This window comes from Antechinus flavipes, chromosome 6 (assembly GCF_016432865.1).
Source record: "Antechinus flavipes isolate AdamAnt ecotype Samford, QLD, Australia chromosome 6, AdamAnt_v2, whole genome shotgun sequence".
NCBI classification, from domain to species: Eukaryota; Metazoa; Chordata; class Mammalia; order Dasyuromorphia; family Dasyuridae; genus Antechinus; species Antechinus flavipes.
In genome coordinates, this window is record NC_067403.1 from 36,029,871 (window position 1) to 36,318,228 (window position 288,358).

Below are 288,358 nucleotides of genomic sequence, written 5' to 3' on the forward strand. Positions count from 1 at the left end.
AGCTATCATCCTATCAATATTCTTGAAGAGAAGTTTTGGTTCACATAGGCTTGCACTCATAAATGCGCACACATATACACACAATTCAGTGGAACTCCTTGACTGGAGCAAAAGGAAGTCATGATACTTAAATTCTAGATCTTACCCAGCCATTAATTTGATTATGTGATTTTCGGCAAGTCCCTCTTCCTCTAGATCAGTTCCCTCCTGTGTAAAATGAAAGGCTTAGAATGGATGTGTAATCTCCAAGATCCCTTCCAGTGCTAATATCGGATGATTCCAAAAGGACAATATTAACTGCTTTTAATGCTCTCTTACCTTCCTTTTCTTGCTGTTTATATGTAGATAAAAGAACATTAAAAGCAGTTAATATTGTCCTTTTAGAATCATCAGATACTAGAGCTGGAAGGGACCTTGGTGATTATCCAATCTAAACTTGTACAATAGAAGGAGGAGGTAAGTTTTGAATTGAACTTGGTCACCTATTATTATGCAGTCATATCTGGCTCTTTGTGACCCCCTTTGGGGTTTTCCTGGAATGGTTTGTCATTTCCTTCTCCAGCTCCATAAATGAGAAAAGTAGAGTTAATGGGTAAATGACTTGCCCAGAATTACACAGCTAATAAGTATCTGAGACCAGATGTGAATTCAAGTTCGGACTCCAGGACCAGTATTCGCTCCACTGTACCACATAGCTGCCCTTTTACTCTTAAAAAATGAAGAGGGGTTGACTTACTTTAGGATATTTAAAGAGAATACTTAACATTATGCTTTTAAAGTGATTAAAATGTCTATATAATTTTGACCCCAAAATCTGTTAGACACATATCTTAAGTAGCTTAAAATAAGAAGAAAATTACCAAATACACTTAAAGATTTTCAACAGCACTTTTTGTGGTAGCAAGGAACAGGAAACAAAGTAGATTATCATCTGGATAGTAAGTAAACAAATTGTGGCACATTTTAAAAATTGAAGGAAATACTAAATTTCAATTAGAACTTAAAAATAAAGATGTGTCTCCCATCCAAGTTCATGTATCTTCCTAAAAAATCTATCCACTGACTCCTTTAGGTATCTAAAGACCCTCAAATTAAGAACTTCTAACTTTGATCCTAGCTTTTCAAATCCATATGGGATCTTATAACTGAATGTGAAGGTTGCAAAATTATGATTGTCAGCAGTAAATGTAAAATTTACTGTAAATGTAAAAAAATAAAAAATTTATGTGCCTTTTTTATATATTTATATATCGTGGATCTTGTAAAAATTTCTCTGATAAAAAGGAGTCACACGTGGTAAGAGTTTAAGAAGCTTCGAATTAGATAATCCCTAGGGTCTATTCAACTTCTAAGTCTGTGATTTGTTGAATGAGGGAGGGAATAATGGAAAGGTCACAGAAATAGTCTCCAGAGATTAGTCATTTTTAGGAGAAGAGTATTATTCTTGGCGAGGTTACAGAAATAGTCTCCAGAGATTAGTCATTTTTAGGAGAAGAGTATTATTCTTGGCGACTAGAAAGATAGAGGAAGGAATATGTACGGTAGCGCGAGATCTTGAGGGGAATACACTAGGGATTTCATGGGCAAAAAGAGGTCCAAAGGGAAGATACATGTTCAGAATCTAGCAAATAAACTAGACTGATTGACCCAAGGAGTCATGTAAAATAAAGTGGTAGCAGATCATGGAAGGCCTAAAATGTCAGAAAATGGGATTTGAAGTTGATGTAGTCAGTAATAAGGAATCACTGAAAATTTTTGATAAGAAAAGTGATGTAATAAGAACTGTGCATTAGAAAAATTATTCTGTTGGACAGAGATGTGTATAATGAATTCAGAGAGGAGAGAGAATCTGTATAAGAGAAATCAGTTAAAAAGCTTATTACAATAGTCTAAGCAGAGAGAAGCTTGAACGGTGGCACCTGGGATAGAAAATGAGCAATAAATTAAAGTATCTGGGAACAATAATTTTGGTGCCAATTTTAGTAGTGAAAATTGAGAGCAATTGCTGGTTCCAAATGATGTGTTTGGGGTTTAGTACCAAATGAGATTGTAGACACCAAATGTTGGGGTTCGGTCATGTGAAGAATTCACAATGGCCATCCTCTTTAGCAAAAGGTAGCTTTATTTAGAAGAGATTACAGACAAAATGAAGAGATATAATGGACAGCAGGAGTGGTAAATGATGAGATTAGATTCAGGGAATCATGATGAGATTAGGATTCTGGTGGTCAGGGAGTTAAATGATGAGGTTAGTAGCAGGATCGGAGTTCAGGGAACCAAATGAAGAGGTTTGGCTCCCCTAAATCCCCTTTAGGATTTGTGCAAGGTAGGGAGTTGTGGGAACCTCCTTCTGGTGGCACAGAGGTCCTTTATAAAGGAATTTATGAACCCAAAAAGCTATACTGATAAAAAGAAATTTATTGTTGGCATTGGGTAAAGTCAGCCTTTGCTATTCATGAATAGAAAGGCTGAATTCCTTAATGGCAAGGTCCTGACAGAGAGATATAAAGTCCTGTTAGGAAAATAGGTGAGGGAGATAAAAGAAAGGGTAACGCTGAAAGAGAATATTATTTCAGCGGGCAGAGGTTTGCAGCTATGCTGGAGAGAGTTTCCTTGGCGTGGCATATTAGGTCCTCTGCAAGGAATGAGTTCAAAATTGGCTCTTTTTATCTACAAGCTGGGGGCAGTTCTTGATGGGGCCTGGTATTACTTGAGCTGAATTGAATAGGAAATCTTCAATTCAATAGGGTTGGAATTCTCCAGCTCAGGACTCAAACAGCCCCATCTAGATAACAGAATGAAGCTGTTTGTTTAGTTGGGGTCCCCCAGAGAGGCAGGATTCAAGAGACTTTCTCCTGAAGGAGTTTTAGAGAGTTTGGGGACTCCCTTGTCAGTAAAAATGAAATAAAGTTGGGAGAACATATAATTAGCAAGGAAAAGGGTTTTAACAATCAATGATGGAAAAGACAAGTTCCCCAGTGGAACTCACAATTCATCAGGAGAAAGGAACACCCCCTGAGGTTGGAGTGTGCTCTTAGCTGGCAGGCTAAATCCTAAAAGGGATTTAGCCTCCTAAAAGAGAGTTAGCTATAAGAAAGAGAAACAATGGAGGCATGATGAGGGGTGAGAAGAGAGACACGCCATAAGATGGGGGAGAAAGGGTAGGAAAAATAAGGAAAGCAGAGGGACAGGCAGACATACTCCAAAGGGATTCAGCAAAAATGGTGAGCCATGGATAGGTTTATAGGGGTTTGAAATGATTTAAATTTCTCACCAGCCATAACAAGGTGGGGCTACCTATGACCTCAACAGAGAGTGGAACTGGGAGGCTAAACTCATCCTTCTCATCATTGCCCTTCCCTACCTGCCTCGGGGAGTAATTCCATCAATACTTTGCCAACCATACCACATTACTCAGACTCTTATCATAAATACAAAGCATTTCACCAGTTTGGAAAATGAGGTTTTCCTCTCGTGATCTGATCTCAAAATATAAACAAATCACTCATTCGACCCTATCTTCTTATCATAAGGCAAAGGCAGCAGGAATCCTATGTCTGAATCCCTGGAAGGGAAAATGACATCCTAGAAAAATCCATTCCAGACTGTCTGGCAGAAGGCACGGATTCGAGTCCTAAGGAAGCCAGCCACTAGGGATCTGGGTGATGTCAGAAAGCTCACTTTACTTGAGTCTCCTTCTATGTAAAGTGAGAAGCTTGGGTTTGGATGATTTCTGCGATTTCCTTCCAAAAGTACAAGTCTCTGTGCTGTTGGAAAAGCCATTGACTGGGTGAAAAGAGAACTGACAATCTTCCCAGACAAACTTCTCATGCTCAAAGCAAAACAGAGTGACTCCCTCCAAACAAAGGAGTTCTACTTGTTCCGATCTGATTCATCTAGGAAGGTGCCTGATGGTTGAAGATTAGCCTGAGGCAGAAGGAAGGAAAAAAGCCCTTCCAGAGAAACCGGTTCAACAAGATCAAAAGATGGACTTGGTTTGTGGCAAAGAATATGGGCTGGTTCTTTTATGGTAGTGGGTAAAGGGGAAAACATACTCAGTGTATGTTCACAACCTCATTTCATGGATTTCATTCACGTCTGTAACTTCTAATACTCCAACTAGCTGGACGACTAGCACCTTTCCTAGGATGGTGAACTTCCTCCCAAGTTCAATGGGTGCTCTCTCCAGCATCATTTTCTTCATACATTCAAGCTATTGAAGTGCCTATGAGGTGTTGGGTATAATGCTGGAGACTTTTAGAAAAGGGAGAAGGGGGAGAGGATAGGAAGGAAGGAAGGAAGGAAGGAAGAAGGAAGGAAGGAAGGAAGGAAAGAAGGAAGGAAGGAAGGAAAGGAAGGAGGGAGGGAGGGAGGAGAAAAGGAAGGAAGGAAAGAAGAAAGGAGGAAAGGAAGGAAGGAAAGAAGGGAGGAAAGAAGGAAGGGAGGGAGGGAGAGAAAAAAAGGAGGGAAGAAGGGAAAAAAAGAGGGAGGGAACAAAGAAGTTTAGGGAACTTTTTAATCTTTTTTTTTTAACTTTTTACTTTAAGCAACTTACTCCTTAGGAGAATAAATATAATGTATATGAATTTAATTGAATAAAAAGCTCAGGCGGCATAATGGATAGAAAGTTAGCCTTAGAGCAGTGGATAGAGCACCAGCTCTGAAGTCAGGAGGACTAGAGTTCAAATCTAACCTCAGAGACTTAACACTTCCTAGCTGGGCAAGTCCCTTAACCCCAACTGCCTCTGCAAAAAAAAAAAAAAAAAAAAAGAATCTTGCCTCAACATCAACATGTCCCACCTCTGGCACACAATTGTTGTAATACCTTGGCAATTCATTTGCCTCCTGGTACTTCTCTGAGACCATAAGATACAGAGCCGGAAGTTTCTTTAAGAGCTCTTTACACTAATTAAATCAGACATCCAGAACAACAAAACTCAACTAAGTAGCTGGATGGAAACTTTTTAAAGTTACCAGAGAATAAAGGACAAAGCGAATTTAATAGAAAGCATGTGGAATTTTGAGTCAAGAGCCTGCATTTGAATCTTCTAATGAATATAAGTTGTGTGATCACAAATAAGTCAACTTCTCTATCACGCTCTCATTTGTAAAACAGAAATAATCATGTTTGTATTATCTACTACAAAGAATTATTGTGAGGAAACTACTTTGCTATATTACTGAATGACTGATATGTGGTGAAGAAAGCATTTTTAAAACAGATTGTTTTTGAAATGTTTATATGTTTTCAAAGTTCCATTGTAGTACAGTGATTGTACACTAAGGGCTTGTGGTGTAATTGATATGGTATAGCTTTTAGGGAAATATAGCGGTGGTTTTAGGGTCCCCTGACCATGGGGGGCTTCTGTTCTGGAAATCTATCCGACAAGCTTTGCCCCCCCACACATACACCCAACTTACAAATGCTATTGTTCTGACAATCTGCCTGATTCCGGAGACCACTCCTCAGTTCATTGCTGACTGATAATATTATCAGAGAGAGCCAAATTCTGGAGACCACTCCTCCTTCCTACCTAGGAGCCATAGAATTAGCCTATCTCTGATTAAAAAGCTGGATAAATGTGTCTCCTGGCTTCTTTTTCTCTGCTAATTTTTTTAGAAATTCAGAAATTCTTTTCTTTTAAAACTGATATTTCCTTTTTTTTTTTTTTTTTTTTGAGTTTTACAACCTTTTAAAAACAAAGTTTTTAAACTTTAGTAACTTAAGCATAAACTTAAGTAACTTAAGCAAACATGATCTTTTCCATATGGGCCAATGATTTCACTTGTGCAGGGAGGCCCATGAATGAAAGCTCTTTCCCGGGTGCAAATGGTCAGCCCACTTTTTAATGGTCTTCTAATTGCTATAAACTATGAAGTGGACTCCTCAGAAGAGAGCTATATTTAGGGATCTAAATTGGCAACATCCTTATATTCTAGAAAGTCCTGTCATATATAATATTGTATGAACTCCTTGGAATGAAAACTCCAAGAGATGCCAAGAGGTATCTCTCCTATAGACACCTGCAAATCCCAGTCACAGGCTCTACCCTGTAAGCTTACAAAATCCTTTGGGAAGATCCCCCCACAGTTAAAGTAGGCTCCCTTGCCAGTTGTTCAAGAATCCATCTGCCCTACAGAATCATGTATTAATACTTATTTTAAGTATTTGGGCTTTACCCTACGTAGGGATCACAGAGGCAGGATAATACTGGCCTCTAGGAGCTTACAGTCTGCTGGGAAGATAAGACATGACTACAAAGTAAAATGGCATGGGTGTGACAAGCTCACTAGGGTCAGTGATTGAATGCCACTTGCAATCAAGAAAATTTAATTTCAAATTCAGTCTTGAACCCTTGCTGGCTGTATGACTCCGGATAAGTCACTTAAAATTTATCTTGGTATCTCCAAATAAAAAATGGTGATAAGAATAACAAGTATTCACTTAACCCCAAATGCCTCACACACAAAAATAAATAAGATGAGTAATAGGTATCCATTGTAAGGATAAATATGATTACTTAACACAATGCCTACATACAGTAAGCACTTAATTAATGTTTTCTTCCTCCATCCTCATCTATCCACATTCCCTTTCTGTAGTGCTCTATTTCTTTCTTCCTCATTATTATTGTTGTTTGTCCTTTGCTCTTGAAGAAGATCATTTTATCAGGGAGGTGATACCATGATATATCAGTGAATCCAAGTGAATTAGATTTGAGGGAGGGAGATTTGGGCAAAGTCACCAGCCTCACTTTGACTTTTAAAGCATTCAACATACCTAGAAATCATTTGCCATTCATATATAAAAATCTCGAATGAGGAAATAAGTGTGATAACACCGACTGTTCCTCAAACACTTGGCTTAACACAAGATAAAGAATTTTTAAAAGCCTTGCTGTAGAATTTTGATGATGTTTTTCACTCCCATTATGAAATGAGCAGCAACTATCCCCCGAAAATAACTAGGGGTTTTTCTAATGAAGGTAATTTTAAAGATAGATGGCCTTATTTGTGTATTAATTTTAATACACTGCAATGATTACAGTTTAAGCTAAACTCCCATGGTTCAGATGGAACTTGAACATCACAAGAGAGGTAGCATGATGTAATGGTTAGAGCATTATGCAAATCCTGACTCATGTGTTTATTAGCTGTGCACTTTTAGGTGGTCCAATTAACCTCTCTGAGAGACCCTGTTAATAAGCTTTGATAATGTTGGAGAAAAACCCATTTTGATATAGGATGGAATACTGGAAAGAAGGATGGATTTGGAATCACTGTTCAAATCCCAGCTTTACTAATCTGTCACTTTAGGCTGATACTCCTTTCTCAGGCTTCCACTCCCATTTGTAAAATGAGCATCATTAAGTGACCTTTAGCAATCTCTTTCAGCTCTAAGTCTAGGAGCCTATGACTCCCTATCTCTGACCCCCAGCTCCAGCCCTTTTTTTCCCCCTCATGTTTCTCTGCATTCATGGATCTAGGGCAATGCCGTGCTGGTCCAGAACCTATGTCTCACAAGAGCTGATTGTTAAATTTTTAGGAATTATATAAACCTCGGAAATCAGCAGATGTTATATATCAGGCATTGATTTATTGTTTTGATAGTCATCAACACTTAAGAAAGTGACACTGAAAATGTTAATAATGCAGGTGAAACTTAAAAATTTGTCTTGAGTACATTTTTCCCTCTATAAAGTCAGTTGTTAAACATTTACCAGCACATCACTGGTTTAGGGATGATATACTTATTCCTAGGGAGAAGATACTCCCTATCCAAGTTCATACTGAAAAAGAAGAGTCTCTGGACTCTTTTTTTAAAAGTACAAAAATTCTCTTTTTCTTCTCTTCACTCTCTTATCATTAATGGCACAAATTAGGATTGGCAGTCGTCATTCTCTCCTCTCCCCCTCCCTATTTATATACACTGATGAGAACTGAAAGTGAAATATCATTCAGAAAACAGTTCATTTGGATTGTCAGCAGCATGAGAGTTGCAGCTAGTAGGGCTGGCTTGGCTGGTCAGTGGAAAATAGGGCAAAGAAAAATGCTCTTTCACAAAGTTGAGGAAGGAGCAAAATAAGGAGAGAAGGTCACATCTACCAGTGTATCCACTTAGCTCTCAACAATCTTTCTCGCCCTGAAGAGAGGGTAAGGGGCTCCGTGGCAGGTCAAACCCCTCTATTACACAACTCTAAATCATGCTTCCTTACAGCTTGGCAAGATTAATTCTTTTGTATCATCTTCTCTTTCCAACAAACCCCTTTAGGAATCAAAATCTTGACAGATGGAAATACTTGGGAATCTGCATAAATCCACACATCGGGAGGGTCAGGCTCCTCCTCCCAGCCATTTTATTCTGTGGCTTTGACCAAAAAGCCATCACATTTTCATAATATAAAACTCAGGGAAAAGTGGGGTTTTAGGTCAGATTCCCCAGAGCTCCCCCAGCTCACCACAAAGAAATGTTGGGTCCCACTTGCTGATGATCACGCTCATGTGAAGACAATAAGTCACTGGAGAAACTCAGGGTCAAAGATATAAAATAAGTTAAAAGCTTCATACATCTTCCCAAGGTACAAAGGTCATCCATCAGCAGCAGCTTTCTAAAGAAGATCGTTATCAATCACCAAAAAAGGAATTTCCTTTCCTGACAACTGGGCAAGAAAGACACCAGCGTTGGGATCTTTGAAGTTCCATCTCGAGTCACCCAGTCTCTGCTATATCTGTGAGTGTCTGAGTCAATTCAGCAAAAGTAGGGCGGCCCTCAGGTTTCTGTAAGAGGTCAGATAAGAAGACAGTCATCAGAAGATGCACTTTGACATAGGTTATAGACCTGCCTGGCAGGCGGACAAAACCCCAAACAGAAGAATCCACAGGAGAGGAGAGCCATCAGACTTGGCCATAGGCTGAGCCTCTTCAGCACAGACATTAGTGTGGGAGTTAATCACAAACATAAACTAGTAAAAAATGAAGGACTCTGTGTGTGTGTGTGTGTGTGTGTGTGTGTGTGTGTGTGTGTGTGAGAGAGAGAGAGAGAGAGAGAGAGAGACAGACAGAGACAGAAAGGGAAAGAGAAAGATAGAAGCAGAGAGACAAAGAAAATGAGAGAGGAAGAAGAAAAAGGAAGAGAAGGGAGGAAGAGAGAGAGAAAGAAAGAGAATTTTCTGGCAGCTGAAAAATGAGAGGACTATTTTCACGTGTTTCACAGGATTGTTATATTCTAATAAAATAGCATATATACAGAATTTTGCACACCTTGAAGCACTATATAATTGCTAACTATATTCATATTATTACCTTTTGCTTTTTTTCAGTCACCTCTTCATACACTGATGTGTATCATGTCCAAATATAAAAGCTTCAGTACACTAGGCAAAAAAAGTTGGGGCATAGGACAGGAGAAGGGTCATGGTCATGGGATAGTTTAAAGGTAAGCAGGCAACATAAAAACTGGGATATAAATGCAAGCCAAAAGAAAGACAGTCCTGTTCTCAAGGAGTGAAGAAGCCAGCTCCCAGAAAAGCAGAAAAGCAGGGGAAGAAGTAGGTGCCAAAAGGAGGCATGTTGGCAAAATAATAATTACAACTGGGATGGAATGCAATATGGCAGGCAGGGGCCAGTCCTCCAAAAGGTTTAAAAACATCAGTATTCCCGACTGTTTGCTACCCAGAGGTTTTCTAAATCTAAATTAGTTCTGAACCTTTAGGTAGTATAGAAATAAAAGGTTAGGGGATTTGGAAGAGGAAGATCCCTTCATTATGCTGTTTTTTTAAGGTTTGTGAAGCATTCTGTATATTCTGTAATTGTATCCTCCCAATCAGCCTGTGGGATTAGTGCTGCTTGTCCTTTGTAAATGAAGAAAACAAGACTCAGAAAGATCATTTCCCATCTTCCCCTCTGCCATAATGGCTCCTCAGTCATAACAGACAAACAATAAAGGCTGAGTCATATATACCAAGCTTTCATTCCATATGAAACCTATATGAGAACAGTTAAGAGGGAAACTGTACTGCTGATAAAGAGACAGCCAATTACCTCACAAGCAAGAGAGATCAATGTGAACATCAGCAGACTGAGCAAGACCTTGAAAATGGGGACAGAATCTTCATAGAGAAAAAAGGGGTGTGGTGGACATTACATATAAATGTTACTTGATTATAGATGACCTTTAAGATTTTTTCCAACTCAAAATTTATGGTGCCTTGAGCCTATTTCTAATTTATGTGATATATAATTTATTTGTACATAGTTGTTTGCATATCGTCTCACTTATTAAACTGAAAATTCTTTGAGAATAGGACCGTCTTTTGCTTTATTTTTACTATTAGTACTTAAAGTAGTGTTGGCACACAGTAGGCATTTAATATATGTTTATTGACTGAATGACTATAAATGTGGAGGCTTTGAAATCCAGGTAGGAAAGTTGGACTTGATAGAGGGATTATGGAGAGCCATGAAAAGTAGGCAGATGTGTGGATTTTGTGGGGAATAAATCGGGGGTCATTGTAGGTTCTTGAGTTAAGCAAGTAAGATGCTAAAAGTAAAATGTTAGGAAAAATTAGTTTGAGAAAAGCAGAATAGTATATATTGAAAGCTGGCTTTGTGTCAGAAAGACCTGGATCTAAATGCAACCTCTAACACATATTAGTTTTGTCACCTTCTTCTCAGCGCTCACCAAGCAAAGGAGGTGTTAATCTGGATTGGTAGAGGAATTTCCTTCTGAGGAGTTCGGTATACCAATGTACCCACATATCTGGTCTTTAAAAAAAAGAGAGAGAAAGAGAAAGGAAGGGGAGAATGGGGAGAGGGAAGGGAGTGGAGTTCAATAGCCCAGTGTTTGATTAAATGGAAAACATTAATTACCGATGAAAAAAATCTTTGATAAAAATAACTAGGAAAACTGAAAAGCAGTCTAGTGGAAATTAGAATTATTAGACTATAAAAAGGTTGGAAGAAAAGTAGATTATGTACCTCTCTTGGCTTTGGGTAGGAAATGCATTCTTAAGCAGACAAGAGATAGAGGCGATTCAATTACAAAAGATAAAATAGATAACTATGATTGTATGAAACTGAAAAACTACTTCACAGACAAAACCTAGAATAAGAAATGATGAAATGGGGAGAGGGAAATTTTTATATCAAATTTTTCTAATAAGGGTGTGGCAACCGATCTATATAAACAATCAGTAAATCCACTAATAGTCATTCTTCATTTGAGTGATTAAGTGATCTAAGGTTACAAGCAATTCTCAAAAAAAAAAAAAAAAGAATTGGAAAGTATTCAGAGCCACATAAAAGAATGCTCCAATCACTAACAAATCAAATCAAAACGACCTTGAAGTTTCACTTCACATCCTGCAAATTGACAGATTGCTTTGACAACAGTTAATGTTGGAGGAATTGTGGAATGAAAGATACACATTGCTGGTGGAGCTGTGAAATAGTTCAACCATTTTGGAAATCATCTTGGAATTATGTAAGCAAAGTGATTAAAATGTCCATATTTGAACCAAAGACTCCATTACTAGATTTATACTCCAAGAATTATACTCCAAGAATTGCATTGATAAAAGAAAGTTACCATATACTTCAAAATATTTATAGTAATACTTTTTGTGATAGTAAAGAACTGGTAACCTATTGATTGGGGATTGACTAAACAAATTGTGGTCTATAACTTAGTGGCATTTTAACTGTTCTGTAAAAAATGATGTATATAATGAATACAGAAAAGCATGGAAAGATTTCTTTGAACAGATGAAGAGTTAAGTAAACAGAACCAAGAAACAATAGTAATCCCTTCCACAATGTAACTTTTCCCATCTCAATATTGCAGGTCAACATAAGAAATTAAATAGCAAATTTGGGGGAATTTTGCAGCAGCCACAGATGACCCAAATTTTACCATAAGGCATTGTAAACACCCCATAAAAAGAAAAAAAATCAGATTTCTCTAGGAAGAAAGAAGACCAAAAATTTTTAGTAGAATTTTCCAGATTGTGGGGATACTGTGCCCCTACTAATCCCCACAATGTAGAAGAGTAACTGTATACACAATAGCTACAAAAATGTAAATGGAAAGAAAAACCATATAAAAATAATCAAAAGTAAATGTAATATTTTAAATATGAAGTGTGACTCCAATGAAAATATATCAGAGAATAACTCTAACCCAAGCTCTCATGGGATTTCAGGGAATAGCTGACACCTTAAAGAGTGTGAACATTGAGAGAATTCACACAGTAGGTCAGGGTTGGAAAGAATCTCAAAGACTGCTACAGTATACCTAACAAATTCCATCAGGTGATCCTCATCTCTCATAATCTCAAGACCCTCCTCCATTGTAGTTTTACTCCTCTGGAGACTCTGTTCTAATCAGATTAGAATTTTTTTTGTCCTGGATACTCTATGTCTTTTAATGTCACATAAGATCATTTTAGAGTTTTGTTTTGTTTTGGGGTTTTTTTTGGCACACTGTTGACTCATATGGAGACTGCTATCCATTAAAAACCCCAGATCTTCCCCAGAAGAACTGCTAACTAATCACATATTATTTCATTTGATTCTACTATAAAAGAAATTTCCTTTTGTAATATCAATAGTCACCATCTAAATGACAAACTGATTGCCATGTATATGTCTATTTTCCCATATCTATTATTTGGGTTTGAAGTTTCTTTTACTTTTCCTTACTTCCTTCCTTTTTTCCTCCCTCTCTTCCTTTTCTTCTTCCTCTTCCTTCTTTTCTTTCTCCTCTTTTTCTTTTCTATCTCTCCATCCCTCTCCCTCTTTCCCTTCACTTGTTCAGCTTTGGTTTTCTTTTCTTTCTTTTTTTTGAAACCATTCAGAAAGAGAAAGAATCTGCCAAAAGTATAAAGGAGTTTGCTGACAAGGGAATGGTTGGGTTTGGGTGCTGGGTCAGTGTCCAGAAAGGGAAGATATTGGGGGCAATGTTATGCCACAGTTCTCTTTTATTGTCCTGACTCGGTTTCCCTCATTATCCTGACCCAATCCTGCTTCAGTTTCCCTAATGAATTGTTCTGCTCAACCACCTCTTCCTCCTAATCATGATGATCCAGATAAGGAGAAAGATCTTCTATCTTAGACATCATCAGAATGTTGGGTGCTTCTCTCCACCCTGTAATCCCAATTATCAGATATCCCCCATTCCTCCCCTCACCTTGTCAGAACCGTATTGTCAAAAGATCTCTCCCATGGTTTGGTCCCAAGGCTGAATGAGACTATCGTCTCCAAGAGTCCAGCCCACAATCTGAGTTCTCAAAGACATATATACATGTGACTCAGACTCAGGGGGTAGAGCCAGGCAGGGACAGAATCAGGGCGCTGAGAGCGGAACAGACTCCGACAATCAGGTTCTGACAGGGCGAGGGGAGGCATGGGAGACAAATGATAATTGGGATTACAGGGTGGGGAGAGGCACCCAACATTCTGATAATCCCTAAGATAAAAGGTCTTTCTCCTTATCTGGATCATCATGATTAGGAGGGAGGGATGGTTGAGCAGAACAATTCATTAGGGAAACCGAGGCAGGACTGGGTCAGGATAATTAGGGAAACTGAATCAGGACAATAAAAGAGAACTGTGGCATAACATTAGTAAACCTGTGGCTTTTAGGTTTCAGTTCACCTTTCAATGTCAGAAGTGACTCTGGAAGAGTCGTTCTGCTCTCGTTTTGCTTCTCCCTGCTGCACTTTTTGGTAGTGAGAAGTGCCGCAAAGGTACTTTTTTACTTATAAAAAACAACACAGATGGAAAGTTATGTAAATGAAAACACTTGCTCTCCCTTTCCAAGGTGGAAATTTCGAGACTTTCTACTCTGTTTCTGCCAACTGACCCTTGTGTCCTTGGGCATGTCGTCTAACCTTTGTGAATCACAGGACCAGGGATTCATGGGAAGAAAGGTCTTTGAGACCGTCCTTCTTTGTTCTGTAATAGTGGATGTTGAGACACACACATATTAAGTGTTTACTCACCCAAGGTTATATATACAGCAAATTAAGTGGTGGGACTTAAACCTGAACTCAACTTCTCAAAACCTCAAGTCAATGTCATTTATAGCCAAGGTCACATTTATCCACCAGACAGGATTTTTTAAAGGAAAAATAGCCCACTAACCTTTGCAGAAGAAAGGACAATGCAAAATAGCAGATAAAGGATAACATAGTGCATCAAAGCAACCCAGATGGGATTATCATGTAAGGTTCTATGAGCCATGAATGTGTAATAGACACTTTCTTCACTTTTACCAATGGGTTCTTGAATCCATGCATGAAACAGTGCCAGAAGAGAGAATCTCTAGCCTAAGTTAGAAAAGGAAGAAAGGCAAACCTCATGCCAACAGCTGTACATGACTTCATACACAATCATTGGAGCCAGGAGCGGACGATAGAGCCGGAAGCCTTTGGAAATCGCTTCTATAACTTGTAAGTTGGACTCCTTTGCAAAAGGCATCTTGCCCTCAGTAAAAACCTCCCACATCAGAATTCCTAAAATAAAATAAAATACAGAGAAAGGGAATGATTATTATTTTTTTAATGTTGGCTTTCTGGAATGGACATGGGGAATAATGAATGAAAAGGGGCAATGAAAAGGTCAATAACAATTTATTTTTTAAAACACTAAAAAAAAGTATCAAAATATATACATCCCTTTGATTTTTTAAAATTGTTCTTAATCACATAAGGAATCATAACTTTTCCAGTTCTTGAGTAATAATTACCTAGAGCTAAAGAATCTCTGCTTAGAAAGTGGACAAAGTGGCCCTTAATCTCTGAAAAGTATTACAAATGGAAAGTCATCTGAATTAAAATTAAAATTAAAAGACCTCTCCCTTCTCAGCAGGTCCAAAATGGCCCACCATGTTCCTTAAATGTGTGTATGTGTCCTAAGTAGCATCTGTGTCCCCACAAAGGTTACCATTGAGATTCTCCAGAAATGGCAGGGTTACATAGGCTACATTCCCATGATGGCAGTCATTCATTCACCTAGCCCCCCAGCCAGACAGTGTAGGATTTGGTCTGCCTGACTGTGGTTAGGGGAAAGTACACAGTTGAGCTATTTTTGCCCAGTAGTTGACAACTGTGGAAGAAATGAAAGAACAATGACTCTGGAGTCAAAAGATCTGAGGAGTGAAACCCATTCCTGGCAATCGCAACCCTGGGGCAAATCATTCAATCTCTCTGACTCTCATGAGAGAGCAGAAACACCTCAGGACTTTAGCATCTGAAAGACTTGATCCAACACTTATTAGCAGTACAACCTTGCAAAAATCAAACCTCTATGAATCTCAGTTTTTTTAATCTGTAAAATGGGGACAATATCTATAGTATCTACTTCAAAGGAGGTTTATGAGAAAGGAGCTAATGGATGTGAAGCACTTAGCAAACCTCAAAGCAAGCATACATGTTCTCTCATATTTGTTCTCTTTTTCTATGTGTATGTGTGTGTATATATATATATATTACACATATGTATATATTTATGTGTGTATATACATACATGTGTGTATGTATGCACTTTGGTAATTGAATATATTCAATATGAGAAGGAAGGAAAGAAGGATGGAAGGAATGAAAGAAAGGGAAAGAAAGAGGGAGGGAGGGAAGGAGAGAAGGAAGTAAGAAAAGATGGAAGGAAAGAAAAGAGGGTGGAAGGAGGAAAGGAAGGAGGGAGGGAGGAAAAGAGGTAGGAAAGGAGTGAGGGAAGGAAGGAAGAAAGAAAAGAAAGAAGGGAAGGAGGAAAGAAGGGAGGGAGGAAATACTATGTGCCAGGGGCTAGCATTTTAGAAATTTTAACTCATTCAATCCTCACAACAATTCTGTGTAATAGGTGCTATAATTATCCCCATTTTACACTTAAAGCGACTCAGGTAGATAGAAGTCAAGTAATCTGCTCAGGTTACACAACCTCTAAATGTCCAAAACCAGCTTTAAATTCAGGTCTGATTTCTGGTGTGTTCTACCAATATCAATAAGTAACTTATCTGTAATGTCTAGTCTCAGATAATTGTTTGACACATGGAGAGATTATATGGCTTTCCCATGCTCTGGTATGTGAACTGAGGCCTTCCTGATTCCAAGTCTAGGGTTCTACCTACACTGTCTGCTAAAGCACTGTATAAATGTCAGTCATTACTTATATTATCTGTAAAATAAACACAAATGTATTTGATTACATATCTCACAAGGTTAGGGTAAAGATCAAAGGAGATAACGAATTCAAAATATTTTGAAAACTATGGAGATTATATAAATGTCAACTGTGGTTTTTACTTTCCATCATACCCATTAAGAAAAGCATCCTTCCTATATGTACAAATATATTTTTAGTAGGGTTTTTTTGGGTGGGTGATAGCAAAGAATTAGAAATTGAGGGGGACGTTCATCAATTGAGGGATGGCTGAAGAAGTCGTAGCATTTGCTTATGATGAAGTCTCACTATACTGTAAGAAATAGTGAAATGTTGATTTCAGAAAAACAAGGCGAAACCTATAGGAATAGACGCAAATTGAAGTACAAAGAACAGGGAGATCATTGTACACAGTAACAGCAAGATTGTAATGATGATGACTGTAAAAAAAAACTTCATCACTCTGATACGTACAATAATTATAAAGGACTCATGCTGGGGAAAAAAAAAATGCCATCTACCTCCAGAGAGAACTTAAATAATCTGAATGTAAACTGAAGTATAATCTTCTCACTTTCTTCATTTTTTTTTTTTGCTTTTTTTGAAACAGCAAATGTGGAAATCTGTTTTGCATGATTTCACCTATATTACTATATTGCTTGGCTTCTCAGTGAGTGAACGAGGGAGTTGGGAGGCTGAGAGAGAATCTGGATTTACAATTTAAAATTGAAAAAAGAAAAGAATGCTAAAAATAAATAAATAAATAATGAAATTTTATTTAAAAAGCATCCTTTACCCCTAAGGCACTATTGGTGGAGTTATACACTGAACCAACCATTCTGAAGAGCAATCTGGAACTATGCCCAAAGGGCTATAAAACTGTGCAAATCCTTTGATCCAGAAATACTAGATCTGTATCCCAAAGAGATCATAAAAAGGGAAAAGGATCCTTATATACAAAAATATTTATAGGAGTTCTTTTTGTTGTGGCTAAGAATTGGAGATCAAAGGGATGCCCATCAATTGGAGAATGGCTAAACAAGGTGTGGCTTATGATTGTATGGGAAAATTATTGTACTATAAGAAATACAAAAAGGGGGCAGCTAGGTGGCTAGTAGATAGAGCACCAGTCCTGAAGTCAGAAGGACCTGAGTTCAAATATGGCCTCAGACACTTAACACTTCCTAGCTGTGTGATTCTGGGCAAGTCACTTAACCCCAATTGCCTCAGGGGAAAAAAAAGAAAAGAAAAGAAATACAAAAAGGTTATTAAAAAAAAAAACCTGAAAAGATTTATATGAACTCATGCAAAATGAAGCAAACAGAACTAGGAAAATGTTGTACATAGTAACAGCAATATTGTTAAATGAATAATTGTGAATAATTTAGTTGTTCTCAGTAATACAATGATCCAAGACAATCCAAAGGACTAATGATGAAGCATACTATCCACCTCCAGAGAAAGAATTGACATTGATTGAATGTAGATTGAAACATGCTATTTTTTCACTTTTTTTCTTTCATTTATTAGTCTTTTTTTTTAGTCTTTTATTAGTCTCCTTATACCAAATGACTAATATGAAAATGTTTTACATAATTGTATAAGTGTAACTCTGATTGCTTACTCTCTCAGAGAGAGGGGGAAGGAATGGAGGAGTGGATTGAATATGGAACTCAAAACTTTAAATAAAAATGTTTTTTTTTTAATTGGGGGAGGGGGGAGGGAGATTAGTAAAATCATTTACTAATGATGAAGCATGTTACCCTCCTCCCAACAAAGAAGTGATGGACTCAAGGTGCAGAATGAAACATATCTTTTTTGGTCATGGCAAATGTGGGAAATCATCTTGTTTGACTACACATATTTGTTTTTGGTTTTGTTTTTTATTTTCAGTCATGAGAGAGAAAGAAAGTAGATTTTCATTAATTGAAAAAAAATAAAATTTAATTTAAAGCATTCTTTAGAATCTAGTGCAGTGTTGTACACACAATAAATATTCAGTAACTGGTTGTTAATTACAGAGACTACTTAAAGATACTCCCAACAGGAATTCTTTAGTATTCACCTGAAGACTAACTTGGGGTTGTTGCTCTGTACACACAGGTCTTAACTAAATTCTTGTCCAAAGTGTTATTTCCTCACCTACAAAATGAAGGGTTTTGATTAAAGCTTCTGCAAGTCCTTTTCATTTCTGATGTTCCGTGATTCTATTATTCAAGTGTCACCTGCTATTATCACTATGTGTATAAATAGAGAAGAGCTTAAAGAGGTTGAGGTTACCTGTTTGATACTATTGGGGTTTGAACTTTTCTATGTCTTTTCTTTGATCACAAACTCCATTCCTAACCATAGTCAGCCATTGCATAAATGAAAGTCTTTTTTTTTTAAATAACTTTTTTATTGACAGAATCCATGCCAAGGTAATTTTTTACAGCATTATCCCTTGCACTCACTTCTGTTCCGATTTTCCCCCTCTCTCCCTCAACCCCCTCCTCCAGATGGCAAGCAGTCCTTTACATGTTAAATAGGTTACAGTATATCCTAGATACAATATATGTGTGCAGAACCGAACAGTTCTCTTATTGCACAGGGAAAATTGGATTCAGAAGGTAGAAATAACCCGGGAAGAAAAACAAAAATGCAAGCAGTTTATATTCATAAATGAAAGTCTTTAGTCACAAATGAGACTGGCCTGGACAGTATGAATGATTGAGTTCAGATCTACTGCTAATCTGGAAAAAAAAGTACATGCTTTACTAAGGATGGGTCTCTATGTATCATCACTTTCCTATATGAAGACCAGCATAAACGTGCACATCATGTTTATAATGTGCATCTAACCTAAGGATCTATGCTATATCTTAAAGCTACCTAAATCCTACAAAATCTCAAGACAATGAATTAAATTTGGAGGTTCCTGGAGGTTCCATTTTCTGAACAAAGGACAATAAGTTTATGTTTCCTGGTGAACAATAGGAATGTTTTACAAGTTTAAATGTTAGCTCTATTTACAAATTCATTAACTGATGAGGAAGTTTATTATGCAATAACTACAGATGCCCTGGAATCAATTTTCTTTTCAAGAAAGTGGAGAAAAGCTATCAAGGGGAAAGGGAAAGAGCGACTGTGTTTTTCAATTGGCAGACTCTTTGCTTTATTTTGAAATTTAAAGTTTTCATTAACTTGACTTGGAAAGGAAAATGTGCAATCTAATAAGCATGTACATTATAGAAGCCAACAAAGGCTGTTTGGATGTTTCATACCACACAGAAAAGATTTGAAAAGCCTCCATGAGAATCTTATCTTGAACTAAGAAACAAGATGAACAGATAGTACTAGTCTGTTTAGGCAACCAAAGTCAAAACAGTTTCATCAAGTGAACTCACCAAAGGACCAGACATCAGATTTGCTGCTGTATTTGTTGAAGTGAAAGACTTCCGGGGCTGACCACTTAACTGGGAACTTGGCACCTGAAGAGCTGATATATTCATCATTCAAAACATACCTATGATCAAGTGAATACAGATAAAATACATTAATTATGACAGGTTCCTCTCTTTCATTCAAATCCTCAGGGAACTTTAGATTGGCTATATAGCAACATTTTTCTAAAAAGGAACAAGGCATAATCCTTTTGTTTTTCCTTTTTGAAATCTTTTTAAAAAATTTATTTAGTATTTTATTTTCCCCAGTTACATGTAAAAACAAAAAGTTTTAAAAAAAACTCTTGAGTTCCTTATTTTCTCCCTTTCTTCCCCCTTACACATACAACTTCCCTTGGGAAGGCAAACTGCTTGATATAGATCATACATGTATAATCATATAACACATTTCCATATTGTAAAACAAAACATACTAAAAAAAAAATCAAAATAAACTCAAGAAAAAGGAAGAAAGCAAAAAAAGGGTGGTCATAATCCTTTAATATAAAGTAATTTTGTGACTGTCTCTTCTTTTTATCAGTGTAGACACTATTTTGCTCCATACTTTACTAGTTCACTTCAGTATTTACGTTGTTTGGGTTTCACAAACCTGTGGCAATCCCTCAGACTAAATACGAATTTTTAAATCACAAATCATCTGCCTGGACAGGTTAATCATCATAATGACTTCCATATTAAAATTTATATACCCAGAGAGCACACTCATTCTGAGGAAGTGGTGAGGGACTAAGGATGCTGAATATGGTATACACGGTGAAATGTTATTGCTATATCAGCTTTATTTGACTGTTTTTCCCTGTTAAAAGGGAGGGCTCAATGGTGGAGGGCATATGTTGGGAAGGTGGTAAAAACAAAAAGCATCAATAAAGCTTTTAAAAAGCAGCATATTGAAGTAATTCAGCAACCAGTTCTGAGAAAGGAAAAAAAGACATGGGAACCAACTCTAAGCATCAGATTCATGAATACATTTTAGCACAAAATGAATTTAAACTTTAAATTTTAAAAAGATGAATTTAAAGGGTGTTTTAATGCTTTCTTTCTTTATTCAATTGTCAACACTGACATTTGCTGCTTTCTCATTCATTATAATGACTCTGTGTGAAAAAGGAAAAATTATCATCTGCTTTGACAGAATTTTGGACTTGCTTCCAGGAAATGGATGAGTTCCTTGAAGACAGGGATTGTCAGTCTGTAAAGCTTCAGATATTGATGCTTGGAAAATAAAGAAGATTAAACTGTTATCCTGCCACTGTCCCATTTCAAAAGTCCATACATGCACCAGAAACCCCTCTGGGCTATACAATATTTTTTGTCTTTCTCTATCTTTATGTCTTTCTCTGTGTTTCTATTTCTTAATCTTTATTTCTTTCATACAAAGAAAAACTAAATGCTTCATTATAAAGATGGCAGAATGACCAGAATTATGGTCAGAAAATTAGTTAGAGGAGGAAACCTCAACCTAACACCTGGACTCAGTATGTGAATAGATATTTTCAGTTCCCCAGAACTGGGTCAACAGGAAATAAGAGCCACAAAAACAGCCCATAAAGCTAACTCTCTTAGAGTACAAGACTGGTTGATAAAATGATCTTTCCCAGTCCACCACCTGTCCTTTGCTATCAAACTCATCTTTCAGGATGGGGTTTAAAAGCCCCATTCTATGGGAAGTCTTCCTGAATCCTTGAGTCTGTATCCATTAAATAGTCTTTATACTCCATTTTTATATAACAACCAGTCCATGTACAATCCATATAAATAGGGCAAAGTCTTTGTAATCTTGTATTCTGTCCACAGGAGGCACATGAAGATCATTAACTTAACATTGAACAAATGAACAAAAAGCAAAGTTTTAAAAAATGATGGTTCTAGGTTCTTATATGTTCTATTACCTTGTCATTCCAAAGTCTGAAATTTTTACTACGAATGTGGCGCTCACCAAACAATTTCTGGCAGCCTGTGGAAAAAGGAGAAAGATTCATGGGCAAAATTCTACTCCAGCAAAACTTGTTCTACTGTAGCTTCCTCCTCCCAGTTCATTTGTCCCCCCTCCTCCATTTTTCAGTCTCTACTCCCATGATCCATTAATAGTGGCTTTTGTGAGTGATAAAATAACTTCACTGATTATTGTTGTTCAGTTTTATCTAAATGCCATTTGAGGTTTTCTTGGCAAAGATAATAAAATGGTTTGCCATTTTCTTCTTCAACTCATTTAATAAGGAAATTGAGGCAAATAGAGTTAAGTGACTTGCTGAAATTCACCCAACGAGTGAGTCTCTAAGGGTGGATTTAAACTCACAAAGATGAATCCTCCTGACTCCAGGTCCAGCACTCTGTGCACTATGATACCATCTAGATGCCTTCACCCAAATTTTAAAATGATGACGCTCTTCACTAAGGTTTCTTGCTTTCTTAGAGAGTTGGCTGGGTCTCAGAGGATTTACTGGTTCATGATTGTGCAACTAATAAGTGTCAAATATAAAATCTGAATCTAGATCTTCTTTACTCCAAGCCCATCACTTCAGCCTCTACAATGGTTGATATGCCAAACCCAAGAAAGATTCGTTTGCTCTAAGGTAAAACTTTTAATTACTTACCATCATAAACTTAGCCATTTATCTTAGCATTATTTCTTGAGCTATATGATAGACATAACTTACATTAACATAAAGTATATACCAAGAAGTAAATGTTCTATGTTGAACAACTGGTCTCTGGTTGAATAGTTCTAGACAACTGTCTGAGTCAGAGAGTTAAAGAAACTTATTATTAACTTTTATGAACACAAAGTACACACAAAGAGAATATCTGCATACTTCAACTGGCCTTTGACTTAGTAGCCCTACCGAGGGTGTTGCTCAAAGTACTCGGAGGAAATATTTCCATGCATCTTCCTGTACCCACGCCCAGGACTTCCATTATATACTAAAAATCCCCTCAGCTTTTCATTTTTATACTTTAGTTCTCTAGGAACCCCTGATTTCATCCGCATAAATAACCATATTGTACATTAGTAGACAAGTCATCATGAGTGATCATAGAGATATAGTTTTTTCTGCTGAGGCAATTGGGGTTAAGTGACTTGCTCAGGGTCACACAGTCAGGAAGTGTTAAGTGTCTGAGGCCAGATTTGAACTGAGGTCCTCCTGACTTCAGGGCTGGTGCTCTATCCACTGCACCAAGTAGCTGCCTTGATCATATATTTTTTTAAAATTATCACCTAAGCACCAACTTTCTGGTAAGGAACCCCTCTACAATTAGCTAGCTGGTTTTCATGCAGTAAGTCCATCAGCAGAAAGCCCTGATTAAGAGTTATCAAACATATGTTACTCTTTGATCTTTAAGTCTTCAAGAACACAGGTTACTTCTACCTCAAAAAAGGCATTTTCTGTCCTAAAATAGTATTCTTGGCAAAGTTATGTTTAAAGGATTTATAATTTCCAATTAAAATTAAGGTGATTTAGTGAAATGTAAGCTACCTTGCTTTTACATTTTTATCTTTCATTCTACCATTCTTCCTGCATATAATATGCATTTAATAAATGATTTCTGAATCAATTATTCAGTCAACAAGCCTTTATCAAGAACTTGTATGGTGCTAGGCACATGGGCCAGGATAAAATGAAAAATGAAGTCATACAATTAGTGTGCTTATTCAGAAGGGAAAAGGTGGGATAGAGTACAATACAATAAATAAATATAAAATAGATACAAATACATACTGGAAGCTTTCCCAGGCTGGTAGGACTTTCCCAAGCTTGTCTCACACTGACCTAGTCTTGCAGAACCCAAGATTCGATCCACACATTGGATAAAATACAAATGAAGCGAAACAAAGTCTAACATCTTGAATAAGGAGTTAACAACACACACTTACTAAATCCCTGTGAATGAAGTTATTCCTTTCCAGGTACTCCATCCCTTCACATACATCCTGGCATATGCTCAGTAGCACCTCTCTCCTAAGTCTTCCTTGTCTCTGTCTGAGATAATGAAGCAGAGAACCATTTTCCATGAACTCGGTTACTATGTAGAGTGGCTTCTGTTGGATGCATACTCCATAAAGTTGTACTAGTCTTGGATGAGATAATTTCCTGTTCAAGAAATATGTTTTAAGAATTGAAATTTTATAACTCAACCATAATATAGATAGGGTTAGGGGGTTTTGTCTTGTTTTGCTTTTTTGAAGGGAGGGTCTTTGAAAAGTGCTTTGAAATAATAGGAATAATTTGCATTTTCATCTTCTGAATATTCTATTAACAAAACCTTACAACTTGACTTTAAAGATGATAAAAAAATTTTATTCTCTCTAACTAACTTAAGTTGGGTTTAAATATGACCAGAGTTATAGAACCGGGTTTTTTTCAGAGTGTGAGATGAAATAGACAATCTCCACTAATCATTCCCCAGTGTTCCCCATACTCTTGGGATATAGTGAAATTCCAAATGAGCAGATAATTAAAACAATAATATCAATTATAATCAGAAAAATAAAGACTGTGAGCAGCAAATCAAGAAGGCACTGAGTGATGATGGGAAAGCCTGCTTGAGTTTAATGTCTTCTAATCAGACTCATAATTAGCATGACTTTAACCTGGGTCCCTGAAATTTAGAGGATAAGGAGAGCATTTATATTCCTTTAGTTCCGTATCTCATTAGCTAAATAGAAAGCTAATGTTTGTTATCCACCCCTTGTTCCTTCTCCCAGAAAAGTATCCCCACTGATGGCCTTGAAATATCCCCAAGTTACTGCCAACATCTCTCCTCAAGTGAATTTGTTTTTGAAAGTTGACTTGAGAACACATTTTATATTAGTTGCTTTGAGCAATAACATGTTTCGTTATAACCATAATCTAAAATGACATGTAAGGAGCTACATGTGAACAATCAAGAGTTGTTATATTATGTTGAATTTGCTTCGAAAAAACACAAATATCAAACTATGAAAAAATAAAAAGGAAAAACCCACAAATATTTCAGCAACTTTGAGCTAATTCTGACCAACAAGACAAACATCTCAATAGATAAGAATGAAACAAAAATGTTCTTTCCATGAAAAATGAACTAGGTCATATTCCAACCATACAAGAAAGAATGGATTTGAGATCAAGTTGGTTTCTTTATAGTTGTTCAGGAACCACGATCTCATCAGTCCAGAGAAATGATGCAGATCTTGTAACTCAGTGTCTTAGAGAGTTTGCCTAGAGGCACAATGAAAGAATCATTAAAAAGATGATTGGTTAACTTTTAGAAAAGGAAGTGGTGATTACAAAGAGCCAGCTTGGCTTTATTAAGAACAGGTCATACCAGTCTAACTTAATTTAAAAAAAAAAAAAAAGATTATTAAAGTAATAGATGAAGGGAATTCCATAAACATGGCTTATCTCGAGTTAAAAATGATGTTATTCTTGTGAAAAAGATGGAACATAGGCAGCTAGATGGCACAGTGGCCCTGGAGTCAAGAGGACCTGAGTTTAAATGTAACCTCAGAAACATAATACTCCCTCACTATGTGACTCTGAGCAAGTCACTTAACTCAAATTGTCTTGCAAAAAAAAAAAAAAAAAAAAGGAAAGAAAGAAAAGAAAAGATGGTGTTGTAGATTAGATAATAATACAATCAGATGGGTTAGAAACTGGCCAGGTTCAAAGGATGGTTGGTAAAGAATTCATTGTCAATATGTCCAATGGAGTATATGATGGATTTATACTTGACCCTGTACAGTTGAACACTTTTTAACAATAACTTAGAAAAAATCTTAGATGATATTCTCATCAAAGTTACAATGTTAGCTAACAAAGTTAGGTTCTAAAATCATCTTGACAAGCTAGGACATTGAGCTAAATATAACATGATAAAATTAAGGAGGGAGAAATACAAAGTTTTGCACTAGAGTACAAAAAGTCAACTTCACAAGTATAAGAGAAGAACATAATTAGTTGGTTTTTAAAAGCTCTAGAGATCTTATTGGAGAGCAAGCTTAATATGAGTTGCTAGTGTATTGTTACAGCCAAAAAGCTATTCCTAGAAGCTTGGTCCCCCTTAATGTAGCTGAAGAATTTTCTCTTGACATTGACCTAAAAACTGATTTTTTTTCTAATTGGCTAAGAACTCCAACCACAGATTCCTCTCATTTTCCCCATAATCTTTTTTTTCTTTTCATGTATTTTTTCCTATACCTGCTGAATTGTTCACATGCAATATAAGGTAAAGGTTGACTTACATGATGGTTAGAATTGAGTCTGGGAAGATAGAGGAAGAAAATAGCTACCCATGACCCTAGAAAAGCAACAGACCAGAGATGCCCTTCTCACATCCCTGGGAAATATATGGATGTGTGTATTATATATCTCTATATACATATATGCATGTGTGTATATATCTCTCTCTATAGAAATATACACACTTAGAAATATTCATGTATATGCACATATATATTTATATATATTAAAAATAAAGCAGTCATGGAGCAGAAGTGACAGTGGGTTCTGGAAGTCAATTCTGAAGTTCAAACTCTTCCATGTCCTAATAAACCAGAAAGGCTTCCATTATGATCCCAGCTAGGTTGTTAGCCTGGCTGACAACAATTGGCCACAGCAATTCATAAAGATATTCTCTTCATGAAGATACAACTAAAAAGATAATCCACCATTACCTACAGTGATTATTGCAATGGCCTTTTGAAGTAGTCAAGAAAATCATTCATCTGTTAGGGACAAGTCAGTATGATACTGTCACCTACAAAAGATGAATTATGTCTTCCCAACATTCTTTCTTTGATTAACTTTTCAACATTTCCCTGGGTGTTATATATACTTACATCATCACTTTAGCTTCTTCAATGAAGTCATCTTCTGACATGGCTCCTTCATTGATGGCCTTAATAGCAACTAGGACTTGGGATTTCCATTTACCTAAATGGACCACACCAAACTGGCCTTTCCCAACCTCCTTTATAAAAGTCAACTCAGATTGATCAATCTTCCATTTCTCTGGAAAAACAAAACCTAGGTTACTTAGAGAAAATGGCAGAGAGTCATAGATTATCAAAACTGGAAGGGGTCTTAGAGAATAACCAGCCCAAACTCTCCATTTTACAGATGGAGAAGCCGAAGAGCTAAGAAATGGCTTAATCAGTGAACAATATCCACAGTGAATTTTTTATTGTTGTTAAAGTGAAATTTTTCATTCAAAAGAATATTCATATTTTCTAGGAAAAAATGTTATTTTTCTGAACTTCATATACTTGACATTTTAGTGTTCAAAAGGAAAGACGGAAGAGGAAACTCTTTCCTAGTATTCCTTCCAATTAAATTGTCAAATGTTCTTGCTTGCATAGAAGTACAAAAACACAACTCTTTTAAGGGTTTTTTGTTTATTTCTTTGGGAAAATTTCCTCCAGCAGGGGGCCACATTTTCCATTCTTTCTAATTCAAATCTATCAAACACCAATATTAGATTAAACAATGGATTATTAATTAAAATTAAATTTGAATTCTCCAGCAGATTTTAATCTCCTCCCAGTAAAGCTGGACAGCATATTGAAGTAGAGGACATCTGACTTTAAGAAACCTCTTCTTTTCTACACCCTCTTTACAAGTTCCTTCCCTATCTCCACCTTAAGTTCTATGTCTTTTTTTTCTCTCTTATTTCCTCTCTTCATCCTCATCTCAGGCATCAGTTTCCTGGCTGAAACACACTCTCATATCAAAGAGAAAATGGGTCAGTTAACGAGAATTTATTAACTGCTTTTTTCTTGGAAGGATACTAAATCTACTCACATTATGTTTATAGGATTTTAGAGTTAAATACAATTTTGGAGATTTAACCTAAAAATCTGATTTTCCATCCAATTTAGTACCATTTTATATTTTTACATTCAGTGGGAAAAAGTGAGGGAAAGTTTTCAAGAACTGATTTTCTCTTACGTAGAATTGTGCATTTGTAGATGAATGAGAGAACTGATTGGTATTCTAAGATTTGTGGTTCAGAGAAACAAGTATTCAAAGGATGTGCAATTTGGCAGTCTTTGAGCCAGAAAGTTGCCTTGAGTCACAACCTACTCTACTGAAATGATCAAGAGCAATTCTGTATTGTTTATTATTGATCTTATTTACAATGAATTGATTTTTGTACTGTAACTGCCAAAGTCAAGGTTTTTTGTCTCTGAACTCAATTCAGAATTCAGCTGGCTTCTATTGGGTTAAGTTTGGAAATCCAGTTCTTTTGCTATATTCACTGGTCTATTCTTGTCTCAAGGAATTTAGCTAACCTTGGGTGGATGCTGCCATAAGCCATCTGGTTTAATATCTATCACCAAGCTATCCTTCAAGGATATCTGATTTTTGCTCTGTTTTCTCTAGATTTCACAGCATAATGAACACTTCTTAGTAAGGAAGGAAGGAGACAAAAAAGGTTGTTGCTAGTGTACCTCATTACCAAATTTTAACCAGTCATGTTGTTCCCCCTCACCTCAGTCATGTCCTTAACCCCATGTCACTTATCTTGTATTTTTTTTTTTGTTCTGTTTATAAAAGTGACTTGCATTTTCAATTCTGGCTCTTTGGAATAAACTGAAGCAAGTCATTGACCCATTTATTGACAGCAATATGCATCACTGTTAATTAATATTATCTAGCTGAAAGAAATTTGCCTCCATTTACCTTTTTGTTATATTTTACATTACCTTCCAGTTATATACACTCACCAGTGTTTTGTACATATCAATACTTAGCAGCTTAGTCTGAGGGAATACTATGAAAGAATTCCTAACCTGCCTCCAAAATCAACTTTTAGACTAAAAAAATCGAGTGCTTTATTCCATATGTTTAGCTTTGTCTGTAGAGTTGTCATACAATATTTTGCTCTTTGATCCATGCATCAATTTCATTTCTAGGCATAGGCAGAGATGTCATTTGTTTCTATGCAAACGATCATTTTTATGGGAGAGAAAGATGGCTCTAGTATGCTAGAGAAGCAAACACTTAAATGATACACTTATAATAATCCTATCTAATACTTAATCTTTAAAAATTTTGCTGGCAGAACCAGGAGATCATTATACATGACAACAGCAAGACAACATGGTGATCAATTCTGATGGATGTGGCTCTCTTCAACAATGAGATGACTCAAACTAGTTCTACTAGTTTAGTGATGAAAAGATCCATCTACACCCAGGGAGAGGACCGTGAGAACTGAGTGTGGTCCACAACATAGCATTCTCACTCTTTCTGTTGTTATCTGCTTGCATTTTGTTTTCTTTCTCAGTTTTTCTTTTTCTTTTTGATTTGATTTTTCTCTTATGCAGCAAGATAACTGTATAAATACATACATTATATATATATATATATTGGATTTAACATGTTTTTCAACATATTTAACTACATATTAGACTACCTGTCAGCTAGGTGAGAGAGGGAAGGAGGGGAAAATTTGGAACAAAAGGTTTGCAAGGGTCATTACTGGAAAAATTACCCATGCATATGTTTTGTAAATAAATAAATAAATGAAATTTTTGCTGGCTTGCAAACTGAAGCATAGCCAATCTGATTTTGTAAGAGGTTCGGACCTAACCTATAGTTTGAAAGATGTGGGTTTTTTTGGGTTTTTTTGCCAGGGGAAGAGAGGGTGGGGGAAGGAGAGTTCCTCTTATTATTTCACTTTTCAAAAAAATAAAACTTTTCTTTCCAAGGAATAACTTTTGGGATTTCTAAATATCACATTTCCCAGAAACTAACCAAGTTGGATTATTAATAAGTTTCACCTAACAGCAATCAGGAAGAAGGATGATCTAGAAATCCCATGCTTAGCAGATTATCTTCAGCTGATCTCTCTTGTGTAGTAACCCTTTTCAGAAATCCAACTATTCAAATAGCTGGTAGAACAATGGGTAGAGTGGCAGACCTGGAGTTACAAAGATCTGAGTTTAAATGTGGCCTCAGACACTTACTAGCCTTGTAATCTTGGGCAAGTCACTTAATCCCTGTTTATGTCTTCATTTGTAAAATGAGAAAAATAAGAGCACTTATCTCTGAGGAGCAAAAGCTGTGTAAATGTTAGTTATTATTATTACTCTTTCAATTGTATATTGTTTTATAGTACGCAAGCTAGGTACGAGAAATGGAAATTCTTTACTAGGTCTACTATTTTATTACAACAGAATCTCAAATTTTACCATAGCTAAAACCAGCTGTTGCTGGCAAGCACTTTCCCATGGAGCCAACTGGGTACCGGAGACGGGTAATAAGCCCTAAAAAGGAAAAAGAAGTTAGAGTTATATTCCTAAATTATAAACCTACTTATTAAATTAGAGGAAAAAATTAAACACTAATCCCATACTTGAGTATTATTGAATTTCAGACATTTTCCTTATCAACACATGAGAACAACATTTAAAAATTATAAGTTGCTCCAAATCTTTGTCTCTCCTCAAATCCCTAACTTCCATTCTGTCCTCTTCGTTCCCTACAGAATACCTTGCTTCCCATCTTATTGAGAAGGATGGGAACATCCCATCTTTCCTACTTTTCTTTGATCTCATCACTCTTCCAATCAAAAACCTTCAATGCCTTTCCATTGAGTATTGAATCAAATATAAATTCCTTATCCTGGCTTTCAAGGCCCTCAATACTCTGATTTGAACCTACATCTTAGTCTTATTCATCATTTTTTCCTTTCATATATTCTACAGTCTAACCAAAATGGATTACTTTATTTTCTTGTTCTTATATTTTCCTTTGGCACTTTAATTATTCTGTCCAGACCCCGAACCTGAATATATATTCATCTTCATTTCTTCCCATTGAATAAGGATAAGGGAAAAGGGTCTTCTTTCAAGATCCTATTCAGATGTCACCTCCATGAAGTTTTCCTTGAATTGGCCTCCCTTCCCATTCTCTCTCAAAAGTTGTCTCTCCTTCCTCCTTCTTACAATTCCTCATAAAACTTTGTGCTCCTCCTTTGCAGTTATATTCTGCCTATTATTATAATTATTTTTTGTAATATCACTGCCTCACCCTTCACTAGATTTTAAGCTTATTAAAGATAAACAGTGTATTATATTTCATCTCAGTATCCTAACATACCTATATGGTAGGCATTTAATCTGTATTAGTTGAACTGAATTTCTCTTCTGTTTGTAAATATGTTCTATTCTGTCTTAATTATATATTTTTAATCCTCACAATTGTTTGATTATGCTGATTCTTTAAGCTATAAAGTTCTATCCTTTTTTCCTTTTACTACCAAATTTCTTTAAAAAGTTCTATTTTTTTTTTAAAAAGTAGTCTATAATCAGTGAAAGTTTCTTCTCCACTTATTTCATTCTTTAATATTCAGCAAGCTGATTTCACCACTCTATGGAAATTTTCTCTCTAATGTTATTGTTAACCTAATTGTCAAATTCAATAACTGTTTTTCAGTTCCTATTTTCCTAGAATTCTAAAAAGCATTTGATACTGGTGATTACTCCCACTCTTTCTTTGAAAGTCTTATTTTTTTTTTTGATACCCTTAGATTTCTTCCTTCCTAAGTGATAGTGTTGGTTTTTTTTTTTCTCTTCTGATGATGATCAGAATAATCTTAGATGATTATTTTCTCCCCTGTCTCTTAAATATGGATATCCACCAAAATCCTAACCTCAATATCCTTTTCTCCTTTACACTTTCTCTGTGGTCTCATCCCCCTCTATTGCATTATCTCTCACCTCTACTCAGATATGTCTTAAATCTATTTATCTCTTTCTCTGATCTCTGTCTTCTCCTGGGTGCTAATTTCAATTTCTACCTAGATATTTTGCTGACTTTGCAATGTCCAAAGTTGAACTTACATCTTTCCCCCCAAACAGTAACTTGACAACTTTTCTCTTTCTGAACCTATCATGGTCCCAGTCACCACCATCCCCAAAATGTGACTCCCTTCTTTCTTTTAATCTCTACAGAACTTTATTTATTATGGCATTACTGTAGTTATTTGTGCAACTCTTATTTCCCTATTAGACTGAAATCTTCTTGAGGACAGGAACTATTTTTATTCCTAATTATTGTTGTTAAGTCTCAGCCTTGTCTGATAAGTCCGAGAACTTAGTGGAGACTAAACTAATAGCAAGAAAGAGTATGGTTATAATAATTCTGAAAACACTCTGAGAAAAACTCAAAAATAAATACTGAAAACTAAGAAAAATCAATCACTTCTTCCCTTACTTTCATCATTTTCATTGAAAATAGAGATAGCTAAATTCTAGAGATTTTTAGGATACTATTTAATTTTCCCATTGTGATCGTGATATTAAATCTCAATTTAAATTGAGATGTTTCCTTGTAATGGCATAAATAAAAATCCCACTAATCCCTCCTAAAGAGGGTTGTGAATTTAATTCAAAGAGAGTAGAACAGAGAAGTTAGAAACCTGAGTCCCTCTGCATAGGAGAGCTAAGTGAAAGGACCCTGGATGAAAGGTAGAGTGATGTAGTTGTTACCAAGAGGAGTAAAATGGTAGAATATGAAAATGTCTCTTTGGGGATGTTAATATGAAAAGGCCCCCTTCCCATCACTGTTTTCATCCCATCCCTATTGCAAGACCATAGTTCTAAACATTCTATATTGGTGGGAAATAAGAAAATACTTGAAAGATGTTTTTTATTGTTTTTTTTTTTTAACTAATTAAAGATCCAGAATATTTTTACTCCTGACTAGGGTTTAAAAACACCAATTGGACATGTTTATTTAAAAATACCAACAGCAGCAAAAAGGTTAGTATCAGGCTAATTTCATTCCTTTTACAAAGGAGTTTAATCTAATAATGAGGCAACTGTTTGGCTGTCTTGCCTCTCTTGAAATTTCTGAATGGTGGTGATGGTGGTGGTCGTGGTGGTGGTGAATGATTTACCTGCTGCATTGTGCTGATGATATTGAATCAGTTCTGGTATTGATGAGAAAAGATGTCTTTCAGTCACAAAGCACTGCCCTGAATCATGATTTTTAATCTGATAATGCTTGATGGGTACCACATTACTCCTGTGACCAAAGAAGCAATAGTTAGCTATAGAAATAAAATGACTATGGTACTAAATCATCACAATACTATTCCACCTTAAAAACTCATTTATCAACATTAACTAGCCAATTAAAATAAATACATTCTTGGGCTTAAAGAAAGCATGATCAATATAGACTATAAAATTGATCTGAGACAGGGAAAAATGGTTTTGAGTTCTGCTTTTCATACATATTGAGTGTATGACTGTAGGTAAATCAATTAGTGCCTCAGGCAACTTTCTAACACTATACATTTCAAAGAAGGTTCTGATCTACCTTGATAGAGGGAATTTCCCCATAAGGGTGTCCCTACACCAGTGGTCCCATTTAGTAGTTTTTGAACCACTTTGGGATGATCTAAAAATTCTCTGTTGGTGTCTAAAGTAATTGCCCAATTATGTTATCAATATATTCTTCCTCTGTGACAATAAGCATGTGCATATTTGAAGAATTATAATATCTGCAGCAGTTTAAAACCATTATGAACTGTGCAAAATGATTTTCTGTGGTTTGTGTAGATCACATCAAACTCTGATTGCTTCTGATGACATATAACATGTTCTTGTAGTTTCCCAAACTGTCATCAAATTGTTTTCAAACTGCCATAAGGAGTCAACATTTGATCACAGACACATGTGAATAACTTCATTTGTGTTCTGTACACTATATCAGAGGAGCTTCCTCATTTCCCTCTATTAATCTGTAATCACTGCTCATCAGATCTGTAAATACTGATCAAGATGCTGCAAACATTAATTTATCATTTTATATTTAGTGTTTTCATGATTATAGTTACAACAAAATTTTGTACTTTCTGCTTAGAATTATATAATATAAATTTTAATTTGGAGCTTTTTGGGCAAAAGCTTATTATTGTAATTTTGTAAGCTATTATATATATATATATACATATATATATATGTTATCAGGATCTAATTTATTTAATTTATCCTATGAATAAATCTAAAAGAATATTACAAATAGTATATTAAATTACTTGCAGAGATTTACAAAAAAATTTTCATTATTGTTGAAGGGGTTCAAAATACAAAACACTAATACCTGAACAAATCATCTTGCATCATTCCAAGAGAAGAACTCTGGGCATTTCATTTGAAGTCTCAGTTTCTCTAGCAAGTAATAAGTGCTCACTAAATATTCTAGAATTCTAGAATCTATATGATATGCTTACCCTTTAGTTAGCTTTCATTGCAATTTTATTTTGATTCTTACAAAGTTTTCATATAGAAACGTCTACAAAAATGGGACAATAATGGCCTCAGAGATTATTTGGTTCAGGAGCTCTTAATCTGGAGTCTGTGAACTTGTTTTTCAAAAAATATTTTAAAGACCATATTTTTGTACAGTTTTCCTGATATTTTTGATAATGTATAAATAGGTTCCTTTATAATCCTGTGTATTTTATTGCCTGCATTTACAAATGTTCTAAAAAGGCATTCCTGGGCTACACCAAGTTGTCAAATGGGCAATTGACACAAGAAGGATAAGAATTTGCTCTAGTCCAAACAACTCCTTAGTTTTACAAAGGAATAACCTGTTTCTTACAGAGATGAACTGATACCCAAATTTTCTCACTTTTTTGTAATCCAGCATTCTACCCTCTCCATTATGCTCTTCTAAGTGTTTTCTTTGTAAGTTTTAATCTTACTACTAGCATACACCAATTATAATTCTTCCCAAAGCATCCTAGGTTTATAGTGACTGACCTATTTCTTGAGTACACAGAGATGGTGTAAGCTCCCAAACGTCTGGAATCTCTGACAATAAATGCACCTTCTTTGGACTGTAAAACACATTCAACATGAAGACTTAATATTTTTATTGGCATAAAGAAAAATCAACAAAGCAGTCAAGAGAGTTGTGTCAAAGAAAGGATGTTCACCCAGAATTCAGTATCATTACTTTGAAGGAACAGCTCCTACAAAATGTTGCAAAGCTTTCTGGTTTCTGTTTCAGGAGCATTTAAAACACAAAATCAACAAGTATGAAATGAAGTATTCAGTCAGCCTAGCTGAGAGAGCTGACTAGCCTAGTACAAAGGTTCTCAAATGTTGGTGGTTGTTCTTTAGCTTCAGGCACTGAATGCTTTGCTATAAATAATCCAAGACATACAATTCCAAGAGATTTGTGGAGAGAGCCATCTGCATCCAGAGAGAGGACTATAGGGACTGATCACAACATAGGATTTCCACCTTTTTTGTTGTTGTTTGACTGCTTTTAAAAATTTTTTTCCCTTTTTTGATCTGATTTTTCTTGTGCAGCTTGGTAGATGTGAAAATATGTTTAGAAGAATTGCACATATTTAAAATATATTGGATTACTTACTATCTAGGGGAGAGAGTGGGGGAAAGTCAGGGAGAAAAAAAATTGAAATGCAAGATTTTGCAAGGGTGAATGTTAAAAACTATCTTTGTATATATTTTGGGGAAAAAAGTTATTTAAAAAAAAGAATTGCATATGTTTAACTTAGATTACTTGCTATTTAGGGGAAGGGAGAGAGAAAAATTTGAAACACAAGGTTTGCAAGGGTGAATGTTGAAAACTATCTTTGCATGTATTTTAAAAATAGAAAAAAAACTATTATTTAAAAAAAAAAGAATCAAGGGATAGTAAGTAATGAATTTGGCAGCAAGGTAGGATCCCTGATTTCTAAACCTATTCTCTAGCTCTTGGGATTGTTCCATCTTTCCCTTCCCTCAGTCATATTGCCCTTCATCTTTTTTTTTTTTTTTTTTTTTTTTTTTTACTTTCCCAGGGACCACAGTAGAGAAAGTGGCTTTATCTTCCCTATGTAGATATTTCCCAAAGGCAAACAGTCAGAAGTATATGGAGGAGGAGGAACAGAGTGGGGGCAGATGAGATGGCACACAAATAGAGGGAGGTTTGCAAGCATTTTGGAATGCAATCTCCTCGCCAGAAGAATTATTTCATTTGTTGAGTTTATTTCCCCATCTCTTAGCACTGTACAGTAAGTGGTAGCTACTTTAAAAAGTGCTTATTGATTACCTGATTGAATGCAGTTCAGAAGGATGTTTGGGTTTTTAGGATTCTGAGTTGCAAGTACAAAAGAGGTGAATTTATGGTGAAAGTTATAGTAGATAGTTTCTAGCTTGTAGTTTTAAATGGATATGTGGCAAACCCAGTGAAAAGTGCCACTTACCAACATGACCTTGAGAATCCATTGGCCTAGATTCTGAGCTACTATAGCTAAAAAGTGAGTTTTGCCAGAACTGGATGAAGGTTTACTTTACACAGAGTTAAAATTTTAAAAATCAAAAAAATGAAGTTTAAATTAGAAAAATGAAACTGAAACCTAAAAAAAAAAAAAATGAGGTTTTAAAAGTTAGACTGACATGGAACAAAGGAAACACAACTTATAGAGGAAAACCATCTATTATAGATGCAAAAGGGTGTATATATATATATATATATATATATATATATATACACACACACACACACACACACACACACACACACACACACACACACACACACACAGATAAGGGTAAAAGAAAATAAGGGATAGGGTTGCCGAAATGTGGGTAATGGGAAATCAGGGACAGGACTATGATGAAACAAGGTGAACACTGGAGATGTAATCAGAAGTAGGGACTCATACTCAATGGGGGGAATTAGGCACTCCACATAGGCTCTAACCTGTCATCAATGGGGGAAATGGGGAAAGGACTTGTGCTTTTGGACAGGGGATAAAAGACTGTGCTTTTGAGCTTCAAGGGTGTGTCTACTAGCTTAGACATCCATTTTTGCAAGAAAGTAAAATAAATTCTTTTCTGAGATTTACATGAACTGATCTTAAGTGAAATGAGCAAAACCAGGAAAACATTGTAAATAACAGCAAGTGCTATGCTCAGTTATGACAGAATTGATTCTCAATAATTCAGTGATCCAAAGCAATCCCAATAAACATGGGATGGAAAATACTATCTGCACTGATAAAGAACTATGGATATTGAACCACCTGTCTCCTCATTCTAAAGATGATTAAATAGCGATGTGAGGTGGTCTGGGAGGTAGAAAATGGAGGAAAATAGGAAAATACATTCCCATTCATAACTTTTATCTTGATCTTTTACATCCTCTTTTCTTTCTGCTTGAAAAGGCAAAATATGTATATGCTACTTGTCTGTTTGTTCCCTTTATCTCATCTGATTAAAAACTGGAATTTATTATCTCTCCACATATGTAATCCCTGCCCAATCTCCACTCAGTTCCTTCCTCAATGCCTCATGGTAATCATTAATGGAAGTTATTGTGGAGGTCTCAAAAGCCCTACATAGAGCACAAGTCCTACCAAGCTTGAAAGCTTGCAAGTATGACTGTGCTGCTGGATTATATGTCTGTTTATGAAGACCAACCTTGCTAAATTAGAGGTGCATTATTCAATTGGCTGCAGAGTGAAGATGCTTAGTGCCACACTAAATCTAGAAAACAATCGGTCCATATAGGATTGCAATTTTCATAAATGAAGGGACTGCTCGCATCATTACAAGGATTTTTTTTTTAAATTCAAATTTTTAAAGTGCGGTATCTACTCCATTAGTAGAATCCAACAAATAAATAATTAAAATTCAAACATAATAACCACTTGGGGAATCACTGTTATATTCACTTGTTTATATTTCATAGGTGATGCTATCATCAACTTTTTAATAAAATGGAGGTAGTCTTGTGGAGGTTTTTTAAACTAGAGGTCATGTTCTCCCGGGGAACTCTGAAAGTTCAGGGATTAGAATGTCACAGAGTGTAGGTATGATGAACTATTTCAAATGAGTGTTCTTATTATGGATCTAAGGAGCTGTCACAAACATTTTGGAGATATAGCAGTACTAGAGGATTATGGGATGATGATGAAGAGGATGAGAAGGAGGAAGATAATACCTTAATCTGTACTTTCCCTCCCAACTTTTCCAAGTTCTCTCATATTTCAATATATCATCATAGCAATCCTGTGAACTAGCTAATCAGAAGGTGAAGGACCCTATTCCATTGTGTCAATCTTTCCTTTATTCTTTCTTTCTAGGAGGACTAGCGAATAGAGCAGTGTATTGTATCCATGTCAGAGTATCGGATGCTTTGATATGTTGCAAACTCTATTTTGGTGTACTTTGATCATAGAGATTTTCTAATTCCTTTTTTGCTGTTTTATGACTGTGAAGACAGAGTGTAGAAAGTATAGTAATGGTGGAAGAGAGAAGAGAAAAGATAGTTAAGGTAATGTATGTGTATACATATATATATTTATATATATGCATGCATACAGTATTTATAATTTGATGAAACAAAAATAGGAAATGTAACTAGTTGAGAAAGGTGATGTTCCCTATTGCATCTTGATCTACCCCTGCAAGCTCATAGTCTTTCAAAAAAAAAAACTAGAAAATAGTGGATTGGAAAAATGGACTAAATTGAACCACGAACTGAAGTCAAATATGGGGATCACTGCAAGTTATTAGCATGTGATGAACAATGGATTGCTGGGAGAAGCTAGTCTTAATTTCCATTTCCTTAAGTATCTTCATTTCAGTCCTACCAGAATTATTTTGGAAGTTCCTCTTTTGTAAATATCCTTTGACTACTACCCGTTCTTTCTGCTTTTAGCAATCATTGTTAGAGGAATCTTGGGGAGACACTGCAAAATAATTCTCTGCTCTAGTTTTTTTTTTAATGGAAACTTTAATAATAGAATTGTTCATTTGTATAACTTTCATGGATATAATGAAACAAAGAGCTATGAAAATAACTTTTGTTTCACCCACAGACTATTTGCTTGTTACAAAGTAGTTCAGTATATCTGTCTCTCTGTTTTTCTCTCAGTAGCCATAAAATTCAACTTTGCTTTGGCCATATTTGTTGAAATCAGTAGCAATTTTGTAAATGTAAACAATCTATCATTGGGTCCAACTTAAAGGCTATCTCAAGTATTCTATGGTACTGCTATTTCTGCTTGTCTGGTAGCTGAGAAAATCAAATTTTGGATTTTGTATATTTGATTTCATCCTGTAATTGACTATTTTGTAGTTGCTTTGTCTCTGAGTTAAATTCAGAAGTTTATGAGAGCAGAAGTTCATTTTTTCACCTCTGGGTTACTTTAAAATTCAGTTGCCTATAAATCACCTTATCTAAAAGAAGTGCATTATCTCTCTGCAGCCTTGTATATTTATGTACAATTAGGGGAGATCTGTTATCTTACTAACAAGCCTTACAGAATGCAGATGGAAACCAAGAAGTCTGTTATTTCTGCCCAACTAACAAGCAGATGCATTCTAAAACTCAATTTTTTCTGACAGCAGGATGGAAAGACAGGTGTTGCTAGCCTGAAATGTCAGGCCAATCATATTGTTTTTCTGCCTATGATACTTCAGATTTTGTAATCAGTCATACCATTTTCTGTCTATGATGCTCCCTGTTCTTCTCTTGTATTTCACTATATGAAGCTAGTAAATTTTACCTTGTGGCCTTTTTGGCTGAAAGAGTTGAGAGATCCCTTTTATTGGTAATTGCTTATCTTACCAATAAACTGAACATACTTGGAACTTTGTGCCTCAGTTTATCTTTATTTTCAAACATAACACAGCTGTCAAAGTTATTTAATTTAAATAAGGTTTTTACATAATTAGGAATCAGTGCTTGGACTTCAATTGGCATCTATGGTTGCTATATTTTAAATTATAGTTAATAAACAACATGAAATCTTATCATTGTCCCTTTAAGAATAACACCACTGGTTTTTTGCAGTGAGCATTTGATAAATGAATGAATTGATGTCACTCACTCTCCAATTTTAAGACCAAAGCAAAATTTTAGACATTAATCCCATGAAATCAGTAAATACTTCCCAAAACACAAGAAATAACAATGGTCTGAATTTTAACATGCAGACTTTTTTTTTTTCTGACGCAATTGGGGTTAAGTGACTTCCCAAGGATCACACAGTTAGGAAGTGTTAAGTGTCTGAGGTCAGATTTGAACTCAGGTCCTCCTGACTAAAGGGCTGGTGCTCTATCCACCACATCAACTAGCTGCCTCAACACAGACTTTTAATGAATCAGGGGAAGATCATGTGGTTTGATTGTCCATTTGGCAACGTTTTATATGTGGAAGAATTAAGCCTATAGAGCTGAGGTGTTTTAAAAAAACAGAAAGCTTTTTGATATGACTATTTAATTGAATTCTTTTTTATTGTTTTCAAAAGTGTATTCAGTACTTGTTCTGTTTAAGTCACTATGATGGTATTGGAAATAGAAAGATAAATATAGCATTGACCCTATTCTGGAGGAATTTGCAATTGTAGGAAGGAAGGGAATGAGGTAAGAAAGGAAGGAAGGAAAGTATGTTAAATCTTATTTATGTGGGAACACAACTCTGATACCATGGTGATACCAAAGTTATTATTTGATTGAAAATGTTATCTAACATAAAAACATTTGTTTGCAACTTTTTATAAATACTCATATAAAATGAAGTAAAGTTGCGCTGAGAGAAACAAAAACAAGAAACAACAAGTAGTTCTTTTGATGAATAAAAATGCTTACAATAATGTCTTGGGAAATTTTTGTTCCTATCCACAGATTCACTCACAGATATGTTGACTTACCTCTTGTCTCAATAGATCTTCTGCCTGATTCCTAGTAACATCTTTGTGATACCACCTATAATTTTATGAAATATCAATTATCATTCTAATATTATGCAGGCTTTATTTAAAAAAAAAACACACACTTACACACGTTTCTTTCCCTTTAGTTTAAAGGGCTGCTTTTCAAAACCTTAGACATTTAAAATGGTCTCCTTATTCAGAAGTTCATTCATTCTTTTTTAAGCTTAGTTTTATTATAAATACAGGGCAGAGAAATACAAACCAAGTACACAACTAGCTCTTTCCTACCTTCCAATTCAACTTTCTGAGATACAAGGGATTTGTTTAATAGTTTAAATTATTACAGAAGCTGTAATCTTAGGCATATATTTTCTTATGCTTAGTCTAAGCTAAAGTGAAAAATTCCAGTTGTCCCTTTCCCCACCAAGAGCTGCTTAAAAACACCTTTAAATGCTGCTCTGTTAAACTCTCTACCTCTTTCAAACTTACCCTCAAACTAAATAAAACAAACATTAAAAAACAACTTTAGCCTTCAAAAGAAAGTCTAAACAAATTGTGCCTTTTTTGTGAGTGCATACATAGGAAAACATCATAAGGTATGACAATTACGAGCCCAAAGAATAGACAAGCAGACAAAAAGAAAATAATCTTCCTTATGACCATGTCAGACAATATTAGTCCCTGCTTAACATCTTCAGTGGCTCCCCATTACCTACTCAAAAAAACCAAAAACCAAAAACCAACAACAGCAACAACAACAAACAAACAAAAAACTGCCACAAATTTCCTAGTCTGATATTCAAGGCCCTCAATAATCTGGCACCAATCAAACTTTTCTCCCCTTTCTTTAGGTATTTATTAAGTATCTCTTTTATGTAAGATTGCAGAGCAAGTGCTGACTTTCATTGTCTCTTCAACAGGGAGTTTCATATACCAATTAAATAGCAGGTACAATCCCTCTTCCCTTCCCTCGGTGCAATGTTCTATGTATATTCTGTAATGGGGATGATTAAAAACAACAATTTGTACACAATCCCTTCTCTCAAGACTCTTTGAACCTCCTTACATACTGATAAGTGCTGTCTCTTCAGTATTCTGAGCCCCATTTTTAATACAATGAGTGAAATAATTATGATGCTAGGGAACTTAATTTCCAATATAATTTTAGCAATTCTATAGTATTATGTCTCCACTAAAGTGATTCTCTGAGAACTCATTGAGGCTCTGAAAGATGACCTAGAGCTCAAACTCTGATCAGTCCTCCTAAACTGAAAGGCTCCAAGTATAGAATTGAGGGCAGCCCATTTTGCTGGTCTGAGAAGTGTCTGGAGGCTCATCACCAAGAAGTCGGCTGCAGCAAAATATACAACCATCTACTGCCATAGGTGAAGGAGCCATGATTTACACTGAGGTCGGAATAATTACACTGATGAAATAATGGATTTTTCAAGAACTGAAGTATGATGCCATTTGTGTTGGGCACATTCCAAGTATTAGGATCTCTGAAGAAAAAGAGAATTTAAAAAAAAAAGAAATCAGAGATGCTCATAGGAAATGGCATGACTACTTTATTGACTACTCCCTGATAATGAAATTCAAAGTTGTTGAACTAAATTAGTTTAGGATCATATAATATGCATATATTCTAACAGCTTATGATATATGCTAAAATATACCAGGTCTAATACTCTAAATTCAATTCTAGAGCAAAGAACAATAATAATTCACATATTTATATGGCACTTTGAAGTTTACAAAGTATGTTACAAATACTTTCTCATTTAATCCTCACAACATCAATCCTATTATTGCTATAATTGTTCTCATTTTACAGAAGAGGAGACTGAGGCAAATAGAAGTAAAGTGATTAGCACAATACTGGGCACCAAAAATTTACAGCTGATAAATGTCTTAGGCAGAATTCAAATGCAGATCCTTTGGGTTTAAATGTTTTGCCAGTATATTCTCTCTCTCCTTTTTCTGTCTCTGTCTCTCTGTGTGAGTGAGTCTGTCTGTCTGTCTGTCTGTCTCTCTCTCTCTCTCTCTCTCTCTCACTTTCCAAATGGGAATTTCCACTTCCCAAAGAAAGTGGAAACAAAACAAGTAGAAAGAAAACAAAGAAGTGCAGTTAAAGCAAACAAATCAACAAATTGGCCACGTCAGAAAATATGTGCCTCATTCCACATCTATATTCCACTAACTTTTCAGACAAGAACTGGAGAATGTTCTTCACCATTTGCTTTCTGAATCCATAATTGATTGCTTCATTGATCGGAGTTCTGAGGTCTTCCAGTGCTATTTCCCTGAACATTACTGTGATCCATCATGGCCACTGAGTACTTCACACATAATGTCCCATAGCCTCTCATCCATTTATATGGCTCTTGTCAGTTACATTAAAAACTCCTAAGTGCCTCCCACCTTCCAAAGTCCTACATGGATGTTTCATGACAAAATGTGCTTGGACTAGAATTGGGAATTCTTAACATGAGGTCTGTGAAATTCATTTTTAAAAAATATTTTGACAACCATCTTTCACTATAATTGCTTTTCTTTGCAATTCTACATATTTTATTTTATGCAGTTAATAGCATGATTTTGAGAAGGGTTTCATAGGGCTACCAAAGAGATCCAGAGCACCAAAAAATGTCAAGAATCTAAACTAGATCTCTAAGACCACTTTAAGCTCTAAAATATTATGAGTTTATGAAAATAGGTAAATAATAAGGATTCTGACTTATGGATTTGCTTAAATCTTCTATTCTACAGAAATAAATCTTGGTTTAGCTTTACCTAAAAAAATACATTTTGGGATTAAATTTTGTCCAACTTACCATTAATTCAAAAGTTCCCCATTTCATTTTTAAATGTACTTTGCCTAATATTTTCTTTATCCTATTCATTATTTAAATAGTTAAAAAGAAGATAATAGTTGAAAAATTATAGAGTACAAGGTATTATAAATTATAGAATATCTATAAAGTATTATAAAGTTCACATAGCACTTCAAATTTGCAAAGTCTTAGTTTCTATTTCTTAAAGATAAATTTTAATCTTAGGGCAAATGGCAAATTAAGATGAGGATTTAAAAAAAAAAAACTATCTCTTTGACAACAAAAATGGTTCCACGAAAAGCCTATCTTAAAAAAACAAACCAACAATCTGAAAATCACATTTCTAATTCAACTCTGAGAAAGATTTCTGATAAGGAATTTGCCTAATTACTAAAACTATTCAAGGTATTACTTCCTTTTTCAAAAACAAAAGCCTCAACCAATTATTCTACTTATGCCTAATAACTGCTGAACTTTACTCAGGTTTTATGAATGGATTAAAAATTGTATTTTGAGAGAATACTTACTCATATATTTCTAAATTAGTCAATTTGTATTCTGTCACATAGTTGCTAGGGATTAATCCTTCTTTCCTGAAACAAAAATAACAAAAGACAATGTTTGTGTGAGTGTGCATTTATAATGATTAACAAAGTTATTATAACAATCTTAACAAAATAATCACATAATTTAGAATTGAAAGAAATCTTACAGATTATCTAAGTCCAATTTTTTCCCTTTACACATAACAAAACTGAGACCCTGAGAGAGAAAGTATCTTGTCTCAGTCACATATGTAACAAATATCTGAGCTGAGATTCAAAGCAAGACTCTGATTTCAAATCGATGTATTTTCATGACCACCAAGCTACCTTTCATATTTATTTGCCATCTGATAATTATGTTCTTCACCTTGTTATGTAAAGAGGATATTGTTATTATTATTATTGCTTACAGATAACTCTAGGAATTATACCAAGCTGATATGGAAATATTAATGAATTTAGCGTCAGAAAACCTGGAATGGAATTTTTCTCTGTAACTTAATATCCATGTGATCAAATCATTAACCCTCTCTCTCACCATCTGTAAAAGACAGGAATAGCTAAATGACCTCTAAGTTCCTTTTCAATTTAAAATCTTATTACCAAAAAAAAAAAGAAAAAACCAATCAATTGACAGTTGTGTTTATTAAGGTCCCAGATGCCTATAAGATAAGAATCTCATAATATTAAAGCTGAAGCCTTAAGGAAAAATTTCACTTCCTTGACACTTTGGGATAAAACTGACCTGAAGGTCAATCTGCATCTCTTTGATGGTATCACTTGCAACCCAAAAAGCCTGCAAGAAACTTGAGAATTAAGCTCTAGGAGCTATTCCATGTGAGGAGTGAGAGCTTAGAAGGCCTACTTTTAATGAGAGCTACATTCATAACTTGGGACGTTGTTTTTTGTTAGTTCTTTGTTCTCAAAGACAACCATGACATCAGAAAGATGATGCCATATTAAGGAAGTGAGCTGGATTTGAGTGAGACGAGAGCTGTGCAACATTACCTGCCTCACTTTCCCTTCCAAGAGCCATCTGGGTCCAGTGGCCAGATATAAAATAGGACACCTGGAGATGGCCCTGGATGCAGTGAGAGACCTTGGCTTTTTTAAGTTAAGATTTTCAACAGGTCTCACTTTAACCGAGGCAATACCCATTTGTTGATAAATCTAGGTAAGAAGGAAATGAGGAAAAGAATGGCCTTTTTTTACCTAGTCAAAAGTAGGTAAATATACAAACAAATAAATACAGAATCAATCTGAGAGGGAAAGATCCTTGGGGTTTCTGGTTAAAACAACCATGAATTCATTTGTTAGAGAATTTCCAGAAATGAGGAAGATGATGTGTAGTCTACACTTTTCTCCAGAGATGGATGATCCAGTTTAGTGATAAAAGATACACTGGGAAAGGCCATCTGTTTTTAGTTGCTGTGTAAAATTAGTTAGTTTTAATTATTCAGGAAATTTCCTTAACAATTGGAGGGAAGAAATGCATGAGAGACTGAATCAATAAACAAGATCTCTCCATATCACTATTTCATATATATGTATAAATATATATATAATATAAATAAATAAATATATTATATAATAAATATAAATAAATATATATGTGTGTGTATATCTCTATATCTCTATATCTATATTTATATTTACATAGAGATATACACAAATGACTAGACAAGCTTGAAACTAGATGCTCATCTTACCCCGATTGATCTCTTGCCCTCCACCAATGAGCGTTGTACTTCTCTAATACCAGGTACTCTTCTGCTCTCTTTAATGCTAAATTGCAGGATTCCCTGGGAAGGAAGTCATAGAGCGCTATCACTCGGATCTTCTCCCCATGACCTTCCCCTTGTGGGAGGGGTGGCAAGGGTCTTCTTTTGGATAGCTGAACATGTTCCCTGTTTGACTGTAGAAAATAAAACCAAAGGAATGATACTTGGATATATTTTATCACTCGATGTCTGATTTTGTTGGAGTCGATAACCCCTGTTATAGGGACTCCTTCCACCAATTACAGATGCAACATCCACTGTGCCCAGTGATTTTATATGGAACCCAGAGACATAAAAGTAACTTGTCGAGAATCACATAGATCATCAACACATAAAATTTGATTTCAACTCTTCCTGACTCTATGCCTAGCATTCTAGCCTTAATACCACTTTAGCAGGCTATATAACTCTAGTGATGATAATTATTATATATCTTTCTTTATAGTTTGAACTCTGAAGTCCATGCCTCTTGAGATTCATGGTCCTATCATCCAGGTGAATGTAAGCAGAAGCCATATAAGAGTTATGGCTAAAATTTTCAATAGAAGGATTTCCCTTACCCAAGGAAAACCCAAGATTTTCCTTACCAGAGCCATCACATGTATAATACTTATTTCTGTCCCCATCCCATTCCATACCACATATTATTTGTACACGGTGAATGTTGATGAAAAGACTATGGATTCTCTGTCAATATCACAATGGTTATTTTAAGTCAAAAATCTTAAAAAAAAAAAAAAAAAGGAGATATAATCTTTCAAATCTTGCTCTGATTTATGGAGATTTTTTTCTGTTTTTACCTCCTGCAAACTGAAAACCAGCTATCAACTTTCATTCACATACTTGCATTTGGAGTCACCACATTTCTATAGGAAACTTGTTTTCTCATGACTGAAATAAAATCTTATATTGAGCAAAAACGCCTTACCAGATATGCTGTTCCCTTCAAAATCTCAATTTTCCAATTCTAAATTCTGAGTAAAAACATAGTGGATTATTTCAAACAAATTTCCATATTTTTTTCTCCTTTATTTTAGAGGGGAAATTTGAAAAACAAACCTTTTCATTGATGTTTTGCCCAAAACAAATGGTTACCTACTCACTCTGTTCTTATGAGTGGAGTCATACGGCAGAGGCTTTGAGTACCACTTGTATTCTTCACTTGAGTTCCCATCATTGTTCAGGTTGATTTGTGTTCTCATTTGTCTGGTGCTGATGAATAAAAAATGTCTCAAATGAATATACAAAGATATCTGTACAAATATACTAAATATATACGAGTAAGTAGAAAAACAGAAACTATTTCCGATAAATTTTATATGTAGATATTATTTTTAAAAATAAATAATCTTTCAGAAAGGGGGGATAGAAAAAAAACAAAGCTAGTAGATTAGATTGTATTATTTGGGTGGTCAGAAAATATTAATTAATGAATGATAGCACTTTGTAAAGTTGGTAAAAGGCTACATCTTAAAGTTAATTTACCTCTTCTGAACCGAGCAACAGCAACAGAAAATTGACTGGATGGTATTATCTGAAAGACAGAACATTTTCAGCTATTAAAAAAATGACAACCAACAACCAGATATTAGACAGATAAAATTAATTTCAATAGACAGAGAACTACTTAGGGGATTGACAATAATTATGTCTAAGAAGAATATCTTTGAATTATATATGTCCAACATATGACAAGGCTTATTCACTTTGTCACTTGTGGTAATAGGAAATTTGGGCCTAAATTAGAAAAAGTGGGTTGTACGACACCCTGGTTAATGTGGTTTCCTTTCTCAAGAGCCCCACTCCCTCAGTTTGGTTTACATATTTCCTTTAGCTTGCTGATAGTAAATCTCCATTGCACTGTTTTATCTAATTAAATATTAAAACAATTAGAAAAAATTAGAACAGAAGCAACATGGTAGCATCTAGGGCCCTAGAATTAGAGTTAGCAAGATTGGGATTCAAATCTCATCTCAATTATTTTGCTAGCTTACTCAGGAAGATGAGTCTTCTCAACTCCAGGACTGGTTCTCTATCCACAGCCCTAGTTGCAACCTTTGTTCTGAGTTCAGCTGTGTGAACCTGAGCAAGACACTTAACTTTTGTCTGTCTCAGTTTCTTTAACTGTAAAATGAGGAAAATAATAGCATCTACTTCCAGGATGGTTTATGTGAATCAAATCTCAATAACTGTATAGCATTTAGCACAATGTCTGGCACATTCATAAATATTAGTTGGCTATTATTATTATTATTATTATTATGCTAATTCTTTTTTTCCTTTTATCATGCTAATTGTTAACTAACATCTATGAATATCATTTGAGTAAAGATATATCAAAGAATATTTAAAGGTCTCAGATAACTTCCTAAGGTTTTAAGTTTCAAAGGAGTTGTCATTCTCTATGAAATCACAGATTCAAGTTAAAAATAAAATTCAAAAGACTTAACAGCAGGCCTCAAATAGCAACGCCTCTTCAGCCTGAGTATGGACATTGAAGAAAAACTGAGGCAGGAAGATCAATTTAATAAATATTTAGAAGTTCCAATTACATGGGGGCATTGTGCTAGGATCTCAGGTATATAAAGATAAAAAATGAAATAGTCCCTGTCCTTAAGGAGATTACAAATCGATGATGGAGAAGAAGGGGAGATAAATAGCCAACTAAGTAATAACAGTATTTATACAATATCTTAGAATTTGCCATGTACTTTTACATACATCATTGGATCCTCATAAGAACCCTGTAAAGTGTTGTTCTTGTTCAATCTTTCAATTGTGTCTAGTTCATCGTGCCCATAATACACCAGGCCCTTCCATCATCCACTGTCTCCAAAGTCTGTCCAAGCTCATGGTCATTGTTTCCATGACTCTATCTACTCTTCTCATCCTCTGCCATCCCCTTTTCCTTTTGCCTTCAATCTTTCCCAACAATAGGGTCTTTTCCCATGAATCCCATCTTTTCATTATGTGGTAAAAGTATTTAAGTTTTAGTATTTGATTTTCCCGTGAACAATCTGAAATAATTTCTTTAAGTATTGAATGATTTTATCTCCTTGTTGTCCAAGTGACTCTCAAAAGTCTTCTCCAATATCACAATTTGAAAGCATATTTAGTGCTCAGCTTTCCTGATGATCCAACTCTCATAGTCATAATTTCTATTGGAAAAACTGTAGCTTTGACCATAGAGACCTTTGTCAGCAATGTCACATCCCTGCCTTTAAGTAAGCTGTCCAGACTTGCTATAGGTTTCTCTGCAATGATATTTGCTTCTTAATTTCATGGCTGCAGTTGTTGTCTGCAGTGACCTTTGAGCACAAAAATGTAAAATCTGAGACTGCATCTATTTCTTCTCCCTCTGTTTGCCAGAAAATGGTGGGATCAATTGCCAAAGTCTTAGGTTTTTTTATGTTAATCTTCAAGTCAGTTTTTATACTTTTCCTTTTTCACCCTCATCAAGAGTCTTCTTAATTCTTCTTTACTCGCTGCCATGAGTAGTATAATCGGCATTCCTGCAACTGTTACTATTTCCCAAAGCAACATTAATTCTGGCTTTTGATTCATCCAGCCTTGCATTTCACATGATGTACTCTGCATATAAGTTAAATACAACAATTAAATAAATTGTATTTAACATATATTTTAACATATTTAACATGTATGAGACTATCTGCCATCTAGGAGAAGATGTGGAGGGAAGGAGGGGAAAAATTGAAACAGAAGTTTTTGCAAGGGTCAGTATTGAAAAATTACCCATGCTTATGTTTTGTCAATAAAAAGCTATTTAAAAAGTTAAATACACACAGCCTGATTGTATTCCTTTTCTGATTTCAAACCAATCAGTTCCATGTTCAGTTCTAACTGTTACTTCTTGGCCTCCATACTGATTCCTCAAGAGACAAATAAGATCATCTGGTACTCTTGTCTCTTTGAGGACTTGCCACATTTTGCTATGATTTACACAGTCAAAGGCTATATGGCAGATGTTAATAATATTCCCATCTTACAGATGAAATTGAGGCTATAACAAATTAGGTGACTTTTGTAGGACCACGCAGCTAAAGTGTCTAAAACAGGATTGGAACTTGGGTCTTCTTTGCTCCAGAGAAGTCAATTAGAAGTATTTATATTTCAAGGGGAAGAGAAGATTAACTTGTGGAGGTGGAAAGAAGAAGATGAGATATTAAGACATTGTCAGAGGTGTGGTACCTGGGTTGGTGCATGAAGGAAGCCAGCGATTTCAAGAGACAGAGGGGAGTTCTAGACAAAAGAAATGCCAAGAGATCCTGTATTGTTTATAGGAAATAGCTAGCAGGGAAATTTGACTTGAACAGAGAGTGCATGAAGTCATGTAATAGGAAATGACCAAAAACAGATTGAGAAGGAACTATTTTTAATTTTTTTTGTGGTTGTTATTCAAGGTAAGGAAATACCCATTCCTCTCCCAATCAATCAATTAACCAATAAACCTTTATTAATTGCCTTCTATGTACCAGATCAGCAACTGTTCTGAAGGTGATTCCTTTAGAAAGCAATGAAATACCTTGCCCAGAATCCATGATCAATACATCTAAGAGGCAGGTCTTTCTGAGGGTAGGGTCAACCTCCCTTTTATCTTCCTATCCCGAGCCTGGCAGGGAGCAAATTTTTAATAAAATACCTATTGATCGATTGGATCTCAGGAGTAATGGAAGCTTCGGAAGGCATCTCTAAGAGGCCGTGAGTGAAGAAGGGCTGGTTAGAAGTGAGAAGGAAGGGGAAGGGGTGGCTGGAGATCAGAAATATTTTGTAGTCCAAAGAGGAAGAGGTCACTTTTGTTCTGAGCAGTTAGCACAAAGATCCATCCTGTGAAAAATTTCCCTACGATGTGTGAAGGGAGGGCATGGACAGTTGTTACACCAGTGCTGATTTTATGCAGAAACAGACCATGGCCTTGTGTGATCTCAAACACACACACACACACACACACACACAAATGTACATACAGATACACAAGACACATACATACACATATACATATACACACATAAACGTATAGCACAATTCAAGATTTATGTGTTTCCAGACAAAAGTATTTGTAGCAAACGTTAATCCTTGCAAAACCTTGTGTTCCAATTCCTTCCCTTTCTTCATTCCCTCCCGTAGAGGGCAATTAGTCCAGTATATATTAAACATGGTAAAAAAATATATGTTAAATCCAATATATGCATATATCTTTTTACAAATATGTATTTGCATTGTATGTATGTAAATACATATATGTATATAAATACCTATACATATATGTATTCCAAAAAAATCAAATCAAACAGCAAAAAAAAAAATGCAAAGGTGATTTAAAAATTCATGTCTTCCTTTAAACTGCCATTTCACAGGGAAAAAAAAAATCTGTTCTCTGAAATAAGAAAGCCAAACTTCAGGCAATAACAGAGTTTAGTTTCCAGACATACAGGTGTCCAGAAGGTAAATAGCAATGTAAAAGTGTAAAAATGTCTGGAACATATGTGAAAGGAGGGACATGATTGCGTCTGTCAAAAACAAAAACAAAATGGTACAATGGAAAAATACTGGGACCGGAATATGTCTTTGAAGATCTGTTTCCCTATCTGCAAAACAGAACTAAGGACTCTTCCAGGTATAGATTTATAAAGCTTCTTTCAAGATGCTCACCCGCTAACCGGGGAGAGATCAAAATGTACTCAAGAGAAATAGGACAGGCAGTTCTCATATGTTGTATTACACAAGTCCTGACTGACAACAGTGTAGGGCTAGGCCCTAAGCCATATGAGCTTATATAAGCAATAGGAAGAGGTGGCCAGTTTTTCTTTTGGCTCACTGCAGCCTCTCTAATCTACCCCTCTTCTGCTCAGAAAAAAACCCTTTAAAAAGTCCTCCCAACCTCTCCCTTTTCGGCATTATTAAAAAGCTCTAAAGAAAAGCTCTCTCACTCCATCACAATCACTCTTGAATAACTGGTATCAGGGTTGAAAGTGTTCTTCTGGTTCTGGTTCTGGTTCTGCTCTGTGCCTTCTAAAAGATCTAAGGACCAAGGACAGATCAGGTGGATCTTCACCATCATCCCTGAAATCACCCCAATGTACAACTACAAACCTCACCCTGGAACTGGTACAAAGATCCTGAGCACAATTAAGAAGAGTAAATAATAAGCTCCTTTGTCAATACAGCTTTCTTCCTCCCTCTTGATACCCATGCTTTCCCATAGTCTGCATTCTACGAGCTGGCCTTTGAAACCAAAGGACTTACTTGGGGACCAGTGAATTGAACCCAGGAATGTAGTCCAAAAGATCTGAGCTCAAATCCGACCTCAAATACCCACTAGCTGTATGAGTCTGACCAAGTTACTTAATCCCTGTTTGCCTCATTATCTCATCTGTAAATAGAGATAACAATAGCTCACAGGATTGATAGATAAAATGAGATAATTGTGAACTGCTTGATCTATAGTGTTATATAAATATTATTATTATTAATTACTAACCTGTGAATGAAAAACAAATGCTGTTAAACCAAAACAGTTTTTGCTGAGGTTTTGTATGCTGAGAAGAGATGGAACCTCCAAAGAGAGATGCTGAAACAGCTTGAGAACTAAGGGCAGAGTAAGGCTGGGAAGGGGGCATATCTTTCTGGGTCCTTCTCATGCAGGATTACACAAGGAAGCATCATTTTATCTGAAGTTAATCACTGAGACTTATGACACATCCATTTAAAAATGTTTTATTGATAGCTTGGGAGTTTTTTTAAGCTTTTTATCTTCAAAACATATGAATGGATAATTTTTCAACATTAACCCTTGGAAAACTTTATGTTCCAATTCTTCCCTTCCCTCACTCTCTCCCCTAGAAGGCAAGTAGTCCAATATACAGTAAACATAGTAGAAATATGTTAAATCCAATATATACATACATAGTTATACAATTATTTTGCTGCCCAAGAAAAATCAGATCCAACAGGAAAAAAATGAGAAAAAATAAAATTCAAGAAAACAACAACAAAAAGAGTGAAAAAGCTATGTTCTGATCCACACTCAGTTCCCATGGTCCTCTCTCTGGGTGTAGATGGCTCTCTTCATCATTAAACCATTGGAACTGGTCTGAATCATCTCATTGTTGAAGATGCCACGTCCATCAGAATTGATTATTATATGATCTTGCTGTTGTCATGTACAATGATCTCTTAGTTCTGCTCATTTCACTTAACATCAATTCACTTAAGTTTCTCCAAGCCTCTCAGAAATCAGCCTGCTGGTCCTTTCTTATAGAACAATAATATTCCATAATATTCATATACCACAATTTACTCAACCATTCTCCAATTGATGGGCATCCATTCAGTTTCCAGTTTCTAGCCACTACAGACAGGGCTGCCACAAACATTCTGGCACATACAGGTCCCCTTCCCTATCTCTTTGGGGTATAAGCCCAGTAGTAGCACTGCTGGATCAAAGGGTATGCACAGTTTGATAACATTTTGAGCATAGTTCCTGATTGCTTTCCAGAATGATTAGATCTGTTCACAATTCCACCAATAATGTATTAATATCCCGGTTTTCCCACATCCCCTCCAACAATCATCATTATCTTTTCCTGTCATCTTAGCCAATCTGAGAAGTGTGTAGTATGATACCTTGTTTTTATATTAATGTTATTACCAATAACACTCTCTTCTCCCCCAAGAACTCTTTTATGAGGAAGAAAAAGAGTTAAACAAAGTAATGTCTTTGGCTTTGAATGACATTATATACAACAATGTATACTTATAGTCTACCATCCCTTACCAGGAGGAGAAAAGTATGTTTGATGACCAGTTCTTTGGCCAAACAAAGTTAGACATAAAGTCGAATTTAGATTCTAATATCATTATAGTCACTATGAATATTATTCTCCTGCTTCTGCTTTCTTTAATTTATATCAATTCATAGAAATCTTCTGTATGTTTTTTAAAATTCTCTACATTTGTAATTTTTTATCAAACAAGTATCCTATTATATTCCTTTCCTACAGTTTGATGAGTGCCCATTTTGTTTCCAGTTCTTTACTGTCACAAAAAAGATGAGGACTTTTTAAAAACATAAGTCCTTCAAATTCACTGAGACAGCCATCGTTCCCTACATTAACCTGCATTTTTCAATTTCTAATGCCACTGCCACCATATTTTCCATTAGCGGGAATAATAAAGCTCTTGCTTCTATATATAGGACATTAAAGGAGAGTATTAATCAAACGCATCTGACAGTTTAACACTCACAGAAAGCTCATTTATTTCTGTTATGTATTTTTTTTAAACGCTTGGGCTTTGGCCAAAGTTCTGTGACGTCCCTAAGGAAGATGAAAACCCATCAGGGAGCGATGTGACTATTTATCAGTCCATCCTCTTGCCTTGCTGCAAGATGGGAGCCTGCCTGAATCCCCGCTGCCCTGCTCCTCATCCCCCAACAAACACGGGCTATTGTGCTCTTTGTCTTGGCGAACCAGGAAAAGGGAAATACATCCTGCTGTAATCCCTCTGAGCCTTGGAGATTTGGCCATTAATTCTGAGGCGAGATAGGTGGAAGGCGAGACAGCCCATCTCATTTTGCTTAACATTTATTTTCTTCTCCCAGAAGGCCTTCCAAGTGTTGTAAAGGACCTCTCCATCCTTTCTCATCTCCAGAAGGCAAATCCCAGGACTTTCCTTCTTCCTCCAAAGGGGGCTGCTCTACGCCCTTGTCACCACTAGAGGGAGTCAGAGCACAGCAAGAACAGACTGCCGACTTTCCAGACTTTACACTTGTATTGTCGGAAACCCACCACTCCTGGAGGCAGGGTTGGCCATCTGGGCTCAGTTTCCTGTATCCTAATAGTTACATTAATGTGATTCTGGCTCCCCAACTGAGGCTCAAAATTTTATTTCAAAATTTGTATTTATTTTTAATTTTATTATCGATAGTATTTCTATCCTAATCTGGTCATGTCAATTGAAATTTTAGGATTTTCATAAGATGGGACATTTTAAAAGAATTAAACTTAAGGAGATTTCATCAATAATTAAATTAATTTTCAATTAAATTGGCTTCTTGATTCCACTGTTTTGTGTTAACATATGAAGATTTTCTAATATAAAGAAACATTTTCTAATATTTATATTGGTTCAGTAGTTACACGTAATCTAGTTGCACGCCGGTAAAGCAAAAGTATATGGGGAAGGAAGCAGTTTAATGGAAAAACTATCCTTTAAAGACCATGGAACATGAAGAGAAACTCTACTAATGGAGAGTCCTGACATTATGAATACAAAACAGCTGAGAACTTTCAGAGAATGGGATGATGATCTGAAGAAACCACCAAATACGAAATGAGAAAATGTTTGTGCTAAGTGCTGTGGATTTTTTAAAAGAAAAATGTGTCTATGGAGAAGAAAATGGATAGCAAAAATCAAGTAATTCTGATGAGGAAATGCCTGAAGTGGCCAGTGATTTGACTTGTAGGCCCCTTCCAATTCTAAAACTCGTGGGATGTTGTAACACTTTACAGGAGGGTATAATAAATAATTAAACTAAACTCTTTAGTTACTTCATTCAAACTCTTAGTAAAAGTTTAGAGCTGAGGTTCTTAATCTTTTTTGTGTCGGGGACTCCTTTGGCTATCTAGAGAAGTCAATGAACTCTTCCTCAGAATAATGTTTTTAAATAATCAAAGGAAATATTGAATTTCATTTAGAGATTAATGAAAATAAAAGTGCAATTTTTCTCCCTCTCCAAGTTTCAAGGATCCTTTGAAATCTGTCTATGCACAACTCTTGCATTAAAGCATCCAGTCAACAAAGGAATAAATATTTATTAAGCACTTACTATGAGCAAAGAATTACCCTAAGAACTAGAGATAAAAAGAACACGAGACAATTATTGCTCTCAAGGAATTCTGTTTAATGGTAAAGACAACATATAAACAACTACGTACAAACTATACATACACACACACACACACACACACACACACACACACAGGATAAATTGGAATAATCAGCAGAGGGAAGGCACTAGAACTCAGGGAAATCAGGAAAGGCTTCTTGTAAGAGTTGGACTTTTGCCTAGGAGTTTAAGGAATCCAGAGAAGCCAGAAGCAGAAATCAGGACGGAGAATATTCCAGGTATGGGAGATAGCTAGTGGTGAGATGGAGTATGTTTGAAGAACAGCAAGGTCAGTATTCCTAGATTGAAGAGTAATAAGATATAAAAAGCCTGGAAAGAAGAAAGAAGCCAGTTTTTCAAATTCTTTGAGAATTTTATATTTGATCCTAGAGATGATAGGGAGTCACTGGAGTTTATTTGGGAGTATGATGCAAGATAAAATTTATTGATATGGATGTGACATGGTCAGACCTGCACAAGATCACTTTGACAGCTAATGACAAGGATGCACTGGAATGGGGGAAGATTTGTGAGAAGAAAAATCAACCCACAGGCCACTGCAGTAATCTAGATATGAGATTGTATCACCTAGCAGAAAGCAGGCTTATAGGTTAATAAAACACAAAACTAGTAAGTTTTAAGAAACAAGAACATGGCAACTCACCAAACCACAGAGCAGGTCTGATGGTTCATGAGGCCCCTAAGTAAGAAGAACCTTGGGGAATTGGGGGACTACATGAAGGCTGTGGACACCTTAGAGAGTCTCCAAAAAGGAATAAGAAATCACTGATAGGACTTACTCTTCTTAAAATGTGCTTTATTTTTTCTATGGCCAGCCCTGAGTTCGTGAGGTTCTCGTCTCTGCACTTGGAGAAAGGCAATTCATTTCTTTTACAAAAAAACAGCCAGTGAAATGAATATAAACTGCTTGCATTTTTGTTTTTCTTCCCGGGTTATTTCTACCTTCTGAATTCAATTCTCCCTGTGCAACAAGAAAACTGTTCGGTTCTGCACGCATATATTGTATCCAGGATATACTGTAACCTATTCAACATGTAAAGGACTGCTTGCCATCCAGGGGAAGGGGTGGAGGGAAGGAGGGGAAAAATCGGAACAGAAATGAATGCAAGGGATAATGCTGTAAAAAATTACCCTGGCATGTGTTCTGTCAATAAAAAGATATTAAAAAAAAAAAAAACAGCCAGTGCAAGCAGACATTTTTTCCCAGACTTCCTCTCTCTATTCCCCTTCTTAATATTTATTGAAAATATGTTTTCTCTAAGCTCTCTTCCTTCTATAAATTTCATAATTTACAAGTTTCATCCTCTAGTGTCACCAAAGAGAAATTACTCTTCTTGAAGAAATATGGGAATTAAGGTACTTGGAGATAAAAGCATTTCCCAAAGTCACATAGCTAAAACAGAATTCTTATTAGTGGCCCCTTGACTTCTTTCTGAACACCATATCCCCAAGAGGCAGTGCTCCAGAAGTACTGGACTGGAGTTCAGCAAATGACTTCTAATCCCATTGTCTATGTAAAATGACTCAGACTAGTTCCAATGGTCATGTGAAGAGAGCCCTCTACACCCAGTGAGAGACTGTGGGAAGTGAGTATGGATCACAACATACCATTTTCACTCTTTTTGTTGTTTCTTTGCATTTTGTTTTATTTCTCGTTTTTTCTGGTCTGATTTGATTTTTTTTGTGCAGCAAGATAATTGTATAAATATGTACACATATATTGGATTTAACATATATTTCTACCATGTTTAACAGATATTGGACTACTTGCTATCTAGGGGAGGGGAAAGAAGAAGGGGGGGAATTGGAACACAAGGTTTTGCAACGATTAATGTTGAAGAATTATCCATGCATATTTTTGAAAAATAAAAAGCTTTAATAAAAAAAATGTTAAGTGCCCATGTAACAATAAGTATGCCATTTATTTTCATCTATAAAATGAAACTTGGACTTTATGACATCTAAAGTTCCTTCCTAAATCTAAAAATTGGAAAAGGAAGTCACTATTTTCTGGATGAAAATTACTATGACCTTGGAAGGAGTATTAGAGATTATTTTATAGCCCAACCCCTTTACAATTAATAGAGTCTTGGAGAAGGGAGAAACTCCTTCCACTCTAATATGAGGGTTGACATAAACTTTGCTTCTCATTGATACTTCTTAAGCACCCCCTTCATCATTCTCTCAATAACATTTCCTCTTTAAAAGACCAGACCATTAGTTTCTACCATCCACTCCCAATCCTTGTCATTTTTTCCAGACCTCCAGTACATTTTCCTTGAAAGCAAGAAGACAGTTAATCTGATCATTTTATTTTTCATGTACTAATGAGAGTGTTAGAAAATATTCTTGTCTGAGGTGATATGACTACCTGGTAACAGACACAGCCTCAACTAACCCAGGAAAGTGACTCTAGGAAGAAGAAAAACTATATAGGGTTGGTGGGACCAAGAAGCAGTGTCTTTCCAATCATACCTTATAGTCAGTTCCCTGTTCTTTTCAAACCTACTACCTTCCTGTCTGGGATAGATGACTTAAGTTTCTTTTAGTTGCCTTTAAAACATTAAAAAAAAAAAAAAAACCCAAACCATTCATCATTTGTATTGGGAAATAGATATGTGTGGTAAAAGTGATTTCTCTGTAATATTTCTTGGTACATTACAGAGCAAACATTTATTTTACTCAGAAGAGAATGAAGTCATCTCTAGGTGTTACCCATGATGGAAGTAAAACTTTTTTTCTCATTCTAGAATCATAGCCCCCCCAAAAGTAAAGATGGTAGTAGATGATCATCAATTCTATTTTCCATAGAATAAAAAAATTTATTTAAAAATATATCTATTACAATTAACCTATTTCTCAACCCACTTGTTATTAATAGTAATAATAAAATTAACACTTTATAGCATTTTAGGGTTTGCAAAGACTTTTTCAAATATTATAAAATTTTATCCTTACAACAATCCTGGGAGATTATTATTATACATTATTGCATATAGCTAGTAACTGTGTGAGGCTAGATTTAAAATGAGAACTTCCTAGTTCCAGGTCTGACACTATCTACAATGCTCCCTGGTTTTATATATAATATATATATATATATATATATATAATATTAATATTACTGATTATTTTAATTCACTATGTCTTATATTTCACTATCAAGGTCATAAGATGAAGAATTTCAATCTTCTATCCATTACATAAGCTTTTATTAAGTGCCTACCACATACCAAGTATCCCATTAAGTTCTGGGAACTGAAAGAAAAATCATCTCCCTGCCCTAAGGGAGTTTACATTCTAAGAGGAGACATCTTGTTAAAGATTAGACCAATGATTTAATTGACATAATGAATGAGGAAACTCAGTCTAACTGTAGGTCTGCTCTTTGTCAACAACTTACCTTTTTAGGAAGTAGCCTAGAGCAGTAAGAGGTCTAAAGTCACATGCCGTATGTCATAGATGACAATTGAACACTTGTTTCTTGGAAGGAAAGTTATAGCAAGTCTGAACAGAGAACTAAAAAACAGAGATCACCCGGCTGACAAAGGTCCATATAGTCAAAGCGATGATTTTCCCAGTAGAACATATGGCTGTGAGAGTGCACTACTGTATAAGGAAAGCTGAACCCTGCAGAATTGAGATTTTTAAATTAGGATGCTGGCTGGAGAAGAGTTTTGAGAGTCTCTTGGAAATCAAGATCAAATCATTCAATAATTAACGAAATCAATTTAGGCTCTTCACTGGAAGCTCAAATACTGTAGCTAAAGTTTAAATACTTTGGCCACATAATGACAAAATAGGTCTCATTGGAAAAGATTCCAATGTTGGGAAAGATTGAAGGCAAAAGGAGAAGGGGATTGCAGAAGGTGAGATAGATAAATAAGAATCATGGCAGCAACATGATCTTGGATAGACCTTGAAAGATAGTGAAGGATTAAAGGGCTTGACATGCTATGGTCCACAGGATCACAAAGAGTTGGGTAAGACTAAACAACTCAATAATGGCAACTTCCTAGCTCTGAGACCAGTCCTTTATCCACTACCTCACAGTTATGCGTGTGTATGGCTATAAAATGTTATAAATCATACAATGTAGTTTTGGGGAAAGAAGAGGAGGATGAAGAAAGAAATGCCATTTGAATTGAAACTTTGAAAGAACTTAATGATTCTGAAAGTTCAATCCATTTATTTTACTAAAGAAGAAAGAGTTCCCAGAAAGCCCTTGTTTCCCCAAAGTCACAAGAGTAGTAAACAGCAGAAAGTCTACCTGGTCACATACTGGAACAGGATTGGAAATTAGTTTCTTTATTTCCAAGCCTCTTTCTACTAAATGTGGTTCCAAAAATAATTTTTTTCTGGATGATTGCATTTTCATATACCACATTAAGACCTTAGGGTGCACCAGTGATTTTCCTTCAAAGTCTTAACGGTAAATACCTTAAAATCAAATGATTTTTAAAAATTTCATAACACACATATGTATGTATATGTGTGTATATATAGTTAAGCTACTATTAGGAGACACTTTGTTTTCCAGAGCTAAGCAAGCTATGCCCTCATTTGACCTAACAACAGAGCCTTGCGCTCACCCTGTGGATGATCTCAGCCTCAGCAAAATCCCAGAATTGCTTCATATGATTACTGTATTGCTTTTGAGGTTGGGAAGGGGGACCCCAAAAGTTTTGGGGTCCCAGACCGGTGTTGTGAAGTGTCTCAAAAGAATTTGTATGCTTAAATCCATCTCCTAGTCAAGGGGCAAAGTTTTATTGCAATAGTAATTGTAACGCCATTCCAAAAACAGACCGTGATTCTAAGAGAATTTCAGCAGAGAAACAAAGACAAGGAGATACATTTATCCAGCTTTGACCATAGATATGCTAATTCTATGGCTCTATGATAGGGCTAGGGAGTAGTCTCCAAAATTTGATTCTCACTGACCAGATCATCAGTCAGCAATGAACCAAGGAATGGCTCTGGAACTTGGTTTCCATTGACAAAATCCCCAGTCATCAACAAATTGAGTGGTCTTCTTCACTATTGTCTCAGGAGTTTGATCTGTGGGAGTTTCCCGAGTCCAGAAGCTATCAGATTAGGGAGTTTCCAAGCCAGAAGACTACTGAGTTATTATTAGAACAGAAGCTCCCTCCCCAAGGTCAGGAGACCCCCAAACATCACTATATTTCCTTAGAAGCTGTACCATGCTACTTTGACCACCACAGAGGTGGTCGCTGAGCTCAAACAAGTACCTACACACGGGTACTGTGTTCTAGTTATGAAGTTCCTGCCACAAATCCAACTGGGCTCATTGTTGCTACTGCCCTTCATTGTTGGGCCATAGCTCACTATGTTTCCATTGGCATAAATATTAGATTTCCCCACACTGCCTCAGGTCCTCTCACTAGGGGGTGAGACCATGTGCCTCTCCTTACTTGCAAGCCATTTTTCTCACTTTGAAATTAAACTTATGCTTCATGCCCGACTTCTGTCTCTAATCTGCTCTGTTCGGCTCTGGCCATCCACAGGTTAGAGGCTGCTTTGGTCCAATTGGCAACACATAACCCACACACAAGTTATCTTTGACATGTCACTGGTCAACTCGAGACAAATATCCCCATCAGTTCCTTAGTGAATATACATTATCGAAAGCAAATGGCAAAATTTCTTACTTACAGGTGGAAAGAATCATTGCTGATGGAGCTCTCTTGATGTTCACAAACCAGTCTTCAACTATTCAGCTATAGGTGAACCACAGAACACATACACACATCCATCCCCCTTTTAACCAAAAACATAGATCACTGAAGTAGTTTGTCACAAGCAAAAACTAACCCAACCTATCTTCCTGCTGTAAAAACCTCAAAGAGTAGCTGCATGCAAAGCATAGGGATGATAGCTTAATGAGCTACATAAAAAAAGCAGTTTAGTGGATTTATATCTCTATATCTCGATCTCTAGGACTGTATATTTCTCAGTTCTCTAGGGACCATGGATAGCTTCCAATTACCCAATGGGATGACAGAGACCACTAAAACATTAGAGCTGGGAAAGGAAATCAGAGACTAATCCCCTTATCTGACAGATGAAGAAACTGAGGGACAGAGCTAAAGTGACTTGTTCAAGATCACATAAATAGCAGTACCAGTTCTCCAGAAATCTATTTCCGTGTTCTTTCTACGACATCATTTTTAAGATAAGAGGATGAAATGGGGAAGTATTCAGTTCTTTTTAAAGTAAAAATCTTTAAACTGTCTAGCCACATGCCTGCAGCACACGCATTAAGTAATGAAATTAAGTCAGGTCTGGGTTCTATAAACCTTAAAGACCTTAATCTAAAGGAAAATTCTGAAGAATTCATCTTTCTTTCCAGTTAGAGGATACTTTGATCTGTTTCCTCAACAGTCTACACAATGCACACTTCTCAATGAATCACATTTTGGAGGTGAAAGAAACTTAAGAATAATCTAGTCCAATAATGTCAAATTCAGAAACAGAGGCCCCTAGTCCATATATAGAAGTTCCCTTGTTTCAAAATGTAATGTTTTTTTATGTTTTATTGTATTTTTATTTGTTTTGCTAAATATTTCCCTATTACATTTTAATCTGGTTTGGGTAGCACTCGGGAGGGTTACAACTAGTGTGTTGGACACACCTGATCTAGTATAGTGCTCATTTTATACAAGACAAAATTGCAACCCTTTGGTAAAACTGGAACTAGAATCCAGTCTTTTACTCTGAGATCACAGTTCTTTTCTCTAAACATTTTGGTTTGTTTGTTTTTTTTCCTTCCATTTCCTTCTTTGCTTTTCAGTCTAATAATAGTCCTGTTAGCCTCTGAAGGATAGCAAGATTTAGAGTCTTTAATTTTAATGCTAATTCCAATACTAATTCATGGTATTGCTAATGCAAGTCTCTTCATATCTTTAGATTTTAGTCTCCTCCTCTGGAAAGTAACAAGGTTAGAATTATTGATCCCCTGAAGTCCTTTTCCAGGACAAGATTCTAGGATTACATATGGAGATTGGTTTCTAGAAAATGTGATACTACTTAGTAATTTTCATTCCAATATGAGGGAAATCCAAATCCATTAAGGATGACTAATATAAATATGGATAAGAGATTGCTACCTACCAACCCTATTACCGTCACATCTATTTCTTCCCTTTCCAGTCACTTCCTCATTAATATTCTGTGTGAATTCTTTCACATTGTTATTTTAGCCTTTGCCCTCACTAAGCAATCTAAGAAAAAAGATAACACTAAGAATTAGCTATTTAAAGATCACTGAGTGAAAATATTGAAAAATGAAATATGGTAAGATGCATTTAAAGGCAATTCCATTGAAAAACTAACCAGCACTCCTTTCAAATGAAATGCCATTATATGATGGGAATATTCCCTATGGTAATAAATACTTACTCAAAGTTCAACAGAAAGGATGAGGAAGAAAAGCAAACATTAGCTATGTTCAGTTTAAAGATTGCCTTATGTTCTAGGTTCCTTAAAGTATTCTCACCTAAACAAAAATGAAAAAAAAAAAAAATTGAAATTTCCCGGATGTGGTAATGACCAATTCTATATGTTAATCAGGGAAACTCTTTTTCTTGAGTATTTTTCCTACATTTTAAAATTCATGAAGTACTTATGTCCTATCTAATATTTCAATGGAATTGTCTTTAAGTATATTTTATTCTTATTTTTTCAGCATTTGCACCAGGGGTCTAAATAACATTTAATGTTACTTAGAATCATCCTTTTTTCTTAAATAGCTTTTTATGGGTAAGAGGAAAAATAAGATATCCCCACTCCAATTCCTGGGAGAGTTCATGATTTTTGGTGGGGAAATAACACAACTATAGAACATTCTGATAGAGACTTTCCACTTGCTTCAATTGGCAAATGAATGCTGTTGATCACTAGTATATGACAACCATCTGTAAAATGATGGGGTTGGAGGAGGTATATTGATACCAATAGATACTACACTTTTAATCCAGATTTGGTTTCCTCAGAACTTAAGTATATCGTAGATATATACAAAGTTATTTCTCAGCATATATTAGCATGTTTTTCCTTTTGAAGAGATCTCAAGTTAGGAGTGCAATGTAAGTAGAAACAATTTTGGATTTAGTTAAGAGACTTGAGTTATAGACTCTACTCTGTTACTAAATCACTAAATGACCTGAAAGTATTGGATTAGATCAAGTGTTGATCAAGTAATTTTTTTCTGACTTCTTAACAGTTTGATGAAATCTAGAGACCCCTTTTTAGAATATTTTATTATTTACAATAATACTAGCATTTATGGAATGCTTTAGATTTTACAATGATTTATAGATATGATCTCATTTTTTCCCTCACAATAACTCTGGAAAGTAGCTATTATTATTATCCTCATTTTAGAGAGGGAGAAACTGAGACAGATAGATATTAAATGAGGTGACATTTTTGCAGCAGCCCTTTTTGTAGTGGTAAGAAACTGGAAACTGAGCAGATGCCCACCAATTGGAGAATGGCTGAATAAGTTATGGTTTATGAATATTATGGAATATTGTTGTTCTATAAGAAATGATCAGGAGGACGATTTCAGAAAGGCCTGGAGAGACTGACAGGAACTGATGCTGAGTGAAGTGAGCAGAATCAGGAGATCACTGGACACAGAAACAAAATTATGCGATGATCAACTCTGGACGTGGCTTTTTAAAAAATGAGGTGATTCAGGCCAGCTCCAATGGTCTTGTGAGGGAAAGACCATCTGCCTCCAGAGAGAAGATTGTGGGGACTGAACGTGGAACAAAACATACTATTTTCACCTTTTTGTTGTTGTCTGCTTACTCTTTTTTTCTCTCATTTTTTTTCCTTTTTAATATGAATTTTCTTGTACAGCATGATAAATGTGGAAATATGTTTAGAAGAATTGCATCTGTTTAACCTATATTGGATTACTTGCTCTCTAGCAAAGGAAGTGAGGAGAAGGGAGAGAGAAAAATTTAGAACACAAAGTTTTGCAAGGGTGAATATTGAAAACTATCTTTGCATGTATTTTGAAAATAAAAAAAAACTATTAATTTTTTTTAAGTTCATGAATCCCAGGTTTCCTGGATTAGATGAACTCTAAAGCATTCTCCAGTGCTAATATTCTGAATTCTGTTTGTAGAGGCAGTTTAGATTTGAACAAATAAGGTGTTTCAGAAAATAAATAAGGATCATAAAAGACATATTTGTACCTACTCTGTCCCATATTATCATACGCTTACTGGGTGCTTTGAAATTTACTTTGAATAAAAAGGAGAAAATAAAGGAAGAAAATAATACATAAGAAATAAGGGAGGGAAGGAGAAAAGAAGCAGATATGAGAGAGAATTACAAAAATGTGCTGATACAGACTTTTCACTTACTTCAATTGCCAAATAAATACTGCTGATCACTAGCAGATGGCAGCATCTGTAAAATGATGGGGATAGATAAGGTATGTTGATCCCAACCAAAATCACACCTTTATTCTAGATGGCAGATTTCACCCATATTTTCTTTTTTGACCTGCATCTTCATACATAGCTTCTTTTCTCTCCAAATTCATAACGATCACCTTCTGACTCTTCTAGAACTTGTATCCTTGCCTATTTAATATCAACTGGCTGAGATGATATTCTGGGTTTCAAAAGGTTGTCATTTAGAGCCATAAACCAGCCAGGCTCTAGGGTTCCCAACAGCATTCCTCAAAACGGCTTAAGAGTTAGAAAATTCTCTAGAGATCTTTCCATTCCATCCACTTTAAATATAACTGAGGAAGGTTAAATGACTTCCCCAAAATCATCTAGGCAATAAAACAGGAATTAGAACTCAGACCTTTCAAAACAATTCAACATTTACTGAACATTGACTATGTGCAGGATATTGTATTAGGTATTAATCCACAGATTAAAATAACAGTTCAAGGGGCTTACAATTTATTAAATATGATATGTACAGAAAAAAATAGGATATAAGGTAGAAACTGAGATCTAGACAAAATACTCTAGCTGGGGTTGGGGGTGGGAAGGAAAGGTCAAGGAAAACTCACTAGAGTACATGAGACCTCAACTAAAGATCATGAAAGGCAAAAATAAGGATGAATCTGGTATGTTACATTCAGGGAACAAGTAGCCCAATTAGCTGAGATACATTATACAAAGATTAGTGTAAATTAAGTCTAGAAAGCTAATGTATTAGAGCCATTGGGATGCAAACTGTTTGATTGTAGTGTTGATTGCTCTGAGCTTTTTCTTGCTCTCAGCTCTAAATATCTCATTTTAGGCCTTGGGTCTTCCACTGATAGCATGTAAACTGCTTAGGAGCAGGGATCATTTCATTTTCCGCCTTAGATCTCTAGTTCTTAGCAGAGGCCTTGGCCCAGAGCAGATACTTTATAAATGCCTGTTGATTGAATTAGAACACATCTTAATAAAGGCCTATTCTATTATTGACCTATTGGCCTGACTCTTTGGGGAAACCCACCATTAAGGAATTGTAAGAGAATTATAAAGAAGCAGAAATAGCAAGTGTACAGATGGGAAAAATTTAGCAGGAAAAGGGAGAAAAGATATAGGATTGAGGCATGATGGCAGGACAAAAGAAAGGCAGAGAGCATATCTTACCTCTTTCACATCCCTCCCAATGTCTAGTTTTAGAAGAAATTCAAGAAATGATGGTTGATGTTAATAATGCTGCTTTCACCTGGGCTTACAGGGGCAAAGGGAGAAATATTAAATCTTGGGGACAGAGTAAAAATGTGGAAGCACTGAAACTGTAAAAAGAAATTCAGTTGGTTTTAAATCAAAAGAGAACTCACATTTCTTATAAATATATAACTTTATGTATATGTATATATTTACAATACATACAACATGTAAATCATATGGATTGTGACATCACTTAATACTTCAATGGACTTGTGATCTTATGGATGTGGAGAGTCCCTTCTACAGGGCAGATAGCAACCCTTCATCTCTGGTTCATATCCTCCCACTGGATTTTCTGATAGGGTGAATGGGTGAGACCCAATATTCTGTAGCTTTCTTCTAGATCTCTTGACACTGAAGAGAAGCCAATAATAGGATGTAAAGGTCAGCCATTTCTCATTCTTGCTATGTGACTGATCCATCTCCTTTTCCAATCTCCTACGTCTCTGAAAACATTATATGCAGCTCTTGTGTCCCTCCACTGCATTCAGATGACACACAACATTAATTCTTGGAAGAATGAGTTAATCAATCACATGCAACCAAGCAACACTAAGTATTGAAGAATGCTTAATTCTATTATATTGCAAATGACCCCAATGATGGAGACTTAGATGATTTGGTCTCTTTGCTTTTTCTGTTCCTATTTTCAGGATGAAGGTTCCGGGTCTGAGAAAGCAATGAGGAGAGAAGCTGGGAGGGCATTCCTCCAGCTCACGGCCCCATTCCTGTTCCTGTCTGATCCTGAACTTCTGTTGTTACCACCGGCATCGCTTCTTCCAACTGACACGACAACGCTTCCCTCCAGGTCTCTGAAGAGCTACCTTTTTGTAGTTTATAGTTCCTTTCCGCAAGGCTGTCCTACTTGGACGATGAGCCACACTTTTAGTGCTGTGGGTGCTCCTCAAGTAAAAGCCTAGCATTACTCTGGAATAAACCAAAGAAGCTGTTTATCCATGTGCAAAATAAATTAAGAGTTCTGCCCAAGGCACCAATTTTCCTTGCGCTCTGGCATGAGGGAACGACCAGTTAGATAGCACCATTTATCTTGCGAAAGTTTCTTCACATTCTGCTAGTTCATCTATTGTGCGCAGCAGCTCTTCAAACGAAGGTCTTCCCTCTGGTTTCTGTGTCCAAAAAACCCAAAAGTGTTATTTTGATATTTAGATACATTCTAAACTTAGTTTATCTTTTCTTGACTGTGTAATAACACACTAACAGCGTTTCCCTCATTAACTACTACATGCTTGGATATTCCAATAGTTTTTTAACTAATTCCCTTTTAACTAATTTGACTAATTAACTTTTAACTAATTCTCCATCAGTTCTTTCTGCAAAACACAGCTGAATTAATGATCCCAAATTACAATTTTCATCATAGCATTCATCTATAAATGATTAGCTCCTGCCACTCAGATCAAGCTTCCCTCTTCCAATCCATCCTGCAGGGCACACTAATCAGCGAGGCAATTCCCAAATATCTACTGGCAAATGCTGTCTCATTATATATGTTGGGGATAGAGAGATACTCTAGCCAGCTATCTACCATGCTGCCCAACTGGGACCATATCTGGACCAAAAGAATCCCAAGAAAGTTTGGAAAATCATCCCAACTTTATTTTCTAGTCAAGGTCTGTTCTGTGTAAGCGGGCATCCTTACAGGAATAAGAATACCCTTCTGGCATGAATTATTCCCTGAAAACCCTGTGGGTTAAGTGTGGTCCAGTTCCTTGTGGCAAATATACCCTAAATAGGGAGTGGGGCAGTAGCCCTGAACTAGTGTAGAATCCATTGTTTACTGCTTCAAGAGGCAGCAAAACAAAGTGAAAAGAATGACTGTGCTCAGAGTCGGAAAGATCTGAGTTCTAATTCCACCTTTCATACTTGATAGCTTTGTGACCTGAACAAGACCCTAAGACTAAGTCACAGATTGGTGGTGGAAAAGAGTTATGAGACCAAGAATTACCCGTTCTATGTCATAGACATAGACTGCTGACATTAAATACTTGAAATTCACTTAGGCTATTAGAAATTACTAAATGTATGTATCAAGAGAATAGCCTATAAAATGATCAGTCCCCACCATCCACAAAACCTCAACCACAGCCAGATTTTTCTGGAGAATTAAGACAAATTTTTCAGGGGAGAAAACCCACCTCATGCCAACAGCTCAGCATCATTTCATAAACGTATCTCGAAGCCAGCTTTGGCCGATAAAGCCTGTGGCCACGGCTAACCATCGTCACCACCTCAAAGTTGGCGTTTTTCTCGAAAGGCATTCGCCCCTCGGTGAATATTTCCCACATTAACACACCTGGAAATGGACACAAATCACCGAGTTAACTCCGAGCATTTCTTCCACAAAATGATCTCGAGGAAACCTTGGGAAAAGTGCTTACCAAAGGACCAGACGTCTGACTTGCTGCTAAATCGACAATAATTAAAAACTTCTGGGGGACACCATTTCACTGGAAACTTAGCGCCTGAAGAACTGGTATACTGGTCATCCAGGACGTATCTAAAATGAACATAACAAGAACTCACCATCCATACTCAACTCTGAGCAAGACAAGTACTCTCGGGATTTGATTTGAGGGGTAACTTGAATACACAACATTATGGCAATATGTATGTGTTTAAAAGACAGTATTTAGTACACAGAAAAAGACAGTCAGAAGACCCCATGTCTAAACATGCTAATGCTTGGGTTCTGCTACTAATAGCCAACATTTATATTTATATTTATATTTATATATTTGGAGTGGTTTGGGAGAGAAGTAACTGAATCCTTCTCTTTACTCTGCCATCTGAGCTCTACTTCCAATTAATGAACTTTATTTAGCATTTATTATGTGCAATGCATTTTTTTCTTTTTGATTAAAACTGTTTATTTTTAAATGTATGAATAAATGGAGTGCAATGGTTAGAGCACCAGCCCTGAAGTCAGGAGGACCTGAGTTCAAATCTTACCTCAGACATTTAACACTTCTTAGCTGGGTGACCCTGGGCAAATCACTTACCCCCAATTGCCTCAACAAAAAACAAAACTAAATTTTTTTCTTTTTTGGGAAAGTTTCTTATTTTCAAAACATATGCACAGATAATTTTTCAGTATTGATCCTTGCATAGCTTTGTGTTCCAAATTTTCCCTCCTTCCCCCCACTCCCTCCCCTAAATGTAATAACCCATTTTTGGCAGGTACACTAAATCAAGATCCTCTGTAAAATGAGAGGATTATAATAGAGGCTCTCTCGAGTTCCTCTCAGGTCTAAGATTCTATTATTTTAATGCTAGGAGAAGATAAGAATATACCTCCAGAAGATGCGCCCAAGTCAGTCTCTAAGCAGATTTCTATGAAAATAATATTATAATGAGATCTCAGGAGAGAAAGGGGCTGCAAAGCATTTTATGAGATACACTGCCACCTAATGGTTCATAATTAAAGAACATTTATAACCAAGCACAATAATTAATCTCCCGTGGTAGCTGGAAGGCACTTGACACAGGAAGACATTGCTTATGCTTACTGATTCTCCCAAATAACCGGTAGGATCCTTTTATTTTTCCCTGATGCGCTCTCCATCACACTGCTTACACTAACTGTTCCACATCTTCCTTCGTCAAGCTGCTTCTCTCCCAGAGCACCTCACCTCACATTTGAACGAGAAGATAGCCTTCATCTATCATGAGTTCCCTTTTCTTTCCTACTTCAAACCCCCTCAAATCCTGTACATCACCCCCTAATTCTCTCCCCTACTCTTTGATGAAGAGGAGGCTCTTCATCTTAGCCAAGACAACTCCTCTACAAGAACCTTGGATCCCCAACTCCTCTATGAAGTTGCCAGTCTATCCATTCCTCTTTCCACATCTTGCTGATCTCCCATCTTGCCTTATTAACTAGCTCTTTGCCTACAAACATATGCATCTTTCTCTCATTCCTTTTTTTTTTTTATTTATTTTTTTTTGCTGAGGAGGCAATTGGAGTCAAGTGACCCGCCCATGGTCACATAGCTAGGACATGTTAAGTGTCTGAAACCAGATTTGAACTCAGGTCCTCCTGACTTCAGGGCCCTGCTCTATCCACCCCTCATTCTTTAATAGTTTTCACTTGATCTTTCTATCCGCTCAAGCTACAAGACTCATTCTGTGTCTGTTTCTCTCACTGTATATGATGACCTTCTCTGATCCTGATAATGATATAAAAAGGTGGCGGAAGTCATTGTTTCCATCTTACAGATGAGGAAATTGAGGTTAAGTAGCTTCCCAAAGACTTACAGTTAATAATGCAGCAGAGTAAGGACAGAAATAGGTCATCTGATACCAAGTGAAATGAATAATCATCATCTTAATAATAACAGTGTTTATACAGTGCTTTATTTTTGCAAAATTCTACATTTTAACACATTTGATTCATACTCCAGTGTATTTTCCATCAAATAGCATAGTTAAATGTACTTTACATTTCCAAGTAAAAAGATGTTCACATACCAATTTTTTTTTTAACCAAGGCAATTGGGGCTAAGTGACTTGCTCAGGGTCACACATTTAGTCATACCGAATTTTTTTCAGAGAAAATATACAAAAAATATTCATGCAAACTCACTCCTACCTTGCCATTCCAAAGTCAGACACCTTCACAACTCCTGACTCATTCACTAAACAATTCCTGGCAGCCTGCAAAACAAAAATATGATGCTATATTAGTTAAAAAAGAAAGAAAGAAAGAAACCCTATCATGAAAAGTTATGATAATTTCCACTCATGGTGGAACCAAAATTTGCCAAAAGGGAAAAGGCATGATAGACTTTTGGCAAAATCACTGGTCACAGAACTACACCTGATGAGGAATAATCACTTAGTAAATCATAAATGCAGAATTTGATTTTCTTTCTTCATCATCTTCCTCACGTTTCAATATCCAACTTAGTGCTAGATTAGCCCAATCTCTTTCCTTTCAGAGTCATTCCCATTATACCGTCAGATCTTTCTCTTGCTTTATATTTTGAAATCATTGAGCCTGATTCTCAGCAGGATTGGATCTGTGGGACTCCGTGGATTGAAGTCTAATAGCCAAACCATCAACCAGTGATTCACTCCTTTGCTTGTTGTGCATCGCTGTGACTAAGTAAAGCAAACACTTCAGCCCCAAGTCAGTCAAATCCAAAGCACCAGGTAAAAGCAATCTGCATTTAATCATCATCATGCTTTCAGGGGAATTTTAAATGAGAAATCAATCTGGCTCTTCTAATTTATATTTGTCTATCACTCATGAGCATTATATAGCTAAGGCAGGAGTCATCAAAGGATGTGCTGGAGAGGGAGCATGTGTGTGGTAGACTACCAGACTTGGGGATCACCCATGAATCTGAATCCCATCTCAGGCACTTACTAGCTGTGTCACCTTGTGCCAGGACTTCATTTTTCTGGGCAACAACTTTCTGATTTGTAAAACTGGGGATGGAGCAGCTGGGTGGTGCAGTAGATTGAGCACCAGCCTTGAAATCAGGAAGACCTGAGTTCAAATCTGGCCTCAGACACTTAACACTTCCTGGCTGTGTGACTCTGGGCAAGTCACTTAAGCCCAACTGCCTCAGAAAAAAAAATATTAATTTCATAGTCAGTCTTTCCATCAAAAAATCATCATAATACCATGGAATCTTCTGGGTAACTCTGAATGAACTAAGAAGCATTTATTTTTCTATTGAGCTAAAGTTTCTTCCACCCATGAGATGATTCTCTTTCAGCACACATGAAAATGAGAATCTGACCAAGAACACCAAATTGTTGATGCTGATAATTTGAGGGAAAAGCATTTTATCAAGGGAAATACCGCAGAGTTTTAACTCGACATAGTTCATGTTTTGTTTGGTTTGGTTTGGTTTTGAAATCTTGACCAAACTCTAAATTATTTTGTTGCCTGAGAGAAAAGCCAAGGGAGAAATCCCATAAGGTCTTTAATAACAAAATGATAATAAGATTCCTACACCAATTTCTCACTTTAAATTTAAAAACATGATTTTATTTCTATATTTTGTTTTTACATCATCTACATATCAACCCTGTATTTCTTCCTCCACATAATAAAAGCTAAAGTTCTGAAAAACTAACCTCCACACCAAAAACTTATATTTTATGCAGTAACTCATACCCAAAGTCTTCCATTCCTATGGAATTGTCATTATAGTTCCTTCTGAGAACAAGTTTCAACACTCTAAATTGAAGCACTCAATTTTTAAAAATTTCTCATTTTCCCTTTTTATATAAAATTCATTTTAAATTTTGGGATACAGCAAGCATTTCCATAATAAAGTACAAAAAAGATGATTTTATAGGAAATTGAAAATCTACTACTATTTCTTTCAGAGATGCAACAAAATTTTCATTTAAATTTCCTTTTTTGTTGTTTTGATTACTTTATTGTTCTTTCTATTGACTCAGAATGCTATTGTAGTCACTGTATATGTTTTCCTGGTTTTACTTCCTTAATTTACCTCCTTTACCTGGCTTGCTCATTATTTCATACTTCTTAACAATATTCTAATACATATATCATTTTATTTAGCCAATCCCCAAATGATGGTTACCGATTATTTCTAGCTCTTTGCTACCCAAAAATGTACTATTATAAATATTTTTGTCTACATTTCAAGAGTCATTAAAATTAGAATATATTGTTACAAAAACTGAATGGAGTGGTTTTATGTGTGTGTGTGTGTGTGTGTGTGTGTGTGTGTGTGTGTGTCTTTATATTATATGTTTCCAGATCAAAATCACTCTAAAAAGTTTAGCCTGGTGAGAAATAATTCTTTGATTCCATCAACCCCTTCTTTACCTTTAAACTTAGCCTCTTTTTTTTTATATGTTATGCCTTCTTACCCCCCAAATTCTTAACCAAATAGATAACTCTGGGTGATTAGGATGAGAGAAAGCAATATAGCTACACTAGGTAGGACAGGAGCTCTATAACATAGAAACATGACATCCTAACCTTGAATCTACATTCACCAAAAAAAAAAAAAAAAAATCAGCCTTTTTTAAATTCTACAAAAATTTTTCACTTAAGAATATTTTATTTTTTCCAATTAAATACAAAGATAGTTTTCAGAATTCCTTTTTGTAAGATTTTGAGTTCCAATTTTTTCTCTCTTCCTCTCATACCTTCCTTCTCCCTAAGACAGAAAACAATCTGAGAGAGGTTATACATGGACATACAAAAAAAATCAGAACATTTTCAGAAAAGCTTTGTGAATTCCAGTTTGTTCCTGAGATTTGTCAAAGATCCAAAATCCAATTTCATTTTGCATTTGATATGTCAGCATGTGACACTGCTCTCTGCAAGCATTTATTGATTAAATGATAGAGTGAAATGAGAATTGTCCTTTACCAATAAGGTTTAAGGCCACAGCTACAACATCACAGTCATGATGAATGCATCTATTCTGATAAATTCCATTTATTCTGAGATGCTGTTCAATGACTGAGAGCAGCAGATATGATCACACAAAAAGAAACATGGAACACAAATGCTCATTGAACCAACATGAAATATTCCTGAAAGCAGAAATTCAACTGCCTCCTAGCAGCCTCAGAAAGAAAATACTTGCCCTAATTCTCAGAATCTCAGAAATGGAAACTCACAGCTTAGCGAGTCTAACCAGTATCGAGCAAGAATCCTCTCTACAATATACCTCCCTTTGTATATGCCAAGGAATCAAGTAATCTTGGCCACTTTGAGTGAGTGAGAACTCTATCTTGTAAGACAGCCCAAACTACTTTTAGGTAGCTCTAATTCTTGTTCATTTCTTATGATAGTAAACCTAACATCTCTCTTAGAACTTGCACCCATTTTTCCCAATTCTAACCTCCAGATCCAAGAAAAACAGGTCTAAACTCTCTTTACCATGGCAATCTTTCAAATATCTATAGATAAATATCATTGCCTCAAGTTTTCTCTTCTTCAGAAATATTGTATGGTCTCTGAGGATGTAGACTCAGCCATGTTTCTTTTCTTTTTGGATTTTTATTGCTATCTTTTTTCCTTATATCACATTCATTCCTGTATATATGCCCACCCTATCTGCCCTACTCATCAAGCCATTCCTAGAGATAAAATAATCATAAAGAAAAAGAAAAGCAATTCAAGAAAACTAGCCAATTCATAAACTGAGGCTACAATTTATTGTTATTTTGCTTTGTCAAATACCTTTATCAGTGCCTATCAGAGTGCCCTGCACAGTAGGTATTCAATCAATGTTTGACAAGCAGAATGGCTTTTTTTCCTTTATCTCTATAAATGGTACCAAGAAGGAAAGTTCTTTCTGTTACTAAATTACTCCCTGTCTAGACAGCTTTGATTTGAAAGCATATACTTCTTTGTTTTTCATTCATTTATGAACTTAGTTCAAAAGATTAAACATGATAACAACCAGATGTGCTTCATTTAACTTGATTGTGGATCCAGAGGAAACTGACATCAATCTCCAAAATGGGACCAGGGATTGGCGAGACAGTTCGAACATAAGCAGAAAGTTCTAGTTTGGAGATCACCGTGTCTATTTCTGAGAGGCAGGAACAAGATGATCTGAGGCTCTTAAAAAGGAATAAAGAAATAAGAGGAAGAATGTAAAGTAATGGCTAAGGAATAGGAGAGAGGGAATGAGGAGAGGAGAAGAAAGGAAGAAAAGAGGGAGAGAGAGAGGGCATGGATTCTTAATCTGGCATTCAAGGATCCCCAATGGATTCAGGAAGAAATTTCAGGGAGTCCATGAACTTGGATGGGGGGAAAAATTACATTCTTTTGTCAATATGGTTGCTTTCTTTGTAATTCTGGGTATGTTTGCATTTAAAAACACTAACCTGAGAAAGTGCCCATAAGCTCCAGCAAATTGTCATGACCCAAAAAAAGTTTGAGATCATTCAAGATAGAAACATAGGAAGGGAGAAGAGTGACCATGAAACAGTGGGGCAGTAGTATGTGTTTCAGTGATTGCCTGAGAGGCACTGAGTATTATCTGGGCCATAGGCAATCCACAAATTCCTAAAAAAAAGAGTGAAACCTCATCTGAGAATTTTTAGGAGAAAGAGAGTCCTCTTTGAATTTCAGAAGACTCAACAGGGAAAAAAACATCAAACAGAACTTCTTTAATTCTCTTCTAGCTCTGAGTCAGAACTCAGAGAAATTTGTTTCCAAAGACTTGGTAAATAAGACTTAAAAACAAAGATAGAAAACAGAAGAGAAGGAATGATTACATCAAGTTAGGCTATTAAGACATCAATGCCTTGAAAGACTTAGGAACTCTGATGAATTCAATGACTAATCATAATTTCAAAAGATAAAGCACACTACTCATGTTGATTTTTAGATATGGCCAGTGTGGAAATTTGTCTTGCTTCACTATGCCTATTTGTTGCAAAGGCTTTTTTTTTTTTTTTTTTGCTTTTTGCTGAGGCAATTGGGATTAAATGACTTGCCCAAGGTCATACAGCTAGGAAGTGTTAAGTGTCTGAGGTCAGATTTGAAATCAGATGCTCCTGACTTCAGGACTGGTGCTCTATCCACTGCGTCATCTAGCTGCCTCCAGTTGCAAAGGTTTTTGATTTGATCTGATTTTTTAGTTGGAAAGAAGTAGAAAGAAGAGGGAAAGGAAAAAAAAGAGGTTTATTCTACCATTTTAAAAATGCACAAAAGAAAAAATCCAGACCAGAAAGAATCATTCAAAAGGGTACCTACATAAAAACAGACCATATATTAGGGCATTAAAAACCTCACAATCAAATGCAGAAAGGCAGAACTATTAAATGCATCCTTTTCAGATCATGATGCAGACTAAAAACCAATTAAAAATGAAAAAATCTAATCCTAAAGAATGAATGAATCTGAAAATAAAAAGCTATTATTGGGGTAAAAAGAATGGGTCAAACAACAAATCATAGAAACAATCAATAATTTTGTCTAAGAGAATGGCAATAATGAGACAATAGACCAAAATTTACAGGGTGCAGCCAAAGCATCTTATGGGAAATTTTATATCTCTAAATGCTTACTTGAATAAAATAGAGAAAGAGAGGAGATCAATGAATTGAATTTGCAACTTAAAAAGCTGGAAAAAAAATTAAAACTCTCAATTAAATACCAAATTAGAAATTCTGAAAATCAAAGGAGAGATTAATAAAATTGAAAGTAAGAATCACTAAAAAGACAAGTCAGGGATCTTTCAAAGTTAATGTTCAAATTAATTTTGTACTTGGAAAGTAAAAGCAACACAATCTTCTTATTCTGTTCTACTAAATGTAAAGAGATGCCTACTTTATTGGTATATTTTGAATTCAGAATCAAAAAATTTTTCAAGTGTTTCAAAAAACCACACCACTGCAACTCTTTGTAATGAATTGTTCCCAAGCAATTAGGGAGAACTTGTAGAAATAGTAACCTTTTAGTTTCACTACTAATTCTGAATCCTAAATTGTAAGCTGCAAGGGTTTTGAGGATAAACTGAGCAATGAGTGCTGTGAGTGTTGGCTAATGACCACCCATCAAAGCTCATGGATACTCTTCACCAAAAAGCTTGGCTGAAAAGCCAACAAAAGATTACCAGATCTCTGTGGATGAAGCTGTTCCTCTCCAGGTATTCCATTCCTTCACACACATCCTGACACATGCTCAGCAGAACATCTCTACTGAAATGACCATGTCTTTGTCGGAGAAAATTCAGAAGACAACCACATTCCATGAACTCCGTGACGATGTAAATGGGTCTTTGCTGGGTGCACACACCGTAAAGCTGAACTAATTTGGGGTGAGTTAGCTTCCTGGAAGGGCAGAAATCAAAAAAAAATTATTGCATGGAAATCCTTCTGCCCCAGCCGATGCACACACGCAGCACAGCCAAAAGAAAAGCCCAAGACTCACATCATCACTTTGGCTTCTTCAATGAAGTCTTCCTCACACATCGCACCTTCTCGGATAGCTTTGATTGCCACCTTGTACTGGGCTCGCCATTTGCCAAGCCTGACTACTCCAAAAAGTCCACTTCCCAATTCCCTCATAAAGGTCAGTTCTGAGGGGTTGATCTCCCATTTTTCTGTAAGAAAGATGGTATTGAAATTTAAGATCCATAGTATAACATTACTATTGGCAAAATGGAATCAGAGAATTATAGATTTCAAGCTAGAAGGAATTTTAGGAACTATGGGGGTCCAACCCTGCCATTTTATAGAGGAAGAAACAGACTGAGAGCTCAGGCAGGGTCATATAGCAAGCTAGTGTTTTAGGCAAGATTTAAACTCAGATCTTCCTCATTCCAAGCTGAGCACTTGCCTTCTTGCTGAACTCTGAGAGAACATAAATACTTTCAGAAAGAACAAAACAGCTGCTAATTTTGTCAAATAGAATAAAACTGCATTCCCCACTATATACAGTGAGCACTGGGCTGGGAGTCAGGAAGCTTTGAGGTAAAGTTTAGCCTCAGACATTAGTAACCCCAGGCAAGTCACTTAGTCCTGTATGCCTCAGTTTCCTCATCTGTAAAATGAGCTGGAGAAGGAAATGGCAAACTGTTCCAGCATCTCTGCCAAGAAAACCCCACGGACAATGAGTCTATGGGTCATTTGGAGACAATCACAACTAAACAATCAATGAATGTGTATGAGGTTCTTAGTTAGGTGCTAAGGACGCATGGACAAAAAATGATAATCCCTACCCTCAAGGAGCTTCTAATTCAATTGATTAACTTAATCAGTAACTTTTTCCTCATATATATAAGTAAACAATATAACAACGAGAATGTATCGCATTATTTATAGAGTCTAATATAATGCTAGCATTTAATATTCTGAAAGAAAATAATTTTCTATTTTACTGTAAAATATGAAACAAGCAAAGTCATATCTTAAATTAAATTCATTTTGGTAAATAATTCATAGATATAGGTAAGAAATGTTTTTAAAGCTCTTGCTCTATATTTATTAAGATTTTAAATTTCTGGCTCAAATTTTGAGAATTTAGAATTTTTTACACCTTGAATTTGTCCTGTGATAATCAGCCCATCATTACGAGAAATATTACCATAGCTGAACCCTGCAGTCGTTGGTGCATTCTTCCCTTTAGCACTTACTGGGTACCGCAGCCTGGTGACAAGCCCTTAAGATGAAAAAAATATTAAAATAGAACATCTGTTACTAACATTCTTTGTTATTTTACATTATCACTATAAATTCATCTATTCCATTCTTTCATTTATTCACTTGCTGAGAGATAATCCAGAATAATGCTACATAAAATCAAAAGTTCAGTTTTGAGGTAGCTAGGTGGAGCAATGGATGGAGCACTCACTTGGGAGGAAGGAGGATCTGAGTTCAGCCTCAGACATTTGACATTTTTTATCTATGTGACCCTGGGCAAGTTATGTAACCCCAATTGCTTCACCAAAATTAATAAATAAAAGTTCGGGTTCGAGCCATAACTAGTTGGCTAATCAAGTCACAATTTCTCTGCATTTAACTATTTTGTCTTTAAATGAGATCAATATTCTAGGGCTAGGCAGAATACATCTTATATATTCTATTTCATAGCAATTTTATCTCCAAACTCAAGGAGTTTATAATAGAATCTCACATTTTTATTCACCTTAAGTGAATAAAATCACTTATTAAACTGTTTGGTTGGTCAGTCGGTTTTGGGAGAGAGAGCTCTAAATCCTACAGGCAGGCTGCTTGCTAATACTGTCCTAAAAGAGAACACAACACTTACTGTTAACAAGGATTGGGACACAATAACCTTTTCAGATAGATTTTTTACTTGAGAAAATGAGAATTAGACATATTGCTTAAGAAATATTGCTAGTATACATTACATTTCCTGATATATTTTTCGTTAAAAAGATGATTGCTTTGATATATAATGAATATCTGTTACCTAGAATGGAAGTAATTTAAATAAATGTCAGATATTTTAACCTCCCTCCTGCAACAAAATGAATAATTTTGTTTGGGATGGATAAACCTAATGAAATTGATATGAAGGTTAAATAGAAAAGAGAAAAAGCACTCTCACAAAAAAAATACCCCCTCCAAAACAAAGCAGAAATAAAGGATCAAGGATGAGAAGTTACATTTCAGATATTTCTGTATGTTATTATGCCATCAGCTGCAAATCACAAATAGCAACAAAATAGCTTCAAATAGGGGTGAGGTGGAATGATATTTCATCTCAATGGTTTATTCAGATAGAAAAGATACAATCCATATAACTCCTCATATGAAATCCCAATAAGAAATGTTAAAATTTTCAAATATTAAGGGCAAATAAAGTGTTGAATTTAAAGTTCAATTCAACATCTATTAAGTGAGCACTGTGTACTGAGTATTTTGCTAGCCATGGGAGGAGATACCCAAGTTCAGGTCAACTTTATACATCTTCACAGCTCAGCCTGCCATGGAAACACTGGCACCTAAGCCTTCAGACACCTGTAACTTGTACCCTTCAAATCGACTGATGTGACTGATCTGACAGACCCTGGAACTAGTCCAGATTCTAAGATCAGGGGCCCCTAAGTACTTAGCAAGCACAAAGAGATAGAAACCCCATCATTCAACCAAATATAATGATCCCTTCCACATCAATGGGGTTGGGGCAAAATGCCCTCACAATCTGGAAAATCCGCATAAAAATTTCTGGACCTCTCTTCGTACCAGAGAAGCCTGGATTTTTTTCTTTTGTGAGTTGTTTACAGTATCTTATTGTAAAATTTGAGTTAAGTATTTGGTCATAAGCTCTATGTTGTCTGCGGCTTCCACAAAACTCCCCACAAATTCTTATTTAATTTCTTATGCCGACCCATGATATATGGAAACCACGAGGGGGAAAGTTGTGATGTGGAAGGGATAATTATCCTAGTGGTATCCTAGCCAGGGCTTCTTAAAATACAAACATCACTGCTTGGCTTTCAAAATCTTTCACAATTTGCCTCTTGCCTTCCCAGGTATATGGTATATTAAAATGTCACATAAAGATAACATGTCTAAAACAGAACTCATTATCTTTCCTCCAAAATTCTCCCCTCTTATCTGTCGAAGTGATTGTGACTCTTCTAGTCTTATTGGTTTCTAACCTTAGTGTTGTCCTCAATTCCACATTCTCCCTTATCCCTAATTAGCAGGCAAATCTTTCCAATTCTCCTTCTATAACAAGGCTTCTTTAAACTTTTCCTGCTCACAACCCCTTTTCACCTAAAGAAATTTTCACACGACCTTGGGTCATGTAAATATCTATATATAGATATTTATTATATATCTATACATATATATTTAATCTCTATATATATAGATAGATATCTATCTATATATACAGATATCTATAAATAGATATCTATATATAAATACATAAAATAGGTATACAAATCAAATATTTGCTGATAATAAATCATAATTTTTGACCCCCACATTTAATTATGAGACCCTATCTGGGTTCATAATCCACAGTTTAAAAGTTGGGTCCTATACTGTGCCAGGATGCCCAACAATTTGTTATATCATATGTATATCCTTGTGAATTTGCATATTATAATTTATGCATTAGAAATGTCTTTTTATTCTTATGGATTGAAGATTCTCATCTAATTAATGCAATTTTATTTCCTTAGAATTTAAATTGATTTAGATATTAAAATAACCAATTATAATGGAATAAGAATTCTCCATCTGTGAGAAAAAAATGTATTAAACTCTTATTATGTACCAGCACTGCTCTGAACCCTGGAAAAATAAATAGCTAAATCCCTGCTCTTAAAGAATTCACAATCTAATAGAAGAAGATAACACATGAAGAAATTTATGATGACAAGCAGATGGAAAGGCCCAAAAGTCCTTAGGATACAATGACAAAGCAGATGAAATGCATCCTCTTTGATATCATTTCTAGTGATCAAAGCATATCCTTTTCTGACAGTAACAAGGTCTTTCCGAATAATGGATATGATCAAAATAACTAAGTTCGGCGGATTTAAATTATCTTTTGGCACTGGAAGAGGGAAGACTACCATTAATTTTTATTTCTGGTCCCATTTTCAGTGCATCACTTTTCCATATTTCTTTCCTTCTGTCCAAATTAACCTTTTCCATAGTGGGAGTGAAATAGGACTTGATTTGAACAAGGTTAATTAACACTTGCCTTTGTACTATCCATAGAGAAAGGACTTCCTCAACCAATAAATAATGGCAGCTAAATTTTTTCTATTCTTCTAGGGACCTAAGTCAGGAAATATTGACTGATTACTCCTTAGCAAAGAATTTTAGCATCTGAACTGAATGTATATAAATGCGCTTGTTAATTATAACCAATTCATATCTTTTAAAGAAGACTGAACTAAAGAATTATAAAGGAAAATCTGAGTAATTCTACTAATTAAATAATGAATAACATAAGATAGGATGTTAAATTAAAGAAAGAAGATATTAGGATAATTCACTGTCCTAATACATCAGGTCAGTTTTTGCAAAGGTTCAATAGCATTTCCTAGTTTCAAATATGTTAGAGGCACATATATACTATGCAAAATGACAACTATTCTATATAAAAGTTATTTTCAAAGTTCAAAATAATTTAAATAAATTATAATCCTACTTTACATTAAATTACAAAATTGTATTTTCTGAAAGATTAACCCTAAAACTAGATCATGTCATCAATTATATTAAATAGAACACCATTTTTTAAAGTCAGATAACTTTACCTGCTGCATTGTGCTTATGGTATTCAATAATTTCAGGGATCGAATTAAATGCATGTTTTTCGGCAAGATAATACTTCTTTGGAGATGTTGTTGTTTCCTTTATATGATAGTGTCTAAATCCTGATGAACCTTCCCTAAAATAAGATTTTTAAAAAAGAATTAATCTTCACCACTACTGACTTACAAATTTTATAACTTATTCTTGAAATAGCTCATAAAAAAGTTTAATATACTTCTCAGAGAAGACTTGGCTCTTGGACTTGGACAAGGATTTGGAATAATTACAAATAAACTATTATCTTGCTATAATTTGAATACATACTGAGAGTCCTTCAAAAATCCTTTAGATCCTGGTCCTAAAAGGTCCAAATTGTATTAAGTCCACATAGAATGCCAAGTCACCTCTCACTTGACTGCCAGACATCCAGAAATATATGTAAATGGAGAGTACAAATAGTAATCGCTAGGACTTAAGCTGGGCTACTTATGAATAGGTCATGCCCAATTAACCTCATTTTTTTTTTGTATTTTAAAAATATTCCTGGATATTTCATATCTGGAATTCAATGAGGCACTTGACAAAATCTCTCATACTATTCTTGTGGAAAACATGGAGGAAAATCAGTATTAAATGAATCTGAAACTAGCTGAATATTCAAACCAGAAAAGTAATGATTGAGGGATCAATGTCAATGAAGTATCCAAGGACTCCCTGTTCAACATTTTTAAAAAATCAATTCTATGGATTAAAGATGGCATGTTTATCCAATTTGTAAATAGTTAGGGTTAGGATATCTAGTGCAGAGAAAGAGAGAATTGGGATCCAAAAATATTTTGAAAGGTTATAAAGATTAACAGAATTTTATCAAACAAATTTTCATTGTGATAAATGTAAACTCCTACTTTGGGTTTAAAGAATCAAAGGATTTAGAGACACAACTAGACAAAAATTCACACGAAAAAGAACTGAGTTAATTTAAAAATCAACTTAAGTTGTAGGAAACAACTTAATAGAAGTAATGACACTATGTTTATTAAAACTACTTTAAAAAAAAAAGCCTTCATGGAGACATGGTAGCTATCTTCAACTATATGAAGTCATCTCATGTGGAAGAAAAATTCAAAATAATAATTAATAAAAAGAAAAATTTATAGATACAGATATCAAATCAATGAGAAATATTTTTGTAATCATTAAAAGAAAGAATTAATAGCCTCAGGTTAGTTTTTTAATTACTGAATTAATTAACAATTCCTGAAATTATTCTCCATCAATAAATGTCTTTCAGGACAATCTGGATGCCTAGTTGTCAAGGATACTTTAGAGGGAATACAAGTGAGGGCTTCTTAAACTTTTTCTACTTGTGACTTCTTTTTGCCCAAGAAATTTTTATCTGACCTCGGGTAGATAGAGATACAAATCAAACATTACTGATAACAAATCATAATTTCACAACCTCCTCGTTCAGCTACGTGAGTCCATATGGGGTTGCAACCCACAGTTTAAGAAGGTTTGCCCTAGATGAACTCTGAGATCCTTTCTAACTCTGAGAATCTGTAGTCCTTTGTGACTCAAAAAGGAATACAAATTTTAAACACTTCAATGTAAGATCTGAGGGAGAAATTTTCATCATGAATTTCAGTCTTAAGTCCAATAATACAAGAGATTACTTTTTTTCTTAATATGTTAAACTAAGTTGTTGTCCAGAAGGGGGCCTTCTCCATAAAACGTATCACACACAACATTATGATGATAGATAATCAGAAATAAGGGACATCAAGCAATATGCTAAAATATGAAAATAAATACTTGTCTACTTTTCAGACTATCAAGTGTAAATAAATTACATGGCTATGAAAAATCCATTTAAAATTGTATTCTAAACTTATTAGTCATCAAAATATTTCAATATACAAATAAAACAAATTATAAAATAATAAAATTTCTGATATACATATACATATTTTGAATATGGGTTAATTTTTTAAAAATCAAAATAAAAATCCCACTTATTTCTTTGTCCTCTAAACATTCTTTATCTTCTGTGTATTTTTCTGGTTTTAAAATAGCAGCAAAAGGGGCAGCTAGATGGTGCAGTGGATAGAGTGCCGGCCCTGAATTCAGGAGGACCTGAGTTCAAAGCTGACCTCAGACACTGTGTGACCCTAGGTAAGTCACTTTAACCCCAATTGCTTCAAAACAAAGAAACAAAAAAATAAATAAATAAATAAAATAACAACAATATTTTAAAGGGTTAGATTCCATAGCTTCCATTAGCTGACTCTTTGCAACTAGATTGTCCAGAAGCTATAGTAACAAATTACTGAATTATGATTTCAGATAATAAAACTGGATTCAGAGGCAAAATCTAAATTATTTTTTAAATATTTATTAAAAAGTTGTGTTTGAATCTTATTAATCTAGGAGTCCACAAAAGAAATTAAAACAAACTCTGACTTACCCTCCAAATTTGGTATAAAGGGAGACTGTGTACATGCCTGGTTGACTGGAGTCCCTCACTATGAAACCACCTTCTTTATCCTAAAATTGAAACACAAAGGATGTTTTATATGAAACTGATAAAATATTTTTTCAATTAATACTCACTTTTTTTTCCCCCAGTCCCTGTAATCTACATTGGTCCTCCCTATATTTAAAGCTACTTCCTCCCAGGACTATTTCATTCCTTCCTACCTCCTCTTCCTATTGTTCTCCATATCAAACCTGTGAGAGGTCACAAAAGCATTTATAGAAAATGTCCTAATCATTTCCCACAAATGGAAATCCCCATGGAATCAAACCTGTTCTTATTTTCTTTAGGTACTGACTATTTATGCAAATACCTAGTTAAAAAAAATTGTCCTATAATATTTGATTTTCATTTCCTAGATTTTCTTTTTTAATTAAATCTCTGAATCTTAATTCAATATGGTTTTATGCTCATATGGCAGTTTTCCAAGTGCCGCTCTTTAAGTAAGAACCACATTCCTCAGTTTTCTGGAAAACAAATGGCAAGCAGCATTATTTCCACGGATGGAGAAATGGAGGCAGAGTAAGTCAGTATTCTAGCGCCCTTAAAATAAAAACCATGGAGATTAAGATAATTTGCCTATGTGAGATCAAATTCCCCAGTGGATTCCTAGTGAAAAATCAAAACATAGAACTCAGAATTTTTATGAACATCATGACCTGAAAAAGTTCTTCTATCAATAAAAACCTACTATCTTCAAATGCAAAAATATATTGAATATTGACAAACAGGCAAATTTCATTCTTACCTATTCACAATTAAAGATAGTGTGACAATCTCATATTTCTCAGGAAAAGTTCTAATCATACATTGATTTCCATGGTGATCTTATCAGCCCTCAGCCCTTTAATAGACTCTAAGCAAATGATTCCCAAATCTATATATCTAGCCCTAGTCTCTTCTAAAATCCAGTCCTGCAATAGTAACTTCCTTCTGACCAGTTCTACCTGGATGCCCCTCAAAATCTATTCTTCTTCCAAACTTCCCTGTTTTTGCTAAAGACAATGATCCACATTCATAAATCATGAACAGCTATTTACGTTATGCTATATTATTCAGTTATGCTTTATTAGTTATTCAGTTTATGCTACAGTAGACTATATAAACTTAGAACTAAAAGGAAAATTAGACTTCATCAGGTCTAATATCCTCAATTCCAGTTGCTAAAAATTGGAGTTTAGAAATAATAGGTTTTATACACAAACACATATATACACATGGTTAAAGGACAAGTCTACTAGTTATCCTGATATTCTTAAATTAAATGAGGCAGCATAGCAAATTAAAAATTCAGGAAGCTATAGTTTTTTTTCCACTAACCAGCTCTGAAAAAATTTTATATAGAAAATATTTATGTGTAAATGTTTAATACATTTATAAAAATATATGTTATTTTATAATAAAAGAAAATGTTTTATAATAAAATAATATTTCATATAAATATATTAAGTAACTACATAAAATATATCCATGAAATATTTTTCAGAGCTGGCTAGTGGAAATGAAACTATCTATCCCTGACTCTCTTTAATTTGCTATCTCATTTAATTTAGAGCATTAAGATAACTCGCAGATTTATCCTTTAAGATATATATTTTATGAAGCTATTTTCACCTCACTAATTATCACAAGTATAAAAATGGCACCACATACTATGAATATAAATCACTTATTTTAAAAAAAATTACAGTTCCAAGAAAGAAGAAAAAGGTGACTCAATTCAATACTGAACTATGTGTAGCAATAATAAGCAATAAAGAAATAGGACAAAAAGGTGACAATACAAATGACTATACATGTAAAACCTCCATCAGGTTGCTTGCTGTCTTGGGGAGAGAGGGGAAAGAAGAGAGGAAGAAAAAAATTTGTTACTCAAAATCTTACAAAAAACTGAATACTGAAAACTAGCTTTACGTGTACTTGGAAAAAATAAAATATTATTAAGCAGGAGGGAAAAGATGATAACAAGTAACATCAGCATGTACCTCCTTAGCGTCTACGGTACAAACATTTACTGTATCTCTGTTCTGAGATAACACAGTCACTTACTTCACTTTTAAGGAGTTGCTCCGCCTTACTCCTATTCATATTTCGGCAATACCACCTGGAAAAAAAAAAGAGAAATGAAAAAAAGGTTGAAGTTTCTATTTTTTAAGCCCCAATCAAATATACTCCACCCCATTCAGAAACCTGAATTTAGATACCGTGACACTAATACTATTCAGGATTAAAAGTCTTTCATTATTCAAGAAAGTAGGAGATTCTTTAAAAAAATTTTTTTGGAGTGGAGGATTTCTGGAGGACACAGCCCAGTACTGGCTCTCACCCAGATCAATGTACTCCATTACCTTTCCCATTCACCTCTTACCAGGCTCTTGCCTATAGCTTGTCCACAGTATCAGAATAGCTGCCTATAAAAGCAGACTTGGATGAGAAATAATCTGGGAAAAGCCAATAGTTTCACTGTGATTACAAAATTCCTCTCCTTTCAACATCATTGTTATGAATATCAACTATCTTGTGCTGTCACAAATCACTGGGCTGCAAAAATTCTATTTGAGGGGCCACTAGCTAAAGTCAGGAGGACCTGAGTTCAAATCTGATCTCAGACACTTAACACTTCCTTGGATAATTAGTGAGATGAAAATAGCTTCAATAACAACTAACCTTGGGGTTAACTCACTTAACCCCAATTGTCTCAGAAAAAAAAAAATCTACTTGATCCATATGATACTGTCCACTGTCTTCTTATTGATTAAGATACTCTTCTCTTCCTTCCCTTGTCATTTTTCCCAATCATTCCAACTCTTCCATTATTTCCCATATCACTAAAGGAAAAGCTCCAGCAAAAGACTTAAAATTTCTTCTTCTTAAAATTAAAATGATAAGTGGAATCACTTATCACAAATGATAAGTGCCATCAGAAGATGGCACCAAGGCTATGAGTCTTATATATGATCAAAAAACAGAAACAAAAGAATAATAAATTACAACTGTGGAAATAATAACAAAATAAACAAACAAAAAACCCCACAGATAACGCACAGAAAAAGTTTAGAAAAGAACAAAGAGATAAAAAGGATTCTGTTACTATCTTGTTAAAATTGTTGCTCTTGATATTGGTCCAGATTTCATTAGAATTAGAATTAGATTCCAGTTCCTCTGACTGTTGTCAGACATCTTTCTAAGCCCTGAAGGTCCCGCTAATATCACAGAATTTGAGACTAAATCGGTTCCAGGTAAGAAGTATGTTGTACAGCCTTTGAGAGCAATAGTAGGAAGTCTCAGAAGTCAGTCTTTGGACCATGTCAAGTTATTCTTGGAAGGACAACCCTCTACTTGTTGAAATAAGTCCTGTGCCAAATCTCCAAGCTCCACCAAGATCATGATCTCTCTTTGACAACACCTCCTTCAATAACAACATATCCCACAAAGGATAGAGGGTCATGTATATCCCATGAACCCACTCTATTAATGCCAGCCTTATGCATCCTGAGTTCAAAGTTGCTTATATACTGGGATGACATGAATAGTGATGCTAAAAGCAAATCAACTCTCCATATGTCTCAACTACCACCCTGCCTAGAATTCTAACATCAGAGAATCGTTCCTTTGGCTTAAAATTTTAGAAATTTCCTGTTAAAATAAAAATATCCTTGGATATAAGCACTATGTCAAGCAATGATCTGTCACCAAAATAGTAAAAAATCTATACACATCTCCGAGATCTCACTGAGGTACATATGTGCTTTATTCCCTATACTCTTTTTCTGGGAAGTTCCTCCCTCAAAAATTCAAGATTTAGGGGAGTCTCTGCATCCTCACTTACAAACTAGGATGTTCACCTCAAATTCTTCTTGGGAATCCAAAAGTCTCACCAAAGGGAGAGGGAGAAGGAGAAGAACCAGTGGCTTACTCAGTTCTGAATCACTGCCCCAAAGAATACCCAGCACCACTCAGTTGGCACAATCTGCAGTGTCCCTCAAAAATCAGAACACTAGTTTCCAAAATGAGTACGTAACTTATGTGGGTTCCCAATAATCCTGAATATCCTAGTCATATTCCTTCTCTTAAATAAAATGTGAGCACCTCATTTGAACACAACTGGTATCTTCCGAGTTGATATGAATTTGCAAAGAAGTAGACCAGCATAAACAGTTTAAAGTGAACTAGATTACCACATGACTCAATCTCCTAACAAAAATTCAGGAGAATTAAGTTTTTCTTTCCTTTCCAAGTTTTTCCTTGGAGAGGGGAAAGAATGAAAGAGAAAAGTTTCAAGGCCCCGGACCTATCCTAGGAGAGAAAAGATGTGAGGAATTACCATGCTGGTATTTTCAATTCCACTCCATCTAGTTCAGGATTATGTCCTGAAACTTGGTTTTTGTTAAATTTTGGTAACTGTATTTAAATATAATTAATATATTTCATTGTACTTAAATTATTAATATATTTAATTATACTCAGATATAATAATATAATCTTATATATTTCATTTTGTGCATTTTGAAAAATTATTTGGCAGCTTCACCAGGCTGCCTAAGGGGTCCAAAGTACACAAAAAAGTTTAAAACCCCTTTTAACTCTATTCTAAATAGATGCAAGCAATGGGCAAAGCATTGTATTAGGTAGTTGGGGGCAACATGAAGACACTATATACTGGAAGAAAGTGTAAAAAAGGAAAAAGAAGGGAGACAAAGGAAGTAGAAGGCAGATGAAGATGAACTTTGCCTTCTTCACTGACACTGCCCATTAAATCACCCTAAAACCTATAGATTCCCCAGGTTCCTTCCTCTTGCCCCATTCTCCCACTATCAGCATATCTTATGTCAATAGCCCCACCCAATTCAGTTCATATTTAGTATTAATCCCTTAAATAAGCACAACCCAGTAGTATATCTTGGTTTTCTTCTAGATGGGAAGAGGTAGGGGAATGGGAAAAAAATGAATTAGAGGATTTTCCAACTCTACATCCTCAATACCAGGAATTGTAAGGGAGCATGTTAAATATTAGAGATAGAAAGAAAAAGAAAAAATGGCCCATTGTCTTAGAGTCCCACTATTCTTTGGGGCAGGGAGGGGCAGAATGGGTAAAATGAGAAAGGAAGCTATTAAAAGTTTTTAGAGAAAAAGGACAATAACAGGTGCTGAGGGAAAGGGAAGGAATAAGGATCAAGAGAGCTTTTGTATATATCAGTAGCACTTGTGCTGAGTCAAGAAGGAAGGAAATGATGTTAAGAGAAGAGGCAAGGAAGGTAAAAGAGCATCACCTCAGCCTGGTACCCTTCTGCTGGCCTTTGATTTCCCCCGCTGATAAACCCAGGGTCCTCAGAGACCACCACGTGGGGCAAAGAGTAACCATTAAACCCATTCTGCTTCCCAGGGTCTTTCCAAGATTTATGCTAAAAAGGAGTACGGCTCTTGTCCATCAAATGCTCAAAGAACAGGCTACTTTTAGACCTAAGTATATTGGAAGCAGAATAAGGTGAGACCTAGAGATCAACAGAACTGGCAAATAAGGCTGTTGTCTGGCTTTCTACATAAGATTCCCTTCGAGAACAGCATGCTGGGACATGGAACCAGAGGGCAGAGAAAAGCTCTTTTTCTGTCCAGACCAAAGATCCATTGTTTCCCCTTCCTTCAGCTTCTCATTTGGAGTCAAATGTTGTGGATGAATGAATGACATCTCCACTTTTTGGCCAGCCACAGAGAGTTCCTGGCACCAAATTTTACAAATAGCAAGTTCAGTGAGTCATGTGTAGATGCAGGGCATGTAAGGCATCATCAAATGACCAATTTTTGCTTACAAAAATTTATTGAGTCATGACACAAGACTGCAGACATATATTATCTAAAAATCTCGCCTAGAACTAAATGAGCCACAAGGGAGGGGCCTTAAATCAAATTCCTATTTTGATGGAGAGCCAGATGACCTTACGATCACAGAGTTAGAGTAGGAGACCTCTTAGTTTATCCAAATCTCATTGTACAGACAAGGAAACTGAGGTTCAGAAAGACTAATTTGCCAAGGATTACACAAGTAGTTAGGGCAGCTAGGAGAGGGAGGAGAAAAAAAAAGAGGAAGAGATAGAGAAAGAGGAAGAAGAGAGGGAGGGAGAGGGAGAAAAGAGAAGAGATAGGGGAGAAAAAGAAACAAAAAGGAAGAGAGAGGGAGAGGGAAAGACAGTAGGAGAGATTGAGGGAGAAGAGAAAAAAAGGAGAAAGACAAGGAAAGGGAGAAAAAGGAAAGGAAGAAATAGAAAGAAAGACAGAGAAAAGGAGATCATCTATTTTTCTTGATCATAAAAATATTTACTTACTCATATTGATCTAAGTTGCTCAATTTCTTCCCTGTAACATAGTTGCTTGGAATGTATCCTTCACTCCTAGAAGTAAACATTGGGTATTAACAAAAGAGAAAAAACTCTCTCCTGACACTCTTCTGATTTTTTTCTGACACCAGTAAAATACAGGAGGACCACTAAGCATCACTGAGTTGGGAGGCTGCTAATGACTGAATTCTGCTGGAAAGCCATATGTTATAGCTTTCATTATTTTAACTCCTCATTAGTCTCAACTATGACTATCCAAATTTTAAATGAATGAGAAAATGTTAAATTATGAAATTGAAGGGAATGAAAAGAGCTTAATGTGAAAAATCTAAGCTTCAATTCTCCCTTAATATTTGAAAGCACTTAGCAGAGTGCCTGGAACCCAAGTACTATATAAATGCTTTTTCCCTTTCCCTTCCTCTTCCCTCAGCCTGCTTCTTTGGAAAAGAAGTCACAAATTATACTTCTTTAAAAGGATGAATGAGGTAGATCTGATTTAATATAACCACACCACAAATATAGCTATATAGCTATATAACTGAAGTAACTTGTGATTTCAGAAATATCTCATTATTTTGGAGACACATCCTATCCATTTTCACACATCATTCCCCAAAAGGAACATAATGTACAGAAAGTCTATTTACCCATACTTATCTCTTGCTCTCCACCAATGAACATCATTTTTTTCCAGTATAATATATTCTTGGCCTCTCTCTAGTCTGAGATCGTGTGTTTCTGTTGCTTGGAAATCATACATTGCTACAACTATTTCTTCATTTTTATCTTCTTCAGGCGGAAGAGGAGGCGGAGGTCTTCGCTTTAAAGGAAAAAAAAAGGAGATAAAAATCTCGTCTGCCCAAGGCGAGAAGAAAGTTTTGACAGCTTCAATCCTTCCATCATTAGACCTGTTTTTTGTCTGAAATGATAAATGTTCCAGACTTGTAGGGGGAAAGTAAGTAGAAACAACTTCATCAAGAGATATTTCAACCCATATTGGGAGATGGCTATTAAAGAGAATACCAAGGTTTCAAAAGGGAAAAAGAAGCTGAATGATGGCACCATTTCATAGAAAAAGTGAAGTCAAAAGTAGATGGAAAGATAAGTCTAATCTGAGGCATGTCAGGTTTGAGATACCAGCAAGACGTCCACAAAGAGAGGTACTGTTGGCAATTTAAGACATAGCTTTTGAAATTAGAAAAGGGCAAGCTAGAATATAGATTCAGGAGAAACATATAGAGTTGATGGCTGAATTCAGTTATTGATTGTCAAGAGACAAAATATAAGAGCCAGCACTGAAAACAGAACTTTGAGAAAGACATACCTAATCCAAGAAGGAAGAGGACAAGGAACCAGCAATGGAATGAAGGAGCAGTTAGACAGGCAGGAGAACCAAAGGAATATGATGTCTCTGAAGCCATGGAAGAATATATACCCAGAAAACAGAGGAAGATGACAAAAAACGATGCATACAGAAAAATCAGACAGAATAAAGAATAAACATCTTGAATTATGGCTTAAATCTTGAATTATAGCTTTAAAATATTATTATAAAGGAGAAGATATAGTCATATCTATTTACTCACTGACAGCTCTCCTTCCATAAAACAGTGATTCTAAGGAAAACATCTGAAATCTTGATAACATAATATGCTAATCCAATTTCAATCAGCTATCTCACTCCTTATCTCTTTCTCCACAGCAGCTATTCCAAATCTTCTCTTCCCTCTTGAAGTCTCCCAGCCAAAGCCTCAGTGGATGAGCTTGTTGCTTTCTTTGCTGAAAAACCACACACTATTTGATGAGTTTCCTCTTCATTCATTTTCCTCTTCTAACTCTCTTCTCCTTTTCCCCAAACTTTAACAATGACTGTTACAAAGTCCTTTTCCAACTTACTAAGGTCAACCCCTTTCTACATGTGCCTTTGAAACTATCCTTTCCCACTTTCTCCAGCAAACTGAATTTTCAATCATCTTCCTTCTCTTCCATCTTCTGTCTCTCTCTCTTTCAACTAGCTCCTTCCTTATTGCATTCAAACATGACCAAGTCTCCCGTGTTCTAAATTTTCACTAGATCTTACCTCAAGCTATCATCCTTTATCTCTCAAGTCCCTTAAGAATGTCTATTTTTGCTATCCCCATATCTTCATCTTCTCATTCACTGCTCGCCCCTTTACAATCTCACATCTGATCTCACCATTCAAATGAAACTGTTCTCTCCAAAGTTCTCAGTGATCCCTGAACTGCTAAGAAGATGGTCTTCTTCAAATCCTAATTCTTCTCAATTAATCCAATTCATTTGGTACTATTGCCATCCTCTTCTGGATATTCTTTCTTCTCTGGTTTCTCATACCACTCTTTTCTCCCAGTCTTCCTTTTTTATCTGTCTGATCTCTCTTTCTCGGTCTCCTTTGCTAGCTCATCATTCACTTGGTGACTCCTAACTGTGAGTGTTCCTCAATGTTCTAGGCTAGGACCTCTTCTCTTTTATATTCTTTCTTGGTAACCTCATCACCTCCCGTGGGTTTAATTATCATTTCTATGTAAATGACTCCCAGACCCAGTCTTTTTTACAATCCACAGTATTAGTCCTATATCATCAATTGCCTATTAGATATTTCAATGTCCCAAACTCCATATATTTAAAACTGATCTTTCCCTCTAAATCTTCCTCTTCTAAACATCCCTGTTTTTGTAGAAGATACCAGCATCCTTGCAGTTTCTCAGATCTGTAATCCTGGCTTTATACTCAATTATTCATTCTCTCTTATCACACATATTCAATCAGTTGCCAAATCTTATAATTTCTACCTTTACAACTTCATAACATCCTTTCCATCTGGCTCCTTCTCTTTACTAACACGTCTACCACTTCAGTTAAGACCCTCAACACCTTTTCTCTAGATTATTGCAAGAGCTCCCTGGATCAATTTTTTCTTTACTCCTACTCATTCAACACAATTCTGCCAACGTCATTTCACTTAAGTGCAGATCTGACCATGGGAACCCACTGTTCAACGACCTCCAGTAGCTTTTTATTATTTTAGGACAAAACATAATCTCTTCAGTTTAACATTCAAAAGTCAGCAACCAATTTTGCCCTAACCTAATTGTCTAGCATCAATGGATATTAGTCTCTCTCCCTCCCTTTGCAACCTAGCTAAATTGCTCTTCTCTCTGTTCCCTCCATTCCATCTTTCAGCTATGTGTTTTTTCAATGGAAGGCCTTTCCATACCTACAATGCATTTCTTCATTCCCTACCATATAGAGACCCCCTTCTTTCAGGACGCATTTCCAACACCATCTTCCTCATAAAGCCCGTCTTTCACGGTACCTTACATTGAACTACTAGGTACATATATGTCCATGGATATAAGCTTTATATTTATGATGTACATAGATTTTTTTTCATTGTCTCCCTCCACTAGAATGTAAAGGCTTTGTGAGTAGAATCATTTAATTCTTTGCATTTGTATCTGTACTGTCTAGTATAATACCTGGCCCATTTGTTGTTATTTCAGTCTGAAACTGTTTCAGTCAGCAACTGATTTTGTGTACCCCTCTGTGTGATGACCTTTGGGGTTTCCTGGCCAAGATAACTAGAACTGATTTGCTATTTCCTTCTCCAACTTATTTTACATATGAGGAAACTGAGGCAAACAGGATCAAAACAGCTAGCAAGTGTCCGAGGCCAGATTTGAACTCAGGAAATTGAATTTTCTTAACTCCAGACTCTGAACTCTCCACTGTTCTACCTTGCTTCCATATAGCGAAGATGGCAAATAAAAGCTTATTTAATCAATGAGTTGATTAAGTAAGAAGTGATTATTTAATTGATTAAATAATCTAGCTACAGACTCTCCAATAAATTAAACTCCCATACCTTAGTTTTTTCTGGTGCTGGAGGTAGTACTTTTTTTATACCTGAGAATAAAAATAAAAGAAATGGTTCAGATTCACAATGAAACCAATAATCAGTAAGAGAAAATGAGAGTACAATATGAATTATTTTCTAGCATATACACAACACAAATAATTCACAGAAAATGGACATGACCAGAAAAAAAAATACTCTATAATGAATTACTGGGAAAACTTAGAAAGATATATTAAAGACTTCTTAAAACACTGAACAAATGAAATCTCTGATACCTTGAGCTGTCCATAAAGTACTTAATATGATAAAAATAAATAGCAGCAAATCCCCAAAGGACTGAAGTACAATGATTCCTAGTATTTTGGGGTTACAAGGGGCTTCTTAATTCACCTAATCCAGCCTCCAAAGCAGTAAAGAAATCCCTTCTTCAGTGACCCTTTCAGGTGCCAACTTAGCTTTGACTCAGATATCTACAGTAACAAGAGCTTACTACTTCCTCGGGAAATCCAATTCATTGTTATATAACTCAAATTAATTGACTAAGCAGTGTCAGGAAAGATTATGAAGTCAGATGAGAAGATCAATATAATAAACCTGACCATTTTGGATATTGAATTGTATTAGCATCATTTAATCCCTAAAATTGCTATAATCTCAAGGCATCCTATCATTTACAGAAGATCTTATTTAGGGCATACAGCTGAAAGATTTAAGTTTTCCTTGGTCCTTAGTAAATAGCAATATAGCAGTTCTAACTTCTTCCTGTTATGGGAGCCACCTGCTAATGGCTGCTGGGGTTCTAATTTTGACTAACAGAATAGATCCCTTCATGTGAGAGGATGATGATGATACAAGGAGACAGAGGTAGTTACATTCTCTGATCTCTCTCCTTTTCCCTCTTGCTTCCAATTTATCTCATTCCCAATTCACAAAAAACATCTGCGTCAATTCCGCCAAATGTGTTATGATTCCCAGCTGTGGGGGCTCTGGACCTGGCCCTTCACACTTAGGAATGGTCCTTAACTTCTTCCTAAGCCTGTAGCTTTCTTAATTAAACATAAACCCTACCCTTGCCAAAAACAGCAACAAAAAACCCCACACCTTTAAACGTGTGATGATCCATGGTGAGATAAAAATTGTTACTGCATTTATCACAGTGAAGCCTGATGTTTTTAGATGAATATTGGATCAAGAGCAAAGATCACAGAGCATTCAAATTTAGATAGATGTGTGGTCAGGTTGAAGGCTTAATTACAAATCTGAAAAGCTGTTATTTTGTAGAAAATAAATTAAGGTTAAGGTGACCAAAAAATATGATTTATGATGATACATCATCAGATAGAAATTGAACCTAACTGAATATCAAGAGAGCTGATTCCTGTGCATGTATATGTGAAGTCATACAATGTAAAGCCCCCTCTGCTAGGTGGCGCAGTGGATAGAGCACCAGCCCTGGAGGACTTGCGTTCAAATCTGGTCTCAGAAACTTAACATTTCCTAGCTATATGACCCTGGGCAAGTCACTTAACTCCAATTGCCTCAGCAAAAAAAAAAAAAAAAAGTAAAGCTCCGCCCCAACCAATTTTTTCAATTCCTTAAAATGAACTCAATAATGATCGTTTTTCATCAGTTTAATAAAGTATATTGATAGCAGGCTCCTGGGAAGTAAGCAATTCAAACTGAGAATGACATAGTATTTTTCTGATTATCTGTATGGATCATAAATATACACCTCTAAAATATTAATAACAATCATAAAAAAGAAAAACAACACTCACTACTCTCAAAGAGATTGTATTTTTCACATCCAGGTGCTAACTTTTCCGTCTGTCTACAACATTGATAGCTTCCATCTGCCCAGAGTTTGGGATGGTATTTGACCATCAGGTTGTTGTTGTGCTTGATTTCTGTAATTAAAAGGAACATCCATTATTAGCGGAGACAATGCACCCAAAAAATTGATACTTTGAATTTTATTACTTGTTCTCTTAATACAGCATTTATTATAAAAGTTTCATGATAAATAATTTAGGTGAGAGTGGCCCACATAATAAAGTTGCAAAGCTTCCTCTTTTCTGTTATTAACAAAGAAAGCTTTTTTAACATAGCTGATGTTTGCTGGAAAACAGGAAAAAAAAAATACTGTTCCATGGAAAGGATGAGAGGAGTTTAACAACTTAAGCTATCTCCAGTTTTAAACCTTTCATGATAAACCAATCAATCAACACTACTGATTTATTGGATTCCCATAAACTGTACGGTTTTATGTTAGGAGATAAGGCAATTTTCTGTAGGATATCAGTTCCTGTTTGCAAGTCCAGTATAAGAAATAAGATCGTCAGTATCTTTAATAATAAAACAATTATCCTACAAAGGGAAGTGAAATAAAAACAAGAGAGATACAAAGTGTTATGAGAAGTTTAAGGAGGGAAAGGTTACTTTCACTGTGAGTATCAAAGAATAGCTTTGTGGAGGAAAAACCACTTGAAGAAACCACTTTGGAAAAGGAAAAAGAATTTTAACAAAACGATATGAGATAAGAAAAGGGAAATCCATTTCAGGTAAACAGGAAAACAAATGCACTGAATAAGGAGATGCAAGGATCATGCAATCATTAATAATATTTATTACTTCTAGTTCATATTTACATAGTATTTAAACATATACAATGTATTTTATTCTTATTATGCTATTTGGCCTTGTGACACAGGTGCTATTTTCATTCCATATTATAAAAGAGGAAATGGGATGCAGAAAGATTAAGTGACTAGGATCATATATTAAGTGAGCGGCTGAGCCAGGAAATGAAGCCAAATTTTCATGATACCAAGCTCCATTATGAGTGGGACTCTCCTTGGAGGGGATCAGGAATTTTTATTTTGTTAGAAAGACAATGAAGTAAAGATGTGACATAATGAAAGCAGACCATTAAGAAGCTTTTCTGAACCAGTGTGAATGATAGAATGGGAAGGAGACAGACTAGAAGGAGACTATTTAGGAAGCTATTAAAATGGGGAGTACGGAAAGGCAATGGGAAAGGAATAAACCATAATATAATGTGGCAAGGTACTGTGCTAAGTGCTTTTTACACCACAGAATTAAAGAGACAGCAAAGGAGGGCAAGAAAACATGGTAGGAAATCCACATATTCAGCAGACAAGAGGACTGATTAAAGATGGGAAAACCTGCTCACCTGGTTTCACCTAGACAAAGTTAGATATTCTATATTAGTCTGGTATCAATAGAAATACATACACATGGTCATTGATGTCAGAAAATTAAATAATATCAAAATTATTGTTTGTCCTAAGTAATTAACAGCACTGTAATTCTCATAATCAGCAGGCTTGTGCGGTCATCATGTCAAGAGATCTAGCCTCTCTTTTCTAAATATAAATGTGAACGGCTGAATAGAAATATTGACAATACTTTTGTTCTAATTGAGACGTGTCTTGACCCTTGAATTTCTCATATATCTAAGTTTATTGACATTTTTTACCTTCCTTTAAGCTTTTCACCCATCGATCTCTGCTTTGTGCACTGGGGGCAAAAATGTAAAGTGTAGTTGAATCATGGACAACCTGAAAAGAAATGAAAGATGAGCCCAGTGAGAATTAGTTATAAACACTGATTTATTTTTCTTAAGAGATTTATTAAACTTATTTCAGATCCAAAGCACTTTGATTCCCTCCTTATACAAACACAATTACCTCCTCCTTCTCTCCTATAATGAAAAAATATTTTAAAGGGTTCTTATAACAGAAGGAAAAAAAATTAAAAATATAAAGGAAAGAAATGTATAAATCCCAGCAGCTTCTATCATCCTGATGTCTTGAAAATGTCCTTGGATCCAAAGAGTTAATTGTCAGATTTGTTTGTTTGTTTGTTTCACATCCTTTTTCAATGTCTCACCATGAGGTGACTTTGGATTCTTGAAATTGATGCCAAAGAAGAGTAAATTCTGGTATGGCAGGTCTTAGCATCAATCTGGGAAGGCTCTGAGTAAGGATCAGTGATATAACTCTTTCTGCAAGAATCAGCTATAAAAAGTTCAGAGGATGATCACAGAGCTAATTACAGTTATGAAATTCTTAGCAATAACAATTCTTTGAGACTGTCACAAGGGATAAATGAACTATAATACACACTAATAAAATCAAGAATCCTGAAACAGTGTGAAGTATTAAGATGAAGTACCCCGCTATTAACACTTCCCCTATTGCTCACAAATACTAATATATCCTAAATTATATCCTATAGTTTCTATTAAAAGTGTATTAGAGGGCTTAAAAAATCTATATCATTCAACCAAAAGAACAGAAAATGACATTAATTTGAGAAGAATTTTTAAGCACAAGTCATCTGTCAACTTTTTTTCCTTTTTTTCTCAATTTAGAGTCTGGATTGGCTTTTGTGTACTTTTTAAAAATATTTAACTCTGTATGAGTACATAAATTTTAAAAATTCAAATGGATTAATAAAATAATTTTACATTTTTTATTTCAAACTTTTTCTCCTAACTACCAATAAAACAAACTCATGTTACTTTATATCTTTCTTTTGATACCTATGAATCATAAGTATTCACTTATACCTGAATTTTTTGCTCATCCTAAGTAATTTACACACTACTTTAATTCTTATAATCAGTATTTATTCTTTTATTCAGTAGATAGATCTATCCATGACTGAATATATTAGTGAAATTTTTGTTTTGAGTCACATCTGTCTTGGCTCTTAAATTCCTTCCATACCTATATTTATTTATTTTGCCTTTCTTTAAACTTTTCACTCATAGGTCTCAGCTCAAATTCAATAAATGACAATCTGGAACTCTACCAAAGATAAAATAGGAGGTGATTCCTCCCTTTATAAAAGGTTTTATAACCAGAATGCTCTTTTTCTTTTAAGATTTCTCACTGTATTTAAAATGACTGCATTTACAAAAACTCAATTTAAGTAAATCTGTTCTGGAATAACTGTTTTACATAAAGCAATATACTCTTGTACTCTATAAGCAAAAAGCAACCATTTTCAACTGGATTATTTAGAAGCAAACTGTTCTATTCCACCCTGTCTCTGCTATTTTAAGGACAAGATCAAGTGACAAAGCCAAGGGTAAAGGGTGGGAAGTCCTCTACTACTTTTACTTTCAGTCTGTCAATCTACCTTAGACAGCGGTGAATGACCACAGTCGTCTCCTCTCACTGTGGTATCATTACTATCGATAAACAAATATTTTTATAGTTTTTCCATTAATAAACCATGTGACAAATTGTTCCTTTCCCAGTAAGTTTGCATATGAACAGACATGATGTAATAACCCTGTGAATAGCACAGAACTGTAACAACAATAGTTCACATTTACATAAAGCTTTGAGATTTATAAAAAAAATTTCCTAATGGGGCAGGCAATGGAAACTTTATTATCCATATTTTATACACTTTAAAAAAAGTGATCTCTTGTCAATAATCTCACAGTCGTAAGTTTTGAAGCCAGGATACAAGAAGAGTACTAACTCCAGTTCTCTTTCCAGCCCTACACCAGTCTTACCTTTTAGAAAGAACTAAAGTCAGGCTAGGGATGCAGGCTGATTTGAGGGCTGATGTGTGCCTCACAGTGCCTGAACTAGAGCTTGTATGTATCTACCCAAGTCTACCCAAGACTTCTTCCAATCCCCCTTAAATATCAAAGAAGGAAGCAAGATATTAGAAAGGATGTGGTCCAAATCTCACTAGTACAGAATAGAAAACAAGGGGAAGAACCATCATTATCAGAAACAGTACATAGAGAAATCATCTTAATTATAAATGACAGCATCTTCTCCAAAGATGTCGGCTGTTACATGAGGTGATTATGTAGCTTCACCCCCAGAAAGTGAGGAATAGGGGAGAGGAGAATCAAAGAGTAAACCATCACCATAAAAAACGAAAATGGGTGACAGAGTAGTGGAATTTGTCTGAAATATAATGGATGTGAAGAAACACAGCATAAAAAAACAGATTTATTAACTTATTGATAAATGGGGAACCAATGAAGATTTTTAAATATAGGAGTGACATAATCAGGATTAAACTTTATGAAGATTATTTGAACAATGGTATTAAGGATGGACTGGAAAAGCTTCCAGTTAGGAAGATATTAAAGCAATCCAGGTCAATGATGACACACTCAAACAGAAATGTAGGGTCACATGTTGACTTAGAAACTACAAATTAACACAATCTATGCTGTACTGTATTTGTATTTATTCTGTTAAACATTTTCCAATTTCATTTTAATATGGTTCGGCCCTCACTTTGCTGATTACTTGCACCTCTGATCCAGGAATGTCCTCCAATGTAAAATATGAAAGCTCCAACAAAGGGAATTTTGGTAGAAATTCAGAGGAGCAAAGATAGAATTGAAAGAAAATGTTGACTCATTTGAGAAGTGGAATAAGGAGACAGAAGATTCAGATAATTATATTAAGAGACCAGGTGATAGGAAGGACGGGAGTAGAAATAGAGAGTAGAAATGAGAGAAATTTAACAATCAATTTCTCAGTAACATAAGTTACAATATAAAATCATGTAAGTAACATTTGTACACACAAATTCATAAAATTAATTTTAAGAGAAATACAAGAAGTCAAAAATTAAGTAGAAGACTTCAAATTTGGTGATTCAAGAGAAAAGATTAAAAGAAAAGAAATCACAGATCTGATCTTATTGTTTAATATTTTACCAACATGAATAGATAGCCATATGGGAGAAGCAGGAAATATACATTCTTTACAAATACACATAAAATAATAATAGAAATTGATTACTAGTCCATAACCTATATCTTGGAAAATAACGAGTTTATTTTAAAACTTAAACAAGTGTGTGATAGACAACGAAATTATATACTAACATCTTTCATGAAAATGGAAGTAAAAATATTACATAAAATGTTAGCTAACAGAACACAACAACACATTAAAAGTTATTCTTTGTGACCAAACAGTATGCAAGACTGGTTCAACAGTAGAAAAATTATGAACAATCTAAAATGTAAACAAAAAGTACTCAAAAAAAAAAAAAAACCCTCGTTACTATAACAATGGAAGCAGAAAAGGCCTTTGATAAAAGGGCAGAGCCTGTCTTTGTATGCCGTCTCTATTGCCATGCTTGGTATGGAGCAGCTGCTTAATAAACACTTCTTAAATGAATTAATTCATATTTTTAAAAAAAGAATAGGATTAGAAATGTGGAAATGCATGATAACTATAAACTACAATGTCTGAAATAAAGCAACCTCTTTATGATTAGTGGACCCTAATTATGCTTTAGGTAAATTGGGACAATTTAACAAAAAGGACACAATGCTCTCATAATTAATTTACATATTTAATGAAGCATGACATTGTGGATCTCTGGTCTTGGAGTAAGAAAGCTCTAGATCCAAATTCTGCTTCTGACAACTAAATAACTGTACAAACATGGATCAATCTCTCCAAGATTCAGTTTTCTCATCTATAAAACCACTATTATCTACCTCACAGAATATAGATGCAAAATGATTTGCATCCTTTACTGTGCTATTAAATGTCAGCAATTATTATTATCAAAGATCCATAATGCTAAATAACACTGAGCATTTATTCAGTGATAGTTTATTAGCTTAGAGTTGCCTCAGAATCTAGAAGAAAAACTAAGTTAGAATGTTATTGGTGAGAGAGAGAACAGGATGCAGAAAGGTTCTATCTTTGAATTATCTGATTAGCCCATAATCTGCATAGAAAAGTCATATAATTTCCATTTAGTAGAGCCAAGTTATTTCTCATATTTGATACTTTCTTGGGACTCTGGATGTCAAGGATAGGCTAAAAAATAAAAGCTTAAAACTAGAACCAGTAACTTCCTTAACACAGAGGAGCAAAATTCTGAGTTTGAGAGGAATTAAAGATGTAGAGATCTAAAACAGAAAATTCACTGTTTCTTAAAAATCAGAAGGAATATTTCACATAGGAATACTGAAAATTTTTAGCACACAAGCAAATACTATGAAACTCTGGGGAGAAATTTATTGATTACAAACATCCAGGAAAGTAGCAAACACACTTAAAATCATCAGATGAAGAAATTCCAAAATACCGGATGATGAAACTATAATAAGTAGTCAACTTGACTCAAAACCTTGCAGTATACAAAAGCAAAAATACCCACAAACTCACCTGAAATGGATATTTATTCTGACAAGGAATCACACCATCATCTATCTTCACTATTTCCACACATTTGATTTTTGAAATGTCAACAAATCCCTTTCTATATTTTTTCTGTTAAAAGAGAGAAAATGATGTATTAAGAATTAGACCATATAAAAAAACTTTTTTTTAAAAAATAGCATTTATTTGTGAAGTTAGCAGTTCAAAATATGAACATTCTTCCCATATAATTCCACAACCCTTTAATAGTTATAGTGCTCAATAAATGCTAAAAATAATGCACATTTCTCCATAAAGATTAATCCATTTAATATAGTTTAGATAGGCCCTAAAGTCAGAAAAATCAGTGTCCTTTACTCTCCCATCTGTTTCCAATTAAACCCCTAAGAAGAAAAAACTTAAAGATGAAAGAACAACAATTAAAACTCATATTCATTACCGCTTTAAGTAAGCCCCACAATTCCATAAGGCAAGTAGATAGAACAAATATGGATCCCTTTATACAAATGAGAAAACTGAAACGAGTTCAAAGGGCTATCCAGTTTTTAAATGTCAATACTGAAACCTGTTTTCTTGCTTCCTGGGTTCAATGTAAAGGCGTTTTTCCACTATCTGATACTGAATAATAATTAACAAATCATTCAAAACGTTCTATACGGCGATATGCTGTAATATTTTGCAGCCAGCATATTTTCCCTGTTCTATAGGTCTCCCCACTAAACATAATACAAAAGGCATTGAGAAGTGAGGTGAAACATTAGGGTAAATTTAGGAGAACTTTCTTTCCTTCCCCCAAAATATGACTTGCTTCAGATATAATCCTTGTAAATAAATAAATCATAGCATCCTAGAAGTGTCAGGGACCACTTAGAATATCAAATGAGATCATTTCACAGATGAAGAAATGGAAGCTCAGAAAATTTCCATCACTTGCTCAGAGGCACCCAGTGAGTTCGCACAGTCAGACTTCAACTAACCTGACCCCCAATATAAAGTTCCAAACCCACCGATTGAGCTATTTCTACAGTTTTTTCTTCCCTTCCTTCGGAAAACAACACAATAGGAAAACAACAACTCCAACAATAGATCAGTCCCTCTTGGTCATCTATACTAATTCAGGCCAAAAAAAGTATGGCCAAAGGACCTTAGTGAAGCATTTTAAAAGGTGATTTCAAGCAATAGTTTCAACTTCCTGCCCACCAACATCTACTTTCAAAAAGTCAAATGAACTAGTTTAAAGTTTCATTTCCTCTGTGTCTTTGCCTTAGCTTGCTCTCTGGAGAAATATACCATCTATCATAAAGATAAAGGAAAGACCCAAAAAGAGCAGGATAAGGGAAAAGGTAAGACCAGAGTTCGAACTAAATTATCAGCAATCAAGAACCAGAATTTAAAATTTCAAAGAAGGATGGGGAAAACATGATAATTGTGTTGATTATATTATACCCAGTTCCAGATGGAAGCTCAAATTCACAATCCAGAGATATTAAGATTATTATAATTGCTAACTTTTAAGGAAAAAACTAATTCCAGAAGGATAAATGTTCTGCCTGTCTAGGCTCCAGAGCACAGCTAGCAACACAGTGCTTATCCCCAAAGGCAATGGATGAGTGGCTAGGTTTTTTACAGATATTGTTAAAGAAACTGCCTTTTTCTGAATGCTGTAGAAAACCCACATTGTTTTCAGAATAAGAGTACATTTGCCACTTCAAAAAACAAACTCAGGGTGGTATAACCAGAGTATTCTATTTATAAATAGTCTGCTTGATCTGCTCTATGTAGATATATTCTGAAGAAAATAAAAGGACCAGTCATAGTAGGTACATGAAAGGCAGTTAAACCCAGGATTCCCACGCTTGACAAGAGTACACCTAGCCTAGTAACAACAAGGAACAAGTTTAATAAGTAGTAACATCAACATACCCTGAAAAGAAATACAACTCTTTTGAATGGGAATTAACACTCCTAAGTCTTAAAAACCACAGTACTAATATTTATAATCATTTTTAATGATTACTATTAATCTAAAAATGTCTATATTTCTCAAATAATGGTAATAGTTATTAAGAAACCCCAAGATCACATAAATGATTCCCCCCAAATTTTCCTTTCTATACTTTAACCTATTCTTAAATTATTTAAATATAAAATCATAAAAATTTCAGTGTTGATAGGAACCTGAAGCCAATCAGTTCAAAAAACTGAAGAGCACAAATTTTAATATTCCCAACAAAAGATCATTCAGGCTTTCCTCAAAGATCTAAAATGAGGGAAAACCACTGTCTTCCCTCAAGACAGGGCATTTCATTTTTAGTTAATTCTAGTTGCCAGGAAGCTTTTCTTTCTCTCACATCTAACTCTGCCTCTTTGTGACTTTTACCCTCTGCTCCCAGCTCTGCTCCTAATGCTGAATAAAGTAAGTCTAATCTATAAGATAACCTTTTAAACACTTGGAAAGCACTACTAATATACTCCTTAGGTCTTCTCTTCTCCACTACCTGCAAAAAATCCGTCTATGGCTTTGTCCATCATTGTTTTGCTTTCCCATTCCTCCTAAAATGTGATATCTATAAAGGAATGAGAACACTCTTTTGTGAAAAACTCACTATGTGTCAGGCACAGGCACACTTTACAAAGAAGCTCACATGTGATCCTGGCAACAATCCTGGGAGGTAAGTGCTATTACCCTCACTTTACTATTGAGGAAACTGAGGCACACAAGTGTGACTTGCCCAATCATAGTGAGGAAGTGTCTAAGACTGATTTTGAACTCAGATCTTCTTGACTGCAGGATCAGCATTCTAGCTAGTTTGTACCCTGGCTGTCTCATCAAGAGCTCAGCGCAATATTTCTAATCCTGTCTCACCTAGCAGAGTATTTAACAAAACTAACACCACCTCTTTCCAGACATTATTCTTCTCTTAACAGATTAAGATGGAATCAGTTAGGATATTCCCAAGTCCCCATTTGTTTCTTTTTCTTTTTTTTTTTTTAGGTTAAACATACATAATTTTTTAAACATATTTCCCTATTTGTCATAATGCACAAGAAAAATAAGATCAAAGGAAAAAACCATGAGTAAGAAAAAAAACAAATAAATAACTACAACAACAAAAAAGATGAAAACACTATGCTTTGATCTCCATACAGTCCTCCATCGTTCTCTCTCTCTGGACGTGGATGGCACTTCCCTTCTTCCAAAGAGAGTGAGTCAATTCCCTCCAGTACATTTCTCTGGAATCTAATCTTCTTTCTTATTTTTTTTTAGTTTTTCTATTAGAATTACACATATATAACCTATTGCTTGCTATCTTAGGAAGTAGAGAAGGAGGAGGGAAAAAAATTTTGGAACACAAAGTTTTGCAAACAAAAGTGAATGTTGAAAAGTATCTTTGCATGTCTTTGGAAAAATAAAATCCTATCAAAACAAAATAAATGAATAATGAAATGAAATAAAATTTTTCTGTTTCTTTATTCTGCCTCTCAAATTTGGTAGACACATGCCAGTCCTGATCATAAATAGTAAAGTCAAACTTTTCAGATTCTAAAGGCCAAATTTTAATGCTGATCACATTCAGACAATAAACTACAATGGATAATTTTTTGGGTGAAGGAAGCCTAATTTGCATTAAGAAGGTACATAAAATGTCAGCTATATGTATAAAATTTCTCCTTTGAATTTAGGTCCATTCTTTACAAACCCAATTTTGCTAAGTAAAAGAAAAATCACAGAATGAATTCTTATCACCAAATCTGGTACAATTTGATCTCACGGCATTACGATATAGATTCAGAATCAAAAGAAACCTTGGAGATCATCTAGTCTAACCTCTTCCTTTTTCTAAGTGAAGAAATAAAGGCCCAGAGGGATTAAATTTTTTTGCCCAGATTACACTGACAATATATGTCTGAGATCAAAATTGAACTCTGCTCACTGACATCAATTTACCATTTTAAAACACTCATATACGAGGATGCATGCGAAGGAAATTTCCATATGCAGACTTTGTCTAAAGTTAACACTTAATTTTAGTTTAATCAGGAGTGAAAACCATTCTTGGAAACCTCCAAAACGTACTGTCTCTTTCCTTCCACTTAGGTGATGTTTACTGCAAATAGTTGGGATGTCTGTTTTCCTACCAACATAAAGAACATCAGCTTAAAAAAAAAGTCTCTCTTGCCCTTGGTAACCTTGCTCTGAATTGCAGATTGTGCCTTCATATCATTCTGCACATCTTTTCCCAAGAAAATTCACAACAATCTGTACACTTGCTTCTTTGTTATACAATTCAAGGAGCAACCCTATTCAGAATCGGGTCAAATTCTGTGCTTAGATCACTTTGTTTGGAAAAAGCTACATTGATGAACTTAATACATTTTGTTACTTGAATTTCTGCAATCATAAAGGAACTAAAAGGGTTCTTTTCAACAAGGATGCATTTATTCAGTGCAGGTCATAGAGGGAGTAAAAACAATATGGGTCAAACAGTCATTGACTTGAGAATCTATTCTACATGAAGTACATTAAACACTTTCATAAAATATAGTAGGCAAAAAAAATCTATTTTCAAGTCCTTGAGAACTGCTTCCTACATGAATCATCTCACCTTTGTAAAATAATAATAATAATACTATTTCTCTACTAGACAATTCCCAATTTCTATTTCTTTTTAATACATCCATGTATTAGGATAGATGTTTGCTTTTCAGACTTCAAATGCAATTCAACAAGAATGAAAAAGGCACTGTGATATGTGTATGGATAAGATACAAAACAAGAAAAAAACATACTTTGCCCTCAAAGTATTTACAATTTAGCAGGAGACACAGATAAACAGAGATATCTATGTAATGGGCTGAGGCTTGAGTTGATGCACTGAGGTCCCAAGCACATGAGGCTAAATAGTAATTGGACCATATTCTACTAATATATAAGCTTGGAGGAAGAATGGCCCCCGCCCACTCTTTGTGCAAGTATAGGAAATGACGATTTTGGTGGTTGGAGGCAGGGGAGTGGAAAGGGAAGCAGAAAGAGAGACTGCTGGCTGGCGTCTTGACACAGCTGCTCGCATTGCTATCGTGACCATCCTTCACCTCCAATTCCCCTCTGCTAGCTGGCTTCCTATCTGCCCATATTGCTATCACAATCCTTCCTCACCTCTTCACTTCAATAAAGATTGAAGATTTTTCCCTTAACATGAATTCCTGACTCTGGCTGATTTTAAATACACGGTCATCACATTTGGCGCCCAACGTGGGGCTGTTTTTCATTCCCTATGGCAAAACTGTCCATTCATAGCTTTTATAAGGTTCAGCTAAGTTAACACTGGGTACTGAAAAGGCAAATCTTTTCATATCCTCCTTATGTGGAGGGATAGAATAGAAACAATCCTTAATATCAATGATCCAAAGAGGCCACTCTCTAGGCAACTGAATAGGAGATGGAAGTCCAGGCTGAAGAGTTCCCATAGTTTCCATCTGTCCGTTCACTTTTCTTAAATCAGTGAGCGTCCTCCATTTTCCCGATTTCTTTCTTACAACAAATACTGGGGAATTCCAAGGACTTAGAGAAGGTTGTAAGTGTCCTTGTTCAAGCTGCTCTTGTACTATATCTAATAAGGCCTGAATTTTATCGCTACCTAAGGGCCACTGTTCTATCCACACTGGTGTATCAGTTTTCCATTGGATAGGAACAGGTGAAAGTGTTGGCAGGCCTTCAACAGCAGCCCTACTTAAAAAACCGAAGTACTCATTTTTAACCCTAATTGCTGTAAAACGTCTCTTCCCCACAGATTGATGGGGAGTTTTTCAACTATAAAAGGAGTAAAAACTCCTGTTTTGCCTTCAAAAGTCCATCTCATAGGGGCAGCACTAACTTCAGCTGCTATTGATCCTCCTACTCCAGACATATAGGTATCTGCTTTAATCTATGGCCAGTGACTGGGCCAATTGGCATCTCTAATGACTGTACGATCTGCACCTGTGTCTAATCCTGCTAATGGTAGGCCATTTATATAGATCGTGAGCATAGGTCAGTCAGCTGTTACAGCTGCTGTCCAGTATATTTCTGGAATTTGTGGTCTAGAGTCAGAATCTGGGTGACTATCACCAGGTTGCTTATTAGGATTCTGTATGAGTAAACCTGATACTACTACTTCTCCTGGGTGATAAGTCACACATTGTCTACCTGTATTAGTGACTGGGATATTATCTACACATTCCCCAGTTTCCCACATCAGTGTGTGGATAGACACTGTTTTGTATGTACTCTCAGGAGGTGAAATGGTCAAGCCTACTGTGCCTGGAGGTAAGGAATCCATAGGCTGGAGAGGAACAGATTTCACCTCTCCAGGGGGTATCTCAGTTGTCCCAGCTGCATATAGCTCTATTCTCCCCAATTGTAATTCCCTTCTGCCATCAGGTTGCTTCCTGGCTGGTTGACTGTGTAATCCCCTTCTCCCATCATATGGCTTTCTGGCTGTTTGGTCATGTCTGGGTACTGGACTTCTAGGCACTCTCTGGGTGCACCATTGGCTGCCATCATGCCCCAAGTGTTTTTTGCCTTGGGCCCTGGGGCTGGGCCCCTCATCCCATTTCCCTGAATCTGTCTACATTCTGAGGCCCAATGGAAGCCTCTGTTGCATTTTGGACATGGGGTATTGGGTCTTATTCTCCCATCCTGTTTTCCCATTCTGTCTCTATACCAACATTGAACTTTCAGATGCCCTACTTTTCCACACTGAAAGCATCTATGAGTCTCTCTGGAAGTCCCTGCCAGGAGGGACTCTGTCTTCCCATGTTGGGATCTTGGGAAGTCTGCATCATAGCCTGTTTATAAAAGGCATTTGTGCCCACTGTGGCATAGCTTCTTATGATCTCCTCTAAAGGAGCATCCTTGTGCAGTCCTAGTATAATTCTTCTGCAAACCTCATTAGCATTTTCCTTAGCAAGTTGCCTTATCAAAATGTCTGTTATTGCATTTTCCCCATATGTTCTTGTGATAGCTGTCTGCAAACGTCCCACGCTGTGGGGAAAGTCATCAACTAATAGCCTCTGCATTATTGCTATGTGCTTGTGTAATACCTCCCATGCTGATGGTTTGTGCATATCTGTTTCTAATAAGACCCTTCAGCCCAGAAACCTGCTAGCAACCCCCACTTCCCTTTGGTGCTTTTCATCTCCCTTCCTGAGATGTCAGGGGGGTTGTGATCACCTCCTTTTCGGTGCTTTTACCTCCTTTCCTGAGAAGTCAGGGAGGGTGTGATCATCTCCCCTTGGGGGCTCTGACCTCCCTGAGGAGTCAGGGATGGTATGATCACCTGTGTTCTAAAACAAAAGAAAGCAGAAGATGTAATGGGCTGAGGCTTGAGTTGATGCACTGAGGTCCCAAGCACATGAGGCTAAATAGTAATTGGACCATATTCTATTAATATATAAGCTTGGAGAAAGAATGGCCCCTGCCCACTCTTTGTGCAAGTCCTTATGTGTTGTATAGGAAATGACGATTTTGGTGGGTGGAGGCAGGGGAGTGGAAAGGGAAGCAGAAAGAGAGACTGCTGGCTGGTGTCTTGACACAGCTGCTCGCATTGCTATCGCGACCGTCCTTCACCTTCAATCTCCCTCTGCTAGCTGGCTTCCTATCTGCCCCTTTTGCTATCGCAATCCTTCCTCACCTCTTCACTTCAAAAGATTGAAGATTTTTCCCTTAACCTGAATTTCTGACTCCAGCTGATTTTAAATACACGGTCATCACAATCTATAATATAAATTATGAGATGGAGTACTATGAGATATTTCAGGGTGAGTCAATCAATCAATAAGTATTTATTAAGTGCTTGATATGTGCCAGGTACTGAAGAGATCATTTTGCTTGAGGAAGCTTATGTCACCTCTTGCTAACAGTTCTAATACCTTACACACACCAAGATCTTTACCATCTACCTGGGATATTGTGGGAAGACAAACCAATGACTAATTATTGAGTAGAAAAAAGGGGTGCTAGAAGAAGGAAGTAGAGAAGAAAGGAAAGGAAAGATGAAAATAAGTAGCTTATAGCTGAAAGCAGCATGAAATTAAATTATAAGGAAGTTGCTCCTTGTAGGAAGGAAGGCAATGTGGTCAAACAGCTAGAAGAGTACCCTGTAAGACATATCTCAATTCCCCAAGAGGAACTTGCCATATTACTTCAAAGCAAATACCTAATCTTATAGGTTCTTCCTGCTCTTTGTTTTTTTCATTTGTAAGTAATTAAAAAAAGAAAAAAAAATCAGGATCATGTAGAGCCCAGTTTTAATGATATGTAGGGTATATGAGAATTAATGCCATTGTAATGACCAGGTATAAAATCAGCCGGAGTCAGGAATTCAGGTTAAGGGAAAAATCTTCAATCTTTATTGAAGTGAAGAGGTGAATAAGGATTGCAAAAGCAATATGGGCAGCTGCGACAGGAAGCCAGCTAAGAGAGGGAGATCTGAGCTGAAAAGTCGTTGCAATCGCAAAAGCAAGCAGTCTCTCCTTCCCCTTCCTTTTCCCCTCCCCTGCCTCCACCCACCAAAATCGTCGTTTCCTATACAACACATCAGGACTTGCACAAAGAGTGGGCGGGGGCCATTCTTTCTCCAAGCTTATATATTAATAGAGTATGGTCCAATTACTATTTACCTCATGTGCTTGGGACCTCAGTGCATCAACTCAAGCCTCAGCCCATTACATGCCATGATGAATTAAAAACTCTGTATAACACCTCCATCTCTTACAAGGAACAAATGAGATATTTGCAAACACTTTACCCCGATGCCAGGCATAGAGGAGACATTTAGTAAATGCTTGCTCCCTTCTATTCCCCTTTCCATTACAGCACAGCTGATAGGAAACATCAGAAACACCTTCATTTATAAACCTATGTTAGGGGAATAGTGGTTAGACCAGAGCTAAGTTCCATGTACCCAAAGTCCACAAATTACCTTTTATTCAGTGATTCAAGATATACAAGCTTTTTAAGAAAATTTTAAAACTAAAATACAAAATAGAAAAAAGGAAAAAATTGCCACATCCACAGCAAAACATACTTTTAGGCATAACACAAGACTGATTTGTATTAAAATCACAGGAGTAAATGAATTTTTATTTACTATAACAAATAATAGTTACCAGAAACCAAGAGCCAACATTATGTATAATGTAAAAATGCTAGAGATCTTTCCAGTAAGATTTTATCTAAAACAAGGATGGTCATTAGCAATGATTAATACTTTATATAGTTCTTAAAATGCTACTAGAACTATAAAACAAGAAAGGGAAATACAGATAATAAGCACAGGCAAAAAAGAAACCCAATGATCACTTTTGCAGATGATATGATTATTTAAAAAACCTTAGCAAATCAACTAAAAAAATTAAGTGGAACAATTAATAACTTCAAGAAAGTAAGAGGATATATGCTCATCCATTTTTGTGCATGTTACTGACAAAACCAGCAGAAAAAGAGGAATTCCATTTAAAATAACTCCAGAATATATAAAATTTTGGATATTTACCTATTAAGACAGAAGAAAATAATATGACTATAACCATAAAATGCTCTTTCCAGAAATAAATATAGATTAAAAACAATTGAAAGATAATAATTGTTTATGGCTTGGTAGTGGCAATGAAATAAAAATGACTTTACTACCTAAATGATTTTACTTATTCAGTTCCATATAAAACTACCAAAGAACTAGAGGGAAAAAACTAACATCTAGAAGAACATAATGAAAAAAGTTGAGTAAATAGGCCTAGCAACATTCAATCTCAAATATATTATACAGTAACAATCATTCAAACTATGTGGTTCTGATTTAAAAATTTAAAAAGTTGATTATGCAAGATCCATAAGGACATGAACATAGTAACATAATCTTCAAAAAAAAAAAAAACAAAAATGCTCTCAAATACAAGGATAAAGCCAAAAAAAAATAGATAGAAAAATTACAAAGCAGTCTTAAGATGAAACTAACATCTCACAGTATATCCCACAATGAGCCACAAATGGTTATATGACCTTGATTTTAAAAGTCACCTCATAAATTAATTAAAGGAGCAGGGAAGGATATACCTTTCACTTACCATACCTTTAGAGGAAGGGATAAAGAAGAACACAGGGAGATAAAATGGACATTCTGATCACAATAAATTAAAAAGCTTTTGCAAAAACAAAATCAATACTAATATTCTAAAGGAAATTTTAGGGGGGCAAAATTTTGCAGCAGTGTTCTCATATATAAGCTACACAGAGAGCTAACTTGAATATATAATAGCAGGAACCATTTCCCAGTAGATAAATGGTCAAAGGATATTAACAGGCAATTCTAACAATGGGACTACCAAAAAAAAAAAAAAAAAGAAAGAAAGAAAGAAAAGAAAAGAAAAAGAAATGAAAGAAAATAAGATCATTGCAGCATTTTTTAAAAAATAAAATCCACATTAGCAAACAGAATGAGACAGAAAGGAAAAGCTTTAAACTAATATTTAATCACAATATTCTTTGAAAAATTCAAACTATACATAATAAAGATTTGCAATACAATGTACAATCCTCTTTTTCTGCACTTTGTATACATGGCAATGCTTATGTTTGATGAAATGTGTCAAGTACACAACAAAAATGTTTAAAATTTTAAATATTTTTAAAAAATAAAAAATGTTTATGTTTTGTAGAATCTGTCAAGATTTATATAACAAAAATAAAATGAATAAATAAAACAAAGCAGCACCAGAAAAACAGAGCACATACCAATATCAATCATATGGGAATAAAAGGAAAAATAATTGTGATAGAGATTTAGAGGGAATAAGGAAAAAAGCTGATATTTTATCTCTGAAATGCATTTAAATACAAATAGTTCTAAAGCAAGTATAATCCACTGTAGTGTTTCATATTATAATTTTAATATACTTATATATTATTTAATGATATAAGTATAAATATAAATATAAATATGGTTGTCATACTCCAAAGCACCATCAAACAGTCCAGTGGACCAGCATTCATATAGCCACCAAATCTAAGTCTTAATATGCTTCCAAAATACTTAATATTTTTATTTGTAATTTTTTTTTTCTATTCTGTTTTTCCTCTCTTCCATTTCTATCCAATTTGGTCGGCTTCTACTATTATTCCCAATTAATCAGTAAGAAAACGAAAAAAAGAAAAAAACAGTACTGAAACAAATATCTATTCTCCATGGAAAGAGACCATATTTCACTCAGTTTACTTTTTCCAGAATATCGGTGTCATCGTACCTCCTCTCAACAACAGAAGCAGAGGCTACATGAGTCTTGGGACTCCTCTAAGATGCTACTGTTTTGAAATCACCTGACTCTGACATACTACCATCTTCCACTTCCTCCTTAACCACTATTCCAGATACTATTCTTCCTACCTCTCGGTGTCATGTTTCACTTCATAGGAGATGAGATACGTTCTATGCTGGTTTTCCAGCTGTTCATGTCCACAGTAGGAATATTTCCTACAAACCAATAGCCAAGGACGTCAAGCAAATTATAGCCCTTTCTAATTAACCTAGTGATGCTGTTTGGGAGGCAGACGAAATTACCCATCTCCAACTTCAGTTCTGAAATGAATCTGAGTAAGAACACCCAAGTAAGCCAGACTTTGTGGCAATCTATCAGAAGTTGCTACAGCTAGTAAGGACTAGTAAGAATCAGCATCACAAAGGTCAATACAGCTTTGATGGAGTTGGGTTGACAATTCTCACGTGGGAGGATTAAAATGTGAAAGTGCTACTGAAATGATTAAGAAAGGTAAGCTAATTGTCTACAAGGCCCGTTTCAGAGCTAATATCTTTGAACTCCTAGCTTACAGAGAAATACAGGTTTTAAAACTAAAGCAACCCAAATAATTGGTTATTACTCTGCTTCCTCTAAAAGTCCTAAAATTCCTAAGACTTTTATATAAACTTCCTTTGCAAGTTTTTCCCAAAACAAATCTGGATTTCAAAACCCAACTTTTTCCATAATGTTGGATCCTGTCTCCATTTAATCTGTAGGCCAAGTGTTAGGATATGGAATGGCGCAAAATCATAGCAACAGCACTCACTAAAGGGTTCTCAGTATGTTTGGAGCCATAAACAGGCATTCTTACTTCATAATCTAACTCTATTAAGACTAAGAAAAGAGATGACACTTCTTGTGGGATAGAAGGATTATTTTTGTAGTTCATTTCAAGAAAGATTAGTTACTGGCAACACAAAGACAATAACTATAGCCCTTAAGGACACTGCAAGAGACTTGCACAGTAATTAAAAGATTATCTTTGGAAGTCAAAGGAACTAGATAGGAGGAGGTAGCAAACAGGATGGAAAAGCATTTTGGCTTTTAGTTTTATTCCTAGATAGACCAATTAAAACAAAAACAAAACAAAAAACAGTGGTGAATCAGATCTCTGCCCTCTCAAGATATAGGAACCAAATATGTTAACAAGATCTCTTCTTTTGTTCCTCTACACTCTACAGGCTTAAAGACAAGAAGATTCATCTTCATGGGTTCAAATCTGGTCTCAGACATTGTGGGCAAGTCACTTTTGGCTGTTTGCCTCAGTTTCCTCATCTGTAAAATGAGCTGGAAAAGGAAATGGAAAACTACTCCAATATCTTTGTCAAGAAAACCCTCAATGGAGTCATGAAGAATTAGACATGACAGAAATGATTAAACACAATATGTTGGTGTTAAAAGAACAACTAGACAGAATATTGGAACTGAAGACCTAAGTTCAAATCAAGTCTCAGACACTTATTAACTGGGTAACCCTAAATAAGTCATTTAACTCTATATGTCCCAGTTTCCTCATCTGTAAAATGGGGATAACAACAGTATCTACTTCCCAAAATTGTTGTGAGGATAAAATAAGATATTTGTAAAGCATAGAGTACAGTGCCTAGCACATAGTAAGTGCTGTAGAAATGTTAGTTATTGTTGTTCATTATCATCATCATCATCAACTATTACTTCCCACTCACTTGTCAACTTATAATCAAGTTTCTGAGCTCATCACTCAAGTGTAACCTCCTCTCCAAGATTACAAATTAAGTTAGTTCTCATCCTCCTTGGTCTCTTTGCAACATTTGACAATGTCCCTTCTAGACATTCTCTCTTTTTAAGTTGAAAAATTATTCCTCTCTCCCAGTCATTTTCTGACACCTTTCAGTTTCTTTTTGGAGGAAGAGTATTCATATTACTCCTTGTCTAAATGTGGAACCTTCATGACTCTATCTTGAGCTTTCTGCTCTCTACATTCTCCTAGCAATCTCATCAAATCCCTTGGGTACACCTGTCATCTCTATGCAGATCTCTGTAACCAGCACTACTCTCTTCTGAACTTCAGCCTCATATCACCACTTGAATATCCTAAAAGCACTTCAAATTCATTACATCTAAAACAGTTCATTTTATCCAGATCACTTCTCAACCCTTCATCTTTTCCTAACTTTCTACCTCTATGGAGGACACTATCCTTCTAGTCATCCAGGTTTTGAAACCAAAAATTATCTTTGACTTCTCTCTCTCCCTTCTGTCTCCTATCCAACCAACTGAAAAATATTACTGATTTTAGCTCCATAATATATCACATATCTTTCCTCAATCACACCATAAAGACCTTGGTTCTGGTTCTGACCACTTGTAACCTGAGGATAGCTTCTTTTTTTTTTAATATTTTATTTTATTTATTTAATAATTTTATATTGACAGAATCCATGCCAGGGTAATTTTTTTACAACATTATCCCTTGCACTCGTTTCCGTTCTGATTTTTCCCCTCCCTCCCTCCACCCTCTCCCCTAGATGGCAAGCAGTCCTATATATGTTAGATATGTTTCAGTATATGAGGATAGCTTCTTAATTGACCTCCCTTATGTCCAGTCTTTTCCCCTTCCATGCTATCCTTTCTACAGCTGCTAAAAAGATATTCCTAAGTATAGCTATGACCTGCTCAAAAAGTTCTAATAGCTCATCTGTGGAAAAACATTCATAGCCACACTTTTGGGGTTCGCAAAGAACTGGAAATGGGAAGAATCATTTTGGGAATGGCTAAAGCAATTATAGTATATCAATGTAATGAAATACTGTTATACCATAAAAAATGCCAAAAGGGATGGATTCAGAACTGGTTCACAGAGAAGTAAGAAAAACTGGAAGAACAAGTTATGGAACAAAAATATTTTAAAAATTTTTTTTCAAAGATTTAAGAATGCAACATCTCTTGGCTCCAGCTACTGATTTCATTGACTTCATTTAAGTCGCAACTAAAATCCTACCTTCTATAGGAAGCCTCCTTTAATCCCTCTTAATTCTTATATCTTTTCTCTCTTAATCATTTCTCATTTATCCTATATATAGTTTGTTTAAATGTTTTTTCCCCAATTAGATTATAGGGTGTCTGAGGACAGGGACTATTTTTTGTCTCTTTTTGTATCCCAGAACTTAGTACAAGAACCTAGCACATAGTAGGGATTTAACAAATGAGTAATGATTGCTTTATTGATCAATGTAATGACTATTCACAATTCCAGAAACTCAGTAATAAAACATGCTTCCCCATCTCTTAACCGAAAGGTGATGGGTTTCCAGTTCCTTCTCCAGCTCATTTTACAGATGAGGATCAAGTCATTTTCAGACAGACAATATGTAATCATTCTCTAGTTGCCTTTGTTCACTGCTTATAAAAGAGCTTGTTTTTCCTCCCTCTAAGATGACAGTGGGGGAGAGGAAGAGGGAGCAGAAGAAGATGGCATACATTTCTTATTCCTCTCTTTATGCAAATCTCTATGTTACTCCATATGTTATTAGGGGCAGCTAGACGGTGCAGTGATAGTGTACCAGCCCTGAAGACAGGAGGACCTGAGTTCAAGTCTGGTCTCAGATACTTAACACCTTCTAGCTGTGTGACCCTGGGCAAGTCACTTAACCCCAGATGCCTGATCAAAAAAACAAAACCAGAATTTTTATCATAAAGAAAAGAATAGGACCCACATGTGCAAAAATATTTGTAGCAGTTCTTTTTGTGGTAGCAAAGAATTGGAAAATGAGTAGATGCCCATCAATTAAGGAATAGCTGAATAAGTTGTGGGATATGAAAATAATAAAATAATATTGTTCTATAAAAAAATGATGAACAAGCTGATTTTAGAAAGGCCAGGAAAGATTTATATGAACTGATTCTGAGCGAAACAAGCAGAACCAGGAACATATTGTACATAATAACAGCAAGAATGTGTGATGATCAAGTATGAAAGACTTGATTCTTCTCAGTGGTTCAGTGACTGAAAGAAATACCAAAAGAACTATGGAGATTGAATATAAATCAACACATGCTGTGTTACTTCTTTTTTCTATTTTTTTTTTACTCTCCCTTGGTTTTTCCCTTTTGCTCTGATTTTTCTCTCTCAGCATGATTCATAAAGTAATGTGTATTAAAAATAAATTTTTTAAAAAAATATATTCCCATGTTACCCCCAAACCTTCAATGAATGCCTATTACTTAGACATACAATATAAAATATAAACTCCTTGACCTAGAATTTAAAGTTTTTCATAATCTAACATAAATTACAATTCCATTCTTGCTTCACTTTATTCCCTTTCATGCCCTCTGCTTTATTGCCTTTAGAGGTACCATGATTGTGTACTACCACCTCCTATTTCCATGCATTTATGTGGGCCATTCCCCCATGGAAGAAATACATCTCCATCATTCTTTCAGCATTCTATTCTTTTAAAGATAAACTCAAATCCCACCTTATCCATGAAGCCTTCCCTTTCCTTTCCACCTTAAAACCTTTCCAAACTCCTCACATTTTTTTTGAAGTCTTTTCTATGAGTTTCTCTCCTTTGCCCCTATTACCTTCTGTCTTTTCTTATGTAGCTTTCTACATCCAGTCCTTCCAGTAGACTGTAAACTCTTTAAGGATACAAGTTGTACCACTTTTCATTTTGTAACTCCAACTCACAAGACTGGCAAACAGCCACAGGGCTTTAGTTTACCATACAGTGAAGTTACTAAATATTACTTAGCACAGTCTACTTTCCACCAGGGTTATTTGTGTCTGTGTGGTATTCCCTCTTCACTAAGGACTGAGTGTTTCATTCATCATTGTATACATTCATATTATATACAATATACATTGTATATACTCCAACAGTCTAAAGTTTCCTCTCTCCATAAAATGAGAAAATTGGATTAGACAGCTTCTGAGTGCCTTCTGGAACTAGATCTATGGCTCTAGTAGGAAAATCAAAGGAATCAATGTGTTAAATGAATGGATTTGTAATGGATTTCTTTGTTAGGGAAATAATAAATACAAGCATTTTCAGTGCTATTTCAAGCCTAATTGGACCTCTGCCAATTGCTTTATTGCTTCCTGATCATCATCACCAACTTTCACAAATATCTGTATCCTCAGCATTTATTTGATTATGCGCAAAGTGATAGATATAAAAACAAGTAAGATATCCCTTGCCCTCCAAAATATATCTTGTCCCTAACTTATCCTTTCTGTTCCCACTGCATTCACTCTAGCCTAGGCACTCATGATGACCTAATTTGTGTCCCACAGTTTTCAGTCTCAGTTCCCTCCAAGGCAACCTACACATTATGTTGTTACCAGAACAATATTTTTTTTCTGGAAAATTCTGAACATGTGATTCCTCTGTTCAAAATTATTCATAGTTGTGGAGCTCTGCCACACTTCTTAGCATACTTAGTATAATGCCTGGTATATAGTAAATATTTACTAAATATGTTTTTGGTTCAGTTGAATTAATTTTTTGAAAATAGAATATATACGAGGGAGTCATGATATATGAGACACAATTATTAAATGAATAAGACTATTTTTTAAAATGCATATCGAAACATATCTAAATGATCGTCACTTGAAAATAATTTTATTGTTTGGAGCAGATGGGAGAAGAATAATTACTTACTACAATGGTGTTCAAAATCTCTTTCAAATACCTCTTTGAGAACTGTCTTCATTACATATCAAAACTTATATATCTATATTACTAATGATCCCTTGAAAATAATTTCATTGTTTGGAGCAGATGGGAGAAGAATAATTACTTATTACAATGTGTTCAAAATCTCTTTCAAATGCCTCTTTGAGAACTGTCTTCATAAAGCAGGAATTCTTAGAAATCCAGAATATTCTTTAAATATCCTCAATAAAAAATGGTTTGTCCTTTAAGGATGAATCAGATTTTTGGAAACGGCCAAAAATAATCAAAAGCCATGTCTGATGAACAGGCTAATGGAATCAAATTAGTTAAGAGTTTGTAGTGTTTTAAAATGAAGTGTTATCTAAAGGCACAATACCACTTTCTTTTGTGATCTATAAACAGACTGAAGGTCATTACAAAAGAAAAATTCCAAAAAATTATGTTGGGTTAGAAAAAATTATGTGTAGCATCCTAAACAGATTATTTTGAAAAGAATCCTTATTTGAATATACAAGTTTCCTTTTTTAAAAAATCAGGCTTATTACATTAAAATGGTAAGCACTCAAATTTTTATTGAACTGAATTACTCAAATGACTAATAAAATACAAGTATTCAGGAGTAATGGTTAGAACCAGCAGTATTGATGAAGACCTATAAATATTTATTCATTTTCTTTAGATTAGTAGGCATGATATTTGAAAAAAGGAGGCAATATCAATTTTCTGATTCTTAATTTTCTGCCACAAGACAACTGCTATTTTTTTCTGACCTCTACATTTTAAATTCTTTGTCTTCATAAAAGTGATTTTTCTTAATAAAAACTCCTATCATTTATCCACCATTTTACTTGAAGGAATAAAAATATCCAAAAAGACTAGACTTAAAATGGCCTTTTGTCTTTTGAGGTCCCAAATGGGCAAATCAAACATCTTGGTCCAACTCTTAACCGCTAACTCTTGAATTATTGAAAATTCACACTGTATTATCATCATAAAAATATGCAAAAGGCCTCACTTTGGGTATGAAAAACAAATATTATTTCTCATCTATAAAACAACAATATTCTTTCCCACTCTAATCAAAAAAAGGCTATCTGGAAAAGACAGTCATTATAAATATTGAATAAAGGAAAGCAGCTGATTTAGCAGAAGCAGCTTTAAATCACATGATAAGACCTAACATTATTATTACTGATGTGGCAGATGTGGGCGCAAAATGATGGTAGGCACTTTTAAGCACAAGGGTAGCAGAAAGTACTTTAAAAATGGGAAAAGGAGGAAGAATGAGTCAGGAGTGGAAATGGGGAGGAAAATCTCAAAAGGGAAGTGGGCACTAGTCTATTTAGAAAACAAGAAAAGTAATATTCCAAAAGAATAAGTGATTGCCTTAGAGTAATAGCATCTCATTTAACAAATGGAAATAATGTAAGAATGAAAGTTAGAATATTTTTCATAGGATGGTAAAATTAAGATTATTTTTCTTTTCTACAGTAATTAAACAGGGAATTATAGAACATCAGACCTGAGAGACACTGCCATCACTTTGGTGTAAGTCTTCATTACCTCACATATAAATTACTACACTAGCCTTTTAGTCAGTCTCTCTCACTCAAATCTCTTCCCACCCTCCAATTTCCACTCAGCTCCAGTGGCTCTATCACCTTCCAGGATCAAATATAAAATCCTCTGGCTTTTAAAGTCCTTCAGAATCTAATTCCCTCCTACCTTTCCAATCTTCTTACTCCTTATATTCATTTCACCCACTCTAAGATCCAATGATACTGGTCTCCATAACTGCTTCTCAAACAAGATTTTCCCCATCTCCCAACTATGGACATTTTTACTGGCTGAGTGCCATAGCCGGAATTCTTTGCTTCTTCATCTGCTGCATCCTTCTCTTCGGCATCCTTCAAGCACAATCTTCTAGCGAGTTATTGTACACAATAACAATAACATTGTGTAATGATCATCTCTAATGGACTTAGCTCTTCTCAGCAATATAATGATCCAAGACAATTCCAAAACTGTGATGGAAAATGCTATCCACCTCCAGAGAAAGAACCATAATATTTGAATGCAGACTGAAGCAGACTATTTTCACTCTCCTTTCTCATGGGTTTCCCCTTTTCTTCTGATTCTTATTTCATAATGTGAAATATATTTAATATGATTGTACATGTATGATTATACATGTTATCAGATTGTTTATTGTTTTAGGGAGGAGAAGGGAAAGAAAGAAAGAAGAATAATTTTGGAATGCAAATGTTAAAAAAATCTTACAAATCTTTACATGTAATTAGAAAAAATAAAATACTACTAAGTGTTTTTTTTTTAAAGTATTCTTGTTATTGTGTTCAAATCCCCTTTAATGCTAGTACCATCCTTTTGTTGATTTTCTTTTAATTTATCCAGTCTATATTGTTTGTCACATAGTTGCTTGCATGTTCTCTTCCTTATTAAACTGTGAGGTCCTTGAGAACAGAGAACACTTAATTTTCCCCTTTTCTTAGCACAATGCCTAACAACTAGTAGGCACTTAATAAATGCTTACTGACAGAGATACATTAGATATCATCTAGTCCAATAATGTGATTATGAGATGTAGACACGAAAGTGCAGAGTTGATCAAATGGCTAAGCTTATACATCAATTCAGTGACCAGGTTGGGGTACAAATTTCTGACTCCAACTCCCCTTATGCTCTATACTTTATATCATATACTGTCCCTCCTCACTTGAATAAAGGAAACTCTGTTTAGTCCCAGTGTATTTTGTTCTGCTCAGACCACTTCAGTATTACGTCAGTTCTTTGCATCACATTTTAGGAAAGGATATTGGAATCACATCCAGGAAAAAGAACAAAATAATAAGAAATACAAAACCGTGCCACAGAAGAACTGGTTCAAGGGAAAAGAATGTTTAACCTGAAGAACAGGTAATTGGAGATGAGGCAAGGAAAGATTCAATTGCTGTCTTCAAATATGTGAAGTTTTATCATGTAGAAATGGTGTTAAACTCATTCTTCTTGACCCTAGAAAGTAAATAGGTAATAATTATACCTGGATTATAATCCCAGATACTTTTCCACTGCTAAGATATACACCCCAAGTAGGTCAGATAGAAAGAAAGGACCCATATCTGTTAAAATATTTGTAGCAGAGCTTTTTTGTAGTCGCAAAGAACTGGAAATAATTGGGAAATGGCTAAAGGAAGATGTGATACCTAAATGTAAAGGAATATTTATCCTGCTATAGGAAATGATGAATATAATGAATATAGAGACGCATGGGAAAGCTTAAATAAACTGCTAGAAAATGAAGTAAACAGAAGGGAGAAGAGAACATACATGCTTGCTGTAACTACATTAAAAAAAATGCAACAAAACAACTGAAAGTAGTCACAGCAAAATAACAGAAGTTCATGGTCCCCAAGAAAAGTCATAAAAAGACACTTCTTCCAATTCCTCTACAGACATGGGGGGACCACAGATATAGAACATCATAAAGACTGTCAAATTAGTTCAATGCATTGTTTGGTTTGGCTTATTTTTTCCCTTTTTGCTCTTAACAAAATTTTTTTATTATATAGAATGTAAGGGGGAGAGGGAGAAGAAAGGATACAGTAGGAAATTTAAATAATGTAAAAACAAAAGATGTCTGCATCCCTTACAATGACTCCAACAATTTAAACAAAGAAAACAAACCAAAAAAAAAACTGAAAACTTAATTCTAATGCCTGATGTAGGGCACCAAGTAGAAATGGTGAAATGCAATTTGACCTTTTCTCTAGATAGGGAGGAGTCTACAGATGAGGAATACAGCATAAGCTACTTGTGATTTCCTATTATCTATCTTTGCACAATCTTTGTCACAAAGAAAGATTCACTCTTGGGTGGAGGAATGGAATGTCATATCCAGAAATAATGTCACATCTAAAAACACGAATCAAAAAGAACAACAGCCGCCAAAATAAAATTTGAAGTCTTTGGTGCAGATCTTTCTCCGCTTCATGATAGCCATATGATTTTGGGTTATATCACTTTTAGGTTGCCAAGGTCTCAGTTTCCTTATTTTTGGAATCATACAGTTTGGTCATACTACAAATCGGGTCTAAACAAATTAAAATATGACTGAAAAATATTTAATAAATAAAAATACAACAGAATACAGATCATGTTGACAAATGTTTTTCTAGATTCAATATGGTGCTGAAAGGAATCCTTACATAAGCTTTAGCACATTAATTTCTATTCAAGTTTGATACTACCGGTTTACATGCTTTTTAAACCTTCCAGTTACAAATTTATGATCTCTATATGCCTTTGATTCTATATACACTTCCAAAATTATTTTTTGGGGGTGGGGAAAGGAATAAAAATTCACTAAGACTGAAGTTATAAACTAAACAGCCATGAACTTCAGGAAATATGATCTTCCAGAGATCATCTACCTAATCTATGAGGAAGGTAGGATAATGGAGAGATAAAGAAATAGTGCCAAATTTCATCCCAGTGATTATGATGATTCACTTCAGGTTAATCCTGCCCCAAAAATACCACTAGAAGTGACTGCCTTGAAATCTAGTTTTTCAGAGCTGGCCCAAGTACAAACTATCCTGCTCAAACTCAGCCTGAGGAATCCCTTGGGAATCTTGTCTTTCAGGGTACAAAGAATATGTTGAGATAGCCTTCACAATCAGTCTCAGCCTTTGGCTAGGCTTGTCCCCTATGCGAATGGGAACCAAAGATTCTACCATCCAATATCATTGTCCACCATGAAATTGTATATAAACATTAAGCCATAATTGTTAGTAATAATAATAATAATAGCAATGAGGGCCCATTTCCATTCAACTAGAATAAAGCCTTAGTTGTGGAAGAAATCTTAGGAATTATGTATTCCAAACCTCCATTTTATTGGTGAGGAAACTTGTACTTGACTCATAGAAAGTAATTCAACAAGTTGGTGGCCAAAGTAGGAGTAAAAACCCATTCTCCTGACTTCCACTGCTCTTTCCACCTCATCCTCTGACAGGTGTAAAACACAGAGTAAAACATAAAACTTTCTCCCTCTGTATTCTTTTAATGTTTCTATCACTACTCCTTGCTTAAGTTTTCCCCTCTCAAGCTTTTTTCTCTCTATTCCTTCAAAGGAATAGTTTTACAGACTCAGTCTCAAGGTCCAGAAGCCATTCAGCACCTCAGTTATCATGTACTTGAATAAGTATGTTATTCATGTCAAAGCTAGCAAAAATTCCCTTCTGTTCCTGCTTTCTGAAATATACAGCTAACATGCCTATGGTGCTCTAAAGTTTACAAAGTGTTGTAACATCATTTGATCCTCATAGTAACCCTATGAAGTAGATGCAAATATAATCACCATATTATTAGCCCAACCTCAGATGAGGAAACTGAGGGTGAAATGAGTTAAGTGACTCACATCACACAGCTACTCAACATCTGAACTAGGATTTGAACTCTGGTTCTTCCTGCACCAGGTCAAACACTCTTAAACTCTGCATCACCTATCTTCCTACTGTTTCCAGGATTAATTCCTTTCCCTTCAATGACCTCAGCCCTACCTCTTAAACATTTCAATACAAACTCAAGGAATGGACTGTTCCTACCTAAACAGCTTTTGCAAGAGCTAAACAACACTGGTTATGAATTCTCTGGAATCCTTTGAAGTATAATCTAGGATCTGTTGATAGGAATAACAGCAAACTGGCTGTGTAGATTGCCAGTAAGAACCTTTTTAAACTCATTTAATGATGCAAAAATTCAAGCTAATCCATAACTATGTGATTAAAAAGCCTGTCTTATAAGAGCAAATATAAGATTAAAAACTTATTAGAAAATGGAAGACTAACTGTGCAATACCAGACTTTGAGGAAACAGCTTGACTGTGATCACCTAGTCTTGGATTTTACAACTTGAAAAAACATACACATGTACACAGAGAGAGAGAAACAGAGAGAAGGTGAGAAGGGGGATGGCAGAAAGAGAGAGGGAGAGAGGGAAGAAGAGAGAAAGAGAGAAGAAGAAGAAGAAGAGAGAAACAGAGAGAGAAAGGGAGAGGAAGAGAGAAAGAGAGAGAGAAAGACTATAAATAGCAAGTAAGAAGTATGACTTTCTTTTAGTTAAGGGGTTGCAAATTAGGGGTGAAATGATGAAAGGGGATGAGGAGCATCACTTTGTCAAAAATTCTGATTAATTAAAAATTGCATTTACCAATTTAATGTCACACTGTACCCTGATCATCATGAGGCAACTGGGAATCACCTTCTGGGGTAATCTAGTTGACAAAGACAATGAGAGAAATGCAAATCTGAAGTTGCCTCTGGATGATGTAGGTAGGGGGAGGAAAGAAATTTGGAAGAGAAGGAATATAAGGTCACTGGAGTACTTTTCCATGGGCATTTCCAGTGGGTGCAAGACACCGCCGAAAACCAAAGTATGTGAAGCACCAGAACCTGCTGCCACACCCTCTAGCCTAGGACATAGAGGTAGGAGAGCTTCCCCATTGCCTCCAGGTTAATATGGGCTTCGGGTTGCAGGCCCTATTTTTCAGGTCAATGTGAGCAATTCATGGTACCTTCAGTGACCATTCAGATTTGAGAACTCTCCCTTTAACAGGGCACAAATACTAGGTTGTAGTGATCAAAACACTAACAATTATCATGCATTAAAGAGTGTCATGATGAATAAAGCAGTATTCTATGAAAGCATCCTACAGCACAAAAGAATGTCATAAAGTACCTGATACCTTGAATTGGTATAAGTGTTTTCTTTAATGGAACAATGCAACAGACTTGAATAAAACTCTATCCCACCCAAAACCTATTTTAAAAAATTCACATCTAATGTATACATATATTGTATTTAACATATACTTTAACATATTTAACATGTATGGGACTACCTGCCATCTAGAGGAGGGGGTGGGGGGAAGGAGGGAAAAAGCTGGAACAGAAGGTTTTGCAATTGTCAATGCTGTAAAATTACCCGTGCTTATAATTGTAAATAAAAAGCTATAATTAAAAAAAAAAACTTCACATCTATTGAATTCCATATAGATAGGGAGTCATGGGGGAGGAATTTCCTCTATCAATACACACTTTCAGCTTTTAGGCTTAGAGTTACCTCGAATAAAGAGAAGCAGGATTGAGACTAAGGCCTTTTTGACTTTCAGTGAGCTTTCTACCCACTATCTCACTGAGAATTTGACAGAACAATAATCACCAATACAGAAAGAGACAAAAGAAAGTTGGGTCGTCTCCTACCTCTGCTCGGCCTTCATAGTAAGCCAACATAGACTTTGTTAGTACAAAAAGCCTCTCTTTGTAGTTCAAAGGTGAAGTCTTCTTCTTCTGTTGCGACCTTTTAATAAGAATCTCTTCAAGAAGAATGTTATAATTCATCTCGGTCATCTGATTACTCCTCTTTCTTCTGCCATTGAAAATCCAATCTTCTAAATCAAGAAAACAGAAAATTAAAGAAAGTTACATTTCTAGTAAATTTTTGGGAAAACTGACATTCTTCTTACCATAAACTAAAGAAAGCAATAATTTCAAACTTACATTTCAAGTCTACATTACATTTAGAGTCATCATCTACTTTCACTCTGAAAATTATCTACATTTCTCTTCACAAAAAAAAAAACTGTAAATCTATTTACATTTCATCTTGAATAAAAGGCTGTTTAAAATGCTGGGAGGGAAAAGAAAAGAATGAACCGTGTATAAAAGCAACCCAATTTTGAGATCCCTTCTAGATACAGCAGACAGATTTTAGGGCTATTATTCAGACCAGGGTTTCTTAACTTCATTTTGTGTCACAAATGGCTTTGGTCATCTGGTAAAGCCATTAGACCCCTCCAGAATAACATTATTAAATTCAAAAAATAAAATGCATAAAAAATCAATTATCAAAATATTTCTAAAACAAGTTAATGATGCTCTAAATCACTATTGATTAGAAAAATGCAAATTAAAACCCCTCTGAAGTACCACCTTATACTTATCAGATTGGCTATTCTGACAGAAAAGGAAAATGATGAATGTTGGAGAGACAATGGAGAAAATGAGATATTAATACACTGTTGGTGAAGGTGGTGGAACTCAAAATTAAAAAAAATATATTTAAAAAACTTTACATGTAATTGGAAAAAATAAAGTACTATAAAAGGTGCTACAAAAAACCCAAGTTGGTGAACTCCGAACCTTTGACAAAGAATGAAACTATGACCGCAATTAACAAAGTATCTTCCACATGGATGGAATTCAATAAATTTGACTGAATTAAATAAATGAAATAATTTATCTTCTAATCTAACTTGTTTTCTTTCCAGGCCTATAAATTACTGAAGAAAAGAAAAGCAGAATTGTCACACTGATAATCTTTTCCCTGTACTCTTAAACTATCACCACACTCGACTTTTATCAACCACTTCTGCTTTCTGGACAGAAATGGAGGACTATGGGTATGGAATATATTGGTTAATTTTGAAGAACTAATTTTTTTAATTCTTTGTTTTAAAAGATAACTCCCTGAAAGCAAAGAGGAAAAGATGGAACACATTAGGAAATATAGGCTGTTTTCCTGTAATATTTTCCTGGCTCCACTTATTTTATATCATTTTATATCAATTTATGTAAGTTATTCCATATAAGATATAAAAATATATCAATAAAAACACTAAAAAAATCATTTCTGAGGGATATTCATGTCAGGAGGCAGCTTCCCTGTTTCTTAGAGAATATAATGCCATTTTTTTTAAAAAAGCTGACATAATATTCTTGGAATTTCTCTACAGATGTAAAGGTGAGCAGAAGAAAGGTACCACAATCATTATGAGTTGAAATCTATTAAAGATTCACTGTAGACAGGGGCAGCTAAGTGGCACAGTGGATCAAACACCAGTTCTGAAGTCAGGAGGATCCAAGTTCAAATCTGGTCTCAGACACTTAACACTTACTAGCTGTGTGACCTGGGCAAGTCACTTAACCCCAATTGCCTCAGCCAAAACAAAACAAAAAAAAAAAAAATTACTGGAGAAGAGGAAAGGAATATAAGATGGAAATGCAACAAGTAATATCTAAAGGGAAATTAGCTTAGTGAGAAACAGGTTTCTCAAGTTTGCAGAAGGCTTGTACTTAGAATCAGGTGCTAGCTTCTCCATTGGATCATAAAATCCTGAAGAGCAGGGGCTTTCTTTTGCCTCTTTATATGTCTCCAACACTTAGCATAGTGTGTGTCACATAGTAGGTATTAATCAATGCTGATTGATTATAGTAGGGGTATACTGAGATAGTAAAACTAAGACTGACCTACTATGTCCACAGTGGAAGGTTGTATTCAAGAAAGGAAGTAGTCTATGATAAGAGATAAAAAACACCTGGAACAGGTATGTCCCCATACACAAAGATGTCCATTTTTGGAAAAGAAGAGAAAATCTCAAGTTTCCCCAAACTCTAAATGCCAATAGGTTTCTATGAGAAGTGATTATCCTTCTTCAAAGTCAAACAGATCTTTCCTATATATCCTAGAGCTCCATATTCATCTGAACAATAAAACCACTTTCCTCGGATCCATCACCAGACTTGATCTTAACTAAAAGTGCTGCCCATCCCCAATCAACAGAATTAATTCAGCTTCTAGGAATCTGTCACTGACAGCAACCCAATTAAAGAGCTCAGACTCCTCTGCAGCATCACAGCAATGTGTCACGCTGAGGCAGCAGTAATGATCCAGCATCCCAACGTGATGGAAGCACATCATTATTTTGCTGAATCATCAGTAGTCACTTAGTGTAAAATTACTCAAGAGCATCTAAGTGCTAATGTTTTAAGTTGGCAAGTGGAAGGGAAAATGAAATAGCTATTTAAAATGTTTAGGGGTCACTGGTACCCAAAGATTCATTAGTGGAGTCCCTATAGTTAGGAAGTTTGGTTTGCTTTTGGTCCAAATCTATAGATTTTCCCAGTGAGAAGACTCTCTAAGGAAGCAGATTTACAAAAATCATATAACTTATAGTTCTGGAGAGTTGTCTGGAGAACTTAGAAGTTAATTGATGGAGCCAAAATCATACAGTTTATGCCAAGGTGGGAACCTGGACCCAGGTTTTCTGACATCAAATCCAACTCTTTATCTGCTATACCATTTGACTCCCTATGAATTCACATAAGGAAACAAAAGTCACTATAATCTGAAAATATTCAGTAATGAATCAACAACATATAATTAGCACCTCTCCATCCATCATGTCAATGTTTTAGCTCTTGCCAACAACTCTTTTATTATTCTACTGCAAAAATCAAATGTGTGCTTAAGGATGTCATATTGTCCTAATGTAAAAAATCATGTCCTCCAAAACCAATAATTGATTCATCCTGTGTTAATTTTTAAAAATTATTACTTAATTAAAATAAGACCAAAATTGTGTTAATTTTTAGATAAAATGAACTTATTCTCATAATCTTTAACTTCACTTTTCAAGATAAAGGCCCAATCACCCAATCAAACCTTTCCTCCTACTATTTACTATGAAAGGTTTCTGTTAAAAGTGGATTCATTGGGGAGGATTTGGGGAATATGGTGGAGTAGGTCAGAAAATTTCAAGCTCTCCAAATGTCCCCCATAAACAAAATTGTATCTCAGAGTGAACATACACCCATGAAAAAACAAATAAGACTTGGAAGAGAACAGGGGTCCTCTTGGGACAACCCAAGGTTTGGGATTCCAGGTCAGAGGGGAGAGCTACGGTGAAGCTATAGGTACCATTCCCCCAACCCCAGGATTAGAGGTGCTTACACTAGTACTTCTTATTTATTTATTTGTTTGTTTATTTTACTGAGGTAATTGGGGTTAAGTGACTTGCCCAAGGTCACACAGCTAGGAAGTGTTAAGTGGGAGACCAGGTTTGAACTTAGATCCTCCTGACTTTCAGGGCCAGTGCTCTACCCAATGCACCATCTAGCTACCCCATAAATTATTAAAAAAAAAAAAAAAAAAAAAAGAACAAGCAAAGTCAAAAGAAACCAACCATAGAAACTTACTATGTCAATAAGAAAGACGAGTTCATCTTCAGAGAAAGGCAGTGAAATTAAAAAAAAAAAAAAAACCCTTTCTACCCTAATTAATATTACCTCAAAAGTAACGTTAAATGGTTACTCAAATTTAGGCTTGATATATAGAAAAACTTTCTTGTAATTGAAATTACCCAAAAGGGAGAATGGGTTGCTTAGAAAGCCAAAAGGTCATATCTTACAGAAAGTCTTTAAGCAAAGACTAGATAACCTGGGAAGTTATACTGGAGAGAGAATTCTTATTCAGGTACAAGCTGCTTCAGAAGGTGTCTAAGATCTTGGCTAAACTTTGATTCTGTGAAGATGTTTCATATATCATTACTTAATTTACTCTTTTTTAACCTATATATTTTATTTTTTCCCTCAATAGTAATTCATTTTTCCAAATATATGTATAAAGTTTTTAACATTCATTTTTGTAAGGCTTTGTGTTCCAAATTTTTCTCCCTCCCTCCCTTACCTCCCCAAGAGAGAAAAAAATCTGATTTAAGATAAACATATGCAATCCTTTTAAACACATTTCCATATGTGTCATGTTGTGCAAGAAAAATCAGACCCAAAAGAGGAAAAAAATGTGACAAAGGAAAAGCAAATAAACAAAAAAAGGTATTTCATTTATCCTAAATGGCCTACCCAATCAGTTCCTTTACAGTTGCTTTTTTGAAATGTTCTCTTGGGTATATTATTATCTCCCCCCTTCAGCTGTCTTTAGGAAGACTTTTAATCCTGCAGGAAGCTTCCCAAATGGTAGGCAACTGAATCGATCTATCAGTGAGGAAACTAAGTGACAATTGTAGTGTAATATTTTCTATTCAGTTCATGTCTTATTTTTTTCCTTTCAACCTTTCAGATCTATTTATCAACATAATGAAAGGGCCAACTCCCTTGCATTTAGATTTCGTTGAATTATTAAAACACACAGAGCAGAAAGAGAACTTGGATATCCAAGCCCCTCATTATTTAGATGAAAAAACCTGCTTCTAGTATTAATGTCCTAGTCAAAATTGATCATTATTCCTTTAGATGACTTTGAAAGATGCTATGTTATTAATATATTACCTTGAGACCAAAAGTTTTCCCATGGGAACTTCTCTCCAATTTTATTAATTAAACGCATGCCCCAAAATGGGATTTCATATATAGAAATTGATTTTCTAAACAACTTTTCAAGAATATGTCAATACCATATGTAATGATGTCTTCCTGTATAGAGTGCTACAAAAGTACCTTAATATATTCCTATAACCCTTGAAGGTTACTATTAACTATATAGAATCTCAAAGCATCAAAGAAGGTTCAGAGGTTATTCCAGGTTAATTTCTTATTTTTAATAAAGCTATAGCAAATTGCCTAGAACAAAAAAAATAACAATAGCTAGCATCTACTGCTTTTAAGTTTACAAGCACCTTACACGCAGTGTCTCATTTGATCATTGTAACAACCTTGCAAGGTAAGTATTGAAGGTATTATTAACTCTATTTTTACAAGAAGAGGAAACTGAGGTTCATAGCAGTTAAGTGATTGCCACACAGAGCATTAAATATTTAACTTCTGAGCTTTAACTTCCTCAACTATAAGGTAAATTGGACTAAATAATCTCTAATGTTCCTTCAAATTTGAAATTCTATGATTTCTTTAGAAAAGGATACATTACTGCCTTTCCCAGGAACTCACTCTAATCAGCCCTTGTTATTAGAAATTTCTTTCTTAATCTTCATCTTTCCTGTAAGAGTCTTTCAGATCCCGATTCTGTGAGCTGGTGTGTCAGCTAGTAATAATATTAACTAAAATGCCAACAATGTATTTATTAGAACCTGATGGTTTGCAAAGTGTTAATTCCCATTTCACAGATGAGAAAACAGGTTCAGTTCATAGTCACACAGCTAATAAGTTGAGTCAGAATTCAAATTCAGGTCTTGCTTACTCCAAGTTCACTAATCTATCCATTATAACACCTAGTTTTGTGTTATGTGCCACTTTGACAAGCATACATTTAAGTCTTTATTGAAGTTTAATTTATGAATTCAGAATTATAAATCTAGAATTTGAAAAAATATCATCAGAAGGTCATCCATTTTACAAAGGAGGAAACTTAAGGCCCAGGAATGGTTCAAGGTCACATATGTAGTAAAATATCAAAGGCTGAATTAAATCGAGTTCTGACTCCATAGCCAGCTTTTTCCTCTAAGAAAGGAACAAACCCAAACACTCCAGGATACTCCACTGTAGACCTCCTACCTATCGCTCAATTCATGGGTTAGGTTGAGACTGAATTATTGTTTTCTTTGTTACTTTACTTTATATATTTTATTAAGTTATACATGTACATTCATTTTAACATCTTTCTACATGAGTCAGATTGGGAAAGAAAAATCAAAACCAAAGGAAAAAACTTAAAAAAAAAAAAAAAAAGGTGAAAAGAGATACTAAACTATTAATGAATATTATTTGAGCCTAGTCATATGATGAGTTCTGAGTCCACCTAACATCTCCAAAATAATGACACTCCAGAGAAAGAATTATGGAGTCTGAATGCAAATCAAGGTATACTATTTTTATTTTTGTTGTTGTTGGGTTTTTTCCTCATGCTTTTTTCCTTTTCTTCCCATTCTTCTTTCACAAGATGACTAATGTGAAAATATGCTTAACGTGATTGTACAGATATAACCTAAATCAGACTAATTGCCATGTTGGGGAAATGGAAGAAGAGGGAGGGAGAGAAAATGGAAATCAAAATCTTAGTAAATATCAAAAACTAATAAATACATTTTTTTAAAAAATGAACTACTTTAGCAAAAGTTTTGCTAAACTCTTTATAAATGCTATACCCTATTTGCTCTCATGAAAAGTGCATAATCGCAGTACATCTTTCTCAGATGCATGTATGGATAAACAATGAGATGAGCTCAGAATTAAATGGAGGATATGAGTTGAGTGGATAGTTTTGGAAAATTGCACAGATTTTTTAATAACCTTAAATTTTTCCTTGAAACAAAAGGTTCATTTAACATCAGTATCATTCTGTGATATTATCTGATTCTGAATCATAGAACAGTAATTCTGAAACACAGAATTACAACTCTAAACACTTAAAATTATAGTTCACCTAAAGGGCAATGGAAAAGGTGAAAATATGTTGTAGCATATTACCAGTGGAGAACCATGCACCACAAAAAGGCATAAAAGACATTACCAAAGATATATATGAGCAAAAATAAAGGAGGCAGGCTGGTCATGCACCAAGAGTGAAGGATTTTTTGTAAAAAGAGTAAAGGATAATAAATAGAAACATGATATCTTCTATTGGTTCTCAGGGTCTAAAAACTTAGAAGAAGGTCTCATTACACTCATGGTAGACAGGTATATCAAGCTCAAAGAAAAAGGTATAAATTGGGTATAATTTTCATTGTCTGAAGCAGTATCCACATTGATGATGATAATCCTTTCAAGAAGGGGACAAAGCAAAGATCAGAAAGTCACTAAATTAATGCTAGGGGTAATGGAAAAATTACTTAAAATCATGGGAATCATGGAAATGGAGATGAAAAGAATCTCAGAGATTACCTCATACACCTACTCATCCCCCAATTTTAAAAATGGTGAAACTGAGATCTAGAGAGAACAAACAATTTGTCCAAAGTCACAAAGGTAAAGTATCAAAGACAAGTTTTGAACCTAGGTTTGTAATTTCAAAGCAATGTTCTTTCCTTCTTTTCCTATAATTTGATAACTTATTGGAAAGCCAAATAGAAGAAAGGTTATTAGTACATTCTCAGGTCCGGTCTACTCCAGGGTCTACCTGGATGACCTATTACTCACTAGTTGCTGTCACTGTAGTCTCCAGGAGTCAGATTGGGCAATTTCTAGATCACCCACATAATCATTTGTTGCCAGTATCACAACTGAAAAGAACTAGGTTCAGAATCCATAACCAAGTTGGGGCTGGGAAGGGAAGGCATGTTCGTAGGGAAGGTTTTATGATGTTTTGTAGAAGAGAATAATGCAGGCTAATCACCCCGGTGACATGAAAAGTAGCAGCAGCATAAGTTATGTCCTAAAGGTACAAATAGAACACTCCATCTGCCCCTCCAGTTATAGCAGATACAGGAATTTTCCTTAGAGAACAGTGGACTCGGATGGCAAGCTAGAAATGTTCCGGGAAGTCAATAATAAGGGGAAGTAGATACCACTGGATATCACCTGATGGTGATTATTTTAAGGGTCCAAGTCATAGTTTATCATTTTTCCTTTTAAAAACTGAGATACATGTCAAGGAAATAAGGGTAGGAGCTGAGTCTCACAGCTGACATTAGTCCTAATGCTCATAAATTACTGCAAAGCTCCCTAGTAGAATATTTTACATGGCCCTTTTCATGCTAGTCTCTGTGTATCCAGCAAATAATAAGTGCCCGATAAATGTTGGTTGAATTGAATTGAGGTGAACTGAGTTGAAAAAGACCCTAAGGGGGTCACTACACAAAAAAGTGCCAGATTTGGAATCAGGCAACCCAGGTTTACTTTCAAGTTTTGTCAACTATCTATCTGTGTGGTCTTTATCAAGTCTCTTCACTTTAAGGCCCTCAGTTTCCCCATATGTAAAATGAAGGGGTCAGAGGAAATGATTTTTATTTTTTTGCTGAGGTAATTGAGATTAAGCAACTTATCCAGAGTCACACAGCTAGGAAGTATTAAGTGTCTGAGTCTACATTTGAACTCAGGTCCTCCTGACTTCAAGGCTGGTGCTTTATCCACTGTGCTACATAGCTGCCCCTGGAAATGATTTTTAAAGCTTAAAATCTGTTGCTGCTCTATGACTACAATAGGAATAATCTCAGGGGTCAGAAACTCCCAGAGAAAGACAAAAAATATCTTCTGTCATGTTTGGTGAGAAGGTAGGGCAACTACTGCTAAACCAGTAGGCAACTAATAATGCCCAGTAGCACTAAAGAGATCATAGACAGTGGCCATTAGGTCAGGAGACAGAAGTCAGTGTGTCAAAAAGCATTTGTTAAATAGTTGTTATATGCGATGAGCAATTCTGATGGATGTGGCTCTTTTCAACAATGAGATGATCCTGACCAGTTCCAATGATCTTGTGATGGAGACAGCAACTACACCCAGAGAGAGAACAGTGAAAACTGAGTGTGGATCACAACATAGCATTTTCTTTTTGTTGTTGTTTGCTTGCATTTTGTTTTCTTTCTCATTTTTTCCCTTTTTGATTTGATTTTTCTTGTGCAGCCAGATAAATGTATAAATATGTATGCATATATTGGATTTAACTTTTCTTTCTGTCCTTAGCCCCTAATTACTCTAGCACTTTGCACATAGAAAGTAGATGTCTAATAAATGCTTCTGGCTTTGACTTGATTTGACTTGGTTAGTGGAACGATTAGACAAGATGAGGGAAGTAGAATGTGATCATCTTTAGTGTCAAAGAAAGTTGGAATCAAACAGGAATCAGTCAACCATTTGAGGTCACTAGGACAAGGTTAAAAGATAACAGTATCTAAAACCACTCCTATTTTGCTTTTGTTTCTTTTTTTATCATAACATCTTCAAACCATAGGGAAAAAATAACAAAGAAGTAGAAACTCAAGATAAATGAAACTCAAAAAAGGCGAAATTACTTAGTATACAGAGTGAGTTTCAAGTCACCAATTCCAGATCAATTAAGTCAATGAATAGTCAAAGAGCCTGATAAGACTACCAAGTTTCAGTTGGTAATCATAGGAATATTCTAAAGAATAGAGGCACTGCAGAACTGGAAATGAGCAAAAGTTTAAATTTTCAAAAAAAAAAAAAAAAAGGTGCTTTTCCCAAACCATGAACCAGTAAGCTTGACTGATTTTTATCAAAATCCTTGAACTCATTATTAAAGGTATGTCTTTTGAGAACTTTAAAAAGGAAGCAACGGTAACTAAAAGCCAGCGTAGGGTCATCAAGAATAGCTCATACTGAACATCCAACGGGCAAACAAATTATACATATCCTTAGATCCAGTAATACTACTGCTAGATCTGTTTCCCAAAGAGATCATAAAAAAGTGAAAAGGACCTACATGTGCAAAAATATTTAGAGCAGTTCTTCTTGTGGTGGTAAAATACTGGAAATGGAGAAGATGTTCATAAATTGGAAAATGTATGAATAAACTATAGTATATGAATGAAATATTACTGTGCAATCAGAAATGATGAACAGGTAGATTTCAGAAAAACCTGAAAAGACTTATATGAACTTATGCTGAGTGAAGTGAGCAGAACCAGGAGAACATTGTGCACAGTAACAGCAACATTGTGAGATGATCAACCATGAATGATTCAGCTCTTCTCAGCAACAAAATGATTTAAGATAAGTATAAAGGACTTACCACAGAAAATGCTATCCACATCCAGATAAAGAATTGCTGCAGTCTGAATGTAGATCAAAGCATATTTTTTCACTTACTTTAATCTTTCATGTGGTTTTTTTTCCCCTTTTGATCTCTTTCTTCTTTCACAACTGTAACTATTACAAAAATGTTTCACCTGAAAGTATACACAGGCTACATTTTGAGTTCACTCCCTCCATCCCCTCCAAACCTAGAGAAGGTCAATGTTTGATACAGATACATATGGGGAACCATACAAATATACATACAAATATATAGCTCTTTTTTCTCTAAAGGTAGATAGCATTTTCCTTCCTAAATCCTTTATATTTGATTTGAATGATTATAATGCTTACAATAGTTTAGTCATTCACAATTACTCTTCAAACAAGACTGCTGTTACTGTATAGGATGTTCTCTTGTTGTTTAGTTGTTTTTCAACCATGTCCAACTCTTCTGGGGTTTTCTTGGCAAAGATTCCAACTCCAATTTCTTGCTGCTCTATTTTAGAACACAGAGATTTTTTTCCTTTTATCCTGATCATCATGGAAAACAGACATAATACTGGTATTGCCGGGTTAAAAGATTCAGTTTTATAACTTTGGGGGCATAATTCCAAATTGCTCTCCAAAGTGATTGGATCAGTTCACAATTCCACTAACAATGTATTTCTATCTCAATTTTTTCACATACCCGCCACCATTTCTCCTTTTTACCTTCTGTGATTTTAGTCAATTTGATAGAGGTAAGATGGTATCTCAGAGCTTTTTTAAATTAGCATTTCTCTCATCAGTCATGGTTTGAGCATTTTCCATATGACTATATATCTTTGATTTCTTCTTCAAAAACTGCTTGTTCATATCCTTTGATCATTTATCAATTGGGAAATAACATATTCTATTACATTTGACAAGTCTTCTATATATTACAGATTTGAGGCTTTTATTTAAGAATAGGGATAGAAAAAAATTTTCTTCCAATTTTTGCTTTCCTCCTAGTCTTGGCTACATTGGTTTATTTGTATTTTAATTTAATGTAATCAAAATTATCCACTTTATATCCCACAATGCTCCCTCTTACTTATTCAGGAAAATTTTCTCCCAACAATCCTTTCTTTTTTTAAATTTTTAATAATAGCTTTTTATTTTCAAAATATATGCAAATATAGCTTTTAACACTCACTCCTGCAAAACCTGTGTTTTAAATTTTTCTCCCTCCTTTTCCCCTATTCCCTACTCCCTTCCCCAGACAGCAAGAAATTCAATATAAGTTAAACATGTGCAATTCTTCCTAATATATTTCCACATTTATCATGCTGCACAAAAAAAATCAGATCCAAAACGGGGGAAAATGAGAAAACAACAAACAAGCAAACAACAACAACAAAAAGGTGAAAATACTATGTTGTGATCCATATTCAGTTCCTACATCCTCCTTTTAGAGGTAGCTGGTTCTCTCCATCACAAGTTTATTGGAATTGGCCTGAATCACCTCCCCAACAATCTTTTCCAAACAACTTTAAAATAATACCTCAAATCAAATTTTGGAGCAACAAACCAACAAAAGGTCAGAAAACATAAACCATATGGTATGCATATAACATAAAATAGCATAAAACAACAGCGACAGAGCAGGAGCATCAGGAAAGGTGTGGTAAGTAGCCCAATAGCAACAGCAGTTGCTTCAGGAGCTGTCAGCTCAGAGACCATAAGTCTCTGACAACCCGTCAGAAAGAGATCACAGGAGACCCTTTGTTGGCACTGAATGAATCTGGCATTGAGTGGAACTCTTGCCTAGAGGCAGTTTTGGGTCACAGTTTTATGGCAAGAAGAACATCTGTGATCAGTCCCAAGAGAGTAGGGGCACTGTTCAAAATTATAGAGCATAGAAAAGAAATAGTAGTTATGGCTACAAGGGACTGGTCACAGTTCCAAGAGGAGGACTAGTATTAGTGGTTGCAGGAGAGCCGAGTTCTTTCCTGGGTAAGGACCAGAACACAGTGCAGGAAAGCAGTGACTACCCATCTCCCAGGACAGCACCACTTTGGAAGTACCAAAAACTCCAAACTCCCAAAACTAGCTCTGACAACAGCAGCATGAAAAAGCCTGAAGTTTGACCATAAAAAAGCTAACTCTAAGGCACAAATTTAGAATACAATTATCTCTTCCATATCACAACTTTCCCATCAGATGTTGACATATCAAAGTCCAGCCTAAGAAATTAAATAGGAATTTGGGAGGAGTTTAAGCCACAGAGATATACAAAGGTCAAACCTAAAATGAAATACTTAACCCAATTTTTACAATAAGGTATTGTGAACACTTCATAAAAGACATTTTAAAAAAATTCAGACTTCTCTTGTACAAAGGGAGGGAGAAAAAAATTATATGAATTTTCCAGATTACAGGGGGGGATATATGCCCCTAACCCCTGCAATAGGAAAGGGATAACTGTAATGTGGAAACACTCACAAGCAAAGTCTCAATGAAATATGCTAATTGGACCCAAAGCCAGATAAAATTAGTAGAGGAAAAATTGGGAAAAGAAACATGAGTGATACAAGAAAGTTATGAAAAGAAAATTAATAGCTTGGTAAAAGAGGTAGGAAAAAAAATATTGAGCACTGGGCAAGTAGAAACTTATGACTGTGAGAAGTCAACAAAGGATAAAAAAGTAGAAGAAAATCTTAACTATCTCCTCAAAAAAACAACTGAACTGGTAATCAAGGAGAGATCATTTAAGAATTATTGAACTCTCTGAAAGCCATGTTAAAAAAAAAAAAAGCAAAATTGACTGCAATCTTTCAGGGGAAGAAATAGGTAATTAATGAAATAGAGGACTGCCAAGTATTCCTGACGAAAAGGGCAAATCCGAATATAAAATCTGACATTCAAACAGAAGATTCAAAAAGTAAACAGTAAAGAGTAATCATAACGGATTCAATAGAGTTGAACTGCTTATATTCTTATATGGAACGATGATACATGTAACTTTTAAGAACTTTATTATTTTTAGGAATCTACAAAGACAGAATCTGGCACAAGTATGAATCAATTATGTTGCAAGCATCTCAGAAAAATAAAGGGTTGAGAAAGAGGAATGACTTGGAAATGGGGGAAAGGAAAGGTAGAATGGGAAATTTTTTTCCCACATAAAAGAGATACGTAAGAAAGAGTTTTTATAATTGCAGGGAAATGAGGGGAGGAAGGTAATGAACAATACTTGAACCTCACTCTTATAAGAATTGGTTCAAAGAGGAAAGAACACACACACACACACACACACACATTCATTTGGGCATAGAAATGGGAAATGGGAGGAGAAGGGAATAAAAAATAGGGGGAGGGTAATAAAAGGGAGAATTGATTAAGAAAAGCAGCAATCGGAAGCAAAATAGACTTTTAAAGAGAAGCACAATAAAAAGAAAGACAAGGATAAGCAGAAGACAACAAGATGGAAGAAATACACAGTAATCACAATTGTGAATGTAAATGGAATGAGGCAATCTATAAAACAGAAGCAGATAGCAGAATCCAACAATGTTATGAACACACTTCAAGCTGAAATTCTTGAATTTCAATTAAATTGAATATAATTTCAATTAAATAATTGAATTTATTTCAAAATAATAAATAATTTTATTTATTTCTGTCCTTAACAATAAGGTGAGAAGGTAAATAAATAGGATAAATAAATAAAATAAATAAATAAAATAAAAGGTTAAAGCAAAATCTGTTCTACTTCAGCTAAAGTAAAAAAGGCAAGAGTAGCAACCATAATCTCAGATAAACCCAAAGCAAAAATAGACCTAATTAAAAGAGATAATCAAAAACTCTACATCTTGCTAAAAGGTAACATAAGACAGTGAACTGATTTCAAAAACTTTTACAGCAAGTTTCTCTGATAAAGGCCTCATTTCTCAAATATATAAGGAGTAGGGTCAAATTCATAAAAATAAGAGCAATTCTCCAATTGATAAATGGTCAAAAGATGCAGACAAGTTTTAGAATAAGAAATCAAAGCTATTTATCATCATTTTTAAAAATGCTCTAAATCACTATCCATTACAGAAAGGCAAATTAAAATACTTCTGAGATACCATTTAAAACCTTCCAGAAATGACAAATGTGGAGGGGATGAGGGAAAATAACATACATGAAAGAATTACTGGTAGAGTAGAAAACTGGTGCAATCATTCTTAAGAACAATCTAAAACTATGCACAAAGTACTATAAAACTGCGTTATCAGTTTGGCACTGTGTCCAAGGGACTATAAAACTTAGCATACTCTCTGATCCAGCAGTCTTAATCCTGGGTCTCTATCCCAAAAAGATCATAAAAGAGGGGAAAGGGTCTATATGCGCAAAAAAAGTTTGTAGTAGTTCTTTTTGTAGGAGCAAGGAACTGCTATTTGAGTGGATACCCATCAGTTGAGGAATAACTGAAAAAGTTATGGTATATGATGGTAGCGGAATATTGTTATTTCATAAGAAATGATGAACAGAGTGAATTTCCAAAAAGTCTAGAGAGACTTACATGAACTAATGCTGAGTGAAGTGAGCAGAATCAAGAGTGTGCATAGCAACAATAAGATTATACAATGATCAACTGTGATGGACTTGGCTCTTCTCAATAATGTAGTAATTCAAGGAATTCCAATAGACTCAAGATGGAAAATGCTAATTGTATCCAGAAAGAGAACTATGGAGACTGAATGTGGAATGAATCATGATATTTTTACTTTTTTGTTGCTTTTTTTATTTCTTGTGTTTTTTCCCCTTTTTGTCTGATTTTTCTTGCACATGACAAATATGGAGATATTTTTTAAAAGACCAAAGAAAAAGTTGATATATACAAATTTGTGTGTATGTGTACATTGTGTATACGTATGTATACACACACACACACACACACCTCTAGCAATTTTTTTGTGGTGGTAAAGATATAGAAATTGAGGGGATGTCCACCAATTGGGAAATGACTAAACAAGTTATGGCATATGACTGTGAAGGAGTACTATGATTCTATAGGAAAGAACAAGAGTGGTGACTTGAGAAAACCCATGGCAAGACCTATATGAACTAATGCAAAGTGAAGCAAGAACTATCAAGAGATCAATAGTCACTCTAACAGCAATGTTGTAACGATTATCAGTTGTGAAAGACTTGGTTACACAGATCAAGATAATGATCCAAGATAATTCTAAAGAACTTATGATTTTTTTAAAATGCTATCCAGAGAGAACTACTCTAATTACAAACTCACACAGTTTTGTTTTACAATATGGCTAATACGGAAAGACATTTTGCATGATTTCACATGTATAACTGAAATATTCTTTGCCTTCTCAGTGGGTAGGGAAGGGATAGAAATTAATATTTAAAGGAAAAGAACATCATCAATAAACAAATTGATAAACAAAAATAAAATGATTTGAGCAAGATGGCACATTCATTATCAGAAATGACCTAATGCTGAGTGACATCAATAGTATAATTCTTTTACAACAAGATGATTGGAAAACATAGATTGCTGATAAATTATCAGGGGTTAGACAAAACTGTGCTGTTAAACCACACTAGTATTCATAGTCATCAATGGATATGTGCCGACAGAGCCATTCAATACCATTCTAAATGGGGCAATAAGGAAGGCATGGATGAAATGACGTTGTTTTAGTAGGAAGAGAGGAAGTTCAAAGATCATAAACTAAAAAATCAAAGAAGTCCAAAGTTCAAAGAAGTCTTGAAATGAGAGAGATACAAGTCCAGCAAGAATTTCCAATCTCCACAATAAAATATTTTTAAATTCACTTTCCTCCTACCTAACATTTATCTTTATAGAGTATATTTTGTACATACTGGCCTGTATGCCTTAAGGTACTTCCATAATGGTGGAGAAAGCCAAGCTCATGCCTTGGTTGGCAACATGAGATAATAGGATCACTCCTCTATATCTAGAAGGAATTTTAAATCCTTCATTTTACTGGGAACTCAGGCCCAGTGACTTGCCCTCAATCATGCAGCAAATAAGTGCACAGCTGAAATTTGAATCTCCGGTTCTAAGACTCTAACTAACTTATGTTATTTCTCCTATGCCACCTTGCCTCTCTTCCTCCACTACTTATTTTCAATTTAAGCATTTATATCATCCCTTTTGTTAAAAAAAAAAAAAAAAAAAGGAAATTAAGCAACAGAAGCAATCATAAATTTATAAGTAATATTTATATGATACTTTATAATTTACAAAAAGGCTTTTATTGCATTTGAGATTATAACACTTGTATGTGTGAATCCTCTCTCTGTCTCAGGTTCTCTCTGGTTGTCCGTCTCTGTCTGCCTCTACACACACACACACACACACACACACACACATACACACACACCCCTCTTATTATCTGAGAAGGTAAGTACAAGCCTTAACCGGTCCCATTTTATAGATTATAGAAATCTGAGGTTTCCAAATTAAGTGGCTTACCCATCGTCGCATAGCTAGGGAGTATCCGAGATAGGATCCAAATACAGCCGTTCCTGACTCCACGTCCACCACACTATCTGATGCCTTAAATAAAAAAACATAGATGCTAATCAATTGTTGAACCATGAGCAATAGGAAGTTACTGTTTCATTTCCCAAAATTGCAAAAGTATTATGTGAGAGTGTAGCTTTTAAGCAAGCAACAGTTTAACATATACTCTTTATCTGAAAAACGTTTCTCTTCCTGTTTCTGACTGATTCAGAGAAAAACAATGACCCACAAAAACGAAGCTTTTACATAAGAACATCCTACATGGACTTTTTTTTCCCATTATCTCTGCATTTATGGGATAGAATGCTTTTGGGGCTGATGAATGAGATTAAGCACCACTTGTGAAAAACTCCAGAAAAAAGAGTTTGTTATTTGAAAAGAGAAGGATGGCCACGTCCTCAAACTCTTTACTATAATTTTTCTGAATTACTTTTATGGAAAGATATTAGACTATAACCGTTGAAAGAAACCTGACACCTTTCAGGCCAATCCCTTTATTTTTCAAATGGGAACACTGAGCTCAGAGAGGGACATTTGCTCAGTCCCGGGGAAGTCAATGGTGGAGTCGACACCAGATGCTGCATCTCCTACCAGCTGTTGGTCCTTTCCATTGAACCAAGGAGTATACAACTCTGTCTGTCTCTGTGTATAGATATGTCTATGTGTATCTCCTTTTCTTTCTCTCCTTCCTTCTCTCTCCCCTCCCTCTTCTCCCTCTCTCTCTCCTTCCCCTCCTCCTCTTTCCTCCCCTCCCCCTGCCTCTCTGTCCCTCCCTCCTTCTCTCTCCCCCCCTTTTTTGTCTCCCCCCTTTTTCTCTGTCTCCCCCTCTACCCATTTACATACATTCATACATATAAACATACACATATGCATACGTCTGTTACATATATAAATCACATGGTATAATCATATAAAGTAAATTATTTGTATAAGTTATGATTCATGTCATGTACAATGTAGTATAACATAATAAATCATATTAAATAAACCTTACATTATACTAAATATACAATACAATTCTATTTTATAATGTATGCAATTTATATTATATATTCATTTTAAATATGTATATATATACATATGCATATGTGTAATGTATAAATAAATGTATATTATGTGCATAAATGTATATAATTATATATATGTATAAATAAATCTGAATTTATGTATATGTATATATATAAATAAATAAATCTAGTGAGGGACAAATATGATTCTTCCATTTTTAGGGTACTTACTGCCCAGTTCAAAAGAAAATTTTTTTTCATTATTAAAGTTTTTTATTTTTCAAAACATATGCATGGACAATTCTTCAACATTAGCCCTTACAAAACGCTGTGTTCCAATTACCCCCTCTTTTCCTACCCCCTCTTCCAGATGGCAAGTAGTCCAATATATATTAAACATGATAGAAATATGTTATATCTAATTTATGCATACATATTTGTATGATTATTTTGCTGCACAAGAAAAATAAAATCAAACCAGAAAAAAAAAAAAAAGAGCGAAGCAAAATAAAATGCACGTAAACAACAAAAAGAGTGAGAATGCTGTGTTGTGTTCCACACTCGGTTCCCACAGTTCTATCTCTGGGTGTAGATGGCTCTCTTCATCACTAAACAATTGGAACTGATTTGAATCATCTCACTGTTGAAGAGGCCACGTCCATCAGAACTGATCATCATATAAAAAGATTTTTTTTTTAAGAGAAGTTAGGTAATTCCATGTCCCCCTCAACTAGGCTCTCTCCTCCTCTACCCATTTTGCTCTTTCTGGGCCAACAAGACACAAAGAAAAGGAGAAAAGAAAGAAATAGCAAGAAATAGCTAAAAGGGCCTCCCTATCTCAAACCACTGCCACTGCTCCAAACCAATCACCAACTTCATTCCATTCCATTTTGTAGACAATGACAATAATAATTCACATTTATGTGAATTTGCAAAACACTTTCTTCCCACTAATCACAGGGCAAGTGGTGCAACTATTATTTACTTTTTTACAAATGAGAAAACTGAGGCACTGAAAAGGCTAAGGGATTTGTTCACAATTACCCAGCTAGTAAATATCTAAGGTAGTGTTCTGATTCCATATCCAGAAATCTATCCTCTATGCCATGTTACAAGACGGCCCTTCTTTCCTAAAAATCAACAGTCTCATGATAACATAATATCAGACTTCCATCTTTCTTCAAAGCAGGAATGTTGTATGTAGTATCTAGTGGTTAATAAATCCATGACCTAATTCAGCAATTGCACTTGTTTCACCTTTTTATTTCCATTCTTTCCCCCAGTTTGTATTTCACATTTATAGCTATTTATGAAGCTCATCTAACTACACACACACACACACACATACTCATTCTCATTTTCTCTTCTCTCCATTTCTCTCTCTCTCCCTCTCTCCTTTTCTCTCTCCCTCTTTCTCTCTCTTTTTTTCCCTCTCTCTCCCTCTCTCATCCTTTCTCTTTCTCTTCTTCTCTCTCTCCTTCTCTCTCTCTCTCTCTCCATCTCTGTCTGTCTGTCTCTCTCCAGCCTAATAAGGTGTCATCTGGAACAAGCAGACAGGCAGTGAGAGTAAAAGAGTACAACTCAGGAATGTCACAAAAGATGCCCAAGAATCAATATCAAAACTACCACTTGAGGCTGGAGGTGGAACAAAAGGAAGTTTAACTGAAGAAAGACTTTGTATCATTTCATAAGACTTTCTATTGTTTCTTTTACAAAACAGAACCCTAAGGAAAGTCATCCATTCCAGCTTCCTTATCTTGCCCATACTCTTAATAAGTATTTGGAGTGAAAGTTATTGACTTCACAAATAATATGAACTGAGCCTATGTTTTAAGTAAATCATGGCTTTCAACTCAAGTATGTCACAAAATACAGAAGGTTTTGCAAGGGTCAATGCTGAAAAATTACCTATGCATATATCTTGTAAATAAAAAGCTATAATAAAAAATTAAAATTAAGATTCAAAAAAAATCACAAAAATAGACTAAAGAGATAAGATGAGAAGAAGCATGAAATGAAAAGTTAGGAGTAGGAGGTGGGAAAAGGCTTTGAATATCATAAATAGTTTTTTATTCTTGACCTTAGAGATGATAATTTGTTGGGGGAGGCAGAAATGGAAGGAAGTCAATATGGTCAGCTCTGAGCTTTATAGTAAGATTGATTTTTCACAGTTCATTGGAAAATGAGCTGAAATGGGGAGAGATTTGAGTAAGGAGTCCAATCAGGGCATTGCAATAGTCCAGATATAAGAGGGCCTATACCAAAGTAATTAATTGTGTTGGGGTTGTTTTTTTTTTTTTTTCCAGATGAGAGCGGAATATATATGAGAGATATTGCAAAAGCAAAATCGACAAGATTTGGCAACAGATTGGATAGGGGAGTAGGAGAAAATAGAGTTAAGGATGACTGGTTGACTAGGAAGATGATGGTATTTTCCACAGTAATTGGGAAATTAGGAAAAGGAAATGATTTGGCAGTCAAGGTGATGAGCTCAGTTTTGGACACATTAAGCTTAATATATATACCAGATTTCCAGTTTGAAATATACAACAGGCAGTTGGAGATATGAATTGGGAGGCTAGAGCTGGATATAGAGATCTGAAAATCATCAGCATAAAGACGATCATTGAATCCATGGGAGCTGATGGAATGACTGACTAAGATAAAATCGAGAGAAAAGAGGATCTAAGACAGAACCCTAGGGATCAAGAAGTGATCTGCTGAACATCAAGCAATGAGACTGAGAAGAAGTAGTCAGATAAGTAGGAAGAGAACCAGGACAGAAGAGCATCATGGAATCCTAGAGAGAAGAGAGCATCAAGGAGGAGAGCCATTCACTGTGTCAAAAGCTACAGATAAGTTAAGGATAAAGAAGATTAAGAAAAGGTCATTTGGTCTGTCAATTAAGAGATTATTGGTCATTTTGGAGAGAGAAATTTCAACTGAACAATGAGGTCAGAGAAGAGATTGTGGCGAGTTAAAGAAAAGTAAAAGAAAAGGAATCACATGCATCGGTTACAGATAGCCTTCGCAAGAAATTTAGTGACAAAAGAGAGAAGAAATATGAAGTGGTGACTAGTGGGGAGTATTTGGATTAAATGAGTTTTTTTTTTTCAGAATGAGGAAGACATGGGCATATTTGTATTTGTAGGCATTAGTAAACAAGGAAAGATTGAAGATGAGAGAGTGAGAGAGAGAGAGTGTGTGTGTTATAGAGAGAGTTAGAGAGAGTTGTGTGTGTGTGTGGAATCAGAAAGGATCATTTATGAATGTTGGAAAGAGTCAGGTCCTATCAAAAAGAAGGGCCAATTCCTTATATGAGAAATAAGAAGAGGAGATGATGGTAGAAGCACCTAGGTAATGAAAAATAAGAAAGAGAAGAGCTGGAACAAATGGGTTCCAATGTTTTCCTTGAGTTATCAAGCAAACTTCTTAGCTAAAAGGGTCAGGAATGGGAGCCTTGAAAGATTTAAAGAGAGAAGAAAAAAGAGGGAAAGAAAAGACAATGTGTTAAGTGAAATCTCAAGTTATTTAGGGAAGTGTACAAGGATTGCCTTGCAGTAGTGAGCGTCCGGTTGAGATGACATAAAATGAATTTGTAGTGGCTTCATCAGCACATTTAATTATATTTTCCAACTTAAATTCAGAAGCTCAGGAGTTGGGGTTAAGGCAGCAGATGGAAGGAACAATCCAAATTAAGGCTGGGCAGGGCAAGATTGGTGACAAAATAAGATGGGGGGAAGGGAGTCGAAAGAAGACAATGCAGAGATGACTGTTTACCAAGGGATCAAGATGGCAAAAGGAGATTGTTGCTAATGCAGGGGTAATGAATGGCCTGGGAAAGAAATAAGGGATTGAGTGATGGGAGGTCGAGGTGCAGACTAAGAATAGGGTTTGGGATTACAAGGTAAAGAAGAAAGAAGTAGAGTGACAACAGACTATGATTAAATTAGGAAATTTCAGAATTCATAGTACATCTGGAGATGATAGAAAGATGAAAGGTATAATTACTTCTATGTATAGCTGAGCTGGGGTGCCATTTGAATAGGTCATTTGAAATGAGTAAGCTGAAGAATCAGGAGATTGGGGTGTTTGAGGGAGTATCAGTATATATGTGAAGTCCCCTAGAACAAGACAGAAGTTGGAGAGGAGAGAAAGGCCATGAGTCAAGCACTGAACTCACTAAGGAAAAAAAGTGGGTTAGTAGACAGCAGCTACCAGAATTTTGATGGGAGTGTAGATGTGGGTTAAGTGATCCCTCAAAGGAGGAGAGGCTCCTGAATCACAGTGCTAGAGCGAGAGCCCAGAATATGGCGACTTCTCCCCACCTTGACCAGTGAGTGGAGATGAATGAGTGAAAGTTCACCCAGTGATAGAAAGGAAAGTTGAATCATGAGGAGGGATCAAGGTCTCAGTTACAGCCAAAAGACAAGGACAGGAGAAGAAAAAGATTTAAGATGAAAGCAAGTTTGTTATTTACAGAGCAGACTTGCAAAAAGCCCAGTGAAGGCTAGAATAGAAGTAGGTAGGGACTCTGGAATGGGGAAGGACTGAGGGGAATGGAAATAAGGCATCAGGCAGTGGGGATGGAGAAAGGTGAGTGAATGACAGTTCAGAATCACTGGAATGGGGAATATGTAACAGAATAAATTCCAGGAGGTTATCAATATATCTCGGAGTTTGGCTCTGAGCAGAGCCTTAGGCTTCTCAGCTGCAGTGACCAGTAAAGGAAGATGAAGGCAGGAGATGGGAAATTGTTTTCCCCCTTCCTCACAAGGGCAGATAGAATGGCGGGATAGGCAGACTACCCAACCTCCACACAATTACTCCAGCAAAAAATCTAAATTCACACCACTCAAAATGGTATTTAGTGAAAAGCTACTTTAAGTGACTTCTTCAATAATAGGGGTTCACAAAAAAAAAAAAGGCAGGTAGAAGTACACATGTTACCAGAGGAAGATCAGAGACAGAGTTCTGCATCTGGAGGCAACAAGGTAGAGAGATCCCATGGGAAATTCTCTGCACTCAGAAGAGGGCATCGGTCCAAGTGCCCAGGGGATTGGAGATCCTTGGTACTCAGTCCATTACTGGATTACTATCTTCCCAGGTGTCCCATTTTTGGATAGCTCTAATTGTTAGGGTGGTTTTCCTCCAGAACTAAGATCAATTATTTCTTACCCCACTGAAGCTCATCTGCTAATAAGTACTCTTATTCACATAAGCTTAAGAGAATCCTTCTAACGTTTATCCCCAGCTCAGCCTTTCATTATACAAAAATATTAGTGCCATCTGCAGACTTGGAAATTATGCTCCTTCCTCTTTTCATTTATAATAACATTAAATAAAATCACGAGGTGCCCATTTAAACCTGCCCTATCTTCTGAATCTTGACCAGCTCTTTAATCATTAAAAAAAGGCATTATTCCCTATCTAATATTGATTCAATTTATATCTTTGTCCAGGACATTTAAAAGTCACTGGTTTTCTCTTATGCACATGTCTATTTAACAAATTCTAGCTATTAAGAACTCTGATCCAGATAATAACCAATCAAATTCTTAAAAAACTAATATTAAAAATCTCCCTATCCTTTAAAAATTGATACTCTAGAGGCCAATGAGTGTATTTGTTTTTTTTTTTTTTTTTTTTTTTTTTGATTCCACTTGTTAAAAAGAAGGGTTTTGGAGAGGGAAAGGAGAATTTGGAGGTGGTGAAAATGATGTCCCTTCCCCCCAAAAAAGACAAGAAAGATTATACAAAGAAAGAAACAAAAACAATTTTAAAGTTCAGCAGGGGATATAGACAATCAGGGCAATGTTGGTGTTAGCTTGTTAAATGTAATATATACCTAAAAACCCAAGCTGAATGTGTTAGCAATTGACAATTTCATTTATTATCTTTTATTTCTACTCTTTATTTGTGAAAATGTTTATCTTTATTGTTGCTAGTCCCAAGTCCATAATAAAAAGAGTTTGTTTTTTTTTTTTAAACAAAAAGATCTCTACTTGGTTAGGCAGTAGGAATTTCCTCTAAGAAATCAGCTCTTTGTTTCCTTTCTCATTTTTTTTTCCTTTTTGATCTGATTTTTCTTGAGCAGCAAGATAATTGTATAAATATGTATACAAATATTGGATTGAATATATTTTAACGTGTTTAACATATATTGGATTATTTGCCATCTAGGGGAGGAGGTAGGGGAAGAAGGGGAAAATATGGAACACAAGGTTTTGTAAGGGTCAATGTTGAAAAATTATCTATGCATATGTTTTGTAAATAAAAAGCTTTAATTTAAAAAAAAGGAAATCAATTCTTAGTTTTCTTCTAAAATATATTCTTTAAATAACGGATCTACTTCTCTACTTCTAAAAGTTTCAAGGAAAATCTGACAAACATTACATCTGAATTTGCTTTTGGGCTCCCAGTTTTTTTTTTGTTAGTCTCACTTTTCTAAACTAGAAAATGAGTCTAATGCACCATAACTTTCTACCTGAATCAAGCAGATTAATTATTAGAGAAACATTAAGAGAGCAATAATACAATATACCATCATTAAACAGAACCTTATTCTTAACTACTTGACAGTACCTTATGATATTAAACCATGAACCTTCCTGAAGCATAAGATTCATTATAAACCTTTATGTATTAAATATCTTTATTGATTAAACAACAAATTAACAGGAGAGTGAGAAAGAGATCTATTTTTCTGGTATTCTACTCATTAGAAAGCCCCAATTCAGCAAGTAATTAGAAGGACATTCTAAATGTATTTCATTCCCCTCTACCTTCCTTGACTCAATATTTTCATATGTAAAATAAGAGGAATGAACTAGAAGTTCTTTCTACTAACAACTATAATTCAATAAAACTGCTATAGAAATATTTAAACTGGAATTAATTCTGTCCTAGCACAAAGTTACCTGCAATACCTCTAACTGTATATTGCTTAGCAAAGGAACTACTATATTTACACATTCATTCCAAAATTTTACTCATCTTTGTTGTCAAGTACAATTTTCTATACCTCATTTATTCAAAAAAAGCAAAATAGAGGGAAATGGGAATAAGTACTTAATAGTATCTACTATGTGGCAGGTAAGAATGGGAAATAAATAAATATTTTTGTAAAACACATACTATGGCACTGTGCTTTTTACAAACACAATCTCATCTGGGCTTCACAATAAACCTGCTGTTATTATTCTCATTTTTCAGCTGAGGAAATTAAGAAAAATGCTTGTTAAGTTATCATGTTCAGGTCACAGAGCTAGTAAGTGTTTGAGGTCAAATTTGATCTTCTTGAGTCCAGTGCTCTATCATCTATTACTACTAACTGCTCTATGGAAGAATGGGGAAATGACTATGAGGGCTGGATTTCCCTAAGAATCTGTAATATCTTCTAAGTTATACAGAGGTCAGTTATTAGATATGAAGAAATTCAACATCATTGCAATAACAACTATCAACTTCTAGTATCAGAACCTAAGAAATTTAAGCATTCAGGAAAAATAAATTCAATTCAACAAGTGTTTATTAAGCTCCTACTATATATACCAGACACAGACTATAAGGGTGAGACAAAATTTAGATGAGACATTGTCCACATAGCCACGGCACTTCCTGGGGTGGGAGGGAGAAATATGACATATATATAGATAACAACACAAAAATAACACATGACTTGAAGGGGAGGGAGGGAGGTAGTTATTAGTTGAGAAATAAGGTAAATCTTCCTGAAAGAAGTAATGTTTAAAATAAAAAGGGTCAACATTCAACAGTTAAAGCAAGGAAGAGTTAAATCATACTACACATAGGACACAGTTTCATTAAGAAAGGCACAGCAATGTGAAGGCAGGATACGTACAGGAAACAATGGTGTCAGTCTGGGGAAAGCTTCAAATCCCAAGCCAAAGAATTTGAACCTGATTCTAGAAGCAAAAAGGAGTCAGCAGAAATTATAAACAAAAATCTGTGCATGTGAAGGATAGCATGTAGGAGAGACCAAAGTAGCATCCTTCTGGATTTTAGAAATCTAATGTTCTAGACAAGTGGTTAAAAACTGGAATAGACAGAAGTTTTATCCATCACTGTCTCGTCCTCAGATCTCCAACAATCCTGCTACTTAATTCCCATTTTACAGTTGAAGAAACTGAGGCAAACAGGTTCTCACTGAATTTGTTGCCCCATGACTTTCAGAGGCAATATTATATTACCTATAAACATTATTAAAAGCTAAGGAAAAATTTAAGAAGATCTTGGGGAAAGCAAGGAGCTAGCATGAGAAAAGGCAGTTAGATTAGGTCTATATCCCAAGGGGATCATGAAAAGGGGGGAAAGATATAAAAATATTTATGGCAGCTCATTCTGTGGTGGCAAAGAACTGGCAATTGAAGGGATTCCTAACAATTGGGGAATGCATGAACAAATTGTGATATATGAATGTAATGGAATATATTGCTCTAGAAGAAATGATGAGCGGGCAGATTTCAGAAAAACCTGGAAAGACTAACATGAATTGATGCAGAAAGAAGTAAGAAGAACCAGGAGAGTGATGTACAAATAACAACAACATTGTACAATGATCAACTATGATAGACTTAACTCTTCTCAGCAACACAATGATCCAAGACAATTCCAGAAGACTTGTGATAGAAAATGATAAACATCTAGAAAAAGAACTACAGAGTTTAAATGCAGGTAGAACCATACTGTTTTCACTTTGTTATTGTTTTATTTTTTCCTTCTTATGGATTTTCCCTTTTGTTATGATTCTTCTTTCACAACATGACTAATGTAGAAATATATTTAACACGATTGTACATGCATAACCTATAATGGATTGCTTGTTATCTAAGAGAAGAGGGAAAGAAGGAAGGGAGAAAAAATTTTGGAACTCAAAATCTTATAAAAATGAATGCTGAAAATTATCTGTACATGTAATTAGGAGGAGGAGGAAGAGGAAAAGGAACAGGAAGAAAAAGAAGGGAGAAGGAAGAAAGAAGAAGGACGAGGGAGAAGGAAGGGAGAAATAAGAAAAAGGAAGAAGGAAGAAGAAGGAGGAGGAGGAAGAAGAAAAAGAAGAAAAAGGAAGAAGGAAGAAGAGGACAACAAGTAGGCAATTAGATGGTAGAATAGATCGTGTAATATTCTTAGAGTAATGAAGATCTGAGTTTGAATCTTGCCTCAGGAGCTAGCCATGAGTCCCTGACCAAATCACTTAAGTTGTTTCAAACTCAGTTTCCCCATTTGTAAAAATGGGGATGATAACAGCACTGACTAGGATGATACAATGAGATAATATATGCAAAGCCCTTTTCAAATCTAAAAGTGATATTTAAATGCCAGCTATTATTATACTGATAGGGTGAAAGACCTGTGACATTCTACAGGACCAACACAATATATTCCTGATTATTATCAGTTTCAACAAGAACATCAGCCACTCAGAACAAAGGCTCGAGAGCTAATGCATTAGAGTATAATGCCCCTCTATGTATTTCTAAGTACATTGAGGAAAAAACTAAAGATTTAGGCAAATTCCTTTAAAAATGTATATGTCCTGTAAAGGACTGCTTGCCATCTGAGGGAGGGGGTGGAGGGAGGGGGGTGGAGGGAAGAAGGGAGGGAGAAAATCGGAACAGAAGTGAGTGCAAGGGATAATGCTGTAAAAAATTACCCTGGCATGGGTTCTGTCAATAAAAAGTTATTTTTAAAAAGGTATATGTCCAACCCATGTATCTACTAGGAGATAATAAACATTTTCCTATACCCAAATTTGTAGGTTCAAATTCCATTGGTGTTTCAATGACAAAATATGGGGCTTACATTATAAGATTTTTAAACTGCTTATTTTTTAAGAATTCACAGCATGAAAGTACTAACTTCTTTGTATTTAAAACCTACACAAAAATAAACCTCGAAATCATTCCTCTTGAGCAAAAAATATGGGCTATAGTTTTATTCTCTTGAGATATCATGTGGAGATCTCACTAGCTGTGGTTGAAACATAATATTGGAGTAAATGAGGACACAGAATGCTGAAAATTCATGTCATCCATTGAGAATATGCTCAGTTCAAGAAACATTCAATCATCAAATTACATTCATTTAAAATGATATTTGGTTTCTGTGGCTTTTGGTTGAAGTTATATTAAATGAAATCCAATACAGACAGACATAACCACAGCCAATTTATATCCACTGCAATGGCCTGCAGCCATAGGAAATCCCTGAAATCCTGCTGCCCCTTGGGTTTTTACTCCCTTCTTCCTTCTGCCAACTGCCGCTTACCACCCTCTCTCATCTTACCAAATCATAGAATCTCATTGTGGGCAGAGACGTCAGTACCACCTAATCCAACCCATACTGAAACAAGAATTTCCTCTGGGTAAAACATACCCAACAAGTGGTTATTTGACCTTTGTCTGAATATCATAAGTTGGGGGAGAGGGACCTAAAACTTTCCTAAGGCAGCCCATTTCACTGTGAGATAAAGCCGAAATTTGCCCCCACAATTTCTACCCATTATCCCCACTAAGACCCTCCTTTGAAAGTCCACCAAATAATAGCATATAACTATCACGTCTTCCCTTTTCCAAGCTAATTCAGTCTTCTATGGAATAAAATCAAGGCCCTCAACCATCCTGGCTATCTTTTCCCCTACTATGTCCATCTCATTAAAACCCTTCCTAAGCTGTGGTGTCCAGGATTACTCCAGATATGTTGACTGACACAGAGTAGTGACACAGAGTAGTGTCACAGAGTTTCTATCACCTCTCTAATTATAAATAAATCCTTTGTAACAATAATCTAAGACTGCATTTGATTTACTGGTCCTTATATCATACTATGGACTCCTCAGATTGACCCTGTAGTCCACTTCAATCACCTGGTCTTTTTCATCTAAAGTGTTACCTAACCATAGCTCTCCAATCAGTCTGTGTAAAAAAAAAAAAAAAAAAAAAACTGAAATCAAAACATTATATTTATCACAATTTGATTTCACATTATAAGATACAGTTCAATGTTCCAATTCAACTCACCATACATTTATGAAGCACCTACTGTGTGAATCATGTTTTGCTAAGTATTGAAAATACAAAGACAAAATTAAAATATTTCCTAATTTTAAGAAATATAGATCCTTCTTGAAGGAAATAGTATGCAGGAAACATGTTACATACAGGTAAGTAAATAAATAACATGTAAAATAAGTACAAAATAATTTGGGAAAGAGATATAACATGTTTTGCATGATTGAACATGTAAAGCTTATAACAAATTGCTTGTTATGTCAGGGAATGGAGAGGTAAAGGATGAAGAGAGAAAATTTGAAAATAAAAAAATTTATGAATGTTGAAAATTGTCTTTATGTGTAACTAGGGGAAAACTAAACTATTATTTAAGGGAAGGAAGGAGAAAGGAAGAGAGAGAGAGAGAGAGAGTGTTTTAATATCTGGAGAAGTCAGGAAATACTTCAAGTAGAAGGTGGAACTTGAGCCAAGTGCTAAAGGGAGTTAGGAGATAAAGATGAGAAAACAATACATGGAAGGTACAGGAATCAGTCTGTGCAAAGTCTCAGTGGCAGGAAATGGTGCATACCACCAGGAATGTCAAATAGAACAGTCTAGCTAGAAGAAAAAAAAGAGTATATGAGGGGGAATAATCTAATGTAATTATTCTAGAAAGACTAGTTGAAAATAGATCATGAAGGGCTTTAAATGGCAAAACAGCAGAGTCTGTAAATTTTATCCTAGACATAATAGGAAACTTCTAAAGGTTTTTTAGTATGATTGTGACACAACCAGATCTATGCTTAAGGCATGTCAACTTGATATGTGTGAGAAGGATGGCATGGAGAAAACAAAGATCAAACAGAAAAATACTGTAATATTCCAGGTGAGAGATAATGAAGGACTGACACAGAATAGTAGATTAAGAAGGGGATATATTTGAGAGATTAAGTAAGGAAAATTGACAAAGGTTAACAAGTATTGGATATGGAAAGAGAAGAACTCAAGAATAACTTAAAGGTTTTTAAGTTGGGTAACTAGAAAGAAGCCGGCATGCTCAACAAATATGAGAAGTTAGAAAGGGAGCTGGATACAGGGAGATGATGAGCTGTATGTAATGCACTTGAGATACCTACATGACATTCAATTTGAAATGTCTAATAAGCAATTGTTAATGCAAGTCAAGCTCAGTAAAGAGTTGAGGGATGGATATGAATATCTGGGAGATATCTACTTAGAAATATTTCAAGTCAGGGGAGGTTTATTATACCATCAAAAAAGAGACAATATAAAACAGAGCCCTGAGAAAAAATATCAACCACAGGGGTTGGGCCATGGATAATGATCTAGGAAAGGAGACTGAGCAGGAATTTTCAGACTTAAAGGAAATCTAGAGGAAAGATGTATCACAAAAACACAAATTAGAATTGAGAGAACACTCAAGAGAAAGGAAATATACAAGTCAACTGCTTTAGAGAGCTTAAGAAGGATAAGAAAGGTGATTAGATTTAGCAATTAAGAGATGATCATTGTATAGATAAATGGCCAAAGAATAAGAACAAACAATTCTCAAAAGAACTGTTAACTATTGACAACTATGTAATAAAATGAAAGAAATCAAAATGGAAACTTCTCAAGTTTCAGCAACATCCAGGAGAAATTAGCAAAGATTACAAAACTAGAAAGTCAATGTTGGAAGAGTTATACAAAGATTGTAAAAAGAATATCAATATATTCTCTGTTGGTGAAGCGATCAATTCATTCTGGAATGCAATTTGGAACTAAAATGTCTAAACCCTTTGAACCAGAGGACCCACTTCTAGATGTCATAAAGGAAACCAAAGCAAAAATGAAAAGTCCTATGTACAACAAAATAGTCATCCCAGGGCTTTTGGTGGAAGCAAAGAACTGGAAACAAGTAGGTGCCCACTAACTGGGAAACAACAAACTGTAGTACATGAATATGACAGGTTGTACTGCAAAGAATGATTATGAAGTTTAAGTTTCAGATAAGCAAGGAAAGGTTGATTTGAACTAATGCAAAGTGAATTAAGACTAATCATGAAAACATTATAAGAAATGACTACAACAATGTAATTACAACATATAAGGGTAATGAGCAAATTTAGCTCCAGAGAAGAGATGAAAAAAAAAATGCAACTCTTACCCCTCTTTACAGAAGTGGGCACTCAGAGGTATGGACCACTGCAGATGCTATCAGACTCAGTTAATATATAAGCCTTGCTGAATTTTCCCCCCCTTGTTCTTTTTTGAATTTTTGTTACAAGGGAAGGCTATTTACACAAATAATGATGACATAAAAACAAAAGAGATCAATAAAATATTTTAAATGGAAAAAAAGATAAAGAGACCCTTGGCAAACTTGGAAAGAATAGTTTCAGTCCATTGGTAGAATCATTAGTAAAGAAGTGAAAGTAAGGACTGAAATCAGATTTAGGAGAAGTTGGCAGTGAAAGAGGATGAGTGGTAGGTAGGGGGTAATAGTTCAAAAATTCAACAAAGTCAAGAGAAAGTTTTTAAAGAATGAAAAGGATCTGAGTATGTTTGTAGGCAGCAGGAAAGAGGGAATGACAATAAGGGAGGGATGTGAAAGAGGATCAAGCTTTGGGACAGACATATTGGGGATTACAACAGAGAATTATTGTAAATTAGTAAGAATCCAGTTAGAATTAAATATCAAATATATAGCAGATCCTGTTGGCACAGTCACGTGGCTTCTTCCAGCAGCGTTCAGCTAGCTATAGTAGAGGAGAAGGAGAGAAGGTAGAGGGAACCCAGAGCTGGAGTTTGAGAAAGGATAAGGAGCAACAGAACAAGGAGGCTAGGTAGTCAAAGGTAGAAAAGAATATGAAGTTAAACTGGTTACATGATTAATTGATGATCATTACCTGTGTGATCTTAAAGCGAGTCAATTATCTTCCCTAATCCTCAGTTTCTTCATCTGAAGAATGAGGAAATTGAATTTAATGGTCCAATTTTAGATCTATGATCCTATAAGGCCTCAACAGAGAAAGAAAAAAGCTAGGCCAGAGCAGGAGTAATGTTCCCTTGCTTGTTTGGTTGCACTAGTTGGACTAGGAAATCAAGATCTTCTTTGTTTTTTTTTTAATTCTGAACTTGGCAAATATCAGTAAATATGAACATTTCCATCCACAAAGAACAGATTGTATAAAAAACAACAAATCTCTATTAATTAGAAAATAGTGTACACTAAATTTAACACAGCACAACCAATATTACCCAGCTTATCCAGGTCCCCTTTCTTTTGTTCTCTCCTGTATATTTTTAACATGTTTTGTAATTTTTTTTTCTTTCCTAATTTTTTTTTGGGGGGGAGGGAGTTGCACTTGTACTGCTTATACAAGCAATACAATGCTAGCCTCCCATTCTTTCTCAACTTCCCTCCACATTGAAAAACATAGATCCCATCAAAGGTAATCCCAATAAACTTTGGATGGAAAACACCATCTGCATCCAGAGTGTACTATGGAAACTGAATGTAGATCAACACTTAACTATTTTCACTTTTTTTCTTGTGCTTTTTCCCTTTTGTTCTGATTTTTCTTTCCCAACATGATTCATATGGAAATATGTAAAAAGTAAATGAAGATGTATAACAAAAGAAATTTTTACATGTAACTGAGGAAAATAAGAATAATAAAAAAAAATTTAAAGAAAAATAAATAAGCATAGTCAATGAAAACAAATGAACACATTGATCATGTCTGAAAATGTATGTTTCATTCCACAGTTATAGTCCATCATCCCATGCCAAGAGATGGGAAGCATGTGCCATCATAAATTCTGTAATCATGATTAGTTATTGAACCGATGAAGATCAGGGTTATTAAATCTTTCAGAGCTGAGTTGTTTTACAATGTTGTAATCACTGTATAGGAGAAAGCTAGGTGGCTCAGTAGACAGAAAAATGGGCCTGAAGTCAGACAGACTTCAAGAGTTCAAAGACTGCCCCAGAAACCCATCAGTTGTGTGACCTTGAACAAATAACCCAACTTCATTTGCCTCCACTTCCTCATCTACAAAATGAGCTATAGAAGGAAACAGTAAACTATTTTTTAATCCAGCAAGATCTTTTTGAATTTTGACTCTTATCCAATGTGTTAGTTTGTCCCTCCCATTTTTTGTCATCAGAAAACAAGATAAACATACATTCTTTTCTATTTTTACTAAAGCCATTTATTTTCAAAACACATGAATAAATAATTTTTCAACATTAATCCTTGCAAAACCTTTTGTTCTGATTTTCCCTCTCACCTTGGGGAAAGTAATCCAACTTATTTTAAATATGGTAAAAATATATGGATAAACATACATCCTATGCCTTTATATAAGTCATTGGCTTCATAGCACAAAGCCAAGCTCAGTTCTTAGGTGATCTGCCAGAACCTTTTATCCCAGCCAATCATGACAATTCTTTTGGTCTAGTCATTCAACTGAATTCATCTAGCCCACATCTCTCCATATTTCTAACAAAAATAGTTATAGAAACTTGGTCAAATTTTTTGCTAATGTCAAGCTTAGCAAAGCTATCAAAAAAGGAAGTCTGACATCACGTGCTCTTCATGAAATCATGCTGGCTGGCTGTGATCACCACTTCCTTTTACTCACTAACCATTCCTTTAATAAGACGTTCTACAAGTCTGCCAACGTCATTGGCTTCTATAGCTGCCAGACTCCATTCTTTAACCTGCTTTAAAAAATCAGGGCATTTCTGGCTTTGACCCAAAACCAATGACGAGATCTGGGAGAGGGAATTGAGGAGGGAAGCCCAGAGAAAAAGACTGCAAAGTCCTTGATCTAATCTTCTCTTCCTGTCCCCATATTCTTATGAAGGCAAAATTGGAAACTTCCTGATTCCCAAATTCTCAGCCAAAGTATACTCTTCTTCAGCTCAATAAAGAATTCCCAAGATATAATCAAGAGTCTTATGGCCATATCTAATGCAAAAGTTTCTCATTTTATTAAGTTTCATTGTTATCTTTTATTTTTAACCCAGTCATTTCCTCTTAACCTTCTTCCCCCGCTTCCTTATAACCCCAAACCTCAAAGCATAGAACCAAAACTAATCTACACAGCAACCATATCCTACCATGTAAAATGTGGATTTGCATCATAACTTCATTTAATTTTTTAAAAATAACTGAACTTGAACCATACATGCAAAGCACAGAGAGACCAGCCAGCTGTCTTAGGAAGTAGACTTTCAAAGACATTTCTAGTTCTGCAGCTCTGTCTTAAGGCCTGCCTTAATTGGTATACGGCTGAATATACCATATTGGTTATAATGGAATATTATTGTATAGGACGAAATAATGAATCTGAGGATTTCAAAAAAATATGGAAGAACTTACATGAAGACATCAAGAAGAAAACAGATCCCACACAATTATATATACTTTCCCCACAATTAATTGTACTACTGTAAATGATAACACCAAAAAGTAGTTAAACTATAATGAATGATCATGATCCTACAGAACTGATAAGGAAATTGCATTTTTCCTTTCCATAAGAGAATTGAGACTACCTATATGGAATGCAGTACAGTGGAAGAACATTCACCAGAGTGTTGGTTCCTTTTTTTTTTTTTTTTTAATAGTACAAACAACTACAAACAACTAAAAGCAGAACCTAAGTGCAACTTTTCCTAGGAAAAATTAAGTGAAAACAAAGAATAGCACATTTACATAGAATTTATCCCTTATGGATTCATCCAGACCACTGTAATAATAATGATAATAAAAAAAGCTAATTCAAATTTCTTCACTTGCACCATGTTGATGGTGATCTTCCAACAGACTGTTGGGATCCCTGCTTTCTCATCTTTCATCTTTACAAATAAAACAATTTTATCCATTATTACACCATTTCACAGATTCTTTATAAACTTTTGTCCCTGAATCCTATATCCTCAGGACTTTTTCCCTGTGTCTCCTCATAAGAAGATGCTCTAGAACAAATGATCCCAAACTTTCTTTGTGTTTTCTCTGGTAGTCTGACAAAGCCTGTGGAGCCCTTCTCAGAATCATGTTTTTAAATGAATAAAACTAAATACATAGGCTTATGAAGAAAACCAAAGATTAGTGAAAATAAAAACATGTCTTTCCCCAAGTTTTTGGAAACCTCGAAATCTACAGTAGATCCTAGTTGAAGAATTCCTGCCCTACAGAATTGGATTTCCCTGCTTGAAATCCTTTTCCATGTGGTTATCCCATCAGCAGCTCCAACACAACAGGACCCAAACTGAATTCATCTTTCCTCCTCAAAAAATACTAATCCTTTTCCCTAGCTTTTCTAGTTCTATTAATACCACCACCAATCTTTTCATGACCCAACTTCTCTCTCTCAACCTCTTCCAATTTCTGACCAATTCTATTTTGATAATAACTCTAGCGTCTGTCACCTTTCCACTATCATTGCATTATCTTATTTGAACTGTTGTAACCATCTCCTATACTGATCTTGCTGATTTATCTCTTATCTAACCTCTCTCCAGTCTAGCTATTCTATAAACTACTACCAGAGTAATTTTCCTAAAGCATTACTCTGATGACCTAACTTTTCCATTCAAAAGTTAACAGGGCTTTCCCATAGCCAAGGCAAATCAAAAGTAAATTTGTGATTAATGCTCTCTCCTTACTCTACATTCCCATATTTCTTTTCCTGGACCTTTCTTTTGCATTTACCTAGTGCCTAAATAACTATGAAATAAAGGAAAGTGTGATGTCTCCCTACCCCCAAACCTCCATTAGATTCTAATTTAATTGGAGCAGAGGATCTATACTATATAGCTTATTCTTGCCACCTAACACTTAGTAGACATTTCATACATGTTTGTTGAATCCAAATGTTGGTAGAAAGGAAAGAGATAAGTCCCTTGGCTCAAAAAGGAAAAAAAATGAATAGGAATAATAGGAAAGGAGAGAAAGAAGGCATAGAGGAAAAGTACTACTTGGCTAGTCAGAGATTTTGTTAGTGGCTACCTTTTCCCCCTCTCCCAAATCTTCTAAGTCTGGCTCGATAGAAAACTCATATCCTTGACTCCTACTACCTTCCATAAACCTTTAATCCCAATCCCTGCCCAAACTAGGTCATACTACAGCCAGGTAGGTCATAGGAGCTAAGGAATCCCTTTTAATAGCTCCCACTAGACCAAAGGTAAATAATCTTGATTCCTAAGGACTTTCCTTCTTTTGGGAATGGGGGATGGAGAAAAGAGAAACCCTAAGTATGCAACATTGCCTATGTTACCAAATATGATATTATGCACATGTTGTGAGATTTGGTCATTTTGACAATTTTGCTTAACTATTTCTCTGTTTTATAATAAAGATTATATAGAATGGGGGCAGTTAGATGGCACAGTGGATAGAGCACCAACCCTAAAATCAGGAGGATATGAGTTTAAATCTAGCTTCAGACACTTGACATTACTTAATTGTGTGACCCTAAGCAAATCATTTTACCCCAAATGCTTCTGCAAAAAAAAAAAAAAATTTAAGGGCCAAGATTATAGAAGATGGGGAAAGAGAGAAATTTTGGATATGACAATCATACACCTTCTTTTTAGGGAATTTAAGATCTTTATCCTTTAGTCAAGTTACTAAAAAATAAATACATTCTACTAGATCCAAAGTGATCAAACAAAGGGTAGAAGAGAATACAAAAATATTTATAGCATTATAATATAGCATATAATACAGCATAATAATATATTATGTAAATCATTATAGCAAAGAGCTAAAAACTAAAAGTGCCAATCATTTGGCGAATACCTAGAAAAATAGTGCCATTTGAATGTGATAGCCTGTTAGCTATTGTGTTATAAGAAATAATGAAAGGGTCAGTTTCGGAAAAATCTGAGAAGACTTATATCTACTAATGCTGAATGAAGTGAGCAGAACCAGACAACAATTTATGAGATAAAAACATTGAAAAGACAACCAGTTTTGAAAGACTTCAGAATTCTTGTCAATGCAACTGACGAACCAAAATCCCCAAGGACTGATGAATTATCTTAATTAGCTCTTGACTGACAGTCTAATGACTTGGGATTCAAAATGAGACATATATTCTTGAGCATAAACAATAAAGGATTTTATTTTTGGATATACAAACTCAAAACTACAGAACCTGGTCTGGACTCCTAAACTGAAACAGAATAGCCTGTGTAGTAAATTTTTGTTAAATGAAAAAGAACTTTTTAAAGAAAGTTATATTCAACAAGATTTTGCAAGGGTCAGTGTTGAAAAATTATTCATGCATATGATTTGAAAATAAAAAGCTTTAATTTTTAAAAAAATAAGAAAGATATGTTCAGGAAAGAAATAGAAAAATGATATGTTTTTCTTACATCACAAACTGAAACTTTGTACAGAATCATTTTCTCATAGAAATACTATTACACATAGTTTTTAGATGATATGCTATTATGCTATGCTTCTGTTATATTATGTATTGAATAGACTTTAGGTGACAAAGCTAAGAAATGGAACATTGTTCCTCTAGAAATAATGTATTCCAAATTCCAAACAAATTTGTATAACAGCTTTTTGTGAATGAGTTCTTTTCAAAGTATTTCTTATATGTATAAATTTTAAGTTTGTAGTTTTTCATTGTGCTGATACACATTTTGGTGCCTTCGATTTCTTTTAATAATCACTCAATTATGGCCTAAGATTTTAAAAAAATATATATTTCTTCCTTTAGATAGTAAAGACCTCCTAGATTAGATGGTCTATGCACTCACACACATACAAAAGCCATTTTAAAAAGTAACAATATTAGAGTTCTGACTAGAAAACTGTGATTGGTGTAAAGAACACTAAACTCAAGACTAAAAAACCTGATCTGGACTCCCAAATTGAACCTAAATAGCCTGTAATAAAGAGCAAGTCATTTGAATAGACAGAAGCAGAAGCAAGTATTAGGAACAGCAATCCAGAGGAAGGCATGGGGGAAAATAAAGGGCTCAGTACATCTATTCTCTGAGAACAAAACAATGCTCCCAGGTTTCTGTTCTTGGTGGTACTTATTTCAATGAGACAAAAATAAGGATGATTACCATCATTATTCCTGATTTTATCAAGCTCTTCTCCCATCTCCCTCTAGGGTAGCAAGACCTACTGAATCCCATCTTGCCCAAGTCAAATAATTTTCACTTTCTGTAAATTACGAGGCAGAAGGTACCATTCTGGGAATTTGCATCTTTCCTTCATGAGCAAGAGTTGACATTTGTGTGGAGCTGTGAAGTTTAGAAAATTATTTTTGTTAGGCTGACAATAAGTTTAGTACCATGAAAAAGTCACACAAGCTCTAAACAATAGGCCAGAATGGCAAAGATTAACAGGCAGTAGAAATGGGGCTAAGAGGCAAGACCCAGGTCTCAGGAGCCAAGCAAGAGTCAAGCAACAAGTCATCCATGCTGGCTGGTAGATTAGGCTGGAGACAGAAAAACAGAAGTTGAAGAGTCTCTGACTTCAAAAGCTCCTGCTCTCTTTGAGAACTTAGCATTCTCTCTCTCAGCAGAGAGCCAGAAACAGGATGGGTGGAACCAAGGACCCCAGGGCCAGGAGAAAGAGTTTTGGGGATCAAGACAGAGCCAGGGAGGGTTAATATTGGTGTGTTATCTACAGGGAGGTGGTCCAACTAATAACCTGAGGGCAAGGTGGAAATAGATCCCAGGTGGAGGAATCAACTCTTCAGTGATTGGGGGAAGGAGGGGTTGTTAAAACAAAGTGATGAAGAGCCAAAAGAAAGATCAGATATAGGGTCTAGGATCCTGCTTAGTATTTGGAGCAAAAGGGATGCTGGATGCCAAAATTGCTTCAACAAGGGCAGAAATTTAAAAGATCTTTGATGTTGGTTGCAATCCTTATAGGGATTGGCAATTCAAGTCACCCAATAACTACAATGTTTGCTGCAAGGTTACTAGTGCTAGGGTACCACGGCCCTGATCTCTAAGCATCTCTCTAACTCACAGGACCTGCTGAGCTTCTATCCCAGTCCAAGTGCAAAACAAATACCCAAGTCTCAACTCTATATTTCATTTTGCCCATATACACATCGTGGAAGAATGGATTTTTATTTAATACTGTCATCAACCAAGCCTTTTTTGTACCCACAGGGCACATACTATTGCACTAAGCCCAGTACTGACAACCTTTCCATCATCATGTTGGACCCTGCATGTACTTCACAAATTTACCGAGTTGGAAGAGGAAACCAACTCACGCAACCGGTCCGTACCTAAACAAGAAAAAGACAGAGCAGTAGACCTGGATTCAGGAAGACCTGAATTCATATCTTCCCACAAACACTTATTAGTTGTGTGATCCTGGACAAGTCACTTAATCTGTCTGTTTCAGTTTTCTCAACTGTAGAATGGGGATAATAACAGCACCTTTCTCCCAGATTTGTTGTAAGGATTAAATGAGCTATTATTTGCAAAGCACTTAGATCAGTCATAGGTAAGCACTTAATGTTTGCTTTTTTCTTCTCTGTAACACACCCAAAAAAAAAAAAAAGCCCCCCTCCCCCACCATCCAGTCTTTGCCAGAAATTGCCAAGCACGGGAAGAAGGGAGGGAGGGAGGGAAGGAAGGGAGAGAGGGAGAGAGGGAAGAAGGAAAGGAGGGAAGGAAGGAAAGAAGAAAATAAATATTTATCAATCACTTGTTATGTTCCAGGCTTTATGCTAAGTGCTTTTAAAATTATTTCATTTCATCCTCAGAACAACCCTGTGAGGTAGGTGATATTATCACCATTTACAATTGAGGAAACTGAGGTAGAACGTGATTAAGTGACTTGCTCAGGGTCACCTAACTATTGTTTGAGGCTGAATTTGAACTCATCCTAACTCTAGGTCCACTAGGTCTCCCACTGTGCCCTCTAGCTGCCCCTAATAAAATGTGTTTGTATAATGGACATTACAAGTAATAGTAATAGTTAATAAATAATAGTTAACATTTATATAGGATCTATTATTTTCAGTTTATTATGCTAAGCCCTTTACAATTATCTTATGTGATCCTCACAACAAACCTGGGAGGTAGGTGCCATTATTATCCCCCTTTTACAAATGAGGAAACTGAGGCAGACAGTAGTTAAGTGACTTGCCCAGGATCGCACAACTAGTAAATCTCTGAGGTTTTATTTGATCTCGGGTCTTCCTGACTTGAAGCCCAGGGCTCTATCTTCTATACTACTTACTTGCTTCTAACAAAATGTTTGTGTGACAGGTATATAAAGAAATAAAATGCTAGCTAATTTAAGAAGGAAGAAGATATTCACACTTCAAAACAGGAAGCTAGTGACTGTACTGATGGGAATAGGGGAAGAAAATATCAGGAAGAGAATCCTTTATGAATCTCACGATCTCAGGTTCCTAGAAGTCAAAACCTTAACTGGAGAGAAGAGGAAGGGTAATAGGACAGACTTTCTCCCATTAGGCACATGTCAATAAAAATTATCTCAATCCTAGTGTATGACACTTTCCTGGCCTCTAACCCTATGGTATTTATCATGTTTTCATTAAATTTGCTCCTAGTCTTAGGTAGTTCACAAGCTCATAAATTTAGAGATACTTTAGGGGTCATCCCAGTGGTGTTGTTGAGTCATGTCCGACCTTTCCTGACCCTCTATATGGTTTTCTTGACCACGATACTGGAGTGGTCTTCCATTTTCTTCTCCAATGGATTGGGTTAAGTGACTTCCTCAGGGTCACACAGCTAGGGAATATTTGAACTCAGGTCTTGCCAACTCCAGGCCCAGCACGCTAGTCACTGAGTCACCTAGCTGCTTCTATACCAGTGTTACAGGACTCACATAGAAACTAGTGTAACACTTCTCAGATTGGCTGAGATGATAGGAAAAGACAATAAAAAAAAATGTTGGAAGGGATGTGGGAAAACAAACACTGATACATTGTCGGTGGAGCTGTGACCTGATCCAGCAATTCTGGAGAGCAGTTTGGAAATATGCCCAAAGGGCTATCAAACTGTGCATACCCTTTGATCCAACAGAGTTTCTACTAGGCTTGTATCTCAAAGAGATCTTAAAGAAAGGAAAGGGACCCACGTGTGCACAAATGTGGCAAGGAACTGGAAATTGGGTGGATGCCCATAGTGTATGAATATTATGGAATATTATTGTTCTATAAGAAACGACTGACAGGATGATTTCAGAGAGGCTTGGAGAGACTTACATGAGCTGATGCTGAATGAAATGAGCAGAATCAGGAGATCATTATATACTTCAACAACAAGACTATACAATGATCAGTTCTGATGGCTATGGCTCTTTTCAACAATGAGGTGATTCAGACCTCTTCCAATGATCTTGTAATGATAAGAGCCATCTATACCCAGAAAGAGGACTGTAGGAACTGGGGGTGGATCACAACATAGCATTTTCACTCTTTTTGTTGTGATTTGCTCAAATTTTATTTTCTTTCTCATTTTTGTTCCTTTTTGATCTGATTTTTCTTGTGTAAATAGGTATGTGAAATTAGATTTAACATATAGTTTCACCATGTTTGACATATATTGGGGGGACCAAAGTGGTGCAGTGGATAGAGCACCAGCCCTGAAATCAGGAGGACCTGAGTTTAAATATGACCTCAGACACTTAACACTTCCTAGCTGTGTGACCCTGGGCAAGTTACTTAACTCCAATTGCCTCAGCCCTCCTCCCTCCCAAAAAAGCAAGAGACATATATTAGATTACATGCTATATATGGGGTGGGGCTAGGGAAAGGGAGGAAAAATAGGAACACAAGCTTTTTTAAGGATCAATGTTGAAAAAAATTATCCTTGCATATGTTTTGAAAATAAAAAGCTTCAATATAAAAAAAAAAAGAAACTAGTGTAAGTTGTATAGTAGAAAGTCATTTATCAATGTTGTCTATGTTTTGTTGCATTGTTTACTTTGTTAAAAAAAATGTGTCTATTACATTTTAACATGGTTCCCGTCAACAGGCCTGTTTGATATCTCTGATCTAATCCAAAGCCTTCAATTTTCAGAGAAGAAAAAAATGAGACTCAGAGATGAAAAGATCCAGTTTGAGGCTGATTTAAACTGAGATGTTTTACCATTATCTAGTAAGAAGAAATGATAGCTCAGACTCAAATAGTATAAGTTAACAGAGACTCTTCTATTTTCATTCATTCAATAAATTCAATAAACATGTATTAGAGTATACCATGTGCAAGGCACTGGGAATAGTGTTTATGACCTCGAGGAGCATATCTATAATCTACAGAGGGAGATAACATGCAAATAAATATGTACAAAGCAAGCCATATACCAGATAAGTAGGAAATAATTAAAAGGGGAGGGGGGTATCTAGGTGGTGCGATGGATACAATCCAGGGTTGAAATCTAAGGAATTCTTCTTCATGAACTTAAATCTGGCCTCAGGTACCTACTTGTCCAGCAAGTCACTTCACCCTATTTGCCTCAGTTTCTTTTTCTGTAAAATAAGGTGGAGAAGGGAACGGCAAAACACTGCGCTATCTCTGCCAAAAAAAAACCCAATTGGGGTCATGAAGAGTCTGGCAGAACTGATAGGACGCTAACAATTAAAAAAAGCGTTGAAATTAAGGGGCTAGCGAAGGCCTCCTGCATTTTAGAAGATGTATTTGACATCTGTGAAAAGATAAATATGATTCTCCTCCATATCTAACCTTACAAGAGAGACTTTGGGCCTTTTCAACACACTCAAATATAATTATCAATCGAATGTATAATTTCTTGTTACAGTAGTAATAGTCTACAAAGGTAACAGTATAAACACCACATGGCACAAACTAACCTGTTTAACTTTAAAAATCCAACCGAGAAAGCCACGTCTTTAATTTGCTGTACAATCTAATGGACTTTGTCTAAAAGAAAAACGAATTCTCAGACTTTCCAAAGAGGAAAATAAGCATATACATTTTCTGTTGGAAAAACAGGGCTCATCTGTGCATGTACAGCACACTGTCAGCCCTCCGGCCCTCTTAATCACCAGTCACAATGTTGGCTGCTTTTTGTGCTGACATCCATATTAACTCTTCTGGGTCCTCCTAACTCCAAGGCCGGTGTGCTATTCAGGGAACCCTCTGGTTGCCTCCATATTAATTCTTCTAATTGCATATTCATCTGCTTTCCCAAGTGTGTTAACAGTTCGAAACCTGCTCCGTCATCATATTTTATTTGCTTGTCCTTGAAGGAGAGGAAAGGGAATCCAGGAAAGGGATCATTTCCAAGACTGGGGAATTTTCTCCGATTTCCAGATCAAACTCCAAACTTCAAGCGTTCAAAGCACCCAAGTCCAAGAGTCAAGGAAAGGAACACGAATGAAAAGGAGACTAAGGGAGGCACACAGACCGACTTCTAGAATTTCCCCGACTTCTCTCTTTGGAGTCCAAAGAGCTGGGAACGGGGCGGGGAGGGGGAAACCCCTACTGGAATATCAGCTGGGAAAACAAGCGCACCCCGGAATTGTGAAGGCATCAATCCGCCTTCCCAACGCGAAAGGCTAGGAGACAAGGGGCCGGAAAGCTCCGGGCAACCGTACCAGCTGGTGGGGAAACTGGGGACTCTCCAGCTTAGCCCCAAGGTGCAATTCGCCGGCGCTTGTCAGCCTGCCCAGCCCGAGGAAATCCTACAAAAGTAAGAGACGAGAAGCCCTAGGGACCTCAGGCCCCTTCTAGCCCACCCCTCTCCGTTTACAAAGGAGGAAAGGGAAGCCCCAAGAGACTGGATATGGTCACAAAAGTAGTTCCCAAGGCAGGATTTGGACGTAGCTCTGCTAACTACTAAGGCAGAGCCACTTACCTGCGGAGTAAGTCGGTCCCATTCACGTCCCCTTACTCGGACGGGAAAAGTAGGAGACGCTTTCTGTCCCAGGCTTTTTCTGCCATTCCTCCGGGACAGAGCACCCCGGAGTGATTTCTGAAAGGTGATCTCCCCCTCGCCCACTTCCACTCCTTCGCCAGCCTATCCCCCCGGCTTCCAGGCTGGCCGGAGTCCCCGCACCTCTCCTGGCCCGCCCCCTGGGCGGCGGCACCCTTACCTGGTTGCTTGGAGCACGCCGACTCTACGCGTCCAGGGCGCCCTGCGACGAGGCTGGATGGAGCGAGTCTTCGCCGCGGTTCCCGTGGCCTAGGTGGATGCGGGGAGGAAGGGCGGGAGGGAAGGAGATGGGCTGGCCCCGCCCCGCCCCGGGAGCCGCCCTCCACTTGCTCCTGCCGGAGCCGCCGGCCTCGGCGCGGCCACCGCGCTTCCCGCCACGGCTTGCCCGCCCCACGCCTCGCGGCCGCCCGGACCCAAAAGGGGTGGGTCCGCAGAGATTCACCGGCCAGGCCCACAACAAGTTCTGCCGCTTCCCGCGCCGGCCCCCAGCTGCGGTCTGGGCGCAGCGGGCAGAGGGCGGGCGGTAGTGGGCAATGGGCGGCCGGGCCGCAGTGGGCAGAGGGGCGCAGCGGCCAAGCAGTCGTGGGCAGCAGGTGGCCAGGCGGCAGCGGGCAGTCCGGGCGCTCCAGGCTCGGCTCACACAGCTGGACTTTGCGCAATTGCTGCGCTGGCAAAACTCGGGCGCCGCTTTCCTTAAACCCCTGCTTCCTCTCACATGGGGATTGAATCCTCGGACTCTGTCCGAGCCTTGAGCAGTGCCACCTGCAGGTGACTCGCCACTATCGCCGGCCGGTCCTTCTGGAGACTGACAAGAATCAGGCTTGAAACAATCGTTTCTCACGCGCCCACTCCGTGCCCGGCATCATGCTGGCGCAGGAATACAAAGAAAGCAGAAGCGTTGGATCCTCGCTCTGTGAATGGTAAAGTGGGAAGGAACTGAGAAGTCATCCAATCCCACTCCTTTGGTTTCCAGACCAGGAAAGTGAGATTCCGAAAACTTGTGATTTGCTCAACAGAATTGACATTAGAACTCAGACTTTCACTGGTAAGTAAGGGAACGAGGGTGTTTTGGAGAACCAACAAATACCTACTATAGGAAAGAAACAACTTTGCTCGGGCAACCAAAAGGTTCTCCCTGGGTTTGTGGGATCACCTGCAGTTAGTAGCTCAAAGAGGGTTTAAGCAGCAGAAACCTCTTACTCCTCCTCCTGACATTCTGCTTAGTAGCCTGGCCTCCTGCTCTTAGAACCTCGCATGACAGTCTACAAGCTTTTGGCAAAGTCGTACAAGAGAAATTTGTCCACAGCCTAGCTGCCACCTATCTAATCAATAGCCTCTCCCAATCCTCAATTTCAGACCAACCATCTCTATAAAATGAATATTTGCAAACTTAAAATGTATTAAATTTTTAATTATCCCCATCAGAGAGTATGCCAGACCTTACCCAAGTTTTTTCTATGTTCAGTACTCCACTGGAGATTAGATCTCAAAAAGTGATAAAAATCCCCAATTCCATGCCAGCAGCCCACACACCCTCACTAACGAGGTGTTAGCTGACTAGAGTGGAAGATGGGCTACATTCCAATTAACCTTTAATTAAGAAAGAGATTGCTTCATATGTCTAGGTGGGTCTTTGTACTTTAATCATGAAATCCAGAGACTCATAAATTAAGGATGGTAAAGATAGCAACTGAGGAAGATAATCCAGGAATAATACTCAATTCCTGTTTTAGAGTGAAAATATCTGGGAAAAGACATGGGGGGAGGGGAGAACAAAGGGAAAATCCTTTGCTGGATCAGTATAAGAACTTTCCTTTTCTCTCAAAAAAAAAAAAAAAAAAAAAAAGGTTTTAAAATGCTTAACTAGTAAAGCCCCTAGGTTACTGTAACTTTTATCCAGAACTATTAGTGTAATGTATCTGTCTCTGTGGCTATAAAGTTTCAGATAGTTAACTGTTATATGTCAACTGAATAGTTTAGGTGTGTGAAGAAGGCTCAAAATCCACAGAGATGTACTTTGAAGTGTTACTTTTCAAATCAGACAGTGAGGGCTACGTTAAGAGGCAGGATGTAGGCAAATATAGATCTTCAGAGAGTTAACATACTTCAGTGAACAGAAGTAAAAACTGAATTCAGGATGTGGTTAATAACAACAACAAAAAGATTAAAAGCCAAATGTAATTGTTTATTTCTCATACAAAAAGATCATTACTTTTAACAGAAACAGAATAAATTTTAAATATAGAGGCTTTGTCAATTATATTTCTTAAAAAAAAAAGCATTTTGGGGACTTAGGCAAAGGACATAGCCAACAAGAGGCTCCCCCATTGTGGTGGGCAGTGTACCATTGCCAAAGGAAGTCATATAAATTGGATTTATCTCAATAGAATTGTGATTGTGTATATATATATATGGAGAGAGAGAAAAAGACTCAGATTCTAAGCAAATATATGTGCATATGTACTGAGGGAAAATTATGATTTTTATAATTATCAAAATATATATAATGAATATACCAATAATTTAGATTTCTCAAAGCTGCCTTTTCCAGCTTAGGAGTCAGTCTACAATCCAGCTTGAAATGATCAATCAATTCTTAACAATATTCTCTTGTATATGTATGTTAAATGAAATAAAACAAAAATTGCAGAAGTTGTTCCTGTCAGAAAACTTTAGTCCTGTTCCCCCAAGTAAGGATCCACAGTACAGTAAACTGAAATTGTCCTGCATTTGTGGACTTGTCATGGGAAATCACACAGGCCCTGAAATTGATTGTCTTGTAATCTATCTTCCCCATCCTTTCCCATTTATGATTTGTATATAAAATCTCTACCTTTCCTACAATAGAAAGAACTCTCCTGCCCAGTAGAATTTCGAGTTTTCAAACTGAATTCCTCACTCTGAAAATGATTAATTTGCCATTTGATTTCTAAAACTTGTCTCTGCTTTGTGTGGCTCCAGTTTTCCCACACTTTAGAGACCAAGACAATAAAATTCTGTTAAGATTAATTGTTGGCAGCTGTGCTACATATGCAACATCCTTCAGGTATGAATTTATTTGAATTTAATGTGGAAGGGACAGCTAGGTGGCCCAATAAATAGAGCATCAACCCTGAAGTTAGGAGGATCTGGGTTCAAATTTGACCTCAGACACTTAACACTTCTTAACTGTGTAACCCTGGGCACTTAAATTCAATTGCCTCAGCCAAAAAACACACACACACACATATATATATATATACATACATACACACACATATATAACGTTACATATATAATATATAATAATATATTAAAATGTATAAATAAATTTAATGTGGACATTATTATAAATTCATTTAGCAATCATGTATTCATTGCCTACTTTAGGCAAAATATCATGGTATATGTATTGGATAGCTTTGTCTGTCTATACACACACACATATACACAGATACACATATGTGTGTGTTTGTGTATATATCTATGTTATATATTTCTGTAGGCTTTCATGTGCTGGTAAATTATTAACCACCAATTCTCTAAAAGAAATGTGTATTCTATACTTTCAAATTTAATTTATATTCCTAATATTTTCTTCATCACTTTCTTAAGTCTAAATAATCAAGAAAACAATGAAGTGAGCCCTGATTTGTAGGTTTGCCTATTTCCAAGCTGTAAATGTTCACAATAAAAATTTAATAACCAACTCTGATTAAAAGTGGCTCCAACACACCCCTCCATATACTTATAACCATAATAGGAATAGTCATACATAGTGCCTGCCCTCAGGAATTTTACAAGAAACATATATTTGACTTCCTTTATATGATTTTCCCAGGTTGGTACGATAAATATAAAGACAATTAAATTATAATTTAAGCAAAGTTTGTCTTTGCCACATCCCTCCCACTCTCCCTTCTTCCTCCCCCTCCCTTTCTTTTTTGTCCCCCCCTCCTCACCCCACCCTTCCTTTCTTTCTTTCTTTCACTTTCTCCCATCCCTTATTTTATTCATTTTTGGAATCCCTTGGCTTTATGATCCCATTGAATCATTCCAAGTGTATTTACTTGTATAACGTGTTGCCTCCTTTCTACTGACCTGCCACTGTAAAGTGTAATTCCTTTTTCTAATGTCACTGGTAGCTAGTCTTTAATAAACTCCCTGTATAGTAGGCATTTGATAATGTTTTTTGAATTAAAGGAGTCTCATAGCTCATCTACTTCCACCTCCTCATTATAGAGGTAAGAAAAGTGAAACTCCCTAAAATTGTTCTTAGAGCCCTTTAGCCAAGGCTCCTGGTTCTAGGTAAGACCCCCTTGTTCAGCATTTCTGTTTTGTTAATGGTCTAAGGAGTTCTCTGATCCGGGTGAAGCTGTAGAAATACAAGGTAAAGGATACCAGCTCTACTCTAACAGTTCAATATTATCAACTGAAACTCCATGTTTCTGGCACCAGCTGCCAAGGGTATGATGAGGTTTGAAAGGAATTTGTTCACACCAACATAAGTATCAAGCTGGCTCAAGGGAGTTCTTATTCTGGAAGGGAAGCAAGGTTGCAAAAAGAAAAAAAGAAAAGAAAAAAGTAGTATTTGTTTTGTTTTGTTTTTTTAACCTAAGGGCTTTCTTGTTTGGGGGGGTTTCCTGGCTGGGAGTGGCTCAGCATCATTAATAGAGCAGAGATAACCCTAGGAACTGGCAAACTCCCAAAAGGACTAGAACTCTCCTTGTGAGGAAAAAAAAAAATCTAATGAGCAATATCAGCCACAAAAAGAACACAAAGATATTTCATTTATTTTGTTACTTGAGCCCTTAACTTTGCCAAGGAAGTTTTTCAAGCAATCTTTCTTTTTTACCCAGTTTATATTTAAGTTGGGGTGATAAAATGTTTTTAATTACCACCACCATGCCTTTGCAATCGGCACCAAGACTATGAAATTTACCTTAAAGTTTGACCTAGTAAAAGTGGAAGGCAGAGGTAGAATTGATAAAGGCAGCAGTCCCGCCAAGCTTTTCCTCTATTCCCTTCCAAATAACTTACAGAAAAGTTTAATCAAATTCTGCAGCAACACAGACAACAAAAGATTGAGGGGAGACATTTTCTAGCCCAAGATCGGAGGAGATCAGCAGGAGACATCTGTGACTTCAGGGTAGACACCACCCCAGAGTATACATGATGACCTCATTGATGGGTTTTAGAGGTGCGTAGGGCAACAGCAGTAGTAGCTTTGGGAACTCTCAGCCCAGAGATGTTCAAGGGATTGAACAAATGGTCAGAAAGAGATTACAGAATACTCTGAACTGACGCGGAGCACAGAACCAGGTAGGTACTCTTTGGCAACTCCATTGCCTGTGTGAAATTCTAGTTTGTGGGTCCAGGGCAGAGAAGAGCATTTTTAATCCATCATAAGGGAGGGCCACAGTTCCAAGGCAGAGAGGAACATTTACACTTGTAGCTACAAGAGCACAGGAGACCTGAATATGATACCAAGGCTGTGAGGAGTCCTAGCATTTGTGGCTATAGGAGAGCCCAGGACCTATCTGGCCTGGAGAGCAGTGATCACATTTCACTAGAGAAAATGTCATTTTGGAAGTACCAAAAATCCTTTGAAATAGTTGTGAAAAGAGCAGCATGAAAAAGCCTAAAGCTTGGGACAATGCCTCTCCATCCCAAGGTAGCAGAGCCCAACTTTAACATAATGTTCAAAGTCATAAAATTGATTGTAAAAATAAGCACATAGAATAAAAAAGAAACATCATCAAAAGCTATTGTGGTTTCAAGGAAGATCAAGACACAACTCAGAAGATAACAATGTGAAAATAAGTATGAGCAAAGTCTCAAAGAAAAATGCAGATTAGACACCAAGCCCAACAAGAATTTCTGGAAAAGCTAAAGAGAAAAGAGTAGTAGAGGAAGAATTGAAAAAAGAAATGGGAGTAATGCTATAGAATTATGAAAAGAGAACAATCTGATTAAAAAAGGCTACATATATAGAAGAAAATAACAATTAAAAAATAGAATTGGCCAAATGATGGCAAAAGAGGCACAAAAATACAGTGAAGAAAATAATTTGAATTTGACAAAAAACAATAAAACAAAGTAAAAAGAATTTTAAAATAGAAAAAAAATGTTAGATATATCATCAGAAAAATAGATCAAGGAGAGATCATTTAAGAATTATTGGTGTTTCAGCAATATTACTCAATATTGTTTTAGAACATTCAAAATACCTACTCAGTATAAAGTACCTTAATTGAACACCTGCCAAAACAGACACAGGAATTATATGAACACAAATGTAAAACACTTTTAATATTTTATATATAACATATTTGTAAACTCAGATCTAAGTAATATTTATTGTTCATGGATAGGTAAAGCCAGTATAATTTTAAAAATAAAGTTATACCTAACTAATCCTTACTCAATGTCCTTCAAATTAAATTACTAAAAAAAAAACTTACTGAGTTAGACAAAATAATAACAAAGTTAATTTGGAAGAATAAAAGGTCAAGAACTTCAAAGAAACCACAGGAAAAAAAAAGATGTGAAGGAAATAGACTGAGCAGTATCAGACCTTAAACTATATTATGAGGTGAGAGAGCATTGTTAAAGTGTAAAAAGAATAATTTCAATTATTTTAAATTAAATTTTTCTTATATAAATAAAACTTATGTAGCCAAGAATAGAAGTAATGTGGGAAAATGTGGTGGGTGGGGGAACTTTCCTTGGCAATTTCTCAGATAGAATATGATTGGGTTGGAATATTGCTATGGTATAGTAAATGATGAGCAAGTTGGAAAAACATGGAAAGACTTAGAGTTATGAAAAAAAGATGTCATTCACCTTCAGAAAAACAGATGATAGGAGGAAATAAACATATTACAGTCTTATAGATATGTGTATGTATATATATATATATTTGTAGGTCTATATGTTTGTATATATATGTATATGGTATATATACATACATTTATATTTCTATACTTAATTCTGACTTTTAGGAAAGTGGGGGGAGAGGGGAAACACAAAAAGTACATAGCAGAGAACAAAAGAAAACCAACAGAGAAATAAAGGAAAACGAGTCAGTTGTGAAAACAAGTCTAATATTATATAGGTTTTCTTGAAATTAAAATTTATTGTTTTATTTGAATTGTCTTTTATGGTCTGCTGTATACATGGCAATGCTCTTTTCCCCACCTTTTTTAATTTTACATCTAAGTTTAAAATTAAAAAATTACCCCCAAAAAGGAATTATTGTATTACCTAAAAACAATGGTCAAAGAACTTAGACATCATATTTTTAAAAATTACAAAGAAAAAATGTCTCAATATCTTGGTTTCAGAAGGTAAAATATAAATTGAAAAAAACAAAACAAAAACAAATTACCTCCTGAAACACATCCAGAAGTGAAAATTCTCAAGATTAAAAAACCAAATTCCAGGATTCCTGGTCAAGAAGGAAATATTGCAAGCAACCAGAAAGAAATCATTCAAATATCATAGGGCCACAATCAGGATCACACACCACTGAGGAGCTTCTATGTTAAAGGCTTTTACAATATTCCAAGTCAAGAAGCTAGAATTTTTTTTTTTTTGCTTTAAGTTTTAATGTTTATTTCTCCAAGATAGCATAGCCTGCCCTCTCCTTGGATAAATTTTACGAGCTAGTTTTCTGCTACTTCTAGTTTTAAATTTTAACCATGTTCTGATGACAAGGAATGCTGCTTAAATACTCTAGTCCAACAAAGAGTTATGATCACAAAATAATCTTTATGCATTCTACAGTGTTTCAGAATTACCAGTTGATTTTTAAACACCAAGTAGATAACGATGCTAATGGTGGCTAATCTGGTATGTTTCTTATAGCAAATCGCTGATCGTGCAATACGTTTGCTAGAAGGGGAAGACACAGGGTTTCCTACAATGAGCCACCTTATAAAGAGTTCTCCTTTTTGTACAGATTTATTGGTGCCACATTTAAGTTAGTGTGCAGAACATCAAAACTGAGCTATTTTTCCAGTTTATAAAAACCACTTGCATTTCTTTTCTGCAAGTTTAGAAATACAAAGCTTTCTCCCTAAAATGGCTCAAAATAGATTGTTCATAGCTGCCTACATCTAAGATTAAAAGATTCTAAAACAATTGAACAGATTCAGCATATTATTAAAGGTGTTCTCACCATTACTTGATTTGTACATCTATTCACAACTCATCATCGGTTTTTATTCGGCAGTACATATGTACCAAGTTCCATTTTAGAAGTTTCCCTATCGTTTTCATAGAAAACAAAGTTTGAAAGCAAGTGACATTTAAATACAGCATGGGATTCTACCATAACTGAAAACTTTTTTCTTTTTTTCTTCTTTACAGGACTCAACAAAATCTAAACCTGAACTAGGCTATAGAGTATTACCACATGCAAAGAGAAGAAGCTAGAATTACAACCAAGAAGAATTTGCCCAGCAAATTTTCAATATTTATTTAATAAAATAGAGGACTCTCAAATGTTCTTGATCAAAAGACTAGAGTTGAATAGAAAATTGGACATTCAAGCACAAGGCTCTAAAGAAGCCTTTTTAAAAAGGCATATAAGAAAAAGAAATCATAAAACACTTAAAAGGTGAAAATGTTTATGTTCCTATATGGAAAAGATGTCTCCTAAGAATTTTATCATTATTAGGACAGTTAGAAGTAGTCTGCTTAGATAGAAGTTATGGATGTAATGTGTTTATATTGGGATAATCTCCTAAAAAATAATTCAAAAGAGAGAGGGGCAGCTAGGTAGCACAGTGGATAGAGCACCAGCCCTAAAACCAGCAGGACCTGAGTTCAAATCTGATCTCAGACACTTAATCCTTCCTAGCTGTGTGACCTTGGGCAAGGCAATTAACCCTAATTACCTTAGCAAAGAAAAAAGAATGCACTGGGGAGAAGGGGGAAGGGAGAGGGAAAATGAGGGAAATTATCTCACATAAAAAAGACATGCAAAGAAGGGCTTTTACAATGGAGAGGAAAATGAAGGAGGTGGCAGGTAATACTTAAATCTCTTTCTCATGAGAATTGATTCAAAGACTATATATATAGTCTTCCCTTAGTATATATATACTAAGTCACATATAGTAATAAATCATATCCCATAGGAGGGAAAGAAATAAGGAAAATAAGGATGAGGAAAATGGTAAAATGGAAGATGGATTAAGGGAGACTGTGGTCAAAAACAAAACAGACTTTTGAGGAAGAACCAAGTAAAAAGAAAGATAAGCAGAAGACAATAGAATGGAGGGAAATCCACAGTTATTATTACTGTGAATGGGAATGAGATGAATTCACCCATAAAATGGAAGCAGATGCCTAAATGTATTAGGATAGTATTGTGCCTTGAGAAATGAGGCATTTAATTTATCAGGATTTAGAAAAACCTGAGATTTGTAGGAATTGATATAGAGTGAAGTGAGTAAATAGAACCAAAAAACAGTTTATATGATCATATTTAAAAAACAACTTTCAAAGAATTAAAAACTTCAATCAATTAACTAATCATGACTTCAGAAAACTAATAATAAAGTATTATTCCAATTTTGGGAGAAAATGCACAGACATGCATTTTTAGATATAGTCAATGTGTTGATTTACTTTGACTATAGTTATTTATTCCAAAGGAAGGCTTCTGGGGGAGGAGAGAAAATGAATTGGTAAGTACTGAAAATGATATTAGAAATAGAATGAAAGATTAAAAATTCAAAGAAGAGCAGAAATCCACAATTTCATATAAAATTCTCTTCTGTTCTTATTGAAATATTTATGTTTATTGATGTTTGCTAAGTTCATAATAATATTTTTAAGAAAAGGTGCTTGCTATGTGACGCTGTCACATGATTTCTAAATCACTTAACCTTTACAAACCTCAGTTTCCCCAAATATGAATTAGAGATAATAATATTTTTGCCTCTTATCTCAGATTCTTATAAAGAAGAACTTTATAAAACTTAAAAGTGCCATAAAATGTGAATTATTATATTTGATTTGAACATTTAGGGGGCAGCTACAGGACACTATTCTCTGCTGGGTATACACAAAGATACAATACATAACCTCTCCTTTCTTCACTGAGAAAGGAAGACTTGCTTATCGTAGCTAACATTTATATAGTCTAGCACATTACAGATTGTAAAACACTTTACAGATGTTATCTCATTTTATTCTTACAACAATCACAGGAGGTAGATGCTATTATCATTCCTGTTTTTATACATGAAGAAACAGTTTAAGAGATTTGCCAAGGTCCTGGAGCTAGTAAATGTGGGAGGCAGTGAATTCTAGTCTTACTGCCTCTAAATCCCCTACTCTGGTTACCGGAATACTTTGAACAACAGTTCCTGGTGTGTTAAGGGGGCCGCAAGGGACCGACCAATCTAACTGAAACAGAAAGTTTGTGCAGACCAGTGGTGAGAGATTAAGTAGATGGGAGGCAGATCATAGTCAATTTTACTTTAACTAGTATTTATTGAATTTTTAAATATTTAATATTATTAAATTTAATTTTTAGTTTTATTAAATATTATTTAATTTTAATTTAATAAATTGATAAATAATAATAAATTTAATTTAATATTAATTAATTATATATTCCCGTGCTTGTGTTGAGTGATATGGCCGTACCAAGCATGAAGAGGTATAATACATGTTCCATGTCCTCAGATTCAATACTTTCTTGAGGCCTTAGCCTTTTCTACATGAAAACAGATGCTCTAATAGGTTACGCAAATAACTCAGATGATGCTAATATGTCAGCTATTTATCTCTACTTTTTTTTTTTTTTTGCTGAGGCAATTGGTATTAAGTGACTTGCCCAGGGTCACACAGCTAAGAAGTGTTAAGTTCAGATTTGAACTCAGGTCCTCCTGACTTCAGGGCTGGCGCTATGTTCACCTATCTGCCCCATCCCTACTTTATATACTGAAATTATGTCTAAACTTTGGGCAATTTTCAGGGTCAAGAAGCTATTCAATGTGCCATCCCCATTCATTACCAACCCCTGTTTAATAGACTATGTCTTGCATAGGAGTCTGATTTCTTTCCTATTTGATGATTTTTCAGCTATATAGAATTCTGGGATAGTCTACTTAAAATTTGCTCAAGAATAGACTTAAAGAATATTGCTAACGGGAATTCCAGACACTGGGGCAGGCTAGTGGGGATGTTTCATTTGATCAATGAGATGACTCCTACTCTCATATCCAATCGTCAAGTCACATTGGGTGTTGATATACTTATTAATGTTGCCCTCAGAGTATGTTCTTCCTTATCAAAACAAAGATGATTTCATTTTAGTGATATGAGTTACGTACGTCTATGAGTTTCTATCTGTGTCATGTAGAAACTACGTAAGTGGGGTTTTTTTTACTTGCAAGGAGCAAGGATTGAAAGTGGAAGTGAGGGTGCTTGTATGAATTGATATAGACTGAAATGAGCAAAACTAGAACTATCTAATAATAACAGTATAAAGGCAAATAACTTTGAAAGACTCCAGAACTCTCATCAGTCACCAACTACTATTCCAAAGTACTCAGAATGAAACATGATCTACATCTTCCGGTATAGAAGTGATAGTTTTAGGATGCCCTTTGAGGCATTTATTTTTGAATATGATTAATGTGGGAATTCGTTTTCCTTCATTATGCATATTTATAATCTGAGTGTTTTCTTCCCTCCCCACCCCCATTGGTGAGGGATAAAGAAGGGAGATAGATTTTTGTTCACTGAAAAATAAAGTAAAATTTTAAAATGTTTAAATATAGATGTGGGATATTTCAATAAAAGCCTCATTTCCAAAATGTATAGGAAACTGATTCAAACTTATAAGAATCAAAGCAATTCCCCAGTTGGCAAATGGTCATTGGATATATACAAGAAATTTTCAAAGGATGAAATTTGTTGGGTTATCATATAATATTGCAGTTATTGTGTACAGTGTTCTCCCGGTTCTGCTCGCTTCTTCTGTGCACAACATTTCATGTAAGTCCAGGTTTTTCTGAAATCTGCCTGCTCATCATTTCTTATAGAAAAATAATATTCCATTACATTCCTATTCCACAACTTGTCCAACCATTCCCCAATTGATGGGCATTCCCTCGATTTCCAATTCTTTGTCACGGTAAAAAGAGCTGCAGTAGCAAGATAACTGTATAAATATGTATACGTATATTGCATTTAACATATACTTTAACATATTTAACATGATAGGGATTGCTTGCCATCTGGGAGGAGAGGATGAAAGGAGGGAGGGGAAAAGTCGGAACAGAAGTGAGTGCAAGGGATAATGTTGTAAAAAAAAAAAAAAAAATTACCCAGGCATGGGTTCTGTCAATAAAAAGTTATAATAAAAAAAAAAAAAAGAAAGCTAACATATTTAACATGTATTGGTCTACCTGCCATCTAGGGTAGGAGGGAAAAAGTTGGAACAGAAGGTTTTGCAAAGGTCAATGCTGAAAAAATTACCCATGCATATGTCTTGTAAATAAAAGGATATAATAAATTTTAAAAGAGTTGCAATAAACATTTTTATATATGTAGGTCCTTTATCCTTTTTTATTATGTCTTTGGAATATAGATGTAGTAATGACATTGGATCAAAGGATGTGCAGAGTTTGATTGCCCTTTGGGCAGATCCAAATTGATCTCCAGAATGATTGGATCAGAAATTGCATGATTTTAAAAATTTTACTTACACAAAATTAAGTTGACCTGTACTGTGGCTATAAAAGCTGCTTAATCATGTGGGGAAAGAATGAATTTGAACTCAAAGGTTGTAGGTTTGAATCCAAATCTTGACACTTGTTATTTGTATGACTTTGAGTGAAGTACTTCCATCTCTTTGGACTATAATAAAGAAGTTGGACTAATCGCTAAAGGAACTTCCAAATCTACTATAATCCTAGTCTCAAACTAAGGAATCGGGATTATAGATTTGTTTCTGAGTATGGTCACAAGGATGTATATTTTTTAAAATCCCTGACACTCTATCTGAGAAGTAGGTTTTTATGCACATTTCCAAAAGAAGGAGGCTGGAGGAGAGGAGAAAAAACATTTTTTTCTAAAATCAGATGAAAATAATATAAAATGAAATCTTAGCCTACTATTGAGGTCTGGTTGGAACCCAAACTGCACATTCTCATATGAGTATGGATTAGGGCAGAAAGAACAAAGGAATATAGCAAGCATTATAACATATTTATCATTCCCTAGGAGATGGGGAGAGAGACAAAAAGACAGAATAAAAGAGGAAGGAGGGGAACAGCAAAACTTAATTGAAGTGGAAGGAAGATTCACTTGAATTAATGAAAAATCTGAATCGTAACATTCTTGTAAAAAAATCTAATCTGATAAATTTATATAAATATGGATAGAGTATCTAGAGTATCTAGAGCATATTCTATATACTCCAGCCAAACTGGCCTACTTTTTCTTCAAATTCAACATCTCTGATTCCTAATCTCTCTATCTTTGCATCATATAGCCTCCACAGCCTTCCCTCATCTCTTTTCCATCTCTTAAAATTCTTACCTTCTTTCCAGGCTCACTTCTAGCACTTCTGATCTGTCCCTCGTCACTTGTTAGTGCCTTCTCTTTCCTGGAATGTCCTTGTTTTATGTGTCTCTGTGAATATTCTCTCTCCCAGACACAATAAAAATAGAAGTTCCTTAATGACTGGGGAAGGAGCGGGGGGGGGGGGGGGGGGGGGGGGGGGGGGGGGGGGGGAGGGGGTTAATTTCTTTATATATTCACAATTATATTTCTTGCATGTTATAGGTGCCCAATCATTGTTTCAGTCAAAGGGTCGAGGTCTCCCACTGCATCCAGAGCCATCTCAAGCCAATCCTGATCTGTATCTGACCACTGGACCCAGATGGAGTCTGGAGCAGAAAGTGAGGCAATGGATCTTGCACAGCCCTCCCTCACTTAGCATCATTCTCTGATATCACAGTGTTCTTCAAGAAAAATGGGAAAATAAGTGCCCAATAAGCATTTGATGAATTGAATATAGTCTTGAAAAATAAGAGGAAAACTGATTGGGAAAAACTACCAAGTTTTGCCTTAGTTTATGCTTAAAGAAGCAATTCAAGAAGAAATAAATAAATGTGTTTAAATTCCATATGCACATTTCTTCAGGAAATATACAAAGTTGTAACCTCCAACTTCACCAATACTAAGGCAGAGAGCATCAAAACCCATATTCCCTGAGCCATGTCAGCTTTTCTCTCCTCAGTAAGCCAGAGGTTTCTCACCTTACAATATTCTTTCACTGAATGTCATCATTGAAGGAGGCAAACCAAGCAAAGGGCCCCAACTAAGAAAGAGGAAGAGGTTTAGACCAATACAGCTTTTTATAGTTAGCTCTTTTCCAGCTCCACAACTGCAGCCAGCCAGAGAAGTCACTGTTTACCACATGAGGAGCAGACAAGAACCACCTACAGAGTGTCTATGCATGCTTCAGCCTTTCCAAGTCACTGCCATTTGATATTATTTCACGTTTCCTGAAAACAAGCTCTTCAGTCTATCTGAGCATGTCGAAATCCTCTGCTCTGGACTGTAAGGAGTTTTAAACTTAGAATAAGGTGAACATTTGACAAATGCTTTTTCATTCACTCATGCTACTCATTTATTCATTAATTCTATATAAGGACATATAAGCACATGAATTGAAAAACAAAAAACATTTAATTTAAAATGAATAATGAGGTAAATGGAAATTAATCAAATCAGATGTTTCCTGAATCCATACCGAAATGAGATTCTTCCTCACTCCTAGAGAAATGCTAGCCAACTAATTATTTCACATCCTCAGTATAGTGAGAATTATTTCAACTAGCTTATAGAGTTGCAGGATATAAAATAAACCCACACAAATGATCAGCATATTGCCAGCAAAGTTCAGCAGGAAGAGATAGAAAGAGAAATCCCATTTAAAATAACTGTAGACAATATAAAATACTTTAAAGTATTTTTGCCATCTGGCAAAACAAACCTGGGAACTTTTATGAATACAGTTATAGTTTATACAATTTACTTTTCATATAAATAAAAGTCAGATCTAAACAACAGGGGAAATATTAATTGCTCATGGATAAGATGAACCAATAAAGTAAAAGTAACTATTTTACTCAAATTTATTTATTTATTCAATACCATACCAATCAAATCCTCCCCCCCTCAAAAAAAAATTAAAAAGAGTTAGAAAAAAATAACAAAATTCATCTGGAAGAATTAAAGGTCAAGAATATCAAGGGAATCAATGAAAATAAAATCTGAAGGTGGCCTAGCAATATCAGATCTTTAAAATAAAAAAATAAAAAAAGCCAAAACCAGCAAATTGCTTTATAAATTATCAAAATATTCTGGTACTGGCTAAGATTTAGAGGAGTGGATTAATGGAACAGATTAGATATACAATACATAGTACTAAATGACCATAGTAACCTAGTATTTGATAAACACAAAAATCCAGGCTCTTGGAACAAGAACTTACTATTTGACAATATTTGATAAAAATTGCTGAGAAAATTAGAAAGCAGTTTGGCAAAAACGAGGTATAGACATTATGTACCAAAATAAGGTCCAAACAAATCAATGATTTAGGCAAAAAGGATTTTTTGCCTCACAAAAAGAGCTGCTATGATTTTTTTTTTTTTGTTCCTATAGATTCTTTTCTTTCTCTGATCTCTTTGAGGTATAGATCTAGCAGTGGTATATCTGGATCAAAGGGAATGTATAGTTGAGTTACTTTTTGGGCACAGTTCCAAAATGCTTTCCAGAATAGCTGGAATACTACATAGCCTGAGTATCAGTGATCATTTGTTCCACAGCCACCCCTCCCCCAAATTTCTCATTTGGTCTTCTTTTTTCTCAGGCTTGCCAATCTGATGGCCGTGAGGTAGAAACTCAGAATTGCTTTAATTTGCATTTCTCTGATTATTTGTGATTTGGAGCACTTTTTTTATATCTGTATAGATAGTCTGGGTTTCATCCCTTGAGACCTGTTCAAATTCTTAAATGATTTATTGGTTGGAGAATGTCTCTTATCTTATAAATTCAAATCAGTTTCTCCTATATGTTGGAAATGCAGCCTTTATCAGAGAAACTTACTGCAAAGATTAAGAGGGTGGGGGGAAAGGAAGAGTAGAGGTAGGAAGACAAGTTAAGCAACTAAAACAGTATTTCAAGTGGGTGGTACTGAGGGCTGGACTAGGGAGGTGGCAGTGGGAAATCAAAAGAAAGAATGATGCAAGGGATGTTGTGAATGTGGGTGTTCCCATTCTACTAATCCCTTACCCTGGAACACCTTCCACCATCCCCTTTTTTCCTTTCCTAATCCTGAACTACCAAATGGTATGGTGGAAATCTTTCACCAACAATAGTTCTTTTATTTCTTTATGACTTACTTCTTGAGTGGGAAAGAGACACTCCTCATAGCAGCTATTCCAGCCTCTTTTCTCAAGTCTTCAATTCAACTCTCTTCCTTTCCTCCTTTTCTTTTAGCAGCTGACCTCCCCTACTACTTTCCTAAAATAATTGAAGTTACCCATCCTGAACTGTCTCATCTCTCTTGCTCAGAACCTGTCTGTATTCTCACTGATTCTCTCCTTTGCTCTAGACTCAGACTAAAGTCACCTCCTTGAGAAGGCAGGTGAGTTTCTCAAATAGAGAATTAAACCATAGTTCTTGTGATTTTTAACAAACTGTGTTTCCTTTGAGAACTGACTGTTTCTTTTTATCCTCTGATCCACCACAAAAGTCCCATTCTGATGCTTCAGTGTGGTCTGGCAAATTCCAACTTGGTGGATTTTAAGTGCTTTAAAATTATCTCACTTGATTTACTGAGTACTAAGCTAATGAAATTTCAGGGTGGACTTCTGGAGCATTGGATGGATATTCTATAAGTGATCCTGATGTGCTCATCATATGGTAAATAGGATGTTTTTGGATTTGCTGTGTGGTTACATAACTGGAAGTGAGAGTCCATGCAGAAATTACTAGATTACTTTATTCCTTTTCTAGGTTTGAAAAGTAGCTAAAAGTTTTGCAAGGGCTAATGTTGAAGAATTGTCCACACATAGGTTTTAAAAAATAAAAAGCTTAAATAAACAAATAAATAAACCAACTAATTAATTAATTAATAAAAGAAGGAAGAAAAAAGAAAAGTGGATAGAAGAAGACTAAGGACTCTCCATTTAAAGTTGTTATGCCTTGAATTATTATGCCCTAAATAAAATTATTATAGCCCCATTCATTTTTCCTTGTCATTAGGACTGGGAGAATTATAACCTCGAAGCTCTGGCCACTTTACATTCCATTGTATCATAAACTCCAGGTGCATTATCCCGATCCTTGCTAGGATAATTCCCCTTCTTTCTGAGTATCAGCCCTCACCTTGCTGTCTTCTGCCCTCGACCTTCTTATCCTATTAGGACTAAGTTATGATCCTTTCCTGGAACTATGGCTTATCTGCTCACCCAGTGTCCTCATCCCCCTTATTTGCCTTTGTATCCCCTATATCTAAAACCTTATAAAAGTTTCCCGACTTGGTTGCTTGCTGCTGAATGCTTTGGACAAGAGTCCCATACAGCCGGCTAGACTGGGCTAGTCTAAAACGCTCCACAATTAAATTATTAAAAACTAATCCTGTCTTGCTTCAGTTTCTCTGACATTATAAAGTCAACATGTAATCTATGAATACAGGCCTCAATTCTTTGCTTCCATATTTGTTCTTTGTGAGTGTGAAAGCTCAAGATTTTCATTACTGGGGTACCCAGCCTATTGGTAGCCAAGGCAAGGTTTCAGCCAATAAGCATAATATATTTGGGCCTGAACTTGGTGGGACCAATAATACTCTATATTGAGTATCGAGTCCAAGATAGTAAAAAGGAGAATGTGTCTTAAGGTGTTGAGGATAGGAAGAGAAAACACACATTTGTAAACCTGATCTTGCTATAGCTTGGAAGTAAATATCCCTTTGTAAAAGCTAATTATAGGGGCAGCCAAGTGGTGTAGTGAATAAAGCACCAGCCCTGAAATCAGGAAAGCCTGAATTCAAATCTGGTCTCAGACACTTAACACTTCCTAGCTGTGTGACTTAAGTCACTTAATCCTAATTGCCTCAGAAAAAAGCTAATTATATGACAATGTATTATAGGAAAACAAATTTCTTCAGTGATACCATGTAATGAAAATTAGGGCAGCTAGGTGGTGCAGTGAATAGAACTCCTATGCTGAAATCAAAAAGATTCATCTTCCAGAGTTCAAATCTGGCATCAGATACTTACTACCTGTGTAACTCTAATTACCTCGGTTTCCTCTTCTGTAAAATCCAGTATCTTTGCCAAGAAAACCCCAAAATGGGATCATAAAGAGTCAGCTATGACTGAAAAATGGCTGAAACATCACAATGAAAAGCCATGGGCTGAGTCAATTGACTTGAAGTCCAGCAAGAAAAGGGATAGATTTATATTGAAATAAGCAGAAAAGATTTAAAGATTGCTCTAAGAAGGAACTTCCTAACTATGAAAATTCTAGAAAGAGGTAGAGATCTCATTGTAGGATAGAAGCCTCCTCCCCCATTCATTTCTAAATGCAGGATAATTACCATCACTCTTTTGGCTGCCTTTGGTTTACTGATGTGCTACATTTAGTACTTTGATCCTTACGGGTTCCAATGTCTACAAATTTTTCATGGATTCTAGCTTCCAGATCTCCTGCAATTCAGATGACTCCTTCAACCTTTTCAAGTTCTCCTTGTAATAGCTATATAGAGGAAAGAGGAAATACAATGAGGCAAAAGAATACCTACCTGAGAGGGTAGATTTAGGCCTAGGGCTACCTTCCAGACTCCCTGCCCAGAATCTTGCCCCAACAAGTAGACATTGTTTGTCTGCCACTTGAATTAGCTGGGCAAGAAAAAGAGTCGAGATGGCTAATGGGAGTGTTTTGTCAACATCTTAGTTCTAATTTGGCAACCAAAAAAGCTCTCCAAGATGAGGTAAATCGACCAGAAAGAATTGAAATACCAGCAGATCTCTGAATTAGGAAGTAAGGTCCTCCCAGTTCCATCACCAAGTTTGCCCAAGGTCAGTACCAGACTTCCACCTGACAGTTCTGGGTACTCTGAGGATGGGGTAACCATTGGTCTGTTCCTTTGTCACTTTTTTTTTAATTTAAAAAAACCTCCAAATTACCCAAAGAAAGGAAAGCTTTGGAAAAGACATGAACTTCTGTGAGTTTGGGGGGTTTTGCTTTTTTGATTGATGTTTTAAATTCTGTTTAATTTTCTTTAAAGTTGTACATAGTTTATAGCTAAACACGTAAAGATATCTTGAAAAATAACAGATTTAGAATCTGTGTGGAAGCTCAAAAATAATAAGGAAACCTCTCCCTAGAGAATAGAGAGAAATTTAATGCTGAAGTTTTACCAGAAGTGTTAGCACTGGGAGAGGGGGGGAGGGAGGGAAGGGTTTGGAGCTAAGACAAATGCAAAGAGCATTGTATATCCTTTTATATTCCATTTAAGGTGAAGGAGGGTCATGTTTGAAAACCCATGAGGGCAATGGGTTAATAGTAGAAGGAGATGCAACGTCCCTATAACATTACTGTATAGGAGAATTATGGAAGGGCAACAATTTTATCTACTTCACTTTTGCTCTTTGTCCAACTTCTTTTTCATACTTGTTAAAGATGATATTGGGAGGGTGTAGAATTTGATATTCCATCTTCTATACAGCTGGAATTTTTATGTTTAGAGTCCCTGACATGGACTTTGGGATCATGGACCTTATTAAGCATATAAGTGAAAAGGAATTCCCCATCCCTAGTCTTAAAGGTGTCTAGTACCATGGACTTCAAATCAGGACCTGATATAATTAAAAGAATTTAAGTCTGGGAGAATTATCTTGGCCCTGCTTACTATATGGAAGCACATTGGCTTTGTACTAAAAGAACTATCAGCTTTCCCTTTTCAGGAAGGGGTTTGAAAGCCACCATATCTTAGTAAATGGGAACAGAAAAGCCAGTAGATGGGGGAAGAGAGCAATTTAATGACCTAGAGCCCAGCAGAGCCACAGCAGAGGTAAGACAATACCTAAAATTACATGGGAATATAATAGCCAGTAGGAAGTAACAGGACCTCAAAATCAACCCAGAGCACTATTAGTCCTCCAGCTCCAGAGGTGTCTTTGTCACATAGGCTTCCTCTGTACATGACCTTCATTTACACTGGCTTCCTGAGTTCCTGGATTATGGCCTTTCTTATGACCATGGATTTTCCTTGTAAATACTCTTTGGACACACAGCGTTCTTTAGTATGTTTTTTTCCCACTGAAAACTACACTTCATGTGTATGAGTTTTCTTATCATCTTACTTGATAGATTATTTGATTAAATGCATTTTATTTTAAGCTGATGTCTCCTCTGGCTTGCTGGTAAAAGTAAATACATCGGTGGGGGCCTATAACTATAGTTTTCATCTTGTGACCTGCCGAGTTCCTCAAACCTATGGCAGTTTTTCAGAGAGGCCATATATCAGGTGGGATTCCAGGTGATACATATATTTTAGTTTATTAGAATTGCCTTAAATTATTTTCTTTGAGTTTTAAAAAATACCCTCAGAATTACAACTATAATATTCAAATATTTTAAATGAAAACAGTAATAACATAAAACAATGGTCTCATCTTGACCCACCAGAAGTATAACCCAGCTTTAAAGATAGAGCTTGCCCTGTAACCTGAAGGGTAACAATATGATTCTGGTAACTCAGAGCAGACAGGCAATTTTTAAAATATGAGCCACGGCTCTACATCCCTTAAATGTAAATCTGGGAACTATTAGCAAAAGCCTAGCAGCTGATGTCATATGTTATAAAGCTGAAAAGGGAGAGAGATGATCTTTAAATTAGTCAGGATCCAAACCACTTTGGGTTTTATAGACTACGTCAACACCCAGAATTGCTTTTGGAAACACAGCAGTAGTCAGTCCAGATTCCTGAGGTCTGGTGTAATATGTCCCTGAGTGGCTACATTCTGTATCACTTAAAACTCTGGGACCGTGGAGAGTATCTTAAAAGGTTTCTGAATAAACACATAGGAAATATGGACAAGGATAAATTGGTACAGAATAATAACAGATTTTTACTTTAAAAGAATTATTATATTTATTGATATAAAATGTAGTTACTTTTATCTAACAGTGTGTATAGATGGAACTTGATTCAGAATGTTTTATGCATCTATAATTATGGTCATAAAAGGTGGAGTAAATAGCTCTTTTAGTTCATTTTATTACTTATTTTATATGCTGTTTTTAAAAAAGGCCAAGGTCTCCCACTGCATCCAGAGCTATCTCGAGTCAGCCTGAGCTACAGCTGGCCACTGGACCCAGATGGCTCTCTAGCAGAAAGTGAGACTGGTGACTCTGCATAGCCTTCCATCACTTAAATTCAATTCACTTGCATGCAGTTCACAACATCACCTTTCTAATGTCATGGTCCTCTTCAGGAACAAAGAACAAAAAACAACCAGTTATATGTCATTCTCCTCCAAGGAGGACAGACTCCTTCCTTGAGGAAGCAGGAGAAGACATTAGACTACTATTCTGTTCTCTGTGAGAGAAGGATATCAGACTAGACTTATATGTATCTGCTCCCTAAATATTGCTGGTCTTGAGGTTTGATTTTTTTATGTTCAAAGCAACAAAGTTATAAGTTTCCCTCCACTATTTCTTCCAGGGAAAGGGGCAACCCCAGTTTTATACCTGGAGGCTTGATTTCTCCCTATCAAATGCTAAATACATAAAAGGCCATTAAAAATGATGAATAATGAATCAATCCATTTATCCAAACAGATCAAACAGAAATTGGAAAAGTTATACAAAGAACAATCTACCAGAAAATACATGGAGTGAATGAACTTTCCCAACAGAAATGAGATGATTCAATTAAACCAAGAGAGCATCCCCAATCTCATCAAAGGGAAAATTCCCTGAAGTCTGTAAGGTGATAAGATGGAAATCAGAGACATGTGGGGATTCTGGCTTCTCTATGAGTGCTGTTTCCCAAAGGAATTTCTCTCTCCACAGATCTCTTTCTCTCTCTCTCCGAGCAGGAATGAACAAAGACTCAAAAAATCTCTCACCATTTCTACTCATCTTTCAGGCTCTTAGTGAGTCATGATTATTTCCATTAATCCAAACTTATGCCTAAGTATCAGCCCACAAATACCTTAAGCTTGAAATCAGGGTTATAATTAGTTAATTTTTCTTCAAACCAAATTAAAATCTGCTTCTCCATAAATTCTATGCATTGATCCTTGATCAGATGACAAGTCTAATTCTTGTTTCAAATAATAGGTTGGATGATTGCTTGAAAGCCATCCCATCTTATCTCTAGGTCTTCTCCAGGTTGAATAAGCCAAATTACTCAAATATTATTGTTTATACAGGGCTCTTACATTTATAAATCACTTTCCTTGTAACAATCTTATAATCTTAAAATTATTAATTTTTTTTATCAAGATTGTTTGATTTTGCTTTACCTTCTTTTTCTACCCTCTCACTCACATATCTTCCAGAGTCATTCTAAGTAACAAAGAATAAAAAGGAAAGGGGGAAAAAAAGCAGTTCAATAAAATCAGGCAACTTATCAATCAATATGCATATATATGCATATATATTTGCAGTATTTATAACCATAGTTCCCTTCTTTTGCAAAGAAGGGAGGGAAGTACTTTTGTTTGTTATCTCTATAAAAGTGCTATGCTTGATCAATATAATTACATAGCTTTCAGTTCCTTTTTTGTTGTTTTTCTTTCCACTGAAATTGTTTGGTCATCCTGTACATTGTTTTCTTGGTTCTTTTTTCTTCACATCGATTCATTTAAGTTCTCTGAATTTTCTATATTCATAGTTTCTGTTGTACATAAAAATAACATTCTATTATATATGTGCACCATCATTTGTTTAGCTATCCCTTTATTGATGAGTTTCTATCTACTTTGTTGCTTATTATTTGGTGTCTCACACACACACACACACACACACACACACACAAAAGCTACTTTAAATGTTTTGTTTTATATTGAAACCTTTTTTTCTTTGGCCTCTGGTATATATGCCTAGAAGTGGGATCTCATAGTCAAAGCACTTGAAGATTTTAATCACTTTCTTAGCAACTACTTTCTTTGAATTCTTCCAGGATGGTTGGGTCAATTCACAACTCTACCAGTTAGTATATCGATTTTTCAGAAGCCTCTCCAATACTACTTCCAGCTCTTGTCATCTGGACTATATTCTAGGTTTGAGATAAAACTTAAAGTTGGGCATTTCTGTAACTCTAAGTAATTTGGAATGATCTTTTACATGGTTGCTAATAGATTTATATTCTTCTTATTTATGCACATCCTTTGACCATTTATTTATAATGGAATGACTCTTGGTATTGTGTCAATTATATGTATATATCTATTAGATTTGCTACAAATATACATGCTAGATATCAAACCTTTTTATTGTTCATGTAAGAGTGTGTGTGTGTGTGTGTGTGTGTGTGTGTGTGTATACACTCGATATCAAAATTTCTTCTTCTTGTTCATTTTTCCTTCTCTACTTATGGATGAAGAAACTGAGGGAAACAGGGTTAAGTGACTTGCCTAGGGACTCACAGCTAGTACATGTCTTAGGCCAGATTTGAACTCAGGAGTCTTCCTGATTCTAGGCCTAGCACTACCCACTGTTGTCTAACCAAATTTTATCATAGGTATCTGATGCAAAGATTTTTCTTTTTCTAATTAACAGCATTCTTATTGCATTGATTTTGCTCATGAAAAACCTTTTCAATTTCATAGTCAAAATGATCTTTTTTCTCTTTTGTGATCACCTCTCTCCCTTATTTCATTAATAAGTTTTATTTATAATCATTGCTGTGAAAGTCATCTGATCTGGTTCTCAGAGCTAATACAAATTCCTACACACATGTTCCTAAAGCAAGGAACACTCCCCTAAAGTAAGATACAGAGCTAAAGAATGGAAGGTCTCAGATTTTTTTAGTCTCACAGAATACAGTTCTTATCCAATATTTCTCTTTCCATATGGAGGTTTAAATATCCCTCCATTGAATTCTGGACTCTGAGTCAACATCTCTGATTTTTACCTGTTAGTTAAAGCAAACCCCCAGACACTAATGCATTGTTGGTGGAGTTGTGAAATGATCTAGCTATTCTGGAGAACAATTTGTTTTGTTTTGTTTTGTTTTTTGTTTTGTTTGTGTTTTTATTATAACTTTTTATTGACAGAGCCCATGCCTGTCCAATGACCAAAACCAGTATTTTACAACATCATCCCTTGCACTCACTTCTGTTCCGACTTTTCCCCTTCCTCCCATCACCTCCTTCTGTAGAACAATTTGAAAGTCTGTCCAAAGGACTATAAAAATTGTACATACCTTTTGATCCAGCAGCCTTGTTACTGGATCTGTATCCCAAAGAGGTCATAAGGGGAAAGTACCCACATGTGCAAAAATGTTTGTAGTAGATTTGTAATGGCAAGAAATTGGGAAGTGAGTAGATATCTACCAGTTGGGGAATGGCTGAATAAAATATGGTATATTAATATTATGGAATATTATTATTCTATAAGAAATGATGAACAAGCTGATTTCAGAAAAGCCTGGAATGATTTACATGAACTGATGCTGAAGGCATCAGAAGGCAACAGAACCAGAAGAACATTGTACATAGTAACAGCAAAATTATGTGATGTTCAACTCTGATGATGTTGGCTCTTCTCAGACAATTCTGGTAAACTTAGGAATGGAAAATGTCACCCACATCCTGAGGGAGAATTAAGGAATGAAGATTGAAGCATACTTTTATCTCCTTTTTTGTTTGCTTTTTCTTCCTCATGGTTTTTTTCTTTTATTCTGATTTTTCTTTCCCAGCATGACTAATATGGAAATATGTTTAAAATGATTGTACATGTATATCAGATTGCTTGCTGATGGGGGGGGGAGGGGAGTAAAAAAGGGAAGGAGAAAAAATTTGGAACTCAAAATCTCACAAAAATGAATGTTTCCAAGGTAATCCCAATAGACTTTGGATAGAAAATGCCATCTGTATCTACAAAAAGAACTATGGAGATTGAATATAAATTAACACATGCTCTGTTCAGTTCTTTTTTCTGTTTTTTTCCCTCTCCTGGTTTTTTCCTTTTTGTTCTAATTTTTCTTTTCCAACATGATTCATAAAGCAATATGAATTAAAAATAAATAATTTTTTTTTAAAAAATGAATGTTGAAAACTATCTTTACATGTAATTTGAAGAAATAAAATGCAATTGAGGGAAAAAAAATAAAGTAAGCCCCCAGATTGTTAATGCTTTCTCACTCTTCAAATGATTTTACATTTGTGTTTCTGTTTATGTACATTGTCACTTTGAGTTCTTTAAGGGCAAGGACTATTTTGAATCGGCTGTTGGATTTGTTGGTTGTTTATTGTGGGAGAATCTTTTTATACCCAGAACCTAAGCATAGCATATTAAGTAAGTACTTAATAAATATTTCTTGAATTGAATTGGATCTTCCCCACCCCTACTGTGCCCTAGATACATGAAGTAAATGCATAAAGGTTGAATGAATTATCCTAAGTCACATAGCTAGTAAATGTCAGATCTGGACTTAGACCAAAATCTTATACTTTTAAATCCAGTGCCCTTTCCATCATGTTAGACTACCATGTGATTTAAGGTTCCTTCAGGTCTCTTCTCTCCTGTTCTCTGAATTAACTATTTTTCATTTTTCTAAAATATGGCACCCAGAATTGGACATCAATTTCTAGGTGTGTTCCGATCAGTGTAGTATATATGGGGACTATGAGTTTCCTTTCTTTAGGCATTATATTTCTATTAAAACAGACTTCTGTCATGTCAATTCCTTTGGCTGCCAGATCACACGCTCATTCAACTGAGCTTGCCATCTTTTATAGCCCTTATGTCTTTTTTTATGTGAAGTGTTTTCCAGCCAAATCTCTCGCATCTTATACTTGGTTAATTGATATTTTGGGCCTTAAATTTATCCCTTTTAAATGTCATTGTATTTTCAGATCACCATTCTAGCTCATTGAGATATTTTTTTTCAATCCCAATTTTATCATCCTTCCAGCTTTGTCGATTTGACACGCATTTTAGCTATGTTTTCATACTACTCATGGCTGAGATGACAAATATAGGCACTCTGCTAGAGACCTTCCTTCTAACTGATACTTTTTCATTAAGTCACTATTTGGTCCAGCCAGTCAACAAATTCTGAGCCTATGAAGTGTAACATCATTTAGTATTCATCCCTTTATTCTGTGCATAAAGATAGTATTTATTATTTTCAATGTACCAGCCACTGTGCTAAGGACTGTGTGTACAAGTCAATCAGATAGTTCTTGCCTTCAAGGAGCTTATATTCCAGTAAGAGAAGGCAATGACATACAAGGGATCTGGAAAGCAGGGAGGAGGCTGGTTTCCACATGTAGGCATGGTAGTAGAAAGCAAGGAACATCAAGAATTGATTTCAGGGGAAAATGAAGAAATCTCTAACTTAGCACTTTATTTAAAATGGAAGTTCTAGGAGGAGCCACCACTAAAGAAAGGAAAACATTTTCTTGGCCAACTTCTCTTGGTCTCCATTTTTTAATTTGTAAAATTGGGGCAGCTAGATAGTGCTGTAGTGGTTAGAGCATCAACCTTACTAGGCAAATCACTTAATCCCAATTGTTTTGTACAAAAAAAAAAATTAAGGGATTGATTTAGATTAAAGATTTTAACCCATGGTCTCCCCAAAGACCTGTGGATAGTCAATAAGTATTTTGATTGCAAATCCCTCACTGAAATCCAGGTATGTTATGTTCCTGATATTTCTTCAATCCACTTATTCAAAAAAAGGATAGTATGACTTTGCATCTGGCATAACTTAATCTTCTTTTCTTTTTTTTTCTTTTTTGCAAAGGTAATTGGGGTTAAGTGACTTGCCCAGGGTCACACAGCTAGAAAGTGTTAAGTGTCTGAGGCCAGATTCGAACTTAGATCCTGACTTCAGGGCTGGTACTCTATCCACCTAGTTGCCCTGACATAGTTTAATCTTAATAAAACTATTTTTAGCTTGCTTAGTACTCTATCCTCACCAGTTATTTCCTAGAAAACCCAGAAGTGAAATCAGTTGTGTCCCTGCTTGAACGATAAGAATTCTGATGCTTAACTTATAACTCTCATCATGGCTCACACCACACTGGTGTGGGCTACGTGGGGAATACCAGCAAGCAACCACTAATTGTGACCAGGATGCTCCCATGTGCACACTCTGACAAACATACTATGAGAGACCATCCTTAAAGGCTTCCTTTCATGAAACCTCTGCTTTCTTTTTTTTTCCCCCTTTTTAAAAAAAATTAAAGCTTTTTATTTTCAAAACATATGCAAGGATAATTTTTCAACATTGACCCATATAAAACCTTGTGTTCCAAATTTTCCCCTCTTTCCCCCCATCCCCTCCCCTAGATGGCAAGTAATCTAATATATGTTAAACATGTTAAAATATATGTTAACTCCAATATACGTATACATATTTATACAATAATCTTGCTGCACAAGAAAAATCAGATCAAAAAGGAAAAAAATAAGAACGAAAACATAATGCAAGCAAACAACAACAAAAAGAATGAGAATGCTATGTTGTGATATACTCAGTTCCCACAGGCCTCTCTCTGGGTGTAGATGGCTCTCTTCATCACAAGATCATTGGAACTGGCCTGAATCATCTCACTGTTGGAAAGACTCTCGTCCATCAGAATTGATCATCGTATAATCTTGCTGTTGCCATGTATAATCATCTCCCCAACCTCTGTTTTCATAAGAAAATGTTCCACTATTGAATTCCAGCCTCTCTACTTGCCTACACATATTTCCCATAACTACTGTTTCTCCTTCCACTGGCCAGGATTTGCCATACTTAGGCTAGCTCCCACCTACCCATTTAACACATCCCTCCCAACATCCTGAAGCCCTTAAATATCTTTATACAAAATTGCAATCAGTTGACTCCTCTTCCAATCACCCTAGAAATGGTAAAACATCCAGGTCTTCCTGTAATCCCAGAGAAACTGAGACAAGATAGAGATTAAAGATTTTTAATATTTTATCAGAGGGAGAGTTTGGACTGGAAGCAAAACAGGATCCATGTTGACCCCAGCCAGCTGGATCGGACTCTTGTCTCAAAGTGTCCAGCAAGGAGAAAGGGATTCCAGAGACTCCTATAGGGCTCCAGTGATCAGGGCAACAAAGGCAGAGAGGGGTAGAGCACTGGAGTGGGAAGTTACAGGAAAGGACCATAAATTCAGTTCTGAAAGGTTGGAGGTGAAGAAGGATCATAAATTCTAATAAGTTGGGAGACATTAAGTCTGGTTCAGAGGGATCTAAGTATCTGAGATAAGCCATCTGTATGTAGTTTATGACTCTTTGGAATGCTAGTGGTCAGGGCTCCCAGTCCTAATTATCTCAGTCCTAATTGTAATGTTCTTTTGGGTTTTCTGAAGGTCTCTGGAGTAGCCTTCATTCCATTTGAGTAATCACCACAAGAATAGCCAGGTGTTAAAGTCCAACTCCTTTATTATCTCCTTCACAGTCTAATTTAAAACTTGCCTGGGGCTGGGCAGCTTTCTGGATAGCCTTTCAGACTTGCCTTGGTCTCAGTGGGGGAAGTGCAGAAGGCCAGCCACCACGAGGCTGATGAAGATGGAATGTATCTCTCTGAGTCCCAGGGCTTGTGCTAAGCCTCCAGCCACCACAAAGTTGGACGATGGAATGATTGTGTCTCTGGGTCTCTTCTGAGTCTGTCTCTGGCTCTGACAGGCCTTGGTCTCAGTGGGGGAAGTGCAGGAAATAATAGGTTGCAGTTCATGCAGATTTGAAGGGCTTGAACTCATACAGAGCTAGAGATTCTCTCTTATAATTTCTTAATGATCTTGCATTTTAATATCCATTAATGGTTTTTGTTCTGTCCTCTTTAACCTAAAGATCAATTGATTTGGCAAAGAAAGCAGAAATTTAAAAGGAGCTGAAAAATTTGCTCTCTCTCCAGTCCCCATTATCATTCTTTATCCATGCTAAGCCTAGGCCCCTATCCTTTTCTTGATTTTTATACTGTCAAAAATAACTTTTTATATAAGTTCTTTGAGCTAATCTCTGAAAATACAAAGAAAGGAAAAAGACAGTCCTTATCCTAAAGGAAATTACTAAATAATTGTGTTGAAGTTGGAAAGGAGGAGAGAGGGATAAGTATTGCCTAGTAGGAAGAGATAGGTTCTCCTCTTCCTCCTGGAATGAGCTTTCAACTTCAATTAGAGGGAAAAAGAGGCCCAGAGACTAAGTTGAGTGTGAGTTCCAGAACCAGAAGTGATTTTACATAATGGGAGAGTCCAGGGAAATGTAGCTGAATCTCTGAACTCCCCAAAATCAACTTTTCTAAATTGCAGAGAATAAGTCAGACCGGGCTCTGGATTTCATCTCCTTATATCAAATGGCAAGGTTCTTTTTTTCCCCAAGGTTCCTGTGATTGTTTTGTCAATTGGTCATTCCTTGTTGGTCATAATAAGGTTCAGAATAGCAATAAATCTCATAGCATCAGCCTCCTTCTAAAACATGTGATTAATAGCAGGGCAAGAATTTCACAACTTCTCTGCTTTTAATAGCTATCTTCAGCTGATACCTTGGCAGTCATCCGGTTCATTCAGCTGGCCTTTGGCAGTCTGTGGTATACACTCTACCATTATATTGCTTGTTTTTCTCTTTTTGGTCCTCCCCAAATGCTCTTCATATTACTTCCCTACTTAAGGGTCATGGATTTACGCATAAGTAACATCATCCTGATGTCCAAAACTGTATTCATTCTTCTTCTCCTCAAACTTTCCCTCCTTCTAGACTGCCTTATTTTTCTCAAAGACACCACCATCCTTCCAGTCTCTAAGGTTTGTCATTTTAGCCTTATCTTTGACTCTTCATTCATCCTCAGCCCACATCTGAGGGCAGCTATAATCCACTGTAAAATTTTGTTATTTCCACTTTTACAACATCTGTCTCATCCCTTCTCTTCACTCACATAGCTACCTTCCATCTTAACTCAGATCCTTATCACTTCTCACTTAGATTACTTCAGCAGCGTATTTCTGTCAAAATAATTTCCTAAAGTGCAGATCAGACCATGTGTTTCTCCTACTCAATCAATTCCAGTGACTTTCTATTGCTTCAAGGTTAAAATATAAACTCCTCTATTTAGCTTTTAATGCCCTAAACATCCAACTCCAGACTCATTGGACATTACTCTCCCCACTCCTTTCCCTCTATGATCTATACAACCTGGACTTCTCTCAGCTCCTCACACACACAACACTCCATTTCCCAACTCTCTGCCTTTATGCTGACTGCCCCTATCCTTATCTGTCTCAGAATCGCTCTTTTCTTTTAAGATGCAACTGAGAAGCAGCTAGGTGGTGCAGTGGATTGAGCACCAACCCTGAAGTCAGGAGGACCTGAGTGTTCAAATCTGATCTCAGACACTTAACACTTCAGAGCTGTGTGACTCTGAGCAAGTCACTTAACCCCGAGTTGCCTCAGGGGAGGGAAAAAAAGAGGAAAAAAAAAATCATGAAGGTAAAATGTACTTCTAAGAAAGTCATTCAAATTTCAAATTTAAATATATTTTCAACAAATATTTGGGTAACATATCCCCAGTGCCTAGTATATGGTAGGCATTTAATTAATGCTTGTTGATTGATTATGGTGTAATCTGCAGAGATGTGGATCAAGGAGAACTACTGATTGGTCACTATGAATTGGAGTGTGTTTTCTCACTGAGGGAACTTAGCCCTGAATGAGGAAGATTGGTTTAAAAAAAAAAAAAAAACCAAAACAACTCCATTGCCTGGTGGAAGAAAGGGTATACTTCTCCACTTTGCCACCTACTGTCTGCCAGACTGATTTGGCAAAGAGGAGTCAGGACCTCTCCAAACTGCTGCCTGCTGCCTAGGAAGTGGAAACCCTTGGTAGTCCAATGGAGAAGCTTCTGCACATCCCAGACTTGGAGCCTCTGCCCTTTTCTGAAGAGGGTAACTTGGCAAGGAAGGAGCCCAGCTCATTGCAGAAACAAATAAATCCAGCAAAGGAGCAACCTGGCCCTGCCATAGTGGACTGGACTGATCCAGCAGCCACATAAATCAAAACAGCTGAATAGTCCCACCTTGAACAGCCCAGTTCCATACAAAAGCCATATCCATCAGTGAACTTTGAATTTTCTGCCATGCTAAGTTTTTACTTCAAGATTCGCCTCCCAGTTCTAGCTCATCACTTCCAAACTTAAGACCATCCTGCTAACTCAAGCCTTGACTGACAACTTCCTCTTCCCCTCTTATTGGAGGACTAAGTACAAACCTCCTATTCCTCCCTTTATAGAGTGCAGAAACTGGAGTTTCAGCTCCTTCCACTTTTCATCTGCTGCCCTGCCTGGTTTCAGCACCACAAAATAAGATGCCTCCAAAGGCAAAGATGTTTTTCCTTCCCCCTTTTGTGTTCCTCCTTTAGACTGTAAACTCCTTGAGGGCAGGGACCACTTTTCTTCTTCATAAATTGTATCTCCAGAGGTAAATACAGTGCCTAGAACAGATCTTAATAGATATTTATTATATTGGACTGGATTGAAACCAAGAAATAGAGAAAGATATTCTGTCATACTTTAAGTTTGTGATACCTCTTCCTTCTTTGTATTTTTGAGAGAAGAATTCATCCCAAGTTTGTGGATGGAATATTATGAAATTATTCTCCTTATTTTCCCTTTTGAGTAAATGTCTTTGCTAAGCTATTTCCTTCTCCCAAAAGCCATCCCCAAGAACCTTGAGAATATTGACAGTTACCCCTTTAAGGATCCAATCTGCTAACAGAGGCAAATTGGGGGATGTAATAAATGATTTGTTGAACCCCTATTTTATTGGACTCCTATTTTATTCTAATCGGTTCTAATCAGTTTGATGTGATTCCATGGGAGTAGTGATTATAAGTTCTGATAATATGTCTGTGAACAGCAGTTTGTGAGGTTCATTTGTTTGATCATAGGAAGTTAACTAAAGGAGTTCTACTCTTGGTTTCTTTGTTTTTTTGTTATAATAACCAAGCCCAGCATGGCTGTGTAATCCCCCATTTATTTTTGGTGCCCCTCTATCCCTTTTCATCCTTCTATTGACCCAAATGAGGAGATTTCCATGAGCACCTGGTCAACGAATAACCCCAGTTGCTGGCCTGCAGCCTGCCTTTCTACCAGGTCATGGATCCAAGTCAATGTTGACCCATGTTTTGACATCTATTTATCAGCCCAGCCCATGAATATACTTATCAGCCAGGGAGGACCTCCAGAAGGGTCAAGATGTATCTGTTGAGGTCTGCTCACTAGCCTGTTTGTCAACAAATAAGATAAAAGGGCAAGTTCTATCAACCAATGAGATGCTATATTTTTGTTTCACCTGTACAGTATCAGGTCCTATAAAACTAAAAGATCATTTCAGATCAGGAGGAAGATCTAAGGTTCATTTCATTAGAGGGGATCATAAACTCTTTAATAAAATGCCATTGGCTCGAATTATTTTTACCTTCTGAATCCAATTCTCCCTATGCAACAAGAGAACTGTTTGGTTCTGCAAACATATATTGTATCTAGGATATACTGCAACATATCTAACATATATAGGACTGCTTGTCATCTAGGGGAGGGGGTGGAGGGAGGGAGGGGAAAAATCGAAACAGAAGCGAGTGCAAGGGATAATGTTGTAAAAAATTACCCTGGCATGGATTCTGTCAATATAAAGTTATTATTAAATAAAATAAAATTTTAAAAAAATGCCATTGGCTCAAAGTTCTGCCTCAGTGGTTTTTCTTGCAGATTGGACAATTTTGAAATTCCCACAGAGAATAAACCAAATTGCTGAGGATGGGGAAAATTCTGCCACATATATAATAAAATAGTTGGACTTGAGTTTGTTCCAGATAAAATTTTCTTAAGAATTTAGTTTTAGGCACGTTAAGTTTGAAGTTATTGAGGAGAAAAAAACATATTGAAACAGAATTATCCAACAGCAATATTTCTCTGGATACCATTTGTAATAACCTCCCCTTTGTCACTCCTAGAAGGAACATGCAGCTAGCTAAAACAGGTTTGTATATACTTTTGATAGTCAATAAATCAGCCAGATAAAATAGTTATCTAATGATATAATGGGGTTTGCTATCTTTTGGTCTTTTTCATTTATTGTATTATAACTTATCTTTAAATTTCATTTAAGTTTATCTTTGTTCTGTAGGTGACCATTGATTTTTTTAAATGGTACTTTCTATCCATTATTTTGTTTGACCTTATCTTAAGATGTTCTGGTATGTTTAGAAGAAAGGAAACTAAAATATCAAGTGAATCTTTCGAATAGTTGGCTCTGAGTATCTTGGATCCTAAGTCAGCCAACACTGCTGTGAAGACAAACTATTCAAGCATCCTGTAACAGAATTCACAGATGTAGTAACATCTTATAAAATGGAACTGTAAATTATTTACTTTGTTTAAGAATATGAAAATATACTCTAAATCACTGTTGATCAGAGAAATGCAAATTAAGACAATTCTGTGGTACTACTTCACACCACTCAGACTGGCTAAGATAACAGGAAAAGATAATAATGAATATTGGAGGGGATGGGGGAAAACTGGGACATTCATACATTGCTGATGGAACTGTGAACGGATCCAGCCATTCTGGAGAGTGATTTGGAACTATGGTCAAAAAGTTATCAAACTGTGCATACCCTTTGATCCAGCAGTGTTTCTACTGGGCTTATATCCCAAAAAAATACTAAAGAAGGGAAAGGGACCTGTATGTGCCAAAATGTTTGTGGCAGCCCTGTTTGTAGTGGCCAGAAATTGGAAACGGAGTGGATGCCCATCAGTTGGGGAATGGCTGAATAAGTTATGGCATATGAGTGTTATGGGATATTATTGTTCTGTAAGAAATGACCAGCAGGATGATTTGAGAGGCTTGGAGAGACTGACATGAAGTGATGCTGAGTGAAGTGAGCAGAACCAGGAGATCACTATACATGGCAACAAGAAGACTATAAGATGATCAATTCTGATGGATGTGGCCCTCTTCAACAATGAGATGATCCAGGGCAGTTCCAATGATCTTGTGATGAAGAAAGCCATCTACAGCCAGAGAGAACTATGGGGACTAAATGTGGACCACAACATAGCATTTTCACTCTTTTTGTTGTTGTTTGCTTGTATTTTCTTTTTCTCATTTCTCATTTTTCTCATTCTTTTTGATTTGTTTTTTTTTGTGCAGCAAATAATTGTATAAATATATATGCATATATTGGATTTAACATATATTTTTAAATAGCATGGGTAATTTTACAGCATTGACAATTGCCAAACCTTTTGTTCCAATTTTTCCCCTCCCATCTCCCACCCCTTCCCCCAGATGGCAGGTTGACCAATACATGTTAAATATTTAACATATATATTTTACCATGTTTAATGTATATTGGATTACTTGCTATCTAGGGGAGGGTAGAGGGAAGGTGGGGAAAAATTAGAACACTAGGATTTGAACACTAGGATTAGAACATTAGGATTAATGTTGAGAAATTATCCATACATATGTTTTGAAAATAAAAAAGCTTTAATTTAAAAAAAATAATTCTGGGAAAGATAAGGCAGGAATGTTCATTTTCCATCCTGTGCCAAATGGGTAGGTGAGTTTGAAGAATATATCAAATTTCAAAATGTTTGCTTTCTTCCCTCCTTCACTTTCCCTATCTAGCATCCCCATCAGAAAAAAAAAATAAGGAAAAATAGATGTAATAGAGCTGATTTCATGACTCTTCTAGCTCAAAAAATGATGACTCAAGTGGTTTTTAAAGACAAAATCATTTTTTACCACTAGATGGTGTCTGGCGGCTTTTGTGTCCTGTACTACATAAGTAATAAAGTATTCTTTTTTCTTTTCATCAAATTTTTCACTACCATAGTCATATACTGAAATCTCTTTGCAATGTAGCCCATGATGAAGAGGCCATGTCATGACTACATCCCAGTATGTAGTTCATTCACTATTGTTGAGAGTCCTTCATTTTCAAAGAAGACCAAGAATGGATTACAATCCAGTATTTTATTTTATTTGTTTTTATTTTTATATTTATTTGTTTGTTTGCTTGTTTATTTGTTTGTTTGTTTAAATGAGGCAAAGTTGGACAAAGTCTTCAGCCTCATTATCTCTTCCAGAGTCATCAAAATCCAGGGGTAAAACAAATGTCAGAACTGGCAGTGGCCAGGCTGCAATGGATGGCCTTGGTGAATTCAGTGCTCTGCCAAGCTTTAAGCACTGCTCAGTACCTACTTCAATTGCCTTCATGGCTCTTGGAACAAATTGTTTTCTTCCACCCATTCACCAGGATAAGTCTTCATGAGTCTTTCACCAAAGGGTTTGAGGCGGGTTGGTTATTCAGTCACCTTCAGCCTGGTTTATCTTGTCTGTTGAGTCAATTTACTGGGTGTGACTCCTGACTGCTACCTATTCTTGGGGCCAAAGGTGAGAGTTGGGTGAAAGGTAAACACCAAAGGTGGAAGAGCAGCCTTGAAAAGGGTTTAGCAACTTTTTGTGGTAGCAAAGAATTGGAAAATGGGTACATGCCCATCAGTTGGGGAATGGCTGAACAAATTATGGTGCATGAAGGTTTTCTCCAAAGTTATCAATAGGCTCTTATTTGTCCGATCTAGTGATCACATTGGTCACTTTCTTCTCCTTGATGTTTTATCTTTCCTAAGTTTCCATGACACTACTCTATCTGGATTCTCTTTTTACCTTTTGTAGTTCCATATCTAGATTACACCTGCTAATCATAGGTATCCTCCAGGATTCTATCTTAGACTCTCTTCTTTTCTCTTTCCCCACTCAAACCTGAGTAGAACACAATGGGATTAAGTTCCTGGTAGGTTTGAGTGGGGTGTGACCAAAGCTGAGGAAAATTAATTCAATCACATCATAAGTAATGTCTTTCAAGGGATTGAACTTTGAAATGAGGACTCTACTAAAAAGGCTAATTCTGGATCTCCCTATATCATTGGTTATTAATAATAAAAATTTCTCTCAACAGTTCACTTTCTATCACCTATCATATACAATCTGTTGCGAGGTCTTATAGATTTTGTATTTGTAACATCTCTCATTTATGTCCCCTTCTTTCTCTAATACTATCACCCTAATCCAGATTCTCATCAACTCATCATTCATAGACTTCCAGATGGGCTCCCTGCCTCAAGTAATTCCTCACTCCAGTCCCTTCTCCTTTCAGCTGTCAAATTGAAGTCGGTTGTGGTCCCTGTATTTCCTTTTGATCTGTGATCAAATCCCTTTCAGATTCTTCCTGGGCGTATTCTCCCCAGATAAGTTATCTTTCCAGGATGCCAGGGCCTTTGATTCAATTAGAAATCCTGGTCAAAAAGCACCCTTTTGAAGTGTTGTTAATTCCAAAAGGAGATCCAGGCTGATAAGAATCTAAGTCTGGGAACCTGAGCTGTCCCAGCCCCCCAACCTGGTCTGACCAGCTGGGGCTGTCCCAGCCCCCATCAAGACACCCAATATAACAGCTTCCTTCAACAAAGGTCTTTTGCAGATGGACTAGATAGCTCACTCAGCTATCAGGATCCAGCTATTCAGGATCAATCAAATGATGCTGATTAAATTAGCATTCTCAGTGCAAAATTCCATTTTCCAATAGATCTGCCACTAAAGAAGTCAGTCTCTTGGTAAACTGATTACTATCCACAATAAACTTTCATTTTGCAACTAATAATTCGGGAAAAAGTGAATTCTTGCACTTCTAAAACCTGCAACCGATTTAAAGGGGATTCCTAACAACTCTCTTATTGCCACTAACCTCTAGACCACCAGGAATTGAGACCACTCAAACCACATCAAAACTGATCTTTCTAAAGTTCAACTGTGATCAAGTCATCCCTTCTTCAATAAACGCTACAGATTCTCTATTTACTTCCGGGATCAAATCTACAATTCCATTTGGCATTCAAAATACTTTGTATCCTGGGGATCCCTTCCTAGCTCTGGTCTTATACCTTACTCTTTCTGAGGTACTCCTATCCAGTGAGATAGACCCTCTTGCATCATCATCCATCTCCCTCTTGTGAACATTTTCCCTGGCTTTTCACTGTGCCTAAAATTCTCTGATTCCTACCTTTCCTGGCTCCTTTCAAATCCCAATTAAAATCCCTCCTTCTAGCTTTGTCTCTATTAATTATTTCTAATTATCCTATATGTCATTTGTGCATAGTTGTTTGAATTGTCTCTCCATTAGCCTTTTGTCTTTGTATTCTCAGCACTTAATATGGTACCTGGAACATAATAGGCACTTACTAAGTGTTTATCAACCCAGTAAGGCATTCTGGTTAGGTGCTAGAGGTCCAGAGAGAAAAATGAAAGATTCCCAATGCCCTAAAGGAGCTTTCACTTAGCTTAGGAATACTACATATAAACAGATAACTCAATACAAGGTAATTGAGGGAACATTCACATTTAACCACCAACATTATTCTGGAACAGATCTGATTCAAGCCAATCTGATGGTTCAGGAACATGAGAAAAAATTTAAAAAATTAGTAAATAATCTAAAATTCTTCAAAAATTAGAAGTTGACTTAACAATAGATGGAAATAATATCATCAAGGATACTTCACTGATTCAATGGCAGGCAGCTCCTCTGCCTCTAAATTGTCCATGATGGTGCAACTGAATAAAGAAGTATGTATCAAGCCTGAAGAGCCAGTGATAGTCACTCATGGTGCTACTTTATTTTGGGGATCAGGAAGTTTCATCAACATTTTGAGCCTCAGTCCTTGGAAAATTAAGTCTTTTAGAGACAAACCAGCCTAGTCGATAGGTCCGAGACCTTAGTAGATATTGCTCATTACTACAATGCAGGCAGCTTGGGTAATAAGTAGTCTAGTAGTGGTGGTGCAGTGACCTTGCTCTAAGCAAGATAAGGTTAAAGCTCCCCATTAGAATCCAGGGTCCCAGGGAGCAGGATCTGAGTTTGTGGGCAGGAATTGGAGGAGGAGGTCCAGAGTGCACTTGGCGAATTTGGAAACAGATAAGAAGGCATCACAGAAACATGAAAATATTAAAGTCAATGAAAATTAACATGATCTAAAAGTCTTTGCTGTGTCTGATAATAAATATGAACTAGTTACTAGGGCACTTAACATTCTGAGTATGTGACCCGTAACTGTTCCAGGTATAATTCCATTAAATTCACATTTGAATTTGAAATTCTGATTAGCCAGAGTCCGCATAGCCATAGTCGGTTTAGTATGGAGATCACAGAGTAACTAGAGCAAGGGGACTAGAGCTTTGCCCTTGGAACACTTGTCATCTCTAAGCAGGTAGAGAGATAGAATTAGACACCTAATTATCTTTTTTATTGAAACTTTTATTTTCAAAACATACACATGGATAATTTTCCAACATTGACCCTTACAAAATCTTATAACACCTAATTATCAAGAAAAATTAATTAAAACAACAAACCACAAGATGGTGGCAGTAGTGTGTGAGCTCATCACTCCCAGTAATAGCAGTAATCTTCCACTGGTGTCCCAAATTCTTTGTCTTCTCTACATCAGATGACGGCATTTACCCAAGGTGTGGTTCCAACTGGAAGAATAAATATTTGCATCTCTGAGAGACTTCATTTCTAACTCTTAAGATTTGCTGCTATTAGAATGAAATGATTGCAGAATTCACTTTTACCCTTTTTTAGTCGTAAAAATCTTTTTTCAAATGATGCTGATTCAATTAAGTATGTAATGTCTATTTTTTATTTGTTTGTTTATTGTTTTCTCCAGTTTATTCCAATTTTCCAGAATTGTTTATTCATTCTCCAACTTAAGGACTCATTTGCTTTATCCCTAGAAACAGTTCTAAGTAGGTTCAATCCTGGAGAACTGACCTCTAATGGAGGAGAGTCTGGATAGTCTTCTCACTCTTTTTGGCTTGTTAAATCCCTGAAACAGATTGCCCCTTGGCAATCTTATTAGCTGAGCAACTGTTGTTTGGGAGCAAGAGTAACACAATGTTTAGAGCTCTGGGCCTGGAATCAAGAAGATCTGAGTTACCAACTTTATGCTAAAGATTCTCAAATTGATTTATTTAGCCCTAACTTCTCTCATAACTTTCAGACTTGCATTTCTAATATATCAATTAATATGAAAAATTATATTGAAAATTCATATTTATGCAGAAATTGGAGAAGAATAAAAGGGAGTCCAGACCTGTGATTTCATTAGTGTAGGGAATTTCCAGTGTGGAACCTTACTTCACTAATGCAGATCAACAAGTCCTCTGCAAATTATCATCTTAGAAAAGTTAAGTGGCATTGAGAGCACTACATGGACAAATCGATAGGATTATCAGAGGCAGAACTTAAACCCAATTTTTCTTGACTCTAAACCTGGAGAGCCAGTCCAGTGGTGTCAAAAGTAAATAGAAATGTGGTCTACTGTGGGCTGCATCCAGAGCTCCAGAGCAATGAGTAAAGAACCTCGAGAGTATTAGATTTAGGGTCAATGAAAGAAAATAGCTGAATGGGCTGCTTTGGGAAGATTCTTCCTCATTGGGGATTTTCAAGCTAAGTATGGATGATTTTTTGGATTGTTCTAAAGGAGAATTTTGTTCAGGTGTGAAGTGATCTACATAGCTTTTTAGATGTCTTCCAATTCAGATTCTTTGATTCTATGGTATGTGCACACATATACAAATAAATTTTCTAACAAGTTAAAACATATTAAGTCAAAATAAGTCATTTTCTTGACAGCTCAATACTAATTGTGTCTCCTGATTCAATAAAGTCCAATTGCTCCTTTTTACCTCTGATATCAAATATTAATTCTTCAGTTTGGCATTTAAAGTTCTTTATATCCCAATCTTTCTAGTTTTCTTATACCTTATTCCTTCCTTGATTTCTATTGGTCTAGCCATAGTGATCTACTTGCTGTTCTTTACATACAAAAATTCTTTTCCTGTCTCCATGCCATTTCAGTGACTGCCCCTCTTGCCTGGAAGGCAGACATGGGTGATACATCTCATTTTTGTTTCTTGGAATCCTGATTTCCTTCAAGACAAAGCTACAGTAGCGCCTTTTATGATCCTTCAAGTTACAGTTGCTCTAACTGTGAAGTTACTTTTTGTATTTCTCTTGCGTGTCTACACACACACATATATATACATACACCATACATCTATATGTATACATGTACATAATACATTTATATATTTGGACATGTAAATATGGAGGCAGCTAGGTGGGGCAATGGATGGAGTGCCATTCAAATCTAGCTTCAGACACTCATTAGCTGGGTGATGCTGGGCAAATCATTTAATCCTGTTTGCCTCAGTTTCCTCATCTATAAAATGAGGTGGAGAAGGGCATGGTAAACCATTTTAGTATCTTTGCTAAAAAAGAAAAAAACAACAAAATGGGGTCATGAAGAGACAGATATGATTGAAATGACTGAGCAACAACATATAAGTGGGGCGGGGGGTAGGGGAAAAGTCAGGCTAGAAAATGAAGAAAGAACTCTTGATTTGCCCTCGGTACCAGATTTTAGGAATATTGATCTGCTTTCTACTTAAGATAAGCTCTTCCTCCTCCTTTTTCTTTTCTCTTCCTGGTAGTTTCAAGATTTAATTTTATGTTCCTTCAGCTCAGCGAGCTTCGGAAATCAAGCCAAACATCTCAAGAGACTGCACCTACTTTAGTGTTCTTTTATGCTAAGTAGTTGAAAGATGCAGAACAATCTTGCACCATTGGGAGTGGTTTCTGGGAACAATAATTCTAGGTTCCCATTCCTGTCTATTTTTCAATAGAGCCATCTTTTAATTTTAAGCCAGTGAAATGCCATACTTCTGGGATCTTCTTTTCTTTCTTAGAATATTATCACTAGTGCTCCAGTAGCCAAATTAAGTTCCTCCTTTTCCTGGGCTAAGTATAACAAATACAGCAGATGGAATTATCTTCTTTTTTTCTTCCTGAATTGCATTATCAGAGGGAAACTTACTTATCCTAGCAGAGGCTTCTGCTACCATTCATACAGCCTCATTAATTTTGGGGATGCTTATGTATGAGAGGGTGGGGAAACTTCTTTCCTTAATGTATTTTTCTAGTCTTGAATCTCAGAGTTAGAAAGGAATCTATCAGCTATATATTTTATTCCTTATCTGAACAAAAACTCCCCTCTATCACAGTGACAAGTGGTAATCTTGCCCTCGCTTAAAGAACTCCAGTTAGCGAGCACTTCCTGCCTCCAAGGTAATTCCACTTTTGGATCGTTGTGTTACAAAAGTTTTCACTGCAAAATTCTATATAAGCCTCTTTGCAGCTTAACATTCAGAGGTCCTATTTCTACTCTCAAAGACCAAGTCTAACCAATCTTTTTTTTTTTAATTAAAGCTTTTTATTTACAAAACATATGGATGGATAATTTTTTAACACTGACCCTTGCAAAACTTTCTGTTCCAAATTTTCCCCTCCACCCCTTTCCCTAGATGGCAGGTAGTCCAATACATGTTAAATATGTTAAAATATATGTCTAACCAATCTTAAAAATAAAATGAAATATATGTGTGTATGTGTGTGTATATACATACATATATCTGTATATATATATATATATGTGTGTGTGTGTGTGTGTATATATATATATATACATATATGTATATTACATATGGCAGAGGAAGGACAATCAGGGAGCAAGGAATATTCCTCCACGATAAAGCCCTGATGCATTTAAACATAGATCCCTAATATTCCTATTCATTTTGATGGTATATGATCTAGGGAGGGCCCCAAGGACATGCTCCAATTCTGATTGTTCTGTACTGAGGAGACCAGAAAACTTCCATCAGTATCACAAGACTTAGTTCCCTAAGCCAGTCAAATCTGAAATACATTTTCAATACCTTTTAAGAAAGAAAAATTAGCCTAACTTGGAGGGGAATGATAGGCTACCATATCATACCCATTGGTGGTAAGAACCTTAAAGCCATATAGAGAATTTTTCACCAATTAAATTATTTTAATCTCTCTTCCTCACAAGGGCTCTTCAAATACTTCAAATACAGCGATTATGTCTCCTCTAATTATTCTCTTCTCCAGGCTAACTATTCCCAATTCTTTCAACCTATATTCAAAGGACATACTTTCTTTTGTATATGGCCTACCTTCCAACCAACCTAGGTAAACTGTTCTCTAGGACTATGCTATGCTTTTTCCTACTTCTACAAGCCTTCATTATGGAATGCTTTCCCTTCATATCTTTGCCAGAGGAAATCTAACACATCTTTGAAGATCAGATTCAAATTCCTATATTTAAATTCTGCCTTCCAGGCAGAAGCCGTCACTCAGTTTCTCCAAACTTCCATAGTCCTTTGTTCAGAACCTTTTATAGTCTTTATATTTAATTTTATTTCATGTCTCTAAACATATCTTATTACCACCACTAGGATTCAAGGTCCTTGAGGGCAGGCACCATGTCTTATCTATTATTGAAAGATTTCCCTTAGCACCTAAAATACACAATTTAAATTGTACTTCAGAGGACTGTTACAAATAAAAATACTTTGTAAATTTTAAAATGACATATAAATTGGAATTTCTACTATGATGCTCAAAATATTTATTGAATTGGGCTGAGATGGAAGATATAATTATGAATGGATAATAATAGTTAATTCTGGTTAGTTTGGCTTTTTTTCTCTCAGTGACAAACAGGAATCTTTCCTACTTACTGAGGTGATCTACCTATCAAAAGAGTTTGAAAACCACTATTCCTTACTCTTTACATTCTAGACATTTTTCTTTCTTTTTTTTCAATTACATGTAAAATTTTTTAATATTTGTTATTTTAAATTTTGAGTTCCGTATTCTTTCCCTCCTTTCTTCCTCTATTGAAAAGGTAAGCAGACTGAATTATGGTAGTAAGATTTTTAGTCCTCTTGTGTTGTACTAGATTCTCAAGAATCCAGTCTTAGTCCTGCATTTCTTAGTCTCTGTTTTTGAAGTCATTATATTTTGCTTGCATATATGTTGAGCAAATTTTATTTTAATATTACTTTTTTTTGCTTCTCTTGTAGATTTTCCTTCATGTCTGTATATTTGCATTTCCAATCCATCATTCTCTTTTTTGTTTCTTTAGTGAAACTTGCCACAGCAAATTGCAGTTTTTCTATTCTTACCGTCATTTTTGCAGCATAGGTTACACATTCTGCTCCCATAATTTTCATTTCTTTTTTGAACTACTTAGGAACAGTTTGTTGTGTTTTCATGCTCTCATAGTCCACAGGGTATTCTGTCTCATCAAGTGTTTGATCATTTTTCCTTTGTTTTGCAATATTTATTCATAGATGTCTGAACTCATTTACTAGATCTGAAAAGCTATATTTCCTTCTGTTGTTAATGTTTTCCCTCAACCTTAAAGAATCCCTGGCTTCCTTTAGACCCAATTCATATGCCACTGCCTATAGAAGATCCTTCCTACTCTAGTCCCTTCAATTATCCATTACTTCCCTTCTAAAGTTACCTGCTATCTACTCTGCATTCATTTTGTATGTGACCATTTTTATCTGTGTGATTTTCCCCACTGGAATATAGACTTTTTTTTTAATTTTTTATTTAATAATTACTTTATATTGACACTCGTTTCTGTTCCGATTTTTTTCCCCTCCCTCCCTCCACCCCCTCCCCTAGATGGCAAGCAGTCCTTTATATGTTGGATATGTTGCAGTATATCCTAGATACAATATATGTTTGCAGAACCGAACAGTTCTCTTGTTGCATAGGGAGAATTGGATTCAGAAGGTATAAATAACCTGGGAAGAAAAACAAAAATGCAGATAGTTCACATTCGTTTCCCAGTGTTCTTTCTTTGGGTGTAGCTGCTTTTGTCCATCATTTATCAATTGAAACTCAGGTCTCTTTGTCAAAGAAATCCATTTCCATCAAAATATGTCCTCATACAATATCTGGAATATAGACTTGACAGAATGGACTGGTTTTGCCTTTTCTTTCTATACTTGATGCTTTTTTTTCATACTTTCTGTTGATTGCTTGCATTTTGTTTTCTTTCTCAGTTTTTTTTCCTTCCTGATCCGATTTTCTTGTGCAGCAAGATAACTGTATAAATATCTATACATATATTGGATTTAACATATATTTTAACATATTTACCACATATTGGATTACCCGCCATTTAGGGGAGAGGGTGGTGGGAAAGGGAGGAAAATTTGGAACACAAGATTTTACAAGGGTCAATGTTGAAAAATTACCCATGCATTTGTTTTGTAAATAAAAAGCTTTAACAAAAATAAAATGTACTTGATGCTTGCTTAACAGCGACTACAATACAGGAAATGTTTAAGTAAATATTTGTTGAGAATGATTGTTTGACAGGCTATTATGAGGTGATATAAAGTAGATATTTTGAAAAATGTTTCAGTAATTATAAAGTGTCCAAAGGCAGCATGTACAGATGATGTCTTCTGGACTTGTATTTAGGAAAATCTATATTAGAATGTTGATTTTGTGTGACCCTGGGCAAATCACAACCTCTATGTGTTTCAGACAACACCCTGTTGCTTATCTACTGAACCACAGATGGATGGACAGAAAGAAACTCTCAGAGACCTTTTCAATATCTATGAGCTAAAGTGGGAGATGGTAGGGTACAGGAAACAGTGACGTCTTTGCTGTGTGTGAAGTGAAAGATTATTCTAATCTGGTGTTTGCCAGTTTTACAACCTGCTTCAATGTCCTATGTTTTTGTATAGGATGGTTAGTTGATGTAACGATAAGGCAGTAGGTCTGGAGTCAGGAAAACCTGAATTCAAATCCAACCTTGGACACTTACTTATTAGCTGTGTGACACTGGGTGGAATCTCAATTTGTCTCCATTTCCTCATCTGCTAAATGGGGGTAATAGCACCTATCTCTCAGAATTGTGCTAAAAATGGAATGAGATTATATTTTTAAAGCACTTAGCATGGTGCTTGGCACATAGTAGGCACTGGGGAGTAAAATGTTTTTAGAGAAAACTCATACCTCTGGTGTAGAGACCTTTTTAGGGCTCTTTTCCACCTTTGGTGTCCACCTGATGCACCCAAGTGTCCCATGTGATTCCAAAAAGTTGTAGTCAGCCATATCCTAGTAAACTATTTCACCAGATGGACAAGAAACCAGGTTGAAGGTAAGCAAGGGGCACTAGACCCTTTGGCAAATTAAGGGGGAGGGGCATGTCTACCCCAAGCATGTGAAGACTTCCATGGGCCAAATAGGCAGATAAGACCAATTTGTTCCAATGGCCATGAAGGCAGCTGAAGCAGGACATGTGAAGCACTTAGAGCTTGGTTAGACATGGAAGACACCAAAGTCATTCACAGCACTCCAAGACATCAGCAATCTTGCCATTGGACTTTGAGGACTCTGGAAAAGAGAGTGGGCTGATAACTTTCTGCCTCACTTAAATTTAACTTATGTAAGAGTCGATGGACATCTCCCACACTATTTTTCCATTTTTATCTATCATATCCCTATTGCTCCTGTTTCTTTACTTGCCTGTTAGTAAAGAAACAGGAGCAATAGTTACAACCCTGCACTCAGGTGCTTCAAATCAAAGGATCATCTCCTCACTAGACTGAAAGAGCAATGGTACTCAGCAACTCTATGGGTGTTGGAATTCTTACAAAGTGTTAAGTCATTAGAATTGATAGAGACAATAATTATCTAATTTAGCATGGTTCAGTATGATTGATCTGATCCTACAAGCAGATGTTATGGGCCAGAACTTGAAACAAGGTACTAAGTGGAATTGAGGAGATAATGTTTAAATCTAGTTTAGAATTGATTTAATCCTACAACAAATAATGGTTTCCCAGTGATACAATGATTAGTGTGTACTCAGTGTACAGCATCTAAGCAAGAAGCTCTCAGGGCCAAAGAGCATGCTGGGAGATACAGAAGCCCACTCTTGGAGGCGGAGTCAGATTCATTCCATTTTCCACCTTTGTGCTAGATGGGGGCTGAAGGACAAACCTTTGGATTTGAAGACATTCAGTGGTTGAAAGGATGCTTGCTGCTTGACAACTCTAGGAGAAATTCCAGAGCAGAACAGCAGTTTGTACCCCAAAATTTGTAGATCTGACCAAAGCCTTTGATACTGTCAGTCTTGAGGGATTTTGGAAAATTATGTCAAAATCAAGTTGCTTAGAGAAGTTCATCAGTGTTTTGCATCAATTTCATGGTGGCAAACTTCCCTGGATTCTGGATAATGGATGATGCTCTTTCGCTTTCCCAGTCATTAATAGAGTGAAGCAGGATGATGTGCTTACTCCCATGCTTCTTAGTACGATGCTTTCAGTTGTGTTGTCAGATGCCTTCAATGAGGATGAACATAGTATTAAGGTCTGCTAATACATTGATGGTAAATTATTTACTTTGGAAGGATCTCCACCAGACAACACTACAGCATCCATCTATAGAACCATTAATTTCAGCAAATGGAGAAATACTGAATACTGAGGATAAATTTGCTTACTTTGGCAGCATATTTTCCAAGAATGGCCACGTAGATGGATACCCAGGGCAAAATCTACTTCAATGTTTGGAAGGCTTAAAGGAAAGTGTGAGAGAGAAGAGATATTAGATTGCCTACCAAATTGAAAGTCTATAGAGCTATTGTGCTGACTTCTTTGTTGTATGTCTATGAAACTTGTACAATACACCACTGTCTTTCAAGAAATGCTTCCATTTGAATCATCAGGAAGATTCTGAAAGTCACCTGACAAGGTGAGGTCTCAGAAGGCTGATGTCCTTTCCTGGACTAAGCTGCAAAACATTCAGACTCTGCTACAAAGCCTGATGAGGTGACCATGTTGTTTAATGCCAAATTTATGTTTGTCTAAAATATTATTTTAGCAAGAAATCACACAAGGCAAGTGCTCACATGGAGGTCAGAAGAACAAGTACACTCTTAAGGTCTCTCTGAAGAACTTTGAAATTGATTGCGTGACATGGGAAACTGGCCAAGGACTGTCCAATATGATGGACCCACATCAAAGAAGACATTGTGTTCTATGAGCAAAGCAGAATTGCAGTATCTCAAAAGAAATTTGATATGCACGAATTAGAGATATCTCCAGTCTAAATGTTCATGTAAACTATTTGTGCCCAAGCTGTGATAGAGCCTTCATATCTGTCTAATCAGCCTCAATGGGATTGTAACTTGATTCTGATATGGTGATGTCACCTTGGTCCCCTTAGAGAACAAAGGACAACAACCAATCAATAGGCTCTATGTAATTGTTAGTTAGTGGGAGGAGGAGGAAAAAGAGATGGTGAGGAAAAAATCTCTCAGCAGTAGCATTTTGAACAGATTGGTAGACTGCATAGGAAGCCAGGAGTTGGAATGGTATGGATTAATCTATAGAAAATGATTAGCCAGGCATTTGACTATAAAATGGATGGGATAGTTATTACAAATTTAATAAAGGAAATAAGCTACATTTGAGAAGTGAATGCTTATCAGTGACTAACAATTTCTAACAATTTTTTTAGGGCCTCATTACACATCTTGTATAATATTTTTAAGAGTGCAAGTCACTTCAATGCCACTTGAATCTAATAGGATTCACACTGCATACTTTAGCTATTTGTAAATTTTTCCACTTTGTCAGGAGTTTTTCCTAAGCATCAACCTGCATGTAAGAACAAGTTAGAAAGAAGTGCAATGCTTCTCTTGAGAGGCATCCATCTCTGCTCCAAAGTAGGTGGAAATTAAAAGATAATGCAATGGGAGTCCAAGAAATTCTGAACCTGTATGGCTGGTTGGAACATGTGTTTGTATACTATATACAGCCAGACTTGTTCTTGGAATAACAGATCAGTCACTTTCATAGAAACACTATTTTACTCATACTCTTGTTTCCTTGATCCAATGTGGATCTAATGTTGGAAAAATCTCTCTCTACTAGTCCCAGAGGAATCAAACAACTCCGTATGTGTGGAGGATTCAGATGCAAATGAAGTTGATTTTGAGAATTTTAAAGTTTAAGAAGTTTCTGTTTAAACCAAGGGATCAGCTAGGTGGTAGAGTGGGTAAAGTGATGGTTCCAGAGTCAAGAAGACTCATCTTCCTGAGTTGAAATCCAGATTCCAAACACTGGAAAAGGAAATGGTAAATTTCTCCAGTGTCTTTGTTAAGAACACCTCAAATGGGGTCATAAAGAATCGGACATGACTGAAAAATGACTGAATGCAACAACATGTACATCAAAGTATACAGTATGTCATATAGCATTTTTAGCAGGAAAAATTGGTTTAAAAAAAATCAAATAAGTAAAACAGTAGAGTGTAATAAATCCCCCAAATGGCAAGGATCTCTTTTTTAGGAACTTTTCTATTTGCAGACTCTGGCTCCTGGAGAAAGTGGGCTCACACTTAAAGTACCATATTAGTAAAAGTTGATAGTCTGAAATTGTTGTTGAAAGAATTTTATTAGGTTGTTTGGCAAAGGAGAGGGCTGAGGAAAGGTGTGGTTCCTTCCTCAGTTCTTTGTGAGGTTACCTTATATAGCTTATATATTTTGATTTAAGTAAAAGAGACCATTGTCTGCCTCATTTCTCACCCAGCCTTAATTATTCGTCAAAATGAGTCCTGTGGCTGTCTCCAGTCACCCTGATCTATATCTGGACCCAGATGGCTGGAAAAGAAAATCAGGCAGATGACTTTGCCCAGCCCTCCCTCATTTCAATCGAATTCACCTCCATGTCACATCATCACCTCCCTGATGTCATGGTCCTCTTGGAGAATGAAGGGCAAATACCACCACTCCCCCTTATACAAGGGTGTAAGGACATTTGCCTGACATCAGAGTTTAGGTAGTCATTGGAACTGGGCACTTTGAGATGGATATCAGCAGGTAAGTATAAACATTCAAAGTTGGGAAACTCAAAACAAGACTTGGGTGGAATCAAAGCCTTCCCTTCAGACTTCCATTTTCCACAGTCATTTTGGATTAGACAATTTTCTAGCCACCTAAAGTTGGGTTTGAACAAAATTAATTACTAATAAATAATATATTTTCCTCAAAGGCATATATATAGAGAACATATAGGACCAGGGGGCAACTTAAGACTTCTAGCCTTAGGAGTCTTTTTCTCTTTATAAGGAAACCTCACCAAATCTGCTTTGGAGTTGGGGCAGCACCCGGGCTCCAAGTTAGTGGAGGTAAATTTCCAGCAAAGTTTTAAATGAAAAAGCCGAGACAGGGATTAACAAGCAAAGACTTGACTGCAGAAAAAAAGTGTATTTGCCTGCCTAGAATGGAAAGGCTGAAACCATTTGCAATAGGATTTGATCCTATAGTTTGTTAAGTGGGTGGAGATACGAGTTGATTCAAATATTGGGAAACACCCATTGCCAGCAGTTTAGATTTCATCTCCAATAGGAATGACAGAATTAAAACATTAAAAAAGTTTAAGAAAATCCTAGCTGTCTCTGATACAAGTCTAGGCTAGTAACTTATGTTTGCATACTCGACAAGTATCAAAAGATCTCTAATTGCAGTACAATTTAGAAATGATTCCAAAATATTTCCATCAGTTTAAAAACAAATTGTGTATCATATTGACATTTAATTTTCATAAAAATATTTTTTACAGAAACTCTTCAATGCAACCAAAGCAATGGTCCAAACAACAGGGACTCCTATGTTACAGAAAGGGGAAAGTGAGCATGACTGGCAGTATACTAAGTAGGACAAACATGGCTTGGGAGGTGCCAGGCATTCAAGCTACAAAGCTGAGGGTGGGAGTGTTTTTGAAACAAGAGAGTCTCTCCATTGAGCTCATTGTTTGGGCGTAGAATCCAGCTTTTAAGAATAGATTCTTTCAAGAAGGAACTTATTTCAACAACATTTAGGAAAAATAAAGTAGGGTTTAAAGGGGATTTTCCTGTTCATTTCCTCTTCTAGAGAGTCTCCAGGGATCACATTAGACAGGAATTTTGAAGATGGATCATTATGCAATTCAACCTGCTCATTTTAAAAAATTATGTTTTTTAATTAAAAATTATTTTTCTATTCTTAAAATTTCAATATTTTCAATTCTTTTTCTCTCTCTCACTTCCTCCCCACCTTAATTTGCATAGTCAAGCAGAACAAATTCCAGCCCTGGTCCAGTGTATGTATGTATGGTTTTCTTCACCCAGGGGTTCCTTGATTGGGTGTTGACCATCATTCTCAAAAGGGATCGGAATGACATTACTTTGTTAGAATGGAGTTACAGTATGTCTGACTGTGGCCGATCAGACCAACACGAGCTCAGAATGCTCTGCCACAGGTTGGACATAAATAGTTTCTATGAACATTTCAGGGGCTTCTCTAACTTTACACATCTCACATTTCTTTTGAGCTAATTCAATTCTGTTTTGCTCATAGACCACAGCATCTTCTCTGACAAGGGCACACCATGTTGAGTGGTCCTATACCAGTGTTTCCCAGGTCATATAATCAATTCTAAAATTCTTAAAACCTTGAGAGTCCTTATCTTACTTTTTCTGACCATTCTGTGAATGCCTGCCCTGTGTGAGTTCTCCATAAAAGAATCTTTTTGGCAGGTGTACATTTGCCATTTGAACAATGTGGCCAGCTCAACATAGTTGTGCTTTCTGCCGTAGAGCTGGAATGCTTGGCAGTTTAACTTGAAAATGGATCTTCATGTCTGGTATCTTATCCTACCAGGTGACCTTCAGCAAGGAAGACATGAAGATGGGCAAGTGATGAAGCTGCAGATGCAGCATATACTGGGAGCTCTAGTCATTATCCCGTACTGATGGTCCAGTGTCTTCTCACTGGAAGCAGTAGCGGGATTCAGCAGCCCTCTGGATGTCTGAGCAGCCTTTTAAGAATCGCTCTGCTCACCTCCATGTGGGGGGAAGGGGCTGGAAAAGGTGCCCCAAAATTGTCTGCTTACACAACCCTGTCCTGATTATTGCAGCAGAAGAGGATTCCACTCTGCAGTTGACACACGCTAAAAAAAAAAAAACGTACAAAAACTTCTGAAAAGTTTTATGCACTTATGAGACAACACAAAATCCAGTAGACCTGAAAGAACAGTTCTTTTTTTTTTTTAATAACAATGATGAGGGGAACCCTGAAATTCTTTCTCTCTCTCAGACTTTGGGGGGAATGCTAAGATATCCCCTGAGAGACCCACCACAGGGAATCAAGATAAAGTGGTTTCATTCATTCATAAAGTGGGTTCATTTATTCAACTAGTCTCTAGGTGGGACTAGTTGAGTCCAGGACCACTTCTACTTAGCCTGAGCTGGGGATGAGAGATTTCTATCCAACTCTATTGAGTTGGAAATTAGCCCAGAGACACTCATTCAATTCCAAGATTCTCTATTCTGATTTCAGCTCAAACTGTTCCCAGCCCCCAAAAGCTGCCCCCAGCTTCTAGCCAAGGTTTCAATTATAAAAGAGGGCAGCTGGGCTCAATCCTTTGCAGCAGAGGACCTCAGAGCAGGAATCATGCCAGGCCAAGGGACCTCCCTCGCCATAGCTACCTGCTAGGGACTCTGCCTGCTGACGTTCTCTTTCAGCGTTACTCCTCTTTATCTTTCTCACCTATTTCCCTAACAAGACCTTATTCACCTATTTCTCTGCTAGAAACCTCCTTCTCTTCTAGAGGATTTCTCTGCTAGATCTTTAATAATAAACTTATTTTGCCAGTTTAACTTTTTGGGTTCATAAATGAACTCCCTGACCTGTGCTGAACCTCATCATTTGGCTCCCCGACCGGGAATCGACAGGAGCCAAACCTCATCAACATTTTTTTATTTTCAAAATATATGCAGATAATTTTCAACATTCACCCTTGCAAAATCTCGTGTTCCTTTTTTTTCTCCTTTTGTTCCCCCTCACTTCCTCCCCTAGACTACAAGTAACCAATATGTTAAAACATGTGCAATTCTTCCATACATATTTCCACAATTATGCTGCATGAGAAAATTCAGATCCAAAAGGAAAAAAAAATGCAAACAACAAAAAAAGGTAAAAATATTATGTTGTGATCCACATTCAGTCACCACATTCCTCTCTGTGGTTGTGGATGATCTCTCCATCACAAGTCTATTGGAATAGGCCTGAATCACTTCATTGTTGAAAAGAGCCAACTCTGGGGCAGTAGGTGGTGCAGTAGATAGAACACTAGCCCGGAATTCAGGAGGACCTGAATTCAAATGTGGTCACAGATACTTAACACTGCCTAACTGTGTGACCCTGGGCAAGTCACTTAACCCTAATTGCCTCAGCAAAAAAAAAAAGAAAGAAAAGAGCCAACTGCATAATCTTGTTGCGAGAGAATTCAACTGATATCATAACCAAACAGCAGTCTTGAGTGAAACAAGGCTGGTAAATGAAGGCCAGCTTCCTGAAGTAGGAGTTGAATACACGGTTTTGTGGAATGGATGGGAAGCTGATATAGGTTTTGATAACAAAATGAATCTAGTAAATAAGCTCCCATGCCTTACAAATGGAGTGAGCAACAGGCTCAAGATGCTGTATTGCCAATTATTGCAGGAAAACGCCAGCATTAGTGCCTAAGCTCCCACCATGGGGAAGTCTGATGGGACCAAAGAAATCTTATGAAGACGTGGAGATGCTTATCATCGGTGTACCAAAAGAGGACAATTAGATAATTAGAATTCTGGGACACTTGAATGCTAGACTCTCAGACTATCAGACAAGGCAGGGAGTTCTTGGGAACTCCCAACAATGGAGTTGGAAAAAGAAACAGCAACGGTCATTTACTACTGAAGACTTGTGAATCTTATGACCAGATGCTCATCAAAGCTGTGTTTACTTAAACAGATGTGCCCTGGCAGCAAACATTGGCATTTAATATACTATATCCTGGTTCTGCCCCGCTGCACACTGCATCAGTCCATGCAAATCTTCGGGGGCTCCGCTCTGCGCCCCTCTGCTGCCTGGGTTCTCATGGCACAGACAGGGCTCCTGGCCGGTTCTGCCCTGCTCTAAGTCTTCGGGGGCTCCGCTCTGCGCCCCTCTGCTGCCTGGGTTCTCATGGCACAGACTAGGGCTCCTGGCCGGTTCTGCCCCGCTCTAAGTCTTCGGGGGCTCCGCTCTGCGCCCCTCTGCTGCCTGGGTTCTCATGGCACAGACCAGGGCTCCTGGCTGGTTCGCCCCGCTGCACTCTGCATCAGTCCGTGCAAGTCTTCGGGGGCTCCGCTTTGAGCCCCTCTGCTGCCTGGGTTCTCCTGTCACAGACAGGGCTCCTGGCCGGTTCTGCCCCGCTCTAAGTCTTCGGGGGCTCCGCTCTGCGCCCCTCTGCTGCCTGGGTTCTCATGGCACAGACTAGGGCTCCTGGCCAGTTCTGCCCCACTCTAAGTCTTCGGGGGCTCCGCTCTGCGCCCCTCTGCTGCCTGGGTTCTCATGGCACAGACCGGGCTCCTGGCCGCTTCTGCTCTGCCCCTCTCTAAGTCTTCGGGGGCTCCGCTCTGCGCCCCTCTGCTGCCTGGGTTCTCATGGCACAGACTAGGGCTCCTGGCCAGTTCTGCCCCGCTCTAAGTCTTCGGGGGCTCCGCTCTGCGTCCCTCTGCTGCCTGGGTTCTCATGGCACAGACAGGGCTGGCTCCTGGCCAGTTCTGCCCCGCTCTAAGTCTTCGGGGGCTCCGCTCTGCGCCCCTCTGCTGCCTGGGTTCTCATGGCACAGACCGGGCTCCTGGCCGGTTCTCATGGCACAGACAGGGCTCCTGGCCGGTTCTGCCCCGCTTTAAGTGCTCGGGGGCTCCGCTCTGCGCCCCTCTGCTGCTGGGTTCTCATGGCACAGACAGGGCTCCTGGCCGGTTCTCATGGCACAGACAGGGCTGGCTCCTGGCCGGTTCTGCCCGGCTCTAAGTCTTCGGGGGCTCCGCTCTGCGCCCCTCTGCTGCCTGGGTTCTCATGGCACAGACTAGGGCTCCTGGCCGGTTCTGCCCCGCTCTAAGTCTTCGGGGGCTCCGCTCTGCGCCCCTCTGCTGCCTGGGTTCTCATGGCACAGACCAGGGCTCCTGGCTGGTTCGCCCCGCTGCACTCTGCATCAGTCCGTGCAAGTCTTCGGGGGCTCCGCTTTGAGCCCCTCTGCTGCCTGGGTTCTCCTGTCACAGACAGGGCTCCTGGCCGGTTCTGCCCTACTCTAAGTCTTCGGGGGCTCCGCTCTGCGCCCCTCTGCTGCCTGGGTTCTCATGGCACAGACTAGGGCTCCTGGCCAGTTCTGCCCCACTCTAAGTCTTCGGGGGCTCCGCTCTGCGCCCCTCTGCTGCCTGGGTTCTCATGGCACAGACCGGGCTCCTGGCCGCTTCTGCTCTGCCCCTCTCTAAGTCTTCGGGGGCTCCGCTCTGCGCCCCTCTGCTGCCTGGGTTCTCATGGCACAGACTAGGGCTCCTGGCCAGTTCTGCCCCGCTCTAAGTCTTCGGGGGCTCCGCTCTGCGTCCCTCTGCTGCCTGGGTTCTCATGGCACAGACAGGGCTGGCTCCTGGCCAGTTCTGCCCCGCTCTAAGTCTTCGGGGGCTCCGCTCTGCGCCCCTCTGCTGCCTGGGTTCTCATGGCACAGACAGGGCTCCTGGCCGGTTCTCATGGCACAGACAGGGCTCCTGGCCGGTTCTGCCCCGCTTTAAGTGCTCGGGGGCTCCGCTCTGCGCCCCTCTGCTGCCTGGGTTCTCATGGCACAGACAGGGCTCCTGGCCGGTTCTCATGGCACAGACAGGGCTGGCTCCTGGCCGGTTCTGCCCGGCTCTAAGTCTTCGGGGGCTCCGCTCTGCGCCCCTCTGCTGCCTGGGTTCTCAGGGCACAGACTAGGGCTCCTGGCCGGTTCTGCCCCGCTTTAAGTGCTCGGGGGCTCCGCTCTGCGCCCCTCTGCTGCCTGGGTTCTCATGGCACAGACCGGGCTCCTGGCCGGTTCTCATGGCACAGACCGGGCTCCTGGCGGTTCGCCCCGCTGCACTCTGCATCAGTCCGTGCAGGTCTTTGGTGGCTTCTCTCACATCACCCCCAGTTCTTTTACATAAAAAGGACACTGAGGTCACCCTTTGGAGCTGGGGGTGCCGTTCCCACGGGCCACGCCCGCTTGATCACAATAGGCGGTGCCCCCTCGCCTCGGCTCCGCCCCCTGAGCTCGGAGAGTAGGAGGCAAGGCGGCTCCACTTGGGTTTTCGGGCTTTCGCACTCCCCAGAGAGCCTAGTGGGGAGACGTGGCTCGGCTGCCACTCGGCCCGCCCCGCCCCATTCCCTCAACCTCCACCTGGCCTCCGAGGGGCTCCAGCTCCCTTCAGCTTCAGGCCCCGCCCCGTCCCCTCCTCCTAGCCAGGGTGGGCGTGAGAGATCTCGGTAGGCGTGTGCACGCGGCTCCATCCGGGTCGCCGGGTCTGACGGCCCCGCCCCCAGCCGTCGCGAAGCCGTATTGGGACGAGCGCCGAGGGCGGCGGACGGCCACGTCCGAGAGCGCGCTGAAGTCACCGACGGGGCCGAAGGGGCGGAGGAACGGATGGAAGATGGCGGCGGGGGCCGGATGTTGGCGCCGCCTCCCGCAGGTCTTGAGCCGGCGCAGATGAGGCGGCTCGGTCGGGGCCAGCGGCGCTTCGGAACCCGAGCTGGGGCGACCGTGGCGGCGGGGCCCGCCCCTGCTATGTGCCGGCGCCTCGGGTAGAGCGCGGAAGAGCGGCGGCGAAGCCTCGGGTCTCCGCTCCCTCGTCTCCTGGGCGGGCGCGGTCTGCGCAGGGCGGCGGCGGCCGCGGGGCCGGTATGGAAGACGTGAACTCCAACGTGAACGCGGACCAGGAGGTGCGGAAGCTGCAGGAGCTGGTCAAGAAGCTGGAGAAGCAGAACGAGCAGCTGCGGAGCCGCTCCGGGGCCGCGCAGGCCGCCGCCCCCGCCTCCGGCACCGCCTCCCCCCGAGGCTTTCCGCTGGGCCTCCCCGCCAAGGCGGCCGCGGCCGGGCCCACCCCGGGCCTGCGGAGGGCTAGTTCCGAGGAGCTGCGAGACGGGGCCACGTCCTTGCTGGCGGCCGGCGAGGGCAGCGTGCTGGACGACGTGGAGCCGCTGCGGCCGGACGAGCTCGAGCGCCTGCTGGCCTGGGAGGAGGACGAGAGCTGGTGAGCCTGGCCTGGGGAACCCTGGGGGACGGAGAGGAGGGGGTGGAGATGGGGGGAGACTGCGGAGAGACCCCGGGGAAAGGAGGGAAGACGGAGGAGGGAGAAGAGCCCGAAGGTAGGGAGAGGAGACTGAGAGACCCGGGGGAAGGAAGGAGAAACTTGGGGGACCCCGGGGAGAGGTGGGGCACAAGGAGGGGATGAGGGGACCCCGGGGAAGGAGGTTGCACACTGGGGAGGTGGGGAAAGGACGAGCTCGGAGTGGGGGAGTTTTGTGTTTTTCTCCTCTCTCGCTGTCCCTGTTTTTGTCTCTCTCCCTCCCCTCTGGCCCTTTCCGTCTCTGTTGACTTTTTCCTCACTCTTTTCTTGTCGGTCCCTCGCTCTGTCCGTTCTCTCCCCCTTCTGTCTCTGTCACTCTCTCTCTCTCTTTTTCTCTGACTGTCTTTCTGCCTCTCTCTCACTCTGTGACTGTATCTTCCCTCTTTCGCTCACTTTACTCACCTCTCTCTCTTCCTCACTGTCCCTATCTCTCCGTGGGATGGCAGAAGGCTCCCAACCACCGGATTAGGAGAAAAAAGGCCCACGTGCGGAGCTGAGAGGGGGCGCGGGTGTAGACCGCTCCTGCGGTTCTGGTCGGGATCTTGCTTGTAGCGGGGCGTGCTGGGGCGCGGGTGGGGAGCAAACCGGGTCCCCGCTTTGTGTGGCCTGGGATTTTGGGAGCGCCACGCAGGCTTTGGGAAGCCCCCGAAGTTGCTCTTGGGAAAAGCTGGTGGTCTTCTCTTGTTGGTGCGAGTCCGGTGGAAAGGGTGGCCCGGCCTTATCGGGTGCCGAGGGGGAGAAGGAGGACTCTCCCCCGGGACTGCTGGCTTTGTGCGCCGGGACGGAAGACCGGCCGCTTTGTGCCCAGAGCCGGGACCGTCTTCCCGAGCCTCCCGTTTGCTCCTTGGGATCGTTCAAGAATTGGGCTTTTTGGCAGTCTCTTCCTTTAAGGAGGGTTAGCACTTTACCCGTCACTTTCATATTCTTGGGCACTTGAGAGGCTTGTTGAAAGTCCCATTTTCTTTACCCCATGAGGAGAATGGTGAATCACAACTTAAAAAATCATTTCCCATCTATTGTCAACGAAAGCCTGAAAAGATCTTTTCTGAGGGATAGGGGAAGTTTTATTCGTGAATTCATCACTTTAGAACTTGCTCTGTTTAAAAAAGAAATACTTCATCTCATAAGTTAAAATAGAGGTTTCTAAATTAGTGCAGCCCTTGACAGCATTAAGTAAAATATATTATTGGAAGACGTTCAGTATTGAGCATCTATTTATTGAATTAGTGCGTAGATTTAGAACTGGAAAGACCCTTGGAATCTAGCTCCCTCATTTTCCAGACGAGAAACCTGAAGAGAAAGCTTAAGTGACTGCTCTGTAATTACACAGCTAAATTCCTAAATAAGGACAAATTTGAATCAAAGACAGCTCCCTGTTCTTAGAGCTTCTTAAAACTTTTTCCACTTCCACTCCTTTTGCCTGAGAAATTTTTACATGATCCTGGATACTGTGAAGAGATTCAGGGGAAGAAGGGAAGAACTTGTTATCCATGTTGCCTCAGCCAAGCCTAAGACCTGTTAAAGACCTTATTTTTAAAAAGTCCAGGGCTCCCACTGCATCTGGGACCTCTCTAGTGCGTCTGACTCCTCTCTGGCCATGGCCTCACTTGGCTCTGGAGGAGAGTGAGGGCATTGATTTTACTCAGCCCTCCCTTACGCCAATCCAACTCACCTGCATGCCCTGCCTTCATCCTCCTCCAGAAGGAAGGACAAACTACAACTTGTGGGATTTCTGCTGAATACAGCACGCTATAGATTTCAAAGACCTTAAAAACAGGGCTCTTCCCACCTTTTTGTATTTGTGCCCCTTTTCCTTCCTAGTGCCCACTCATTAGGAATGAGGCTTTTAATGTCATTGGTATTAGGAATGTGAGCTGAGAAAATCCCCTCTGCCAATGCAGCCCAGCACCCACTGCACCCTCCTCACAGTTCTGAGAGGCTTAGGAACTTGGCTAGATTCTGGCAACTGGAAACTAGGACAGAGGCCAAACTTGAACTCAAGTCTTTCTGGTTTGGAGACCAGCCCTCATCTGCCTTAGTTTCCTCAAATTTAAATGGGCTAAGAATGGTACCTACCTCTCAGGGTTGCTTGTGAAGATTAAACAAAATAATTTAAGAGCTAATTTAAACAATAATTTAAGAGCTTAGCACATAGTAGGCACTATATAAATGCTAGCTTCTTAAATTTAAACAATAATTTAAGAGCTTCGCACATAGTAGGTGCTATATAAATGCTAGCTTCTTATGATGATAATGTATTTTGTTTTATGCATTTAAAACATTCTCAGATGCTCCAAAGGAAATCTTAACAGACTAAGAAGAGTCTGTGATACAAAAAGGGTTAAGAAATCCTGACCTAGAATATTTCATAGTATCGAGAGACCCAGTAGGGGCTTAACAGAGCAGGCTTCATTGAGGAGGCAGGATTTAGTGGGCTAAGGGCTCCTGAAGAAGAGTGAGAAGGCTATTTCAGGCCAAGCATAAATAAAGGATGTGCTGTCGAGAACTCCTCATTGAGGAAGACTTAAATGTCAGGGATACATTTGGATACGTAATGTCAAGTCTTTATCAGTAGATGTTACCAAATGTTACTGAGATTGACATTCTAATGACAGCATAATACCCAGGGTTTTTTTTTTTTTTTTTTGGGGGGGGGGAGGGTAATTTTAAAACTAAGTCTGTCTTAAAACCCTACTCTGTGTGTGTGTGTGTGTGTGTGTGTGTGTGTGTGTGGGTATATATAAAACTGAATGAATGTATGTTGAACTTTAAGAGAATACTTTTAAGATATTTTTATAATACATCTAATATAGCTAACAAATTCTTATCAAGTACTTGAGATTTCATTTCAAAAAATTATTAAGCACCTGTTATATGCAAAGTGCTGACAATAAAGAATCTTAATAAGAATAAAACTATGATACAAATTGTGATTAAACATAGATATAATGAAATCAGATGCAGAAATCATTGGCAAAATATCTGCTCTTCCTTCTGTGTGCAAGATTCTATGGCTTGATGACTTTACTTTCCCATGTGTATATAAAAATATAATACTTGATTTTATGGTATTAAGCAGGGACTCAACAGAGGTTTTAGATTGTATTTGCATGTTGTCTTCCTCATTGGAATGTGAGCTCTTTTAAGTCAGGAACCATGGGTTTGCTTTTTTTCCCTTTCTTACCCCAGCTTATCAACAGTGCCTCTTACAAAGCACTTACATGGATGTTGACTTAGTTATTTAATATGGCATTTATTTAGATAGAATGCCCAAAAGATTCTTTTGGTCATGTATCAGTTTATGCTCAGATCATTATTTCAAAATGTTTTGTTTTGTTTTGTTTTGTTTTTTCTTCAGTATAGGACTTTACTGAAGGTTCCGGTCACTCTCCTACTTTATTGTAATTACTTGATATCTAGTTTACAGGATTCTCTACCTCAGTACTTGCCATTATTTTGGGGACATCACTATTCATGTTAATGGCTCCTAATGCCCACATAATTATGCCTTCTCAATTATTGTGACTACCTACTTCTAACATGTTTTAAGCATAAATGCATAAGCCTGGACATCCTTTAGTCCAGGGGTCCTCAAACTTTTTAAATATGGGGCCAGTTCACTGTCCCTCAGACTGGTGGAGGGCCGGATTATAGTAAAAACAAAAACTTTGTTTTGTGGGCCTTTAAATAAAGAAACTTCATAGCCCTGGGTGAGGGAGATAATCGTCCTCAGCTACCACATCTGGCCCGTGGGCTGTAGTTTGAGGACCCCTGCTTTAGTCCCTGGCTTTGCTAGGATCTGTAACTCCTCAACTGGCACTTTAATTTTGTAACTCACATGGTTTTATTTGTATTAAGAAGTCGGGTTTACATATATTGGATTGCTTGCCATCTAGGGAAGATAATAAGGGGAAGGGAGGAAGAAAAAAAATTTGCAACACAGGGTTGTGCAAGGGTGAATGTCAAAAAGTATACTTATGTTTTGAAAATAAGCTTTTAAAAAAAAAGGTTTTGGAGAAATTTGATTCATGATACATTGTAGAATTACAGAATCTTAGGTAGAGGAGATCTTAAAAATATTTTAGGTCGAACCTCCTATCACTTTAGCACATGAATCCTTTCTGCAACATTCAGGCAGTTGCCAGTGTGGATGCTCCCTTCTCTAAAGTTCATTGGCAATTTAATTTCTGGTGTTAGAAGCTTAGAGTACTGAGAAATTAAGTAATTTACCTATCATTACATAGTGTCTGAGGGAAGCAGGCTTTGAACTCATATCTTCCAGATCCCAACTCTAGCCCTTTTAACCCTTATATCACACTTCCCCTTTCTTTATTTTGTCATATTGAATAAAATTTATGTAGGTGTAGAATTGGTTCTAGCTCTGGATTATAGAGCAACAGGGCTTCTTAAACTTTTTCCACTAGTGATCCCTTTTTGCCCTAGAAATTTTAATGCAATTCTACATATATATACAAAACAGGCATACAAATCATTTACTGATAATGAATCAGTTTTATAACCCCCATATTCAGTTACAAGACCATGGGGTTTTAAACCACAATTTAAGAAACTGGGCTATAGAGTTGAAGACAAAATAAATTTAAAACCTCTTTTCATGACAGCACTAAAGATATTTGTAAATGTTACCCTTAATTGTTCTATATTGTCCTATTTCTGGGATTAACATTTTCATTTCTTTCATGTGCGCACCTCCTGCCCAATAACATAGTTTCCAAATCTTTTTTACTATCTTGTTTACTGGACAAACTCAAATTGTTCATTGACCTTAAAATGCACCGTGCACTGCAACAAAAATTGCATGTGTAGTCTGGGGAGGTACAGCTGGGACTGTTATTACTTCTCTGGACCAGGATACTTTGAGTCTAAGATTGTTATAATTTTAGAACATACGTCACATTTCTGGCTTATTTAGCTTCTAGTTAACTTTTTTTTTTTTAAACTTGTGCTGTGGTCAGACTATCTTTTTCTATCTTTGGTGGACTTTTAATTTAGATCTTATTTAGTTCTCTTAAATTTTACCTTGTTAATTTTGATCCATCCCTCCTTCATGTTGGGATCTTTTTGTGTCTTGGATTCTCTTATCCATCTATTAAGTTGGGGAATATTTTTACGCTGTAAGAAATGAAAAGTTTAAAGAAATATGGACTTATACGTCCTGAAACACAAAAATAAACTTTATCAGATAAATAATGTGTACTGATGACTACAATGTAAAAGGAAGTAAGAATGCTGTATATATAATGACCAAAACTTGGCTTGAAAGTTGGAATGGATATGCTGTCGCATAGAGTTGTTGTGACGTGTTTGTTGGTTTTGCAGAATGAACTTTTTCTTTTTTTAATCTTTGCTAAAAGAAAAATTTTGATGGATAATGAAGGATGGGAGCAATGTATTCAGGAAGTAATGATTATGTGTGAACAAGAGGTATCAGTTTTTAAAATTAGGGGCCCAACATTTTCCATTCTCTTTCTTCTTTGTTTTCCCATTATCTGACAGAAAGGTGACACTCCTCAATAATGCCACTCTCTAGGCCATTCTCGATGTGTAACCTTGATCTTAATCAACTTGCATATAGAAAAACTTTCCACTGAATAATACGGAATATGACAACTAATCAGACATAGTTCATATATAAAAATGAAGCAAGGAATGGTTCGTTTCCATAGCATCTTCTTTTGGTCTTTTTGTATCCTTTTTTCTTGATTCCTGATCATTGAAGACATTACTTTAGTTTTTTGTGTGTAAATCATCTTCTACCTGTCTTGACTTGGAACAGTTCCAGCAAGGCTGATCAAGGAGTACATAGGAGTTAACTGGGTGCTCTTTGGCTTCTTTGAGAACTTGTTAGTGAAAGTGCCATAGCAGCTCTTTCCATAATTTTACATAATCTTTGATCTTTCCCTTTGTCCTCCATTAGTCCTTGCTGCCTATAATTTGATGTAGGTCTCTCTTATCCTTAAACAATCACTTAACTTTACCATCCCTTCAAACTGTCATCCTTATTTCTTCTCCATTTCACCACCAAAATTAAAAAAAAAAAAAAAGTTCTCTCCACCAGCTTTCTCCTGGTCTTCTCTCATTCCCTCTTCAAATTTTTGCATTCTGGTTTTCAGTTTCACTCAATTGAAACTGTCCTTTCTACAATTACCAGATTGTCTTGATTGCCAAATCTGATGCCCTTTTCTCATTCTGAGGTAGCACCTTGGATGGAGCCCTAAACCTGGAGCCATTAAGGTTTCGTTTCAAATCCATTCCTAGACTCTTATAAGCTTTGTGACCCTGGGCAAGCCACCTAATCTCTGACTGCACCCAGCTCCCAGATAGTTAGAATCAAATGAGATAGTAGTGCTTCTTGAAGATAGAAAATGTTAGATTTTTCTGGTTTGTAAATCCAGAACCTAGCACAATGTATGGCACACAGTAAAATTATTAATAAATGCTTGTCCCATTAGATTGTGAGCTCCTAGAGTAAGTGACTGTTTTTTGCCTCTTCTGATATCCCCAGTGCTTAGCACCTAGTAGATGGTTGATTAGGAACTAGGGACAGTCGTCCCTCACATACTTGAATCTGTCCTGAAGAATTGTGAGACTTCTGTAAATGGAAGGAATAGATTTTGGCTTGATATGAGGAAAAAGGTAACCCTTAGAACTGCAAAACAGCCTTTTCTGTGATATAGAAGGGCTTCCTCAAAAAATGTGATTGGCTGCTTTATAAACTATTAAAGTTTGGTCACAAATGTTTAAGCAGTATTTTAGTAAAAAGGGTATTGGGATCAACTTACTTACTTTGAATTCCATCTCTCCCACTTCACTGCTTGTCTGATCTTCTGTACGTACCTCTCTGTGCTTCAGTTTCCCTAACTTTAAAAAGGAAAGGGTTGGGCGAGATAGCATTAAAGATTTCCTTCCAGCTAATCATGATATATAATTTCTACTTGTATAGTAAACTGGATTTTTTTAATTAATTTTTTTATTTACAAAACATATGCATGGATAATTTTTCAACATCGACCCTTGCAAAACTTTCTGTTCCAAATTTCCCCCTCCCCTAGCTGACAGGTAGTCCAATATGTTAAATATTTTAAAATATATGTTAAATTCAATATATGTATACATATGTATATAGTTATCTTGCTGCACAAGAAAAATCAAATAAAAAAGGGGAAAAAAAACCTGAGAAAGAAAACAATGCAAGCAGACAATAACAGAAAAAGAAAATGCTATGTTGTAGTCCACACTCGGTTCCCACAATTCTCTCTCTGGGTGTAGAAGGCTCTCTTCATCACTGAACAATTGGAACTGGTTTGAATCATCTCATGAAGAGAGCCGTGTCCATCAGAACTGATCATTGTATAGTCCTGTTGCCATCGTGTATAATGATCTGATTCTGCTCATGTCTCTCCAGACCTCTCTGAAATCATCCTTCTGATCATTTCTTGCAGAAAAACAATATTCCATAATATTTATGTACCATAATTTATTCAGCCATCCAGTTTTTTGCCACTACAAAAAGAGCTGCCACAAACGTTTTTGCACATGTGGATTCCTTTCCCTCCTTTAAAATCTCTTTGGGTATGCAGAGTTTTCCCACATCTTCTCCAACATTCATCATTATCTTTTTCTGTCATTTTAGCCAATCTGAGAGGTGTGTAGTGGTATCTCTTAATTTGCATTTCTCTGATCAGTAATGATTTGGAGTTCCTTATCATATGACTAGAAATAGTTTCAATTTCTTCATCTGAAAATTGTCTGTTCATATCCTTTGACCATTTATCAATTGGAGAATGGCTTAAATTCTTATCAATTTGAGTCAATTCTCTTTTTTTCTCCTGAGATAATTGAGGTTAAGTGACTTGCCCAGGGTCATAAACTAAGACGGGTTAAGTGTATGAGATCAGATTTGAACCCAGGTGTTCTTGACTTCAGGGCTGATGCTTTAATCCACTGCACTTTATCTAGCTGCCCCCAGTTCTCTGTATAGAAATGAGGCCTTTATCAGAACCTTTGAATGTAATAATGTTTTCCCAGTTTATTGCTTCCCTTCTAATCTTGCCTGCAAACTGGATTTTTATAATCCTTAAAGTCTCATTTCAGTCTGGAGTGTAGGTTTCCTTTTAGAGAGCTTGGATTCATAGAGGCTATATACAAATAACTATAATTTATAATATTGTGTGATAAATGTTGAATGGTTCAAAGTGCTATACCAGTTAAGAAGAGAAAGCAAAGTTGTGTTTGGGAGCATTGGTGAAAGGCCTGTATCTCACCAGGTGTTTTGAAAGATAGTTGTGATTGTGGCAAGTGTTTGTCATTTAAAGATGAATTAGAAATAAATAGAAGTCATTTGGAGAGTCTGATGAGGAGGGTAAATAATTGAATTCAACATTTATGGAATGCTTATTATTTGCCAAATACTTTGGGTAAAAATCCAAGTGAGACCACTTTTCTTCTGTGATTCAAACAAGATATAGACAAGAAATTTTAAAAAATTAACTGGCAGCATCTATGAAAGAAAGAATAACTTCATAAATAATATAATTACTTTTAAAAGGACAATGCTTGTTAGGCTCTCTAGGATATTTGTCATGTTATTTTTTTATTGGTTTTCACTGTGGCAGTGTCTTTTGAATGACTCATACTGTTCAAAAGTGGTTTTTATAACTGATGAAGGGTAATGTTGGAATATAGTAAGATTACTTTTTTTACAGCAGAGAAGACTTAGATTGACGGGATAATAAAGGAATTTGGTAGTTGGAGAAATAATTGAAATATTAGTATTTTACCAGTAGTTAAGTTTATAGCTTAAAATGTCTTTAAAAATCCTGCCAATTATGCAAAAAACCTTTCTGCTAATTATGCCCCTTTTGGGAGGGTGGGGTGGGTAATAATAGTAACTTAGGATTTGAATTTATAAATCGTTGTTATTTTAAATTTGTTACTTTAATATTTTGCATATGTTCTGTTACTTTACTATACTTTTTCAATGACTGCCTTTGTTGTCTTTCACCTTGAGTAGAATTTTCTCTTCTAACAAAGAAGTAAAAATAGTCCCAACAAATAAGCATACTGGCCATTCCTGGAAATATTCCTAATTCTATGATCCATCATCTTTCACTTGAAAAGTTGCCAGCATACTTCATTAAATCTCAAGTCATAATCATTTAATCTCTGAAGTCATAATTGTTCACCACATTAATTGATCACTTTTTGAAGTCTTTGAATATTCTGGTTTTGATTACCTTTTGTTCTTTATATTTATTTACCTTCACTGCACAAATATTCTAGTACATTCATATATCACAATTTGGTTAGCTAGTTCCCAGTTGGTGGATGTCCATTTCCTTTTTGTCCTTTGATAATATCAAAAGTGCAGGCAATTTGGTGATTCAATGGATAGAGCTCAGAATCTATAGTCAGGAAGATCAGAGTTCATCTACTTGTTAAAGATATGACTTTGGGTCAGTTCGATATGTTTACTTCAGTTTTTTCAACTGTATAAGAAGGATAATTATACTCACCTTGAAGAGTTGCTGTAAAGGTTAAGTGTGATAATACTGTAAAGCATTTAGCACAATTCTTGGCACCTAGTAGGTATTATACAAACATTAGCTGCTGCTATCATTGTTATTACTACTACTATTACTACTGTTTTTGCATATATTGATCTTTCCCTCTGCCTTTTTAACTTTTTTGGAGGATATATGCCTGTTAATGGATTTTCTGGATTAAAGAATAGATACAATTTAGTGACTAATTTCAAATTATTTTCAGAATGTTTGAAACATTATACTTCTCTAGTAATAGTGGATTTGTGTGCCTTATCACAACTCCCAAATCTAACATTTTCTTTTTTCTTTTTTTTTTAAATCATTTTGCTAATCTGATGGACTTGAGGCATAGTCTTAAAGTTTTAAATATTGCATTTTTCTCCTTAGTGATTTAGAGTATTCTTTTATAAGGTGATTGGTAGCTTAGACTGATTTCTGGAGGAAGTGGCACCTTATATGATTCTGCAGAGAAGGACTTAAGAAGGTGAAGATGGAGAGGGAATATGTAGGTAACAGAAAGTTAGCAAAAATAGGTTAGAGCCAGATTTTAGAGAGGACTGGCTAAGGAATTTGTTTTTTTTTTTTGTTTGTTTGTTTTTTTTATTTTATGAGCAATAAAAAAAGAGTAATTAAAAGGTTGGGGATTTTTGTTTGTTTTAAATAAGGTTTAAAAGCCATTTGCTTTTGAATCATAGTATTTTTCAGATGTAATCCTTTCTCTGAGTTCTTGGAATAAGCAATTAGTCCAACTGATAAAATGACTTCATCTGTCAATATAATCAGTGCAACATTTTGCAATTTTAAATGTCTCCCTTTTCTTCTCCCCACCCTTCAAACAGGGAGTTGTTTCTTCATCTCTTTTCTAGCACCAAGATTGGTTATTTCTGTTACAACTTGGCTTATTTGATGTTCATTTTGCTTATATTACAGCTATATTATTCTTCAAGTTCTGCCACTACCACTACCAACAGTGTCACTCTTTTTAGATCTTTTTAAAAATAAGTTTTATTGATGTCTTATATTTTTTATATCATGATCATCTCTGGTACCCTTCCTTTTCCCCTAATAGAGCCATTACTTGTAACAAATAGTATTTTTTAAAAGAAAAAAAATCAGCTCAACTGATAATTGAAAATATGTGCAATATGTTAATATCTGTGATTCTCATCTCTATAAAAGAGTGGGTTAAGGATATCTTCTCATTTCTCTTTCATGTAATGTTTGATCTAAATAAGTTTTTTACTTTTATTTTTAAGGGGTTTTTTTGGTGTGTAACTTCTTTCAGTTTACATTGTTGTAGTTATAACACAGATTGGGGTTTTGAGGAGATCTTATTACTTCACCTTATTAGTTCATGTAGATCTCCCATTCTTCTCTCTTCCTCACATTATTTTTTACAGTTCACTGGTACTTTATTACATTCATACATTGTTACATAATTACAAGTATTACATTACTTTATTACACATTTGTTAGCCAGTTCTGGATTAATAGACTTTAGCTTTAGTTCTTACTAATCTTCCTGTGCTTCTCTGAATTGCTTTTATCTGTCATTTCTGTTAAATGAATATACCACAGTTTGTTCAGCAATTCCTTACTAGAGCCCTTCCTCTCTTTTCCTCTCTCCCCAAAAATTGCAGCTGTGAATATTTTTGGAACATGTGGATGTACTTTTTCTCTTTGACCTCATTGCCCAGTGTTGTGATAAGAGTATGATAACTTTTCTTTCTTAATTTCAGATTTTTTAAAAAAACTAATTCATAGGTCTGTCAACAGTAGATTTTGTGCAACAGTGTTTCCATCTTCTATGACCTCTTCCACAGTTCCTATTTTCCACCTTTTATTCTCTTGTAACCTCAGAGTTGTAATCATTTATATTTCTCTTGTCAGTGATTTGAAACTATTTTTCAAATAATCATTCTTTGCATTTTTGAAAACTGGTCACATTGTTAGACAAATGATTGAGAAATTGTATAATTTGCATTATTTCCCTGAATATCTTGGATATTATGCTTAGATTAGAGAGATATTTGATGCAAATATTTTCTTTCCATTTGATAGTTTCAATTATTCTGGTCACATTTCTTGTAACAGAAATAATAAGTACACTCAGCAAAACCAGCTGTCTTACAGCATATGCAATATTTACCATTGTAGCCCTCCAGTAAAAGTGGTGTATTATTTGAGGCTAGTCTTGGTTAAAATAATTATACATGTGTCAATTTTATTTTATTCTGTTAGTGGTGTTCTAGATAGTGTGCATTGTTTTTTTGGATCTATTTCCCTCTACATCAGTTTTATATAATCATCAGTGCTATAATCTAGAATATTATACTTCATAAACAACTATATATTTTTTTCTCTTCTAGGCTGTATTCATCACCAAAGAAGAAACTGACTCCATCACAGAAAGCAATTAGCCCCTTAGTTTGGTGCAGGCAGGTTTTGGATTACCCAAGTCCTGATGTTGAATGTGCTAAAAAATCTCTGATCCACAAACTTGATCAAACTATGACAGGCAAGTATACAAATTAATTGAACTTTAATTGAAAAATTAAACATTTAGCAATTTTAAAAACTTTTCAGCTCAAATTTAAGTTTGTCTAAATTGTATGGAGGCTTAATTGGTTGACTAAGTTTCATAAGAATGATGTTTCAAATAGATTACTATGATTTGTTTCCCTGTTTTCTGTTGACTTTTAACATCACTTTTTCCATACTGATAGGACCATACAGAAGGTATTATTCCTTTCATGCATTCAGTATCTTTTTGGATTACATTATGCAGGGTAGAGTTGAGTGGTGAGAAAAGGGTTGGATTTAGAATTAGAGGACCTAGAGCCTGCCTGTGCTCACTCTGCTTCTCGCTTCCTGCATGGCTTTAGACAAATCATTTAGTCTTTTGGATCTCAGGTGCCTCTGGCTTTCTATGTTTAAATTATGGTGCTTTCTGTGTCTACTAAAGTAATTTGCATTAAAAATTTGTAGAGGTTTACTTTGTCTTTGGATTAACTTTAGAACCTGGGTACTTTTAGCATTGTTGTTTTTTGAACCTTGCTGTTCGGTTCAAATATTAAGTGCATTTCCTATATAAATAACTTAAAAGAGATAAAGAATGTGAAAAACAGGTTTTGTCTTCTATAACTAAAAGGTCTTAAATTTAGAGCTAGAAGGAAATGAGAGGATAGGACATATCTTCATTTTACAGATGAGAGACCAGAAAGTGGTTGTGACTTACCCCAGATGAAACATTTAGTGATTGTAAGTCTGGAGAGAAATAATCATCTTATACAGATACCTGCAAAAACTGGCAAGAAATAATACGTAATAAAGGAAATATAAACCAAGGATTGGGGGTCAATTTAGCCAATTTAGAAAGTTTCATGAGAGTAACATTATAAATATATGGATGGTTTTGATAGTTAATGGATAAAAGGAAGGACATAGAGCAGAGCAAGCTATAAAATTATTTGTTTAGGAAATAGTTGTTTAAGCAAAAATTATTAAAGAAATAATTGGATTTAAGGCTGAAAAAATTTGGTCTTCATGTTATAAAGATCTTTTAATACACATGCTATTGAACAGTGATTTTAAAAAAATATATCACTGTGAAATTGTAATGATTAAGCTTTGCCCTTGAGAAGATACATACCTCCTTTCCCTTGTAGTGATGGGCTACTCTGGGTATGGAACATTGAACATCATATCAGATTTTTAGTTAATACATATGGTTGCTGACATTGTTTCCCTCCTTTCCTCTTTCTCCTGTTCCCCTGCTTTTTGTTATAAGAAAAAAATCAGGGAGCTGTGCAGAATTGAAAAATGTAGATGATTTAGAAACAAGATATCAACCAAGCTTTTTAAGAAAAAGAGGTTTTTTGGGGTTTGAGGGGTCTTTTGGGTTTTTTTTTTTTTTTTTTGCTACCAGATATAAATAAAGAGTACCAGCTTTATATCAGCATGAAAGTTAAGATATTTTGTTGCTAAAGATGTTTTGGGAATGCCCAGAAAATTATGTGTGTATGTGTGTATGTATTGTGTTTTCATTGCCTCAGGGAAGATGTATAGCATTTTTCAAAATAATTTTTTTTTTATCTTAACTGAGATTTTTTTTCTTTTGAGATATTTATTATGACTTAAAATACTTAATTGAAAAAATTGATAGTTAATGTGTTTTTATAATCTTTTATTATGATCTTTTTTCAATGCAGCCATCAAGAGACAGAGTTTGTACAATAATTCTTTCAACTCTATGAGTTATTCAAATTCATACAGCCCAAATGCTAGTAGCCCTTATAGCAGTGGTTTCAATTCTCCTTCCTCAACACCAGTGAAACCTCCTATGGTCAAACAGCTTATACTTCCTGGAAGTTCAGGTAAGAAGAATATCTTCCCCAAAACCTTCTCCTATAATAAATAATCAAAGAGTACTAGCCAATACACTTGGGGAAAAAGTCTTGACATAATATACAATTTTTCCCCACTTGAAAAGAAAAGGGTTGAGTGGGCAGATGGGAGGAAGAACTTTTGTTTTTTCTTCCATTTAAAAAAAAGTCTAAACATAACATTTGCTAAAATGAGCACTTCGTATTAACTTTTTAAAATTAATCAGTTACCTTTAGTAGGAGAAGATTATACAGAGGTATTCTGAAGCTAACTTAAGAGCTAATTGATCTTAGTAAACATTTACACCTTGCAGTTTGGCAAAGGTAGAAATTTTCGCTTGGTTTATTTTGTTAATTGGTTAGATTTAAGGAAAGGATGGAGAAAATGTTAATTAAGTAGATTAAACTTAAAAGTATTTTCATGTATACATTTTTTTCCCTAGAGAGGAACAGTCATTAAATACCACCCCTGGTTATACATGAAACTACAACTCTCTTCTTAGTTTTCTTAATTCATTGTTTTTGTGCCTCTTCCTCCACCTGTCCCTTGTCTCTGTCCCTCCTCATCCCCATCTCCCCAATTTTTATGTATTCTGCATCCATAAATTCATATCTTATTATATAATTTAAGTCTGTTACTTCTCTCGGGAAGGTAGTAGCATGTTTGATCACTGATTTTCTGGAATCATACATGGTTTTTGATTAAGTTCCTTAAGTGTTTGTCTTTATTTATTTTTAATGTATAATTTGTTCTCCTAGTTCTGCTCATTTCACTCTACATCAGTTTATACAAGTCTACCTGGGTTGCTGTGAAAGCATCCCTTTTGATATTTTTACACCACAATGATATTCTTACATGCATATATCATAATATCTTAAGGCATTCCTCAGTTGAGGTGGCACCATTTAGCTTCCAGTTATTTGCTATAAGAAAGCATGCTGCTATAAATATTTTGGTACTTATTGTTCCTTTTTCTTTTGATCTCTTGAAGTATAATGTTATAAGTGGGTCAAAAGTAAGCAAATTTGAGTGACTTTAAGCATGGTTTAAAATTTTTTCAGAATGGCAGAAGCACATTATGGATCCCACTGTATTATAAAAAGGGCAATTCTTCCAGTGCAGGAAATATGATCTTGATATCTAAAAACCATGGAAAGGGAAAACAAGCCATAGACACTTTGAAAATCCATTTCATTTTGTAAATCCATTTGATTCAGCATTTTTGTACCTGCGAGTTCATTTGTGGTTTTGTTCAATTTCTTGATTTTGACTAATTTAATTTTTGTGCAAATAATTTCCAATATTACCACAGCATTAATTTGCATTTTTAAGTTTTTATCTTTAATAGATAATAGAAAGCTTTCAGTTTATGCAGATAGGGAGATAATTGAAGGCAGAAAGAGCCTCAGTATTGTCTCTTATTTTTTCTCATAATCTCTGTTTACCAGGAGAATATGTGCCATGCACTAATCTTGCATGTTTTAGACACTTCATGTAAATTCTTGAAGATAGAGGACCTTTGTAGTATCTTGGGCTTTAGCACAGGTCAACTAATAGATCCCTCTCTTATATTTCTATTCTGAGCACAAATAAATATTCCCTAGCTTCCTCAGAAAATCACCTCTTTTCTTTTTTCTTTACCAAGATTTCCAGGTGCATGTTATGCACATTTGACATTTTATCTAATACTTAATGATGTTTTCATAATTCCTTTCCCTTTATCTGATGCTCTGGCTGATGACACCTCACTTATCACTTTTTGTCTTCTTGAGCAACTCATTTCTTTACTTATCACTAATGATACAGATAATAGTCCAGTCTTAAAGGATTGTTTGACTGTTCTTGCTATTGAAATTTGAAGTCCCTAAGAGTCAGGGATACTAACTTTTTTTTAAAGCTTTAAAAAATTTTAACCTTTTTTTTAAAAATTTTGATTTCCAGATTCTCTCCCTCTTTCCTCCACACACTTGGAAGGCAAACAACACATGGGAAAGCAAACATAACATTTCCAAGTTAGCCACATCATAAAACAAAGCCAAAAAAAAAGTGAAGTAAGGAAATAATTCAATTTTCACTCATCATTTCTCTCTCTGGAGGTGGATAACATTTTTTGGAATTGTCTTGTATCATTTTACTGATCAGGGTAACCAACTTTTTAATAGTTTATCATGATTAGCAACATTGCTATTACTGTGTACAGTGATCTCTTCTTTGCATCAGTTCATGTAAGTCTTACCATGTTTTGTTTTGTTTTTAAACCATATTCCTTATCATTTCGTATAGCCCAGTAGTATTCCATCACAATTTTATGCTACAGCTTGTTCAGACATTTCCCAATTGTTGCGCATCCCCTCAATTTCCAGTTTTTGCCATTACATCTTGCAGGTTGCTGTGTTATTCATGTGAAATCATGCAAAACATAATTCCATTTTAATCATGTTATAAAAGAAAACATAGGATACTCTCAAGATACATACATACACACACACACACACACACACACACACACATACACACACACACACACAGAATAAAAAAAATATACTGGGCCCTCTGCATGCAGAATCCATAAGATCTCTGGAGATGGATAGCATTTTTCATCATGAGTCCTTTGGAATTTTGTCTTGGAGCATTTTATTGCTGAGAATAGCTAAGTTATTAACAGTTGATTATCATACGATATTATCCTTATTGTATACAATGTTCTCCTGGTTCTGCTCACCTGACTTAGTATCAGTTCATGTATATCTTTCTAGTTTTTTCCTGATATTTCTTGTAGCACAATTATATTTCATCACAATCATATACAGGTTGTTCAGCTATGCTTCAATTTCTAATTCTTTGCCACCACAAAAAAGCTGCTTTGATATTTTTATATACCCCTCCCTTTCTGGATGATCTCCTCCCTCTAAGGAGGGGGAAATGGAGGCAGCTAGTATAGACAGGTAAGGAGGAGAGATGGAGCACATAGCTTGAAGAATTTTTCCAGATAGATAGATAGATAGTTTTTTTCAACATTCATTTTTGCAAGATTTTGAGTTCCAAGTTTTTCTCCTTCCCTCTTTTACCTCCCCCTTCCCCAAGACAGCAAGCAATCTGATATAGATTATGCATGTACAATCATTTTAAACATATTTCCATTTTAGTCATGTTGTAAAAGAATGAAAACAAAAGAAGGAAACTACAAGAAAGAAAAACCAAAGAAACAAACAAAAAAAAAAAGGTGAAAATGTTATGCTTTGATTTGCATTCAGTCACCATAGTTCTTAGAAGTTATTTTTAAGAATAAAGCAATTTTATTTTGAAGGCAATTAACAGATAGGTGGATAGTGGAAATTTATATTTATATACTTAAAGATATAGCTGGAGTGGGGATGATTGGCGTTACCCATTCTCCTGGAATAAGACATGGTAGGGTATGGATTAGGTATACATATAGAGAGGTTGGCCTCCTCAAGGAGAAGTACCACTCATTGTCAGAGACTGGGAGAAAGGAAAAGAAGGAAGCTCATAACGAATGTCCTCATTTTTTTCCTGGTAAAGACAGACAAGAAGTTCTTTTTTTTTTTTTTTTTAATATTTTATTTTATTTTATTTAATAATAACTTTATATTGACAGAATCCATGCCAGCAGACAAGAAGTTCTTAGCAAAGAGAGAGAACAGAACTGTGGGAGAGTTGAAGAAAAGCTTCATGGGTATAGCTTCTTTTGCTACAGAAAATCAAGGGAGACTGAGAAAGAAATCTGAAATTTTAGTGATAACCTATCCAGTGGTTATTGGAAATTCATTTCAAGAGATTCCTCACTCATGTCACTTAATCTCCTATTTCTTTTCTTTCCCTAGAATGCACTCTTTTTTTTCACTTGGCCTAAGAATACTTTTTAACAAAAGTTTTTGTTTTTGTTTTTTATTAAAACTTTTTATTTACAGAATATATGCATGGGTAATTTTTCCAACACTGACCCTTGCAAATTCCTCTCCCCCTCCCCCAAGCTGGCAGGTAATCCAATACATGTTAAATATTTAACAAAAGTTTTAAAAGAATAATTTAATCATATTGATAGACATAATTTTAATAAGAGTCAGAGGAGTTTGGAGGATCCCTTATTTTAAAGATAGTGTTTGTTTTATTTTATCTTAGACTTTTCTCATTTCTAATTGCCTATTAGATTCTAGGCATTGTGCTAAGTTTTAAAGAGAAACAAAAGTTTCTCTTCTTTAGTAGTCCACATTCTTAATAACAAATTTTTGTTTTGTTTTTATTGATAGGATTTGTGATTTAAAAGTTTAGCTACACTTATAAAAAGAACCCTTTCTTAATAGTTGAAAGTGCTGAATAAATAAGGGAGCTCTTTTATTCCTTCACTCCCCAATGAAAGAATTATCCTATTATATAGTAATCATTAAAACAACCAGTGTTTAGAACACTTTTAAGCCCTACCCCAGTTGACTTTTTTTTTTTTTTAAATGTTCTTTCCCATCCTTCCTTTCCATCAGTTTCCCCTATTCTGGCATTGAAAGTTCATTCATGTAGTTGTATCAGTATTGCTCTGCTTACTTGTGTCTTTTCAACTTCCTCTCTGCTTTGATGTATCTTTTTCAAATGTTTCTATTCCCCTAATTCTTTTCCCCAAAAGAAAAGCCTTCCTTTGTAACAGTTCACATATTGATTGTGTCTAAAAATGTCTGAATCTGAATTCGCAAGTCTACGTCTTTTCTGCTAATAGGTCAAAACATGGTTTTTCATTGTTCTAAAGTTGTGATTGGTTATTGCATTGGTCAGAGTTCTTAAGTCTTTAACTGTTATTTTCCTTTATAATACTTTAGGTATTGTATAAATATGCTTAATCTGTTCCCTTTACATGTCTTTAGTTTTATCTGAATTGTGTACCTTTGGTTATATGTTAAAGTACAGCAATGGTCCATTAAGCCTGTTCCCCATTATATTGTTTTGTTTTATCTGTTTGATGGGCACTGTTTCCAGTTACATTCCTTTTCTTAGTGTAATTTCAGTTTGCTTTGCTCAGTGGTTAGGTGGATCAAATCACAATTTTGTTGATGGTGATTCCTGTCTTTCTGTAGCGCTAATGATTTGGTGAAATCATATTTTGTAATCATTTCTTCCTTTTAATTTAGAATTTTAGAATTTTGCTGGGATGAACTCACTAACTTATATTGGACAGATTCTTCTCTCCCTCTGCATTCCCCTCCCTTTTCCCTCCCTTCCCTCCTCCTCCTCCCTCTCTCCCTCTGAAGTCCAAGGATTATTCTCCTTTTCAGAGAAAAACAGCAAAATAAGATTTGATTGTCTTATTATTTACCATCATCCCATTTGTCTCCATTGGTCTTATCTCTTTATTTGAATATAGTTTTTATTAATGCTTTAAACAATTTTGCTCTTACTTCACAGTGACAGCTTCCCTTTCCCTCAGACAGATCTTTAACTTGATTTTTTTAAACATAAATTTTATTATTATTATTATAGCTTTTTATTTACAAGATATATGCATAGGTAATTTTTCAGCATTGACAGTTGCAAAACCTTTTGTTCCAACTTTTCCCCTTCTTCCCCTCACCCTTTCCCCCAGATGGCAGGTTGACCAATACATGTTAAATATGTTAAAGTATAAGTTAAATACAATATATGTATACATATCCATATAGTTATTTTGCTGTACAAAAAGAATCGGACTTTGAAATAGTGTACCATTAGCCTGTGAAGGAAATCAAAAATGCAGGCGGACAAAAATAGAGGGATTGGGAATCCTATGTAGTGGTTCATAGTCATCTCCCAGAGTTCTTTCCCTAGGTGTAGCATTACTGCTCTATTGGAACTGAATTGGTTCATCTCATTGTTGAAGAGGGCCACGTCCATCAGAATTGATCATCATATAGTATTGTTGTTGAAGTATATAATGCAGATCCTTAATTTGAAACAAAGAAGAATAAGCAAAATAAACTAATGTAGCCATGTTTCTCCCAATTGCTAGGACTCTATGCCAGAAAATTATATGTATTTTTGCATTTGGTTTTAATAGAATGTAAGTTTCTTGAGAACAGAAACTGACTCATTTTGGCCTTTGTATTTAATTTCTAGCAGAATATTAGGCAAATGGTAAGCCCTCAATAAATTGAGCTGAATGGTGGACAATGCATAGTTATTTCTCTCTTAAAAATAAGAAGGAAGGAATGAAAAATGAGTCATAGGATCATCAATTTTTTTTTCTTTAAGAACTAGAAGGGATCTTAGAACTTCTTAGGACATGTTCTTATTTTATTAAGGAAATTTATCAAAAGTCTTAGAGGTAATAAGTGGTAAATATGGAATTTGAACCCATGACTTTTGATTCCAACTTTAGTGATCTTTATGGCATATTGTGCTATCTTAGAGTCAAGATTGGTTATGACAATGATCAGAGTTCTTCTGTCTTTCAGTATCCTGCATACTTATATAAAGCACAATTACTTTGCTGTATTACTCAGTTCTTTTTGAGAATCTCAATTTAATTACTAATTAGTAATTACTAGTAATATTAGTACTAATTAGTAATAATATTATACTGGCTGTTTTTAATTTGGCCCCACTCTCATATATATAATAAGCATGACTGTACTATCAGATAAGGCAATCATGATTGTATGTCGTATTACCAGATTAAGTCAATTCTATCTCTGGGGAAGCTTATCAGTTCCTTACCAATAAAATTGTTTCTTTGGAAATAGATATCATCCCTTAAGATCATGGCTCTTGATTTCCTTTCTATGTATGTATCATTAATGAGATTTGATCCAGATTTTTTATAACACTGTTTTACTATTTGATTCTTAATAGGATTGGGAAAAATTGGAAAGCTCCATGTTAAGATCCCTAAGATATGTGGGGAGATGGAATAGAGTGGAATATTGTACAAATGTGAAGGTGGCTGGCACTTTGAGAATATACTATGTAAAAGTTTTGAAACTGATGATTTATCTGGGAAAACAGTCTAATTCTAATTCATTAGTAAGTAGGTTATGGAGGGAGGCTATTGGGGTAGAAAACTGGAATTTTGGATTCTGTTTGTTACCCTCAACTTTTAGCATAATACTTTTCTGAATTGTAGTTGTTAAAAAGCAGCTCACATTCTGCAAATCAGGAAAGATGCCAAAAATAGCAATAGTCAGTGTTGAAAGGATTGGTATATTATTGACATTCTTTTTTGGTGGATCTGTGAATTGATACAATGGAATGAATTATTACAAAAAGAAAGTGGCCAAAAATGTACATATCCTTTGACTGGGCTTATATCCCATGGAAGTAATTGCTAAGAATTAAAGTACCTATTTTTCCAATTACATGAAGAAACCATTTTTTAATACTCATTTTTAAAAAAAAATTTAGTTCAACTTTTCCCTCCCTTCTCTCTCCCCTCCTTGTTCCCTACATTGATGAGCAATTTAATATAGATTATATATGTGCAGTCATGTAAAAACATTCCATATTAGTCATGTTGTGAAAGAAAGCATGAAAAAAATTAGTATGCTCTGATCTGCATCCAGACTCTATCATTTCTTTGTCTGGATGTGGGTAGCATTTTCCATCTTGAGCTCTTAGGAATTGTCTTGAATCATTGTATTGCTAAGAATTGCTTAATCGTTCATAGCTGATAATCATACATTGTTGCTTTCACTGCGTACAGTGTTCTTCTGGTTCTGCTCATTTCACTTTGCATCAGTTCAAATAAGTCCTTTGTGTGATAGTAAAGAATTGGGATCAATGGGTACTTATTGATTGGGGAGTAGCTATAAACAAATTGTAATAAATGAAATGATAAATATGATGAGTGCAGAGAAGTTTGGGAAGATTTACTCCACAGAGCAAAGAAAATAGTCTTACACAGTGATAGGAGCAATGTGTATGGAAAGAACATTTATACATAAATTCCAATCAAAAGTAAGTAAACAAAGATTCTAAAGCTTAAGCACAATTTGAATGAAGAGATAACAGAGGATCCTTCCAAACCCAATCCCTTTGTGGATTGAGAAATCCACAAGTATTACATATTATATTCTACATGTTTTCAGACTATTACAATATATTGATCATTTGAACTGATTTTTCCCTTTTGTTTCTTTAAATTTTTAAGGTTGTAAAAATACTATTTGTTAATATGGTATAGCTCTCTCTGAAAGAGGTAGAGGAGAGGTGTTGGCAAAAATTATTTTAAAATTATGGTTTTTCCTTAAAAAGAAGTACTTACTCATTAAGAATTGATAATAATTATCTGTTTTTTGTTTTTTTTAAAGAAGGTACTAGGTGTGGACATGCACACAGATATGTGTACACTTCTTATGGACATACATATACAAAGAAACTATTGTCTTATTCTGGTTGCTATAATATTATAAAATTTAAATCCTTTAAGTGTGAGATAATAGGATTGCTTTCTTTTGTGCAATGTAAAGATATTTGCCTGTTTTGTTTTAACAAAGTCAACCTGAAAAGTTAACGTGGGACAAAAAAATAACTCCTTCCTTATCAGCAGAGTAAACATAAAATTGAATCAAAGAGTGGATCCAGGGGAAAATAGTGTGTGTTTTTTAATTTTTGCTTCACAAAATTTATTTATTTTTTAACTTTTAATTTTTAAAATTGTTTTTAGATAATTTTTAAAGTTCAACCAAAAAAAAAACCAAAAACCCTCTATCCCACGGTTTTCTATAGATAGTGAGCTAAGTGCTTCAGAATTGGATGAAGACTCGATTGGATCTACTTATAAGCTAAATGATGTAACAATGTAACAGATGTACAGATTCTTAATTTTAATTTTTAAAATTGTTTTTAGGTAATTTTAAAAGTTCTACAGAAAAAAATCCTCCACTCAGTCCTCAGTCTTCTGTAGATAGTGAGCTAAGTGCTTCAGAATTGGATGAAGACTCAATTGGATCAAATTATAAGCTAAATGATGTAACAGATGTGCAGATTCTAGCTCGGATGCAAGAAGAAAGTAAGTATTTCCTTTTTGAAACTTTAGGATTTATTTTAGTTTCATAATTTTTTAGGGAATATTAAATATAGATTAAGAACACCATGAGAAATGCCATATAGAGACAGTTTTAAAATTAACTTTCACAAACCTAGTAAATATTTACACATAGTTCTTTTGGACTGTTTTTAGGGTCCATGTTTCTGGAATAAGGATGAATGGGGTAGGATATTATTATGAGACTTGGAGTCCATATTCTAGCTTTTAGGAATCCACATAATATATCTTAACCTTCAGTGAAATTTAAGTGGGCTTACCTTAGATTCTCTTCAGATTATAAAAAGTCCATTATTAATTGGCCTGTTACTTTTCTTATTAGCCAAGAAAATAATAAGAGGTAACATGGGTAGAAATAGTTAGGAGAGAGACCAATCTTAGACATTAATTGGCTATTTGATGTTGTACAAGTCACTCAATTTTGTTCAGACTCATTTTTCTTATCTGTAAAAGCAACTTCCTCACAATTGTTGTAAGCATTAGTGAATTAACATGTAAAGTGTTAGCCTTTAAGTACTATATTAATGATAGCTATTTTTACTTTAGGGTGGATTTATCCATTTTATTTTTTAAGAATCCAGGTTTTGTCTGCATTCCAAACTCATGTGAGTTACCAGAAGTAGAGAGATTCATAGTACTTCAGAGCTACCAAGAAGTAGCATTTATTCTTCATTTGATCGTGTTCATATTCAAATTTTGGTTTAAAAAAAAACTAACAAAAACAAAACAACTCTTCCTGAACCATCCATCACAACAAAATAAATGCCAGTCTAGTAATAGTTGGAGGATAAAGAACAAAGGAATATATAGGTAGTACTAACTTGAAAGGGACAGTTTACTTTCCCATTTTCTTTTCTTCTCTACTTGATAGTTCACATAAAAAAAAAAAAAAAAAACTGGGAAAGATCTTAAAACATCTATTTTTATAGATAAGAATTTTTTAGATAAGAAACAGGATAGAAATTTAAGTGACTTGACCTAAGATCATGTGCTAAGCCTAGAAAATGTTTCTTGATCTGGTGTCTTTTTTTTTTTTTTTTTTTTAACATCCAAGTTATGAGATTTATTACCAAAACCAGAATTGTATTTTTGTTAAATTATTGACTATTGTGCACTGTTCAATGTAGTATACTATGGTTATGTTTCAAAGTTTAAGAACCATGATTTGGATATTATTTCTCTTAGATTCTTTTCATTTATTAATTGCTTTAATGAATTAATTATTAAATTCAGAAGCTTAATCTATTTTAATAGACCTGAGAGGAAGAAGAGAAATTAGTTTTAGCCATTCTTAAATTAAACAAAATGTATTTCTCTAACTTTACTGTAGCCCTCCTCCAGTCTCCTTTTCCCCCAATGATTTTTTCATGCATTAAGGAATAAGACTTAAACACTCAGACTTAATGACTGTTCAGAAAACCGTGAGCATGTTTCTGTGAATGTTTGATTCCCTCCATGTAAGTTCCCTCTGCCAAAGGACATGCATCAACCCTTCCTATAATCCATTGTTGCCTTTTCATTTGGTAGGATTCTTATGGTCTTTTCATAAATCCTTTATTGGGAATTTACCTAGTATTTTAAATAAACCTTCACTTTAAGGTAATGGGAGGAAAAATGTTGACATATACCTTGATATGTGCCTTAAAAGGAAAATATACTCTTATTCCAAACTGTGAAGCTACTACCTCAGAGTTTAATTTATGATCCTACCTAGAATATGAAACTTAATTTTAAAAAAGACCTTAAAAAATATTTAATGTTGGCATTTAGTTTTATAGTTAGTTCTCCTAGGCATTTATTGTGTCATAAATTAAGTAGAAAATAACACTTTCATTGTTGCCAGGTCTCCGGCAAGAATACGCAGCCACTACATCTCGGCGCAGTTCTGGTTCATCATGTAATTCTACAAGACGGGGTACATTTAGTGATCAGGAACTTGATGCTCAAAGTTTAGATGATGAAGATGACAATATGCATCATGCAGTATACCCTGCTGTTAACAGGTTTTCCCCATCACCACGCAACTCACCACGGCCTTCACCTAAACAGTCACCCAGAAATTCTCCTCGTTCTCGATCTCCTGCTCGGGGGATGGAATACAGTAGAGTGTCCCCCCAACCTATGATAAGCCGCTTACAGCAACCTCGTCTTTCTCTTCAAGGCCATCCTACAGATTTACAAACAAACAATGTTAAAAATGAAGGTAAAGTATAAATTTCCTTAACTAATACTTCTGAAACGTTTTTTGCTATGTTGGTGTTAAGCTTTTGACAATTTTCCCCCTTTTGCTTTTGAAGAATGATACAATCAAGGAAAATGCAGTAAACAAATGTAAATAAATAAAATAAGTTAAATTAAAGTCATTGGAAATGAAAAACAGATTTCCTTTGCTACAGAGCTCTCCTCTGTTACATGCATTCTAAGTATAAAAACATGAATTTTCAAATATGTTGATATTTTAGTTCTTTCTGCAGCATAGAGAATATTTTCCATTTTTAATTTGTTGATGCAGAAAAACTAAGACGTAGTCTTCCAAACCTGTCCCGGACCTCTAATACTCAAGTTGACTCTGTGAAAAGCAGCCGAAGTGACTCAAATTTTCAAGTGCCAAATGGAGGAATACCTCGAATTCAATCTCAAGCATCAGCCAGTAAGTATGGCAGTTCTAGAAAGATAGATATTTATCAGATAACTGAAATTATATACACTAATTGGTTTATGTTAAATTTAAGAAAAAGTCAAAACTACAGAAGATGTTTTGATTCAGTATGTTTACTTATGAGTAATGAAGAGAATAATGTATTTAATAACTTTAAAGTTTATAGTTTGCTTAGGAGTGCCTTTAAAAGGCATTGTTTTGGTTGGGAAAAAAGCAAATATTAGCTGGTTGCTAATCAGTGGATTTTCACCAAGGAGTCAGAAATCATACTATAGAAAAAAGACTTATGTTCCTTAGTAATCTTCTAGTTGAGAATTATTTGGCCCATTGTAATGAGACATGAAGACAGTTATGGAATCTTACGTTCAGAAAGGGACCTCAAATCATGGTTATTAGGCCTTTTTTATATTTACAGAGGCTTTGATCTAATAATTGTCAAAGTTATTATTACGCATTCCATTTATTTTTCTTATATCTGGTTTTCAAGGAGTTTCAATTTTAAATCTGCTCTGATACTGGAGTGTGATTTTCTGTTTTAAAAAACAGAAATTTAAATTATTTTCATTCTCCTTGTGTTTTAATCTGTCATTCTTTAGGAAAGTGTAATAGTCTTCTATTTGTTTTTGGTTTGGAAAAGATATTGATGCCAAATTTAGACTGCAAGATAAGGAAGGGCATGGATTTTCTAATTATTGAAGGAAGGTTATTATTATATGCAAACAATTTCTATGATAGGTTTTGGTACCTAATAAAAGTGGAAATAGACAATTTCCAGAGTTAATGAATTTTTCTCCTTTACTAGAGCTCTTTGTATAGACTTAATGGCTACTTTATCAGGTGTATCATAGGATGGATTTTTCTGTGACATTTTTGAGGTTCCTTGCTGTTTTGAGATTCTGTGAGCCATAGGCATAACACAAATCTTTTTCTAGTATTTTTAAAACATCTACCTAAGTTCATAGGATGCCAAAATTCAAATATTTCTATTGAATTTAGTTAAATCTATGAAATAAAATAAACTAGGGGCTCTATTGTTTTGCATGATACTGTAATACAGACCATATAGGAAATATTGAAATCAATATTTAAAAAAATAATGTTGACAGAAAAGAGGATGCACTAATATATAAGTTTTTAAATTAAGGATGAGGATTTGCATTTATGTATCTCTAGTTATAGAAATGGCTCTGAAATGTAATGTCAGATTTATGTATTTTTGATAGGTTTGTTAAAACTTAATTTATTATTGATCATATGTTTTAATTCATTATCAAACAGGAAATTGAAAAATACAAAAGATTAGTAAAGATTATGCTATGTCACTACTTAATTTACTTATGTTTTAAGCAGTCATAATGAAGCACTTATTTTTTTACTCAATAAATATCTCTTGAATGACTGTTAAATGTAAGGCAATATGCTAAACTGAAATCAAAATTAAGATATTTCATAAGTGCTTTCATTTGTTTTTTGAAAGAATTTTAAAAGTTGAGTTATGCACCCACATATATCTGGGAGTTCACACTTCAATAAAAATAGAATTAACTTTAAAATTAACATTTTGGTGCTGATTTTAGGACAGATAAGAGCCCAAAATCAGGGATTGAATACTGGCCTAAATGGACTACTTGTCTAAATCAGTGACATAAAATTGTTCTGATTTTTTTTAAAAATTTGGCCTTTTGAGTGAATTTTTTTTCATCATCCTGGTGATTTTCATGCTTCCTTTAGGTGAAAAAAGGCTAATGACAAGAAAGTATGCAGTTTGAAGATTCAAAAGCTTTAAAATGACAGGAGTATAGAAGCTTCCTTGTATTATGATACCAAATACTGGCTAAATAAAGTAATTTATAACTATCTATAGTGGCCTACTTTACCATAATTTCTTATTATCTACATGTATAGAAAAAGTTTTTCTAGAGAAAATACAAGGGACACAATTTTAATTTTCAGGAAATATTTCTTTAATTTCATTTTCATGTTATAAAGGTAAAAGGTAGAACTATTCATTGTTTCTGTTTTCAGTGGCCCTAGTTGATGTACACTTCTTTGAGTTATGCATCTTTATGCTAAAATAGAAACAAGCTCAGAGACTTTTTTAGAAAGGAATCAAATTGAGGAGGAAACATGTCTGCATAATAAGAAATCTAGTGCTAAAAGTAAATTTATTACTCTAAAGGTAATTGATGTTTTATAAAAATTTAATTTGATTAAAGTGTTCATATTCCTAATTTAGTTAATGTTAAAGGAAAAATCAGTTTTTCCTCCCAGAATTTCAGATTTTTGTCATGTCTGAGATATTTTACAAACATATTCTTTGTATAATTTTATTATCGATGTACTGTTTGATATGGATTTTCCTATTTTGATGTTATATGATTTAAATGTTATTACATTCAACAAGGTTTGCTGATTTAAATTATTTCATCAAATGCTAATTTTTTTTCTTTTGCATAATTTGCTGTAATCACTAGCGTGATAGATGCTGCTTTTCTTTTCCTTTATTTTTATTTTTGGCTATTAAGTGGTAAAGCTTTGGCTCTTCTGGGCTGCATGAGCCTGACTTTGCAAGGATGCTGTCATTTCTATCTAAGGAACCACTTCTTTGCCTTGTTACTATGCTGTGCCATTCCACTAATTTTATATGCTCTTTTTGTGGCTGCAGAATTGTGGATGCTGGCATTCAAATCTGAGTGAAGTAAATACTTAATTTGTTAAAACTTTTTGTTTTTTGAAAGTATAACTGGAAAAGTAAATAGCTTTTAGAAAGTAAAATAGATTAGAGGAACATGCAATATTATAGTCTGGTATATGTATAAGTTTTCTATATTTCTTCCAATTCAAGAAAGGTATCTTTGAGAAAGGGTAGTAAATCAGTGTCTTGCTCCATAAGTAATATCTAAGAACATTGGATCTCCTTATTTAAGAGAGAAATAGGCTGTAATTTTCCACACAAAAAAAGGGGAAAAAACATTCCAGCATGGCACAGCAGAAGTAAATGAAAAGCCCTTGCCACTAATGGGCCAAGAAGAGTTTGTTTTTCAGAAAATATGTAAGAATTTTCTAGAAAGAAAGTAAAGAAGAAAATGGCAAAATGATGAGGGGCTAAGCAAAAGATATTCTGTACTGTTGACATAACTAAAATATGTTTATAAAATTCCCCATCCCACATAGGTAGATGTCCTGACAAACACTCTGTAACACCCCATGTGGTGGACATTGTATTGGAGTAACTAATGTTGTGGGGCCAAACTGTCAAACCATGAATGAATTATTTAGTGAAATACTGTATCTGAATTTTTAAAAAAATTTATCAACATAGAACTTCACCATTTATCTGCAACTCTGCTTTCTTTGCAGCATAAAAGATGTTTTATAAAATAGAGAACCATGAGCTTATCTGTAGTGTTGAAAATGCTGGGTCAAGAGAGTCTATTATGGAGACCTGATTAGAGATTTCCCTGTATCTTTTATGTGTATGCTTTAGGTTTTGCTGGGCTTAGTTAGGTGAATTTCATATAATGTTCTCAAACCAATAATTAAGGCAATAATGATTCAACAGCTATAGCTTCTAAACCCTAAGTAAAAAAAAAATACTTGAAAATATTTTATTGGTGTGAATAGTTTTTTTCCTTGGGAAATTACTAGACTTTGGAAGGGACATAATTATAACGTTTTTTGAAATATTGTCTTATGGAAGAGGATAGATTTATTTTGCTTGAGTTTCTAGCAGAAGTAGTAAAGATACAGGTTCCTCTATAGGCTTAAGTGAAATGAAATATAATGGGGTTCCTCCTTGATGGATATTTTTAAGTAATGGCTGAATGATTATTTTTGGGATATGTTAAAGAATTACCATTCATATGTGGGTAAAATTAGATCATTTTTGAGATTCTATAAAGGCATGATAATTGAAATAAGTCAGATCTTCATCATTCCTGTTCTAGCCTCCTTCATTACTAGCTTCGTTTTGTTTTGATAGATCCTAGGAAAATAGTCCCTTTCTTTTCCATTTTGCTTACAGCCAAGGTTTCTTACCTTCTTTGACTCTTAGAATATAACAATGCAATATGACAACTTCTCTAACGTCTTATGCTTAAAAAACATATATATATATATTTTTTTTTTGCTTATTACAAACCAACTCTGAATCTTTGTGGAGAAAAACAAAGGCTTACAAAACCTTATATAAAATTCCTTTGAATATGAAGGACCCAGAAAGTAGCTAAGGGGCCCAGGTAGTAGTGACATTATTACTTGTGACTTTATAGTCAAAGCTTAGGGTTTCAAGTCTTTGGTATGTGGGAGTTGTGTCATTTCATCTCCATGCCCTAAGTAATCCTACTTTCTGTTAAGATGAGGTCATCATTTGCATTAATGCAGGAATGTCTATCCTGAAGTTACTTGGAGTGATCAATGATCAAATCAGTGATCAGAGTGAGAAAAGTCTCTCTCACCACCAACCACATTCAGTGCACATGGTGCCCTTACCTTGGATGAGGGAGCCCATTCACTTGCTAAAGGTACTGCTGCCTCTTTGGCATCTCCTGTCCCTGCTCTGCCAGGACGGTCAGTCTCCCATTTAGCATCTCGCCCCCACATTGATGAGATGTGGATCTCCATATCCACTTCCCCAGAAACTTTGCTCTGTCATGTTCTTTGGGACTGTTCCTATGGAGACAACAGGGTATGCTATTAAGATATTTTCCCCCGTGCCATTTTTGTTAGTCAACAGCAGGAGGCGTTTCTAATGGGAATAATAGAAAGCACTGTGAAGGCCAAATGAAGAACAAAAATCTAAGTCTGAGGAAAACTAGATCAAATTAAAAGGAGTTATTAAAGTAACTATGAAGGACACATGTTTTAAATGATTATAGGTGTCTTGTGGGAAACTATTCATTCACTTTCTTTTATATCTGGTAAATTTCGGGATTTTGCTTTATTTTATTTGTAATTAATCTGATTAGATAAACCATAGCAAATTGGATTATAGTTGTAATATACCAGTATGAAAAAAATGAGCCCCGAAGCTTTTGGGATAAAAACATGTTTTCTTTATTATAACTGCCAACCTTGGGTTTTATGAGAAACCAAACAAGATTCTATTATTAGTAGTAAATTGGGAAATACTATGGACATAACATATCTGGAAGCCAGCAAAGAGTTGGAGCACGTGCCTTATATGTGTGTGGACAAGGTGCAGAAATGCATATAGTTGATATATTAACTTGGAGGGATAGTCTCTAGGAATCAGTTTAGGGCTTTGTAGACACTTTGGTTTAATTCAATAGTTTTGTGTGGGACAAAGACCACTGGCTCAAATAAATCAAGGAAATTTCTCAAGGTTGGAGCAGAAAGGAATTTTATTATGATGTCTGGAGAAAGGGCCTCTCCCCAACAGAGAGGCAAAGAATATACAGAGATCTGGGCTAACACTCGTTGTAGGCTCAATCTTTGATTATTCAGGATGGGAGGCCTCACATGCTACATCATAAATGAAGAAAAACTTCTAAGCCAACTCCATCTTCGGGATTACTAAATTACCTCATAACGGAGTTTTAATGCCAAGTTGGCCCCAACTTAGTCTCACCAAAAAAAAGGAGTATGTGGTCCCACTCCTTGTAAACCATGGGATCTCTGGAGAGAGCCTGGCCCTGAGTCACAGCTGACCTTCCCTTAATTTTAGAACACTGGCTCCATCTTATGAGGGCTTTCACAGTTCCCTTCATTCAGGCATATGTATGGACTATTTCTCAAAGTCTTAGTGCAGTTTTAACCTCGTAAAGCTTATATTAAAACTTAGAGCTGCATTAACTCCATACTTAGCATCCCTATCAAATGTATTTCTGGGAGCAGTAATTTATTTTGGACAACAGAGTAGGGATCCAAAAAATATCAGTAGGCAAGAAGAATGGGCAAAAGAGCAATTTAAATTCAGCCACCCAAGGACAAGAGGGGGCGTGAATTCATATGAAAAAAGACCTAAAGAGATTGTTGAGTGGTAAGTTCCATGAGTCAGCTGTGTGACCGGGAAACCCAAAGAACCAACTCCCTCTTAGAGTGTCATTAAGAGCACAGCTATCTAATGGGAAATGATGAGAGCGAATATTGGGGTGGGAGAGACCCAACAATATTGGGGCTCCCAGGTTGGTGTCATGATTATGGCAAAATAATATACAAATATAGTTTGCCTCCAAGCTAAGGGGCACAGATTTATTGCTGTTAAGGGCGGGCCAGAAGTAAGAAGATAATTTTATAGGAAAGAACAAAGGTCAGGTTCAAGTCTCTCACATGCTGATAGAGGTGCGGCTCTGAGGAGGGATTGGGTGGGGTGGCGCCCATTCCTGGATCCCATCCCTGACTAGCAGTTTCTTCCCTGAGGGCCGGCACTGCTGAATTCACTGAAGAATCCATATTCAAGATTTCATTTGGGTTTCATAGGAAACTTTGTACTAGGGAATAGACTGTGTCTCGGGGAAGAAATGAGATCTGGGCTAGGCAGATTACATTTTAATTTGATTTATGAAAACAGTTTTCACCTAAAAGTTCCTGTTGATATTATGGAAGGTTTGGAGGCCCAGTTATCCCTGAGAATTGCTCTTGCCCCAACCTGAAGGTTAATGGGCAGAGGCATTTTGTTTGTGGTGATAAAGCAGAGGCTTCTGAGGTATATTCAAAAATCAGAGAATCATCGAACCATTCCAATAATTAAATGGTAGTTGAAATGATTCCATTCCCCAGATAGTAAGAGCATATTAGCTATAATTTATTGATACTCTAGAGGGCAGCATGTTCCCAAACTGATTTAGAAACTAGGAGAGAGCTTTGGGATTGTTGAAGCATATGCTCCCCTGGCTGATGTTGATCACTTTGGCTTTAGGAACAGCTCCTTAAACCCTACTTAGCAGTAATATTTTCCACCTAGTCCATATGTCAGCGGTATCGCAGGTCCAGATAAAAGATTGATGGTGAGGATGATGCTAGTCAGCTGACAGTAAGTAGTTCCGATGTACATAATTTCACCCACACAGTGGGTACTTTCTGACTAGGAGGAAAAACTGAGAGAGCTGGTCATTTCTATGAAATGGACAGTACTAGGGGCAGGTTTACATGCCCAGCAGTTTTTCCCACAGCATCTCACTGTCTCTATGTCTCCACCCTATAAAAAATGTTAAATTTTAGCATTTAGAGTCGCATCTGGCTGATTTACCAAAATATTAATTCTGCTGAGAAAATGGTTGAAGTAAAATGTGTCTAAATTGATAGCAAATGTCAAATATTCCAGCTGGATGTCAGGCCTGCCTTTTATTACCATACCTTGGTTTCTTGGTTCCAGATCTGTGGTGACTAATGCTGTCTGGCTGGATTTTGATGGCAGATACAAAGATCTATGATTTTTGTGTGTACGTTTATTCTTGTTTTGAGAAGTGCCAGTAAGAAGCTTCCTGATACTGCAAACAAGCTTCAGTGCTGGATTACTATTATGCATAAAAATAACACGTTCCTGTGTTCCTTTATGCTTTACAAAGTGCTTGCTTTATACCAACCCTGAGATTAGGAGTGCGAGTATTGTCTTCATTTCATACAGGAGGAGACGAGTCATGGTCAGCCCAAGTGCGTGAAATGGGATTTACGTCTAGGTTGCTTCATATAAAGGCTTATATTCTTTTCATTGTCCTGTGCTGCTTTTATTACTAGGATAGATTTGGAACCAATGCCCTTGTTGAATGAATGCTGTGACAACTTTGGAATACTTCCTAACTTGCTTTGCCCGACTATTGGTTGCTGCAAGTCCTAAGCCTGTGGAGGGAACCTTGTAGTCCCACAGGTGAGAGAAGAGTCATCCTTTAGTCTGGGGGACCCCTAGATTATTTCTTAGATCTTGTTTTGGGTAATCCTTAGTGCTTCAATAGGAGGAACTCTAGTTTAATTTTGATCTCTTCAATTGATAACCTTTCCTAATTCTGAAGTTGGGGTCTAGTTAATGGCATAATTTGCAGTAATCAATAATTCACAGAGAAGTTTTGACAGTGGAATTGATGGATCGATCAACAAGCACTTAAAAGTTCTCCCTCTGCTTGGAAAAAAATGAACACTCCCTGCCCCTCCAGGAGATTGTCATTTTGGGGAAGTATCTATGAAATATACCCAATAATTGGAAGGTGGTTTTTGGGAAGAGGCTGTGGTAGCTAGTCAGTGGGCCCAGGGCCAATGTGATGTTGGGGCTGAAGGGGCCAGAGAAGAAGAGACCCTCTAGGGGTGGTGGGCAGACTGAGCAGGGGCCTGCGTTGGAAACCGTGTGAGGAGCCTTGGTCTGGATAGAGGGACCTTGGTGGGGAGGAATGGATGATGAGGTCAGAGGAGGAGGCTGGACTTTGGTCTGATCATCCTGCGATTTAGAAAAGCTGTCACCAGTAGGTCTGTGTAGGGAATAGGCAAAGGGAGAGGAGATTAGGGAGACTTCTGAGTGCCCAGAGTGGAGTGGGATGCCTAACATCTCTGTAGGCCATAGTCCTTCTGGTTGAGAGGTTTTGGTTTTTGAGCACAAGGCATCCCCTCTCCCCCCTTCCTTTAATTTACATAATTGCTTTGTAAATGATAAGTGATGGGGGAGAGGGGACTTTTTGGTTTTTTTGCTTTTTGGTTTGTTTGTTTTTTTGCATTGAACAAGCACAGCATTTGTTTTGGGCCACATTATATTGTTTGTACGCTCTCTTTAAACTTCTGTTTTGTGTTTGTATTTTTGCATTCTGTAGCATGTCTGCTGGTGATTTGTTTTCCCATGGGTGTTTTGCATTTTGGTTTTCTCTGATGTAGAGGAAGCTGTCGCTAAAAACCTGCATTTTGCCCTAAGATTCTCAACCTCTTTCTTTTGCATCCTAATGCACCAAGCATCAATTAATACACCAAGCATCGATTAAAAACCCCTCTGCTTCTAGAACTCTAACATATATGCTTCTTCTAGTTTCTGTTCCTTGATAAATTTTCAAGTTTATTTTTGAATTTTCAAGTTTACAGAAGCTATGCACTTTGATGTTGTCCTTCCAAACAAAAATTACAGTTACTTATTTTTCAACAGCTTCCCAAAGGCTGAAAAATTTGCCTCGTACTTCCCTCAAAGCCAAACAGTTGCTTCAAACTTCATCTACAAAAAGAGGTAACTACAGCCTCTTCCTAAGTTAAAGTTTCAACACATGGTAATTAAATACTACACTTTTTTTTAACATATTAAGTTCAGAAATAAATATAATGACAAGCTACAAATGTTTTCAAATAAGAGAGCGTTACAAGATCTCTTCTCAATTAATTGGATAAATCCAGAGGAAGGAGAATTTTTCTACCGAGGTATGTATTGTTGCTACTCACTGTGCCATGTGGCACTTAACATTATGGAATTTGGCATTTTTACTTCCCATAGAAAAAAACTTAAATTTTCATTTGTTGATGGACATGGCATCAAATAAGCATTTGAGAATGAATAATATGATATTTTGTACACTTAAGAAAAAGATACTGGGCTTATATTTAAAGATTGGGGGGGGGGTGTTTAAGAATAGTTTTAAGGAGAAAGTGAGTAGAAAATAAGAAGCCAAAATCATTGTTTTCATTATTAACTGTTATTTTTGGGAAAACTTTATTCTGAAATTTTTTGAGTTTTTGAAAATACTAAATTTTGATGAGAAGTAAAGACAAAGAATTTCATTCCAAACTGGTAGGAGATGAGAATGTATCATCTTAAGGAAAAAATATCTTAGGTCTTAAATTGAAAGGGATTTGAGAAGTAATATTGACCAGATCATTGCTATTTATAAAAAGTCTGTAGAGACAGACTCAGAAAGTTAATTGCAACTTAACCAGTGACATCAGGTAGCAGAAAAATGAATTGAACTAAAGTCGGTCTTTTGATTCCAGATCCATTGAACCTCCTGCTGCCCCGTGGCCCACTTTTAGTGAGAGAGCGCAGAAAAGGGGAAGTGTGTGTGTGTGGGGGGGGGGGGGGGAATGAGAGACACAGTGGGACTGTATGAGAGAGGCAAAGAAACAAATAGATGCTGCTTGAAAGGAGAAGTAGCAGAGTTCTACACAAGGCAGAAGATTGGAACTTTGGAGAAATTTCAGGGTGGGTGGTAAAAAGTATATTTGGACAAGAGATTATTTATTCCCTTACTGCAATATTGCTACATAAGAATATTCTAGCAGTGTAGAGAAGAAAGTATGAATTGGAGAGTAGTATACATAGTGCATTGGATATAGCAGTCACTTGAAATGAAATGAAATAGAAGGTAAAACTGTGAAGGAAAACTGATCTGGAGGATAAAAGAGGTGGTGTGCTTAAAAATGCTAAAATGATTCAGATTTAAGTCAGGGAAAAAGGCTAAAATTGTGAACAATGGGCATGAACAATTTTAGTGAATTCCCGTGAAAAATTGAAACTTTGGGGAAAAACAGTTTAATTTTTTTTAAAGTATTATTTTACCTATTAGAAAAACTAAAGAAATTATAAAGGATGGATTTATAATAAATAATACTGGAAACTAGATTTAAGGGACTACATACCTAACTTTTGAGGGATTATGTTGGTTGATGACAGCAGTTTTCTACAGTTTCTAATTCTACTTATATGTTTTTGGTGTGGGATTAACATTTTGTTTTTCCTCTCCATCTGTTTTTGGTGTAGTACTCTTGATTTTCACCTTTTACCTTATGTCCTATGCTCACAAAATCACTTTTGTTTGTTTTGAAGAACTTGATATCCTCTTATTCCCTAAATGTTATTTTTCCTAGTCACATTTAATATGGTCATTAATAAATGCATATTTGAAATTTTTTCTAGAGCTCCGTTCTTCTCACTGTTGAGATGTTTCGATTTCATTTCATTCTCTCACTTCAAGTAATTGTCCTTCTTGTTTTTTCCTAGAATCTTGCTAATTATATTAGAAAATTGACTTTCATAAATTATCTTTTCACATTTATTTCTTAATCCTATTAAAACTGTTCTAAGAAATCTTTCTTCAGTAACATATCCAAAATTTTGGACAAAGAAAGATACATAATAGATATTTTTATTTATATGTAACATTTTATTTTATTATGTAACATAATATTTTATTTATATGTAACATTACATTAAGAATAATGATCTACCCATAGAGATCCCTGAACCTAGACTTCAAGAACTGATGCTTTAAAGTAACAAACTCAATCTCATGCAGGCTTAGTTAGCATGTTTCCTAAAGGGCAAATTAGTGTCAAGGAAATTTGAAACTTTTGATTATATTTTTCTTCATTAAAATGTATTTTTACAAATTTGTATACATATAGTAAAGTTATGTTTATCTTACATAAGAAAAGCTTAGTTGAAACATTTGCTTATTTAGAATGTGACTTCATAAGAAATCCTAGTGATTATCTGGTGGCTTTGTGATTTTAAAAGTTAATAGCGATACTTTTGTGCAGGAGAGCAGATTGCAGTCTTGAGGGTGGGATAGGCCTGCCATTATTGAGGAACCGTGACTTGAATTTGAACTGCTTAGACTTAGAATCTGGATTTATCTGCCTTTTATCTGAAGAAAGGGCCTTTTGGCTTTTTAAATGCCAAGGTGGTAGAAGGGAGGATCCTTAGCTATCTACATCTTTTGCACATTAAAAGTTTTTTAGTATTTTGTTTGTATGTTTTACTTCATATTACTAGCACTAATTATTTGCAAAGAATAAAAAGATATTTCATAGAGAGAGTCTTTCAGGTTAGTTCCAAAGTCATCTCACTTGTCCAGGTTGTTCTTGAGAATCCCCTCTGTGAGCCCCAACCTCTTTGTTAAATCTAGGGGAGTGATAATCAAAGAGTCAGGGTTTTGAGCTGTTCCTTTTCCAGCTTGAGGGGAGTGGGTTTCCCCTTTCTTTCATGAGCCTGATAGTCCTCTCCAACATTTCTCCCTTTGTAGGAACCAGATTTAGTATAGAAGTCACATTGGCTCATGAGCTACAGCTCTCGAGCGCAGCCTTCTGCCTCCTTGGGTTGGCCCACGCCACCATCTTCACCAAGTACTTCACTCTTATTTTCTTTTGGGGGATATAACTCACCAGCCCCTCTGTGTCTGAACTCTTGATGACAGTTATGAAGTGCTTAGTGGGTGTGTGTGGCAGAGATGCAAATAGAAGAAAATAAAAGTTGCCCTGTTCTCAGATGTGGAATGGGAAGAATGATAGTAGGGTTATTGTTTGTCCTTTGTTCTTAAGAAGACCATGACGTGCTAGTGAATTGGGTTTAAGTGAGGGAAGGATAGACAAGGTCACCAGCTTCACGTTCTCCTCCACTGAGTCCAGGGGCCAGGGATTGATCAGGACAACTGGACTGACCCCGGGTGAAGTGGGAGGCCAGCCTGGCCTGTTGGACCAAGGCAAGGCCCAAGTAGGGATTAAGGCTATTGATCCAATGAGACAACAACAACTGAGATTGAGAATGGCCTCTTAGCTAGTTGTCGCTCCACCCCAAAAAAAATTAATCTAGGAGGGGAAGACCCTGCTAATATTAGAAACTGATGTTTACATTCACTGTGAGTCAATCTGGGGCTTGGCCTGGGACTTATTGACTGTCAATGAGACCTAAAGTGAGTTGGGTTTAAGGCATAGTCCTAGCCCATAAGGCCCATATATTGGGAGGTCTTTGAGCAGAGCAGCCACAGGCCTTATGGGCCTGATGTGCTGTGTGGATGAAGGGAAAGAAAAAAGGAACCTTGTTTTCCAACTGGCCAGTTGCAGTTGGTTCTCCTCAAGGAAGACAAGACAAAGCTGAAGAGTTAGTTTGAGCCAGGAAAGTAATTACCCGAGCAAAACAAATCCACATCCTGAACCATATGTGCGCGCCTTCCAGCCATGGCTTTTCTGTTAGCAGATGGGATTGCTATGTTCAGGGTAGCGAGTCATATTGTTCAATTGAGTCTTTTGAAAGTTATTTTTCTTTACAGAATTGTCGTTCTAGAAATTTTCTTGGATTTCACTCACCCTATTAAGTTTTTTCAGGTTTCTTTGATTCTTAGGTCATTTTGCAGCTTCTTATTTTCAAATTCTTTACTGTCACAAGAGGGTTGCTATGAAAACCATACTCCATGGGGTTTCTTTTTCTTTTGAAAATTCTTTGGGGATTTGTAGCTAATGCTGTATTTCTAGATCAGTAGACACAGAATATCAGAGGATGGTCCTGAGGTAGTTAATGACTTTTGAGTACTGTTCCAAATTGCTTTTAGAGTGGATAGATGTATAGCTCTACCAGCAGTGCCCCGCTACTTTTTTGTCATTTGGATAAGCTGAAGATGTGAGATGGGGCAGAGTTTGTTTGAATGGAGGTCACTGGGTTGGACAAGCTAATTCTGGTAGCTTTAGAGAATGACTCCCATAACCCAAATCTGCCGATCAGCCTCATTTTAAAAGCGCTCTTTTCTCTTTATCTTCTGAATTTTTCATTGTTCATTAGTTTATCCACTTTGCACTTTGTCCAAGATAAAGGGATTTTTAAGTAGTTCTGGTTGGTAATTATTTAGAGGCATAATTGTGCCATTATAGGTTAATAAAACTTGATTTAGAAGGTGTGGGTGTAAATTTCTACCTGTGTTTAGTTTCCATAATGGCCTAGTAACTTCCTTATTTAAAGGTAGAAAGAAAAAGAATGTTGAATTTACTATTTGCTTTAGGTTAATTGCAGAAATCTCTTAATTCCCTTTATTTTATCACCCATTTTTTAGCATCAGCCATATACACATAACATATACACATATACAAATAAGTTGTTCTGCCTATAGACTAGGTATTTTTCACTTTCTGTTTGATTATCTCATAGGTGAAACTCCTCTGAGCAGTTATTTCCTGGTCTTTATATTTGTGAACATGACGTTGTTGCAGCCTGTTCACAGCCACCATGTACTTCTCTATGGTCCTTAGTGTGTGTATGTGTGTGTGTGTGATACTCATTGTTAATTGATTCTTTAGACACAGTTGTATTCTATATCTTGCCATATAGTGTAGTATTAAAAAAGATGGACCTTTCCTTTCACAGGAAGCCCGGGGTCAATAAAGGAGCTTTTAATTTTCTGAAAGCAATTCAGCCCACGCTCCATCTCTTGTTCAACTCTGGGCCCAACTCATTGTCCATCTGGACGGTCTGACCCAGATGTACACACTGCTGGGTAAGCTCTATAAGGTGTCCACTGAGATGCATGTTGAAATCTGGGCGTTAGAAATTCTTCATGCACTTGGTCTTCTGCAAAGACTCCTTTGAGTGACTATAGCTGTCTTCTAAAATTACGAATGGTGAGGAGTGAGCAATAGGACACATGGCAAGAATTATTCAGGGTGACAGCTTCCTCCCCTCTCTGCCACAGACTTCTGGGATGGGAAGCCATGGTCAGGGATTCCTTGGCTCCATGGCAGTTTGGGAGGCAAACTCCCCAGATGATGAGAGCACAGATACACTTAGATATTCATTGGCTTCCCATTGGGTACCAGGAATTTTGGGAGGAGCCCCTGGGGATTGACACCTGAGAGTTTTAGGGAATCAAAGCACCTTGCAGAATAAAGAGGTCCCAGTGCTATAGAAAAGGACTTGAGAATGAAATGATCATCACAAATAATGAAATCCAGGGTAACTTCACTTGTTAAAGACTTAAGTATATTAAGTATATTTGAGCATATTAAAGAGGGAATCTAAATCAGTCTGGGCAGCCCCAAGAGCTGCTTTGCAAAGAAAACCAGATAAGGGTTGTCTCTGGGGGGGGGGGGGGGGGGGAGACACAGGGTGGCTTCAGAAGTAGCAAGATGCCCTTGTCCCTAGTCCTTTGGCTTTGGGACTCCAGTTAATGGTGGTGCTGCCAGGGAGGGGGGTGCTTTCCCAGCGTCATATGAAAACAAGCTGAGTGAGTCTTCCTTTTATTTCACCTGTTGTATATATAGAGTAAGGTGGGCTGTAAAATGTTTGTGTGGGGGAAGAAAATTTATGTGTGTGTATTCATGAACTTGGAATCAGGAAGATGTGGGTCGATTCTGCTCTTTTAGCCAAATGACCCTTGGCAAGAATGGTGTGGATGGATAACTGCTTGCTTGTATTACCTACCTTGTGATAAATATATTTATATTAAGGCACTGTTTAGTATTTATTATAGGTCTTTCCCTACATTACAAGTTGTTCACTGAGATCCCATAAAGTTTGTAGAATATAAAATATAAGGTGTCCTAGCATTAATAAGAGGAGTAATTTTAGATTTTCAAAGCTATTGAGTTAGAATGATTTACATGGAAAATTAATCCAATTTTTTTTTATCATTATTCTCTAGTACCTTCTCCAAGTAAATTCCGCTCCCCTGCAGCACCATCTCCTTTGGCTCTCCGACAGCCAGTGAAAGCTTTTAATAATCATGGTTCTGGCCCTGTTGGTGGGGGTCCAGAGGCGGCACCCCTCCCTCAGACTAATTCTTCCCCTGGGCCCCCCAGCGTTCAAAACGCGATCTCACCAAGTCCTGCCGGCGGCATCAACAGCACGACCCTCACCAGACCCGCGGGAACGCCAGGGATGAGGAGCAGCTTGCCCAGACCCAGCGCCCCTTCGGCCGGGGGGATCCCAGTGCCTCGCAGCAAGCTTGCACAGCCTGTTCGCAGGTACGTGAAAGAGAGCGTGGGGGTGGCATGTGGCCGAGAGCTTGTCAGCGGCTGCAGGGTAAGGCCCCGGTAACCCGGGAGTCTGGGCCCTACTTTAAAAAGGCTTTGGGAAGGATTCTTTTGGGAGTTAAACACAGCACAATTGAGAATAACTTGTCGACATGTTCCAGCAGATGAGTACTGGATCATCCATTTGGAAAAAATGGCACTGCTGTTCCACATTGTTTATTTTGGAAAAGTTAGAATAAATCCTATTTTTCAATTAAGAACTACATAATATTTCCCCAGTAAAGTGCTTATTTATTTGAAAATTTTTTGTGCCATATCAGATTGCTATCTCTCTAATTGCCTTTTATTGATCAAATGAGATACCCACCACGTGTTACCTCTGAATATTTGGTAATATAATATTTCACTAATAATCTTCTTTTCTGCAGGATTTTGTCTCACCAGCTTCCATGGATTCAATTCTTGTTGATATGTTTCTGTGTATCGCATTGAGCCCTGCACACTCCCCTTTGTGTGTGTCCCATAGTCATCCAATACTTAGCATGTCCCCAGCAGGACCCCACGCTTTGTCATCCCCTCTCAATTGCCAAGTCTTTGATTTGTTTCTCTGTCTTATATTTATGCCCATTTTTTTATTCTCTCAACCACTGGCCTTTGTGCCCTTTATTCTAGACTTCGGTAGCACTTCCTGATAAGTACAGGTGTGAGAGGATCAGGTCATTCTGGGCCCCTAGAACTCCTCTTCTCAAACTCCAGTAGTTCCCTAATGATCTCTGGAATCAAATGTAAAGTCCTCTTTGGCATTTCAAACCTTCTACAGGCTAGCTCTTCCACTGTTAGCCTTATTATGTGGGGAAACTCCCATACCTCTGCATCCTTTTGTTGCAGTGCATTTATTCCCAGTGCATAGAATACTTTCACTCCTCTCCTTTAAATCCTGTTATTCTTCAAGAATAACTCCACTTTCTGCAAGAGACAATGATCTCTCCAGTTTCTTTTGGCTTTGTAGTTATTCCTGTAGCCGGGTGGCTGGCACATAAAGTGCATTGCAGTCATTATGCCTTATTTTATAAAAAGATCAAGGTAATCATCTAATCAACCATTCTTCTTCCCTTGCAGGATGTCATGATGTTTTACTGTCATCTACTGATTCTCTGATTCTAATTCTTATTCTCTAATCCATATCATTCCTTTCTTTAATAAATTGGGAGGAATCTCTAGGCTATTGGGAGCCATAACCTTTTATTTTACTCTTCTTTTAGTCTGGAAGAAGTGTATGTAGATGGACTGAGGAAGCTACAAATGGATGGAGACATTACTTACTTGGGGGAGGTGGCGGCAGAGGACAGCAGATTGGGTGTCCTCCATCTTGAAAGCTTTCTGAGAACTCACCTGCCCTCAGGATGCTGCCGCCCAGTGTCCTAACCGGTGGATGCGGAAGGCAGACTGCAGGGGCCGGGTCAAACAGATGACAGACATTTATGGCCTTTCGACTTGTAATAACAGTACTGTTTTGTTTCAGATCATTGCCAGCTCCTAAAACGTATGGTAGCATGAAAGACGATAGTTGGAAAGACGGCTGTTACTGACCAGCAGAGGAGAATGCAGGGTCCACGGCTTTACGGACGTCCCTCCGGCAGACTGAAAGACAACTTTATATGCAGACTCTTCAGACGTGACTTTGGGATTTGTAAAGTCCCAGCCCTCTCTGTCTTAATTAGCACAAACTGACAGAGATGATCAAGCAGCACTTTAATGACATTTAACATCAGCTATGTTTGGTAATCATACAATCATTCTCCATCGAATCACTTTTAGTTTTGTTTACTAGAGAACCCAGTTAATTTTTGAGTATTCGACCGAGGCCAATGTCTGGGCAAAAACCTTAACAGATGCCAAAGAGAAATGCCCATTTGCATCCTAGAGTGCATCTTTGTGCACGAGACATGCGGTAGATTCGAGCTATCCAAAACAATCAGCCTACTTTAGCTGTATAAAAAAAAGATACATTTTCCCCACCAATAAATGTGTTTTAATGAGAACTAATATTCTGACTACAATTGTCTAAAGTGGTGTTTTCCCTTGGACTCAAATTACAAAATGAAAAAACATTTTGGTTTTAAAAAGTAAAAATACCTATTTAAAAGAACTCTTGCAGCAATTATTTTGGAGATTTACTAAAGAGATGGTTTACCCTAGTAGACATGGCATTATGTGATCCTAAGTTGTGGATGTAGCTAACATAAATCACCACCATGAGTTAGTATTCGCCTGCATCCCGCATGTTGCATCGACATCCGAATTTTGTTTCTGTTGCCAAAAGGGCTTAATATCAGTTGTACATCTTTCCAAACTTCATAATTCCTGGCTCAGGAAAGATGACCTTCGCTATCGAAGCCAGCTGGTTAACATGTTGTTCACTATTACAGAACGGAGAGGTAATTTTGGTAGTTGTATTATTAGCAGGTTTCCTTGATGATAGAAAAAGAGCAAGTCATACTGTATTATTCATCTTGATTCTCACACCTCAGTGCTTACAGCCTGGAACAAAACTGTAGACAATAACAGCTAAGGAAAAATCTATGCACTTACACAACAAAATCTCTGGACGTGATAGTTGTACTGTCGATACCAAATGACACCCGTATAGTTCTGTTTCATGATATGAAAAATAGCTTGCCGAATGGATCCTGTTTTTTTATGTTCAAGATTTTTTGAGATGTTGTCCCTTAGAAGATGTATTCTGCCTTATATCTGTTTTTGCATTATTGCTAACATTTTGAAACCTGCTGCATATGTTTACAAAATGTTAAATCTTCCCATACCATGGCTATCAAATTTACGCTTTGTCTACACAATGGTTTCACCTACCTGATCGCCAGGCAAAACTGCTTTATGGGAAACTTTTTTGGTTTATTTTTTAAGCTGTTTTTTCCTCCCAGTAATTTTAGAAGACTGGGACTTTGGTAGCCTAAAAATGATTTAGATAACCAAACATAAGTTCTTGTGTCTGTTAAGCAAAGAAATAAGCTGGCCGAAGTATGTGAAATAGGAGTGGGAGGACTTGTAGGCAAGGGAATCTTTGGGCATAGCCTTGAGTTTTAAGGGTTAAAAAAGAGGGTGAAATATACTGTAAAAACCCCGTTTTATAATACTCACATGGTATTGGGAAATGTCAAATCACTTAAAACAAGAAGAAATTTATCCTTATAGTACCAGTGAGTTACTGAATTTTTAATAGTGGTAGAGTACCGTGGTAGCATAGGAATACCACAAGATGAAATATTATGTGCCAGAGGCAAAGAAAATAGAGAAGGAAACTAGCAAGTCCCGTCTACGCTCGGATGACGCTTATACACTCGCACGCTGAAGCCATGTAGTTTGCCCTGCCGTGTAACCCGCTTATATTCTAATACTAAGGTAGACGGGACTCCCTGTTCCTAGGACACAGTCACAAGATAGATTTCGGGACTGAAGACTCAAGGACAAATGGCAGCAAGACTTTTCTGTAACTCCACAACCTTGTACTACCACAGACTTTCCCTCTGAGCACCTTGTTAACACGGGCCAGCTGTAGCGTTCACTTCTACACAGGTGATGTCACTTAATTCTCGAAGCATAGAAGTGAAAGATCTAGCTATTGCCATAAAAACAGGCCTGTTTTCAATGCAACATTGCAAAAAAAATATGCTGCAGTCGAATAGGAATTTTAATCGATCTAGTAGGAGAAACATTAATCTTTCAGTTTTAAAATAAGTTTCAAAAGGAATATTCAGGTTATTTAACTTTGTTTTTAAATGGCTGCATCTGAAAATATATATTTTTAAAATTCAAGTACTTCATCACTTATTACAAAGGTATTCTGAACTCGGGTTTGGCAAAGCAAACTTTTTACCTGCTGTTCTTCTACCACAGACATTTGGCTTCTGGTTTCCTGAAGAGAAAAATTGTTTTTTGGTTTTTTTTTTAAACTAGGAAGCCTTTGTGCACTGCCAATTTTTCTGTTTGAGGAAATCTAAGGATACTCTGTGGTTAGACTTACTTATGGAAGAAATGTGGATTTGATAAACTAGTGCCTATGATTTACTTAACTTATGTTTGATATATAGTAGTAAGGGTTTTATGAATGTGGATTTTTTTTTGTGCCAACAGCTCTGAATTGTCACTTATATGTAAGCAGAAAGCTTTGAGCTCTGCTTCCAAAGTTATTTAATTTTTCCAGTGTTTGAATGTTATTTTTTGTAAGTGTGTTAATAAAAAGTGTAAAAATTAGAAAATATAAATATTCTTAACTCTTAAGCATTTGCTGGATCATTTTTCTATAAAACCTATTTGTATAATATAAAACACTCTTAAGGGTTGACTTTTTCTTCAGTCTATCAGACCCTCGAATCACATTTTGTAAAAAATAGTAATACAACGGGGACCATTCATAATTGTCGCAGAATTTTTAACGTTAATATCAACCAGTTTCCATACCGATTTTATCACTTTTATAACAAACATTTTCAAAAAAATCTAATTGGATATGTATGTGGCCCCTGGATATGTGTATCTGTAGTATGATCCTAGACTATGTATGTTTAAATTAACTTTTTACCGAATTGACTGTACAGGTGTCCATTTTTGACATTATGCATGGTCCTTTTAGATCACATGAAGTTTGATTTGCAGACATTTCTATAGACTGACTTGTAAATGTGGTTGTCTCCTTAATAAACAGCCTGACCGTAATGCTTACTGTTAAATTTATAGTCATTTTTGCAAGTGTCTCATCGGTACTTAAAACAGGTAAGAAAGATTCCCCCACTCTTTTGAATTGAATACAAATCCAAGTCATGTCCGAATTTAACCTGTCGGCTTCAAAGATAATGCTCCCCTTCGTTTTCTCATTCATTCATAGCGACGGATTTAGACTAGGAAGGTGCACGGCAGGGGAGGTCAGAAGGCCCCGCTCCAGTCCTCGCCCCACTGTTGGATGCTAACATAACAGCAGGTCCCTTTGCTGAGTCTGGCTTTCTCATCTATAACATTTTCCTTTCAACTCCCTGGAGGAGCTCCTCCTCACGCATTATCAGACCCACTTGTCCCTGATTTCCTTGGGCCGGGTATAGTTATTTGTTTGCTTAAGCGCTTAATTTATCAAATGAAAATATATGAAGGAACATCTACTTCTAAGAGAAATTAGAATTAGGAACAAAGAATTAAGAAAAGTAGCTTTGATATTATTTATGTCTCGACTAAGGTATAAGTTCAAAAAGTTTTCCTACATTCTGGCCCAGACGGCAGGACTGAGCTTTTTTGGACATCTTGATGCCGTAAGAGAGACTTTCTCAAGGCTTGGTTTAGTATGAAGCATTCTCCTGCAGTGGAGCGAGGCTGGTTTAAAGTGATGGTTAGGAGAGATGGCGCATAGTCTGACTTTTCTACATTAGTCGCTGGTGCCTGGAAGGCCGCTGCTGAGCCCAAGCGCCACCCAGTGCCCGGGAGGGCGGGCATGGACTTCCTTCTTAGCCTCTCCCAGTCTCTTAGAACTTGTGCTTAGGAGGATGCTCTGTTCAGAGTGGCGGTGAGCTGTGTCAGAGAAGAGAGGGGAGAGAGCTTTCGCTTTGGGGCAGCTTTCCCAAACTCCCCTGGTGGGGGACACTCTGGGTAGGGGACTCGGTGGTACCTAGTTTTCGTAAACATGGTATATTCAGAGGAACAAGGGCTGCTGGTGTTGAGTTCTTAACAATATTCATATCACAAAGGAAGATGGGAAACACTGAGGGTGATGCCCCAAATAAGGGGTTCAGTAGTTTTGGTGGAGAAGTGGATTTGAGGAAATGGTGCATTAGTTTATGTGCAGGGGAAAAAATGACCAGGTGAAGTTTGACATTTCTGCGACAAATTCGCTTGCCATTTAGGAAATGAACGATGGCCGTCATTTGGTAGGGCAGGTTTTTGCTGTTCCAGGGGCCGTCAGGTTCAATTAACTGACTCGGAGACCATCCCTGTCCAATTGTGCAAAAAAAAAAAAAGCCCCTTAAAAACCACCGACAAATGCGAGCTTCTCTGTCCCTGTGACGGGCACAATAAAGCGGAGAGGCCCTGGCCCAACCCCGCTCTGAGATTGTCTGAGGAAAAGGGCAAGGGCGGAGGCTTGGCTCGGGCTTATCTGGGCCCAGAAGTAAATGTCTGCTTTCCAAGAAGCCCCACGAAGGGGAGAGGGCCAACCCTTCCGCTTGGACTGCGGCGGCCACGCTGGCTCTGGGGCCTCGGGCCCGAGCCCACGAGGACTAAGTAGCTGTGACACACGTGTGAAGTCCTGGGTGTGGAGTCCTCCGAGGCTCAGAGACTTAGGAAGGTCCCGCCGGAGCTCCAGCGGGACCCCAACAGCAGGAAGGAAATCCCAGGTAAGAAGGGTCTTAGCGGGTGCCGGTCACCGTCCTGGGGACCCACGGGAAGCCGTGGGAGGCGGCGGGAAGGGCCAGAGAGCGCAGGGAAAGGGGCATGTTCGGGGGCTGGCTGTTGGGCCGCCTGTGCTGGGGAAGGAAGCTAAGGGTTCCGGAGGCCCGGGGAGGACGGCGAGTTCCAGGCCCGAAGACCAGCCCGGGGCTGAGGCGGGCTCGAGAAGCCGGCCAGAGTGACCCTTCTGGCTGCCCCGGGAAAGGCCATGGCGAGGAACTGGGCGAATGGAGCAGGCCACATGGAGGTCCGGTCCTGGATGGTCCCAAGAAGGGCATTCAAGGCAGGGAGCCCCACGGGGAAGCTACCGGGCGGACCTTGTGGAGGCAAGGAAGGGGCTGCTGGCTGATGGGAACCTGAGGCTGAGAGGCCAGCTTCTGCACTGGGGACAGGAAGGACCAAGCGGCGGCGGGGGAGGCCAAGGCTGGCCACCTGGAAGAGATGCGGCTCAGCCCGGGGGCGCTCCGGGCTCCCACAGAGCGGGGGCAGTGCCGGGCACAGCCGCGGGGAGCCAGCAGGGGGCCGTGCCGGGCGCAGCCGCGGGGAGCCGGCAGGGGGCAGTGCCGGGCGCAGCCGCGGGGAGCCGGCAGGGGGCCGCGCCGGGGCGCAGCCGCGGGGAGCCGGCAGGGGGCCGCGCCGGGGCGCAGCCGCGGAGCAGGGGGCAGTGCCGGGCACAGCCGCGGGGAGCCGGCAGGAGGCAGTGCGGGGCGCAGCCGCGGGGAGCCGGCAGGGGGCAGCGCCGGGCGCAGCCGCGGGGAGCCGGCAGGGGGCAACGCCGGGAGCAGCCGCGGGGAGCCGGCAGGGGGCCGCGCCGGGGCGCAGCCGCGGGGAGCCGGCAGGGGGCCGCGCCGGGGCGCAGCCGTGGGGAGCCCACAGGGGGCCGTGCCGGGGCGCAGCCGCGGGGAGCCGGCAGGGGGCAGTGCCGGGGCGCAGCCGCGGGGAGCCGGCAGGGGGCCGTGCCGGGCGCAGCCGCGGGGAGCCGGCAGGGGGCAGTATCGGGGCGCAGCCGCGGGGAGCCCGCAGGGGGCAGTGCCGGGGCGCAGCCGCGGGGAGCCAGCAGGGGGCCGTGCCGGGGCGCAGCCGCGGGGAGCCGGCAGGGGGCAGTATCGGGGCGCAGCCGCGGGGAGCCCGCAGGGGGCAGTGCGGGGCGCAGCCGCGGGGAGCCCGCAGGGGGCAGTGCCGGGGCGCAGCCGCGGGGAGCCAGCAGGGGGCCGTGCCGGGGGGCAGTGCCGGGGCGCAGCCGCGGGGGGCGCTCCGGGCTCCCACAGAGCGGGGGCAGTGCCGGGCACAGCCGCGGGGAGCCCGCAGGGGGCCGTGCCGGGGCGCAGCCGCGGGGAGCCGGCAGGGGGCAGTATCGGGGCGCAGCCGCGGGGAGCCGGCAGGGGGCCGTGCCGGGCGCAGCCGCGGGGAGGCCCCGCCCGCGGGACAAAGGATCCTCTTGCAGACAGGAGGGAGGGGGAGAGGAGGAGAGCCATCCCATGATTAGGCCGAGTGAGGGGGAGACCTGGTGGGCCCGGCAGACCGCACTGGAGTCGGAGAGAAGGATGACTTGGTGGGAGGGGGGCGCGGGACAAGTGGGAAGCGGAGGCCCAGGGCCACCTTCTCCGTCCGACTGCAGGGTCGGGGGCACAAGAGTTTTGAAACACGGAGCAAAGGGAACTCCGGGCGAAGGGTCTCGGCTTCTTGAAGTGGGGGAAGTGCTGGGGGAAGCAAAGAGGTTGTAAGAGGTGGGGGGCGGGGTGGGAACGAGGGTTGGGGAACATCGGCCCAGTCGGGTCGAGGGGCTCCTTCCCTTCCCCCTGCCTTGTCAGCCGTGAGTGGCAGGGAGGGTGCGCGCGGGGCGCCCCAACAGCCCCCTAGCTGGCCAGGGGAGGGGGCGGGAGAGAAGCAGGCGGGGGCACCGGGCAGTGGGGCCCCGGCCCAAGCCGCCAGTCCCGCAGCCCGGGCCAGGCCAGCATTTGTTGCGTGCCTGCTGAGCGCTCCGTGCTGGGGGTACAAAGAAAGGCAGAAGCAAACCCGCGCCCGGTGGCGGAGAAGGGCGCCCCCACCCCTTGAGGGGAGCGAGGAGCTCTCCAAGTCCGGAAACCTCGGGTGCACTTCCCTCCCCGGCAGCACGTGGGGCCACGTCCTTCATCCCAGAGAGCCTTAAAGCAGATCAGGATTCAACGCGATGTTTCCCGAAACTGAACTAACACTCCTGGCTTTACTGCCTCAGTTTACCCGAGGCCAGGCTCAAGAAGGGGAAGGCAGGATTTCCCTTGTGCAACTCTGCACCGCTGGGCACCGGGACCGCCAGGGCCACTTCTTGGGGCGGCAGAGTAACACCGGGTGCCCTGATAAGACCCACATGCATTTTTAACCAGGAAACTCAGACTGGGTTTCCAAAGGCCTTAAATACTTAAGTATCACCTGCCAGGGGGCGGGGCCCTACCGGAGTCATCCTCATGCTTAGGGCTTTTGCAAAACCTGGGTGTCCTTTTAAGCCGTTTGGAGAAATGTAATGTTCTGGTGGCTTTCTGGAGGCCTCGGGACCAGCCTTCGTTTCAGCAGAGTGATCACCACGAGAATAGACAGGGACAAAGTCCTTTATTTTCTCCTTGTCTGGGGCCCCGCCAGCTTGGGCTCCGTGGGGGAAGCGGGAGGCCAGGCCGGCCACCAGGTCTGGAGATGGAGCCACTCTCCGAGTACGAGGACTCTCGGTCCCTCCCTGCCGAGTTTGTCTCAGCTTATAGGCTCTATTATAACTAGATCATTTACTGCGTACCGAGTATAAGCCCATCATTATATCACTAGGGAACCATTATTTGTGGTAAGATTAAATCAATTCTACTGCAGTAGAGAACTATTAATCGCCTTGCTAAACTAGAGAACCGCTGTCTCCTCAATTCCACTGAGTCAGCACCTTGTGAGATCGCTTGTTTCAGAGTTCTGGCCCATAACCCAGAAAGACGTGCGAGTACTTCAGGCAAGTAGGACTCCAATTCACCAGCACTATTTTCAGTAGATACTGTAGTTAAAAAAAACAAGTGACTAAGCCAACCGAACAGGGAGGGAGGAAAGGCGCATTTTGATTTAGCACCCACCGGCACTGTGCCAAGGGCTTTCCAAATACCCGATTTAACCTTCCCAACGACGGGGTGCTATTATTATTATTATTATTGTAGTAGCAGTAGCGGTAGCAGCGAACTACTACAACAGCTCTAACCTACAGCTACAGCTAAAGGAGCCGCCCGGGATCCCACAGCTAAAGAACGTGGGAGCGCAGCTCTGCTCCCATCCAGCTGCCCCTCCCGCCTCTCTGCTCTGCATGCTGCTGCCTTTTGTTAAATAAGCGCTTAAGAAACGCTGGGATTGGCGCTCACCGGCGCCTTTGGTTTAACAGGGGAGAAGCCGAGCCTAGCCCTTGTTCTGTGCCCGGCCCTCTGTACGCAGTGTTGTGGCCCTCTCTCTGCACGCGGTGTCGCGGCCCTGTATGCACAGTGTCACGGTTCTCTATGCCGTGTTACGGCCTTCTGTCTGCACAGTGTTACGGCCCTCTGTATGCACAGTGTCACGGCCCTCTGTCTGCACAGTGTCGGCCCTCTATGCACAGTGTCGCGGCCCTTTATGCACAGGGTTACGGCCTTCTGTCTGCATAGTGTCACGGCCCTCTGTATGCAGTGTCGCGGCCCTCGGAGTTCCCTCCCTCCCTCCCTCTCATGAAAGGGCTGACTGACGAGAGGGGCTCCGAGTTGCTCGGGCGAGGACGGCCCGAAGCCTCCAGCAGTGCAAATAACAATGAGCTCCCAGTCGCCGCCAAACAGCTGCTTTTGAAGCAAACCATGGTGACCACCTCCAATTTCTGGGGGTAAGAGATGTTTGTAGCCGATATAATAGTAGGAAAACAGAGACTGTCGGGAAGCCCACAAGATCCCAGGCACTGCACAGGGCGGAAACTCATTTACTCCGAATCACTGCCCGAGTCCAGAGAAGCCGGTCAGGGCTAAGGAGAAAGAGGCCTCCGGCTATGCCCAGAATTGGGCCATGGAAGCAAGCATGGCCGGGTCCAAAACATTTCCATATTACTCGTGTCCTGAAGGAAAACAGACCCACCCGAGAAAAGCCAAGTCAAAAAGAAGTAGGCTTCCATCTTAGATGGACTCTGTGGTTGCCCACTGACAGCATGAGGCATGGAGTGCTCCGTTTCCGCACAGAGATATCACTCCCCATGACCCAGAAAGCGGGGCTTGCCTGCAAAGTGTAAGAAAACTTGGAAGGAAGAGGAGAAACCATGACTTCACTCGATGATTACACTGTCATGGCGAGCTCCTTAAATTGCTCCAATTCTCAGAAATAGAAGTAAGTCGGCCTTGGAGGGAATTCTAAAGTCGGGTAAAATAAGTGGCTGCTTTGTGAAACATGTTACAGGGCGATCAACAACAGTGTCGGGGCGCCGTGGCGGTCACCACAAGTGTGACTTCCCCGGGCCACAGGACCAGTTTCACGCTGCAAAGACTGACAGTGGCAGCGTGCAGTGGATGAATCCAGCCTCCAATCCTTGCTCTCTGTGTCACCTAATTCCAGGCTTCCTCCAGTTTCCTCATCTGTAAAATGGGGGTAATAACAGAAAGGAACTCCCAAGGTGGTTTTGAGGACAAATGAGATGGCATTTGTAAAGTGTCTGTACACCTTAAAGCTAATCCATGCTAGTTGTAACTGCCCAGGGGAGAAAAACGCTTTGCTTTAAAGCGGTGCCGATTCTGCCCCCAAAACAAAGAAATAGAGAAGGTCAGAACTACAAAGAATTGTTCTAAAGCGTGAACGTTTTCGGTGGGAGAACTGAATAGGAACACAAGCAATTTGAAATGGGAGGAAAGAAGAGAAAGGTCCTGGTGAGCAGTTCCAAGCTCCATCTTTAAAAAAAAAATTTTTTTCATATAAAACGATGAAGATGTTTTATTTATAATGTTTACCCCGAAGTGGGAATTATGTGAGGGGCTCTGCCTTGTAGCCCTACAATAAGCTGGGGGTGGAGACCAGCATTCTAATAGAATTTATAGTCATCCTAATGTATATGGCCCAGGTCCGTTGGCAATCGGCAAACGGGTATGAATTCATCCCTTTCAATGGTTGCTCTAAAAAGTACTATCTTAACGACTGGCTACTTCCTAGGAGTAACAGTAACTGAAATGCTGGGGAGGGGGTCTTTGAAGAGAGGGTCTGCGATGGCAGAAGGGGCGGTGGGAGCAGCTCCCCCAGAAGATGACTTGTGCATGGAGTGACGTCCCCCGACCTCGGGGCTTCTGTTCTCTAATGGATCAGTGGTCCTGGGTCTTCCGGCTTTGGACTCTGCCTCAGGAAACTCCCACACCCAATCTGTCCGACTCTGGCCTCCCCTTAGCCAGACAGCTTCTGGCCTCAGGAAGCCCCCACAGAAACGCCGGAGATCACAGGGGAGAAGGCCACTCCAACTCATCGCTGACTCGTAGTCTGGTCGGCAATAATCTGATCACCGACAACCTCCTCCTGGAGTCGGCTCCTTCCTACCTCTGAGCCACAGAATTAGCATATGTAGGATCTGAAGCTGGATGAGCGGCTCCTTTGCCTCAGTTTCTCCGCCGAATTCCCTTACAATTCAATCCGCTCAGTAATGGCCTCACATTACTTTTAATAAACTTTGCCTCTTGACTAGGAGAGGAGTTCAAGCCTGCAAATTCTTTCGTCTGGGACTTTTGGGGTCCCCCCTTCCTAACTTCAACAATATTGGGGATGGGGAAGGAGCCAGGCTGCAGGAAGGAAAACCTGGGTCCAAATCCTATCTCCTAATCCTAACTTGCCTATGTGAGTTATCAGTCACATAGACAAATTACTTCATCTTGTGAGCCTCAGTTTCCTTATTCATAAAGCAAAAATAAAATAACCTGGGGGTTCACAGGATCAGAGGAAGTTCAGGGTGAGAAGCTTCTAGAACTGGAGGTGCTGGAGACATTTCACACTCAGCACGTGCAAAAGGATCTTTCAAGTCCTCCCCTCCTCCACACGTACCACCATCCGCCCAGTCCCCCAGACTTACCAGCTAGGGACCACCCATCCCCGCACCTCTCAACTACCTCTCCCCCTTACCCCGCCCCACGCCACAAGCTGGTGCAACCCTTCCTTTCTCCCGCCTGCACTACTGCGCTGCCCTGTCTTGTCCTTCAAGGTCTTTCCTTTTTCTGGCCCATTTCCTAAAGGAAAAGTCTGACCACGGAACCACCCAGTTCCCCAGCATTTTCGGGACCAAAGGAAGCTTCCGGGTGGGAGCCCCGGGCCCCCGCTCCTGCACCAGTCAGTCCTCACCACGCTGGGGCTCCCCGAGGCCTCGATTCCGCTTTTCCCGCCCCCCCCCTTCAGTCGGCCGCCCCCGGGCCACAGGAGGCTCTGAACAAACGCTCCCTGGGTGACAAACTCCTTCCACCAAGCCCCCAACCTCCGCCTCATCCTCCCCCGCTCCCCCCTCCTCCCCCCCCCATTTCCCGGAGAAGGGCCGCTTGTCCCAAGACAGCAACTGCCGCCAGAGGAAGCAGATCTCATTGGCTTTAGCGCCCAGCTTCGGCTCTGACTCGGCTCCCTTCCCCGCAAGGGGGCGCCCAGCGAGGCTGAGGGCCGCTCCCCCCCACCCCCCCAAGCGCTCCGAGGCAGTTTCCTACTGGCACAGTTTCGGGCCCCCGGCCCAGCCGCTCCCTGATTTCCACGTGTCAGCCAGATCCCTCCACATGCAGACATTCGGCACCACTTGTTAGTGATGGAAATAATCTGAAAAGGGTCCGCCCAGCCGGAGAGGGGCGGGCTGGAGGCTCCTGTGGCACCCCAGGAGGTCCTGCACCGGGAAGCTGAAGCCCTCGAAGTGCTCCCTGGGAGGAGGCCCGAGGGGACCACTCCCCCTTCCCCCCTCCACTCCCAAACCCAAGCTAAATCTCCCCCAAATCCGCTTTTGGTCCACGCTCCCACCTGTGGGTCAGCCCACCCCGACACTCTGCCTCAACATCTTTCCCTCTACCCCTCTCCCATGTGGGGGGTGTCTCTCCTCTCCCATCACGCCTCTATTTTCCCCTCCTTAGCCGGCCAGCCGAGGGCATCCTCCAGCCTCCGCTGGGAAACTTGCCCTTTCCAGCGTTGTCAAAACCCCCTTCCTTGCCACGTGCTCTCCTGCTCTAGCTCAAATTTACCATTCCTGGGCCTGTCCTATCCCTTCATTGTGTCTGTAGCAATAATAAATAAAGTTTCTCCTAAATAAACCTATTTTTTTTTGTCACAGACAATTACATGACCGAACCCCAACTAACAGCGATGGCTGCTACATCACCCCATCACTGCCTGCTCCACCCTCACCTGTCCAGCTCCGCAGCCCAGGTAGCTCCTCCTCTCCCGGCTCTCCCTGACCTTTTCAAACTCACAAGGTCCGCTCCATCCAAGACAAACGCCAAACAATCCCTGTTTCCAAACAAGTAATGGCCTCTTGGGGGGAGACCACCCATCCATACAGAAGCAGCCAGGGAAGCCGTCCTGTGTCCTTCCTTCTCAAAGAAGGTCATGACATGGCAGCTGGATTTGAGGGAGGGAGGACCGGGCAAAATCACCGGCCTCACTTTCCCCTCCAGAGCCATCGGGGTGCAGGGGGCAGATACAGATCAGAACGATGGAGATGGCCCTGGATGCAGTGGGAGACCTTTGCCTTTCTAAATAACGGTCTTTAAAAATCTCAGTTTGACCCAGGCAAAGCTCAATCGGTGATTAAGCCTAGGTAAGAACTGAGGCAAAGAATAGCCTTTTACCTACTCAAAAAAAAAAAATGATCTGGGAGGGGAAGACCCTTAAGGTTTCTGGTCAAAACAGCAACGATTCCTACTTTCACTCTGAGCCAATAGGGACCCGTGTGGAGCTTGGCCTGGGCCTACTTTGACGGATCAATGACAAACGGAATGAACTGAGTTTAAGGCATGGTCCAAAATCTTGCAAAAGGGAGTGGGGTGAACAAAAGGGAGACTAGAGGTAGGAAAAAGAAAAGGGAAAGGAATTGAGAAGCCAGATTGAGGGAGGTGGTAAAGCAAAACACTGATGAGAAGAGACAGGGTGAAAGAAGAGGAAAAAGTATAAGTAGGAGAGGAAATAAGATGGAGGGAAATACATAGATAATAATCATAAACTCTGAATGTGAATGGGCTGAAACACCCCTCCCCATGGAAATAGCAGAGTAGATTAAAAATTAGAATCCTTCAATGTTATTTATAAGAAACCCATTTGAAACAGATATATTCACAGACTAAAGGTAAAAAGCTGGAGCAGAATATATTCTGTTTCAGCTGACATAAAAAGGAGGGATAGCAATAGGTGAATCTTGTTCTTTGGGAAATGATGAACAGGATGCTGTCAGAGGAAAGAAAAAACCCCTGGTAAGTCCTCTATGAACTCAAAATGAAATGTACTGTATACAAAGTAATAGCAATGCTCTGGGACAACCAGCCATAAATGACTTTGCTATTCTCAGTAATACAACCACCAAGGACTACCTACAACTACTCTGATGGACTTAGGAAAAAAATCTTATCTACACCCAGAGAAGGAATGGATTGTGTCTGAAAACAGATTGAAGCATTCTCATTCTCTAATTTTTCTTGAGGGTTTCTATTTTCTTTAGGGTGGGAGGTCTATGTTTGCTTTTATAACTTGATTTTTATGGAAATATTTTGCATAACTTCACAAATGATTTCTTAATTGTGAGTGGGATAAGGAAAAGAACCTAGAACTCAAAAAAAATTAATATAACTAGGGAAACTACTAAATAAATAAAATAAAGCTTTTTAAAAGGGGGAAAAAAAAGATACCATAGACAATGAAGTAATAAATACTACACATATATGCACCAAGTGGTATAGCATCCAAATTCTTAGAGGTGAAGGTAAGTGAGTTCCAGGAAGAAAATCAGCTGTTTCTCAATCTCCCTCTGTCAAAACTAAATAAATCTAGCCACAAAATCAACAAGAAGGAAGTTAAGTAAGTAAAACAGAATTTTAGAGAAGTTAAATATGATAGACCTCTGGAGGAAACTGAATGGGAATAGAAAGGGATAGGTTATTTTTTAGCAGTACCTGACACCTACACCAAAAAATGACCATGTGTTATGGCGTATTATTAAATGTATCCTTTCCAGATCATGATGCAATAAAAATTACATGTCAAAAAGGACCTTAGAAAGATAAACTAAAAACTAAGTGGAAGCTAAATCATCTAATGCTAAAGAAAGAGTAGGTCAAACAACAAATCATAGGAAGCAATCTATACTTTCATCAAAGACAATGACGACAATGAGACAACATACCAAAACTTATGGGATGCAATCAAAACAGTTCTTTGCTTAGAGGAAAAAGCTTAGATGAATAGAAAAAGAGGAGATTAATGATTTGAGCATGCAACCTAAAAAAGATAGATAAGAAACAAATTAAAAATCCACAATTAAATACCAAATTAGACATTCTTAAAAGGAGAGATCAATAAGATTGAAAGAAGAAAACTACTGAACTAATCAATAAATGAGCTGGTTTATGAAAAAGTCAATAAAATTTTGTTAATCTGATTAAAAAAGAACCAAATTACCAATATCAAAAAGGAAATGAAAAAATTCACCACCAATGAAGAGGAATTTACAACAATAATTAGGAGCTATTTTACCCAACTCTATGCCAATAAAGCTTGGCAATCTATGTGAAAATGATGAATATAAATAAGAATATTAATTGTCCAAATTAAATGAAGAAATAAAATATTTAAATAACCCCATTTTAGAAAAAGAAATCAAACAAGCCATCAACGAATTTCCTAAGAGAAAATCTCCAGCGCCAGATAGAAGTTAATTCTATCAAATATTTTTAAAAAATAATTAATTCTAATAATACATAAAATACTAGAGAAAATTCTTTTTATGACAAATTTGGTATCAATACCTAAACCAGGAAGAGCAAAACTTAAAAATTACAGATTTCCCTAATGAATATTGATGCAAAATTTTTTTATTATTATAACTTTTTATTTACAAGATATATGCATGGGTAATTTTACAGCATTGACAATTGCAAAACCTTTTGTTCCAACTTTTCCCCTCCTTCCCCCAACTCCCTCCCCCAGATGGCAGGTTGAACAATACATGTTAAATATATTAAAGTATGTTAAATACAATATATGTATACATGTCCAAACAGTTATTTTGCTATACAAAAAGAATCAGACTCTGAAATATTGTACAATTAGCCTGTGAAGGAAATCAAAAATGCAGGTGAAGGAAATCAAAAAAGAATAGAGGGATTGGGAATTCTATGTAGTGGTTCATATTCATCTCCCAAAGTTCTTTCACTGGGTGTAGTTGGTTCAATTCATTACTGCTCCATCGGAATTGATTTGGTTCATCTCATTGTTGAAGAGAGCCCCGTCCATCAGAATTGATCTTCATATAGTATTGTTGTTGAAGCATATAATGATCTCCTGGTCCTGCTCGTTTCATTCAGCATCAGTTCATGCAAGTCTCTCCAGGCCTTTCTGAAATCCTCCTGCTGGTCATTTCTTACAGAACAATAATATTCTATAATATTCATATACCACAATTTATTCAGCCATTCTCCAATTGATGGGCACCCACTTAGTATTCAATTTCTGGCCACTACAAAGAAGGATGCAAAAAATTTTAAATAAAACATTAGCATTTGTACAGCTCTTTTTGTGGTGGTAAAGAATTGGAAAAAGAGTAGATATTTATCAACTGAGGAATAGTTGCATAAGTCATGGTATCTGAACATAATGAAATATTATTGTTTCATAAGAAATAATGAATAGATTGATTTTTAGAAAGGCCTAGAAAGACTTACGCTAACTGATGCTAAATGAAGCAAGCAAAACCAGGAAAATCTTGTATACAGGAACAACAAGATTATGTGATAATCAACTATGACAGACAAAAAGAGAACTATAGAGACTGAATGCAAATTGAAACATATTATTTTCACCTTTTTTTTTCCTTGTGATTTTCTGCTTTGGGTTCGATTTTTCTCTCCCAACACAACTCATTGAAAATATGTAAAAAATATGAATGTATATATATAACCTCAAAATAAAGAATAATAATAATAAAATGAGCAAAGAGATTACAGTAATTTATCATCAAGATAACTCCATGATTAGGTGGGATTTAACACCAAGAATGCAGAGCTGATTCAATATTAGGAAAACTATCAGTATAAAGGACATATAAATACAACTAACAAAAAAAATGTGTATCTCAACATTCTCAGAAAAAGCTTCCGACAAGATACAGCACCCATTCCTATTAAAAACTCTAGAGAGCACAGGAATAAATGGAGTTTTCCTTAAAATGGCGAGTTTTATCTGTCTAAAACCATCAGTATTGAGAATGTAATGGGAATAAGCTACAAGTCTCCCCAGTAAAGCCAGAGTAAAGCAAGGATGTCTGTTATCACTACCATTATTAATGTAGTACTATAAATGTTAGCAATAAAAGAAAAATATATTGAAGGAATTAGAAAGGCAAAAAGGAAATAAAACTATCATTCTTTGTAGATAATGTGATGGCAAACTTAGAAAATTCTAGAGCATCAACTAAAAAATTATTTGAAATAATTTACAACTTTAATAAAGTTGTAGGAGTAAATAAGCCCACATAAATTGTCAATGTTTCTATCTATTACTAAAAAAGCCCAGCCAAAAGAGCTAGAAAGAGAAATTCCATTTAAAATAACTAAACTATTTCTGGTTAAAATAAAGATCATTTAACTTATTTCTCAATGCTACGGGTATAATTAGGCAAATAATTTTGCATTAAGTTTGCGAAGACTAGTATATTCTATTAGCAAATATGAGAACTGTGTTCTAAGAAAAGGAATAGATATTTTGTAGATGTAACAAATTACTTTTGTTAAGGAGTTATTTAATTGAACAGAGCTAGAAGTTAAATGTCTTACTGCTTTAAATTTTAAAATGGGATTACTTTAAGTTATTCAATGTATTTATATATCTATCCCAGAACTTTTTTGTCATGTATCTGGTAACTTAGGATGCAAATTCCTCCTGATTTTTCTAATGGAAACTATCTTATAAAATTGGCTTCTGATTTCTAAAGTGGAAATTTGTCGGGACTTCTACAGGTGACCTGAGCTGGAGAAAAACAGACCACACCAAAGCCACAGGACTGCATCAGATGTTTCTAGAAGAAAGGAGACATCTACTTTTCCCCTTTACGTCTTATCTTGTAGGGTCTTTGATTTTTGTCAAGTGAAGTGTACGCTGGATAACTTGCTGTCTAGGGAAGTGGGATGGAGGAAGGGTGGGAGAAAAATTTGGAAGACATAGTTTTATAAAGGTGAATGTTGAAAATTATCTTTACATGTATTTGGAAAAATAAAAAGTTATTAAAGATGCAAAGAAGGAGGGGTCTGGCTGTATTAGACCTAAAACTATATCATAAAGTGGCAATCATCAAAATCATCTGGTATTGGCTAAGAAATAGAGTGGTAGATCTGTGGAATTGGTTAGATATACAAGACACAGTAGCCAATGATTATAGTAAACTACTATTTGATAAATTCAAAGATTCCAATTTCTGGAATAAGAACTCACTATTTGACAAAAACTGGGAAAACTAGAAAATAGTATGGCAGACCCCAGGCATATCAACTTGTTACACTATATACCAAGGATAAGGTCGAAATGGGTCCATGATTTAGCATAAAGGGTAATACCATAAGCAAATTAGAAGAGGAAGCAATCTGTCAGATCTATGGAAAAGGGAAAAGTTTATAACCAAAGAAAAGATAGAGAACATTATGTAATGCAAAATGGGTAATTTTGCATTAAATTTAAAAGTTTTTACACAAAGCCAATGCAACCTAGATTAAAAGAAAAGCAGAAAACTGGGAAACAATTCTTACTGCCAGTATTTCTAATAAACAGACCTCTATCTGTAACAGTTCAGGATCACATCCCTCCGAGTACCTTATGGTATTTCTCTGAAATGTTGGATTGCTGAATTAATGGTCCATCAGACAATTATTTCTGAATTCAAAACTCAAAACCGTTGCAGTGCCAAAAGATTTCATCTCCAATAGTAAGTCTCACTAATAAGAGCTTCAGGTATGTTCAGCTCTCAAGGATCATCACATAGTCTAAATAAATATTGACCATATTCTTACCTTGGCAGCAGAAAGAGATTCATCATAGGAAACTCCCAACTTATCTTGTTATCCAAGTAGATGGTTTTAAATTCAACATTACACAAATAATTTTGCTTTAAGGTGCAACCAAAAACATAAAAATTCTAAATTCCTAAAAAAAAAACCCCAAATGTTCAAATATTACTCATGTTCAAAGGGACATAAAGACTGCTCTTCCCAGAACCCCTTTAAACAATAAGAACATTTTTTACGGTGACTTAATAAAACCAATTAAATTATCCTTATCACAAT

The 288,358-nt window shown here is 36.9% G+C and overlaps 3 protein-coding genes and 2 long non-coding RNA genes across 6 annotated transcripts; 2 read left to right on the plus strand and 3 right to left on the minus strand.

The window, feature by feature from the left end:
• Positions 1-6,569: 6,569 nt before the first annotated feature.
• On the minus strand, positions 6,570-47,001 carry TXK (TXK tyrosine kinase). The gene is made up of 14 exons (XM_051964799.1): positions 46,920-47,001; positions 46,538-46,646; positions 45,363-45,568; positions 43,636-43,701; positions 40,272-40,326; positions 34,360-34,436; positions 32,484-32,611; positions 29,773-29,847; positions 26,416-26,587; positions 23,473-23,689; positions 21,488-21,552; positions 19,542-19,660; positions 14,356-14,513; positions 6,570-8,778 (listed from the first exon to the last, which is right to left on the minus strand). The coding sequence occupies exons 1-14, from the start codon at positions 46,982-46,984 to the stop codon at positions 8,710-8,712; spliced, it is 1,581 nt and encodes a 526-aa protein (XP_051820759.1). The 5' UTR covers positions 46,985-47,001; the 3' UTR covers positions 6,570-8,709.
• Positions 47,002-66,194: 19,193 nt separating this feature from the next.
• TEC (tec protein tyrosine kinase) lies at positions 66,195-170,929 on the minus strand. Its single transcript, XM_051967481.1, has 19 exons — positions 170,844-170,929; positions 143,675-143,758; positions 127,024-127,211; positions 102,753-102,857; positions 98,051-98,132; positions 96,330-96,458; positions 94,558-94,598; positions 91,322-91,494; positions 90,663-90,728; positions 86,392-86,446; positions 84,274-84,353; positions 81,812-81,945; positions 78,148-78,222; positions 76,993-77,164; positions 76,676-76,892; positions 70,693-70,757; positions 68,483-68,601; positions 68,240-68,397; positions 66,195-67,210 (listed from the first exon to the last, which is right to left on the minus strand). The coding sequence occupies exons 2-19, from the start codon at positions 143,676-143,678 to the stop codon at positions 67,127-67,129; spliced, it is 1,947 nt and encodes a 648-aa protein (XP_051823441.1). The 5' UTR covers positions 143,679-143,758; positions 170,844-170,929; the 3' UTR covers positions 66,195-67,126.
• Positions 170,930-171,041: 112 nt separating this feature from the next.
• LOC127542034 (uncharacterized) lies at positions 171,042-185,831 on the plus strand. The gene is made up of 3 exons (XR_007948525.1): positions 171,042-171,728; positions 179,036-180,357; positions 184,475-185,831. It is a non-coding gene; the product is annotated as an uncharacterized LOC127542034 (long non-coding RNA).
• Positions 185,832-220,504: 34,673 nt separating this feature from the next.
• LOC127542059 (uncharacterized) lies at positions 220,505-225,730 on the minus strand. Its single transcript, XR_007948541.1, has 2 exons — positions 224,867-225,730; positions 220,505-224,267 (listed from the first exon to the last, which is right to left on the minus strand). It is a non-coding gene; the product is annotated as an uncharacterized LOC127542059 (long non-coding RNA).
• Positions 225,731-226,360: 630 nt separating this feature from the next.
• Positions 226,361-273,161, plus strand: SLAIN2 (SLAIN motif family member 2). 2 transcript variants are annotated; one of them, XM_051967531.1, is made up of 9 exons: positions 226,375-227,041; positions 239,073-239,221; positions 240,915-241,079; positions 249,917-250,078; positions 251,958-252,317; positions 252,627-252,764; positions 261,853-261,930; positions 268,097-268,418; positions 269,950-273,161. In XM_051967531.1, the coding sequence occupies exons 1-9, from the start codon at positions 226,692-226,694 to the stop codon at positions 270,014-270,016; spliced, it is 1,791 nt and encodes a 596-aa protein (XP_051823491.1). In that variant the 5' UTR covers positions 226,375-226,691; the 3' UTR covers positions 270,017-273,161. The 2 variants fall into 2 exon arrangements, with proteins under 2 accessions (XP_051823492.1, XP_051823491.1); XM_051967532.1 differs by lacking the exon at positions 261,853-261,930 and having other exon boundaries at positions 226,361-227,041.
• The last annotated feature ends 15,197 nt before the right edge of the window (positions 273,162-288,358 follow it).

Coding starts and splice junctions, on each gene's coding strand:
- TXK (XM_051964799.1), bottom strand. CDS start 46,984: ATGTTCTGTCTTTCAGATAATACCATCCAGTCAATTTTCTGTTGCTGT. Junction 45,569..46,537: donor ACTCCACTCATAAGAACAGA/GTGAGTAGGTAA, acceptor TATTTTCTACAG/TCAAACAGGGAACATGTTCA. Junction 19,661..21,487: donor TCAGACTTTGGAATGACAAG/GTAATAGAACAT, acceptor ACTTGATCATAG/GTATGTTTTGAATGATGAAT.
- TEC (XM_051967481.1), bottom strand. Junction 86,447..90,662: donor AGCAACTTAGATCAATATGA/GTAAGTAAATAT, acceptor TTTTTTTTCCAG/GTGGTATTGCCGAAATATGA. Junction 68,398..68,482: donor GTCAGACGTCTGGTCCTTTG/GTAAGCACTTTT, acceptor GTCCATTTCCAG/GTGTGTTAATGTGGGAAATA.
- SLAIN2 (XM_051967531.1), top strand. CDS start 226,692: ATGGAAGACGTGAACTCCAACGTGAACGCGGACCAGGAGGTGCGGAAG. Junction 227,042..239,072: donor TGGGAGGAGGACGAGAGCTG/GTGAGCCTGGCC, acceptor TTTCTCTTCTAG/GCTGTATTCATCACCAAAGA. Junction 252,318..252,626: donor AAACAATGTTAAAAATGAAG/GTAAAGTATAAA, acceptor TTGTTGATGCAG/AAAAACTAAGACGTAGTCTT.